Consider the following 246,395-nt stretch of genomic DNA (forward strand, 5'->3'; position numbering starts at 1 on the left):
CATATGCCTATGATAGACAGGTATTAACCTACAGAGGAGATGGCAAGTATGTGCAGTATGTATTTCACCAGGAGGCCCATGAGTCACTGAAGATGATGTCAAGGATTAACAAAGATGGGGGAGAGGGAAAGAGGATTAATGAAATGCTGGAATTTAAGACCACCTATACCCTGCCTTAGCCTCACCGTGATGGAACTTCACAGGTTAAAGTGCCTGGCTGTGTCCACCTTGGTGAAACCACACTTTTTTGGTGAACAAAATCATGCGACTATTAGTTGGACTTCTAAAAATGTGCAGGTATCATTTATAGGAGCTATATGGAATACAGACATAAAACTGCGGACGTCAAACTCCCTGGTGTAGGCATGTGTATGTGTCTGGGTTCAGAGAGTGGAATTAACACAAGTATATAAATAACCGTGATGCAAGGTAGATAGAAAGTGCTCAGAGCCAAAAGAAATTGACAGATACTACAACAGTATTCTTGGAGGCCCAGAGGCTAGAGAGATTACTCCAGGCTGGGTATCACAGAGGGCTTCCTGAGGAGGTTGCATTTGCATATAAATACGTCTCCAAATAGATGTAAGATCTTACATTAACAGAACGTTTTAACAGAAGTTAGATTCTGGTTTCCAAGAAGCGCTGAGATGCAGACATATGCCCTTGTTCCTCTTTCCTAGACGTGGAAACTGAGACCCAGAGAGGTTGAATAGGTTGTGCACAGTCTCGCAGCTACCAAGTGACAAGCCACGGTTTGATCTCGGGCCAGTGTGTTAGACTCCAAGTTGCGTGCTCCTGTCCCTCCCCGCGCGTCGGCGGAGCTCGGGGCCGGACTGGACCCGCCGAGGGAGGGGCGGACAGTCCTGACGGGGCGGGGCGGGGCGGGGCGGAGCTGGCGGCCTCCCGGACCTGGCTGAGGCGCTGCGACCGGGTCCCTCTCCACCTGCCGGGCCGAGCGCACGGGCCATGGGCTGAGCCCCGCTGAGCCCGCCGGGCCGGCCATGGGCGACCGCGAGCCCAACAAGAAGCGGCTGCTGGAGCTGCTGCGGGCGCCGGACACAGGCAACGCGTACTGCGCCGACTGCGGGGCGGCAGGTAAGGGCGCGGCAGCGCGGGCAGCGCGAGACCCCCGGCCGGACCCCTGGCCCACCCGACTCCTCCCCTCCGCACTACCGGGTCCCGCCCTCGGCCCCCGCTGGACCCAGACGTGGGACCTGCGGGCCCGGACCCCTCCCACCCACATCGTGAACCTCTCACCCGAGCCCCGAGGGCCTTCTCCGCACCCGGCCCCGGCCCCTCCGAGCCCAGGCTCCGCTCCCCTTGCGGGACCAGACGCGGATCTTCCCACGTGCTTGGACCCCGACACGACAGCCGGCAGCCGGGAGCCCTGCTGGTCCCGCTCTCTTCCCTGGCCAGGCACCCGACCACCTGGGTCCGGGCTCTCCGTGTCTGCGCTTCCAGGCGCGCCCCCAGCCCTCAGACTCAGACATCCCAGCTAGAGCTAGAGGTCGGGCCCAGGCCCCCTATCGTCCTGTACCCCCTGCCCGCTCCCGGACGCCCCCCGAAGGACTCCCCAGCGCCCCACCCCGCTGACGCCGAGGGCCCCCTGACTCAGCTTCCCAACCTGCAGCTCCGCGCCGAGTCCCGCGGTGTGCCCCCAGCGCCCTCCTCTCGGTTCCCTCTGAGTCCCGTCACTTCCACGTCGCGCCACCTCAGACTCTCTCCCCGCACCCTGGACTGCTTCCAGGATCTTCACCCCGGTCGCCGCGCAGCGGCCGGTGGTCTAACCAGAAAGTGTCAGGCTGGCCGCTTAGTTCGCCTTAGGTGGGAGAAGGGGCACCCGCCTGCCCCAGCGCCCCAAGCCCAGCCCTGGTTTCTTCGCCGCGCTTTCTGCTCAGCTCCTCTCCTACCTCTCCCCCTGCAGATCCCGACTGGGCCTCTTACAAGCTGGGGATCTTCATCTGTCTCAACTGCTGCGGTGTCCACCGTAACTTCCCTGACATCAGCAGAGTTAAATCCGTGCGTCTTGACTTCTGGGACGACAGTATTGTGGAGGTAGAAAGGCATGCCCGTGGAGAGCCGTGGAACTGCGGAGCTGGAGTGGAGCCAATGGGCAGGGGGCTCCCGTTCTACAGAGGGGGAAACTGAGACCCAGAGAGGGGCAAATCTAGCCAGAGGAAACACAGCCTATATGATGGCAGCTTAGACAGAGGCCCTGAGTTCAAATTCTGGCTCCATCATGTGCTGACTTTTTTTTTCTTTTTTTTTTTGAGACGGAGTTTTGCTGTGTTGTCCAGGCTGGAGTGCAGTGGAGCAATCTTGGCTGCCTGCAACTGCCGCCTCCCGGGTTCAAGTAATTCTCCTGCCTCAGCTTCTCAAGCAGCTGGGATTACAGGCGCGTGCCACCACGCCCGGCTAATTTTTTTGTATTTAGTAGAGACGAGGTTTCACCATGTTGGTCATGCTGGTCTGGAACTCCTGACCTCAGGTGATCCACCACCCCGGCCTCCGAAAGTGCAAGGATTACAGGCCTGAGCCACTGCTCCTGGCCATCATTTGCTTACCTATAAACTGGGAGGCCCTGAGCTAGGCACTTAGACCTAGCTGTGGACCCTCAGTTTCCACATCTGTATTCAAGGGATACCACCATTTCTCTTTTTTTTCTTTCTTCCTTTTTTTTTTTTTTTTTGAGACGGAGTTTTGCTCTTGTCGCCCAGGCTGGAGTGCAATGGCGCAATCTCGGCTCAATGCAACCTCTGCCTCTGGGGTTCAAGCAATTCTCCTGCCTCAGCCCCCTGAGTAGCTGGGATTACAGGCACCCACCACCACGCCCAGCTAATTTTTGTATTAATTTTTAGTAGAGATGGGGGTTTTGCCATGTTGGTCAGGCTGGTCTCGAACTCCTGACCTTGGGTAATCCACCCACCTCGGCCTCCCAAAGTGCTGGGATTACAGGCATGAGCCACTGCGCCTGGCCACCACCACCAATTTCACAACACTGCTGTGAAGATGATTGTAACCTCAGTCCAGACACAAAAAAAGTAGTCAGTCGGCCGGGCGCCGTGGCTCAAGCCTGTAATCCCAGCACTTTGGGAGGCCGAGACGGGCGGATCACGAGGTCAGGAGATCGAGACCATCCTGGCTAACACGGTGAAACCCCGTCTCTACTAAAAAATACAAAAAAACTAGCCGGGTGAGGTGGCGGGCGCCTGTAGTCCCAGCTACTCAGGAGGCTGAGGCAGGAGAATGGCGGGAACCCGGGAGGCGGAGCTTGCAGTGAGCTGAGATCCGGCCACAGCACTCCAGCCTGGGTGACAGAGCGAGACTCCGTCTCAAAAAAAAAAAAAAAAAAAAAAAAAGTAGTCAGTTAACAGTTGCTGTTGGACGAGTGTGGTGGCTCACACCTATAATCCCAGCATTTTGGAGGCTGAGGCTGGTTGATCGCTTGAGCCCAGAAGTTCAAGGGCAGCCTGGGCAACATGGTGAAACCTTGTCTTTACAAAAAATATAAAAACTAGCTGGGTGTGGTGGCATGTGCCTGTCATCCCAGATACTTGGGAGGCTGGGGTGGGAACATCACCTGAGCCTATAAGGGTGTGGCTGCAATGAGCCAGGATCGCACCACTGCACTCCAGCCTGGGTGAGAGTGAGACCCTGCCTCAAAACAAACAAACAAACAAAAAAGTTATGATTAGTGAAGTCTTGCACTGGGGGAAGGGAAATAACCTGATTTGTGGTCTAAAGTCCTCCTCCTTTCCCCCTAGGCAGAAAGAGGACCACTTTGCTCTTCTGCCCTCTGGGGGTGGAAGATACCCTCACCCTGCATGGGAATTCCATTTTGGTCAGAAAACCTCCAGAGAGCAGGCAGTTTTGCACTGTGCGGGCTGGCTGAGGGTTTCCAGGACTATTGGGGAAGCAGGCTGACGTTTACTGAGTGCCCACTCTGTGCCAGGTACTGTGCTAGACAGCACTGGACTGGAGGCTTTAGTGTGACCTTACTATGTACTGGGTCTTAGGAGAGAACAATGAACAAGATAAGGTCCCTGGCCATACAGAGCTTACATTCTAGTGTGGGAGAAAGGCTGGAAACCAGTAAACCAGCACATAAACCTGAAGGATTTTATTTGCACCTTATAACTCCCATGTTATATTTTCTTTTTTCTTTCTTTCTTTTTTTTTTTTTCGAGACGGAATTTCACTCTTGTTGCCCAGGCTGGAGTGCAATGGTGCGATCTTGGCTCACTGCAACCTCTGCCTCTGGGGTTCAAGTGATTGTTGTGCCTCAGTCTCCCGAGTAGCTAGGATTATAGGCATGCACCACCACGCTTGGCTAATTTTGTATTTTTCGTAGAATTTTTACTAGAGACAGGGTTTCACCCTGTTGGTCAGGCTGGTCTCAAACTCATGACCTTAGGTGATCCGCCTGCTTTGGCCTCCCAAAGTGCTGGGATTACAGGCGTGAGCCACCGCGCTCAGCATTTTGTTTTGTTTTGTTTTGTTTTGTTTTTTGAGATGGCGTCTCACTCTGTCACCCAGGCTGGAGTGCAGTGCGTGGCTCAATCTCAGCTCACTGCAATCTCCACCTCCTTGGTTCAAGCGATTCTCCTGCCTCAGCCTCCTGAGTACCTGGGATTACAGGCGCCTGCCACCATGCCCAGCTAATTTTTTGTATTTTTAGTAGAGATAGGGTTTCACCATGTTGACCAGGCTGGTCTCGAACTCCTGACCTGAGGTGATCGACCTGCCTCAGCCTCCCAAAGTGCTGGGATTACAGGTGTGAGCCACAGCACCCAACTCCCTGTTATATTTTCTTCTTCTTCCTCCTCCTCCTCCTCCTCCTTCTTCTTCTCTTTCTCTTTCTTTCTTTCTTTCTTTCTTTCTTTCTTTCTTTCTTTCTTTCTTTTTCTTTCTTTCTTTCTCTCTTTCTCTCTTTCTCTCTTTCTTTCTTTCTTTCTTTCTTTCTTTCTTTCTTTCTTTCTTTCTTTCTTTCTCTCTTTCTTTCTTTTTTCTTTTTTTCTTTTTTTTTTTTTGAGATGGAGTCTTACTCACTCTGTTGCCCAGGTTGGAGTGCAGTGGTGTGATCTTGGCTCACTGCAACCTCCTCCTCCCAGGTTCAAGCAATTCTTGTGCCTCAGCCTCCCAAATAGCTAGGATTACAGGTGTGCACCACCACACCTGGCTAATTTATTTATTTATTTGAGACAGAATCTCGGCTTGAGGGCAGCGACATGCCTAGGCTTGAGGGCAGTGCCACAGTTTTGGCTCATTGCAACCTCTGCCTCCCAGGTTCAAGCAAGTATCCTGCCTCACCCTTCTGTGTCTTGGCTAATTTTTGTAATTTTTTAGTAGAGACAAGGTTTCACCATGTTGGTCAGGCTAGTCTCAAACTGCTGACCTCAAGTGATCCCCAGCCTTGGCCTCCCACAGTGCTGGGATTACAGGTGTGAGCCACTCTACCTGGCCATTTTCTTCATTTTTACAGGTGAGACTCTCAGGGTCACTTATCAAATAAATGGCAGTCAGGATTTGAATCCTGCTCTGTTGGGATCCAAAGCTGGCGATACAGCCTAGCAGCCCCTGCAGAGGAAAAGAGGAGCAATGCTCCTCTCCTGCAAAGGAGATGCCCAAGCCATGTGAATTAAACACCTGGTGTTTCTTCCCACTTCTGCCCTCATACTAGCTATGCCACTGCTGCCAGGGTCACTTTTGGTGCATCAGCCTCTGGGTCTCTTGGGTGCCAAAGGGCCCTACTAATCATCCTGACCTATGCACTCCGTGAACCCAGCACCCACTTCTTCCATCCTCCAGGTACATTTATCTCCTGTAGACTTTCAGGGCTGCTATGGGTCCTAGCCATCTGTGGAAGGCATGATAGGAAGAATGTGAGCTTTGGAGTCAGGTCTGGGTTCAAATCCCAGTTCTCCACTTATAGCTGTGTTTCCTTGAACAAGTAACCGAACCTGTCTGAGCCTCAGTTGACTCATCTGTAAAATGGGTACAGTGATATGAAAACGGCTGAGAGGACCCAGTGAGCTGATGTGTGAGCACTGTGGAGTCCTGCCCATATGAGGCATGGTTATATCTGCCCGTGATTGTTACAGGCTGGGGCTTCCCGGCAGTATGGATGACCAAGCCCAGTGGGACATCTCCTTCTTGGAGGCAGTTTCTTCTGACTCAGCCTAAGTCAGCAGCCTCATAGTTTCATTTCACGTTTTTTCAAGGTCTAATATTACCTCAAGTTGCTGTTGTCTTGCAGTTTATGACCCACAATGGGAACCTCCGTGTGAAGGCCAAGTTCGAAGCCAGAGTCCCAGCTTTCTACTATATCCCCCAGGCCAACGACTGCCTGTGAGTGGGTGATTCCTTAGGGACTGGGTGAGGGGGCTGTCCTGGTTCCACCTCCTCCCCCTCTCCATCTTTGATGTCTTCATCTGTGGTGGTCTCTTCTATGGGCCTGGTGCGCAGGTAGATGCAGGAAAGCACTGGATACCATCACAAAGAGCACATAGGAAGACTGATATAAGCCTCTTTCTGCCTCTATTGCTTGGGCGTGTCTCTTCCTTTCTCTGGGTCTCAGTTTCCACAGCTCTTAAATGGAGGATTTTTCTCTATGATCTCTATGATTTTTCTCTATGATCTCTGCCGGTGACATTCTTATAGCTTACAGATGGTGGCTAACTTGGTAGAGGGGATAAACACTAATATCTTACTAGACCAAGTGTGTTTCAGCTACTTTCTTTAGAGAAATATGTCTAGGGCTGGTCAGGCACGGTGGCTCAAGCCTGTAATCCCAGCACTTTGGGAGGCCGAGGCGGGCAGATCACAAGGTCAGGGGATAGAGACCATCCTGGCTAACACGGTGAAACCCTGTCTCTACTAAAAATACAAAAAAATTTTAGCTGGGTGTGGTGGCAGGCGCCCATAGTCCCAGCTACTGGGAGGCTGAGGCAGGAGAATAGTGTGAACCCAGGAGGCAGAGCTTGCAGTGAGCCAAGATAGCACCACTGCACTCCAGTCTGGGCAACACAGCGAGACCCCGTCTCAAAAAAAAAAAAAAAAAAAAAAAGGTGAGAAATATGTCCAGGGCTCTACCACCTCAGCTCGGGTTGGCTCTGAACAACTTGCCTGAGCTGCAGATCCCTAAATAATAACCAAAAAATAAGAATAATAGCCATGCACAATGGCCAGTGCCTGTAATCCTAGCACTTTGGGAGGCTGAGGTGGGAGGATCGCTTGAAGACAGGAGTTCAATGCCAGCCTGAGCAACATAACAAGACCCTGTCTCTACAAAAAATAAAATAAAATAAACTTAGCCGGGGCATAGTGGCACGTGCCTATAGTCTGAGCTACTAAGAAGACTGAGGTAGGGGGATTGCTTGAGCCCAGATTGCAGTGAGCTAGGATCACATGTGTCACTGCCCTCTAGTATGAGTGACAGAGTGAGACCTAGCATTAAAAAAAAAAAAAAAAAAAGTAGCTACTGGCTGGATGCAGTGGCTCATGCCTGTAGTCCCAGCTACTTGGGAGGCTAAGGCACGAGAATTGTTTGAACCCGGGGGCAGAGGGTGCATTGAGCCAAGATCGCTCCACTGCACTCCAGCCTGGGCAACAGAACAAGACTCTGTCTCAGGAAAAAAAAAAAAAAAAGGCCAGGTGTGGTGGCTCACGCCTGTAATCCCAGCACTTTGGGAGGCCAAGGCGGGCGGATCGCTTGAGGCCAGGAGTTCAAGACCAGCCTGGCCAACATAGTGAAACCCCGTCTCTACTAAAAATAAAAAAATTAACTGGGCATGGTGGTGTGTGCCTATAGTCCTAGCTACTCGGGAGGCTAAGGCAGGAGAATCGCTTGAATTCGGGAGATGGAGGTTGCAGTGAGCAGAGATCACTCCACTGCCCTCTAGCTTGGGCAACAGAGTAAGACTTTGTCTCAAAAGAAAAAAAAGCTACTAATATTATTGAGCTTTGCTTAAGTACTAGGTCCTGTGCAAAATGCTTATGTGCATGTGTTTGTTTAATTCTCTCAACAACCCTACAAGTACTGCTATTATCCTTATGCTATAGATGAAAAAACCTGAGGTTTGTGGAGGCAGAACTGGTCTAGCCTGTCTGACACCAGGGCCTGGGTGACTGTGTCATGGCATTGGGAGAATTCAATATAAGAGGGGCACTTTGAAGCAGCAAGAGGGTTCAGGTCCCCTGGAGGTGAGGGTTAGTGTGGTACTGGTACCTAGTCGCCCTGGACCTCTGCAGATCTGACTGCCTGAGCCTGAGACTCCTTCCCAGGGACTTAGACTCGCCACCAGGGCTGCTAGACAGTGCCTTGTGTAAATGGGGAGAAGGAATCCCTTTAGGCTGACCCAGCCTCATAGGGGGTATGTCTGGCAAACAGAAAGCAGCTGCATTTCAGCTGCCGAGCCTCAGCAAGGTGCTTTTGGGCAGCACACAGACTATATAGCCATACCTAGTGGTCTTGTAATTTCTCAGTGCTTAGACAATTAAGAGCTAGTAACGTACTCTGGAGTGGCTGGAGAAGAACAGCTTTCTACCTGGAAGACCTCAGTTTTGTTTCCCAGCTCTACTGTGACCTAGCTGTGAGGACGTGGGCAAGTCAGCAAATCTCTCTGATTGTCGACATCCTCATCTCTGAAATGTAGACAATGATGCCTGCATCATAGCATAGTTGTAGAGATTACATGAGATAACTTACACAGAACCTTTCACATGCCACCCGACACACTGGTTTGAATCCATTTCACCGTGTCTGCTTCAGAATGCTACCTGTCCATGGCCAGTTTTGGGGTGTGCTGGCTCAACTTGAGAGGGCCTGTCTCATCTTGGCTCGCTGCTGCCACTCTGCCCTTTGCTCCAACCGCTCAGTAAACACCTGCTCTGTGCTAGGCTTCCTGCCGGCACTACACAGACATTACTCGCCATGACTCCAGCAGCAGCCCTGCACTTTAACCCTTTTTATCTGAGTACTAATGGCCACCTCCAGGACCAAGATGGGTGGCCCTTGGTCTCCATTCCTTCTCTCAGCTCTGATCTGGTGTCCAGGTTTCCACCCTCATGGTGGGCCAGGTGATTCTCCTCAATGATATGTGGGCTGTGCACTAGGAAGGACTCTCTCGCTTTCTTTCTCTTTCTCTCTTTCTTTCTTTCTTCCTATATAGAGATAAGGTTTCACTCTGTTGCCCAGGCTGGAGTTCAGTGGCACAATCATGGCTCACTGCAGCCCCGACCTCCTCGGCTCAAGTGCTCCTCCCACCTCAACCACCCAAGTAGCCAGGACTACAGGTGCATGCCACCACGCCCGGTTAATTTTTGTATTTTTGTTTGTTTTTATTTTTGTAGAGATGAGGTTTCATCATGTTGCCCAGGCTGGTCTCAAACTCCTGAGCTGAGCTCAAGCCATCTGCCTGCCTTGGCCTCCCAAAGTGCTGGGATTACAGGCATGAGTTACCATGCCCAGCCTGGACTCTTGATTATAAGTATCAGAAACTTTATTTATTTATGTATTTATTTATTTTTGAGACAAAGTCTTGCTCTTTCACCCAGGCTGGAGTGCAGTAGCACAGTCTCAGCTTACTGCAACCTCTGCCTTGTGGGTTCAAGCGATTGTCCTGTGTCAGCTTCCCAAGTAGCTGGGATTACAGGCACGTGCCACCATGCCCAGCTAATTTTTATATTTTTGGTAGAGCCGGGGTTTCACTATGTTGGCCAGGCTGGTCTTGAACTCCTGACCTCAAGTGATCTGCCTGCCTTGGCCTCCCAAAGTGCTGGGATTACAAGTGTGAGCCACTGCACCTGGCCAGAAACCCAATTTAAACCAGCATAAGAAAAAGATGATTTTATGGGTTCTGGGGATGAGACTACCAGAAGGACAGTGGTGGAGCTGGCCTCAGGAAGGACCGAGCCAGGAGCTCAAACACCTTCAGGTCTCTCACGCTGTCTCTGGCTCTCTTCCCTCCTTCTCTCAGCCAGGCTTCCTTCACACAGCTGGCAGCAAGGCCACAAGCAGGTGCCAGGCTATACCTTCCAGCGTGGCTCTGGAGAAAGCTCCATCAGTGTCTCCTTCACTTTTGACCCTGTCGGTCCACACAGCCCAGAGCAGCAAAGAGCTCTGACCTACCAGGTTGGGCCAGATGCCCAGCTCTAGTCATTCTTGTGGTTATGGGGTAAGGTCATATACACCTTGGAACATTTCCCTGGAAAAAGTGAGTGGGAACCAAACAATGAACATAACTCCACTCTCGGCTGCATGATTTTTCTGCAGGACTCGTGGATGACAATTTCTGATTGAGGTCACATTAAACACCTACTATGTGCTGAGTAGGTGCTAGGCCCTTTATATACATTTAAACCTCTCAACAACCCGGAGGGCTAAGTGAGTATAACAATAGTGGCCCATTCCCCAAATTCAGAGGAGTTGGGTAACTTGCTTATGGTCACATGGTGGATAAATGATAGAGTGAGACCAGGTCGCAGGTGGTCAGATCCTAAGATGACTGCTCTGTCCAGTGTAGCCTGCCCAGACTTCATGGGCAGGCACAGGAAGAGGCTCCTGGACTCTCCTGCCGAAGCTCATGAACACGCAGCGGGAGCAGGTGGTGTCGATGGTCCAGGGGAGCCAGTATCTGTTTCATTGACCTAGAGAGCTGACACTGGGGTTGGAACAGCTCAGTGGTTCTCAAATAGCCCACTGGGAGAAATAATTCCCCCAGAGGACATTTGGCAATGCCTGAAGACATTTTTGGGTACCACAGCTGGGGAGGGGTTCTACTGGCATCCAACGGGTGGAGGCCAGACATGCTGCTAAACATTCTATGGAGCATGGGGCAACCCACAGGACAGCACAACAAGGAATTCTCCAACCCCGAATATTAATAGTACGGAGACTGAGGAATCCTAGGTAGCTGGAGCAGGCAGTGCGGCACTGCTGTGATGTACCCACCCTCAACTGCAAGGTCTTGGAAAATAATGCATCAGTCCAGGCATGATGGTAATCCCAGCACTTTGGGAGGCTGAGGCAGGAGGATCGCTTGAGCCCTGGAGTACAAGACCAGCTTAGGCAATATAGGGAGACCCCCATCTCTACAAAAATTTAAAAATTAGCCGGGTGTGGTGGTGCATGCTTGTGTTCCCAGCTACTTAAGAGGCTGAGGTGGGAGGATCGCCTGGGCCTAGGAGGTCTAGGCTACAGTGAGCCATGATCACACCACTGCACTCCAGCCTGGGCAACAGAGTGAGACCCTGTCTCAAAAAAAAAAAAAAAAAAAGAGAATGCATCAAACGCAGCTGACCACAGGCTCTCTCTTTTTAGGGTCTTAAAGGAACAATGGATTCGAGCTAAGTATGAGAGACGGGAATTTATGGCTGACGGGGAAACCATCTCACTCCCAGGTAAAGTTATTTCCATCATCTTTTGAAATCTATGTTTTAATGAGCTCTAGAAAGACAAAGTGCCTCAATATTAGGAGCAGGATCCATCCAAGAGATGCCTGCTGTTCTCACTCTGGCCACAGAGGCCAAAGTGTGGGTTCTTCTGACTTTGAAATAACAACACATCAGCTCATGGGGCTTTATGCTCTGAGTAGCAGAGAAGCATATTTGTCTCAGGTCTTTGCAGGGTCACAAGTGTGTACAGACTCTTTTTTTTTTTTGAGACAGGGTCTTACTCTGTTGTCCAGCTTGGAGTGCAGTGGCACAATCACAGCTCACTGCAGCTTCAGTCTCCCAGGCTCACATGATCCTCCCATCTCAGCCTCCCAACTAGCTGGGTCTACAGGCACATGCCACCATACCTGGCAAATTATTGTGGGTATTTTTTTTTTGGTAGAGATGGGGTTTCACCATGTTGCCTAAGCTGGTCTTGAACTCCTGAACTCAAGTGATCCTCCCACTTTGGCCTCCCAAAGTGCTCCCAAAGTGCTCACAGGCGTGAGCCACTGTGCCCAGCCAGACTCTTTTTCTTTTCTTTCTTTCTTTTTTTTTTTTTTTTTTGAGATGGAGTCATGCTCTTGTTGCCCAGGGTGGAGTGCAGTGGCATGATCTCAGCTCACTGCAGCCTCTGCCTCCCGGATTCAAGCGATTCTCCTGCCTCAACCTCCTGAGTAGCTGGGATTACAGCATCATGCTTGGCTAGTTTTTGTATTTTTAGTAGAGACGGGGTTTCACCATGTTGGCCAGGCTGGTCTTGAACTCCTGACCTCATGATCTGCCCACCTCAGCCTCCCAAAGTTCTGGGATTACAGGTGTGAGCCACCGCGCCCAGCGTCAGACTCTTAATATAAATTGCAGGAAGACTCCTCCACTGGATAAACCAATTAGGAAAAGATGTCCCTGCTCCTGGTGAACTTTGTTCCATGTGCAGCTCAAGGCTTGGTGAGGAGCATGGGCTTAAATTCAGCCTCCCTTTCGACCATTGTGCAGGGTACAACCTCTTCTGTGGCCCTGGATCTGTGGCAGTTTCACCCCTCCTGTCCTGAGTCCAAGCTGACTCTGACCCAGACAGTAAAGTATACAAAACCATTCTTAGAGGGCCAAAGGCAGTGCTCAGCTCTCCTGGCTACCAGGACCACAAATGATTCTATTTATTATGTATTTATTTATCGAGTCAGAGTCTCACTCTGTTACCCAGGCTGGAGTGCAGTGGCATGATCTCGGCTCACTGCAACTTCCACATCCCAGGTTCAAGTGATTCTCGTGCCTCAGTCTCCCGAGTAGCTGGGATTACAGGCATGCACCACCACACCTGGCTAATTTTTATATTTTTAGGAGAGACAGGGTTTTGCCATGTTGGCCAGGCTGATCTCGAACTCCAACCTCAAATGATCTGTCTGCCTTGGCCTCCCAAAGTGTCAAGATTACAGGCGTGAGCCATTGCACCCAGCCCATAAATTATTCTTCAAACCAGCAGATGCCTGGAGGGCACTCACTGTTTCTTTCTTTTCTCTTTTTTTTTCCCCCCGAGATGGAGTCTCACTCTGGCACCCAGACTGGAGTACAGTGGCACAATCTTGGCTCACTGCAATCTCCCCCTCCCAGGTTCAAGTGATTCTCCTGCCTCAGTCTCCTGAGTAGCTGGGATTACAGGCATGTGCCACCATCCCCAGCTAAATTTTGTATTTTTAGTAGAGACGGGGTTTCACCATGTTGGTCAGGCTGGTCTTGAACTCCTGACTTCGTGATCCGCCCGCCTCGGCCTCCCAAAGTGCTGGGATTACAGACGTGAGCCACTGCCCGGCCTTATTTCTAAAGTCTCATTAGGTTGATGTCAACAAGAAGTTGGGCAGGACCATATGTATTGATTATGTATTTAGGTGTCTTTCAGAATCAGTCCAGTATCTCAGGACTTTGCCTTCTTAAGGGTCTTCTTATGAGACAGCCTGATACACAGAAGGTCAAGGAAGGAAGGTTTTAGGCAGTGGGAAGTGCCCCTGAAGTGAGAAGAACATCACAAAATTGGCCCCAGATGGGATCCTCGTGTACTGCAGCTGAAATAGGGAAGTTTGAGTGGAGATATTTTGGCAGCAGATGGAAGGCTCATTCCACCCTTGAGAACCTCAGAGATTCCTGAGCTGCTTGTGCATCTTAAGGTCACATGTGTTCACTCTTTGTCATCCTTGCTGCTTAAGGTAACCGAGAAGGATTCCTGTGGAAGCGAGGAAGGGACAACTCACAGTTTCTGAGAAGGAGGTTTGTACTTCTGGCAAGAGAAGGCCTCCTGAAGTACTACACAAAAGAAGGGGTAAGATGCCAGACCAACGAGAGCAGGTGCCTTCCTGAGCACTCTCACTCAACTAAGGTCTACATTCTAATCAGTAGTGCCTTTTCTTGTAGATAATCTCAGCCCCTGAGAGTTAGGCACAACATTTGGCTACTTTTCCTTGGTTATACAGTAAACCAGCCCACTAAAAATCACAATTTCTGTCCACCTAGAATCGGCTTAGACAGGTCCATGTTTAAGCCTTTGATGACCACTTGGTTTTGCTTCATTTATTCATTCACTTAAGAAACATTTATTGAGTATCTACTGTGTGCTAGACATTATTCTAGGCACTGAGGATACAGCAGGGAACTAAACAAAACTCTCATTCGCAGGGAGCTTTCAGTCTAGTGAAAGGAAAGAACTCCACAATCAACACGTCAATATATAATATACCAGGAGGCAATAGTTTTATAAAGTAAAATAGAAGCGGCTGCGCACAGTAGCTCATACCTGTAATCCCAGCACTTTAGGAAGAGGTTGAGGCAGGGGGATTGCTTGAGTTCAGGAGTTTGAGATCAGCCTGGGCAACATGGTGAAACCCCATCTCTACAAAAAATACAAACATTAGCTGGGTCAAGCACATGCCCTTTTGCATGGTGGCGCATGCCTGTAGTCCCAGCTACTAGGGAGTCTGAGGTGGGAGAATTGCTTGAGCATGGGAAGTCGAGCTGCATTGAGCTGAGGCTGTGCCACTGTACTCTAGCTTGGGTGACAGAGTGACACCCTGTCTCAAAAAGAAAAAAAAAAAAAGGTAAAAAAGCAGAGAGTGAGAAGATAGAGAACAATGAGAGTGTGTCAGGGAGTTAGGGAGTGCTGCGGCAGAGTGATCACGGAAGGCCTCTCTGGTGACATTTGAACAGATAACTGAACAAATGTGAGCATTGAGTGACATGGCTATGTGGGAGAGGAGTAGAAGTGGGAGCAACAGTGTGTGCAGAAGCCCTGAGCACGGGTATGGTCAAACACCTACACCTTTGCACCGATTTGAGAAAGATGATCCCTGTAAGAGGGTGCAGCCCCTGGGGCCCAGTCTCAAAAATCAGAAGCCTGGTTTGCAGTGACCAGCCAGCTAGGAGCTTTTTACACAGTGCACAAACTACCTAACCATAAGCTGCAGCCCCAGCCCTGAGCTAGAAGTGTGTTTGTTGGGTATAGGGCATCAAGGAGGGCAGAGTAACTTGTGCAGAGTGAGCAAGGAAAAGGGTGGAGGGAGATGAAGTCACATGGTGGAGGGCCTTGTAGGTCACAGCAAGACGGGATTTCTTTTGGTAACAGTTTATTGAGATATAATTCACATACCATATAATTCACCCATTTAAAGTATGCAGTCAATTGACTTTTAGTATATTCACAGAGTAGTACAACTATCACCACAATTCAGTTAAAAACTTTAAACCCCTTATCCCTTAGCTGTAATCCCATGCCTCACCCCACCACTAGCCCTAGGCAACCAACAACCTGCTTTCTGTCTCTATGGATTTGCCTAATCTGGTTTTTTTCATTTTATTTTATTTTATTATTTTATTTTATTTATTTTTTTAGAGACAGGGTCTTCCTCTGTTGGCCAGGCTGGAGTGCAGTGGTGCAATCATAGCTCACTGCAACCTTAAATTATTGGCCTCAAGCTCTCCTCCTGCTCTGGGCTCTCAAAGCACTGGGATTGCAGATGCATACCACTCCACCCAGCTAATTTTTATTTACTTATTTATTTTTGTAGAGATAGGGTTTTGCCTTGTTGCCTAGGCTGTTCTCAAACTCCTGGCTTCAAGCAATCCTCCGCCTCAGCCTCCCAAAGTACTAGGATTATAGATGTGAGCTGCTGCACCAGGCCCCTATCTGTTTTTTTTTATTATAGCCATCTTTGTTGGTATGAAGTCGTATCTCACTGTGGTTTTGATTGGTGTTTCCCACATGGCAAATGATGTTGAGCATCTTTTTAATGTGCTTATTGGCCATTTGTATATCTTATTTGTAGAAATGTCTATTCAGGGCAGGGCGCGGTGGCTTAAGCCTGTAATCCCAGCACTTTGGGAGGCCGAGATGGGCGGATCATGAGGTCAGGAGATCGAGACCATCCTGGCTAACCCGGTGAAACTCCGTCTCTACTAAAAAATACAAAAAACTAGCCGGGCGAGGTGGCGGGCGCCTGTAGTCCCAGCTACTCGGGAGGCTGAGGCAGGAGAATGGCGTGAACCCGGGAGGCGGAGCTTGCAGTGAGCTGAGATCCGGCCACTGCACTCCAGCCTGGGCGACAGAGCGAGACTCCGTCTCAAAAAAAAAAAAAAAAAAAAGAAATGTCTATTCAGATCCTTTCCCCATATTGGTCAGGCACGGTGGCTCATGCCTGTAATTCCAGCACTTGTGGAGTCCGAAGTGGGCGGATCACGAGGTCAAGAGATCGAGACCATCCTAGCCAACACAGATCCTTTCCCCATATTTTAATTAGGTTATTTGCCTCTTTATTATTAAATTGTAATAGTTCTTCATATATTCTAGATACAAGTCACTTACACATGTATGATTTGCAAAAATTTGGGCTTTTGGATTTTACTGAGTGAGATGGGAAACAATTGGAGGATTTTGAGCTGAGAAGTGATATTATTTGACTTAAGCTTTTGATTGACTGATTGATTTGAGATGGAGTCTCGCTTTGTCGCCTAGTGCAGAGTGCAGTGGCGCGATCTTGGCTCACTGCAACCTGTGCCTCCCGGGTTCAAGCAATTCTTTGCCTCAGCCTCTCGAGTAGCTGGGATTACAGGTGCCTGCCACTATGCCAAGCTAGTTTTTGTATTTTTAGTACACAGGGTTCCACCATCTTGGCCAGGCTGGTCTTGAATTCTTGACCTCGTGATCCACCCGCCTTACCCTCCCAAAGTGCTGGGATTACAGGCGTGAGCCGCCGCGCCCGGCCTATTTATTTATTTTTTGAGATGGGATTTCACTCTGTCGCTCAGATTGGAGTGCAATGGTGTGATCTCTGCTCACTGTGACCTCCGCCTCCTGGGTTCAAGCGATTCTCCTGCCTCAACCTCCCCAGTAGCTGGGACTACAGGCGTGCACCACCACACCTGGCTAATTTTTGTATTTTTAGTAGAGACAGAGTTTCACCGTGTTTACCAGGCTGATTTAGAACTCCTGACCTCATGTGATCTGCCTGCCTCAGCCTCCCAAAATGCTAGGATTACAGGCATGAGCCACTGCACCCAGCCTGACTTAAGCTTTTTAAAAGCAGCACGCTGGCTGCTGCTAGGGTGAGTAGGAAGGAAGGAGGCCAGAGTGGAGGCAGAGAAATTAGTCAGGAAGCTGTTGCAATAACCCAATATGAAGAAGAGTGGTGGATCTGACCAGGATGGTTAGAAGTGGTCAGATTCTGGATATATTTTGGAAGTAGAGGCAATAGAATTTATTGAAGGATTGGATGTGGGGTGTGAGAGTAAGAGGAATCAAGGATGATTCCCAGATTTTTGCTCTACAAAACTACAGGAATAGATTTGCTATTTACTAAGGTGGCAAAGACTTAGACCCCTAAGGAGATGCTCAAAAATCCTTTTTATTTTGAGATGCCTATTAGTCATCCAGTAGAGACATGGGGAAAGAAGTTGGATGTATGTTTCCTGAATTCTAAATCCAAGTGACAGAAGTTGGATGTATGATTTGGAGGCTTGGAGAGAGTTTGGAACTGGAGTCGTCAGCATGTAGACTGGTTTAGTAATGGGACTGGCTAGGATCACCTAAGCAGGAAAAAGGTGTTCAAGGACTGAGTATTTTGGTTATTTGTTGCTGTGTAACAAACCATCCTAAAACTTAATGGCTTAAAATATCAATTTACTATTTCTCACAATCCTATGGGTCAGGAATTTGAGCAGGCCTCGGCTGTTCTAGTGTACTCCATGTGGCATCAGCTGGGCTACTCTGCTGCCCTTAGCTGGCCAGAGATCCAAAGCTTTCACTAATGTCTGGTGCCTTGGTGTGCTCTATATGGTTGCTTTCTCTTCCTCATTCAGGAGTCTAGCTCAAGCTTTCTTGTGGTTTGGCTGCTGACTTCCCTAAACAAAAGTAAATGCTACCAGACCTCTGGAAGGCTAACCAGGAGCTGCATTCTATTGGTCAAAGCAAGTCATGCAACAAGCCCTGATTCAGGGGGAGGGGAAATAGATTCAAGCTCTTCATGGATAGAGTGTCATGTACACACTGGGAGGGAAAGACTTGGTGAACGCCATCTTTGGAGACCATCTAGCCCATTGAGCCCTGGGGCATTCCAGTATTTAAAGGACAGAAAGATAAGAAGTTTTCAGCAAAGAGAATGTGAAATTGTGGCCAACAAAGTAAGTGAAGGATAAGCTCTGAGCACTTTAGCCTTCACCTTACTCTATTTCCTATATGTAGAATTATTATGTATTTCCCCTGTTGCTTTTCTAGGCAGACCAGAGTAATGCTAAAAGGTCTGTTTATGGGGAGGAGAAGGGAGGATGAAGAGAAGTGGGTTAAAGGGTACAAACATATTGTAAGGTGGAAGGAATAAATTTAGTATTTGGTGCCAGAGTGGGATAACTATACTTAACAAAAATACTCAGGTGACCAACACCCTAAATATCCTGACTTGATCACTACACATTATATACATGTAGCAAAATTTCACATGTACCCCATAAATTTGCACAAATAATAAAAAAAAAAATCTGTCCAATGTGGCCACAGTCTAGGACCAAGTGAAAAATGTTAAGGGATGAAGAATCTTTACCTTCCAAGTTAGAGGAAGAATTTTTTCTCAGTCTTCAGTGTAAAGCACTGAAGAATGTGGCTTTTTCAACATTTTTGCTGAAATGGTACAAAAGGCAGGAAGAGAAAGCGCTACTGCAGTTAGGAAAGGTCACCAAACCCCAGCAGCTGCTGTGAGCTGGCCTCTCGTACAGGGCCTCATCACTGGTTGAAAAAAGTTGATCTGGTTTTCAGTCCTACACCAGTTCAGTCCAGAATAGTCCAAAAATAGGATAGGCTCCCTGTGTTCTTATTTATTTACTTCCCAGAGTGGATATTTTAAAATCATAAAGGTAACTAATTTTAAGGTAAAACTTTTGGGTAATACAAAAAAGGAAATGAAGTATAAAGAGAGTGAAACTCAAAAAAAAAAAATGCCTGAAGCTCTATACAAAGCGCTTAAAAAAGTCTTTGGAGGCCGGGCTTGGTGGCTCACGCCTGTAATCCCAGCACTTTGAGAGACCGAGTCAGTTGGATCAATTGAGGTCCAGAGTTCATGAGCAGCCTGGCCAACATGGTGAAACCCCATCTCTACTAAAAATACAAAGCTTTGCTGGGTGTGGTGGTGCATGTCTGTAATCCCAGCTACTGGAGAAGCTGAGGCACAAGAATTGCTTGAACCTGGGAGGCTGGAGGTTGCGGTGAGCTAAGATTGCGCCACTGCACTCCAGCCTGGGTGAAAGAGCAAGATTCCATCTAAAAAAAAAAAAAAAAAAAAAATTGGCCGGGCGCGGTGGCTCACACCTGTAATCCCAGCACTTTGGGAGGTCGAGGTGGGCAGATCACAAGGTCAGGAGATCGAGACCATCTTGGCTAACATGATGAAACCCCGTCTCTACTAAAAATACAAAAAAATTAGCCAGGTACTCTGGAGGCTGAGGCAGGAGAATGGCATGAACCCGGGAGGCGGAGCTTGCAGTGAGCAGAGATCGCACCACTGCACTCAGCCTGGGTGACAGAGCAAGACTCCGTCTCAAAATAAATAAATAAATAAAAATAATAATAAAAATAAATAAATAAATATATAAACTTTATTTCTTAACATAAGCTCCATCAAGGTCAAGACACTTTTATAAGTGATGACACCAGCCATTTAGTCCATCCCCAAGCAATTGAGGGTCCTGGAAATTTAACCATGACAATGCAGTCTTTTTTACATTTTGTTTTTTCTGCCGTTGTTTGAGACAGGGTCTTGCTCTTTCACCAAGGCTGGAGTGCAGTGGTACAATTCTAGCTCACTGCAGCCTCAACCTCCCAGGCTCAAGCGATCCTTCCACCTCAGCCTCCTGAGTAGCTGGGATTTCAGGCACACACCACCATGCCTGGCTAATTTTTGTATTTTTTGGCAGAGACAGGGTTTCGTCATGTTGCCCAGGTTAGTCTTGAACTCCTGAACTCAAGCAATCTAATCTACCAGCCTTAGCCTCCCGAAGTGCTAGGATAACAGACATGAGCCACCACGCCTGGCCTTTTTTTTTTACACTATTAACTGAAGAAAGGTGGGTACCCTTTACAGATTTTTTTTTTTTTTTTTTTTGAGATGGGGTCTCACTTCGTCACCCAGGCTGGAGTACAGTGGCACGATCTTGGCTTACTGCAACCTTTGCCTCCCAGGTTCAAGTGATTGTCCTGCCTCAGCCTCCCCAGCAGCTGGGATTACAGGCATCCACCACCACGCTGGGCTAATTTTTGTATTTTTAGTAGAGATGGGGTTTCATCACGTTGGCCAGGCTGGACTTGAACTCCTGACCTCAAGTGATTCACCCACCTTGGTCTCCCAGAGTGCTGGGATTATAGGCATGAGCCACCATACTCGGCCGCCTTTACAGATTTTTTAAGACTAGAAAACGAAAAAAAGTTAGAAGAAGCCGAATTTGGACAGTAAGATGGATGCATAATGACTTCCCATTGAAGCTCTCACAAAATTGCCCTGGTTTGATGAGAGAAATGTAGCTGAAGCATTGTCGTGGGGGAGAAGGACTCTCTGGTGAAGCTTTCTCAGATGTTTTTCTGCTGAAGCTTTGGCTAACTTTCTCAAAACACTCTCATAATGAGCAGATGTTATTGTTCTTTGGCCCTCTAGAAAGTCAACAAGCAAAATGCCTTGAGCATCCCCCAGAAAACTGTTGCCATGGCCTTTGTTCTTGACTGGTCTGCTTTTGCTATGACAGGACCACTTCCACCTCTCAGTAACCATTGCTTTGATTGTGCTTTGTCTTCAGGATCATACTGGTAAAGCCATTTTTCATCTCCTGTTATAATTCTTCAAAGAAATGCCTCAGGATCTTGATCTCGCTTGTTTAAAATTTCCATTGAAAACTCTGCTCTTGTCTGCAACTGATCTGGGTGCGATGGCATTGGCACCCATTGAGTGGAAAGTTTGTCCAACTTTAATTTTTCAGTCAGATTTGTGTGAGCTGCACCAATTGAGGTATCTGTGGTGTTAGCTATTGTTTGTGCTGTTAATTTTTGCTTCTCTTCAATTAGGGCATGAACAAGATGATTTTTTTCCTTGCAAATTGATGTAGATGGTCTGCTGCTGCAGGCGCCATCTTCCACATCATCTTGTCCCTCCTTAACAAGTTACCCATTTGTAAGCTGCTAATTTCTTTGGGGATTTGTCCCCATAAACTTTTCTGAAAGCATCAGTGATTTCACCATTCTTACATCCAAGCTTCACCATAAATGTTGATGTTTCTTCTCGCTTCAATTTTAGCAGAATTCACATTGCTCTGAAAGGGACTGTTTTCAAGTTGATGTCTTACGCTTCTTAGTGCCGCAAACGAAATCCCATTCAGACATGTTATAACAAGTTAGTATGAGTTTATTTTGGTGCAAAACAATTTGAAATTCATGCATAGTGTTTTCATACTATGTGTTTTCCATGAACTTTTCTAAGTCCCCTTGTTTAAGAGTATTATATGATCTCATTTATATGAAATTTTAGAACAGGCAAAACTATACTGATAGAAGACAAGTAAGTGGTTATCTGGTGTTGGAATGGGGTAGAGATTCTGTGAAGGGGGATGAGTGAACTATTTTGGGGTGATATTTAGGATGATTAATTATGTTTTATATCTTGATTGTTGTGGTGGATACATGGGTATATACATTTGTCAAAAATCAAACTCTCTCTCTATATATATATATTTTTTTTTTCCCCGAGACGGAGTCTTGCTCTGTCACCAGGCTAGAGTGCAGTGGAACGATCTTGGCTCACTGCAACCTCTGCCTTCCGGGTTCAAGGATTCTCCTTCCTCAGCCTCACTAGTAGCTGGGACTACAGGCATGTGCCACCACACCCAGCGAATTTTTGTATTTTTAGTAGAGACAGAGTTTCACCCTGTTGGCCAGGATGGTCTCGATCTCTTAACCTCATGATTCACTCACCTCAGACTCCCAAAGTGCTGGGATAACAGGTGTGAGCCACTGTGCCTGGCTCAAACTATACTCTTTCTTTTTTTTCTTTTTTGAGATGGAGTCTTGCTCTGTCACCCAGGCTGGAGTACAGTGGCATGATCTCGGCTCACTGCAAGCTCCACCTCCTGGGTTCACGCCGTTCTCCTGCCCCAGCCTCCCGAGTGGATGGGACTACAGGTGCCCGCCACCATGCCCAGCTAATTTTTTGTATTTTTAGTAGAGATGGGGTTTCACTGTGTTAGCCAGGATGGTCTCAATCTCCTGACCTCGTGATCCACCCACCTCAGCCTCCCAAAGTGCTGGGATTCAAACTATATATATATGTATATATATATATTTTTTTTTTTTTTTTTTTTTTGAGACAGAGTCTCGCTCTGTCACCCAGGCTGGAGTGCAGTGGCCGGATCTCAGCTCACTGCAAGCTCCGCCTCCCGGGTTCACGCCATTCTCTTGCCTCAGCCTCCCGAGTAGCTGGGACTACAGGCGCCCGCCACCTCGCCCGGCTAGTTTTTCGTATTTTTTCGTAGAGACGGGGTTTCACCGTGTTAGCCAGGATGGTCTCGATCTCCTGACCTCGTGATCCACCCGTCTCGGCCTCCAAAAGTGCTGGGATTACAGGCTTGAGCCACCGTGCCCAGCCCAAACTATATTCTTAATATGAATACAGTTTATTGTTTCTAAACTACACCTCAATAAATGTTGATTAAGTGAAAATTAATAATGAGATACAATTCCATACCTATCATATTGGCAAAAATTTTGTAATCTGGTAGTGTCAAGTGTTGGCGAGTGTATGGGGAAAGGGGAATTATTCTATTTCATTGATGGAAGCAAATATTGGTACAATCACTGTTGAGCCATTCAGCAGAATAATTTGTCAGTCTCTAGTAAGTGAAGATGTATATAACTGTAATCTAGCAATTCCATTTCATTTTTTTTTTTTTTTTTTTTTGAGACGGAGTCTCGCTGTGTCTCCCAGGCTGGAGTGCAGTGGCGTGATCTCGGCTCACTGCAAGCTCCACCTCCCGGGTTCACGCCATTCTCCCGCCTCAGCCTCCCAAGTAGCTGAGACTACAGGCGCCCGCCACCACGCCCGGCTAGTTTTTTTTTTTTGTATTTTTTAGTAGAGACGGGGTTTCACCATGTTAGCCAGGATAGTCTCGATCTCCTGACCTCGTGATCCACCCGCCTCGGCCTCCCAAAGTGCTGGGATTACAGGCTTGAGCCACCGCGCCCGGCAGCAATTCCATTTCTAAGCATACACTGTGACCCACAGATACACTCACATATGTGTACCAGGGCACAAACTGACTGCAACATTACTTATGATAGCAAAAAATCAGGAACAATCTCAATGTATCTATTAACAGAAGATAGATTGATAACTTTTGGTATAGTCATTTATAAGAGAAAACTAGACTGCTGTATCACAGCACGGGTAGACCTCAAAAATATAATGTTGAAAGCAAAAAACAACCTCATTAAAATGGGCAAAAGATGTGTACAGACACTTCTTCCAAGAAGACATACACGTGGCCAACAAGCAAATGAAAAAATGTTCAACATCACTAATCAGAGAAATGTAAGTCAAAACCACACTGAGATACCATTTATACCAGTCAGAATGACTATTATCAAAAAGTAAAAAAGTAACAGATACTGGTGAGGTTGTAGAGAAAAGGAAATGTTTACACACTTGTGGCAAGGATGTAAATTAGTTCAGCCACTGTGGAAAGCAGTTTGGAGACTTCTCAAAGAACTTAAAACAGAACTAACATTTGACCCAGCAATCCCATTACTGGGTATATACCCAAAGCAACAGAAATAATTCTACTATAGGCCAGATGCGGTGGCTCACGCCTGTAATCCTAGCAATTTGGGAGGCAGAGGCAGGAGAATCCCTTGAACCTGGGAGACAGAGGTTGCAGTGAGCCAAGATCATCCCACTGCACTCCAGCCTGGGCAACAAAAGCGAAACAAAACAAAGATAAAAACAAAGAAAAGAATGAGATCATGTTCTTTGCAGCAACATGGATTGATCTGGAGAATATTATCTTAAGTAACTAACAAAGGGACAGAAAACCAAATGTTCTAACTTATAAATGGAAGCTAAACGTTGAGTACCCAGGGACACAAAGAAGAGAACGATAGACTAGGCGCAGTGGCTCATACCTATGATTCCAGCACTTTGGTAGGCCAAGGCGGGTGGATCACCTGAGGTCAGGAGTTCATGAGCAGTCTGGCCAACATAGCGAAAACCCGTCTCTACTTAAAAATACAAAAATTAGCCAGGTGTGGTGGCTAGAGTGCAGTGGCACAATCTCAGCTCACTGCAACCTCCGCCTCCCAGGTTCAAACCACTCTCTTGCCTCAGTCTCCCGAGTCACTGGGATTGCAGGCGCCTGCCACCATGCCTAGCTAATTTCTGTATTTTTAGCAGAGACAGGGTTTTACCAAGTTGGCCAGGCTGGTCTCGAACTCCTGACCTCGTGATCCACCCGCCTTGGTCTCCCAAAGTACTGGGATTACAGGCGTGAGCCACCGCATCCGGCCAGTATCTGTGAATTTTGATATGAGAGCAAGAACATTTAAAACCCTTATATTTACAAATTGATGTTTGTTTGCATGAAGGCCTTGGTGAAAGTTGACCAAAAGTCACCCTGTGGACTGTCAGCATCTTTCTTTCTCTCTCTCTCTTTCAGGGTAAAAACCCCAAAGCTGTCATCAGCATTAAGGACTTGAATGCCACCTTCCAGACAGAGAAGATAGGGCACCCCCACGGGCTGCAGATCACCTACAGGAGAGATGGCCACATCAGGAACCTGTTTGTGTATCATGAAAGTGGGAAGGTGAGACGACTGGAGTTGCCACCTCCACCTCCAGCTCGCACCCCAGGACTTGGCAGGTGCAGCTCACCACCTCCCCTGCTCGCTGGTGCTGTGCTCAGCTGCCTCTAGAGATTTTCTGCTACCATTTGCCTTAATCTATCGTCACTTCCCAGTCTGAGACACAGATATGAGGAGGGCAGGGTGAGATCAGAGAGAGGAACCTGGCAAGTACCATGGCTGTATCTGAACAGTGCACAGCCACCAATGAAAGTCCAGTTACAGAAGTGACTATGCCCAGGAATGCAAAGCCAGGTAGGGCCAGAGGTTATTTTATTTATTTATTTATTTTTTATCCAAAATGTGTTTATTGAGATGGTTTCCCACTCATCTTGATTCAGAGTGCCTTTAGTGCTGCTTCCTCCTAAAGGAACATCCTTCTGTAAGCCTTGCTTTTCCTCCTGTAGGCTGGCAGAGGACAGTGGAGCAGCCAACACACAAAACTACGGTTTGTGCATGGCTAAAGACCATGGTGATTTTATAGCATCCTGGGCATTTCACATCCATGAAGTAGGAATTGGGGCTCTGCACCAGGCGTTTCTTCTTGTGTTTCCTCTTCTCCTCTTCTGGGGAGGGATGAAGGAGATCCTTTGCGAGAGGCATGTTCTCATGTGGGTCGGTCGTCACCGCCGGAAAGGCAGGCCAGAGGTTTTGAATACGGGGGAGGAACTAATAGACAGTCAAGCGGCAGTGCGCCCCAGGACGCTGCTTCTCAACATGTGGTCCTGGTCCAACAGCATTGGCATCACCCAGGAGCTTGTTAAAAATAGTCTCAAGGCTGAGCATGGTAGCTTTTGCCTGTAATCCCAGAACTTTGGGAGGCCAAGGCAGGTGGATCACTTGAACCCAGGAGTTTGAGACCAGCCTCAACTGGTGGGGAGGGGGCTGTAATCCCAGCACTTTGGGAGGCCGAGGTAGGCGGATCATGAGGTCAGGAGATCGAGACCATCCTGGCTAACATGGTGAAACCCAGTCTCTACTAAAAATACCAAAAAATTAGCTGGGCCTGGGGGCGGGCGCCTGTAGTCCCAGCTACTCGGGAGGCTGAGGCAGGAGAATGGCAATGAACCCAGGAGATGGAGCTTGCAGTGAGCCGAGATGGCGCCACTGCACTCCAGCCTGGGTGACAGAGCAAGACTCCGCCTCAAAAAAAAAAAAAGAAAAAAGAAAAAGAAACTGCATTTTAACAGGATCCCAGGTGAGTCTTGTGCACATTTAAGTTTGAGAAGCACTATTTTTTTTCCTTTGGAGACAAAACTCGCTCTGTTGCCCAGGCTGGAGTGCAGTGGCGCGATTTCGGCTCACTGCAACCTCCACCTTCAGGGTTCAAGCGATCCTCCTGCCTCAGCCTCCTGAGTAGCTGAGATCACACTCAGCAAATTTTTTTTTTTTTTATTTTTTATTTTTAGTAGACACAGGGTTTCACCATGTTGGCCGGGCTGGTCTTGAATTCCTGACCTCAAGTGATCTGCCCACCTCGGCCTCCCAAAGTGCTGGAATTACAGGGGTGAGCCACTGAGAAGCACTATTTAATAGTCCAGGAAATCAGCCCAGTCAGAGATGAGCAGACCAATATAAGAGAATAAGCTGGGTCAGGTCCTGAGCAGGGTCTCAGGACTAGGCAGGGGACAGAGATGCTAAGTGGGGGTGCTGACATTTTGTGACCATGTATTAACTCCCCTGGGCACTGCTTTTGGTGATTGCTGTCCATCATTTCTTAATCCTCAAAATAAGCCCCCGTTACTGAGTCATGGACATGTTAGTAACTTGCTCGGGGCCACAGCCAATGGTTCCCGAGCCCTGCACCCACTTTACCCGCCATGTGCCTCTGCTGTAGGGAGGACCCTTGGCAGCAGGAGGCAGGAACCAGATGCAGGGACTAGACCTTCCCAAGGGGCCGTAGCACCACGGCCCCCCTAGCCCCCTCTCCATGCCAACCACTGCCACAAGGACTTTTACGGAGGCACCCAAGGTCTCTGGCACTTAGGATACCCAGCTCCCTCCTATCTGCCCAGTATGGTGCCTCTGACAACCTGGGTCTGGCCGTTCTTCTCTTGTGCTGGATGCCCCAGCCTGTCTGTTAGATGGGCATAAATGAGGACTCCAGATTCCTGCCTGCAGGAGTCAGGGGGTGATTTAAAAACTAAGTGGACGGGCATAAGGGGTGGGGAGGGGGCTGTGGCAAACAGGAAAACCTGCATGGAGGATTGAAACAAACAAAACTTCAGGAGCCAAACAAACAGGTATGCAGGTTGGACTTGGCACCAGGATCACCAGATTGTGACTGGAGAGACCTTCCAACGTGAAGGCCTAGGCATGCCTTTTCTGGGCTGGCCCCGTTCCCTTAGTGCCTGACACCTAAGAAGGTTCTTTTTTTTTTTTTTTTTTTGGAGAAGGAGTCTTGCTCTGTTGCCCAGACTGGAGTGCAGTGGCACAATCTCAGCTCGCTGCAACCTCTGCCTCCCAGGTTCAAGCAATTCTCCAGCCTCAGCCTCTCGAGTAGCTGGGATTACAGGCATGCACCACCATACCTGGCTAATTTTGTATTTTTAGTAGAGATGGGGTTTCACCATGTTGGTCAGGCTGGTCTCAAACTCCTGACCTCAGGTGATCCACCCGCCTCAGCCTCCCAGACTGCTGGGATTACAGGCATGAGTCACCGCACCTGGCCAGAGGGTCCTTAGTGAACCCCAGGACAAGAGAGCACAGACCCCTGGAATCCTAGGCCTGTGTGCTTCGCCTATGCGAGAGAAAGGGAAATGGTTTCATTCCTTTGAAACCATATTCAAATGACTTTCTCAGTCATCATATTGTATCAAAATCACAAACTACCACTATTTGAACAAGCCTTTTAGTCTCTTCCAATTCCAAATTCCTGGGAGAAGGAATCTGATAAGCCCAGTCCAGCCTCTGTATTGGTCCAGGCCTGGTCCAGCTGCTGTGGTTAAGCAGGGGCAGGATCACAGCAGTAAATGGGGCTGCAACTGGGGTTGGGTGAAGATAGGTGGGGTAGTTCTCACAGAAGCAGGACTTGGGCTGAGCAAGCACCAAAAATCTATCTATTACAACATCAGAACTAACCTGTGGGAGAAGTAGAATGTTTTACGTAAAAGGTGTGTGTGGGATGGAGCGGGCTAAGCAGAATGTCCCAAGACGAAGGAGCAGTAGGTGTTGGGAGAATTGCATATAGTTTTGCATGGAAGGAGCTCAGACAGCAGTCATAGTAAAGAACTTAAGACTTTTTTTTTTTTTTTTTTTTCCTGAGGGTAGTAGACAGGACTCCAAGTCAGACTGATTAGATTTGTAATTAGAAAATCTGCAGGCCAGGCGTGGTGGCTCACGCCTGTAATCCCAGCACTTTGGGAGGCCGAGGCAGGCGGATCATGAGGTCAGGAGATTGAGACCATCCTGGCTAACACAGTGAAACCCCGTCTCTACTAAAAATACAAAAATTAGCTGGACATGGTGGCAGGTGCCTGTAGTCCCAGCTACTCAGGAGGCTGAGGCAGGAGAATGGCGTGAACCTGGGAGGCAGAGGTCACAGTGAGCCGAGATCATGCCACTGCACTCCAGCCTGGGCAACAGAGCGAGACTCCGTCTAAAAAAAAAGAAAAAAAATCACTCTGGTTGCCATGAGAGGGTCAATTGGAGAACAGCTGATCAAGGCCAGCTAGGTACGTGGTTGTCTAGGTGGGAGATGAAGGTGGCCCAGGCTGCTGAGGGACATGTTCTTTCAGAGTGACAGCAGAAGGGACCAAGCCAGCTTTGGCCTAAGTTGCCATAAGCATCCTCATCAGAGGAGCATCCCCAGGCACACCTGCTCCCCCCCCAAACGCCAATCTTTGACATCTGAGGACAATGATTTCCTAGAACCTTTCTCCTTAGAATGTATTCCACTGACTAGCAGCATCATATCACCTGAGAGCATGTTAGGAATGCAGAGTCTTGGGCCCCATTCCAAACCTACTGCACATGCCTCTGCATTTTAACAAGAGCCTCAGGAGATTTTGTACGCATTAGAAAGTGAAAAGCACTGTCTGAGGCCATTGCAGAACTCCTGTGCAGTTCACCCGATCCTTTTCTGGGGCTCTGGGGTTATCCCTGTCAGAGGCTTCCTGTTTGCTCGGGTTAGCCCACGAGGCTCTGACACAGTCCTGCCTGGATGCCCCTGAGCCAAGCTGTGGGGTGTGTGCAGGCGCTGAATACATGCGCTCCACACGCAATGCCCAGCTAGCTTCCCGCCACCAGACGCAGCCTCCCACCCACCCCATCTCACTGCTGTGTGTGTGTCCTGTGCGCTTCTCTCGGCAGGAGATAGTGGACTGGTTCAATGCCCTGCGTGCAGCCCGTCTGCAGTATCTAAAATTGGCTTTTCCTGAACTCCCGGAGTCTGAGGTGAGCTAAATGTGGACCCCAATTTCTGAATCTCCTCTTGGCCATCTCCTTCTTTCCTTGTCTGTTGACCTCGAAGACACTCAGCAGCCAGACTAGGGCTGGGCATGGTGGCTCACGCCTGTAATCCCAGCACTTTGGGAGGCCGAGGCAGGCGGATCACGAGGTCAGGAGATCGAGACCATCTTGGCTAGCATGGTGAAACCCCATCTCTACTAAAAATACAAAAAAATTAGCTGGATGTGGTGGCGGGCACCTGTAATTCCAGCTACTTGGGAGGCTGAGGCAGGAGAATGGCATGAAACCGGGAGGTGGAGCTTGCAGTGAGCCGAGATGGCGCCACTACACTCCAGCCTGGGTGACAGAGCAAGACTCCATCTCAAAAAAAAAAAAAAGAAACCAAAGAAGCCAGACTAGGTTTGTTTGCAGGTAAGACCTCGAGGTTGAGGGCTGGGTAGCTCAGAGGGAAACCCAAGGCATTCTCCAGGGGAGCCTGAGGGGTTACAGCCTCACATATGACAAGGCAGCCTCCCAAAAGCAGGTCAGTTTCTCGCCTTCAGAGGAGTGTCAAGGGGCTCAGCATTTGGTCATCTCTTTCTGACCCCTTCTCCCTCTAAAATGTACAAATGATCCCTAACATACTGCTTACAGAGTGCTTTGAGCCCGTTTTGTCTTGTGAAATGGCAGCCGGGCAGGGGTGATTATTTCCATTTCACTGATGTGATACACAGTCCCAGGAAGGGCAGGTGAATAACCAAAGGTGCGCTTCCCTTTGTAACATCCCCGCTTTGCCCTGTGATGCTCTGGGCTTGGGAAAGCCTGGGATCCTCCCCATTACAATTGCAACAGGAGCAGGTATGCCCTTCGTGGCCAACATGATGGGGAGCCGAGAACCTCATTTTGGTTGTCTCCAGACTTCTGGGGCCTTCATCTCCCTATTTCAGGCTGGGCCAGGGAGGCCCGCATGGTGTGGGGCAGAGGATGCTGCCTTGAGCCAGGAAGCCTGGGCTCTCAGGGGTGCTCTATTGCTCACTTTCTGTGTGACCCCTGCAGATCCTGGCACCTCTCTGAGCTTCTGTTTCCAGATTGGTAAGATGGCAGTTAGTCCAGGTCATCTTCAGGGTCCCTTCCGGCTCTGAGATTCTATACTCTGGTCCTCTTCAAGAGGCTCCCCTCTAAGAGGATTTTATAAGTGATGGGGGTGGAAAACCATTTTAATGCTGGGATTTTCTTAATCTCAACCATTAGAGCTTCCTTTTTTTTTTTTTTTTTTTTTTTTGAGACGGAGTCTCGCTGTGTCGCCCAGGCTGGAGTGCAGTGGCACGATCTCCGCTCACTGCAAGCTCCGCTGCCTCCTGGGTTCCTACCATTCTCCAGCCTCAGCCTCCCTAGAAGCTGGGACTACAGGCACCCACCATCACGCCCGGCTAATTTTTTTGTATTTTTAGTAGAAACGGGGTTTCACCATGTTCGCCAGGATGGTCTCAATCTCCTGACCTCATGATCCGCCCGCCTCGGCCTCCCAAAGTGCTGGGATTACAGGCGTGAGCCACCACGCCTGGCCTAGAGCGTCCTTGAAAGCCTAAATGCTCCTTAATTCCAAGGTTTGTAGGGAGCCAGTTGTTTGGAATAGGGTCCCCTCCAGGCCCAAGGATATGCTGAGATGGCAGCTGTCTGGGAGCAATTCCAGTAAGGCCCGAGTCAGAGCCCTTGAGTCAGTCTGCTGAGTTTGCACCCAGAACTGGCTCCCATGGGTGGGGAGTGGAGGGTGCTGACTGCTGACTATGAGGAAGGAGGACAAAGTGCAGATGCTCAGCCTTATTTAATCTGGGCAAGTTGCCCATCTTTGCTGACATGTGTAAAAGAAATTGCTCTTCAGTCAACATCCTCAATGTTCCCCTGCCGCTCTCATCCACTGTCAGTACCCGATATCCATCCCATGTCTTTCTTCCCATTTAATGTCTGTGTATGGTGTGAGGTTCTGAGCAATCACCAGGCCTGGCTCAGGCTTTAGGATCCACATGTTGGAAATCCAGGGCATCCCAGTGGGGTCTGTGGTCCTGTAATAAGTGCATATGGTCTTTTGGACTTCAGAGAAAGTAGGTATTGTTGCCATGGTGACAGATGATCCAGGCCCAGAGAGGTGAGGTGACTTGCCTAGGTGATAGTACCTACTTTCTAGGGCTGTTGTGAGACTCCAGCGAGCCAAGCATCTGAAGTATAGGAAGCAGTGCTCCAGCCATGTGATTTTCCTTTTTCTCCCTAGGCCTCTGCTTGCTCTGTGCTGACTCAAATTCATAATATTGAGCAGTTCGGGACTCCATCTGTTTTCTCCAAATGGAAGAATTAAAGCCTAGTGAATGTATTTTAGGATGAGGAGAGTAGTACAGTTTATATTTTCTTTCTTACATTTAAAAAAATTTTTTATTTTTTGTAGCGATGGTATCTCACTTATGTTGCCCGGGCTGGTCTCGAACTTCTGGCCTCAAGCAATCCTCCTACCTCGGCCTCCCAAAGTGCTGGGACTACAGGTGTGAGCCACTGCATCTGACCTATATTTTCATTTTTGGCTCACAACTTTCCCTCTTTTAAACTTCCCGTAGCTGTTCCCCAGACCTCACTTCCCCTGTGCCTCTGCCCTGGGCCCTGGAGCTCTGGAGGAGCCTCTCTGTTCTTTGAAGCCTGGACTGTCATTTGAAGCTCTAGACTTTCCAGGTTGATGCCTGGGAGCATAGGAGGCCATCATCGACCCCTGGAAACATCTCTGAGTATAGGCTGACAGGCTGGAAGGGATTCTGGGGATCACATGATCCAGGTTGTTTATCACACAGGGGAGACATAAGGCCTCATGAGACAGAAGGTCTTACAAAGGTAATGCAGCTGGTGGAGGCCAGAACTGGAGTTAGAACCAGGTCTCCCGACTTCTGCTTCAGAACTTTCTCTGTCCACTCTGGCATCATTTTCTTTTCTTTCTTTTTTTCTTTTTTTTTTTTTTTTGAGACGGAGTCTTCCTCTGTCACCCAGACTGGAGTGCAGTGGCACCATCTCAGCTCACAGCAACCTCTGCCTCCCGGGTTCAAGGGATCCTTTTGCCTCAGCCTACTGAGTAGCTGGGATTACAAGTGCACACCACCATGCCCAGTTAATTTTTGTATTTATAGTAGAGATGGGGTTTCACCATGTTGGCCAGGCTAGTCTCAAACTCCTGGCTTCAAGTGATCCACCTGCCTGGGCCTCCCAAAGTGCTGGGATTACAGACGTGAGCCACCGCGCCCAGCCTCTCGCGTCATTTTCTTGTTGCTCTGTGTCAGAACTCTGACCAATGACCACGCCTTTCCCAGGGTCCTGCTCAGAGGGCCCTGGCATGTTTATACTTTAGCACCCTAGTGTAGTGGTAGGAGTACAGTCTAGTGTCATCGGCCCTGGGCATGAATCTCAGCTCTTCGCGCTACCAGTGCTGTGACTTTAGGAAAATCCCCAGCCCCTTCTCTGTGGCCTGGTTTCTTCAGATGTGTAATGAGGCTGGTGACACCCACCTCGCAGGGTGATTGAGAATTGCAACCGGAGCCTGACGCAAAGTGGACCCTCAGAACATGTTCCCTGACACCAAGAGGGTCTCTGCAGAGCCTTGCCTATGTCCTGGGGTTACTGAAGGAGTCCTTAAACCAAAACTTGGCCATACCACTAAGTTCTGCAAACATCTGGGGTGCTGTCGACTGGCTCTGTGAAATATTAATATTATGTCCATTGCACTTTCCAAATATAATACCATGAGCCATGAGCATACATCCTTCCCCATTTCAAACTTCCCCTTTGTCGGGAGCCAGGCGGGAACCTGGAGCTCTGGGGTGTGAGTTGGGGGTCAGTGTCTGTCTCTTCCACAGCTCGTGCCATTCCTCACCAGGAACTACCTCAAACAAGGCTTCATGGAAAAGACTGGGCCAAAGGTACCTTCTACCACTCTCTGTGGGACTTACGTGGCTTAATGTACACAAAAGGTTTAATGTGTTTATGGGATGACAGTTAAGAGAACAGTGAAAGGTGTTAGGCCAAGTTTGTCCAACCGACAGCCCACGGGCCGCATGCTGCCCAGGACAGCTTGGAATGAGGCCCAACACAACTTCGTAAACTTTCTTTTTTAAATTTTTTTGAGACAGAGTCTTGCACTGTCACCCAGGCGGAGTGCAGTGGTGTGATCTTGGCTCACTGCAACCTCCACCTCCCGGATTCAAGTGATTCTCCTGCCTCAGACTCCTGAGTAGCTGGGATTACAGGTGCCCACCGCCATGACTGGCTAATTTTTGTAATTTTAGTAGAGACGGGATTTCACCATGTTGGCCAGGCTGGTCTCAAACTCCCGACCTCTGCCCACCTCAGCCTCCCAAAGTGCTGGGATTACAGGCATGAGTCACCACACCCAGCCAAATTCGTGAACTTTCTTAAAACATTATGAGATATTTTTGCGATTTTTTTGTTTTAAGCTCACCAGCTATCATTAGTTTAGTGTATTTTATGTGTGGCCCAAGACAATTCTTCCAATGTGGCCCAGGGAAGGCAAAAGATTGGATGCCCCTGTGTTAGGCAATCGTGAAAGCAAGCCTTGGGCAGGCGGAAAAAGCAGTCAAAGCGTTGTTTTCAGAGAGGCGCAGCCCCTCCGCGTGGTTCTTGTTGCCGGGCTTTCTCTCCCTGACCTAGGTTACAATTTGGCCAAGGCCAGCACTTTCAGCCTTGCCAAGCAGTAGCCACTTCTGATTTTCCCCAACTTCCTTTTTCTCCGGCTTCTTTGTCCACCGCCTGAGAAAGAGGAAAGTACCTCTTCCAAGTCAAGGCGGCACCTGGAGGCAGCAGGGTGAAGCTGGTAGAGGGTATGGTGGGGTTGGAAGAGTAATGGGCAGAACCTTCAATGCCTGAGGGCTCCTCTCCAGGCCCCAGGGAGAAGCACTAGGATGTCTGACTGAGGAGGCTGGGCTGGAGAACCAGTGGGACTGGCCAGCTCCCTTGGTCTGGCCTGGGCTGGCCCCTGATCTCTATCCTCAGAAACTGACTTGGTCATCCATGGTAAGAGGTTCCCTGTTTTGCAGCAGAGAGAACCTTTCAAGAAAAGGTGGTTCGCCCTGGATTGCCATGAGCGGAGGCTGCTCTATTACAAGAACCCACTGGTAAGAGCCACTCCTGCTCCCTCCCCAGGGCTTCCTCAGACAGAACTGGGTAGTGCTTGTCTGAAACTATGTGAAAGCTATGGATAAACACATCTCCCAGAGCCCCAGAGCTAGAGAAACCCTGAGAGGAAAACTTCTACCCCTTGTTTTTGTTGCTCTTGAAGTAATCTCCTGTGGCATGAAGCTTCTTTCCCCTCGCTTTCAGGAAGTCCATTATGAGTATCCAAAATGCTGCCCATGGTAGTTAGATGAGGTGTATTTCTTCCTCTAGTCTCCAGGGCTCACTTCTAACCAAGAGGCCGTGATGTGTAGTGGTTAGGAGTGTGGTGGACTCTAGAACCTGGCTGTCTGGGCTCTGGTCTCAGCCCTGCTACTTGTAGTAGTGTTGCCTTGAGCCGAGTACTTAGCCCTCTGTGCCTTAGTTTCCTCCTCTGAAAAACAGGCTTAATAAGAATGCCTTCCCCAGAGGTTGCCATGATGGCTATTTAAGTTACTATAAAGCATTGTAATTCCTGATGCTGATTTTAATAGGTGCTCCATAAATGTTAGGTATCACTTATTTATTTTTTTAGAGACAGAGTCTCTCTCTGTCACCCAGGCTGGAATGCAGTGGCACAATCACAGCTCATTGCAACCTTGAACTTCTGGGCCCAAGTTATCTTCCTGCCTCAGCCTCCCGAGTAGCTCAGAATACAGGCATGTACCACCATGCCCAGCTAATTTAAAAAAAAAAAAAAAAAAGGTAGGGCTGGGTGCTCTGGCTCTTGCCTGTAATCCCAGTACTTTGGGAGGCTGAGGCAGGAGGATCACTTGAGCCCAGAAGTTCGAGACCAGCCTGCGCAATATAATGAGATCCCATCTCTACAAGAAACTTAAGGCCGGGCATGGTGGCTCACGTCTGTAAACCCAGCACTTTGGGAGGCCGAGGCGGGCAGATCACGAGGTCAGGAGTTCAAGACCAGCCTGACCAACATGGTGAAACCCCGTCTCTACTAAAAATACAAAAATTAGTCGGACATGGTGGTGCGTGCCTGTAATCCCAGTTACTCAGGAGGCTGAGGCAGGAGAATCACTTGAACTTGGAAGCAGAGGGTGCAGGGAGCCGAGATCACACCATTGCACTCCAGCCTGGGCGCAGAGCGAGACTCCGTCTCAAAAAAAAAAAAAAGAAAAAGAAAAGGAAAGAATCTTTAAAATTAGCCAGGTGTGGTGGCGCATGCCTGTAGTCCTAGCTGCTTGGGAGGCTGAGGTGGGAGGATTGCCTGAGCCTGGGAGGTTGAGGCTGGGATGAACCATGATTGTGCCACTGCACTTCCAGCCTGGGTGACAGAGTGAGACCCTGTCTCCAAAAACAATTCATAATAATAATTAATAAATTTTTTTTTGCAGAGAAGGGGTCTCACTATATTGCCCAGGTTGGTCTCATATTCCTGGCCTCAAACAATTCTCTGCCTTGGCTTCCCAAAGTGCTAGGATTATAGGCATGAACTATCAGGCCCACCCTCAGTATCTTTTCAACAGATGACGTGTATGATTTATTTTAGGGTTTTGATCTTTCAAATTCTGGGTCCCACTCAGCAGAAATCCCAGCAGGGACCTCATACCCCCTTCCCAAAATAGAGCTTGGAGGCTGTCAGGGCTGCAGGGCCCCTCTGCCCTGGGGGCACCCTCTGATGACCCTGTACCCTCCATTTTCAGGATGCCTTCGAGCAGGGCCAGGTTTTTCTGGGGAACAAGGAGCAGGGATATGAAGTCTATGAAGACCTGCCCAAGGGCATCCGAGGAAATCGCTGGAAAGCCGGACTCACCATTGTCACCCCAGAGCGGAGATATGTCCTCACTTGCCCCAATGAGAAGGAGCAGCAGGAATGGCTGGAAAGTTTGCGGGGTGTCCTGTCCAGCCCCTTGACGCTCCTCAACCGCCTCAGTAAGAAGCAGGAACTGAAGGGTGTTCTTTTGGCCAAGGGCAGAGGGCAGAAAGGTGCTTTTTCACTTAGGTTCAGCTGTGATGCCACAAAAGAGTCTTGATTCCTGACTATGCTCTTTTCACTGTCTTTTCTTCCTGAGAAAGAAAAGCACAGACATACCATTATTGCCAAAAAGTCTACTCTGTCCACCCTGGGTTCCCGTAACAAAGCCCTTCCCCAGGAGCTTTTAGAGGAGTTTGGCCCTGGCAGAACCCCCGGGTACCGTCTGTACCCCTCGCAGTGTGGGGGCTGAGCAGCTTCTCTTTCCCTCCACCCTCCTCTATGCTGATCCTTTTTCTCGTGAGAAAACCCTGGCCTGTTATTATTAGCTAAGGTCATACCCGCTGGGCAGCTCCTGGGATTTTTGGATTCCTCCCCACTCCAGAGGGAAGGCTATTTCTAGTGGCTTCTTTTCTCCGAGTCCTCCCTTCTGTCTGCCTGTCTCCTGCTCCTCTTTACCAGTAGGCCTTCCTCAGTGCTGACAGCCCTGTGAAAAAGGAGGAGACATGCCGAGCTCCGGCAGGAAACTGTTGGCCCAGGTTCTGGCTTCTGGGGCACAAAGGAGAATTTCTGTGTTTGGAAAAATACAGACTGAGCAGGTGACCCCCGCATAGCCCCTTGGGGGAAACACTTGTGCCCTTTGAGTCTGACCGATATAAACACAGACTCTCTTGACTGTCCCACAAAGGCCAAAGCCAGAGAACCTCAGAAAGGGACTTGCAAATTGTGAGTGAGGCATATCAGCTGGTGCTTTCTTTTCTCTATGGGCTGCCATTTATGAGTCTCTTGGTTTCTCTCTGTCTCTGTCCCTCCACTTTTCTCTCCTTTGCTGGTGTGTGCATCCCCTCTGATGCCCTGGCCCTTACTCTTTCATTCTGTTTTTTATTCAGAGGCTCCCTCTGTCTTCGTGTTATTTTTTTTTAATTTTCTTTTTTCGAGACGGGATCTTGCACTGTCACCCAGGCTGAAGTACAGTGGTGCGATCTCAGCTCACTGCAATCTCCTCTTCCTGGGCTCAGGCAATCCTCTCACCTCAGCCTCCCAAGTAGCTGGGACTACAGGCTCGTGACACCACATCCAGCTAATTTATTTTGTATTTTTGGTAGAGACAGAGTTTCACCATGTTGCCCAGGCTGGTCTCGAACTCCTGAGCTCAAGTGATCCACCTGCCTCGGCCTCCCAAAGTGCTGGGATTACAGGCGTGAGCCACTGCGCCCGGCCATGGCTTCCTCTGTCTTTGTACACCTGTCCCTTTGCTGTCCCTCTCCTCCACAGAACAGCATTGGCATGGCCACCTCCCTCAGCCCTCTTCATTTCCCTTGTAGCTGCATCAACAGAGAGTGGCCGCAGCAGCAGGTGACCCATTAACTGAGGGACTGGCTGCCACTGAACACCTGGAGCGCCTTGTAGGAAGGAGAAGTTCGCACCTCGACCCTGGCTGCCCACCATCAGTGCCCCGCAGTCAGCAGCCATCCCTGGCAGTGAACTCTGCCAGGACTGAAGCTGTGGCTTTATCCATCAGCTCCCTGAGCCTTCCCCCCAACACACCCCAGGGATCTGAGGATCTGGTACATAAACGAACATCTATCCCCTCCTCCCCCATATACACCCAGGCTTGAAATGCCTACAGGCCCAGAACTTTCTCACATCTGGAATGGAGGCATTGCAATGAAAAGGCACCCACAGCATCATGCAAGTGGCATCTTGTTAAAAAAAAAAAGTTTAATCTGAATCTAACCATGAGGAAATAATCAGACAAATCCACATTAGGGGCATTCTGCTAAACATCTGACCCGGACTCTTCAAAAATGAAGAGTGAAAGATAAAATATTCAACGGCTAGGTGCAATGGCTCACATCTGCAATCCCAGCACTTTGGGAGGCCAAGGTGGACGGATCGTGAAGTCAGGAGATCAAGACCATCCTGGCCAACATGGTGAAACCCCATCCTTACTGAAAATACAAAAATTAGCTGGATGTGGTGGTGCACTCCTGTAGTCCCAGCTACTTGGGAGGCTGAGGCAGGAGAATCGCTTGAACCCGGGGGTGGAGATTGCAGTGAGCCAAGATTGCACCACTACACTCCAGCCTGGTAACACAGCAAGACTCTATCTCAAAAAAAAAAGAGAAAGTAGTCAATATTGTGAAAGATAAAGTAGTCTGAGAACTGTTCTATATTAAAGGAGACTAGGCCAGGCGCAGTGACTCAAGCCTGTAATCCCAGCATTTTGGGAGGCCTAGCTGGGCAAATCACTTGAGGTCAGGAGTTCGAGACCAGCCTGGCCAACATGGTGAAACCCTGTCTCTACTAAAAATACAAAAATTAGCTGGGCTTGGTGGCGCATGCCTGTAATCCCAGCTACTCAGGAGGCTGAGGCAGGAGAATCGTTTGAGCTTAGGAGGCCGAGGTTGCAGTGAGCCAAGATCACGCCACTGTACTTTTTTTGAGACTCTGCCTTAAGCAAAGAAAAAAAGGAGACTAAGATATGGCAACCAAAAGCAATTCATGGTTCTTGATTGGTCCTGGAAAAAAAAAATAGCTGAAAAGGACATAATTGAGATAACTGGGAAATTTGAATATGAATGTGTATATTAATAGTATTGTAATGTTGTGATAATTGTGCTGTATTTGTATAGCGGAATGTTCTTTTTCTTAGGAGATACACACTGAAATATTTAGGGATAAAATGTGAATGCAATTGATTCTTTTTTTGTTTGTTTGTTTTGAGATGGAGTCTTGCTCTTTCGCCCAGGCGGGCGAAATGGCTGGGTGTGGAGGTTCATTCCTGTAATCCCAGCACTTTGGGAGGCCGAGGCGGGTGGATCACTTGAGGACAGGAGTTCCAGACCAGCCTGGCCAATATGGTGAAACCTCATCTCTACTAAAAAAATACAAAAATTAGCCAGGCATGGTGGCACGCACCTGTAGTCCCAGGTACTCGGGAGGCTGAGGCAGAAGAATTGCTTGAACCGAGGAGACGGAGGTTGTGGTGAATCAAGATCACGCCACTTCACTCCAGCCTCGGTGACAGAACTAGACTCCATCTGAAAAAAAACAAAAAAAAAGTGAACTGTGATCGTGCCACTGCACTCCAACCTAAGTGACAGAGCAAGACCCTGTCTCAAAAACAAAAACAAAAAACTGAAGAGACACAGTGCTATTGGAGGCAGAGGCAGATCCAGCCCAGGCTCTGAGTGCGGCCCTGCAACCAACCCGAAGCCACTGGAATATTCACTTCCCCACCTCTGTGCCTTGATTTTTCTATTTAAAATGAAGTTACACTAACTATTGAAATTCAAAGTAATAACAAGTATTTCTGACTACCTCTCAGGTGCCAGGCTCTGTGCCAGGCCCTGTGACTAGGCAAAGATGACATGGTCCCTGCTGTGACAGATCACAGAGCGCTGGAGAGGCAGCCTCTTAACAGGCAGCACAGTGAAGTGAGTGTTCAGAAAGGGGAAGAGCAGGCTGCTGTGGGGCTGTGTGGTGATGGGGCTTAGCCTAGTTCGGGGGCGAGGGAAGCCTCCTTCCTCTCCCGAAAGTGACATGTAAGTTGAAACCTTCAAGCTGTTTAGAGGTTAGTCTAAAGGAAGAGGGTGAGGAAGCACTCTAAGCAGAGGAAATGAAATGCTCAAAGGTCCCAAGATGGAAAAAAGGAACTGAGTGAGGCCCGGTGCGGTGGCTCACACCTGTAATCCCAGCACTTTGGGAGGCCAACGCAGGCGGATCATGAGGTCAGAAGTTCAAGACCAGCCTGACCAACATGGTGAAACCCCGTTTCTACTAAAAACACAAAAATTAGCTGGGCGTGGTGGTGGGTGCCTGTAATCCCAGCTACTCAGGAGGCTGAGGCAGGAGAATCACTTGAATGTGGGAGGCAGAGGTTGCAGTGAGCCGAGATTGTGCCATGGCACTCCAGCTTGGGTGACAGAGCGAGACTCCATATCAAAAAAAAAAAAAAAAAAAAAAAAAAGGAACTGATTGAAATCTGAAATGGCTGAAATGTTAGAGAAACAGAGTGCCAAGGCCCCTGCGCTGTGACTTGTTGTTCCTTTCCTCTGTCTTCAAGCAACACGCAGAAATACACTGGATGTTCTCTCTTCGCTTCAATGGAGACCTAAGGAGCTGGGAGGGTCTCTAAGAGACTCTCTGTGGCTGGGTGTGATGGTTTATGCCCATAATCCCAGCCCTTTGGGAGGCTGAGGCAAGAGGATTGAGACCCAGAGTTCAAGAGCAGCCTGGGCAACATAGTGAGATCCCATCTCTACAAAGAAAAAAAAATTAGCTGGACATGGTAGTGCATGCCTGTAATCCCAGCTACTCAGGACACTGATGTGAGAGGATCACTTCAGCCAGGGAGGTCATGGCTACTGTGACCCCTGATTGCACCACTGCACTCAGCCTGGGTGACAGAGTGAGACCCTGTCTCAAAATAAATAAATAAATAAATATGCATTTTATGGGACTTCCCTTTGGATCCCCCAATCAAAGGATAAGCAATGCATCAGCCTGTGTCCTTCCTGAAGCTTCTCGACTGCCCAGATAGGGAGGTGAGTCCTCTCTATCTCCTCTGGCTCTGGATGCACCTTGAAAATCTGCATTTTCAAGGACACTTGCTGGGTTGTGCATTAAGGGCCGGTTTACTTGTCTTCCTCTTTCACCACCTGTAAACTCTGTTGGGTGTACTCTGCTAAGTTCTGGGGATGAGGAAATTAATAAAGGCACGGTCCTGCCCTCAAGGAACTTATGGTCTAGAGGAGAAGAATGAGAGGTAGACAGGCAGTAACAAAGCTACTTGAAGAGGCAAACTGGGATTCTAAGGGTGGGAAAGAACAGACACAAGAGATAAAGTCCCAACGAAATGGAGTGCTTAGTTTTGGATGATTTCTTCCTCAAGGAAGAGTATACTTCTATACTCTTTTTTTTTTTTTTTTTTTTTTTTTGAGGCGGAGTCTCGCTCTGTCTCCCAGGCTGGAGTGCAGTGGCCGGATCTCAGCTCACTGCAAGCTCCACCTCCCGGGTTCACGCCATTCTCCTGCCTCAGCCTCCCGAGTAGCTGGGACTACAGGCGCCCGCCACCGCTCCCGGCTAATTTTTGTATTTTTTTAGTAGAGACGGGGTTTCACGTGTTAGCCAGGATGGTCTCGATCTCCTGACCTCATGATCCACCCACCTCGGCCTCCCAAAGTGCTGGGATTACAGGCTTGAGCCACCGCGCCCGGCCCAGATGACTTTGAAGTGGCTGGCAGCAGATCATGCAGGACTTTATAAACTTTTTTTTTTTTTTTTTTTTTTGAGACAGAGTTTCGCTCTTGTCCCCCAGGCTGGAGTGCAATGGTGCGATCTCGGCTCACTGCAACCTCTGCCTCCCAGGTTCAAGCAATTCTCCTGCCTCAGCTTCCCGAGTAGCTGGGATTACAGGTGCCCACCACTATGCTCAGCTAATTTTTTGTATTTTCAGTAGAGACGAGGTTTTGCCATGTTGGCCAGGCTTGTCTTGAACTCCTGGCCTCAGGTGATCTGCCCGCCTCAGCCTCCCAAAGTGTTGGGATTACAGGCGTGAGCCACTGCGCCTTTATAAACTATTTTAAGGTATTTAGATTTCCAGCACGAAGGCAGTAAACGGGGGAGGGACATAATCAGGTTTGAATTTTTTTTTTAAAAAAAACAGCAATCTAGAGTATAAGTATGAAACATACCAATTGATAGGTCATTTCAATAACTCACAGACGCCATAGTAATATGTAATTGTAGGCCCATGTCAGAGGCATCATACCAGCTCTCCTTTCCCATTGCTTTCCTACACATTCTTCAACTATTTAGAAGAAAAAGGCATACTTCTCACCCATCTCAAATCACATTAGGACGTAAAAATATCTGGCATGTCAAGTAAATAAGTAATTTGAAATATTAATGACAATTAAGCCTTCTTTTTAAATTTTTATTTTTAAGTTATATAGTGAAGTTGAGTTTCTCTTTCTTTTTTTTTTTTTTTTTTTTTTTTTTTTTGAGACGGAGTCTCGCTCTGTCGCCCAGGCTGGAGTGCAGTGGCCGGATCTCAGCTCACTGCAAGCTCCGCCTCCCGGGTTCACGCCATTCTCCTGCCTCAGCCTCCCAAGTAGCTGGGACTACAGGCGTCCGCCGCCTCGCCGGGCTAGTTTTTTTTGTATTTTTTAGTAGAGATGGGGTTTCACCAGGTTAGCCAGGATGGTCTCGATCTCCTGACCTCGTGATCCGCCCGTCTCGACCTCCCAAAGTGCTGGGATTACAGGCTTGAGCCACCGCGCCCAGCGAGTTTCTCTTTCTTTGTACTGTTCTGTGTTTTAACATATATATGGATCCATATAATCACCACCACAGAGTAAAGAACAGGCCAGACGCGGTGGCTAACACCTGTAATCCCAACACTTTGGGAGGCCAAGGCAGGAGGATCACTTGAGGCTAAGACCAGCCTGGGCAATGTAATGTAATGAGATCCTGTCTCTACAAAAAACAAAAAAAGGCCACGTGCGGTGGCGATCACGAGGTCAGGAAATCAAGACTATCCTGGCCAACATGGTGAAACCCCATCTCTACTAAAAATACAAAAATTAGCTGAGCGTGGTGGCGCATGCCTGTAGTCCCAGCTACTCAGGAAGCTGAGGGAGGAGAATCACTTGAACCCAGGAGGCGGAGGTTGCAGTGAGCCGAGATTGCACCACTGCACTCCAGCCTGGCGACAGAACGAGACTCTGTCTCAAAAAAATAGAAAATAAAAATAGCCAGGCATGGTGGCATGTGCCTGTAGTCCCAGCTACTCAAGAGGCTGAACTCCCACTTAAGCCTGGGAATTCAAGGCTGCAGTGAGCTATGGTCTCACCACTGCACTCCAGCCTGGGTGACAAAGTGAGACCCTGCTTCAGCAAAGACCTGTTTATTTCACACCCAAAAACTCCCTTATAGCCACACCCTTCCCCTGCCCCGTGGCAACCATTGATCTGTTCATCATTATAGACTGTATTTTCGAAAATTCCATATACATGGAATCATTTAATATGTAATTTTTAAAGACTGGATTCTTTCTTTATTTTTATTTTATTTATTTATTTATTTATTTTTTTTTTGAGACGGAGTCTCGCTCTGTCGCCCAGGCTGGAGTGCAGTGGCCAGATCTCAGCTCACTACAAGCTCCGCCTCCCGGGTTTACGCCATTCTCCTGCCTCAGCCTCCCGAGTAGCTGGGACTACAGGCGCCCGCCACCTCGCCCGGCTGGTTTTTTGTACTTTTTAGTAGAGACGGGGTTTCACCGGGTTAGCCAGGATGGTCTCGATCTCCTGACCTCGTGATCCGCCCGTCTCGGCCTCCCAAAGTGCTGGGATTACAGGCTTGAGCCACCGCGCCCGGCCTGGATTCTTTCACAGCACATGATACCTTTGAGATTCATCCAAGTCACTGCATGTGTCAATACATCTTTCCTTATTGCTAAGTAGTATTCCACTGTATGAATGTACTATAGCTTGTTTATCCAATGGAATGCTGCTTAGCACTAAAAAGGAACAAATTATTCATACATAACACAGTCTCCAGATATGGGACTTCTGGTTCATATTGATGTGGGGTAGGTAGTCAAGGAAGTAACCTTGTTCTCGGGACATAGCAATTGTGGTGACTATTCAGTCAATGCAATAAGCCTCAGCATTCGCAATGTAATTGAGCTTATTCAAACAAAGCTATCTGCAGTAGGGAATTTCTCATGTAGACAGCATGCACACTTTGGGTTTTTTTGTGTGTGTTTCTTTTCTTTTTCTGAGATGGAGTCTTGCTCTGTCACCCAGACTGGAGTGCGGCTCACTGCAACCTCTGCCTCCCAGGTTCAAGCAATTCTTTTGCCTCAGCCTCCTGGGTAGCTGGGTCCACAGGCGCACACCACCATGTCCAGATAATTTTTGTATTTTTAGTAGAGACGGGGTTTCATCACGTTGGCTGGGCTGGTCTCAAACTCCTGACCTTGTGTGATCCACCCACCTCGGCCTCCCAAAGTGCTGGAATTACAGGTGTGAGCCACCGCGCTCGGCCCTGAGAGCATGCATACTTTGATTTTACCTGGTCTCAAACTGACCCTTTGCTCATTTTAATCGTAAAAAATACACCCCCAGGTGGACATTTAAGATGGTAATGAAACATGTGATGTACGGACAAGCGTGTAAACTACTGTGCATGTGCACCCAGAAGACCACCCAGAACATGCTTACGCCTCTTTCCACTTGCTTAGGAATAATCATGTAAGACTCCCATAAAGGGAGTGTCCTTAGTGCCAGTTTTTGCTGTCTCATCCTTAAACAAGCAGCCTGCCCTGAATCCTCTCTCTCTCAGTGTGCTGTCCATTCTGCCCTTAACTTTCAAAATACTCTTTCTCCTTTACAGTAAATTACTCTTACTCTATGCTGCACTTTTTTTTTTCCCCCGAGGTTCATGCCATTCTCCTGCCTCAGCCTCCCAAGTAGCTGGGACTACAGGCGCCCACCACCATGTCCAGCTAATTTTTTGTGTTTTTAGTAGAGACGGGGTTTCACCACGTTGGCCAGGATGATCTTGAACTCCTGACCTCATGATCCGCCCGCCTTGGCCTCCCAAAGTGCTGGGATTACAGGCATGAGCCACTGCGCCCGGCCTATGCTGCACTTCTTTTGCTGTGTGTCTCTTGTTTAAATTCTTTTTCTTTTTCTTTTTTTTTTTGAGACAGAGTCTAGTCTCGCTCTGTCACCCAGGCTGGAATGCAGTGGCACAATCTCAGCTCACTGCAAGCTCCGCCTCCTGGGTTCATGCCATTCTTCTGCCTCAGCCCCCTGTGTAGCTGGGACTACAGGCGCCCGCCACCATGCCCAGCTAATTTATTGTATTTTTAGTAGAGATGAGGTTTCACCGTGTTAGCCAGGATGGTCTTGATCTCCTGACCTCGTGATCCGCCCGCCTCGGCCTCCCAAAGTGCTGGGATTACAGGCATGAGCCACCGTGTCTGGTCTAAATTATTTTAAACTAAGAAGAGAAGAACCGAGGTATCTAAGGCTGGGCGCGGTGGCTCAAGCCTGTAATCCCAGCACTTTGGGAGGCCGAGACGGGTGGATCACGAGGTCAGGAGATCGAGACCATCCTGGCTAACATGGTAAAACCCCGTCTCTACTAAAAAAAATGCAGAAAACTAGCCGGGCGAGGTGGCGGGTGCCTGTAGTCCCAGCTACTTGGGAGGCTGAGGCAGGAGAATGGTGTAAACCCGGGAGGCGGAGCTTGCAGTGAGCTGAGATCCGGCCATTGCACTCCAGCCTGGGCGACAGAACGAGACTCTGTCTCAAAAAAAAAAAAAAAAAAAAAAAAAAAGAACCGAGGTATCACAATAGGTATCAACATTTGGTTAGATACATGCTTAATTTTATTACAAACGTTCCTGGTGGCTGTACTACTTTACATTTCACTAGCAATGTATGAGAGTTCCAGTTACTCTATCACCAACAGTTGGTGTTGTCAGCATTTTTTATTTTAACTGTTCTGATAGGTATGGAGTGGTATTTTATTATGGTTCTAATATGCATTTCCCTAGTGACTGATAATCTCGAAGACCTATTATGTGCTTATTGGCCAATCTTATATCTTCTTTGATGAAGTGACCATTCAATTCTCTAACTTATTTTTTTCTTTTTTTGAGATCTGGTCTCACTATGTTGCCCAGGTTGGAGCACAGTGGCTATTCACAGATGTGATCATGGCATACTACATCCACAGACCCCTCGCCTCAACAGATCCTTCTGCCTTAGCCTCCTGAATAGCTGGAACTACAGGCGTGTGACACAGTGCCCTGCTTGCCTTTTTAAAAAATTGGGTGGTTTGAGTCAGGCGTGGTGGCTTATGCTTGTAATCCCAGCACTTTGGGAGGCTGAGGCGGGAGGATCATGAGGTCAGGAGATTGAGACCATCCTGGCTAACATGGTGAAACACCGTCTCTACTAAGAATGCAAAAAATTAGCCGGGCGTAGTGGTGTGCGCCTGTAGTTTCAGCTACTCGGGAGGCTGAGGCAGGAGAATGGCATGAACCTGAGAGGCAGAGCTTACAGTGAGCCGAGATCGCACCACTGCACTTCAGCCTGGGTGACACAGAGAGACTCTGTCTCAAAAAAAAAAAAAAAAAAAAAAGAATTGGATGGTTTGTTTTTTCTATTGTTGAATTTTGAGAGTTCTTCCTATATCCTGGATACTATGAATACAGACATGGATTTGGAAATATTTTCTCCCAGTCCATAGTTTTTCATTCTGTAACAGTGTCAGTGAAGGCTTCTTTAATCAAGGCATTAAGGTTAGGGTTTATGACTTTCTTTGTTTTTTGCTGACTTTTGTTGCTGACAAAGTTTGGCATTAATAATGGTGTGAGAAAAAAATGGGGTGAGGCCAGATGTGATGGTTCACATCTATAATCCCAGCACTTTGTAGGCCACGAAAGGAGGATCGCTTGAGGCCAGGAGTTTGAGGCCAGCCTGGACAGCATAGCATTCAAGATCGTCTCTACAAAAAAAATTGTTTTAAGTGGTGTTTCGGCTTATGTTTGGGCGTTTGAATTCATTTATTATGATGTGGCGTGGAAGTAAGAATGATGGAAGGTTAATGATCTCTTCTGTCCCTTGACAAAAAGTGCTTTGTCCCTGAAAATATTTAGTAAAAGCAGAGAAAACAAACTGATAGGACATGTTAGGCTGAGTGTGGTGGTCCACACCTGTAATCCCAGCACTTTGGAAAGTTGAGGCACAAGACCGCTTAAGCCCAAGAGGCAGAGTTTGCAGTGAGCCAAGATTGTGCCAGTGCACTCCAGCCTGGGCAACAGAGCAAGACTGTCTCAAAACAAACAAACAAACAAACACATGTTAATGGCAGTGTGCCTTATTTCATCTAGCACACAAACTCAATCGCCTCATCATTTCTTCTTATTATTTTTTTTTATTTTTTTTTAGACAGAGTCTTGCTTTGTCACCCAGGTTCGAGTACAGTGGTGCAGTCTTGGCTCACTGCAACCTCCACTTCCCAGGTTCAAGCAGTTCTCCTGCCTCAGCCTCCCAAGTAGCTGGGATTACAGGTGTGTGCCACCACGCCCGGCTAATTTTTCTGTTTTTAGTAGAGATGAGGTTTCACTATGTTGGCCAGGCTGGTCTTTTTTTTTTTTTTTTTTTTTTTTGGAGACGGAGTCTCACGCTGTTGCCCAGGCTGGAGTGCAGTGGCGCGATCTCGGCTCACTGCAAGCTCCGCCTCCCGGGTTCCCGCCATTCTCCTGCCTCAGCCTCCTGAGTAGCTGGGACTACAGGCGCCCGCCACCGCGCCCGGCTAATTTTTTGTACTTTTAGTAGAGACGGGGTTTCACTGTGGTCTCGATCTCCTGACCTTGTGATCCGCCCGCCTCGGCCTCCCAAAGTGCTGGGATTACAGGCTTGAGCCACCGCGCCCGGCCCAGGCTGGTCTTAAACTCCTGGCCTCAGGTGATCTGTCCGCTTCAGCCTCCCAAAATGCTGGGATTACAGGTGTGAGGCATTGCCCCTGGCTCTGAATTTTTTAATCTAATTTAGCATTGGAACCTAGTGTCACAGGGATGGGTGTTAACACATGTACTTGAATAGAAAAATTTCAGGGCTAGGCATGGTGACTCAAGCCTGTAATCCCAGCCCTTTGGGAGGCCAAGGTGGGAGAATTGCTTGAGTATGGAGTTTGAGATCAGCCTGGGCAACATGGTAAAACCTGGCCTTTACAAAAAAAATACAATAACAGAGCCAGGCGCGGTGGCTCACGCCTGTAATCCCAGCACTTTGGGAGGCCGAGGCGGGCGGATCACCTGAGGTTGGGAGTTCAAGACCACGCTTACCAACATGGAGAAACCCCATCTCTACTAAAAATACAAAATTAGCCGGGTATGGTGGCACATGCCTGTAATCCCAGCTGCTCAGGAGGCTGAGGCAGGAGACTTGCTTGAACCCAGGAGGCGGAGGTTGCGGTGAGCCAGAGATCGCACTGTTGCACTCCAGCCTGGGCAACAAGAGCGAAACTCCGTCTCAAAAAAAAAACAGTAACAGGGCATGGTGGCATATGCTTGTAGTCCCAGCTATTTGTGGGACTGAAGTGATGGCTTGAGCCTGGGAGCTCCAGGCTGCAGTAATCAGAGATCACACCACTGCACTCCAGCCTGGGCAACAGATACCCTGTCTCAAAAAACAAAAAAAAAAAACCCAACAAAACAAAACAAAAAAATACATATATATACGTATACATATATGTATGTGTGTATATATATTTCAAATACATAACATAAAAACACCTTTCCAGGCCGGGCGCGGTGGCTCAAGCCTGTAATCCCAGCACTTTGGGAGGCCGAGACGGGTGGATCACGAGGTCAGGAGATTGAGACCATCCTGGCTAACACGGTGAAACCCCATCTCTACTAAAAAATGCAAAAAACTAGCCGGGCGAGGTGGTGGGCGCCTGTAGTCCCAGCTACTCGGGAGGCTGAGGCAGGAGAATGGCGTAAACCCGGGAGGCGGAGCTTGCAGTGAGCTGAGATCCGGCCACTGCACTCCAGCCTGGGCGACAGAGCGAGACTCCGTCTCAAAAAAAAAACAAAAAAACAAACACCTTTCCAAAAAATATTAGATTGACAATGATGTATTAAAATAAACAATATTCTAATTTTCCCAGTCCTTTCTGAGTATATCAGTAAACACAGTGTCTCTTAAGTTAAAGTGTAATTACTTTTAATTGATAGTCATTTGCTAAACCTTGGCAGTCTTTTTGGCATATTGTAAGCACCCAACGGGTTCTTCCTGCCCACTGCACAGGCAGAACAGTAAAGAAAGAGTTTAATTAACATTAAGGTGAGGTTGGCCTTGTGGGAGAAGTGGAGTTATCAGTCTCCCCAAAGGCTGGAGGTCATGGTTTTTCAGTTTGGTGGGCAGGGGACTAGGGGATGGATGCTGCTGATTGACTGGGGATGCAGTCATTAGGGATGTGGAGAATAGTCTTCATGAACTGAGTCCACCTCTGGGTGAGGCTGCAGGGCCAACTGAGTCACAAGCCACCAGTCCTGGTGATGTAAGTCTGGAAAACATCTCCAATGACCAATCTTAGATTCTACAATAGTGATGTTATCTATAGGGGCAATGGAAGAAGCCACAAATCTTGTGACTTCTGGCTACATAACTCCTGAATGTCAGGGATTATAGAAATTATGTCAACATGTCAGCAGAATTCAGGCCCCTCCCATAAACTTAATTTTGTGGCCTCTCAATAGTTTTACAAAGGTGGTTTCAGCCCCCTCAATAAGGAGAGGATTAGTTTTAGGGAGGGACTATTATCATCCTGACTTCTAAGTTAAACTGTAAACTAAATTCCTTCCACGGTTAGCATGGCCTACCCTAAGAATGAGCGAAGACAGCCAGCCTGTGAGGCTAGCAGCAAGATGGAGTCAGCCACGTTACAACACCACCCAGAAAATGAGAAAGGGAATACTTCTAATGACTTTTGTAACACAAGTGTTTCAAATTCTTGCTTTAAACAAAAAATTAAAGAAAAATCAAATCAAGTTGTCAGTTGAGAGATTATCACTATGTGACTTTTTTGCAGATATCTCAAAAAATATGAAAATGAGTGACAATTTTGTCATCTATTTTTACATGTGAACAAAGTTTCTCAGCACACTCATAAAAACATAAAGGAAATAGAATTTATTGCGAAACCTTGTCTAATTCTATCATTAAATAATGTTCATTCCCAGATAAATGCTTTTTTTTGACAGAGTCTTGCTCTGTCGCCCAGACTGGAGTGCAATGGTGCCATCTCAGCTTACTACAACCTCCATCTCCTGGGTTCCAGCCATTCTCCTGCCTCAGCCTCCGGAGTAGCTGGGACCTCAAGCCACCATGCCCAGCTAATTTTTGTATTTTTTGGTAGAGGCAGGGTTTCACCAGGTTGGCCAGGCTGGTTTCAAACTGCTGACCTCAAGTGATCCGCTCGCCTTGGCCTCTCAAAGTGTTGGGATTACAGATTTGAGCCACCGTGCCTGGGCATAAATGCATTTTTGAAAGAAACGAGCCCATCTGTCTTATTAATAGCTATCATTCCAGTAAAATGTTTACTCTCTTTAAAAGTTATTTATAGCCGGGTGCGGTGGCTCAAGCCTGTAATCCCAGCACTTTGGGAGGCCGAGAGAGGCGGATCACTGGGTCAGGAGATCGAGACCATCCTGGCTAACACGGTGAAACCCCGTCTCTACTAAAAAATGCAAAAAACTAGCCGGGCGAGGTGGTGGGCGCCTGTAGTCCCAGCTACTCGGGAGGCTGAGGCAGGAGAATGGCGTAAACCCGCGAGGCGGAGCTTGCAGTGAGCTGAGATCTGGCCACCGCACTCCAGCGTGGGCGACAGAGCGAGACTCTGTCTCAAAAAAAAAAAAAAAAAAAAGTTATTTATATAAATTGCAGCATAGTTTTCTTTTGTTTGACTGCTAATAGTAATTATATTGATAATTCAATCCAGGGGAAAAAAATTTAACGAGAGGCTTTTTGTCATAGGAAGTTAAAAAGAATTAGAAGTTTAATACATATACATACTTTTGTGTGTTTTTTTTGTTTTTTTTTTTTTGAGACGGAGTCTCGCTCTGTCGCCCAGGCTGGAGTGCAGTGGCGCGATCTCTGCTCACTGCAAGCTCCGCCTCCCGGGTTCACGCCATTCTCCTGCCTCAGCCTCCCGAGTAGCTGGGACTACAGGCGCCCACAACCGCGCCCGGCTAATTTTTTGTATTTTTAGTAGAGACGGGGTTTCACCGTGGTCTCGATCTCCTGACCTTGTGATCCGCCCGCCTCGGCCTCCCAAAGCGCTGGGATTACAGGCGTGAGCCACCGCGCCCGGCACATATACATACTTTTGTTGCAGAGAAGTGATAAAAACACTTTCATGCATGAAATATATTGCTTTGGAATGTAATTCTGTGGAGAAAATGGAATGGAAATACAAGTTCAGAAAGATAAAAGAATGACAACATTTCTTTGTGTTTTTTTTTGAGACAGAGTCTCGCCCTGTTGCCCAGGTTGGAGTGTATTGGCGCCATCTCGGCTCATGGCAACTTCCGGCTCCCGGGTTCAAACGATTCTCCTGCCTCAGTCTCCTGAATAGCTGAGATTACAGGTGCCCGCAACCATGCCCAGCTAATTTTTTTTTTTTTTTTTGTATTTTTAGAACTCCTGACCTCATGATCTGCCTGCCTCGGCCTCCCAAAGTCCTGTGATTACAGGCGTGAGCCACCACACCCGGCCAAAAATGACAAAATTTCTGATGTAGGCTGGGTGCAATGGCTCACGCCTGTAATCCTAGTACTTGGGAGGATGAGGTGGGTGGACCACCTGAGGTCAGGAGTTCGAGACAAGCCTGGCCAACATGGAGAAACCCCATCAACATGGGGAAACCCCATCTCTACTAAAAATACAAAATTAGCCGGGCATGGTGGTGAGTGCCTGTAATCCCAGCTACTCCGGAGGCTGAGGCAGGAGAATGGTTTGAACCTGTGTGGTGGAGGTTACAGTGAGACAAGATTGCGCCACTCCACTCCACTCCACTCCAGCCTGGGCAACAAAGTGAGACTCCATCTCAAAAAAAAAAAAAAAAAAAAAATTTGTAAATGAAGAATTTGCTAATATACTTTTACTACCAGAGCTGACCACTCTGCCCCTTCCCCCTTTCTTATAACCATTGCATGATTTTGCATAAAACTTTTAGGGAGTGTCCAAGAAAAAAAGTTTGAAAACTACCGGTTAACCCATTCTTTACAGGAACTTGGCTGTGAAATGGAAAAGAGGAGAGCTGGCTCCAGGGAGGCTTAGGTGAAAGGTGATTTTATTTTATGTTTTAATTTTTATTTTTTTGAGACTATGTCTAGCTCCTTCCTCAGGCTGGAGTGAAGTGGTGCGATCACAGCTAACCACAGTCTTGACCTCCTGAGCTCTCATGGCTCACTACAGCCTCCACCTCCCCAGCTCAAGCAATCCTCCCACCTCACTCCCCTGAGTAGCTGGGACCACAGGCCTGCACCACCATGTCTGGGTAATTTTTGTATATATATATTTTTTTGTAGAGACAGGGTTTTACCATGTTGTTCAGGCAGGTCTCGAACTCCTGAGCTCAGGCAATCCACCTGCCTCAGCCTCCCAAAGTGCTGGGATTACAGGCATGAGCCACCACGCCCCACCAGTGATTTTATTTTTTAAGTTGGAAGATCTGAGCATGTTTAATTGTTTAGTATCATGCCCGTTTTACAGAAAAAAAAAGAGAGGCTCTTAGAAGCTACAATGTTACTTCAATGCGGAGACTCTGGAACAAGATCCAGGTCAGGACAGGCTAGGTTATGCTGCAGCAGCACACGCCCATTAAATCTCAGTAACCTGAATACATCCTAATTTTCTTCTCCCCTTACTATGTATCCTAGGGTGCGTCGGCAAGGAGTCTGCTCATCTTAGCCAATCAGTGACCCGGGTCACTGGATGATGGTTTCATCTCCATAGTTGGGGCAGCTGGCAGAAAGCGATACAATGGCTGGCTCAGTCGCCTTTAAAGCTGGTGGGAAGTAACATGTTATTACCGCTGTGTGTTTCAAGTGGGTCAGGTAAGTGCCAGTCCTACCATGTCCCCAGAAAGGGAAAGCACTGGAAACGTTGATGAGCAGTGCTGCCTACTCCATGACACTTCCGGTATTGAAAATAACCACAGGCCGGGCGCGGTGGCTCAAGCCTGTAATCCCAGCACTTTGGGAGGCCGAGACGGGCGGATCACGAGGTCAGGAGATCGAGACCATCCTGGCTAACACGGTGAAACCCTGTCTCTACTAAAAATACAAAAAACTAGCCGGGCGAGGTGGCGGCGCCTGTAGTCCCAGGTACTTGGGAGGCTGAGACAGGAGAATGGCGTAAACCCGGGAGGCGGAGCTTGCAGTGAGCTAAGATCCAGCCACTGCACTCCAGCCCGGGCAACAGAGCCAGACTCCGTCTCAAGAAAAAAAAAAAAAAAGAAAAGAACCACAAACCCTTCTTCTATTTTTTTTTTCTTTTTCTTTTTCTTTTTTTTTTTTTTTTTTTTTGTGAGACAGAGTCTCCCTATGTCGCCCAGGCTGGGGATGCAGTGGCGCAATCTTGGCTTACTGAAACCTCCGCCTCCCAGGTTCAAGTGATTATCCTGCCTCAGCCTCCCGAGTAGCTGGGATTACAGGCATGCGCCACGACGCCTGGCTTGTTTCTTTCTGTTTTTTCTGTTTTTTTGGGTTTTTTTGTTTTTTTTTTTTTTTGTATTTTTAGTAGAGATGGGGGTTCACCATGTTGGCCAGGCTGGTCTTGAACTCCTGACCTCAAGTGATCCAAAGGTCAGCTACAAACTTGTATTATCTGATACCTACTTTGAGCCCAGGCGAGAAAGGAAGGATAAAGTAAAGCATGAGACATTGTTAGTTCATTTCAACAGATGGGGAATTGTGGGTTTTAGTCTCTGACGCTTCATTGTTACCATGAGAGCCTGGAAATTCTTTTTTTTTTTTTTTTTTTTTTAACCTCTTTAGGTCATCCGGGACGACGTGGTGCTCTTTTAGCTCTAACATTTTCTGGTTGCAATGCGCTTAGGACTGGGATGCGAAGTGAATGAGTTGGGAGAGAACGCAAGCCCCACAAGTGCCAGGCGTGCCATATCAGGAAAACACTTTCTAGTATTTTGTCCGCGTGTCTATTGGGGAATGCTCTTACATCCCGCAGAGGGCAGTAAGGACACAGCGCGAATTATAACCGCGAGTTTAAAAGTCCAGGGGTCGCTCACTCAACCTTGAAGGCACGTCAGAATCATCTGAGGGAGGTTTTATAAAACATCCGTGCTCCACCCAAGACAATGAAATCAGACTCCCTGCGAGCGGGGCCCGAACATCAACATTTTTGAAGACGCTCCCTGTGGCTGTGCATCGGTGATCTTTAATCCCCTGCTACTTGTTAGAGGAGCTGAATGACGCCTCGTGGGCTCATTCTCATAAATGAGCTCCTGAATGCAGTCCTCTCCTCCCAAGAGTTGTCGGTGTTGCATCTATTTGTTGTTTATTTATTTATTTATTAGCCAACGTTAGAAGACGTCCAACGGTGCTGCATCTTAATGGGGGGACATCCAGCTAAAGGGAATCTTGGAGACATCCGCGGGTTCCCAGTGGCTCGCGGCAAGTTGGTTTCCCAGGGCAAGAGGCCGCCACTTAAGATCAGCTCTGCCTTTCGAGCTGGGCAGTGGAGGCTCTAAGTCCGCTTTCAGCAGGACTGGAGGAAGGAGACTGGGTGGCCCCAAGGAAGGAGGGGAAAAGGCTGCTGAGAAGAGGAGGAGGGAAAGGGGAAGAGGCAGGGCGAGGGAGGAGCCTGAGGAGACGCGGTCGCGGGCGGACTCGGCTCAACCCTGACATCCGCGCCCCGGCCGCCTGGTCGCCATGGCGGGCTTGGGCAAGGGCCCGGGCTCCGCTGTCCCCGTATGGCTAGCCGAGGACGACCTGGGCTGCATCATCTGCCAGGAGCTGCTGGACTGGCCCGCCACGCTGCCCTGCGGCCACAGCTTCTGCCGCCACTGCCTGGAGGGCCTGTGGGGCGCGCGCGGCGCCGGGCGCCGCTGGGCCTGCCCCACCTGCCGGGAGGGCGCCGCGCAGCAGCCTCGGCTGCGGAAGAACACGCTACTGCAGGACCTGGCCGACAAGTACCGCCGCGCCGCACGCGAGCTGGAGGCGGGCTCCAACTCTGCCGCTTGCCCCGGCCCCGGCTCCAGTCCCGGCTCCAGCCTGACCCCCAGGCCCCGGCGCCGCCCGGCACTGCCGCGGGTAGGGAGGCCGGTCCCGCAGCTCCCCTCGCGCCCCCCGGCTGCCCGCAGCCTGCCCTCTTCCCCTGTGGCTCGAATCCCTTTCCCCAGCCGTTCTACTTTTGCGTTCCTTTTCTCAGTCTAAAAGTCGACTCCCGCTTTTGGGAGGAACTTTGGAAAGTTCATAAAAGTATGAAGAAGCGGGAAAAAACCAAATTCCCCATCTCCCGAAAGCCTGTCAACCTAGCTGCTACACGCCTTGGCATATTTCAACTTCTTCCCAATCGATCTTCGGTCTCTTTCTCTGACAGTTGTAAAATTGTGGTAAGATGTGTATAACATTAAAACTTGTAATTTTAACCTTCTTTTTTTTTTTGAGACAGAATCTCGCTCTGTCTGGATGGAGTGTAGTGGCGTGATCGTCTCACTGCAACCTCCGCCTCCCAGGTTCAAGCGATTCTCCTGCCTCAGCTTCCGGAGTAGCTGGTACTACGGGCGTGAACCATCACACCTGGCTAATTTTTGTATTTTTAGTAGAGACGGGGTTTCACCGTGTTGGCCAGGCTGGTCTCGAACTCCTGACCTCAGGTGATCCACCCGCCTCGGCCTCCCAAAGTGCTGGGATTACAGGCGTGAGCCACCGCGTCCAACCTCATTTTAACCATTTTAAAGTGTACAATTCAGTGACAGATACATTTCCTGTTGTGCAACTATCCCTGCTGTTTCCAGAACTCTTTAATCATCATAAACAGAAACTCTGTACTCGTTAAGCAGTAACTCCTTATTTCCCCTCCCGCTAGCCCCTGCTCACGTCTAAGCTACTTTCTGTTTCTGAGTTTGCCTGTTCTAGATATTTCATATAACTGGAATCGTTCAATGTTTGTCCCTTTGTGCCAGGTTTCTTTCACTTAGCATAGTGTTTTCAAGGTTCATTCATGTTGTAGCATGTGTTAGAACATTATTCCTTTTATGGGGCTGAATCATATTCCATTGGGTGGATGTGCCACATATATATACACATACATATATTTCCTTTTTTGAGCTGAAGTCTTGCTCTGTGGCCAGGCTGGAGTGCAGTGGGGCGATCTCTGCTCAATGCAGACTCCGCCTCCCAGGTTCAAGTGATTCTCCTACCTCAGTGTCTGGAGTAGCTGGGACTACAGGTGCTCACCACCCCACTCAGGTAATTTTTGTATTTTCAGTAGAGATGGGTTTTCACCATGTTGGCCAGGATGGTCTCGATCTCTTGACCTTGTGATCTGCCCTCCTTGGCCTCCCAAAGTGCTGGAATTACAGGCGTGAGCCACTGCACCCTGCCTCATTGTGATTTTGATCTGGATTTCCTTAATGACTAATGATGTTGCCTATCTTTTCTTGTTCTTGTTGGTCATTTGTAGATCTTCATTGCAGAAATGTCCATTCAAGTCCTTTGACCATTGTAAAATTGGGTTTATCTTTTTGTTGTTGAGTTTTAGAGATTCCTTCTATATTCTGGATATCGAATTAGATATGACTCACAGATATATTATCAAATATATATTCTCCCATTCTAAGAGTTGTCACTTTCTCAGTGGTATCCTTTGATGCGCAAAAGTTTTAAATTTAATTTTTATTTGTTGTTTTTTGTTGTTGTTATTGCTTGTGCTTCTGTTGTCATATTTACAGATTCATTGCCAAATCTCAGTTCATGAAGATTTACCCCTATGTTTTCTCCTAAGAGTTTTTTTTTTTTTTTTTTTTTTTTGAGTCAGTGTCTCCCTCAGTTCCCAGGGATGGAGTGCAGTGGCACGATCTCAGCTCACTGCAGCCTCCACCTCCAAGGTTCAAGCAATTCTCCTGCTTCAGCCTCCCAAGTACCTGGGATTACAGGCGCCTGCCACCACACCTGGCTGCTTTTTGTATTTTTAGTAGAGATGAGGTTTCACCATTTTGGCCAGGCTGGTCTTGAACTCCTGACCTCAAGTGATCTGCCCGCCTTGGCCTCCCAAAGTGCTGGGATTACAGGCATGAGCCACCGTGCCAGCCTCTTCTAAGAGTTTTATGGTTTTAGCTTACGTTTAGGTAATTGGTCAATTTTAAGTTAATTTTTGTATATGATGTGAATTAGGGGTCCAACTTCATTCTTTTGTATGTGGAAATCCAATTGTCTTGGTACCATTTGTTGAAGAGTATTCTCCAGTGATTAGACTTGGCATCCTTGTCAACAAATCATTTGGCCAGGCCAGGCGTGTGGTTCACACCTGTAATCCCAGCACTTTGGGAGGCCAATGTGGGAGGATTGCTTGAGCCCAGAAGTTCCAGACCAGCCTGGGCAACATGGTGAAACCCCATCTCTAGAAAAATACAAAAAAGTATCTGGGCATGGTGGCATGTGCCTGTAGTCCCAAGTATCTGGGAGGCTGAGGTAGGAGAAATCACCCAAGCTGAGAGTTTGAGGCTGCAGTGAGCCATGATTGTACCACTGCACTCTAGCCTGGGCGATGGAGTGAGACCCTGTCTCAAAATAAATGTATAGTTTTACTTCTGGACATTCCATTTTATTCCATTGGTCTATATGCGCTAGTACCACACTATTTTGATTACTACAACTTTTTAGTAAATTTAGAAAATTGGGAAGTGTGAGTTCTTTGACTTTTTTTTTTTTCCCAGGATTGTTTTTGTTATTCAGAACTCCTTGCAATTCCATCTGAATTTGAAGATTGGCTTTTCCATTTCTACAAAATAGGCTGTTGGAATTTTGATAGGGATTATGTTGAATCTGTAGATCACTTTGGGTAGTACTGACATCTTAACAATATTAAGTCTTCTTTCCCTAAAACACAGAATGTGTTTTTATTTATTTTTATTTGGGTCTATAATTCCTTCAGTGATTTTTTTGTAGTTTTAAGTGTGTAAATCTTTCACCTCTTTCATTAAATTTATTCCTAGCTATGTTATTCCTTTATTATTATTATTATTATTATTATATTTTTTGAGACAGACTCTTGTTCTGTCACCTAGGCTAGAGTACAGTGGCACGATCTCAGCTCACTGCAACCTCCATCTCCCGGGTTCAAGCGATTCTCCTACCTCAGCCTCCTGAGTAGCTGGGGTTACAGGCGCCCAACACCACCCCTGGCTTATTTTTGTATTTTTTAGAGACAAGGTTTCACCATGTTGGCTAGGCTGGTCTCAAACTCCTGACCTCAGGTGATCCACCTGCCTCGGCCTCCCAAAGTGCTGGGATTACAGGTGTGAGCCACTGCACTAGGCCCATTATAATTTATTTTAAGAAATTTTTCAGGCTGATTGTTGTGGCTCACACTTATAATCCTAGCACTTTGGGAGGCAGAAGCAGAAGGATTGCTTAAGCCCAGGAGTTCAAGACCAGCCTGGGCAGCATGGTCAGACCCAATAAAAAAAAAAAAAAGAAAAGAGAAACTATGAGACCCGCTGAAAAAAAAAGAAAAAAGTAGCTAGGTGTGATGACACATGGCTGTTATCCCAGCCACTTTCGAGGCTGAGGTGGGAGGAACACTTGAACCCAGGAGGCTGAGGCTGCTGTGAGCTGTTTTCATGTCACTGCACTCCAGCATGGGCAACAGAGCAACATCCTGTCTCCCCTTAAAAAAAGGATACTACTTATCCCTGGACCTGAGCCCAGGCACACATCTGGATTAGAAGATGCCAGGCTCAGAGGATCTTTCTAACGGCAAGGACCAGATGCATTCACACAGGAAACGAACCATGTTCACTGAGAAGCAACTGGAAGATCTGAACATCTTGTTTGATGAGAACCCATACCCAAACCCCAGCCCTCAGAAATAAATGGCCTCAAAAATAGATATACGCCCCATAGTACTCCAGGTATGGATCAAGAACCACAGAGCAAACCTCAAGAAAGCCAAATAAAAGCATATTCAGCAAAAACAAGCAAAAACTCCACAACCGCCAATACTGGAGGGTGGAGTCACCACCAGTGTCGGCCTGAGAAATGCAGACACACTACCCAGATTGCCCAACACTGCTCGTCTGACTGGCTTGGTGTACACGGGTCATCGGGTACCCTCATTCCAACTCATCCTGTACCCTCAAGGTCCCTGCAAATGACCTCGTGGGCCACAGAATAGTCCATTTTGGCTGCTGCCAAGATCCTAACATATATGACTTCTACCCCATTTTGGAATCCCAAGTTTGGGCTCCAAGCTTCAATTCTGGCTCTTCTGCCTGTTCATACCTACAAAGTTGAGAGATGATAAATACAAAAAGTCACATGTAAAAAAAATGAATACTAAAAATTTTTTGTGTTTTTCAGACAGAGTCTCACTCTGTTGCCAGGCTGGAGTGCAGTGGCGCAATCTTGGCTCACGGCAACCTATGCCTCCTGGGTTCAAGTGATTCTCCTGGCTCAGCCTTCCAATTAGCTGGGACTACAGGTGCCCGCCACCATGCCCAGCTAATTTTTGTATTTTTAGTAGAGACGGGGTTTCACCATGTTAGCCAGGATGGTCTAGATCTCTTGACCTTCTGATCCACTGGCCTCGGCCTCCCAAAGTGCTGGGATTACAGGCATGAGCCACTGCACCCGTTTTAAAATAAATTTTTAAATTTCCTTCTTAATTTTTTCATTGACCCACTGGTCATTCAGGAGCATATTGTTTAATTTCCTTGGGTTTGTATAGTTTTCAAAATTCCTCATTATTGATTTCTAGTTTTACTCCATTGACTAGTTTTCTCCATAGTCAGAGAAGATACTTGGTATTATTTCAATTTTTTTTTTTTTTTTGAGATGGAGTCTTGCTCTGTCGCCAGGCTGGAGTGCAGTAGCATCATCTCTAGTCTTTGCAACCTCTGCCTCCTGGGTTCAAGTGATTCTCCTGCCTCAGTCTCCCCAGCAACTGGGATTACAGGCGCACGCCACCACACCTGGCTAATTTTTGTATTTTTAGTAGAGACAGGGTTTCACCATGTTGGCCAGGATGGTCTTGATCTCCTGATCTCGTGATCCACCCACCTCGGCCTCCCAAAGTGCTGGGATTACAGGCATGAGCCACCGTACCCGGCCTATTTCAATGTTTTTGAATGTTTTAAGACTTGTTTTCTGACCTGACATATGTTAGGTCTTAGGTTTTGTGACCTATCCTTGAGAATGATCATGAGCTGAGGAAAAGATCCATGTGTATTCTGCAGCATGAATGTAAATGTTCTGTAAATATCTATTAGGTCCATTTGATCTATAGTACAGATTAAGTCCAATATTTCCTTGTTACTTTTCTGTCTGAATAATTTGTTCAGTGCTGAAAGTGGGTTGTTGAAGTCTCCAGCTGTTATTGTATTGGAGTCTGTCTTCTCTTTAGCTCTAGTCATATTTGCTTTATATGTCTGGGTGCTCTAGTGTTGGTGCATATATATTTACAGTTGTTATATCTTCTTACTGAATTGACTCCATCATTATAAAATGACTTTCTTTGTCTCTTCTTATAGATTTTGTTTTGAAACCTATTTGTCTGATATACGTATAGCTAATCCTGCTTCCATTTTTTGGCTTCCATTGCCATGGGATATATTTTTCCATCCCTTTATTTTCAGTCTATATATGTCTATAGATGAAGTGTGTTTCTTGTAGGGAATAGACCATTGGATCTTGTTTTTTAATCCAGTCAACCACTCTATGTCTTTTGATTGAAGATTTTTGACAGTTTATATTCAATGTTATTATTGGTAATAATTCTTGCCATTTTGTTGTTTGTTCTTTGGTTGTTTTGTTTTGTGGTCTTCTCTTCCTTCTTCCCTTCTTTTCTGTCTTCCTTTAAATGAATATGATTTTCTCTGGTGCTATGATTTAATTTCTTGCTTTTTATGTTTTGTGTATCCATTATATGATTTTTGATTTGAGATTACCATGAGGCTTGCAAGTAGTATCTTATAACCTATTGTTTTAAGCTGATAACAACTTGATACTGCTTGCATAAACTACCTAACAAGCAAAAAGAAAACTAATAAAAGCTCTACACTTTAAATTCATCCCCTGCTATTTAACTTTTTGTTATTTCTGTGTATATCTTACTATCTATATCTTTGAAAGTTGTAGTTATTATTTTTGATTGGTTTTCTGTGACCTTACTATTACTAGTGAGGTTTTTGTTTTGTTTTGTTTTGAGACAGAGTTTTACTCTGTTGCCCAGGCTGGAGTGCAGTGGCATGATCTCGGCTCACTGCAGCCTCCACCTCCTGGGTTCAAGCAATTCTCCTGCCTCAGCCTCCCGAGTAGCTGGGACTACAGGCATGCGCCGTCATGCCCAGCTAAATTTTGTATTTTTAGTAGAGACAGCATTTCACCATGTTGGCCAGGCTGGTCTTGAACTCCTGACCTCAAGTGATCTGCCCACCTTAGCCTCCCACGGTGCTGGGATTACAGGCCACCTCCTGGGTTCAAGTGATTCTCCCTCTGCAGCCTCTAGAGTAGCTGGGATTACAGGTGCCCACCACCACACCCGGCTAATTTTTGTATTTTTAGTAGAGATGGGGTTTCACCATGTTGGCAAGGCTAGTCTGGAACTCCTGACCGCAGGTGATCCCGCCTCGGCCTCCCAAAGTGCTGGGATTACAAGTGTGAGACACTGCGCCTGGCTTTTTCTATTTGATTGAAGTATTCCCTTTACCATTTCTTGTAGGACAGGTCTGGTGTTGATAAAATCCCTCAGCTTTTGTTTGTCTGGGAGAGTATTTCTCCTTCATGTTTCAAAGCTAGTTTCACAAATTATAGTTTTCTAGGGTAAAAGTTTTTTCCTTCAGCACTTTACATGTCATGCCACTCTCTCCTGGCCTATAAGGTTTCCACTGAAAGGTCTACCTTCAGATGTATTGGAACTCCATTATATGTTATTTATTTTCTCTTGCTGCTTTAGGACCCTTTCGTTATCCTTAACCTTTGGGAGTTTTATCATTAAATGCCTTCATGTAGTCTTCTTTGGGTTGAATCTGCTTGGTGTTCTATAACTTTCTTGTATGTAGATATGGATGTCTTTCTCTAGATTTGGGAAGTTCTGTGCTATTATTTCTTTGAATAAACTTTCTACCACTATTTCTTTCTCTACCTCCTCTTAAGGCCAATAATTTTTAGATTTGCCCCTTTGAGGCTATTTTCTAGATCTTGTAGGCATGTTTCATTCTCTTTTTTTTTTTCTTGTTTCTTTTGTCTCCTCTTACAGTGTATTTTCTTTTTTTATTATTTTTATTTTATTTATGTATTTATTTTTGAGACGGAGTCTTGCTCTGTTGCCTAGGCTGGAGTGCAGTGGCGCAATCTCGGCTCACTGCAAGCTCCGCCTCCCGGGTTCACGCCATTCTCCTGCCTCAGCCTCCTGAGTAGCTGGGACTACAGGCACCTGCCACTGCGCCCAGCTAATTTTTTGTATTTTTAGTAGAGATGGGGTTTCACTGTGGTCTCGATCTCCTGACCTTGTGATCCGCCTGCCTTGGCCTCCCAAAGTGCTGGGATTACAGGTGTGACCCACTGCGCCAGCCCTTACTGTGTATTTTCAAATAGCCTGAATTCAAGCTCACTAATTCTTTCTAATACTTGATCAATTTTGCTATTGATGCAGACTCTGATGCATTCTTCAGTATGTCAGTTGCATTTCTGGATTCCAGAATTTCTGCTTGATTCTTTTTAATTATTTCAATTATTTAAAATTTATCTGATAGAATTCTGAATTCCTTCTCTGTTATCTTGAAATTCTTCGAGTTTTCTTAAAACAGCTATTTTGAATTATCTGTCTGAAAGGTCACATATCTCTGTTTCTCCCAAATTGGTTCTTGGTGACTTACTTAGTTCGGTGGGGTCATGTTTTCCTGAATGGTCTTGATGCTTGTGGATGTTTGTCAGTGCCTGGGCATTGAAGAGTTAGTTATTTATTGTAGTCTTCACGGTCTGGGCTTGTTTGTACCTGTCCTTCTTGGGAAGGCTTTCCAGGTATTTGAAAGGACTTCGGTGTTGTGATCTGTATCTGCATTAGGGGGCACCCCAAGCCCAGTAAAGCTGTGACTCTTGCAGACTACTAGAGGTGCCACCTCGGTGGTCTTGTATAAGATCCAGAAGAATTCTCTGGATTACCAGGCAGAGATTCTGTTCTCTTCTCGTACTTCTCCACAACAGTGTGTGTGTGTGCTAAGCTGCCTGGAGCTGGAGGTGGGCTGACGCAAGCACCTTGTGGCCATGACCACTAGGACTGCATGGGGTCAGACCTAAAGCCAGCACAGCACTGTGTCTCACCCAAGCCCCTTTGTAACCACTATCTGGCTACCACCTATATTCACTTAAGGACCTAGGGCTCTATAATCAGCAGATGGCAAAGCCAGCCAGGCTTGTGTCCTTCCCTTCATGGTGGCACATTCACCCAGGCTCTGGGTGGGTCCAGAGACCCATCTCAACACTAGGGACTTGCCTAGGAGTTGCAGTCCTTGTGGCCTAGCCTGCCATTCAAGTTTATTTAGAGCCCCAGAGCACTTCAGCCGACAGTGGAGAAGCTTGCCAGAACTCAGGTTCCAATCACTGGAGTGGGTGATTTGATTCCTCTCTGGCTAGGACTGATCTAAATGCTCCCGCTGTGGGTAGGCGTCAGCGGAGTTCAGCCCAGTTTTGCTTTGTGATGTGACAAGGCAAAGTCTCTCTATTCTCTTTATCACCATGCTCTCCCTTTCCCGAGTGCACAGATTCTCTGTGCCGTGTTGCCCCTGCCACATGGGATATGGATGGCATTGGTAATTGAAGACTGTTTTTCCTACCCTCTTCAGTGCCTCTTTCTATATGTAAAGTTAAAACCAGGTACTGTGAGTACCCCTGATTTCTGGTTCTTATGAAGGTGCTTTTTTGTGTAGTTGTTAAATTTGGTGTTCTTGTGGGAGGGATGCTCAATGGAGCCTTCTATTTGGCTATCTTGCTCTGCCTCTTTCCACCCTTAAGTCTCCTGGCTTTCCCCCACTTCTCTCTGGCCCTAAACCATTTTTAAGTATACAGTTGGGTGATATGAAATGCATTCATAATGTTGTGAAACCATCACTACCATCATTTCCATAACTAAAAAATGTTAAATTAACATGACTGGCTCTTCAGGGTACCATAACTCTTTTCATTTTGCAAAAGTGGAATTCTAGGAGCACATTAAAATTCTCCATTTCCTCTTCCCCCAGCCTGTGGCAACCATCATTCTAATTTCTGTCTCTGATTTGTACTACTCTAAATACCTCATATAAGTTGAATCATACAATATCTGTGTTTTTGTGACTGGCTTATTTCACTTAGCATAATGTCTTCGAGGGTTATTTATGTTGTAGCATATGTCAGAGTTCCCTTCCTTTTTAAGGCTGAGTAATATTCTATTGTACGTGTATGCCACTTTTTGCTTATTCATTTGTCTGCAGACACTTGGGTTGCTTCCATGTTTTAGCTAGTGGGAATAATGCTGCTATGGACATCAGTTTATGAAGCTCTTTGAGATCCTGTTTTCAATTCTTATATATCCAGAAGTTGAATTGCTAAATCGTATGGTAATTCTTATATATATATATATATATGGGATCACTATATATAGGATCATTCCACCTAGCCAGCTATCTCTAAGATCACCAGTGACCTCTATGTAAACTCTATGTAAATCCTATGGACATTCTGGTGCCTGTCTTCATTGACCTTTCAGTAGCCTTTGACACAGTGGACCACACCTTCATTCTTAGCTTTTGGGACAGGAGTCTTTTGGCTTTCCCCCACCTCTCTCTGGCTGATCCTTCTCAGTCTGTTTACAGGCTGTCTCTCCTCTGCTCAGGAATTAAATGCTGGACTTCCTCAAGGCTGAGTTGTAAGTCCCTTTATCTCCCCTCCAGGTAGTCTTCCCTGTATCCATGGCTTTAATGACTACCTCTATGCACAAATAATAGCTCCAGGCTGGAGCCTTCTCTGAGCACTAGGCTGCTATGTCTTCCTTCTCATCTTTTCTTCTTGGGTATCTCAAAGCATCACACTTAATGTGACCTAGAAAATATATATATAAATAATAATAATAATAATAAATATATATATGTATATGTATTTTTGAGATGGCTCTGTCATGCAGTCCTGAGTGCAGTGGCATGAACTCGGCTCACTACAACCTCCATCTCCTGGGTTCAAGCGATTTTCTTGCTTCAGCCTCCCAAGTAGCTGGGATTACAGATGCCCACCACCACGCCTGGCTAATTTTTGTATTTTTAGTAGAGATGGGGTTTCACTAAGTTGGCCAGGATGAGCTTGAACTCTTGACCTCAGGTGATCCACCCGCCTCAGCCTCCCAAAGTGCTGGGATTACAGCCATGAGCTACTGCACCCAGCCTATTTTTAATATTTTGAGCAACCACCATTCTGTCTTCCATAGTGGCTGTACCATATATCATTCCCACCAACAGTGCAGAGGGTTCCAATCTTCCCACACCATCAACATTTGTTATTTTCTGTTTTTTTTTTTTTTTTTTTTATAGTAGCCAACCTAATGAGTGTGAAGTGGTATCTCACTGTATGTTTTGATTTGCATTTCCCTACTGATTAGTGATCTTGAGTGTCTATTCATGTGCTTATTGGTGATTTGTATATCTTCTTTGGAGAAATGTCTATTCAAGTTCTTTGCCCATTTCAAAATTCAGTTGTTTATGGGTTTTTGCTTGTTTGTTTGTTTTACCAACCAAGCAAGCGGCAGTGATATGTTTTCATTGTTGGTTTTAGAAATTCTCTGTATATTCTCGGTATTAATGCCTTATCAGATGTATGATTTGCAAATATTTTCTCCATTTTGTGGATTGCCTTTTTACTCTTTTGTTAGTGTCTTTTGATGCACAAATGTTTAAACATTTCATGCAGTCCAGTTTGTCTCTTTTTTTCTTTCTTTTTTTTTTGAGACGGAGCCTTGCTGTCTCCCAGGCTAGAGTGCAGCGGCTCCATCTCAGCTCACTGAAAGCTCCGCCTTCCGGGTTCACACCATTCTCCTGCCTCAGCCTCCTGAGTAGCTGGGACTACAGGAGCCCGCCACTACGCCCGGCTAGTGTTTTGTATTTTTAGTAGAGACGGGTTTCACCGTGTTAGCCAGGATGGTCTCGATCTCCTGACCTCATTATCTACCCACCTCGGCCTCCCAAAGTGCTGGGATTACCGGCGTGAGCCACCGCACCCAGCCTCCTTTTTTCTTTCATTGTGTGTGCTTTTAGTGTCATGTACAATAAATCATTGCCAAATCCAATGTCATAAATTTTGCCCTATTTTTTTTCTAAGACTTGTATTATTTTAGGTCTTACATTTAGGTCTTTGATCCATTTTGAGTTAGTTTTCGTATATGATGTTACGTAAGGGTCCAACCATATTCTTTTGCATATAGATATATCCAATTTTCACAGTACAATTTGTTGAAAAAACTGTCCTTTCCCCGTTGAATGGTCTTGGCACCTTTGTCAAAAATCATTTAACTATATGTGAGAGTTTATTTCTGGGTACTCTGTTCTATTCCATTGGTCTGTATGTCTGTTTTTATGTCATTACTACAGTATTTATGACTCCCTCTGTCTAGTGGTGGTTCCTGGGTCCAGTTTTATAGAACCCAGGACCTGAACTTTGCTGTTTTAAAGGTGGCAGTAGAGAAGAGCTTCACAGAAGTTGGTCAGGAGCTGACAGAGCTGGTGGAACATCTTGTAGACATTGTCAGGAGCCTGCAGAATCAGAGGCCCCTATCAGAATCTGGACCAGACAATGAACTGAGCATCCTGGGCAAGGTAGGCTCCACTGGGAAAGGAAAGGATGTGGGAGGGAATAGGGCTAGGGATTGCTTTCAACTGGAACAACATGAATACGTTTGAAGCTGAAGCAACAAGTCTCAATCTTTTATTGTTCTCTTTACTACCAGACATGGATGATTGGACATTTGGGATGCTTGAGGTAATGTTGGGAAGCTTCAAGTGGGCTAGGGTCACTCCACCTAACCAGCTATCTCTAAGATCATCAATGACCTCTGTGTAAATCCTATAGACATTCTGGTGCCTGTCTTCATTGACCTTTCAGTAGCCTTTGACACAGTGGACCACACCTTCATTCTTAGCTTTTGGGACAGGAGTCTTTTGGCTTTCCCCCACCTCTCTCTGGCTGATCCTTCTCAGTCTGTTTACAGGCTGTCTCTCCTCTGCTCAGGAATTAAATGCTGGACTTCCTCAAGGCTGAGTTGTAAGTCCCTTTATCTCCCCTCCAGGTAGTCTTCCCTGTATCCATGGCTGTAATGACCACCTCTGTGCACAAATAATAGCTCCAGGCTGGAGCCTTCTCTGAGCACTAGGCTGCTATGTCTTCCTTCTCATCTTTTCTTCTTGGGTATCTCAAAGCATCACACTTAACGTGTCCTAAGCTGCTCCTTTTCTGGGATTTTTGTCTCAATACTGGCCCCATTATCTTTCCAAGTACACAAGCCAGAGACCTGGAAATCATGTTACCTTCTTCTCCCTTACCCTAATATGCAGCATATTGTAGCTTTAAGACCTGCCTAATTACCTCTCAAATCTATTTACTTATTCTCGAGCTCCTTTGAGACTTCTCTAATCCCAGCCTCTGATAATTTTATGCCTGGATTGCTGTCATAGCCTTCCAAATGCTCCACTCTCCCTCTTCTAGTCTGTTTTCCTCATGGTCATCACAGTGACTACCACAAACATCAATCTGAAAATGTAACTCATCTGCTTAAAACATTCAAATTACATCAGTTTGCTCAGGAGTAAGACCCAAATCCTCACAGGACCAACAAAGCCCTGTAGGATTCCATCTCTGTCTGCCTCTCAAATCTCATCTCTGCTCATGCCGCCTGGCTCTGTGAGCTCCAGCTGCACTCTCTGCACAGTCCCTCCAATGTGTCTCGCGTCTTCCCACTACAGGGCACCCTTCATGGAATGCTCTCCTTTTCCTCCATCACTTAGGTAATACTTGCTCATCCTTCAGATCCTAGCTAGAACATCATTTCTTCAGAGAGAAGCCTTCACTGATTTCCTTAAACAAATCAAATCCCCCCATTAGAGGCTCTGAGGACTCCATGTACCTTTCATTTGTAGTAGTTATCACCATTGCACCTTTGTAATGACTTGTGCCATACTCTATATTAATGTCTGTCCCCCTCCCTTTTCCTGCACTGGACTCTCAACTTCATGAGAATAGGGACTTTTGATTTTTTTTTTTTTTTTGAGACAGAGTCTTGCTCTGTTGCCAGGCTGGAGTGCAGTGGTGCCATCTCAGCTCATTGCAACCTCCGCCTCCCAGCTTCAAGTGATTCTCTTGCCTCAGCCTCCTGAGTAGCTTGTACTACAGGTGCCTGCCACCACGCCTGGCTAATTTTTGTATTTTTAGTAGAGATGGGGTTTCATCATATTGGCCAGGCTGGCCTCAAACTCCCGATCTTGTGATCCACCTGCCTCAGCCTCTCAAAGTGCTGGGATTACAGGAGTGCGCCACTGCGCCTGGCTGATGCTTTTGTTCTTTTGTCCACCATTGTGTCCCCAGGCACTAGCACAGTACCCAAGTACCCACTTATAGTAGGGGCTCAACAAATACCCACTGAATGTATAAATAAATGCATCTTCAGAGATGTGACGTGTTGGAATAGAAAGTCTGAGAGTCCGGCCGGGCGTGGTGGCTCACGCCTGTAATCCCAGCACTTTGGGAGGCTGAGACGGGCAAATCACAAGGTCAGGAGATTGAGACCATCCTGGCTAATGTGGTGAAACCCTGACTCTACTAAAAATACAAAAAATTAGCTGGGCGTGGTGGTGGGCACCTGTAGTCCCAGCTACTAAGGAGGCTGAGGCAGGAGAATGGCGTGAACCTGGGAAGCGGAGTTTACAGTGAGCCGAGATCGCGCCACTGCCCTCCAGCCTGGGAAACAGAGTGAAACTCCGTCTCAGAAAAAAAAAAGGAAAGTCTGACTTTCAGACTTGACATTGTCATTCACTAGTATTAGGACCTTGGGCAAGTCACTTCATCCATCTGCGTCTCAGGTTCCTATCTGTAATATAGAAATAATGATACAGGGCCTGCCACATCATTGGTTTATTGTGAGGATTAAAAGAGGTATAAAAAAGTGCTTAAGCAATGTTAAAATGTGGGCTGTTATAATTAACTGTGGCAATTTAGTTAACCTTCATGAACTTTATCTTCTTTTGTAAAATGGAGATTCTTTACAGGTTGCTAAACCTACTTTGTGAGGTTGTTATGCAAATGAGAGAAGGGCAATACCTAGCATGTAGAAGACACTCAATAAGTGTAATACTACCATATTTTGATTGGTGGAAAGAATGGGGAGTGGATTATGCAAAGGTGGGAAGGAAAGTCAGGGGTTGAAGTTGGTAAGCAGATAAAGGGCTGTATTGGGGAAGAACAGGACCTGAGGCTAAAGAAAATCAGGGAGCATGTGTTGGAGGCCCCAGCAAGCAGGACCTAGATGCAGGCAATTTGAGAGGTAGCTCTTGGGAAGCGACATGATATAATGATAGAGGTGGGAAAACGTTCTTTTTTTTTTTTTTTTGAAATGGAATCTCGCTCTGTCGCTCAGGCTGTAGTGCAGTGGCATGATCTTCTCAGCTCACTACAACCTCTACCTTCCAGATTCAAGTGATTCTCCTGCCTCACCCTCCATGTAGCTGGGATTATAGGTGTGAGCCACCACACCCAGCTGAAAAGGTTATTCTGACCTCCATGGTTTATCTCAGTAACTATCTGTAGTATTTATTTTATAAAGCCCCTACAAGATGTGCCTAAAGGCCGGGCGCGGTGGCTCAAGCCTGTAATCCCAGCACTTTGGGAGGCCGAGGCGGGCGGATCACAAGGTCAGGAGATCGAGACCACGGTGAAACCCCGTCTCTACTAAAAATACAAAAAATTAGCCGAGCGCGGTGGCGGGCGCCTGTAGTCCCAGCTACTCAGGAGGCTGAGGCAGGAGAATGGCGTAAACCCAGGAGGCGGAGCTTGCAGTGAGCCGAGATCGCGCCACTGCACTCCAGCCTGGGCGACAGAGCGAGACTCCGTCTCAAAAAAAAAAAAAAAAAAAAAAACTTGCTGGGAATTACATAGAAAATTATAGATGAATAAAAGAACTTGAATATAATAGTTGATAGACTGCATAGGGGACTTCCATTTATTCAGTTTTAAATGATTCATCAATAGGTTTTTTCTTCTGGGGTGGATCTTTCCGTGACTTCTCCAAAGCTGTTGATTTCCGACACAGCTGCAGGGAGAATCAGAGATATTCTCCAAGACCTAGAAGAAATTCAGGAAAAATTACGAGAAAACGTCGCCCGGAAAGAGGCTCCTGAAGCACAAACGCAGGGTGAGCTGATCTTACTTATTGGAGGATGATTAAATATGGAAGTTGCAGGGAGTGGCAAAGTGCTCCATGGCTTTGTTCTCTGGGGATAGGATCCCAGAGTCCCACTGTATTACCACTGTGGTGTCATGAATCAGGTAGGGGTGGGCTGAAGTGATTTTGTGGCTGAATGTTTTTGGCAATGACTGAAGGTGTGATGTATCACAAGTCCTTAATAGATAGAAACTCATTTTTGAAGATCCATGCACCCAGGTCCTTACTGATCAAGTGTGTTATCTTACTGCAGAGATTCTGAAAAGGCCACTTAAAAATTTTTTTTTTCTTTTTTTCTTTTTTTTTTTTTTTTGAGATGAAGTCTCGCTGTGTCGCGCAGGCTGGAGGGCAGTGGCGCCATCTCGGCTCACTGCAAGCTCTGCCTCCTGGTTCGGGCCATTCTCTTGCCTCAGCCTCGCGAGTAGCTGGGACTACAGGCGCCGCCACCATGCTTGGCTAATTTTTTGTGTTTTTGGTAGAGATGGGGTTTCACCATGTTGGCCAGGCTGGTCTCGATCTCCTGACCTCATGATCTGCCCTCCTCAGCCTCCCAAAGTGCTGGGATTACAGGCGTGAGCCACCGTGCCCAGCCTTAAATTTTTAACTAGTAAATGTCTTCCTTTTTTTTTTTTTTAAATTATTTTGTTTTTGTTTTTGTTTTATTTTGAGACAGAGTCTCACTCCGTCACCCAGGCTTGAGTGCAGTGGTGCGATCTTGGCTGGAATTACAGGCGTGCGCCACCATGCCTGGCTAATTTTCACGGGTTTTTTTTTTTTCTTTTCTTTTTTTTATTTTAAAGTAGAGACAGAGTTTCACCATGTTGGACAGGCTGATCTCGAACTCCTGACCTCAAGGCTCGCCTCAGCCTCACAAAGTGCTAGGATTACAGGTGTGAGCCACTGCACCTGGCTGTAAATGTCTTTCTTAACAAAGCATATAGGCCAAGTGCGGTGGCTCATGCCTGTAATCCCAGTGCTTTGGGAGGCTGAGGTGAGAGGATCTCTTGAGGCCAGGAGTTCGAGACCAGCCTGGACAATGGAGAGAGCTCCTGTCTCTACAAAAAATAAAAAATAACCAGATGTGTTGGTGCACACCTGTAGTCCCAGCTACTCTGTAGGCTAAGGCTGGAGGATCACTTGAGCCAGGGGTTCAAGGCTGAGTGATCATGCCACTGCATTCCATCCTGGGCAACAGAGGGAGATCTTGTCTACAAACAAATGAAACCAGCATGCCACTTTGTAACTAGTTCTTGATACAGTCTATCAAGATATAATCTCCAGCTGGGCACGGTGGCTCACGCCTGTAATCCCAGCACTTTGGGAGGCCGAGGCGGGCGGATCACAAGGTCAGGAGATCGAGACCACGGTGAAACCCCGTCTCTACTAAAAATACAAAAAATTAGCCGGGCGCGGTTGTGGGCGCCTGTAGTCCCAGCTACTCGGGAGGCTGAGGCAGGAGAATGGCGTGAACCCGGGAGGCGGAGCTTGCAGTGAGCCGAGATCGCGCCACTGCACTCCAGCCTGGGCAACAGAGCGAGACTCCGTCTCAAAAAAAAAAAAAAAAAAAAAAAGATATAATCTCTGGGGAGTGTGTTAATGTTAATATTAAATAGTACAATATAGAAAAGAACTTTTCTGTCCTGGTCCTGTAGTTTCTCTGTTGTTCTTCCAGAGTTATTGAAAAATAACTAACACCTTCTTGTCAGACATTAGACGTTAGCTCTATCTGGTCTCCCAGGGTTCTTCCTCCTGCTCTGGCCACTGCTAGCTTCATATGCTTTAGAGGCATTTCTTCTGTAGCTTTTCCTCTTCTGATAGCTTTTATATCCTTTATATTTTCATATTTAAACAATCTTATGCTACTTTAAAAATCATTTCTGGCCGGTGCAGTGGCTCATGCCTGTAATCCCAGCACTTTGGGAGACTGAGGCGGGTGGATCACCTGAGGCCAAGAGTTCAAGACCAGCCCGGTCAACCTGGCGAAACCCTGTCTCTACTAAAAACACAAAAATTAGCTGGACGTGGTGGCGGGTGCCTGTAATCCCAGCTACTCAGGAGGTGGAGGCACAAGAATCACTTGAACCTGGGAGGCAGAGGTTGCACCATTGTACTCTAGCCTAGGCAACAAGAATGAAACTCTGTCTCAAAAAAAAAAAAAAAGAAGAAGAAGAATAAGAATCATTTCTTATGTAAATGGAGAAGCATGATTCCTTGGGAAAAGTTTCTTTTTTTTTTTTTTTTTTTTTTTTTTTTTTTTGAGACGGAGTCTCGCTGTGTCTCCCAGGCTGGAGTGCAGTGGCGTGATCTCGGCTCACTGCAAGCTCTGCCTCCCGGGTTCACGCCATTCTCCCGCCTCAGCCTCCCAAGTAGCTGAGACTACAGGCGCCCACCACCACGCCCGGCTAGTTTTTTGTATTTTTAGTAGAGATGGGGTTTCACCATGTTAGCCAGGATAGTCTCGATCTCCTGACCTCGTGATCCACCCGCCTCGGCCTCCCAAAGTGCTGGGATTACAGGCTTGAGCCACCGCGCCCGGCGGGAAAAGTTTCTTAAGGAAAACAATTAGAGAGCAGTTTATTGTTCCAAAAATTATCTGAGAAAGAAGCACCCTCGTATCCTGTGTGCTTCTAAACTTAGGTTGGGTTCCTTAGTGATTTTATTTATACAAATTTAAGATCAATTTTTAAATTTTGGGGGGTTACATTTAAAATTTCTCATTCAAAAATCAAAACAGGACTGGGCGCCATGGCTCATGCCTGTAATCCCAGCACTGTGAGGCCGAGGCAGGTGGATCACCTGAGGTCAGGAGTTCGAGACCAGCCTGGCCAACATGGTGAAACCCCGTCTCTACTAAAACTACAAAAAATTAGCCAGATGTGGTGGCACGCTCCAGTAGTGCCAGCTACTCCAGAGGCTTAGGCAGGAAAATCACTTGAACCCGGAAGGCGGAGGTTGCAGTGAGCCACTGCACTCCAGTATGGGTGACGAGAGCGAAGCTCCGTCTCAAAAAAAAACAAAACAACGAACAGTATAAAAAGGGCATACAGCCCAATCTCTCTTCCATCCTTGCCAATTGCCCCATTCTCTCATCTCAGTGTACCACTTTTATTATAGTTTTTTGAGTGTTCAGAAGTTATTTATGCAAATGTCAGCGAATATGAATTTATATTCTTCTTTCTCCCAATCTTTTTTTTATACACAAAAGATAGCACATTATGTATATTATCCTGCATTTTGCTTTTGTCTTTTACTTAATCTTCATTTTACAGTACAGTACTTAGGACATTTTTTCTTTGCTTTTTTTAGTACCTAGAGCATTTCCGCGCCCCCCCCCCTTTTTTTTTTTTGAGACGGAGTCTTGCTGTGTTGCCCAGGCTGGAGTGCAGTGGTGTGATCTTGGCTCACTGCAAGCTTTGCCTCCTGGGATCACTCATTCTCCTGCCTCGGCCTCCTGAGTAGCTGGGACTACAGGCGCCCGCCACCACGCCTGGCTAATTTTTTGTATTTTTAGTAGAGACGGGGTTTCACCGTGTTAGCCAAGATGGTCTCGATCTCCTGACCTTGTGATCCACCTGCCTTGGCCTCCCAAAGTGCTGGGATTACAGGCATGAGCCGCCGCGCCCGGCCGCATTTTCCCTTTTACAGCTGCTCAGTATTCTAATATCTGGGTATGCCAATATTTATTTACTCAGTCCTCTACAGGTGAATGCATGATTGTTTCCAATTGTTTACAGTGACAAATAATGCTAAAATCAATAACTGCGTGTACATTGTTTCATATGGGTGCAGATATAATTGTAGCTCAAATTGTAGTGAAGCTAGCTGGGTCATAGGGTGAATTCATTTGTCATTTTGATATACATTGCTAAATCACCCTCCTGTTGGGTTATACCAGTCTTCACTCCCACAGAAAAAGTGTGTGTCCCCAACCTGCCAACTGAGTGTGTTGGCAGACATTTGCCTTTTTTTTTTTTTTTGAGACGGAGTCTCGCTCTGTCGCCCAGGCTGGAGTGCAGTGGCCAGATCTCAGCTCACTGCAAGCTCTGCCTCCCGGGTTCACGCCATTCTCCTGCCTCAGCCTCCCGAGCAGCTGGGACTACAGGCGCCCGCCACCTCGCCCGGCTAGTTTTTTTGTATTTTTTAGTAGAGACAGGGTTTCACCGGGTTAACCAGGATGGTCTTGATCTCTTGACCTCGTGATCCGCCCGCCTCGGCCTCCCAAAGTGCTGGGATTACAGGCTTGAGCCACCGCGCCTGGCCTCCTTTTTTTTTTTTAAACCAATCTCATGGGTGAAAATATTGATGTGAAATTAGCCAGTCTTGGTGGTGGGTGCCTGTAATCCCAGATACTTGGGAGGTTGAGGCAGGAGAATCGCTTGAACCCGGCAGGCAGAGGTTGTAGTGAGCCAAGACTGTGCCATTGTCCTCCAGCCTGGGCAATAAGAATGAAACTGTGACTCAAGAAAATATATTGATGTGAGAGTATACTGCACGTTTTTGGGTTTTTTTTGTTTTTTGTTTTTTTTGAGACTGAATCTTGTTCTTGTCGTCCAGGTTGGAGCACAGTGGGGCGATCTCAGCACGCTGCGACCTCTGTCTCCCAGGTTCAAGTGATTCTCCTGCCTCAGCCTCCTGAGTAGCTGGGCTTACAGGCACCGCCACCAGGCCTGACTAATTTTTGTACTTTTAGTAGAGGCGGGGTTTTGCCATGTTGGTCAGGCTGGTCTCGAACTCCTGACCTCAGGTGATCTGCTTCCCTTGGTCTCCCAAAGTGCTGGGATTACAGGCATGAGCCACCATGCCCGGCCTATACTACACTTTTAATTTGTGTTTCTCCATGAATTGTCTTTCATATCTTGTGTTATTGGTCTTCTAAAAATTGACATTTAGGAGCTCTTTGTAAATTAAAGAGATTAACCTTTTATTTGTTATATGAATTGCAAATTTTGTTTCTTAATATGTCATTTGTCTTTTTATGTATCTTTTACAGGTTTTATAATGCCATATAGACATTTTTTAATTTACATAATTTTTTTTTTTTTTTTTTTTTAAGGAGTTTCGCTCTTGTTGCCCAGGCTAAAGTGCAAAAGTGTGACCTGGCTCACTGCAACATCTGTCTCCCGGGTTCAAACGATTCTCCTGCCTTAGTCTCCCAAGTAGCTGAGATTACAGGCCTGTGGCACCACACCTGGCTAATTTTTATATTTTTAGTAGAGACAGGGTTTCTCCATGTTGGTCAGGCTGGTCTCAAACTCCTGACCTCAGGTGATCCACCTGCTTTGGCCTCCCAACGTGTTGGGATTACACAGGAATGAGCCACCGCGCCTGGCCTTTACATAATTTTTTATAGAGATGAAATCTCACTGTTTTGCCCAGGCTGGTCTCAAACTCCTAGGCTCAAGCAATCCTTCTATCTCTGCCTGCCAAAGTGCTGGGATTACAGGTGTGAACCACCATGCCTGGCCTCAATTTTTTTTTTTTAGAGACAGGAGACAGGGTCTTGTTCTGTTGCCTAGACTGGTTGACTAGAGTGCTGTGGCAATTCCTGGGCTCTAAATATTTCTTTTTTATTTTTTTGAGACAAGGTTTTACTTTGTTGCCCAGGCTGGAGTGCAGTGGTGCGATCATGGCTCACCCCAGCCTTGACCTCCCAGGCTCAAGTGATCCTCCCTCCTTAGCCTCCTGAGTAGCTGGGACCGCAGGCACATGTCAGCGCGCCCGGCTAATTCTTGTGTTTTGGGGAGAGACAGGGTTTTGCTATGTTGCCTAGGCTGGCCTGGAACTCCTGGGCTCAAGCAATTAGTTCATCTTAGCTCCTTGAGTAGGTGGGACTGCAGGTGGCGCTACCACGCTCAGTTAATTTTTTGTTTATTTTTTTGTGGAGAAGAGGTCTTGCTTCTATTTTCGTGTAGTAAATTTTATTCGTTTTTTCTTTTATGCATTGTAGATTTCAAGTTTTAGTTAGAAAACTCAACCCCCTGAAGTTTAGAAAGGAATTTTCTCAGGTATATGTGTGTGTTTTTACTTTTACAGTTTACATTTAAATCTGTGGTTTCATGTTTTACATTTAAACCTTTGACTCATTTCAAGTATATCTCAGCATGTATCCTAGTGCATTTTGTTTTATTTGTTTATTATTATTATTATTATTTTTGAGACAGAGTTTCGCTCTGTCGCCCAGGCTGGAGTGCAGTGGCATGATTTCGGCTCACCACAGCCTCTGCCTCCCGGGTTCAAGCGATTCTCCTACCTCAGCCTCCTGAGCAGCTGGGATTACAAGCTGCCACCACCACATCTGGTTAATTTTTGTATTTTTAGTAGAGACGGGGTTTCACCATGTTGGCCGGGCTGGTCTTAAACTCCTGACCTCAGGTGATCTGCCTGCCTCAGCCTCCTAAAGTGCTGGGATTACAGGCGTGAGCCACTGCGCCTGGCCTTATTTGTTTTTTAAATAGAAACAGGGATCTCACTTTATTGCCCAGGCTGGTGTTGATCTCCTAGCCTCCAGCAATCCTTGTGCTTTGGCTCCCAAAGCGCTGGGATTATAGGCATGAACCACCACACTGAGCCCCTAGCGAATTTTAAATAAGATTTGCGTAGTGCCACTTTATAGACATATCTCATAGCATTTTCATGTTTAAGGATATTGCTCTGCTTAAAATGTTGCTCTTAACTGGATAACCATGATTCTTTGGAAAATTATCAGTTTTTCCATGGTTAAGTGTAGATTATTTCTCTCATCAATAGAGATAAAAGTATTAGGGAGTGTTAATTAAAAAAAAAAGTAAATAACTTCAGTAGGTCTTGCAAACGTTTATAAAAATTTTTTTCCTTTCTTTTTCTTTTGTTTATAATCTGCATTCTGCTGAATTAATTAATTAATTAATTTTTTTATTTTGAGGCAGGTTCTTTGTTACCCAGGCTGGAGTGCAGTGGCGCAGTCACTGCAGCCTCAATCTCCCAGGCTCAGGTGATCTTCCCGCCGAAGACTCCCAAGTAGCTGGGAATACAGGCGTGTGCCACCACACTCAGCTAATTTTTTTGTACTTTTTGTAGAGATGGGGTTTTGCCATGTTGCCCAGGCTGGTCTCCCACCCTTGGGCTCAAGTGATCCTCCTGACTCAACTTCCCAAAATTGTTGGGATTACAGGCGTGAGCCACTGTGCCCAGTCAAACATTTTAAAAACACTAATTAACAATAAGTAACAATCCTATCAGCTAAATAGGAGAACAGTGATATTCATCTGAAGTTTGTGTTTTTCTAAATTGTGGTGAAAATACATATAACATAAAATTTACTGTTTTCAAGTAGGCAGCTCAGTCAGGTGCAGTGGCTCACGCCTGTAATCACAGCACTTTGGGAGGTTGAGGTGGGCACATCACCTGAGTCCAGGAGTTCAAGAGCAGCCTGGGTAACAGTGAGACCCACTTCTCTACCAAAAATACAAAAACTAGCCTGCTGTGGTGGCGCACGCCTGTAGTCCCAGCTACTTGGGAGGCTGAAGTGGGAGTATCACTTGAGCCTGGGAGGCAGAAGTTGTAGTGAGCTGAAATCGGGCCACTGCACTCCAGCCTTGGCTACAACAACAAAAATGTAGGCAGCTCAGAGCTCAGTACTGTTAAGTGTGCTTACATTATCATATAACCAATCTCCAGATCATTTTCTTTTTTGTAACTTTAATTTTTTTTTTTTTTGATACGGAGTTTCACTCTTGTTGCCCAGGCTGGAATGCAATGGCACGATCTTGGCTCACTGCAACCTCCACCTCCTGGGTTCAAACGATTCTCCTGCCTCAGCCTCCGGAGTAGCTGGCATTACAGGCATCCACCACCACACCTGGCTAATTCGTTTTGTATTTTTAGTGGAGACAGGGTTACGCCATGTTGGCCAGGCTGGTCTTGAACTCCTGGGCTCAGGTGATCCACCTGTCTTGGCCTCCCAAAGTGCTGGGATTACAGGTGTGAGCCACTGTGCCTGACCTGTAACTTTAATTTTAATTTTAGGGATAGGTCTTACTTTGTTGCCCAGGCTAGAGTACAGTGGCACAACCATGGCTCACTGTAACCTCAGTCCTCCTGCTTCAGCCTCCCCAGTAGCCAGGACTGTAGGCTCACACCGCCATGTTCAGCTATTTAAAGAATTGTTTGGCCTGTAATCCCAGCACTTTGGGAGGCCGAGGTGGGCGGATCACAAGATCAGGAGATCGAGACCATCCTGGCTAACATGGTGAAACCCTGTCTCTACTAAAAATACAAACAATTAGCCGGGTGTGGTGGCAGGCGTCTGTAGTCCCAGCTACTCGGGCGGCTGAGGCAGGAGAATGGCGTGAACCCGGGAGGTGGAGCTTGCAGTGAGCTGAGATTGCGCCACTGCACTCCAGCCTGGGCGACAGAGCGCTCCATCTCAAAAAAAAAAAAAGAATTGTTTTGTAGAGACAGGGTCTCATTATGTTGCCCAGGCTGGTCTGGAACTCCTGGCCTCAAGTGATCCTCCTGCCTCAGCCTCCTAACTAGCTGGGACTATAAGCATGGGCCACCATGCCTTGCTTCATGTTGCAGAATTGAAACTATATCCATTAAGCAACAATTCCACATTCCCTCAACCCCCTCACACCCAGCAACCACTATTCCACTTTCTGTCTATGAATTTGACTATTCTAGATACCTCATGTGAGTGGAATCATACAATATTTGTGTGTGAGAGGTTTACTTCACTTAGTGTAATGTTCCCCAAGCTCACCTATGTTGTAGCATATATCAGAATTTGTTACTTTTTTTTTGTTGTTTGAGATGGAGTCTTGCTCTATCATCCAGGCTGGAGTGCAGTGGCACGATCTCAACTCACTGCAACCTGTGCCTCCTGGATTCAAGCGATTCTCCCACCTCTGCCTCCTGAGTAGTAGCTGGGATTATAGGCATGTGCTGCCACCCCTGACTAATTTTGTGTGTGTGTGTGTGTTTGTGTGTGTGTATTTTTTTTTTTTTTTTTTTTTTTTTTTGAGACGGAGTCTCGCTCTGTCGCCCAGGCTGGAGTGCAGTGGCGCGATCTCGGCTCACTGCAAGCTCCGCCTCCCGGGTTCACGCCATTCTCCTGCCTCAGCCTCCCGAGTAGCTGGGACTACAGGCGCCCACAACCGCGCCCGGCTAATTTTTTGTATTTTTAGTAGAGACGGGGTTTCACCGTGCTAGCCAGGATTGTCTCGATCTCCTGACCTTGTGATCCGCCCGCCTCGGCCTCCCAAAGTGCTGGGATTACAGGCGTGAGCCACCGCGCCCGGCTTGTGTGTGTATTTTTAGTAGCAACAGGGTTTTGCCATGTTGGCCAGGGAGGTCTGGAACTCCTGACCTCAGGTGATCTGCCCATCTCAGCCTCCCAAAGTGCTGGGATTACAGGCGTGAGCCACCGTGTCTAGCCAGAATTCATTACCTTTTTTTTGAGATGGAGTCTCGCTTTGTCGCCCAGGCTGGAGTCAGTGTCATGATCTCGGCTCACTGCAACCTCCGCCTCCCGGGTTCAAGCGATTCTCCTGCCTCAGCTTCCCAAGTAGCTGGAACTACAGCCGCGTGCCACCACACCTGGCTAATTTTTGTATTTTTAGTAGAGATGGGGTTTCACCATATTGGCCAGGCTGGTCTTGAACTCCTGACCTTGTGATCTGCCCGCCTTGGCCTCCCAAAGTGCTGGGATTACAGGTGTAAGCCACCACGCCCTGCCATAATTTGTTACTTTTTAAGGTTAAATAATATTCCATTGTATGTATACATCACATTTCTTTATCCATTTCTCTTTCTATGGACACATGGATTGCTTCAGTTCCCACCTGAACTTTGAGGATGACCTCTTGACAGGCAGCTCTCTTGCTCTCATGACCTAAGTTATCACAAGCACACCCTAGACAAGGTCTTTTGTCTCTTCTCAGGCAGAGTCTTAGATTCACTTCAGCTGCTGTCACTTCAAGATACAAATAGGACAAGATTTTGCCTTCAAAGTCTGCACTCTAGGACTTCCCTTACTTATCTGCCTGACGTGGTCATTGCACTCTAGCACAGATGACTGCTTTAAGTTAATAATTAAACTTTAGCACATTGAGAGGGAATTAGGAGGTGTCAGCAGTGGTGATGAGTTTCACACCAACTCATGTTACCCAGTTTAACACCTGTTTAAAGCATTGACTTGGGGATCCTGGATATTCTAGGTGTTAGGATGCTGCAATCCCCTGGAACTGTGTTAGTTAATTTTATTTTATGAGTGTGCATAAAATACCTTCTATCTGTGGGGCTGGTATGGGGCTTGGTGCTTAGAACACATAGATGGACGAGATCTTTCCCAGCAAGGAGCTGAGAGCTTAGTGAAGAAAGAGTGAAAAGTCCACAGTGAGAACATGGAGGTGCACATACCCGGGCTACAGGCACTGCCTCTGCCTGATCCGGTCCTGACACTGAAAAATGTGCAGATGATAAGAAGACAAGCCATGTGCCTTGATCATGATGTTTGGATACCTTCAGTTTGCCTTTTTCTGATGGGACTTTCCTCTCTTAATTTTTTTGTTATTTAGGAGAACTCCCGGAAGCCCCATCTTCCTCCTCATGCCCATTGCCTGACCAGAGCCACCCTGCACTCAAGAGAGCTTCTCAGTTTGCTCAGTGTAAGTATGTGGTCCACTTTAAACCTGGGTTTGGCTTGCTGTGGAGCAGAGCTTCGAGAACATCGTATGTCCATCTCCCTACTGCTAGGGCCACTCCTTGGCTTACTGCACATGAGTGTGTTCCCTATACTAGGTCCCTCCACGAGGGGAGCTGATTGCAAAGGCAAAGCAGGTTGAGACTCTAGATCCAAGAGCACTCAAGAGTCCAGCCAACCTTTGAGCCTCTCTGCTGTGGCCACCAACTACAGCCAAATACCCAAACCTGCTGAGGTATTTCTGCATCTGTGCTGTGGCCACCAACTACAACCAACTGCCTTTTCCTAAACCTGCTGAGATATTTCTGCCATCTCAGTCTGGGACAGTCCTTAAGAGCATGGATCCCGGAGCCAGACTGCTTGGGTTTGAAGCCCAGCAGCTCCACTAACTAGCTGTGTGATCTTGAACAAGTCACTTAAACTCCTAGAGCCTGGGTTTCCTCATCTGTAAAACGGAGATAATATAGTACTTCTCTTGCGGGATTGCTATGAGGGTTAAGTGAGTGAGTATGAGTAAAACACCTGGAGTAGTCATGTTTTATAAGAGTTAGCAATTTATTCACTCAATAGGAAACCGTATTAAATATACAAAGTGAATAAGATATGGTCCTTCATCAGGAAGTTTCAGTTTAACTGGGAAGGTATAAACAGCTAGATAGATAGAAGATGGGCCAGGCACGGTGGCTCATGCCTATAATCCCAGCACTTTGGGAGGCCGAGGCAGGTGGATCACTTGAGGTCGGGAGTTCGAGACCAGCCTGGCCAACATGGAGAAACCCCGTCTCTACTAAAAATACAAAATTAGCCAGGCATGGTGGTGCATGTCTGTAATCACAGCTTCTCTGGAGGCCGACGCAGGAGAATTGCTTGAACCTGGGAGGCAGAGGTTGTGGTGAGCTGAGATCGTGCCATTGCACTCCAGCCTGGGCAACAAGAGCAAAACTCTGTCTCAAAAAATATATATATATAGGTAGGTAGGTAGGTAGGTAGGTAGGTAGGTAGGTAGGTAGATAGATAGATAGATAGAAGCTGGTAAGTATCATGAGAGAACACATAAAGCACCAGAGGTGTTGAGAAAAGCAAGAGATGACTTTGCTGGGTGGGATGCCAAGAGGGCTTCCTAAAAGATGACTAGTGGGTTAGTAAAAATTAATATGGGAAAGGGGTATTGTTGATATAATAATATCAGAGGTATGTATAGAAAATTGCAAGTCAATGTACCAATTTTTTGTTGTTTGCTTGCTTATTTTTGTAGAGACAGGGTCTCTCTATGTTGCCCAGGCTGGTCTGGAACTCCTCGCCTCAAGTGATCCTCCCACCTCAGCCTCTCAAAGTGCTGGGATTCCAGGCATGAGCCACTGTGCCTGGCTTGAATTTTTTTTTTTTTTTTTTTTTGAGAAGGAGTTTCGCTCTTGTTGCCCAAGCTGGAGTGCAATGGCACGATCTCGGCTCACTGCAACCTCTGGCTCCTGGGTTCAAATGATTCCCCTGCCTCAGCCTCCCGAGTAGCTGGGATTACAGGCATGTGCTACCATGCCTGGCTAATTTTTTGTATTTTTAGTAGAAACGGGGTTTCACCAGGTTAGCCATGGCTGGTCTCAAACTCCTGACCTCGTGATCTGCCCGCCTCAGCCTCCCAAAGTGCTGGGATAATAGGTGTGGGCCACCGTTTGTTTGTTTGTTTGTTTTGTTTTGTTTTGTTTTTGAGACAAAATCTTCTCTGTTCCCCAGGCTGGAGTGCAGTGGCACATCTTGGCTCACTGCAACCTCTGCCTCCCAGGCTCAAGCAATTTTCCTGCCTCAGCCTCCCGAGTAGCTGGGATTACAGGCATGAGCTACTATGCCCAGCTAATTTTTTTTTTTTTTTTTTTTGAGACGGAGCCTCGCTCTGTCGCCCAGGCTAGAGTGCAGTGGCGTGATCTCGGCTCACTGCAAGCTCTGCTACAGGAGCCTACCACCATGCCTGGCTAATTTTTTGTGTTTTTAGTAGAGACAGGGTTTCACCGTGTTAGTCAGGATGGTCTTGATCTCCTGACCTTGTGATCTGCCTGCCTCGGCCTCCCAAAGTGCTGGGATTAGAGGCGTGAGCCACCGCGCCGGGCTGGCCTGATTTTAAAAATTGACATATAATAATTGTATAGTCTGGGTGCAGTGGCTCATGCCTGTAATCGCAGCACTTTGGGAGGCTGAGATGGCAGGATTGCTGGAGCTCAGGAGTTCAACACCAGCCTGGGAAACATGGCAAAATCCTGCTTCTTTTCTAAATAAATTTTTAAAATAAATAAATGTAGTCATTGTACATATTTATGGGATACATAGTGATGTTTTAATACATATGATGCATAGTGATCAGATCAAGGTAGTTAGCTTATCTATCATCTGAAACATTTATCATTTCTTTCTGTTGGGTGATGTACCAATTTTAATGCCAGTGTGAGTGAAACATCACACCAAATAATTTTAATGCCAGTGTGAGTGAAACATCCCACCGAATAATTTTAATGCCAGTGTGAGTGAAACATCACACCGAATAATTTTAATGCCAGTGTGAGTGAAACATCACACCAAATAATTTTAATGCCAGTGTGAGTGAAACATCCCACCGAATAATTTTAATGCCAGTGTGAGTGAAACATCACACCAAAAGATACAAAGTTGCTTTTTGCTATTCCCAGACTTCTTAGCATGGATGGTCAAAAGATGACTGGCCATGTTCTTGGTATTCTTTTTTTTTTCCCAAAGGGGCCATCCATCCAACCTTTAACTTGAAGAGCCTTTCCTGCAGCCTGGAGGTGTCCACGGATTCCCGTACAGTGACTGTGTCTCACCGCCCACAACCCTATCGCTGGAGCTGTGAGAGGTTTTCTACCAGCCAGGTCTTGTGTTCCCAGGCCCTCTTTTCTGGAAAGCATTACTGGGAAGTGGACACTAGGAACTGCAGCCACTGGGCAGTTGGGGTGGCTTCCTGGGAGATGAGCCGTGACCAGGTCCTGGGAAGGACTATGGACTCTTGTTGTGTGGAATGGAAGGGGACTAACCAGCTCTCTGCATGGCACATGGTCAAGGAAACTGTCCTTGGCTCAGACAGACCTGGGGTGGTGGGCATCTGGCTGAACCTTGAGGAGGGGAAGCTTGCCTTCTATTCGGTGGACAATCAGGAGAAGCTTCTGTACGAGTGTACCATCTCTGCCGCCTCTCCTCTGCACCCTGCCTTCTGGCTGTATGGCTTACATCCTGGAAACCACCTGATAATAAAGCAAGTAAAGGTGTAAGGTTTCCTCAGGGATTACAACACAGTGGTTTCCTGGTCTCTCTCCCTGTCATCAATCAGGGTAGTAACTTCAGAATACCACTTTTATTTTATTTTATTTATTTATTTATTTTTTTGAGACAGAGTCTCGCTTAGTCGCCCAGGCTGGAGTGCAGTGGTGCGATCTCGGCTCACTGCAAGCTCCGCCTCCCGGGTTTACGCCATTCTCCTCCTGCCTCAGCCTCCCGAGTAGCTGGGACTACAGGCGCCCGCCGCCTCGCCCGGCTAATTTTTTGCATTTTTAGTAGAGACGGGGTTTCACCGTGTTAGCCAGGATGGTCTCGATCTCCTGACCTTGTGATCCGCCCGCCTCGGCCTCCCAAAGTGCTGGGATTACAGGCGTGAGCCACCGCGCCCGGCCGTTTTTTTGTTTTTTTTTTTGTTTTTTTTTTTTTTGAGACAGAGTCTCGAAGAATACCACTTTTAAGAAAAATTACAATAGCGATTGGATCTCCCTAGGTTGCCCAGGCTGGCGTCGAATTCCTGGCCTTAAGCAGTCCTCCCACCTCAGCCTCCCAAGGTGCTGGATTACAGGTGTGAGCCACAACACCTGGCCAAGAATACCACTTTTGAAGTTAATCCTTTTGTGTGATACAGGATGAACTTGGGATGTTTGAACCCTGGACATTCCAAATAAAGGACAGGCCCCTGCCCGGCTCCTGGGAGATAACCTCTAAGCCATTAGAATATCCTGCCTGATAAGAGTGTTTTTGTTTACCTGTGGGCCTTGGGCCATGCAGTATTAGCTTGACCTAGCCGGGCGCGGTGGCTCAAGCCTGTAATCCCAGCACTTTGGGAGGCCGAGACGGGCGGATCACGAGGTCAGGAGATCGAGACCATCCTGGCTAACACAGTGAAACCCCGTCTCTACTAAAAAATACAAAAAACTAGCCAGGCGAGGTGACGGGCGCCTGTAGTCCCAGCTACTCGGGAGGCTGAGGCAGGAGAATGGCGTAGACCTGGGAGGCGGAGCTTGCAGTGAGCTGAGATCCGGCCACTGCACTCCAGCCTGGGCGACAGAGCGAGACTCCGTCTCCAAAAAAATAAATAAATAAATAAATAAGTATTAGCTTGACCTTGCAAGGTCAAGCTGAGGAGACTAAGTCAGCCATGTGGGCAGTGAAGCATGCCTATGTGACCAATCTCCAGTAAAAGCCCTAGACACCAAGGCATGGCTGAGCTACCCTGGTTGGTAATACTCTGTGCACACATCATTGTGTCCACACATCATTGCTGGGAGAATTAAGCATTATCCTGAAGACTCTGCCAGGAGAGGATAATTGGAAGTTCTCTTGGACCTTGCCTCCTGTGCCTTTCTTCATTGCTGATTTTAATCTGTAGCCTTTCACTGTAATAAACTGTAACCATGAGTACAACAGCTTTGCTGAATTCTGTGAGTCCTTCTAGGGAATCACTGAACCTGAGGACAGTCTCAGAGGATCTCTAAACACAATTTGCTACTTATCAATCGCTATGAAGAATATTGCCACAAATTTAATGGTTTAAAATAACACATATATATTATTTCACACTTTCTGTGAGTCAGGAGTCAGGGCATAGCTTAGCTGAGCTCCTACATCGGAGTTTTACAAGCTGCAGTCAACATGTCATCTGGGGACACAGGGTCATCAGAGGCTCGAATGGGGAAGGATCTGCCTCCAAACTCACATGGTTGTTGGCAGCCTTCAGTTCCTTGTGAGTTGCCGGACTGAGGGCCTCAGTTTCTTTCTGGTTGTTGGCTGGAGACCACCCTCAGTTCCTTACTCCATAGGCCTTTGCAACACAGCTGCTTGCTTCCTCAAAGCCAACAAGGGAGAGGGTATCCTAGCCAGATGACACAAAATCTCACATAGCTAACAAACCTGCACGTTATGCACATGTACCCTACAACTTAAAGTATAATAATAATAAATAAATTAAAAAAAAAAATCTCACATAGCATAACCACATAAACACGTAATCATGTACATCCCATTGCCTTTGCCTTCTGTTGATTAGAAGCAAGTCACGGTACCACCCACACTCCAGGGGAGGGGATTACAGAAGGACATGAATGCCAGGAAGTGGGGCTCACGGGGGCCACCCTACAGTATGTCTGACACAGGGTGTTATTTCATACTTGATTTCCCCTATTTTTAACAACCATTTTATTGTATAAGAAAACAGATACAGAAAACTACATGAAACATGTGGAGCTTAATGAGTTATTATAAGGTAAATACCCTTGTAACTATCATTCACGTCAAGAAATAGAACCTACTACCCGCCCCAGAAGCTCCTTCCTGTGCCCCATTCTAATCACAAAACCCTCCCTGTGCCTGAAAGGAGTCTTGACTTTCACACCAATCACTTCCTTGCATTTCTTTAGAGTTTTATCACTCAAATAGGCATCCATAGCCACAGTAGTTTCATCTTGCCCATTAAAAAAAATGGTATTAGGCCGGGCGCGGTGGCTCAAGCCTGTAATCCCAGCACTTTGGGAGGCCGAGACGGGCGGATCATGAGGTCAGGAGATCGAGACCATCCTGGCTAATACGGTGAAACCCCGTCTCTACTAAAAAATACAAAAAACTAGCCGGGCGAAGTGGCGGGTGCCTGTAGTCCCAGCTACTCGGGAGGCTGAGGCAGGAGAATGGCGTGAACCCGAGAGGAGGAGCTTGCAGTGAGCTGAGATCCGGCCACTGCACTCCAGCCTGGGTGACAGAGCAAGACTCCGTCTCAAAAAAAAAAAAAAAAATAAAAAATAAAAAAAAATAAAAAAAATGGTATGTCCTTTCCTTTAACAGCTTTGTTGGGAATATTATTTATTTATTTATTTTATTTTGGAGACAGGGTCTCACATTGTCACCCAAGCTGGAGTACAGTGGTGTGAATCTTGGCTCACTGCAACCTCTGCCTCCCGGGTTCAAGTGATCCTCAGCCTCCCGAGCAGCTGGGATTACAGGCATGCGCCACCACGCCCAGCTAATTTTTGCATTTTTAGTAGAGATGGGGTTTCACCATGTTGCCCAGGCTGGTCTCGAACTCCTGAGCTCAAGCAATCAGCCTACCTCAGCCTCCCAAAGTGCTAGGATTACAGGCGCGAGCCACTGCGCCTGGCTGACATATAATTTACATTCTATGAAATTCACTTAAGGTGTACAAATATATGTTTTTTACTGTATTTACAGAGTTGTAAAACCATCACCATAATCTAATTTTAGGATATTGTCATCACCCCCAGAAAGAACCCTCATACCCATTATTTGAGGTCTCTTATCTCCTAATATACATGTCTCTCTTTCTCTTTTTTTTTTTTTTTTTTTTGTCTTACAATTCATCCATATAAGAGCTCTGCTGTTGACTTGTACCTATTCTGAAGATGGGGACGTTCAGCTCCTGAACTAGGTTGAAGAGAAAGCCCTGTCATGCAAACCAGCCAGGCAGCATTTGACAGTATAAACTCTTCTTGCCTTTCTTTCCCCTCTAAAATGGACATCATAATTATTTGCCCGTCCTTACCTTCCTCACAGGGTTGCTGAAAGCATTAAATAAAGTTGGAGGTGAGGAAATCGGAAGAATACAAGGGTGATGATAATCACAGCAGCAATGATGGAATTGCATCTTAATATCACCCACCTTGGCCTTTATCATCCTGAGACTCACGCCTAATTTCTATACATGGTTAATCGCTCCTTCAAAACAGGGGCAAGCAGAATTCTTCCACATGGTCTACTAATATGCTTTCTGAGCCTCACCACTGCCCTGTGTGATGGGCATTATTACCTTCTTGTTGATGCGTAAGGAAGCAGAGGCTGGGACACGCGTGGTGGTTTGTCCAGGGTTGATCAGCCAGTCATGGCAGAGCTGAAACCAGGCCTAGTTTTCTCACTTTTTTTTCTTTCCTTTTTTTTTTTAAAGTCTTGCTCTGTCGCTCAGGCTGGAGTGCAGTGGTGTGATCTCGGCTCACTGCAACTTACGCCTCCAGGGTTCAAGTGATTCTCGTGCCTCAGCCTCCCAAGTAGGTGGGATTATAGGTGTGCACCCCCATGCTCGGCTAATTTTTGTATTTTTAGGAGAGACAGGGTTTTACCATGTTGTCCAGCCTGGTCTCGAATTCCTGACCTCAAGTGATCTACCTGCCTCGGCCTCCCAAAGTTCTGGGATTACAGGTTTGAGCCACCACGCCTGACCGGTTTTCTCACTCTGAAGCCTCTCCCCTTGTTACTCTCCAATAAGGTCCTATGCTAAGGCCAGGACCTGGCCTTCCGCTTTGATGGGACACAGCTAGCCCTAAAGTCATGAGGTACCCTTTCTTTCTGATTTTGGTGGTTGTCCTTAATATAGTGGCCTTGAGTTGTCTAAGCAGGGACAGGGGTTCCCTGTTTGTGCCAAGTGACCACTAAGAAGCTATGCGTGGCCGGGTGTGGTGGCTCACACCTATAATCTCAGCACTTTTGGAGGCTGAGGTGGATGGTTCACCTGAGGTCAGGAGTTCGAGACCAGCCTACTTAACATGGTGAAAACTTGTCTCTACTAAAAATACAAAAATTAGCTGGGCATAGTAGCACGCACCTGTAATCCCAGCTATTTGGACGCTGAGGCAGGAGAACCGCTTGAGCCCGGGAGGCGGAGGTTGCAGTGAGCCATGATTGTGCCACTGTACTCCAGCCTGGGTGATAATCGAGACTCTGTCTCAAAAATAAATAAATAAGGCTGGGCGCAGTGGCTCACGCCTGTAATCCTAGCACTTTGGGAGGCTGAGGCAGGCGGACCACAAGGTCAAGAGTTCAAGACCAGCCTGGCCAATATGGTGAAACCCCATCTCTACTAAAAATACAAAAATTATCTGGGCATGATGGCGGGCACCTGTAGTCCCAGCTACTTGGGAGGCTGGGGCAGGAGAACCGCTTGAACCCAGGAGATGGAGGTTGCAGTGAGCCAAGATTACACAACTGCACTCCAGCCTGGCAGACAGAGCGAGACTCTGTCTCAAAAATAAATAAACAAATAAATAAAAAGAAGCTATGGGCCCTCACTTTCTGCATCATGGAGCTTTTATCTTCTCACCCAGAGTTACTTTGATGTTTGCCTTTTGAGTCAAGATTCAGAGTTTGGAGTGCAGGGTTTTAGCCTCTTGAGGTTCTTTGGTTAAATATTGTCCTCTCAGACAGTATGTATTGCAATGAGGCCTCTGCGAGTGTTGGTTTTATCTGCTGGCCACATGATGTCCCCAGACTGGAGCCAGAGCACTAGAATCAGAAAGATAGGAAAGGAAGGAAGGCTATCACTTTTGATTCCTTTGCTTTTGGCTTGCACTTTGTGTCAGCGTATCTCTTCCAGGACACTGTAGAAAATAGTGTCCTTCCCTCAAACAAAACGTAAAATCTCCAAAGGAGAATAACTAAAGCTGAAATGCCAGTGGATGAGGACCTGTCACTGGGGTCTGCACTGTGGGGGTGAGGAAATCATCTGCCCGTGGACCAAGCCAGAAAGACTTTCCCTGGGGACTGTCTCAGTCCATTCGGGCTACTATAACAGACTGCCATAGACTGGGTGGCTTACAAAAACCAGAAATGTATTTCTCAGCTGAGTATGGTGACTCACTCCTGCAATCCCAGCACTCTGGGAGGCCAAAGCAGGAGCAACACTTGAACCCAGGAGTTTGAGACCAGCCTGGACAACAAACAGACCCCATCTCCACAAAATCTTTATATTGGCTGAGTGTGATGGCATGTGCCTGGAGTCTCAGCGACTCTGGAGACTGAGGCTGGAGGACTGCATGGGCCCAGGAGGTCAAGGCTGTAGTGAGCTGTGATCATGCCACTGCACTCCAGCCTGGGTGACAGAGCAAGACCGTCTAAAAGAAACAGAGAGAGAGGAGGGAGGGAGAGAGAGAGCAAGAGAGAGGAAGAGAGAGGGGGGAGAAGAAAAAAGAGAAAAGAAAATAAAAAGAAAGAAAGAAAAGAAAAGAATTTTATTTATCACAGTTCTGGAGGCTGGGGAGTCCAAAATCAAGGTGCTGGCAGATTTGGTGTCTAGTGAGGGAGCACTCAGGAGTTCCCCCACCTCCCTTTTTTTTTTTTTTTTTTTTTTTTGAGTCAGAGTCTCACTCTGTCATCCAGGACGGAGTGAAGTGGCTTCATGGAGTGAAGTGATCTTGGCTTACTGCAACATCTTCCTCCCGGGTTCAAGCAATTCTCTCTGCCACAGCCTCCAGAGTAGCTGGGATTACAGGTGCCCGCCACCACACCTGGCTTATTTTTGTATTTTTTAGTACAGACGGTTTCACAGTGTTGGCTAGGCTGGTCTTGAACTCCTGACCTCTGGTGATCCACCCACCTCAGCCTCCCAAAGTGCTGGGATTACAGTCACTAATCTCATTCATGAAGCCTCTATCTTCATGACCTAATCACCTCCCAGTACCGTCACATTTGGGGTTAGGATTTCAGTACATGAATTTTGGGAGAACACAAACATTCAGTCTGTAGGAGAGACACACAGCCTCATGGGAGAGCACCAGGAACTCCTTTGGCAGCTTCTTGTGCTATCTGGGGACACTGTTCTAAAAAATTTGTTTTCTGTGAGGCCTTGTCTCTCTTAAGTGCTTTTTCTCCTGGGGGTTGGGGAGAATGGAGTGTCCTCATCAGTGCTGTGGGCTGCTTCTCTCTTTCTCTCTTCTCTTCCACTCACACACTCTGGTGAGGCAGCTGCTGGATAGTTCTGTCGAACCCACTATTGGATCCAGGGCTTTGGGTTCCTGGAAGACCACCTGCTAAGCAGGAAGCCACCATCTTGTTAGGCTTGAGGAAACCTCTAATCTATCTGTTCCTTGCTTCTCTCTCAAATGCTGTTTTGTTTTGTTTTGTTTTTGAGACAGTCTCACTCTGTTGCCTAGGCTGGAGTGCAGTGGCACAATCTTGGCTCACTGCAACCTCCATCTCTCAGGTTGAAGTGATTCTCCTGCCTCACGTGCCATCACGCCTGGCTAATTTTTTATACTTTTAGTAGAGACCGGGTTTCGCAATGTTGGCCAAGCTGGTCTTGAACTCCTGACCTCAAGTGATCCACCCATCTTGGTCTCCCAGAGTGCTGGGATTACAGGGGTGAGCCACTGTGCTGGCCTTATTTTTATTTCATTTTATGTTTTTTTTTTTTTTTTTTTTTTTTGAGACGGAGTCTCGCTCTGTCGCCCAGGCTGGAGTGCCGTGGCCGGATCTCAGCTCACTGCAAGCTCCGCCTCCCGGGTTTATGCCATTCTCCCGCCTCAGCCTCTCGAGTAGCTGGGACTACAGGCGCCCGCCACCTCGCCCGGCTAGTTTTTTTTTTTTGTATTTTTTAGTAGAGACGGGGTTTCACCGTGTTAGCCAGGATGGTCTAGATCTCCTGACCTCGTGATCCGCCCGTCTCGGCCTCCCAAAGTGCTGGGATTACAGGCTTGAGCCACCGCGCCCGGCCTATGTTATTTATTTTTTAGACAGAGTCTTGCTCTGTCACCCTGGCTGGAGTGCAGTGGCGCGATCTCAGCTCACTGCAAGCTCCGTCTCCTGGGTTCATGCCATTCTCCTGCTTCAGCCTCATGAGTAGCTGGGACTACAGGTACCCACCACCATGCCTGCCTAATTTTTTGTATTTTTAGTAGAGATGGGGTTTCATTATGTTAGCCAGGATGGTCTCAATCTCCTGACCTTGTGATCCACCCGCATGAGCCACCGCGCCCAGCCAATTTTATGTTATTATTATTTTTTTGAGACAGAGTCTCGCTCTGTCACCCAGGTTGGAGTGCAGTGGCAGGATCTCGGCTTACTGTGACCTCTGCCTCCGGGGTTCAAGCTATTCTCCTGCCTCAGCCTCCCAAGTAGCTGGGACTACAGGCATAGGCCACCATGCCCAGCTATTTTTTGTATTTTTAGTAGAGATGGGGTTTCGCCATGTTGGCCAGGCTGGTCTCGAACTCCTGACCTCAGGTGATGCGCCTGCCTTGGCCTCCCAAAGTGGAGGGATTACAGGTGTGAGCCACTGCACCCAGCCTATTTTATTTTATTTTTGAGACAGTGTCTTGCTCTGTCACCTAGGCTGGAGTGCAGTGGTGTCATTATGGCTCACTGCAACCTTGACCTCCCGGGCTCAAGTGATCCTCCTACCTCAGCCTCCTGAGTAGCTGGGACTACAGGCATGAGCCACCACACCCAGCTAAATTTTTTATGTTTTGTAGACACACGTTCTCCCTATGTTGCCCAGGCTGGTCTCAAACTCCTAGACTGAAGGAATCCTTCCACTTCACCCTCCCAAAGTGCTGGATTTTTATAGATGTGAGCCACTGTGTGTGGCTTACTTTTTTTTTTCCTGGAAAAGTTTAATTTGAAGACCTTTTTTTCCAGCTGATTTCAGCAACAAAACACAAAATCAATCAATGCCTGAGAAATCTGAGGAGACGTCTCAGGCCCCCTTGCCCTGGTTAAGGGAGAAAGGCCTTCCCCAGGGAACTTGGGACTTTTTTTTTTTTTTTTTTGAGACGGAGTCTTGCTCTGTCGCCCAGGCTGGAGTGCAGTGGCCGGATCTCAGCTCACTGCAAGCTCCGCCTCCCGGGTTTACGCCATTCTCCTGCCTCAGCCTCCCGAGTAGCTGGGACTACAGGCGCTCGCCACCTCGCCCGGCTAGTTTTTTGTATTTTTTTTTTAGTAGAGACAGGGTTTCACCGTGTTAGCCAGGATGGTCTCGATCTCCTGACCTCGTGATCCGCCCGTCTCGGCCTCCCAAAGTGCTGGGATTACAGGCGTGAGCCACCGCGCCCGGCCGGAACTTGGGACTTTTGACAGGAAATCGAGGATCTTCCTTGGTGTATGCTTAGCTCCATCACCCCTAACTCTGCTTGAGCCCTTAGCCCCAGACTCCAAATTCATCCTCATTCATGACTCCTGAAAACCCTAACCACTGCGTGACTGTCCTTTCAAAGACTGCAGACTTCCTCTTTAATTGTAGTATTTACATCATGCTGAAGGTTTATTTTGATTTGGGATTTGCCTTCCTAATTAGCCACAGGATTTTTTTAAGGACAGCGTTTCCCAGTCTTCAGCTGTTCATGTGCCAACTGGATGATTCTTAACAGCTTTTCAGATCTCTTGTACCATAATTTACTTAATATTTTTTCTTAAGTCAACTCACTTTTCCCTCCTCACATACCTTTATTTTATTTATTTATTTGATACAGAGTCTCTCTGTTGCCCAGATTGGAGTGCAGTGGTGTGATCTCGGCTCACTGCAACCTCCGCCTCCCAGGTTCAAGCGATTCTCCTGCCTCAGCCTCCCAAGTAGCTAGGATCACAAGTGCCCACCAACACACCTTGCTAATTTTTGTATTTTTAGGAGAGACAGGGTTTTACCATGTTGGCTAGGCTGGTCTCAAACTCCTGACCTCACTTGAGCCACCTGCCTAGGCCTCCCAAAGTGCTAGGATTACAGGCATAAGCTACCCTGTCCGGCCAATTTTAAAAATAAACATTTAGGCCGGGCACGGTGGCTCACGCCTGTAATCCCAGCACTTTGGGAGGCGGAGGCAGGTGGATCACTAGGTCAGGAGATTGAGACCATCCTGGCTAAAATGGTGAAACCTCGTCTCTACTAAAAATACATACAAAAAAAATTAGCCAGGCATGGTGGCAGGCGCCTGTAGTCCCAGCTACTCAGGAGGCTGAGGCAGGAGAATGGCGTGAACCCGGAGGGTGGAGCTTGCTGAGCCTAGATCGCGTCACCGCACTCCAGCATGGGAGACAGAGCAAGACTCCATCTCAAAAAAAACCACAAAAAACATTTGAACTTATATAGATGGAAACCAGAGTCATGTGTTTTAGGTACAGGGGCAACTCTAAACATGTTTCCAGGAAACGGCAACAATGTGACTAGCTTACTATTGTCCTCTGTCTGAGGCTCTGGACCGGAGGCTTGCTCAGGAGCCCTTGTTTTCATCTTGACTTAGGATCCAAAGATAAGAGAAAAGGGAAAGACTTCCTACACTCGAGAGTCACTGTTTCTCAATGTCCTCGCTCCATCTACAGTGATCTCTTGTTTTACCACTTTGGGAAACATGATTCTAAGAGATTGGTCTGGAGCGACAGTTCCTTCTTCTTCTCTCCAGAGACATGACTTTCACCAGAGGTCTCATTCTTTTACGGCTGTATTATCTCAATGAAGGACTGTGTCTTCTCTCCTTCCCCACTGAAGTGTTTCACTTTTATTTTTCAAAATCAATATGCCCTGTGGGAGAGAACCTCATGGATTTAGTCAGGGGCAGTCTCCAGGATATAATGTTTGGGAGTAACTGTAGGTTCTTTTCTTTGACTGCTTTTCGTATCAATTAGGCAACAGGGTCCGACACTTGATTCCACCTCCTCAAACCATCTCAGCTCTGGCCCCCGCTCTTCCCTGTTTATCAACACTCTGGGTTCAGACTCTTATCTCTTCTCTCCTGGATGATTTTATGTATATATGTATGTATGTATTAATAGAGATGGGGTTTCATCATGTTGCCCAGGCTGGTCTCAAACTTCTGGATTCAAGCGATGCACCCACCTTAGCCTTCCAAACTGCTGAGATTACAGGTATGAGCCACTGCGCCCAGCCTCTCCTGGATTATTTTATTTGGAGACAGTCTTGCTGTGTTGGCCAGGCTGAAGTGCAGTGGCGTGATCTCATCTCACTGCAACCTCCATGTCCTGGGTTCAAGCGATTCTTCTACTGCCTCAGCCTCCTAGGTGGCTGGGATTATAGGCACACACCACCATGCCCAGCTAATTTTTTGTATTTTTAGTAGAGACGGGGTTTTGCCATGTTGGCCAGGCTGGTCTCGAACTCCTGACCTCAGGTGATCCGCCCACCTCAGCCTCCCAAAGTGCTAGGATTATAGGTGTGAGCCACCGCATCCGGCCAAAGTGCTGTGTTTCCTATTCTGTACTCTCTTCTCAACATAGAATGCTTCCGTTAACCCAGATGTATGGGAATTATTTCCCCACACACCAAGCAAGCAATTCTATAGCAGAGACCAGCTAGGTATCCTATAATTGAGTTCAATTCTGACACTATCGACCAGAACATACTGTCAGATCCCATAGGTTGAGGACTCAGTCCCGCAAGACTGTCCCTACTTCAGATTCCAATCACAAGCCCCAGGTTGTGGTCTGTGCTTGTGATTGACGGCTATAAATTGGCGTTCCCACAACCCCTTCTTTGTGTTAGATTAATTTGCTACAGCAGCTCACAGAACTCAGGGAAATGCTTATGTTTACCCATGTATTATAAAGGATATTACAAAAGATGCAGATGGGCTGGGCACAGTGGCTCACACCTGCAATCCCAGCACTTTGGGAGGCTGAGGCAGGAAGGTCACTTGAGCACAGGAGTTTGAGACCAGCTTGCGCAACACAGTGAGACATCATCTCTACAAAAAAATTTTAAGGAATTAGCCAGGCATGGTGGTGCCCAGTTCTGTAGTCCCAGTTCTTCAGGAGGATCACTTGAGCCCAGGAGGTTAAGAATGCAGTGAGCCGTGAGTGCAGCACTGCACTCCAGACTGGGTGACAGAACAACACCCTGTCTCAAAAAAAAAAAAAAAAAAGAAGGGGCCGGGCGCGGTGGCTCAAGCCTGTAATCCCAGCACTTTGGGAGGCCGAGACGGGCGGATCACGAGGTCAGGAGATCGAGATCATCCTGGCTAACACAGTGAAACCCCGTCTCTACTAAAAAAATACAAAAAACTAGCCAGGCGAGGTGGCGGGCACCTGTAGTCCCAGCTACTTGGGAGGCTGAGGCAGGAGAATGGTGTAAACCCGGGAGGCAGAGCTTGCAGTGAGCTGAGATCCGGCCACTGCACTCCAGCCTGGGCGACAGAGCGAGATTCCGTCTCAACAAAAAAAGAAAAAAAAAAAAAGAAGGAAACAAATGAACTGGCAAATAGAAGAGATGCATATGGCAAGGCACGTGGGAAGGGCACGGAGTTCCCATGCTGTCTCCCGGCTCACCACCCTCCAGGCACCTCCAGATGTTCAGCTATTTGGAAGCTCTCCAAACTTACTGCTTTGGAGTGTTTATGGAAGCTTCATTCTGTAGGCACAATTGATTAAATCATTGGTCACTGGCGATCAACTAACCTTCAGCTCTCTTCTCCTCTCCAGAGGTGGGGCTGAAAGTCCCAACACTTTAATCTTGCCTTGATCTTCCCAGTGACCAGTCCCCATCCTGAAGCTCTCTCAGGGCCCCCAGCCTCTAGTCATTTAATTGGTATCCAAAAGACACTCATCAGTCCAGAGATGCCAAGGGTTTTAGGAGCTCCATATCAGGAAACAAGAGGAAGATCAAATATATATATTTCATGATATCATGGAGCCCTTGTAACTCCAGTCAGAACCCCTTCCCTATTCATCCTCCTAATTCTGCTACTATGAGCTTTCCAAAACACAAATCAGATCATGTCACTTCTCTGCTTAAGATTCACCACTGTGACCACCAGTGCTTACAGTTCGACTTCCCTACCTCTCTACTCTTATCTGCCCCAGCCCTCATTTCCTGCCATTCTCCCACATACACCCTCCACCCTAGCCCCCTTGCTTTGCCTCACACCACGTACCTTTGCATGCAGTTTGCTTTGCCTGGAGTGTCCTCCTCTTGTCCAGAGGGAAGACACAGTTGAAAGCTATGTTTTCCCAGAGTGCATATACAGATCTGGTTTCCGCCAGGAGAACTGGCATCTTTCACTTACTGAGTCTAACATGACGTGGGAACAGCAAGTTTAGATCAGATCAAAGCTGACCCATAATAGTAGGGATAGGGACAGGAAAGCCACTCATTTTCCTAAGAGCTTTCTGGGGATATTTGTGGTTCTGCTTGGTTAAAGCATTACGTCACCTGGGGTGATCTATTAACACAGCCAAGCAGGGACAGCAGATTGCTAGAAGGAATGGGACACAATCACACAGGCCAGGCTAGCATGGGCTATCGATGGGGTGGGGAGGAGGAAGGCAGAGGAGATTTAGATTATGAGATATACCTCTTAGGGAAGGTTTTTGGAAGGGGTAGTTAGGGCAAATAGGGAATGATTTGGAGGATTCTAGTGAGAAGAAATATGGATGTATAAAGATGAACTTCCTTGTTCACAATTTGCCTGCCTCGATAAATCTATGTTGTTCATTACTATGTCCCTAGCACCTAGCGCAGAGCCTTAAGCATACTGGAACTTAGTAACTTAGTTGAATGACTTAATAAACATGATATCCTACATTAATATTTCACTTAAAGCATTGCTATCCTTCTAAATATTTCTACTTAGTTTAAAATACATAATTATTAAATTAACTCTGGGCTGGGTGTGGTGGCTCATACCTGTAATCCCAGCACTTTGGGAGTCTGAGACGGGTGGATCACTTGAGGTTAGAAGTTCGAGACCAGACTAAAAATACAAAAATTAGCCAGGTGTGGTAACACGCACCCGTAATCCCAGCTACTAGGGAGGCCGAGACAGGAGAATAACTTGAACCTGGGAGGCAGAGGCTGCAGTGAGCTGAGATTGCGCCTCTGCACTCCAACTTGGGCAACAGAGCAAGACTTGAGACTCTGTCTCAGAAAAAAGGCTGGGCTGGGCATGGTGGCTCATGCCTATAATCCCAGCACTTTGGGAGGCTGAGGCGGGCAGATCACCTGAGGTCAGGAGTTTGAGACCAGCCTGGCCAACATGGTGAAACCCCGTCTCTACTAAAAATGCAAAAATTAGCCGGGCGTGGTGGTGGGCGTCTGTAATTCCAGCTACTCGGGAGGCTGAGGCAGGAGAATCGCTTGAACCTGGGAGGTGGAGGTTGCAGTGAGCCAAGATCACACCACTGCACTCCAGCCTGGGCAACAGAGACTCTGTCTCAAAAAAAAAAAAAAAAAAAAAGGCCGGACGCAGTGGCTCACGTCTGTAATTCCAGCACTTTCTGAGGCCGAGGCAGGCAGATCACCTGAGGTCAGATGTTCAAGACCAGCCTGGCCAACATAGCGAAACCCCGTCTCTACTAAAAAATACGAAAATTAGCCGGGCATGGTGATGCATGCCTATAATCTCAGCTACTTGGGAGGCTGAGGGAGGAGAATCGCTTGAACCCAGGAGGCAGAGGTTGCAGTGAGCCGAGATCACACCACTGCGCTCCAGCGTGGGCAACAGAGCAAGACTCCATCAAAAAAAAAAAAAAAATGATAATAAATAAAAATAAATCAATAAACTTTGAAATTGTACAAAAGATGTTGTACTAAAATTAATTTATGATCTTTAACATACTTTTTCCTTCATTTGTGCTCTTATCTAATATTTATGTAAATCCATTAGTTTTTATTATCTGAGTAACACAGGAGCATGCTTGTAACAGTTCAAAATTTAAAAAGTCTAGAAGGTTAAAGTTGCATAAATGAATAGATCAAATGGTTTTTACATAGTCATAATTGTATATAGTTTTATATTTCTATATTCTCATTTATTTTGTAAATACTTTTCCATCTCTCTAACAGTCACTAATTTAAATGACTGCATAAATTCCAATCATGTTATGTCATACTTAATTTAGCTATTCCTCTAAAATTGTACATTTTTCAATTTTTTTTTTTTTTTTGAGACGGAGTCTCGCTCTGTCACCCAGGCTGGAGTGCTGTGGCCGGATCTCAGCTCACTGCAAGCTCCGCCTCCCGGGTTCACGCCATTCTCCTGCCTCAGCCTCCTGAGTAGCTGGGACTACAGGCGCCCGCCACCTCACCCGGCTAGTTTTTTTGTATTTTTTAGTAGAGACGGGGTTTCACCGTGTTAGCCAGGATGGTCTCGATCTCCTGACCTCGTGATCCGCCCGTCTCGGCCTCCCAAAGTGCTGGGATTACAGGCTTGAGCCACCGCGCCCGGCCCATTTTTCAATTTTTTAACATTTTTAAAGCATGTAGTGTTGCTTACACAGAATATCTATATCTATATATATATCTGTTGATAACAAACATAATATATGTATTTGAGATATCAAGGAAAAGGAAACCCAAATTGTCTTTTTTTTTTTGAGACAAGTCTTACTCTGTCACCCAGGCTGGAGTGCAGTGGCACGATCTCAGCTCACTGCAACCTCCACATCCTGGGCTCAAATGATCCTCCTGCCTCAGCCTCCTGAGTACCTGGGACTACAGGCATGTGCCACCATGCCTGGATAATTATCGTATCTTTTATAGAGATAGGATTTCGTCATATTGCCCAGGCTGGTTGCAAGTTCCAGGCCTCAAGTGATCTGCCCTCCTCGGTCTCCCAAAATGCTAGGATTGGAGGCATGAGCCACCCCACCCAGCCCAAAGTGTCTTTTTCCTATTCTTTGACACAGTCATTCAGCACAACACTTTTGATACCAGATATGTGTGAGTTTTTTCCCTCACACACAAAACAAGCAATTCTGTAACAGACATTGGCTGGATGTCTTATAATTCAATTTAATTCTGACACCTGGCGATCCCACAGGTTAAGTGCTCAATGCCATAAAACCATATGAACCTGTACAGCATGTTACTACACTGACTACTGTAGGCAACAGTAACACAATGGTGAGCATTTGTGTATCAAAACGTATCTAAACACAGAAAAGATACAGTAAAAAATACAGTTTATAATCTAATGGGACCACTTTCATATATGTGGTCCATCACTGACCAAAATGTTGTGCGGTGCATGACTATATATATACATGGTCATCCCTCGATACTGAAGGGGAATTAGTTCCAGGATCCCCTTGAATGCCAACATCTGAGGATGCTCAGGTCCTGTAGTTGGCCCTGCTGAAACCCTGGATGTGAAAAGTAAGCCTCTGTAACCATGGGTTCTGCATTCTGAGAATATTGTATTTTGCATCCCCATTTGGTTGAATCCACAGATGTAGAACTCATGGATATGGAGGGCTGACTGCACATATTTATCTATTTATATTTTTTCTTTTGAATTATTTTCTTATATTTAATTCTGATGATTTCTTTGCAGAGGTAAACAGAGATGATAATTTGTTTCTTGCTTTACAGAAGAGCAAGAAAATAAATTATAAATGTACCATTCCATGGAATTTTTTTGTTTGGCAGAAATGGATTGTGGTCTAAAAAAATCTTGAGAATGTACATATATTTCTGTGTGTGTATGCATGTATAAAAGATTTTTTAAAAAGTCAGCAGGCCAGGTGGCTGATGTCTGTAATGCCAGCACTTTGGGAGGCCGAGGCAGGTGGATCACTTGAGCCCAGTTCAGGATCAGCCTGGGCAACATGATAAAAACCCTGTCTCTACAAAAAATACAAAAAAAGAAAAAATTAGCTGGGCATAGTGGTGCATGCCTGTAGTCCCAGCTACTCAGGAGGCTGAGGTGGGAGGATTGCTTGAGCCCAGGGGTGGGGGATGGAAGAGTGGGGGTGGGGTGGAGGTTTCAGTGAGTCTAGATTGCACCACTGTACTCCATCCTGGGTGACAGAGTGAGATTCTGTCTCAAACAAAAAAAGAAGTCAGCAAAATTTTTAATGTCTCTAAAGTGATTAAAAATTAAATGCGTTTTTGCCTTTCAGAGTTTACAATTTGGTGGACAGGCTAATCAATTTGCCCTTGGGAAGATGATGTAAATCAGCAAATAAATTCCTAATTTAAAATGTAGCTGTTAAGGGTGATATGTGAGCATGTACTACATTTTAAGCAATGTGATGAATGCTTTACCTGCAGCATTTTATTTAATCCTCAGAAGAGTCCTATGAAATAGCTCCATTTTGCAGATGAGGTTTATGTTTTTCAGAGATGTCAGTCACTTGCCCAACATTGTTAGTCAGTATTACACAGCTAGTAAAGTATTGGAGATAATCATGCTCTTAATCACTCCATAGAAATTCAGGCCATTTGGGGGTAGGCTTCTTAATATCAATTATGTCTTTTTTTTTTTTTTTTTTGAGATGGAGTCTCGCTCTGTCACCCAGGCTGGAGTACAGTGATGCTATCTCCGCTCACTGCAAACTCCGCCTTCCGGGTTCGTGCCATTCTCTTGCCTCAGCCTCCCGAGTAGCTGGGACTATAGGCGCCCACAACTACACTTGGCTAATTTTTTGTATTTTTAGTAGAGACGGGGTTTCACCATGTTACCCAGGATGGTCTTGATCTCCTGACCTCGTGATCCACCCGCCTTGGCCTCCCCAAGTGCTGGGATTACAGGCGTGAGCCACTGCGCCCTGCAATATCAATTGTCTTAATTGAGGGTATTTGTTTTCCAATTTATCTGAAAGGAGCTCAAGAAAATTAAAAAGAAGACTGGATGCAGCTTCATTAACAGATGAAGCTCTTGTCTGGAAATTTCCTTTCAACACTGACAGTTATGATCAAATACCTTTTAATAAGTAATTGTGCTGAGTGATGTACCTTCAAGCCAAATCAAGCAAACAGGCAGGATCCATGTCCTCTAGAGACCGACCCTTGTGACTGACTATGCCAAAGACATGGATGTTTGAACAATGAACCAAGAACGAGTGTGTTAAAAGGCAAGATAAAATACAGCATTTACCTGGTATCAAAGCATTGGATTTTTCCACTCCACCAGAGTGGGCCTGGCAGGAAAAGGAGGAAGGCATCCTGGAAGGAATGGGACACGAAAGTGAAGAAAGCACAGATGATGGATGTTGCTTTGGGTTTAACTTGAAAGACCAAAGATAGATGCATTGAAGCATGGGACCGATGCCAAGCCAAGTCTTATTTGGTCTCCTGCCCAGGACTGTGTCTAACTCACCAATCAGAGGTGGGGCGCCTGTTCCCACCCAATGTCAGTCATTTAACACATACTTTATCTTCTCCCAGCAGGCCTACCCACGGCCCTGGGTGTTCTGCTGTCCTGGAACTCAGAGAGAGGCTGTGCTGCTAGGCATAAAGATGGATCCTCTTATCTCCTGGTGAAAGTACTTTGCTCTAACCTCCTCCCCTGCACAGTTGAGGAGGCATGAAGCCTGTATTGTGAGGGTAGAGCTCCTTCCTGGCATTCTAGAGGAAAATTCCATCAGTGCCTTCTAGATACCAATCTGTCCTCTTGGCCTTATCCAATCTATTTAATACATTGTAATCAATCTGCAATATCCCAACAGTAAATTCACTGCCAACAACTCCATTCTTTGGCTTATGATTTGCTGCAGTATGTGTCATCATGAAGCTCTGTCCTCAGGCTCAGAGAGGTGTACAGAAGCTACATCCCTTATAATTTATTTTATTTGATGTGTGGGTGGGAAGGGGGAGACTAAACCTCCTTATTTGCATCCTCCCTGGAATATTTCTTCATTATCTGCCAATGAACAAGGAGTGTGTCTTTCCTATCTCCCTCTTGCAACATTTATATATCACTGACCACACACCAGGCACAAATCTAAGTGTTTTCCTAATATATATATATATATCTCACCAGGCTTGAGTACAGTGGTGCGATCATTGCTCACTGCAGCCTCCAACTCCTGGTCTCCAGTGATCCTCCCACCTCAGCCTCCCACCTGGAACTACAGGTGCATGCCACCATGCCCAGCTAATTTGTTTTTTGTAGAGATGGGGTTTTGATGTTTCTCAGGCTGGTCTTGAACTCCTGGCCTCAAGAGATCCTCCTACCTCAGCTATTTTTTTTTTTTTTTTTTTTTTTTGAGACAGGGTCTTGCTCTGTCACCCAATCTGGAGTGTAGTGGCACAATCACAGCTCATTGCAGCCTTGACCTCCTAGGCTCAAGTGATCAACCACCTCAACATCCCAGGTAGCTGGGACTACAGGTGCATGCCATTACGCCTGGCTAATAAGTTTTTTTTTTTTTTTGAGATGGAGTCTTCGCTGTGTTGCCCAGGCTGGAGTGCAGTGGCATGATCTCAGCTCACTGTAACCTCTACCTCCCGGGTTCAAGTGATTCTCTGCCTCAGCTCCTGAGTAGCTGGGATTACAGGTGCCCACCACCATGCCTGGCTAATTTTTGTATTTTTAGAAGAGATGGGGTTTCACCATGTTGGCCAGGCTGGTCTCCAACTCCTGACCTCAGGCGATCCTTCCACCTCGTCCTCCCAAGTGCCGGGATTACAGGCGTTAGCCACCGTGCCTGGCCTTTCCTATTACATTAACTAATTTAATCTTCATAACAATCTCATGAGGTATGTCCTATTGTTATTCCCATTTGGCAGTTGAGGCACAGAGAAGTTAAATAATCTGTCCAATGATGCACAGCTAGTAACAGGCACGATTGATGTTCAGACCTAGCAGCGTCCTTAGTCTTTGTTGTTGTTGTTGTTTTTAAGAAATGGGGTCTTACTCTGTCACCCAGACTGGAGTGCAGTGGTACGATCACAACTCACTGCAGTCTCGACCTCCTAGGCTCAAGCAATCCTCCCATGTGGCTGGGACTACAGATGTGTGCCACCACATCCAATTAATTCTTTAATTTTTCTTTTCTTTTCTTTTTTTGAGACAGAGTCTCACTTTATCCCCCAGGCTGGAGTGCAGTGATGCGATGTCGGCTCACTGCAACTCCGCCTCCCGGGTTCAAGAGATTCTCATGCTTCAGCCTTCCAAGTATCTGGGATTACAGGCGCCCACCACCACATCCAGCTAAGTTTTGTATTTTTAGTGAAGACAGGATTTCGCCATGTTGGCCAGGCTAGTTTCGAACTCCTGGCCTCAGGTGATCTGTCCACCTCGGTCTCCCAAAGTGCTGGGATTACAGGCGTGAGCCACGGCGCCCGGCTTAATTCTTTAAAATTCTTTTGTAGAGACAGGGTCTCCCTATGTTATTCAGGCAGGTCTCGAACTCCTGGGCTCAAGCAATCCTCTCATCCCCAGCCAAGCTTCCCTGCTTTAACCACTGACCTGTGCTGTCTCCAGGAGAACATCAGAGTGACCCCTAGTGGACATTTGTTAACATCATAAGGAGGGCATAAGGTTCAAGGCAAGTTAGGGAGTCAAACTGGCAGACGTATAGATGATCAGGAGATGGCTGCGGACTGTATAAAGAAACTTACATTGCAGGGGAGGCAAACCCTGGCATACCAGACTCCCTCTCCCCAACTTTAGCAAGTGCTGGCCTCAGTTTGTACCAAACCATATCCATTGCTCGCTGAAAGTGCTTGATGTTGCCTCTTTTCTGCAGTTATTGAGTTAGGGTTTTTTTTTTTTTTCTGAGATGGAGTCTCACTCTGTCACCCAGGCTGGACTGCAGTGGTGTGATCTCAGCTCACTACAACCTCCACCTCCTGGGTTCAAGCGATTCTCCTGCCTCAGCCTCCCGAATAGCTGGGATTACAGGCATGCGCCACCACACCCAGCTAACTTTTGTATTTTTAGTAGAGGCGGGTTTTCGCTATGTTGGCCAGGCTGCTCTCAAACTCCTGAGCGCAAGTGATCCTCCCACCTCGGCCTCCCAAAGTGCTAGGATTACAGGTGTGAGCTATTGTGCCCTAGTCAGATTTTTATTTTTTTTTATTTAGAGACAGACTCTGGCTCCGTCACCCAGGCTTGAGTGCAATGGTGCGATCATAGCCCACTGCAGCCTCCAACTCCTGGTCTCCAGTGATCCTCCCACCTCAGCCTCCCAGCTAGAACTACAGGTGCATGCCACCACGCCCAGCTAATTTGTTTATTTTTTGTAGAGATGGGGTTTCGATGTTTCTTGTCTTGAACTCCTGGCCTCAAGAGCTCCTCCCACCTCAGCTACCCCAAGCTTTGGGATTATAGGTGTTGAAACAGCATACCTGACTGGATATGGATTTTTAAGTAAGTTTTATTTACAAAGGAGTTCTTTGCAATATTATCTCTGTGATATCCCTCTAAATAAATGCTTTTTCCCAGCCCCTGCCTACCAGACATTACCCAGTACACATCTACAACCCCATGAAGACCTTGTTACTGCTCACCCTCCTGGAGAAGCCCCAATGAAACAACATTGTCATTAACTGGCAACGCTGATTGAGAGCTCCTAGGCTAGCTCCGAGATTCTTCACAAAGCTGTGTGGTGCAAGCAGTGCCCTAAATAATTTGCCCCTCTGTAAAAGGCTTTTGTCCTCTGTGCTCTGATATTTGTATAACTTTTTTTTTTTAAGGAAAAAGATTTATAGTTCATTACATTACTCATATGAAATACATTATTTTATGAGCTCCTCCAAACAACTTCATAAGGAAGAGATCATAGCCTTCACTTGGTAGAGAGGAAACTGAGGCACAACTAGGTGACATGAGTTGCCCTAGAGTATGCACTAGGAATGGCAGAACAAAGCTCAGCCTCAGCCATGCCATCTGTGCCAGGTCACTGTGTCTCTGTGGGCCTTGCTTTTCTTATCTACAGAGTAATGGGATTGGAATAGGAGCTCTATCAGGGTTCTTCCAACTCAAACATTTTGTAACACTAAAATTCTGAGGGCTACTTTTCCCTGAAAGATCAGGTAACCAAGCCTCCTGAACTTCACATTTCCATTCAGGAGATCGAGACCATCCTGGCTAACATGGTGAAACCCCGTCTCTACTAAAAATACAAAAAAATTAGCCGGGTGTGGTGGCGGGCACCGGCAGTCCCAGCTACTCGGGAGGCTGAGGCAGGAGAATGGCATGAACCCAGGAGGCGGAGCTTGCAGTGAGCCGAGATGGCGCCACTGCACACCAGTCTGGGCAACAGAGCAAGACTCAGTTTCAAAAAAAACAAAAAACAAAAAACAAAAAACCTGTGGATTAAAACTTTTTAATAACTTTTTAATATGATAATAATGATAGCTGAGATCAGTAGGGCACACACTCTTGAGTCTGGCACTGTATCAACTGCTTGACAAGTATTATGGTATTTATTACTAACAACCATCTCAAGAGGAAGGTATTATCATCATTATTTCCATGCTACAGAAGAAGAAACAGTGGCTGAGAGAAGTAAAAATAAAAGCACTTACTTAGGATCACAGAGCTATTATGTGGAGCCGAGATTCAAACCCAGGAAATTTGCCAGCAACTCTTAACTGCTGCAAGAGACCACGTGACTTCTCCTACGCGAAAGGGAGATTGGTATTAGGCACATTTCATTCCCTTTAAATGTTCATTATGTAATATTTAAGATAGAAAAAAGGTACATTATGCACAGATAGTGCCTCCTCATTAATTTATGTGTTTCATATTTCCCACTGTGTGCCAAGCATTAGGGATGTGACGCATATTCGCACGCGCGCGCGTGTGTGTGTGTGTGTATTTTCTCATCGTGTACCAAACATTAAGCATGTAGCAACAAATTCCTCCAGATGGAGAGGGTCAAGAGAAAATTAAGGCAATGTTAGAAAAATCATTTAGAGTTTATTATCCAGTGCCACCTCCGTGTCTAGCATTACGCCGGGTAAGCCTGAGTAGAGTATCCGAAAACCCTGCCATAAAATAAACTACAGAGACAGAAAAAAAAGTCACTTAGTTTGGTTATAAAGAAAGGAGTCTGTTCACACAGCATAAAAACGAATCTTATAATCGTATTTTACAAGCATCACAGGCAAAAGCAACTAGTGTGACGGGCTTTCGAAAGTGGAAAGCGCCGGATCCTGGGAGCCAGTCGCCCTATTCTCAAGCATTTTCTGAGGGCTCTGTCCAATAACGTGGGGACGCAACCGAAAACCATGCAAGCAGATTGCTGCTCTCCCAGAGTTTAGAGTCTGGTGAGAAGATCCCTGCTCTGAGTCACTGCCAAGCTCTAGCTATGTGACTTTGAACAGGGAATTTCTGTCCCTGTCTATAAAATAAATGGGGTTAAACCAGGGAATCCGCCATTCAAATTCCGGGCCCAAGCGTCTCCCGGGTCGCGGTGCCCAGAGGAGGGTGGGTGAGGCTCCCTAGGCCTGCGCTGCGGCTGCGTGGCCGCGGGAACGCTGTTCCGGCGCTGAGAGCGTTCGCGTTCCGAAAGCGCGTGTCCCTCGCCGCGTGCCGTCGTCCCCGCCGCCGCCGCCCGCTGGGCCGGAGGAGGCGGAGCTGGTGCTGTCCCAGCTCTCTTGCAGGGAAGCAACTGAGGGGGCGGCACGGCGGGCCCCGGCGGCCGAAGAGGCTGGCAGGTGGCGCCGTGGGGTGGGCGCTCCCGGTGAGAGGAGTCCACTCCATGCGTGCGGGCGGAGGCCGGCCCCCGAGAGCCGCCGACATGAAGAAAGACGTGCGGATCCTGCTGGTGGGAGAACGTGAGTCCGCGCTCTAGGGCCGGCCCCTGAGTCCCTGCCCTCCCTGCCCCTGCAGCCCCTGTCGCCCCTGCAGCGCTAACCTTTGCAGCCTGGGCCCTTCTCGCGCCTCACAGCTCCTCTCGCCTCTCTCCGCGTGTGTTTCTAGGCCTTCCAGCCCCTTCGCTCTTCTCTTTTGGCTGCCCGCCGGCGGCCCTCATCCTGTCACCTCACCTGGGCCCTCCAGAGATCTCCTTTCCCTGTTCCCCAGCCGTCCTCGCAAGCCATGTTCCCATTAGCCCCTAACCGCCCGACCTCATCCCTTCGAAGGTTCTCTCCTTTTCCTTTTCAAACCCTGTACTTCTGGGCCTCACAGTTTCCCAGGCCGCCTCCTTTCAGACCTTCTCGTCTTCCCCTGGAGATTCCCTTGTCACTGCCAGGCAGGTGCTGGAATAAGCAGACTGACCAATTGGGATTGCGTGAACCGGCTCCCGGGGAAGCTGGGGGAGGGGTGCAGAACTATTCGACTTGTGGGCAAGGTCAGGTTTCTGCATTTTTTTGGGCACTCGCAGTCTTCGCTCCCTTTATGCATTACATTAAGATGTGAGTAGTGGAAAGGGCCGGATCCTTTTTAGTAGCACTTGTACTTTGCATTGGACTAACTTCTGGTACTCGAGATATTTCCTCAAAAATTTTTTCTCAACTTCGAGTTATGCAAGCGTTCAATGAATTAGAATTATCTGGGGAGGGTCCAATTATTGTTTCCCTAAAGCCTAATCTTTGCCCTCTTTTTAAGCATTATTTATTCCGTAATTACTTGGTAGTTAACTTATTAATAACTATAGGCACACAGACATTTGGTATCTCCCCCCACCCAGAAATTTCATACATTTCACCTTTTGAAAATATAATAAAGGAGAGTTGCCTCTGTCACTGACATGAGGACACAGCAGCGGGGACTTCTTGTTATCAGTCTGCAAGTTATGTGACTCATGTGCTAGGACTAAAATAAGAAAGTGGGCCGGGGACAACTGGATTGTTTGTTTTAAAGTGTTAATACATTTGTTAATACTCTGCCATTGCTGTTTCGAAGCATTCTATTCTAAATCATTATTTCATTCTTAGTAACCCCTCAGGGTCACCATGATGGACTCCCAAGGAAAGTTAACACATTTTTTACCCTCTTCTGTAGCGTTCTTTGATGTTCATTGAAATTTCATCCACCTGCTGTTTGGAGAAATCTTCCTTTAGAATTAGAATTTAGGGGTAAGCTTAGCCAGCCATAGTTTACTTTTTGATTTGCAGTTGTAAATTTTAATTTTTATTTATAACTATATCTTAATCTGTATTTTTCACGGACTTCCTTGACAAAGTTCAGGAAGGTGTTATTTAATATATGATTCCTGCTTATGCTTTTGGAGCAAGGTAGGGAAAGTGAGTAGACGACTTGCTTAAAAAACCAGATCCTCAAATATATGATGAAATAGTTTGTTGTTGTTGTTGTTTTGAGACAGCGCCTCGCTCTGTCACCGAGGCTGGAGTTCAGTGCCGTGATCTTGGCTCACTGCAACTTCCGCCTCCCGGGTTCAGGAGATTCTCCCACTTCAGCCTCCCAAGTAGCTGGGACTAAAGGCACATGTCACCACGCCTAATTTTTTTTTTTTGTATTTTTAGTAGAGATGAGGTTTTACCATGTTGGCCAAGCTGGTCTCAAATTCCTGACCTCAGGTGATCTGTCCGTCTCAGCCTCCCAAAGTGCAGGGATTACAGATGTGAGCCACCTTGCTTGGCCATGAAATAGTTTTATAGTATAATAATTTTTAATACTCATTTTTTAAAAAATAGAGTCTATGTTTTGGATTTATTTTTGAATATAGGATCAATATTTTGAATATCGTTAGTGTGTAAAACATCTAAATAGGCTGGGTATGGTGGCTCACATCTGTAATCCCAGCACTTTGGGAGACTGAGGCAGGTAGATCACCTCAGGTCAGGAGTTGGAGACCAGCCTGCCCAACATGGTGAAATCCCATCTCTACTAAAAATACAAATATTAGCTGGGTGTGGTGGTGGATTCTTGTAATCCCAGCTGCTAGAGAGGCTAATGCAGGAGAATCACTTGAATCCAGGAGATGGAAGTTGCAGTGAGCTGAGATCGCACCACTGCACTCTAACCTGGGTGACAGAGTGAGACTGTCTCACACACACACACACACAAATCTAAATAGAAGTGTTATACATACAAATAATATGTCATCCTTAGGACGTGTAGGTTAAATCATTAGCAGTATTACTTGGGCCGGGTGTTCTGACTCACGCCTGTAATCCCAGCACTTTGGGAGCCCGAGGCGGGAGGATCACGATGTCGAGATAGAGACAATCCTGGCCAACATGGTGAAACCCTGTCTCTACTAAAAATACAAAAATTATTTGGGCGTGGTGGTGCGCGCCTGTAGTCCCAGCTACTCAGGAGGCTGAGGCAGGAGAATTGCTTAAAGCCGGGAGGCGGAGGTTGCAGTGAGCCAAGATCATGCCACTGCACTCCAGCCTGCGCAACAGAGAGAGACTCCGTCTCAAAAAAAAAAAATAAATAAATAAAAACATTAACAGTATTATTTAGGAATACATGAAAGGATTCAAAATTTGTTAGAAAACTTATGATCCACGTTCTGTAGAAAGCAATAAGAAAGTTGGTAAAACTATATGTATGTGCTAGAGTTTTCTGATTATAGTGAGCAACTTGACACAAGAGAAAGCATTAGTTTTTGAGAAAGAAAGCTTTCTTTCCTTTTTCTTTTCTTTCTTCCTTTCTTTCTTCCTTTCTTTCTTTATTTCTGTCTGTCTGTCTGTCTGTCTGTCTGTCTTCTGGGCTGGAGTGTGGTGGCGCGATCTCGGCTCACTGCAACCTCTGCCTCCTGGGTTCAAGCGATTCTCCTGCCCCAACCTCCCGAGTAGCTGGGGACACAGGCGCGTGCCACCACGCCCAGCTAATTTTTTATATCTTTAGTTGAGACAGAGTTTCACCATGTTGGCCAGGCTGCTCTTGAAATCCTGACCTCATGTTCCGCCCGACTCAGCCTCCCACAGTGCTGGGATTACAGGCGTGAGCCACTGCGCCTAGCCCTTTTTTTGTTTGTTTGTTTTTAAAGAGATGGGTCCTCACTATGTTGCCCAGGCTAGAGTTCAGTAGCTGTTCACAGGAATGATCATAGTGTACCACAGCCTCGACCTGTTGGGCTCAAGTGATTCCTCCTACCTCAGCCTGCAGAGTAGTTGAGACTACAGGTGATGGCCACCATGGTCAGCCACAGGAAGACACTTGTTTTTTCTTTTTTTGAGATCGAGTCTCACTCTGATGCCCAGGCTGGAGTGCAGTGGCGTGATCTTGGCTCACTGCAACCTCTGCCTCCCAGGTCCAAGCGATTCTCCTGCCTCAGCCTCCCGAGTAGCTGGGATTACAGGTGTGTGCCACCATGCTTGGCTAATTTTTGTATTTTTAGTAGAGACAGGGTTTCACCATGTTGGCCAGGCTGGTCGAAGACACTTTTCTTAAAGAATGGTACCAAAAACCTTAGGCCATCAATCATACATGTTATTTTTCACATTTAAAAATATTAGAAATAGAGTTACTCTTTTTTTTTTTTTTTTTGAGACGGAGTCTCGCTCTGTCCCCCTGGCTGGAGTGCAGTGGTGCGATCTCGGCTCACTGCAAGCTCCGCCTCCCGGGTTCCTGCCATTCTCCTGCCTCAGCCTCCCAAGTAGCTGGGACTACAGGCACCTGCCACCGCGCCCGGCTAATTTTTTGTATTTTTAGTAGAGACGGGGTTTCACCTGGTCTCCATCTCCTGACCTTGTGATCCACCCGCCTTGGCCTCGCAAAGTGCTGGGATTACAGGCGTGAGCCACCGCGCCCGGCCGAAATAGAGTTACTCTTAATCAGAATATGTAATTTTAATTTTAAAGGCTGATATTTTGGGAGGAAGTGTTAGAAGCTTTACTTTGTGAGATTTGATGTAAGTATTTGGCAGCTGTTAGCCTAGGTGTATCACTTTTAAATGCTAGGTCTTGGCGGGGCGCGGTGGTTCACGCCTGTAATCCCAGCACTTTGGGAGGCCAACACAGGTGGATCACCTGAGGTCAGGAGTTCAAGACCAGTGTGACTAACATGATGAAACCCCATCTCTACTAAAAATACCAAACTAGCCAGGTGTGGTTTCCCATGCCTATAATCCCAGCTACTTGGGAGGCTGAGGCAAGAGAATGATGTGAACCCAGGAGGTGGAGGTTTCAGTGAGCCGAGATCGTGCCACTGCACTCCAGCCTGGGCGACAGAGTGAGATTCTGTCTCAAAAAAAAAAAAAAAAAAAAAGCTAGGTATATTCTAGTATACCTGGAATATATCTAATATCTTTTGACATTAGAAAAAAGTAGTGGTGATTTGAGTTATTACTTACCTGTTTGAGCGAGTCTAGTTTTCAGATGTAGTTTTAACATGGTTAATTGAGAGGAACAGGAAAAGCAAAGAAAAAGAAGTATTGTTGTGAAGCCTGTTCATTCATTCACTATCACTTCAGTAGTTGCACAGTGATATTTTGTTGCTGTCAGTGTCTTTCTCTGAACCATAGTAGCAGCATCATTCACCAAAGCTCTGAAATAGTTGTGAATGGTTTCAACATTATGTTGACTAAACCATTATGCTGTACTGTTGAGGTGAAATGGATCTTTTCTTGGCCCGCTTCTCATCTATCCAGGCTTTAATGCTAACTAATTGCTTAATGATTGTTTAGTGCTTAGATCAAAGAAGTTACTATTTTTATATATATATATATATATAAAGGTATTTATTTGCAAAGAAAGCCAAAGTGTTTTAAATATTATCTGCATCTTACTTATTTATCTATTTTTAGATGGAGTTTCGCTCTTGTTGCCCAGGCTGGAGTGCAATGGCGTGATCTGGGCTCACCGCAACCTCTACCTCCTGGGTTCAAGCGATTCTCCTGCCTCAGCCTCCTTAGTAGCTGGGATCACAGGCATGTTTCACCACGCCTGGCTAATTTTTTGCATTTTTACTAGAGATGGGGTTTCACCATGGTAGCCAGGATTGTCTTGATCTCCCAACCTCAGGTGGTCCGCCCACCTCTGCCTCCCAAAGTGCTGGGATTATAGGCATGAGCCACCGTGCCCGGCCCGCATCTTAATTATTGAACAAACCAAATACAAATCAGGCCAAATCAAAAGTCAGCTACTATTCCTTAAACAAAACAACATTTTGCCAGGTGCAGTGGCTAACGCCTGTTATCCTAACACTTTGGGAGTCTAAGGTGGGAGGATCGCTTGAGCCTAGGAGTTAAAGATCAGCCTAGGCAACATGGCGATTCTCCATCTCTACATAAAATAAAATTTAAAAAAATTAGCTAGGCATGGTGGCACACACTTGTGGTTCCAGCTACTTAGGAGGTTGAGACAAGAGGATTACTTAGGCCCGGAAGGTTGAGGCTTTGGTGAGCCATGTTTGTGCCACTACACTCCAGCCTGGGTAAAGACCCTGTGTCAACAACAACAAAAAAAACAAGGCCAGGCATGGTGGCTCACACTTGTAATCCCAGCACTTTAGGAGGCTAAGGCAGGAGGATAGCTTGAGCCTGAGGAGTTCGAGACCAGCCTGGACAACATAGCAAGACCTCGTCTTTACAGAAAATAGAAAAAATTAGCTCGGCACGGTGGCACATGCCTCTAGTCCCAGCTACTTAGGAGGCTGAAATGGGAGGATTGCTTGAGCCTGGGAGGTCAAGGCTACAGTGAGATGAGATTGTGCCATGGTGCTTTAGCCTAGGTAATAGAACAATAGCCTCTCTCAAAAAAATAAAAACAGACTGGGCATGGTGGCTCATGCCTGTACTGCCAGCACTTTGGGAGGCTGAGGCAGGTGGATCACCTGAGGTCAGGAGTTCGAGACCGGCCTGGCCAACATGGTGAAACCTTGTCTTTACTAAAAATACAAAAATTAGCCAGGCATGGTGGTGTGCGCCTGTGATCCCAGCTACTCGGGAGGCTGAGGCAGGAGAATTACTTGAACCCGGGAGGTGGAGGTTGCAGTGACTGAGATCATGCCACTGGACTCTAGCCTGAGTGACAGAGTGAGACTCTGTCTAATATAAATAAACAAACAAAATTTTAAAAATCTGATGGACATGGTGGCTCATACCTGTAATCCCAGCCCTTTGGGAGGCCAAGGCAGGCAGATCACTTGAGGTCAGGAGTTCGAGACGAACCTGGCCAACATGGTGAAACCCCGCCTCTACTAAAAATACAAAAATTAGCCGGGTGTGGTGGCGGGCACCTGTAATCCCAGCTACTCTGGAGGCTGAAGCAGGAGAATCGCTTGAACCCTGGAGGAGGAGGAGGAGGTTGCAGTGAGCCTAGACGTGCCAGCCTGGGCAACAGAGCAAGACTCTGTCTAAAAAAAAAACACTTAGGCCGGGCGCGGTGGCTCAAGCCTGTAATCCCAGCACTTTGGGAGGCCGAGACGGGCGGATCACGAGGTCAGGAGATCGAGACCATCCTGGCTAACACGGTGAAACCCCGTCTCTACTAAAAATACAAAAAACTAGCCGGGCGAGGTGGTGGGCGCCTGTAGTCCCAGCTACTCGGGAGGCTGAGGCCGGAGAATGGCGTGAACCCGGGAGGCGGAGCTTGCAGTGAGCTGAGATCCGGCCACTGCACTCCAACCTGGGCGGCAGAGCAAGACTCCGCCTCAAAAAAAAAAAAAAATTAAAAATTAAAAAAAAAACACTTTAATAGTGCACCCACACAGCTGGCTGAGGTGGCTCATACCTGTATTCCAAGCACTCCGGGAGGCTGAAGCAGGAGGATCACTTGAGGCCAAGGAGTTCGAGACCAACCTGGGCAATGTAATGAGATCCTGTCTCTACAGAAAATTTAAATATTAATGGTTGGGCACAGTGACTTGCTCCTGTAATCCCAGCACTTTGGGAGGCTGAGGCAGGAGGATTGCTTGAACACAGGAGTTTGAGACCAGCCTGGGCAACATAGTGAGACCCCGCCTCAAAAAAAAAAAAAAAAAACCACAACACTGTTAGCTAGGCAAGGTGGTTTGCACCTGTAGTCCTAGCTACTGCGGAGGCTGAGGTGAGACAATTGCTTGAACCCAGAAGGTCGAGGTTGCAGTGAGCCATGATCACACCACTGTACTTCAGCCTGGGTGACAGAGCAAGACTCTGTCTCTTAAAAAAAAAAAAATTAATTTTTAATGGCTGGGCGCAGTTGCTCATGCCTGTAACTCCAACACTTTGGGAGGCCAAGGTGGGCAGATCACCTGAGGTCAGGAGTTTGAGACCAGCCTGACCAACATGACGAAACCCAGTCTCTACTAACAATACAATAATTAGTCAGCTGTGGTGGCATGCGCCTGTAATCCCAGCTACTCAGGAGGCTAAGGCAGGAGAATGACTTGCACCCAGAAGGTGGAGGTCGCAGTGAGGTGAGATCACACCACTGCACTCCAACCTGGGTGACAGAGCGAGACTCTGTCTCAAAATATAAAAATAAAAATAAATAGTAAGCAGGAGGCCGGGCGCGGTGGCTCAAGCCTGTAATCCCAGCACTTTGGGAGGCCGAGACGGGTGGATCACGAGGTCAGGAGATCGAGACCATCCTGGCTAACACGGTGAAACCCCATCTCTACTAAAAAATACAAAAAACTAGCCAGGCGAGGTGGCGGGCGCCTGTAGTCCCAGCTACTCAGGAGTCTGAGGCAGGAGAATGGCATAAACCCGGGAGGTGGAGCTTGCAGTGAGCTGAGATCCGGCCACTGCACCCCAGCCTGGGCGACAGAGCAAGACTCCGTCTCAAAAAAAAAAAAAAAAAAAAAAAAAAAGTAAGCAGTATAGTTTTCATTTTAATGGAGTCTTCTTTTTAAATTAAATTGAGATATATTTGTTTTCTACTAGTTAAGTTCATTAAGAAAATGGAACTGTTACCTTCTTTTAAAATGGATCTGGCAGCTCTTTAACTGGTTTGTCTAACTCTGATTATCATTGCAACCTCTGCCAAACTAGTTCAAACTTCCATTGGCTTTGGCTTTGAATTTTGCAATATCTCCCTTAACCAGTCTTTCTGCTCCTGCTTTCCTCCATTTTCTACGGAGCAGGCAGATTCATCTTTATTTTTTTTATTTTTAATTTTTTTACCCTGGAGTATAGATTCAAGCTGTCCTGAATATATACTCCCAGATTCATATTTAGAAAATATCTCAGATTCTGCTATGCCCCCTAAAAATCATCTAATGTGCCAGGTGTGGTGGCTCATGCCTATTATCTCAGCACTTTGGGAAGCCGAGGCAGGAGGATCGATTGAGCCCAGGATTTTGAAACCAGCCTGGGCAACATGATGAAACCTCATCTCTACAAAAAATACAAAAAATTAGCTGGGTGAGGTAGCATGCACCTGCAGTTCCAGCTACTTGAGAGGCTGAGGTGGGAAAATCACCTGAGCCCAGGAGTTTGAGGCTGCTGTGAGCCGTGACTGCACCCCTGCACTCCAGCCTAGGTGACAGGGTGAGAATCTGTCTCAAAAAATATATGTATCATCCAATGATTTCTACTTTCACTTAGAATAAAGTCCAAACTTCTTCTTTTTTTTATTATACTTTAAGTTCTAGGGTACATGTGCACAATGTGCAGGTTTGTTACATATATAAACATGTGCCAAGTTGGTGTGCTGTACCCATTAACTCATCATTTACATTAGGTATATCTCCTAATGCTATCTCTCCCCACCCCCCTCAAGTCCAAACTTCTTTTTTTTTTTTTTTTTTTTTTTTTTTTTGAGACGGAGTCTCGCTCTGTTGCCCAGGCTGGAGTGCAGTGGCCAGATCTCAGCTCACTGCAAGCTCCGCCTCCCGGGTTCCCGCCATTCTCCTGCCTCAGCCTCCCGAGTAGCTGGGACCACAGGCGCCGCCACCTCGCCCGGCTAATTTTTTGTGTTTTTAGTAGAGACGGGGTTTCGCCGTGTTAGCCAGGATGGTCTCGATCTCCTGACCTTGTGATCCGCCCGTCTCGGCCTCCCAAAGTGCTGGGATTACAGGCTTGAGCCACCGCGCCCGGCCCAAACTTCTTAATGCAGTCCTATAAGGCCCTCCACAATCTGGCCCTTCCCTTTTATGCTACTCTGTCCTTCATTGCTCTCTCTATAAGAAGGCTCTGACCTAGGCATTATCCCCATAACCATGTATATTTGTACATTTGTTGTCCTGACTCTTGGGCTAGAAAAGAATCGTCATGAAGGCAGGGGATTTGTCTTCCTTCTTGCTGTATCCCCAGTGGTTAGAGTAGACCTGGCACAAAAGAGGCACTCAGGTATTTCTTGAAAGAATGAATGAGTTCAAGCTAGTTCAGTTTGTTTAGACTTTCCTTGTTTTCCAGCCATTCCTCTCTGTCATAAAAATGGGATCATTTTTCTTTCTTTATTATTATTATTTTTTTGAGACAGGGTCTTGCTCCCAGGCTGTTTGTTTCCCAGGCTGGAGTACAGTGGTGCCATCTTGGCTCACTGTAACCTCAGCCTCCCGAGTAGCTGGAATGACAGGCATGCGCCACCATGTCTGGCTAATTTTTGTTGTTGTTGTTGTTTTTTTTCTTAGTAGAGACAGGGTTTCACTATGTTGACCAGGCTGGTCAACCTCAAGTGATCCACCCACCTTGGCCTCCCAAAGGCTGGGATTATAGGTGTGAGCCACCATGCCTGGCCTGCTCTTTTTTCATTTTTTTGAGACAGTCTCACCCTGTCATCCAGGCTGCAGTGCAGTGGCGCAGTCTCGGCTCGTTACAGCGTCAGCCTCTTGGTTTCAAGTGATTCTCCTGCTTCAGCCTCCCAAGTAACTGGGATTACAGGCACACGCCACCATGCCTGGCTAATTTTTGTATTTTTAGTAGAATACAAAAATACACCATGTTGGCCAGGCTGGTCTTGAACTCCTGACCTCAAGTGATCCACCCACCTTGGCCTCCTGAAGTGCTGGGATCATAGACATGCGCCACTGTGCCTGGCCTAAGATCATTTTATTTTATTTTATTATTTTTTTTTTTGAGACGGAGTCTCACGCTGTTGCCCAGGCTGGAGTGCAGTGGCGCGATCTCGGCTCACTGCAAGCTCCGCCTCCTGGGTTCACGCCATTCTCCTGCCTCAGCCTCCTGAGTAGCTAGGACTACAGGCGCCCGCCACTGCGCCCGGCTAATTTTTTGTATTTTTAGTAGAGACGGGGTTTCACTTTGGTCTCGATCTCCTGACCTTGTGATCCGCCCGCCTCGGCCTCCCAAAGTGCTGGGATTACAGGCTTGAGCCACCGCGCCCGGCCGATCATTTTAAAGCCATATTGCTAATCCCAGCACTTGCGAGGTCAAGGCAGGAGACTTGCTTGAGCCCAGGAGTTTGAGATTGACCTGGGCAACATAGTGAGACCCTGCCTCTACTTTTTTTTTTTTTTTTTTTTTGAGACGGAGTCTCGCTTTGTGGCCCAGGCTGGAGTGCAGTGGCCGGATCTCAGCTCACTGCAAGCTCCGCCTCCCGGGTTTACGCCATTCTCCTGCCTCAGCCTCCCGAGTAGCTGGGACTACAGGCACCCGCCACCTCGCCCGGCTAGTTTTTTGTATTTTTTAGTAGAGACGGGGTTTCACCGTGTTAGCCAGGATGGTCTCGATCTCCTGACCTCGTGATCCGCCCGTCTCGGCCTCCCAAAGTGCTGGGATTACAGGCTTGAGCCACCGCGCCCGGCCTTTTTTTAACCTATTACATTGCTTTCCATTCTGGTCTTTGTTGGAATGATATTTAAAGATTAAACTGTCCAGGTGCGGTGGCTCACACTTGTAATCCCGCACTTTGGGAGGCCGAGGCGGGTGGATCACAAGGTCAGGAGTTCGACACCAGCCTAACTGACGTGGTGAAACAGGCTGGAGTGCAGTGGCATGATCTCGGCTCACTATAACCTCCACCTCCTGGGTTCAAGTGATTCTCTTGCCTCAGCCTCCCTAGTAGCTGTCTCTACTAAAAATACAAAAATTAGCTGGGCGTGGTGGTGCGCAACTGTAATCCCAGCTACTCAGGAGGCTGAGGCAGAAAATCACTTGAACCCAGGAGACAGAGGTTGTGGTGAGCTGAGATCGTGCCACTGCACTCCAGCCTGGGCGACAGAGTGAGATTCCGTCTCAAAAAAAAAAAAAAAAAGATTAAACTGCTCCAGTTTCAATTATACTGTGTTTACTACCTAGGTAATATTCTATAGCCAAGGATATTCAAACACCCATTGTGGTGAAATGGATCTTTTCTGGGCCCACTTCTGATGCATGCAGGCTTTAATGCAAATTGCTTAATGAGTATTTAGTGCTTAGATAAAAGAAGTTAGGCTGTCTTTAAATGCAGAGAAAGCCGAAGTTCAAACATCCCTGGTCATAGAGTCCATTCTGCATAAAGAGTCTGTTCTGTACATACAGAGTCTTTTCTATATCATCGTCACATATGTATTGAAACCTATTCTCTGCTGCCTTTTTTTTGCCGCACCAGTTGGTTACTAGTGTTGATCTCGTTTGAAGGAGAGGGATAGCTGAGCAATAGCTTTTGTTCTGCAGGCCACATCATCTGCATATGGGCAATGAAATTGTCCTCTGGAACAGTGTTTAGCTATTTCGCCAAATGCTAAAGTTTTCCAGTTAAAAATATAACTCCATAGTTACCCTCCTCCCCCCAGTGTATTCTAATTTCAATAACTTAGGAAGAGCCAACAAGTCTTCTTACTAAAGAAACATAAAAATGAGGAGTAGGTCTCTTTGCCACTTGAAGCAGGGGGTGTTTGTTATCAAGAAAAATAGCCAGTATGGGGTAGAGTGGTAATTGGAACCAGATAATGTTATTTCTGCTTCACGAATATTAGGAATTTGCTGTCATTTGAAACTAGATGTTCAAAAGATGTGATGAAAAGACAAATTTGTAGCCTGGATAAATCTAGATAATTTGTTCTATAGTGATGAATTATGTTTTCCATGGATGACCTACTTAGAAGCATGGAGTCTCAGAACTGTGGCATATTCTATTGAACTGGATTAGAAGGCCTTCTGTCCTTGCGGATAATTGTGGTCTTCCTTTTAGTTTTTATAGATTACTTCAGTATTTCTCAGGCAAAATAGAAGAAATAGAGGCCATTAGTCGGTTGGCTAATAAAGGATAATTTTTGTGTCCTCTATATTAATAACATACTAAATGTTTGCATCAAATGTATTTATATTACATTTTATACATTTTATTATAAATTTTATTTGTAATTATTTGTTACAAATTTTATTATAAAATACAATGTTTTATATGCATTTGTCCTATAATTTTTATAATAAATATAAAGTTTAATTAGTACAATTTAAGAAGAGCTTGGGATTTTTGTCTCCTCATAAACAATCTTTATTTTCTGAAGCAGTTAAAAATACAGTGTTTATATCATATTTGCCATTATTAAGATACCTTTTTGATTTTAGGCATATTTAAATAGTTTTTAGAATTTAATATTCTAAAATGTTTCGTTATCTTTAAGGCACTCTTATTTATTTCTCAGTTAAAATTAGCGTAGTCTGGGTGTGGTGGCTCATGCCTGTAATCTCAGCGCTTTGGGAGGCCAAGGCAGGTGAATCGCTTGAGCCCAGGAGTTCCAGACCAACCTGGGCAACAGAGTGAAATCTCGTCTCTAAAGTATATATATGTGTGTGTGTGTGTGTGTGTGTGTGTATAAAGAGAGAGAGTGTGTGTATGTGTGTGTGTGTCTTGCTTTGTTGCCCAGGCTGGAGTGCAGTGGCATGATCTCGGCTCACTGTAACCTCCACCTACTGGGTTCAAGTGATTCTCTTGCCTCAGCCTCCCTAGTAGCTGGGATTATAGGCATGCGCCATCAGGCCTGGCTAATTTTTTGTATTTTTTTAGTAGAGATGGGTTTTGCCATGTTGGCCAAGCTGGTCTTGAATTCCTGGCCTCAATTGATCCAGGGAGGCCTCAGCCTCCCAAAGTGCTGGTTATTACAGGTGTGAGCTACTGCACCTGGCCAAAATATTAATTTTTTAAAAAATAGCTTAAAAGTGGCTTTTACACTTGCTGCTTTATTATTCCTTTGATAGTCTCACATAGGGTTAGGTAGGCAGGCCCTAAGGAGAGCAAAAAGCCCTAGTTTAGATTCACTGAAGCATTTTTTAACCAAGTCACATTTGTCTGATCCTTTATTAAAGTAGCTGTTATTTCACTGCCCTTCCAAAAGGAAATACAAAAATGATACTGATGAAAATGTGCTATTTTTTTTTTCGCTAAATTGACTGTCATCTGTCTCTCTTGCTCCAATTTTGAACTTTTGCTGCTAATGAACTTTTTTTTTTCCATGTATAAGAGGCAAGAAGACCTCTTTTCTAAATGGTCCATATTTATTAGTACTCTGGTCAGAGAAATCCAAAGTCTACCATATGGGAGGTTTTCTGGATGCTTTATCATACTGGGCCAGGTTTGTGTGGGAGATAGGCCTACAGCTGGACCAGCAAAGGTGCCGAGAGAGGAACCCTGTCCTCCTACCTGGTACTTTGTGAGTGAGAGATACTGATACAGACAGTGGAAAGAATAGCTGGATATCTCATTCTTATCAGGAAGATTGTACAGTTCTATGATTTGGGATATGTCATAGGCATCAGAGTACAAAGCAGGAACTGAGGCCACAAGCCTCTCCCATTGAGTATCTTGCATTTAGAAGTCACTTGTGGGACTCTCAGTGAAAGTAGAGTTCCATGCCCAGTTGAAAGAGTCTAAGGGCTGAGGTGGAAGGGAGCTGTAGAAATCTGAAACCACAGGAGAAAAAGCATAAGGATTGGGGGATGTTCTGGGGGAGGTGGGCACATTCTTCTTGGATGGAAGGTATCTGGTTTGGTTGCTTTGCTGATTGCTGCTGCTGCTTCAGTTTGAATCACCGGTTCCTAAACCAAACCGGGGAGTGGGGGAAGAGAGGAGATTGTGGTCTGTTCTTGGAGAAGGCATTCCAGGCTTCTCCTGAGTGAAAACAACCAGGTTATCATCTTCATGTCCTCTCCAATTCACCATGACACTGTGTTCTTTACTTTTGACTCTGGTAGGTTGAGTTTCAAAGCTAGTTTCTCCTGAAAATTTCTATCTAGGAACATGGTCTGGCTAAACAGAGCTTCCTAAGCTCTTCATACTGTTGGCGGGTGAATTAAATATGTTCTTGATGCTTTCTCCATATTGCTGTAGTCCCACCTTCTTGGAGGCTAAGGTGGGAGGATCACTTGAACCTGGGAGGTTGAGGCTGCAGTGAGCCAAGACTGCACCACTGCACTCCAGCTTAGATGACAGAGTGAAACTGGGACTATCTGGATCCTGTGGTGGTATCACCTTCATGTTGGAATCATTCCTGTTGATGAAAGGGTCTGTCTGGGGATTCTCTGGGGCCATTCTGTTCATCATGGTTTCTGAAATCTGTCATGAATCCCCTTAGACGAACCATTTTCAGTCCTGCGTGGTGTGTCTCTCTCTCAATCAACTTTTTTAAAAAAGGAAATCACGGCCTGGCGCAGTGCCTCGTGCCTGTAATCCCAGCACTTTGGGAGGCCGAGGCGGGCAGATCACAAGGTCAGGAGTTCAAGACCAGCCTGGCCAACACAGTGAAACCCCGTACCTACTAAAAATACAAAAAATTAGCCGGGCATGGTGGTGGGTGGCTGTAATCCCAGCTACATGGGAGGCTGAGGCAGGAGAATTGCTTGAACCCGGGAGGTGGAGGTTGCAGTGAGCCGAGATCACGCCGTTGCACTCCAGCCTGTGCGACAGTGCAAGACTCTGACTCAAAAAAAAAAAAAAAAAAAAAGGAAATCACTCTTGGATTTTAATGTGGAAGAGATTCATGTTCTTTGATTTTTAAAAGGTCTTTTATTGTACAATTACTTCACAAACTAGATGGTATTTTTTATAATGTACTAAGTGCTGAATTACCTCAAATTCTTTTCTAGATGAGGCAGGATGTGAATAAATTTCTTAAAATCACACTTTAAAAGATAGTGACTGATATAAATAAACAGAATTGCCCCCACTCTTTGTTACTACTGTGTTGTGTGTCTGTATGTTCAAGCGTGAGTAAAGCTACTTGATTGTTGTCGCCTTTACGACTGCCAGAGTGTTTTCTTTCCTGTCTCTGAGGCCTGCCCTGCTGGAATAGACCTGGTGGCAGGTTTGTACTTTGGCAAGAGCCTGCTGCTACACAGGCAGCCAGAACTGCCCTTCAGACTAATGAGCAGAGCTGTGAAGAAATCTGAATTTCCTCATAATGTTTGTTGTCTGTTCTGAAAATATCACTGCAGATATAGGGAGTCCATGGGAAAAGCAGAAGGGGACTGCGACTGGGAAAAAGGTTGTTCTAATGAGTTTTAAGAAGAGATGAGGGTCTTTTCTCTCTTGGACCTTCAGGCCCCCACTTGGGTTTCTAGCAAGCAAATTTTTCATTTATTTTCTCTTATAAAGCCTTTTAAAATAAATTTCCACTCCTGCTCTGAAAAAAAAAAAAAGAAGAGAGTTGAGGAAGAATGGATGAGTTTTAAGGGCCATGGTGAGGGAGGGAACTTCAAAGGGAACAAAACATATCTTGAAAGCCTGGGCTGGGCATGGTGGCTCATGCCTGTAATCCCAGCACTTTGGGAGACCGAGGTGGGCGGATCACGAGGTCAGGAGATGGAGACCATCCTGGCTAAGAAGGTGAAACCCCGACTCTACTAAAAATACAAAAAAAATAAAATAAATAAATTAACCGGGTGTGGTGGCGGGCGCCTGTGGTCCCAGCTACTCGGGAGGCTGAGGCGGGAGAATGGCGTGAACCCGGGAGGCAGAGCGTGCAGTGAACCGAGATTGCGCCAGTGCACTCCAGCCTGCGTGACAGAGCGAGACTCTGTCTCAAAAAAAAAAAAAAGCCTGAATTTTGCTAAGAAATCCTGTGTGATTGGGATTAAGGAACAAGTGCTTTCTTGGAAACCAGTAGACTTTCAGTGTTTGGGGATCGGCTTAATTTTGATCACATTATTTATCTTTTTTTTTTTTTTTCTTTTTGAGACAGGGCCTCACCCTGTTGTCCAGGCTGGAGTGCAGTGGCATGATCATGGCTCACTGTAGCTTCGACTTCCTGGGCTCAGGTGATTCTCCTATCTCAACCTTCCAAATACCTGAATATAGGCATGCATTGCCATGCCTGGCTAAGTTTTAAATTTTTTGTAGAGATGGAGTTTCACCATGTTGTCCAGGCTGGTCTAGAACTCCTGGGCTCAAGTGATGTGCCTGCCTCAGCCTCCCAGCATGCTGGGATTACAGGTGAGAGCCACCTCACTTGGCCTGTTTAACGTTTTTTGAACTGTGGACTAAAAGGTAGATTTTTTTTTCTTTCTAAAACTGGTGAGGGCCTTAGAGTGCTAGAACATGAGCAAAATTTTAAAAAGATAATTCTGAAAAGGGGATTATGAGAAGAATCAGGGTCTTAAGCATATTAAGGTAGGCACATTTCTTAAGGACCTAGAGTGGGACTGAATTATTGAATGTCAGCTTCATTTTTGCCATCCTTAATATAGTAGATGAAAGATGAGAATATAGAAATATTTAAAATATCCAGGTAGCTGGGCTCTGTGGCTCATGCCTATAATGCCAGCACTTTGGGAGGCCAATGCAGGAGGATAACTTGAGGCCAGAAGTTTGAGACCAGTCTGGGAAACGTAATGAGAACCTATCTGTACAAACAATTTTTAAAATTAGCTGGGTATGGTGGCATGCACCTGTAGTCTCAGCTACTTGGGAAGCTGAGGCGAGAGGATCACTTGAACCCAGGAGTTCAAAGCTGCAGTGAGCTATGATCATGCAACTGTACTCTTGCCTGCACAACATAGTGAGACTTTGTCTCTTAAAAAAAAAAAAAAAGAAAACAGGCCAGGCACAATGGCTCATGCCTGTAACCCCAGCACTTGAGAGGCCAAGGCAAGAGACTCACTTGAGCTCAGGGGTTTGAGGCCAGCCTGGGCAACATAGGGAGACCCCATCTCTACAAGAAATTAAAAAAAAAAAATTGGCTGGGTGCAGTGGCTCATGCTTGTAAACCTGGTACTTTGGGAGGCTGAGGTGGGTGGATCAGTTGAGGTCAGGAGTTCGAGGCCAGCCTGGCCAACATGGAGAAACCCTGTCTTTACTAAAAATACAAAAAAATTAGCCGGGCATGGTGGCACATGCCTGTAATCCCAGCTACTCGGGAGGCTGAGGTAGGATAATTGCTTGAACCTGGGAGCGGAGGTTGCAGTAAGCCGAGATTGTGCCATGCACTGCAGCCTGGACAACAGAACAAGATCCTGTCTCAAAAAAGAAAAGAAAAAGAAAAACAGAAGTATGGTAAGTCAGGGACTATCTTTCTGTGTTGCTAGCATTAAATACATTTTCTTTCTTTCTTTTCTTTTTTTTTTTTTTTTAGTTTTGGTTGCCAGGGAGGATCCTAACACATTAAAAAAATTTTTTTTGAGACAAGGTCTCACTCTGTTGCCCCAGCTGGAGTGCAGTGACTCAATCATGGCTCACTGCAGCTTCGACTTCCCAGGCTCCAGGGATCCTCCCACCTTAGCCTCCCAAATACCTGAGACTATGGGTGTGCACCACCATGCCTGGCTAATGTTTTATTTTCTGTAGACATAGGGTCTCACTTTGTTGTTCAGGCTAATCTTGAACTCTTGGGCTCAAGTGATTCTCCCACCTCAGCCGCCCAAACTGCTGGGATTAGAGACATGAGCCACTGCATCTGGTCTAAGTGTGTTTTTAACTTATATTTTCAACTTGTGATGGGTTTATGGGGAAGAAATCCCATCATAAGTGAAGGAGCATCTGTGTTTTGCTTCCATCGTGCATAATCATCTGGAATCAGGATGAACTACTATGAATGTTGACAGCAATATTACCTTGAGCTAGCTGACGGTTTGGGGTTGCTGGAACCTTAAGCAAGGGCAGGATGAATGTAGTTATTTAAGGAAAAAGGGTTATGAAGTGTTGCACGTAAGTTGGCAAGACCTGAAAATTCCGGGACCCAACATTGGCTTGGTGAGTTTTACTTTGTTCTTGTAGCTAGACGAATGTTTCTGCCAAATCACTTTCCCACACACAGTTAAAACAGATACAGTTTGCAGATCTCTCTGCCATTTCTAGGGTACTATATCTTACCTAGTGTTGTGTGAATGTGTGTTTTGAGACAGGGTCTCACTGTGTCACCCAGCCTGGACCAGCCTGGTGTGCAGTGGTGTGATCATGGCTCACTGCAGCCTCAACCTCCTGGGCTCAGGTGATCCTCCTACCTCAGCCTCCCAAGTAGCTGCGACTACAAGCACACGCCACCACGCCTGGCTAATTTTTAAAATTATTTTTGGTAGAGACGGGGTCTCGCTGTGTTGCCCAGGCTGGTTTTGAACTCCTGGGCTCAAGTGCTCCCCTCACCTCAGCCTCCCAAAGTGCTGGGATTATGGGCATGAGCTGCCATGCCTAGCCCTTAATGTTAATGTGCACTTTTTCTCATGTTACAGACCAGTTTTCTAGGTGTGCTCCATGGAAGTTTAAGCATATGCTGTAAGCATGTAGATAACATCTAGTCCACCTATCCCCACCTTTTCTTTTGTTAACTGATTTAACTGGTGAGAAAAATTGAGGCCCAGAGAGCTGTAACTCAGGATCATACTGTAATGGCAAAAACCGGTTCCTGAATCCAGATTTTCTGACCCAGGCCAGTGCTCATTTTAACATCTTTAATTCAAACTGATTATCATCATGACATTTACCATTTGTGTACTTAATGTGTGCCAGGTCTTGTGCTAAGCATTATATAGCTCTCATCTTGATTAATCCTCTTAACAATTCTACGAGGCCAGTCAGTACTTTATAGATGAATAAACAGGCTTGATGACTTGCTTGAGGAAGCACAGCAAGTAAGTGCTGGAACTAAGATTTCAGCCCAATTCTGTCTAGTTCCAAAGCCTGTGTTCTTTTTTCTTCTTTTCTTTTTTGATTAAATATTTATGTAAAAGGTAATAAAGAATAATATGACAAATACCCAACACCCAGTTTAAGAAATAAAGTATTACCAACCATTTGAAGCTCCCTTCCCATTACATTGTCCTCTCTTTCCCTCCGAAGTAATCATCCACTTCCCTGAGTTTCAAATTTGTTCTCCTAACCACCAAGCTATACAGCTGCATTTATTAAGTGCCATGGGAGCTGGAGCTACTGTTAATCAACAGTAAACAAGAAAGACATGTTTTCTGCCCTTGAGGAGTTTCCTATGGGTGATAATGAAATATTTGTTTCTTAATCTTTCTGGAGATCTTCAGTAGCTGGCAGGAAATGTCACATTTTCATCAAGGAGGTTTAAGAAGTCCTTCAGGGGATCACTGGTGATATGTTGGGAGGTTGCCTAGATATTACACACATGAATCAGAGTTAAGAATACATGTGTTGGCTGGGCTCAGTGGCTCATGCCTGTAGGGGACGCAATGCAATTTCGGCTCACTGCAACCTCTGCCTCCCGGTTTCAAACGATTCTCCTGCGTCAGCCTCCCTAGTAGCTGGGACTACAAGCGCATGCCACCACGCCCAGCTAATTCTTGTATTTTTAGTAGAGATGGGGTTTCACCTTGTTGGCCAGGATGGTCTCTATCTCTTGACCTCATGATCTGTCCACCTTGGCCTCCCAAAGTGCTGGGATTACAGGCGTGAGTATTTTAGCTGTAAGTTCTTTTGATAAATACAGAGCTCACATACCCTCTGAGTTCCAACACCAATTTTCCTATACCAACTGAGTGTCATACAATTCAATTCAATTCTAATGATGGCAGTGGCAGCCATCCGGAGTGGCCGTTGGCTGCAGCAGGGAGGCGCAGGCAGTGGCAGCAGGAGCAGCTGCTGGAGCAGCAGTGGTGGCGGTGGGACCCCTGTGCTCTGCATCCCTGAGGCAACTGAGTGCACCATTACCACCTCTCATGGCTGGGCAGGACCTGCTTCCAGGCCCAGAGCCTCCACTGTGGCCTCAACCTGTCCCCCGACTGTGTCTCAGGAGCCCATGAGCACTCTGCTGAAGGTGCAGCTGGGACTCGTGGGGCCAGCCTCAAGATCATCGGGTTCATTTGTGCGGCGTTGGCCGGGGCTGCCACACCACCTGTACCTCATCTGCTGCTGTTGCAGGGGAAATGTGGAGAGGAGAGGTGCAGTCCTCAGAGCCCACCCCTGGGAGCCCCCTGGAGCCTGATACCCTGAGAGCCACCATGATGGGGCCGGGCCGAGTCACCCACTGGCAGGGGAGCAGTCTGGTCAGGCACGGAGGGGTGGGCAGAGAGGGGCCCCGAGGTGGACCTGGGTCCTGAGCGGTGCCGCGCTCCGTGGAGCTGGCAGGAGCTGGAAGCAGGCAGGAGCCCCACCTCCCAGTCGCAGCTGCAGCTGCCCAGCCGTGGCTGTGGACCCAGGCATCTCTGCAGTCTCAGGGGCCTGGGAAGCCTGTGGACTTGGAGGTGTCTGCTCCTGCTGCCTGGCCTCTCCTTGCTCCTGCCACCCGTTCTGATCTCAGAGTGAGGTTGGGGCCAAGCCTAGGTGCTGTTGCAGCCTGGCCGGGTGTGCACGTGCTTGGGGCAGTGGTGACATGCCAGACCCCTGCCACTTTGGCCCGCTCCAGACTTTGGGCACTGGCGAGCATGGGAGGGAGGCTGAGGGCAGCTTGGCGCAGGCCTGCAGGTACCCCCTGGCACTGTCTTGGCGCCTTGAATGCCAGCAGGAGGCAGACAGGCTCCTGGGCAGAAGGGGGCAGGTCCGCACCTTCAGGCTGGGGACGGCCTGAAGCCCAGGGGCTGGGCTGCTGATCCCGCAGACTAGTGTGGGAACCTGTGGCGCGGGTCCTCCCATGGCTTCCCATGGACCAATCGGCACACTCTTCCTCCCCTGTGAGGCCCATAAAAAGCCCCCCCGGACTCTGCCAGACCAAAAGAGAGACGACAGGATGACCTGCCTACAGAGAGGAACTACCCTCTCTGCTGAGAGCTGAACATTCTTCGGGACAACATGCTAAGCAGAGAGGAGCTATCCTCTCTGCTGAGAACTGAACACTTGTTGGGACACCCTGGCTACAGAGAGGAGGTACTCGCTGTAGGTTTCCTCTGAGCTGTTCTGTTGCTTGGTAAAGCTCCTGTTTGTCTTGCTCACCCTCCACTTGTCTGTTACCTCATTATTCCCAGATGCAGGACAAGAACTCAGGACCTGCCGAATGGTGGGGCTAAAAAAGCTGTAACACAAACAGGGCTGAAATATGCCCCTTGCTTGCTACCTTGAGAGCGTAGAGAAGGAGAGAAGAGCTGCAGCCCTTTAGGGAGCCCGGATCTGGGAGCTCCCTTAGCCAGGGCTGTGACTCCCTCTTTGGGGCCCTGTGGTTCCTGGAGTTGCCAAGCTTCTGGGCACCACTGTGTTCTCCATTGCAGCTGTGGAAGCTGCTTGTGATGCGCCTGGTCCACCTGCAGCCTTGCAGGGAGATGGTACCCAAGCTGGCACCTGGAGCTGCCCACCCCACAGCAGCAGCCGGCATGCCTGGCTGTGCACAGTGTTCAGACCCCTTGCTTGTTCACACACCCCTCACCACTTTGTGCCTGGCTCACCTTTGGCAGGCATGGGATCCAGGCTGGTTGTGTGAGTTGAGCACAGCCTGCAAGGCTGAGTGGGTGGAACGAGCCCAGTGGGCCAGAGCAAAACTTGAGCAAAGGCACCACTGGCCACAGAAGTTTCCAGTTGGTGAAATGACACCCCAAGGATCCTGTAACACTGACACCACCCAGAGTTAGCTTCAGATCCACTATAGTCGCCCAGTGGGTTCTTCTGCCTGCTACACAGACAGACCAATTCACTGAGACCACAGTATTGTAGTAAAGAAATAACTTAATTAACACAAGGCTGGCCATGCAGGAGAACTAGATGTATCACTCAAATTAGTCTCCCAGAAGGCTCAGAGGTTTGGGTTTTTCAAGGATAGTTTGGTGGGCAGGGGGCTAGAGAATGGAGGGTGTTTTGATTGGTTGAGGATTAAATCATAGGGATGCAGAAAACGTTCCTCATGTGCTCAGTCAGCCACTGATTAGGGGCCACAGGATCGATTGAGTCACAAGTTGTGGGTCCTGGTAGAGTCAGTCCTTCACCAGAAATGCAAAAAAAATCTCAGAATGCCAGTTGTAGGCTCCGCTATAGTGATGTTATTCACAGGAGTCACTGGGGAAGTTACAAATCTCCTGACCTCCGGAACAATGGTTGGTATTGTTTACACCTATATCTTAGCAGAATTCAGGTCCCTCACATAATCCTAACCTTGTGGCCTTTCATTAGTTTTACAAAGGTGGTTTAGTTTTAGGAAGTGCTGTTATCATTCTTGCTTTAAGATTAAACAGTAAACTTAAATTCCTCTCAAGGTTATCTTGGCTTATTCCCAGGAATGACCAAGGACAGCTTGGAGGTTAGAAGCAAGATGGAGGCCGGGCGCGGTGGCTCACGCCTGTAATCCCAGCACTTTGGGAGGCCAAGGCGGTCAGATCACGAGGTCAGGAGATCTAGCCCATCCTGGCTAACACGGTGAAACCCCGTCTCTACTAAAAATACAAAAAATTAGCCGGGCGTGTGGTGGGCGCCTGTAATCCCAGCTGCTCGGGAGGCTGAGGCAGGAGAATGGCCTGAACCCGGGAGGCGGAGCTTGCAGTGAGCGGAGATCTGGCCACTGCACTCCAGCCTGGGCGACAGAGCGAGACTCCATCTCAAAAAAAGAAAAAAAAAAAAAGAGGCAAGATGGAGTCAACTATGTCAGATTTCTCTTACTGCCATTCATAATTTTACAAAGGCAGTTTCACCACCAGTTAAAGAGCAAAGTTCCCAACAACATTGCCCTTACTTCAGCAGTGTGCACTGTGGCCTGACCAACTACAAATTCAGGGCTTCCTACTGCCCCCTCAGACTAGAGCGCGTCACAAAACTCGGGAAAGTGCTATATTCACGATTATACAAATGAACAACCAGATTGAAGAGGTATGTGGGGAAAGGTCTGGAAGGGTCCTGAGCTCAGGAGCTTCTTTCCCTGTATGGTCAGTGTGCACCACCTTCCTGGTACATTGACCTGTTCACTAACCAGGAAGCTCTCCTGATCTTTGATGTTCAGAGTTTTTATATGGGTTTTCAGTAGGTAGACGCGATTAAGTCATTGGCCACGTGCTTGACTCCAGGTCTTTCCCCATTGGAGGTTTTGGGATGGGACTGAGAGTTCTGACCCTCTAATCATGTAGTTGGTTTTTCTGGTGAAAACCCTGGTAGCATGCTCTGTTGCCTCCTTCTCCCCATATGAGTCACCTCGTTAGGATGAACTCAAGTATGGTTGAAAGGGACTCATTATTCATAATAAAAGACACTCCTATCATTCAGGAAATTCCAAAGGATTCTGATGCTCTGTGCCAGGAGCTGGGGACAAAGACCAGATGTATTCTATATCACACCCTCCTTTATATTATTTGAAATGTTAACATTTTATTTTTTACTAAAAACAAATTGAACAAAGTAATTTTAGCATATGTTTATATTTTAACTGCTTCAGCAGTTACCTGTTTTTCCCAGTTCTCCGGTTGCTGTTAAGAAAATATTTGAATGGTAGTTCCAGAATCTCCAGGAGGTGGGACTAATTTCCTTAGTGATGATGCTGAAAATACAGCAGTACTGCTGTGCTTGGGCCAGGTGAAGTCAAATCAGATGATTCAGTCTGGTTGATGTGCTAGAGGCCCTTTTCCCATTCATGTAAAATTGGAAAATTTTGTTCACTATCCAAGTGTTTCCAAATATTTGGTTATTGTGTCAATGTAGACTCATATATATTAAGTATATATCTTGGGTATAAATTTAAGTTATAATTTAATAGAAATGTGGCACAGAAGTAGTTCAAAGGAGGAAGTGGAGGAAATAAGAGCTATAGGTAGAATTTGAACCATCCTTGAAAGGTAATTATTAATAACATTTGGAAAAGTAGAGGGGAGAGCGGGAATGATGTTTAGATGAGGGAAACTGTGAGGTGGGCAGGATTTATCGTGGCTTGTTTGGACTTATACAATGCAGAATGGCCTTATTTGAGCAAATTGAGTGGGGGATAGTGGGAAATGAGATTAGATAGGTGAGCTAGGGATAGATTTTGATATTCAAAGGCCAGTAGAATGATTTCATTTTGATGTGGTAGATAATTGAGAGTCAAAGAAAGTGTTTGGTCAGGTGAGTTAGAAAATGAAAAGAGCATGTAAGAAAAATGGACCAGCATTTGTATTGTTGGTAGATTAATGAGGAGAGAGACTGGAGAAAGGGATAGGAAATTTGGGACTGGGAGATTTTTCAGTAAAAGTACCATAATTAGGGAAATAGGGGAACAGCGAGGGAAGGAATGAATATTAAAAATGTCAAAGGAAAATTTGACAGATCTTGACTGCTAAATACAGAGGAATGATGAATCGGAGATGGTACATTTAAAAAATTTTTCTTTTTTTTTTTTTTTTTTTTTTTTTTTTTGAGACGGAGTCTCGCTCTGTCGCCCAGGCTGGAGTGCAGTGGCGCGATCTCGGCTCACTGCAAGCTCCGCCTCCCGGGTTCACGCCATTCTCCTGCCTCAGCCTCCCGAGTAGCTGGGACTACAGGCGCCCACAACCGCACCCGGCTAATTTTTTGTATTTTTAATAGAGACGGGGTTTCACCGTGGTCTCGATCTCCTGACCTTGTGATCCGCCCGCCTCGGCCTCCCAAAGTGCTGGGATTACAGGCGTGAGCCACCGCGCCCGGCAAAAATTTTTCTTTTTATCCAGATATGTGAAAAGAATGTTAGCCAAGGCTGGGCGTAGTGGCTCACGCCTGGTAATCCCAGCACTTTGGGAGGCCGAGGTGGGCAGATCACAAGGTCAAGAGTTCGAGACCAGCCTGGCCAATATGGTAAAATCCTGTCTCTACTAAAAATACAAAAAGTAGCCGGCGTGGTGGTGTGCACCTGTAATCCCAGCTACTTGGGAGGCTGAGGCAGGAGAATCACTTGAACCTGGGAGGCAGAGGTTGCAATAAGCTGAGATCGTGCCACTGCACTCCAGTCTAGGCGACAGAGCAAGACTCCATCTTAAAGAAAAATAAAGTGGAAAAAAAAAAAAAAGAATGTTAACTATATTGGTGATAACTATCTAAGTCTGTTACAATGTAATGTAAAAGTAGAGAGGACCACCTAGTGGCCATGATCAGTGGTATCCCCAGGATCAAGAATAGTGCCTGGCTTATAGAATTGCTGAAGAAGTATTTATCAAAAGATGAAAGAATGCATTTAACCTGTCAACTTTGGGGTAAATTTTAGTTGTCATCTTTAACATCCCAATTTTTTTTTTTTTTTTTTACGGAGTCTCGCTTTGTTGCCAGGCTGGAGTGCAGTGGTGTGATCTTGGCTCACTGCAGCCTCCACCTCCCAGGTTCAAGCGATTCTCCTGCCTCAGCCTCCCAAGCAGCTGGGACTACAGGCATGTGCCACCATGCCCAGCTAATTTGTTTTTTTTTGTTTTTTTTTTTTTTGAGACGGAGTCTCGCTCTGTCGCCCAGGCTGGAGTGCAGTGGCCAGATCTCCGCTCACTGCAAGCTCCACCTCCCGGGTTTGCGCCATTCTCCTGCCTCAGCCTCCCGAGCAGCTGGGACTACAGGCGCCCGCCACCTCGCCCGGCTTATTTTTTTGTATTTTTAGTAGAGACGGGGTTTCACCGTGTTAGCCAGGATGGTCTCAATCTCCTGACCTCGTGATCCGCCCGTCTCGGCCTCCCAAAGTGCTGGGATTACAGGCTTGAGCCACCGCGCCCGGCCAATTTGTATTTTTAATAGAGATGGGGTTTCACCATGTTGACCAGGATGGTCTTGATCTCTTGACCTCATGATCTGTCTGCCTTGGCCTCCCAAAGTGCTGGGATTATGGGCTTGAGCCACTGTGCCCAGCCTAACATCCCAATTTTTAATACCAAAAATGGACTTTAAAAATAATACTTATTGAGGCCGGGCGTGGTGGCTCACACCTGTAGTCCCAGCACTTTGGGAGGCTGAGGCAGGTAGATGGCTTGAGCCCAGGAATTCAAGACCAGCCTGGGCAACATAGTGAAACCCTGTCTCTACTAAAAATACAGAAAATTAGCCAGGTATAGTAGTGCACACCTGTAGTCCTAGCTACCCAGGAGGCTGAGGTGGGAGGATCATTTGAGCCTGGAAGGTCAAAACTACAGTGAGCTGTGATGATACAACTGCACTTCAACCTGGGTGACAGAGTGAGACCCTGTCTCAAAAATAAATAAGCTGGACGTGGTGGCTCACACCTGTAATCCCAGCACTTAGGGAGGCCGAGTCGGGTAGATCACTTCAGGCCAGGAGTTCAAGACCAGCCTGGCCAACATGGTGAAACTCCCTCTCTACTAACAACAACAACAACAACAAAAACAAAAACAACAATACAAAAATTAGCCAGGCATGGTGGCACACACCTGTAATCCTAGCTACTTGGGAGGCTGAGGCACAAGAATGGCTTGAACCTGGGAGGTGGAAGTTGCAGTGAACCAAGATTGTGCCGCTACACTCCAGCCTGAGTGATCGAGAGAGACCCTGTCTCAAAAAAAAAAAAAAAAAAAAAAGTTACTGATCTTTTCTAGTTACAAAAATTTTGTGTTTGTTTTTCAAGATAACCACTGTTAGTATAATATATTCATCCAGGGTTTTTTCTATGCACAAACATATTTATCTTTAAAATGGGATCATATTGCACATGTTGACTTATACCTGCATAAGTGTCATTTTTAGAAGTGAAATGGAACTTCGGCCTCCAAATAATGACAAACCATAAAATAATAGGATAATACAGGAGTCTGTTACTCTGTACTCATATATAAATAAATAAACAGGCATACTTCAGAGATACTGTGAGTTTGGTTCTACACTGCCACAGTAAAGTGGCTTACAAATTTTTTTGGTTTCCCAGTGCATATAAAAGTTATGTTGACAGGCTGGGTGCAGTGGTGCATGCCTGTAATCCCAGCACTTTGGGATGCCAAGATGGGCGGATCTCCTGAGACCAGGAGTTCAAGACCTGCATGGCCAACAAGGTGAAACCCCATCTCTACTAAAAATACAAAAAACTTTAGCCAGACGTAGTGGCACATGCTTGGAATCCCAACCACTCAAGTGGCTGAGGCATGAAAATTCCTTGAATCTGGGTGGCAGAGGTTGCAGTGAGCCAAGACTGTGCCACTGCACTCCAGCTTGGGTGACAGAGCGAGACTCTATCTTAAAAAAAAAAAAAAAGTTATATTCATACTATGAGTAGTCTGTTAAGTATGTAATGTAATGTCTAAAAAATGTACATACCTTAATTAAAAAATACTTGATTGTCAAAAAATGCTAATGATTATCTGAGCCTTCAATGAGTTGTAACCTTTTTGCTGGTGGAGAGTCTTGCCTCAGGGTTGATGGCTGCTGACTGTTTAGGGTGGTGATTGCTGAAGGCTGGGGTGACTGTGGCAATTTCTTAAAATAAGACAACTATGATGTTTGCTGCATCGATTGACTCTTCCTTTCACTAAAGGTTTCTCTGTAGCATGTGATGCCATTTAATAGCATTTTACCCACAGTGGAACTTCTTTCAGAATTGGAGTCAGTCCCCTCAAACCCTACTGCTGCTTTATCAACTAAGTTTGTAATATTCCAAGTCGTTTGTTGTCATTTCAGTATTGCTCACAGCATCTTCACCACTAGATTCTGTCTCAAGAAACCACATTCTTTGCTCATCCATAATAAACTCTTAATCTGTTCAAGTTTTATTATGAGATTGCAGTAGTTTAGTCACATTTTTAGACTTCACTTCTAATTCTAGCTCTTTTCTTGCTATTTCCACCATATCTGCAATTCCTTCATTGAGGTCTTGAATCCCTCAAAGTCATGTGAGGGTTGGAACCAACTTCTTCCAAACTCCTGATAATGTTACTTTGATCTCCTCCCATGAATCATGAATGTTCTTAATGGCATCTAGAATAGTGAATTATTTCCAGAAGGTTTTTAGTTTACTTTGCCCACATCCATCAGAGGAATCACTGTCTATGGTAGCTATATATAGGCTTACAAAATGTAAATAGTAAGCCTAAATAATAAGTCTTGAAAGTTATAATTACTCCTTGAACCATGGACGGCAGACCGGATGTCTGGTTAGCAGGCACAAAAATAATCTCGTACGTCTCCATCAGTGCTCTTGGGTGAACAGGTGTATTGTCAGTGAGCAGTAATATTTTGAAAGGAGTCTTTTTTTTGAGGAGTTGGTCTCAGTAGTAGGCTTAAAATATTCAGTAAACCATTCTGTAAACAGATGTATTGTCATCCAGGCTTTGTTATTCCATTTATAGAGTGCAGGCAGAATAGATTGAGCATAATTTTTTTTTTTTTTTGAGTTGAAGTCTCGCTGTGTTGCTCAGGCTGGAGTGCAGTGGTGCAATCTCGGCTCACTGCAAACTCCGCCTCATGGGTTCATGCCATTCTCCTGCCTCAGCCTCCTGAGTAGCTGGGACTACAGGCGCCTGCCACAACGCCTGGTTAATTTTTGTATTTTTGGTGGAGCCTCCTGAGTAACTGAGATTACAGGTGCGAGCCACCATGCCCGGCCAGATTGAGCATAATTTTTAAGGGCTCTAGGATTTTCAGAATGGCAAATGACCACTGGCTTCAATTTAAAGGCAACCTGCATTAGCCCCTAACAAGAGTCAGCCTATCCGTTTAAGCTTTGAAACCAGGCATTGATGTCTGCTCTCTAGCTATTGATGGCATCTTCTTCTGATATAAGGCTGTTTCATCTACACTGAAAATCTTGGTTGGGTCCTATAATACCAGCAACTTGGGAGACCAAGACAGGAGGATTGCTTGAGGCCAGGAGTTTAAGATCATCTTGGGCAACATGGTGAGACCCTGTCCCCACAAAGAATAAAAAAATTCACTGGATGTGGCGGCGTGGCCTGTAGTACTAGCTATTCAGGAGGCTAAGGCAGGAGGATTGCTTGAGCCCAAGAGTTCGAGGCTACAGTGAGCTATGATCATCCCACTATGCTCCAACCTAGGTGACAGAGACCCCTATCTCAAAGGAAAACAAAGGAAAAGTGCACACACACACACTCTCTCTCACATACACACGCATATATTTTTTCCTTCAGACAGAGTTTCACCCTGTCACCCCAGCTGGAGTACAATGGTAGGATCATGGAGCACTGTCTTCTCCAACTCCTGTGCTCAAACAGTCCTCCCGCCTCAGCCTCCCAAATAGCTGGGACTACAAGTGTGTGCCACCACACCTGGCTAATTTTTTAAAAACTGTTTTGTAGAGACAGGGTCTCACTATGTTACCTAGGCTGGTCTGGAACTCCTGGCCTCAAAGAGTCCTCCCACTTCAGCCTCACAAAGTGCTGGGATTACAGGCATGAGCCGCTGCACCAGACATATACACACACACACACACACACAAATATATATAATATTTATATATAAAAATATATTTATTTATATATATTATATATATAAGCCTCATAAATTATTCTGATACATGGCTTTAGGGGTCACCATTCCCTTTTGATGTTAAGTATGGCACAATAAAGAGAAAGCATTGACTTGACCATCAGGAGATGGGTTATTCTCTTAAATCTGCAACTAATCTTTTAGTGAGACTTGGAGAAAATGACTGTCCTGGATCCCAGGTTCTTTATCTGAAAATTTTCTGGGGAGCTGAATAAACTGACATTGCTAACTAGATTCTAGCGGTTCTATGATGATGGATTCATGGACATCATCAGAACTCTGTGAAATGTGACCTGTGGTCAGCCATTTGAAAAAGGCCCAAACCTTACACAAGTCAATTGAAAAGGCCTGTAGAAATCAGAGCTAGAAGACACCTGTTAAATCATCTAATCTATCCCTCTATCAGCGGTACTCAGTTGTTCATAGCATTCTCTAAGCTGTTTTCACTGTCCTTCCTGTGTTCTAGACATTCACTATTTTCCCAGAGACTTGGCTTGTGTTCATCCTTCCTTTTAATCGTTTAAGAAGGGAATGGGACTTTTCTTAACTCAAAAAATTTCATTTCTTTTATATTTAGACTTTAATTTTGGAAACTATAATTTGTTGATAATGGCAGAGATTAGTAAGCATGTGGACTGTTTTCCTCTAGATTCACAAAAGGATTTAGTTGATGAGTTGAATGTCTAACAGTAGTAATTATATGATCAGAAAGTGACAGGAATAGAAGTCAAATTTCATAATAAAAGTTAAGATTTTAAAGTTTGTGTATTAAAAAATTGCTAGAATAGAAAATGTAATAGGAGACTTTCTTTGCTTTTACCTTGTTACTAACCCTTTAAATATGATGCTCTATGGAAGAAAGAATGTAGAGATGCATAGAAATGGGCACTCTGATATTCTGTTTACGAGGATGTAAATTGGTTTTTTCGTTTTTGGAGATAGTTTAACAATGTCAGTTAAAAATAAAAAAGATCTTGTGCACTAACTTGAGTTCTACTTCTAGGAATTTATTCTGTGGAAATACTAATTGTTGCATTGTTTATAAAAGTGAAAACTTAGGGCTAGGTGCAGTGACTCACACCTGTAATCCCAGCACTTTGGGAGGCTTAGGTTGGTGGATTGCTTGAGTCCAGGAGTTTGAGACCAGCCTGGGCAACATAACGAAACCCTGTCTCTATTAAAAATACAAAAAAATTATCTGATTGTAGTGGCATCTGCCTGTAGTCCCAGCTACTCGGGAGGCTGAGCTGGGAGAATCACCTGAGCCTGGGGAGGTCGAGGCTGCAGTGAGCGAAAAAAATCATACCACTGCACTCCAGCTTGGGCAATCAGAGTGGGACCCTGAATCAAAAAAAAAAAAAAAAAAAAAGTTAAAACTTGGAAACCATTCCAATGTTCCTTGTTAAGAGTTTATCTTAATAAATTATAATACATCATACAGTGGATTCTAATACAACTATCAAAAATAATGCAGGATGGCTGGGCGCGGTAGCTCACGCCTGTAATCCCAGCACTTTGGGAGGCCGAGGCAGGCAGATCACCTGAGGTCAGGAGTTTGAGACCAGCCTGGCCAACATGGGGAAACCCTGTCTCTACTAAAAATACAAAAATTAGCTGGACATGGTGACATATGCCTATAATCCCAGCTACTTGGGAGGCTAAGGCACGAAAATCGCTTGAATGAACCCATGCAGTGGAGATTGCAGTGAGCTAAGATTGCGCCACTGCACTCTAGCCTAGGCAACACAGTGAGACTCCATCTCAAAAAAAAAAAAAAAATTTTTAAGAAATATAAATATAAAATGGGTTTATTATTGCTTTTAAAAATTGTTTAAAATATATATAACTTATTAACTGTAAGTATACAATTCAGCAACATTAAATTTATTCATAATGTTGTGTAACCATCACCACTATCTGTACTTAAAACTTTTTTTTATTATCCTCAACAAAAACTATGTACCCATTAACCAGTAACTTTTGTCTTCTCTTCTCCTAGGAGTTTTTATGTACTGACATGAAATACTGCCCAAATGCATAATTAAGTGATAAAGGAAAATTGCAAAGTAGTGTGATAACTATGATTCCATTGTGGTAAAATATTGCAAGTTAATATAAGTATAGGAAAAATCTGGGAGAATATTAAAATGTTAGTAGAGGATGTTAGGAGGGATTTGTGCTTTTACAGAATATATTTTGGCAAGTTTTTAAAAACAATGAGTATGTGTGACTTTTCTAAACATAAAGATATACTTTTAAGTATTATACTAAAACTTGATAATTTGGATGCCTTAGATTTTAGCTAATGAGTAACAAACTTCCTTATGTGGTTGCCGAATTGAGCTTATGTAGAACCTAAACACTTTATTAAAGTAACGATTTTTCTTTTCACAGCTAGAGTGGGGAAGACATCACTGATTATGTCTCTGGTCAGTGAAGAATTTCCAGAAGAGGTAAACATTTTGATTTCCATATTTAAATTTTTAAAAAAATTATCAAAATCCAATTAAAATGAACTGAACTCTGTCTCTTTTGGCCTGTGTTATGTGCTTTCTTTTGGACAGTTGAGACTTTTTTTCTTCCTTGTTTAGAGACAGGGTCTCACTCTATTGCCCAGGCTGGAGTGCAGTGGTGCCATCATAGCCCACTGCAACCTCCAACTCTTGGACTCAAGCAATCCTCCTGTCTCAGCTTCCCAGAGTGCTGGGATGTACCACTGTGCCCTGCCAGTTGGGACTTTTTAAAAAGCTACTATTTGTTTATCAGTTATGTCTATGAAGTACAGTATAGAATAAATAACCAACCTATATCTAAGTTCACCTAAGTCTTTTGCATTTTCTTCCTTTGACTTTGTCTAGGACCTTTGTACTCTCTGTGCCTCAGTTGTCTCATCTATAAAATGGAAGCTGAAAGGGATATAGATATAATATAAGCTCTATAACCCTTTCTTAAAAATAAAATGTTGCTTATAAACCCAAAATATAAAAAAGATAATGAGCATTCCATGAGTTGAAGTTAAGGGGAAAGGTGTGAATCCCTTCTTGCCTTCTGCCTGACACTCCCTGGTCTGTGAGGTGTTTTTGTCGGAACCACTAGAATTATGATACATATATTTGAAAACCCTTAATATGATCTACCTGCTTCATTTCACAAATGATGAAACGACCTCATTCTACCTTTGCCTACCTCAAAGGATTGTTATGGGTCTCAAATGAGATGAATTTAATAGCAGGGAAGTGCCACCAAAGGTAGTAAGGCGGTTTTATTATTACTGGCAATAAATTTACATTTTGGAAGTTCTAGAGTGAGGAGCTATTGGCTAAACTTTACATAAAGTTAGCATATAATTAGAGGGAATGAAATTTGTACAATGGGATGAAAATAATTTCAAATTACCCTCTTTCTTGCATAGCAGGTATCATTAGTGTCACAGTTTACATTTATCCTTCTTTTACTCTAGTTTAGATAGGAATATCTGTATAATTTCATTGTTCAAATAAGAATTTGATGTATCATGTGGTAGTGTTTTCAACATTTACAGCTGCCAAAAGACTATTTATTATTATTTTTTGCCTTTTTTCTCTTAGACAAGGTGGTTAAATAAGTAATTACTTAATTTAAGAAATGAAGTATATTTTCGTGTATTATTTGTAGAATCAGTAACATTAATTTATAATTACTCTGGATATAACATCTAAAAGTTTTCTGTGAGAGTTTTAGTTTAGAATTGTTTTAGCATAGTCCTCTTGATTGTGGATAAGGGTTTTGTGTTTTTGGTTTTTTTAAATTTATCTTTTCACTTTTTTAGCGATTATAAGTAATCTAGAAGGGTTTTTAATTAATTAAAAAAAAAATTCAGTCCTTGTGAAAGATGGAATCATTAAACATAAGGCTTGGCTGGATGTGGTGGCTCATGCCAGTAATCCCAGCACTTTGGGGGGCTGAGGTGGGCGGATCACTTGAGGTCAGGAGTTCAAGACCAGCCTGGCCAACATGGTGAAACCCCGTCTCTAGTAAAATACAAAATTAGCCAGGCATGGTGGTGCATGCCTATAATCCCAGCTACTTGGAAGGCTGAGGCAGGAGAATAGCTTGAACCCAGAGGCAGAGGTTGCAGTGAGCTGAGATCGTCCCATTGCACTCCAGCCTAGGCAACAAGAGCGAAACCCTGTCTCAAAAAATAAATAAAAAACAAACAAACATAAGGTTTATGTAGCCAGTCAATTATTTTCTAGAGGAAATGAATGTTGATAACCTGTTGGTTTATTTGCAGATTGTTTTGGATTAAAATACCTCCTCATTTGCAGAGTATCTTCAGCCTTCAACAAAATAGAATGAAAACAACATATTTAAAATATGTAACACTGAAACACCAAATTAATTCAATAATTATTTGAGTCCGTGTCAGATCTGAAGTATCCTGAATGTGTTGTGTCTATGTAGTTAGAAATATGCATTAAAAATGTTTTTATCATACAGTTTTAATATATATTTGCATCTGTGGTAAAGCACAAAAATAAACACTTGCATGTACAACAAATGGGTATTGGTGAGAGGGACTAATACAAGTTGAGCATCCCTTATCTGAAATGCTTGGGACCAGAAGTGTTTCAGATTTCAGATTTGTTCAGATTTTGGAATATGAGCATTATACTTACCAGTTGAGCATTTCCCTAATCTGAAAATCAGAAATACTCCAATGAGCATTTGCTTTGAGTACCATGTTAGTGCTAAAAAGTTTCAAATTTTGGAACATTTCAGATTTCAAATTTTGGGCTTAGAGATACTCAGCCTGTGATCCCAGTACTTTGGGAGGCCGAGGCGGGTGGATCACAAGGTCAGGAGTTCAAGACCAGCCTGGCCAAGATGGTGAAACCCCATCTCTACTAAAAATACAATAATTAGCTGGGCGCAGTGGCAGGTGCCTGTAATCCCAGCTACTCGGGAGGCTGAGGCAGGAGAATCACTTGAACCCAGGCAGCAGAGGTTGCAGTGAGCTGAGATTGCACCACTGCATTCCAGCCTGGGCCATAGAGTGAGACTCGGTTAAAAAAAAAAAAAGAGGCCGGGCGCGGTGGCTCAAGCCTGTAATCCCAGCACTTTGGGAGGCCGAGACCGGTGGATCACGAGGTCAGGAGATCGAGACCATCCTGGCTAACACGGTGAAACCCCGTCTCTACTAAAAAATACAAAAAACTAGCCGGACGAGGTGGCGGGCGCCTGTAGTCCCAGCTACTCGGGAGGCTGAGGCAGGAGAATGGTGTGAACCCAGGAGGCGGAGCTTGCAGTGAGCTGAGATCCGACCACTGCACTCCAGCCTGGGCAACAAAGCGAGACTCCGTCTCAAAAAAAAACGAAAGAAAGAAAGAAAGAAAAGAAATACTCAATCTGTGTAGATAAATTTATATCATCTCTTACAAGTTTGAGTGATAATATTGAAAGGTTGGTTTTTTTCTTTTTTCTTTCTATATTTGTTTGTAAATGAAGGTTCCTCCCAGGGCAGAAGAGATCACCATTCCAGCTGATGTCACCCCAGAGAGAGTTCCAACACACATTGTAGATTACTCAGGTAATGAATATCCTCTTGTAGGTGAAGGTGTAGGTTAATTTAATAGACTTGAAAAAAGATACTTACTGAGCTTCTACAAATGTTGCCAGAGGTGGTCTTTTCTCTGTAGCAGTAAATGATCCTTTACGATTCTTACCTCATTTATGTCTCTCTGTCAGCCTCTACCCCATATCCCACTGGGTGCCTCCATCTGACAGTTCTTTGTCCCCAGATTACTAAGTTGGGTTCCATAATACCTCTGGCTGTTGAACACTTGAAATGTGACTGTTCTAAATTAAAATGTGTTGTTAAGTGTAAAATATAACTGGATTTTGAAGACTTAGTATGAAAAAAGGATGTAAAATATTTCATTAATTTTTCTGTTGAGTACATGTTGAAATTTAAATATTTTTGATATTTTGGGTTAAATTTAATTTAATTTTAATTTTATTTAAAATTATTTATTTTAAATTTAATTTAAATTTAATTAAATTTAATTTTACCTTTTTTTACTTACCTTTTTAAAGGTTGCTACTAAAAAATTGAAAACTATGTATGTGACTTGCGTTGTCTGTATGTTGGACAGCACTGTACTGGAAGCTGAGGGAGGTGAATGCCTTCTGCTACAATCAATCTCATAACTAGATTTATTTACAGAATTATTCTTCAATATGTATAGCCATATAATTAGATTCACTTCAGTATTAGAATTGAAGCCTTAACCCATTGATTACTTAACATGGAAAGATATTAAAAATATGGCCTGTTATTTAGCATAGTATAAAATACCATTGAATTCATGTATGGTATTAGTTTATATGTCAGAAGTAACAGGCATTTTTAGGGGAAGATATATGTAACCTAAGGTGGTCTAAATCAATATGTCAGTAATTGCTTTGCTCTTTAATTATTTGCTTTCTATCCTAGCTGTATCATTCATATCCCCACATCCGTGGAGTTACAGGCACACCTACCCATTGAGACCAGTCCTAGCTAAAGATACATGCTAGAGAGGGAATTCTCATCACTTCACTATCAAGCTGTAGTTTTGCCTCTGGGTCCTGGTTATTATTACTCCCACTTGCTATCTAGATCTTAAGCTTGTATTACCCAGAATCTCACCTGCCTTTTGATCCTGTGTGTATAGATGCTTTGTCTGAGCTTTTAACTCTTAAGCACCCAGTCTGCTAGCTTGGATTTCTGAGGTCCTTTGCCTGACCCTTTTCAACTCTGAATCAGATGCTGGCCTAGATTTATTACACAGTGCTTCTGCTGTTCCATGCCTGAGTTATCCTTTTAGAGACTCGTCTTTCAGTGCCAGCTGCCTTATCATAGTTCAACCTTTACTTCCCTTGGCTTTCCCTTGTGTTTGCTATACCATGTCATTTTGAGGGATGTTAGATGGGTGTTGCATAGAATTTAACTTGGCCATTAGTTTTTATGAAAGTGTTTGCAATATGAAACATTGACTTTTTGTCGTTTGTAGAAGCAGAACAGAGTGATGAACAACTTCATCAAGAAATATCACAGGTGAGCTTTAAAAAACAGAGGTATGGGTTTTTGTGTAGAAAAACGGTGATGATTTTATGAGCCTGCCTTTTTCATTCTCTTTTTGTTTTTTGTTTTTGTTTTTTTGGGACCGTGTCTCACTGTCACCCAGGCTGGAGTGCAGTGGTGCAATTTTTTGCCTTACTGCAACCTCCATCTTGCAGGCTCAAGCGATTCTTATGCCTCAGCCTCCTGAGTAGCTGAGATTACAGGCATGCACCACCATGCCCAGCTAATTTTTGTATTTTAGTAGAGATAGGGTTTTGCCATGTTAACCAGGCTGGTCTCAAACTCCTGGCCTCAAGTGATCCACCCCATCCCTTCTTCATTCTCTTAATTACCAAGAGTTCTTTTTCAGTTCTTTGTTGTTATGGCTGTTACTGAGTATGTGTTTTTGCTTTAAGTCCTTAGGAACATTTTCTCTTAGAGGCCAGCTAATTCATTTTTTGTTTTTTTGTTTTAGCTTTTAAATTTTTTCTTCCTTTCTCCCAAATATATTAACAAGTTGCTAATTAAGTGCTGTCTCCATTTTTATTATTTTTAGATACTGCTAATTTGTTAATTTTTCTTCAAGGCTAATGTCATCTGTATAGTGTATGCCGTTAACAACAAGCATTCTATTGATAAGGTAGGTGTGACCTTTTTTTCACTATAGTTGGTTTCAGTGGAGCGCTTCCAAAGTTGATCCTCAGTTTAGAATTTTAGGGGTCTAAGGTAAGAGTGTTTTGTAAAGATCCTCATCATGGCTAAGCGCTTGTTAATTTTCATTTTAGGTAACAAGTCGATGGATTCCTCTCATAAATGAAAGAACAGACAAAGACAGCAGGTATGTTTTCCTCTCTCAAACTTTTTATGTTAAAAAGTTTAAAGCTTGCAGTAAAGGTACGGGAAGTAGTACACTGACCTTCCCTAAATCCGTCACTTAAATTTACTAGTTAAGATTTTGCCATATTTGCCTTATCTGTCAGTTTTTCTGTCTGTTCATACACACACCCACATGCCTTTGCTGGGGGGACTCATTTGAGGCAGTAAATATACTTGAGAGCAAAGCAAGAAACAGAACTCTGATATAATGATTCACAACTTCAGACAGATTATTTTTGGCTGGGCGCGGTGGCTAAGCCTGTAATCCCAGCACTTTGGGAGGCCGAGACGGGCGGATCACGAGGTCAGGAGATTGAGACCATCCTGGTTCACACGGTGAAACCCCGTCTCTACTAAAAAATACAAAAAACTAGCCGGGTGAGGTGGCGGGCGCCTGTAATCCCAGCTACTCGGGAGGCTGAGGCAGGAGAATGGCGTAAACCCGGGAGGCGGAGCTTGCAGTGAGCTGAGATCCGGCCACTGCGCTCCAGCCCCAGGACAGAGCGAGACTCCGTCTCAAACAAACAAACAAACAAACAAACAGACAGATTATTTTGGTCATAAATCTTACATTTCTCTTTGTCAAACTGCTGCTTGAAAAGTCTCAGATTAATTAATTAATTAATTAATTTTGAGGCAGAGTCTTGCTTTATCACCCAGGCTGGAGTGTAGGGGCGTGATCGTGGCTCCTTGCAGCCTCCACCGCCCGGATTCAAGTGATTCTCATGCTTCAGCCTCCTGAGTAACTGGCACTACAAGCACGTACCACTAACGCCTGCCTAATTTTTGTATTATTTAGTAGAGAGGGTTTCGCACATTGGTCAGTCTGGTCTCAAACTCATGACCTCAAATGATCTGCTCACCTTGGTCTCCCAAAGTGCTGGTATTACAGGCATGAGCTACTGTGCCCAGCCTGAATCTTTTTAAATAGGAAAATCAGACTAATACCTATGTATTGTACACATTTGGTCCTTTTCTCAATTTTTTAGATTTATCTTTTAGTTGGCCATTTTCGTGCCTTGAAACTCTAAAGATCTGGTTCTAAACATATGACTATGGTCATTAACCCTCTGTCTTACATATTTTGGAAGGGAGACAGATGACATTATATGTGCTGTGAACAATGCTGTGGCATTGTATGGCTTGTCTTTTATCATGGTTTTAACTTTGTGATGATTTGACAAGGTGGAAAGGAAAGAATGACCCTTTACAACTGTGCTGTCCAATGTAGTAACCTCTCGTCAGTTGTGGTGATTTAACTTTAAATTAATTAAAATTAATAAAACTAAAACTTGTTCCTCGGATACACTTAGCCACATTTCAGGTGCACATAGCCACATGTGACTAATGGTTACAGTAATGGAGAGTAGAGATAAAGAGCATTTCCACCATCATAGAATGTTGTATTGGACAGAGCTGCCTTGGGGGATCCAATACCCATATGCTCCTAATATCTGCTTTTCTTGCTCTTCCTTGAGCCATTTCTGGGAGGGAATCTTTAAGAGAGGGCAGTTTTGCTAAGATCTATCAAGCACCACCTTGGACCACTGAATTAAAAAATTTTGGCTTTACCATGACAGCCTCCCAAGTAGCTGGGACTGCAAGTGTGTGCCACCACACCTAATTTTTAAAAAACTTTTGTAGAAACAGGGTCTCACTAAGTCATCCAGGATAGTCTTAAGCTCCTGGCAGAACTCAAGCAATCCTTCCGCCTTGGCCTCCCAAAGTGCTGAGATTACAGGCGTGAGCTGCTGTACCAGACATATATATACATATATATATATATATATTTTTAAGCTCCATAAATTACTCTGATGCACACCTTTGGTTACAAACCACTACATTTTTGGAAACCCTCCTGGTTCTGTTAGGAATTTATATTTGGGCTATATGGTGGTCAGTCTTTTCAAGCATAATGGCACACCAAGGGTTAGGTAAGCTAAATGCTTTAAAGTGCTTCTGTTGCAGTCTAGAGTTCCAGCAGGATGATTTGCTTTCCCTCCAAGCTCTCTTGCAGGATTCACAACAGTTCTCCACTAGGTTGGTCCTCCTTAATATCCCCATTAAGATTTTCCCCCATAGGCTTATCAGATTTAACTTTAGATCTTTAGGAATTAAAGATCAGAGCCGGGCGCGGTGGCTCAAGCCTGTAATCCCAGCACTTTGGGAGGCCGAGACGGGCGGATCACAAGGTCAGGAGATCGAGACCATCCTGGCTAACACAGTGAAACCCCGTCTCTACTAAAAATACAAAAAAAACTTAGCCGGGCGAGGTGGCAGGCGCCTGTAGTCCCAGCTACTCAGGAGGCTGAGGCAGGAGAATGGCGTGAACCCGGGAGGCGGAGGTTGCAGTGAGCCAAGATCACAACATTGTAGCTTGTAGTGAGCTGAGATCCGGCCACTGCACTCCAGCCTGGGTGACAGAGTGAGACTCCGTCTCAAAAAAAAAAAAAAAAAAAAGGAATTAAAGATCAGAATCTTTAATTCCTGGTCTACTCCCTGCCAAAAACAGAAACAAAAAATTATCCTCAATCTTCTCTATCTTTTGAGATCTACCCATTTTTTTCCAGCCAAAACCTAAGTATTTTTCTTGGTTTCTGCTTTTCCCTCAATCTTCATATCTAACCTATCAGCTGTTTCTGTCTTATAAAATATATCTGAAATTTGAATATTTTCCTTTTCATCTTTACTGTCACTGCTGTAATCCAAGTTACTATTATATTTTTAAAAATTTGTGGCCGGGCGCGGTGGCTCAAGCCTGTAATCCCAGCACTTTGGGAGGCCGAGACAGGCGGATCACAAGGTCAGGAGATCGAGACCATCCTGGCGAACACGGTGAAACCCCGTCTCTACTAAAAATACATTAAAAAAAACTAGCCGGGTGAGGTGGCAGGCGCCTGTAGTCCCAGCTACTTGGGAGGCTGAGGCAGGAGAATGGAGTAAACCCGGGAGGCGGAGCTTGCAGTGAGCTGAGATCTGGCCACTGCACTCCAGCCTGGGCGACAGAGCGAGACTCCGTCTCAAAAAAAAAAAAAAAAAAAAATTTGTTAGTGAAAAAATGTAACATATACTGAGGTACATACCTGTTATCCAGCTTCAACAATTAACTCATGGCCAGTCTTGTTTCATCTATTACCCCTCCTGCTGAGATTATTTTGAAGCAAATAGAGATATTATTTTCATGTTGTAAATATTTCAGTATATAGCTCTAAAAATCACTGCACTTAAAAATGTTAACCCCCTTCTTAGAACCATTCAGTGGCTTCCCATTTTACACTAACAATAAAACCTACACTCCTTACTGCAGCTTGTTAAGTTCTTATGTGTCTGACCTTTGATCCTCTTTCTAACCCCATTGTATACCTTTTTCTCTTTACTCAGTACTCTGTAGCCATTCTGGCATTTTCCTGTTGTTTGGCCCCATCAGGATGTTTTTTCAGTTTGGGGCCTTTGCACATGCTGTTCCTTCCTCCTGGCTTGCTCTTCCCTGACTCTTTACATGGCAGATTTCATCTTATCCTTCACCCCTTGGCTCAAATGTCACCTTTACATAGGGGGTTTTCCTTAATTATTATACATAACTAGCTCCTTCCCACTACTCTATCGCCCTGTTTATTTCTTGCATAGTACTTATTGAATTGGAAATTATTTTATTTGCTTATTGCTCATTTTCTGTTTTTCACTATTGGAATGGTCAGGTTTCTGGATCTGCCCAGGCATGGTAGCTCATGCCTATAATCCCAACACTTTGGGAGGCCAGAAGTTTGAGACTAGCCTAGGCAATGTAGCTAGACCCTTCTCTACAAAAAAATTTTTTTTAATTAGCTGAGTGTAGTGGCTTGTACCTATAGTCCTAGCTACTAGGGAGGCTAGGGCGAGTGGATCACTTGAGCATAGGAATTTGAGGTTGCAGTGAGCTGTGTTCCTGCCACTGCACTCCAGCCTGGACAACAGAGCTAGACCCTGTCTCAAGAAAACAAAAAACAAAACAGAATGGGTAGAGACCTTCTGTCTTGTGTCCTTAATACTTGGAGCAGTATGTGGCTTATAATAGGTGCTCAACAGATAACATGTTGAGTAAATACATGTTATCTAGGGGGCTTGACATGACTGTAGAGGAAGGTTCGTGTTGTTGAGAAGATTAAATAAAAACTTTTTAGTTAGAATGGGTTATGATGTAAATTAAAATATAAATCTAATGTCTTTTGCCTTCCTTATTACAATGTGCCCTGTTTATTTTAGGTTGCCTTTAATATTGGTTGGGAACAAATCTGATCTGGTGGAATATAGTAGTATGGAGACCATCCTTCCTATTATGAACCAGTATACAGAAATAGAAACCTGTGTGGAGGTATGCCTCATAATTTGATTTGAAAATTTATTTTTGATGAATTCTTACTAAATTGGGGTTTTAAATAGGGGGGACAATGTGGAATGGAATAAATTTCCTGCTCTTTGTAAAGTCATGTAAACCAAATAAAACAGAGAAGTTGGAGTTGGCCTCTGAGCTCTTTCTAGACATTCATATTGTGATGTCCACAAAGATGCATTTTTCATTTTTTTTCAAGGAATCTTTCTTTTGCCATATGGTGATAGTTTGAAAATTGTTTTTAGCTCTCCTAATTGATTTCAGAGTGTAAAATTTTAATTTTATTTTTTTCAGTGTTCAGCGAAAAACCTGAAGAACATATCAGAGCTCTTTTATTATGCACAGAAAGCTGTTCTTCATCCTACAGGGCCCCTGTACTGCCCAGAGGAGAAGGAGGTAACAGGCTATGTTTATAGGGGCTGGAATGTGTATGTAGTAACTCGAGTAAGGTAGTGATTTTCAGTATTTGTGTAGAGATTAAACTGCTAAAATTTAAATTTATTGCTTATTAAATGGTTACATTTACCAGGTACTCTTCTTCAATGACATTCACATTAAATATTCATAGTATTTTCCACATCAATGGAATCTAATCAAGTACTGCTTCAGGAAGTGCCATTAAAACAAACAGAAGAATTGGCAACAGTAACAACAAAAAAGTCCAAAGACTTAGCTAATGGTCTTCTTGTTTTGCTACTATAAAATCTACAAATTGAAAAACACACACAAACAAAAATCTTATATAGTTTTTTGACATAGGCGCAACATTAATACAATGTGACTACTCCTTTTGTTTTTGTTTTTTTTTCTTTTGAGACAGAGTCTCACTCTGTCACTCAGGCTGGAGTGCAGTGGCACGATCTGGATCTCGGCTCACTGCAACCTCCACCTCTGGGGTTCAAGTGATTCTCATGCTTCAGCCTGCCAAAGTAGCTGGGATCACAGGCATGCGCCACCATACTCGGCTAATTTTTGTATTTTTAATAGAGACAGGGTTTCACATGTTGCCCAGGCTGATCTTGAACTCCTGACCTCAAGTGATCTGCCTGCCTGGGCCTCCCAAAGTGCTGGGATTACAGGCGTGAGCCACTGCGCCCAGCTGCTTTTATTTTATAGCTAAGAAACACAGTAACTCCTTATTGAAATATCCAAAATTTAATATTTTGCCATAGACATTGAAAAACTAAATCTTTTTGAGATATATTTCAAGTACCTTAAAATTCATCCTTTTAAAGTTATACAATTCCGTGGTTTTTAGTATATTCACAAAGTTATGCAATCATCACCACACTCTAATTTCAGAAGTTTTCATCACCCCAAAGAGAAACCCTGTACCCATTAGCAGTCACTCCCCATTGTCCCCTTACTCAACCCCTGGCCAGCACCAATCTACCTTCTGTCTCTGTGGATTTGCCTCTCTGGACATTTTATATAAATGGACTTATACAATATGTGGTCTTTTGTTTCTGGCTTCTTTTACTTAGCATAATATTTTCAAGGTATATCCACGTTATAGCATGTGTCAGTATTTCATTTCTTTTTATGGCCCGATAATCATTTTATGGATACACCAAGTCTTTGGTGGGTTTTATTTTATTTTTATTTTTATTATTTTTTGAGACAGAGTCTCATTCTGTCACCCAGGCTGGAGAGCAGTGGTGTGATCACAGCACACTGCAACCGCAAGCTCCTGGGCTCAAGTGATCCTCCCGCCTTAGCCTCCGGAGTAGCTAGGACTATAGGCGTTCGCCACTGTGCCCAGTTGATTTTTTTTTTTTCATTTTATTTTTTGTAAAGACAGGATTTTGCCATGTTGCCCAGGCTGGTCTCAAACTCCTGGGCTCAAACAATCTTCCCGCCTCTACCTTTGCCTCCAAGAGTGCTGGGATTACAGGTGTGAGCCACCACACCTAGCTGGATACATCATATTTAGTTTATCCCCATATCTGTTGATGGATATTGAGTAGTTTCTACTTTCAGGCTATCATGAATAGACTGTTGTAAACATTCAATACAAGTTTTTGTTTGAACACTTGTTTGGTTTTTTTTTTTTGAAGACAGGGTCTTGCTGTCACCCAGGCTGGGGGGTGCAGTGGCATGATTACAGCTTACTATAACCTCAAAATCCTGGCTCAAGCAGTCATCCCACCTAAACCTCTCAAGTAGCTGGAAGTATAGGCACACACTACCCATACCTGACTAGTTTTTCTCTTTCTTTCTTTTTTTTTTTTTTTGAGACAGAGTTTTGCTCTTGTCACCCAGGCTGGAGTACAATGGTGCAATCTTGGCTCACCACAACCTCCGCCTCCTGGGTTCAGGTGATTCTCCTGCCTCAGCCTCCCGAGTAGCTGGAATTACAGGCAAGGGCCACTACACCCTACTAATTTTGTATTTTTAGTAGTTATGGGGTTTCTCCACGTTGGTCAGGCTGGTCTTGAACACCCACCCTCAGGTGATCCTCCTTCCTCGGCCTCCCAAAGTGCTGGAATTACAGGCACGAGCCACTGCTCCTGGCTTGTTCTTTTTTTTGGGGGTCAAGGACTTACTGTGTTGCCCAGGCTAGAGTGCAGTAGTGCATTCACAGCTCACTGCCCCCTCAACTTCCTGGCTTCAGCAATCCTCCCACCTCAGCCTCCCAAATAGTTGGGATTACATGTGTGTACCACCACATCCAACTAATTTTTGTATTTTTAGAAGAAGATGGGGTTTCACCATGTTGCCCAGGTTGGTCTTAAACTCCTAGGCTCAAGCAATCCACCTGCCTTGGCCTCCCAAAGTGTTGGGATTACAGGTGTGAACCACCATACCTGGCCTTTTTTTTTTTTTTTTTTTTTTTTAATTTAGAGACAAGATCTTGCTTTGTGGCCCAGGCTGGAGCACAGTGGTGTGATCATAACTCACTGCAGCCTCAAACTCCAAGGCTCAGGCCATCCTCCTGTTATGCCCAGACTGTTTGTTCCCCAAAGAAGACCACCAGAGTCCAGAGTCAAAGCCAAGCGGCAAGGATCTTTACTACAAGTTCGAACTTGGTCCCTCCTTTACACAGTATACAAGAGGGCCCCGAACAATGCGAGCGTTTGCTTTTTATAGCCCGAAAGTTGTAGGGGAACAAAGAAATTCTTTTGGCTCCTGCGCTTTCAGTAACCTTGAACGGCTGTCTCCTTATCGGAGACTTTCCAGGTGGTGTTTGTACTGAGCTCAGGGAGTTTGAGAGATATATGGTGGTGGGATGGGAGGATGGGATGTGTTTGTGCTAGGCTCAGGGAGTTTTGAGCCCGGGGCTGAGGAATGTGCCCAGCTCCTTTCACTCCCACCTCAGCCTCCTGAGTAGTTGGGACTACAGGCACATGCCACCGTGCCCAGCTAATTTTTAAATTTTCTTGTAAAGTCAAGATCTCACTATGTTGCCCAGGCTGGTCTCAAACTCCTGGCCTCAAACAGTTCTCCCATCTAGCCTCTCAAAGTGCTGGGAGTACAGGCCTGAGCCAACACTCCTGGCCTGTTTTAAATTCTTTTGCATACATTTAGTAGTTGAATTGCTGAGTCACATGGTAATTGTATATTTAACATATTGAGGAACCAGCAGCTACTTTACACAATGACTGGACCATTTTACATTCCCACCAGCAGTGTATGAAGGTTCCAGTTTCTCCACATCTTTGCCACATTTGTTATTTTACTTTTCTTTTTTGGTTTATTATAGCCATCCTAGTAGATGTGGTTGGGATCTCATTGTTTTGATTTGCATTTCCCTGATGGCTAATGATGTTGTGTAATTTTTCATGTGCTCATTGGCCATCTTCTTTGGAGAAATGTCTATTGCCTATTCAAAGTCCTTTCCCATTTTTGTTTTAAAGAGACAGGGTCTAACTGTCATCTAGGCTGGAGTACAGTGGCATGATCATGGCTCACTGCAGCCTCAACCTCCTGGACCCAAGCAGTCCTCCCACTCAGCCTCCTGAGTAGCTGGGACTGTAGGTGCATGCCACCACACACAGCTAATTTTTAATTTTTTTTTGTAAAGATGGGGTCTTGCTGAGTTGCCCAAGGTGGTCTTGAACCTCTAGCCTCAAACAGTCCTCCTGCCCCAGCTTCCTGAGTAGCTGCCGTTGCCCATTGTTTAGTTGGGTTGTCTTTTTTTTTTTAAGTTAATTTTTCTTTTAAGAAGCAGGGGCCAGGTGCAGTGACTCATGCTTGTAATCCCAGCACTTTGGGAGGCTGAGGCAGGGGGATCACTAGAGGCCAGGAGTTCGAGACCAGCGTGGCCAACGTGGCAAAACGCCGTTTCTACTAAAAATACAAAAATTAGCTGGGCATCATGGCACATACCTGTAATCCCAGCCACTCACGAGAATCGCTTGAATCTGGGAGGTGGAGGTTGCAGAGAGCTGAGATTGCACCACTGCACTCCAGCCTGGGCTACGGATTGAGACTTTGTCTCAAAAAAAAAAAAAAAAAAAAAGAAGTCTTTGCTATATTCCCCAAGCTGGTCTTGAACTCCTGGCCTCCTCCTGCCTCAGCCTCCTGAGTAGCTGGGATTACAAGTGTGAGCCACCACACCACCACACCCAGCTTGAGGTGGTTGCTTTGGTTCTGTTTGTCGAGAGAGGTATTGTGTTTTTTTTTTTTTTTTTTTTTTGAGACGGAGTCTCGCTCTGTCGCCCAGGCTGGAGTGCAGTGGCTGGATCTTGGCTCACTGCAAGCTCCGCCTCCCGGGTTTACGCCATTCTCCTGCCTCAGCCTCCCGTGTAGCTGGGACTACAGGCGCCCGCTACCTCACCCGGCTAGTTTTTTGTATTTTTTAGTAGAGACGGGGTTTCACTGTGTTAGCCAGGATGGTCTTGATCTCCTGACCTCGTGATCCGCCCGTCTCGGCCTCCCAAAGTGCTGGGATTACAGGCTTGAGCCACCGCGCCCGGCCGGTATTGTTTTTAAGAATAAAAAGTTGCAGATCTCTTTCAGGAAAAGTTTATAGTATAAGTGAGTGGTTAGCAAACTGACTCATGGGCCATATTTGGCCTACCACCTGTTTTCACACAGTCTGTACACTAAGGAAACATTTTATATATATTTTTTTATATATATATATTTTGAGATGGAGTCTTGCTGTGTTGCCCAGGTTGGAGTGCAGTGGTATGATCTCAGCTCACTGAGTTCAGGCGATTCTCCCACCTCAGCCTCCCAAGTTGTTGGGACTACAGGCATGTGCCACCACATCTGGCTAATTTTTATATTTTTGGTAGAGAAGGGGGTTTCACCACATTGGCCAGGCTGGTCTCGAACTCCTGACCTCAGGTGATCTGCCTGCCTTTGCCTCTCAGTGCAGGGATTACAGGCATGAACCACTGTGCCTGGCCATATATTTTTAAATGATTGAAAAAAAGTCAAAATAAATAATATTTTGTGATAGGTGAAAATTATGTTACATTCAGATTTTATGATTTCATAAAAATAAAGTTTGACTGTAACATAGCCATGGTCATTCTTTTATGTTATCTGTGGCTGTTTGCGTGCTACAAAGGCAAAGTTTAGTAGTTTCAATAGAGTTTATATGTGCTACTCTCATCTCTTCTCACTGCTGCTGAGTGTACTACTAATTGCGCTGACACACCTAGACAGCATTTCAAGTACTATGTATATCACTGTACCAGGACCTTTTATTTATATTCATTGCATACCCATCATGCCAAAACATGAAAATAATAATAAAGTATTTTTTTAGATGGGAAAGCAGATAAATTTTCCAGGTTCGAATTACAGTTCCAGCATCATTTTTTTTAGACATCGGTGCAAATGCAAAGGAAATTTCCATATTTCGTAATCCATTTAACTATGCAATTGAGTTTCCATTAACCTTCAACTGGAATTGATTAATCTGCATTGTAATGACACGCTAAAAGGCAAACATCAAGAAAAGAATCAAATATAATTTTATAAATACCTTGTGTTCTATTGAAGTCATAGGTTTGTGGATATGTACCAGTATTGGCAGTATATATTTGTACAAAAAGACTTTTTTTTTTTTTTTTTTTTTTTTTTTTTGAGACGGAGTCATGCTCTGTCGCCCAGGCTGGAGTGCAGTGGCCGGATCTCAGCTCACTGCAAGCTCCGCCTCCCGGGTTTACGCCGTTCTCCTGCCTCAGCCTCCCGAGTAGCTGGGACTACAGGCACCTGCCACCTCGCCCGGCTAGTTTTTTTGTATTTTTTAGTAGAGACGGGGTTTCACCGTGTTAGCCAGGATGGTCTCGATCTCCTGACCTCGTGATCTGCCCGTCTCGGCCTCCCAAAGTGCTGGGATTACAGGCGTGAGCCACCGCGCCCGGCCTTTTTTTTTTTTTTTTACTTTTTGTAGAGACAGGATCTCACTTTGTGACCTAGGCTGGTCCCGAACTCCTGAGCTCAAGTGATCCTCCTGCCTTGACCTCCCAAAGTGCTGGGATTAGAAGCATGAGCCACTGCCTGCCTCCCCTCCCCTCTCCCCTCCCCCTCCCCTTTCCCTCCCTTCCCCTCCCCTTCCCTTTTCAAGATGGAGTCTCACTCTGTCTCCCAGGATGGAGTGCAATGGCACGATCTCAGCTCTCTGCAGCCTCTGCCTCCCAGGTTCACACGATTCTCCTGCCTCAGCCTCCCAAGTAGCTGGGATTACAGGCGTGCACCACCATGCCTGGCTAATTTTTGTATTTTTAGCAGAGATGGGGTTTCATCATGTGGGCTAGTCTGATCTAAAACTTCTAGCCTCAAGTGATCTGCCTGCCTTGGCCTCCCAAAGTGTGTGAGCTACCATATCCAGCCAAATACCATAATTTTTTACAGCTTTATTAAGTAGAATTTTTAATACTTTTTAGTAGTCCTTTTTTTGATGTTACATTTTCAGGTGGTTAGTTTTTAAATATGACATTGGGCCAATACCTTAGAGTTCTTTTCAAGCTTTAATGAAAAGTGTGTATATTGTTGGCTGGGTGTGATGGCTCATGCCTGTAATCCCAGCACTTTGGAAGGCTGAGGCAGGCAGATCACAAGGTGGGGAGAGCGAGACTATCCTGGCTAACATGGTGAAACCCCGTCTCTACTAAAAATACGAAAAATTAACTGGGTGTGGTGGCACATGCCTGTAGTCCCAGCTACTCGGGAGGCTGAGGCAGGAGAATCGCTTGAACCTGGGAGGCGGAGGTTGCAGTGAGCCAAGATCGCACCACTGCACTCCAGCCTAGGCAACAGAGCAAGATTCCGTCTCAAAAAAAAAAAAAAAGAAGAAAAGTACATTGTTTATTTTTCTTAAAATTACTTTTTGAAAATGTGCCCCTTTATTATGTGAGGAAAAATCACTTAGACAAAATAAAAGGTTATCTTTAGGTTCTGTTTTGTATATTATTCTTGCTGTTGCTTCTTTTGGAAACATTTAAATTATTCAACTTATTTTAAAGGAGAGTAAATGAAATATTAACAGTGTAGTTTTTATTAATCTTTAATGTCTAACATTAGGATCACATTTATAGAAGCATCATCTTACCATTCATTATTTTAAAGAATAAATCACCTGTGATTGTAGATGTTATAGTCCATTTAGTACTCTTTTATAAAGGAAGCCCCATTAGATGCTTTCTTTTTTTTGAGACGAAGTCTTTCTTTGTCTCCCAGACTGGAGTGCAGTGGTACAATCTTGGCTCACCGCAACCTCTGCCTCCCAGGTTCAAGCGATTCTCCTGCCTTAGCATCCCAAGTACTGGGACTACAGGCGTGCGCCACCACACACAGCTACCTTTTCTATTTTTAGTAGAGATGGGGTTTCGCCATGTTGGCCAGGCTGGTCTCGAACTCCTGATCTCAGGTGATCTGCACTCCTCGGCCTCCCAAAGTGCTGGGATTACAAGTGTGAGCCACCACACCCAGCCTCAAATGCTTTCTAAATGTTTGACTTCTTTTTCTCATTTCTTTCTAATCTCTTAGTATCTTAAGTTTTATCTTTTTCTCACTATATCAAATTACTCTCCCAAAGATCCCATTTAAAACAAGAATAGAAGGGGTTATCTGTGTATGTTTGGAAGATAATTATTTTCTTTCCTATTTTTAAAAGAATTTCTTTTCTGCATTTGAGTTTGATAGCATGATCAAAGCTGTCATCATTACCATTTTGTAAGTTAATAAGTTTATATTTCCTCAGCTTGACATGTCATTTCTCTGATTTAGGTAGAACCATAGGAGATCTATTTCCAAGCTTAGACAAAATTCGAAGCTCTCCTTGAAGTTTTATTCTCAAAATTATTGACAGTGATTACCCTATAGTGGTTATACAGTGAAGAAGCATGTGGGCCTTATTTTAAAATAGTCATTTATTTATTCTATCCATGATGAATCATAAAACAAAAATGAAGGAAATTGTCAGAATATATTTCCAGCAGCATTAGTCATAACAGTTTTAGAGTCACAAAAGGCAAAGTTCTTTTTAAAGTATAAATTCTTATACTAGGAAGTTAGTAAAAATTTTTTACACTTACTAACTAGTGATAATTTTGCCACTTGTTTGTGAATGAGCGTATTTTATTTTCCAGCTTTAACATACACACAGGGGATAGATCAAAACAAATCTCATTCTGCTACCAGAAGGTGGATGGTCAGAAATCGGAAGTTGAGGGGAAAGTCCTTAGTAGTTTTATAAGTCAGTTCATATTGTCTATGGAATGACAGAAGATATAGATAAATAAATAGTTCTTCTTTATGTGACTAGAAAAATGAATCCCTCCTAAAGATGAACTTCTCCTTTGCCTGTTCTTAAAGGATTTGTGGTCATAAGGGGAGAGCTTGACCATTCCAATTATCAGTCCCAGCAAATATTGCCTCATTTACTTAAAAAGGTTTGCATATAAAAGTAAATGGCTTTGCTTTAGTTCATTTTTTCATGTTGGTGGTATTTGATACTGTGTAAAAACAATCAGAATTTTTCTCAGCATTGCTTATGAAAATCACAGTTTAAATAATTATTTCTTTTCTCAATGATTTATAGATGAAACCAGCTTGTATAAAAGCCCTTACTCGTATATTTAAAATATCTGATCAAGATAATGATGGTACTCTCAATGATGCTGAACTCAACTTCTTTCAGGTAATGGTCCTTTATTTCAGATATTTGCATATCTTTTTTTTTTTTTTTTTTTGCTGAAAGCTATAAAATGTATTAGCTTAAACAACAAGAACAGTATGTTATAAACATAAGTTTCTTTCACATAGAACTATCACATCAACCTATATATGCCTTTACTTAGTCTATAAAACTCTCTTATGCCCAGGAATTGAGGGGATTTGGTAGCTTCATTTTATGGTATAAAGTGGGTGTGTTAAGGATGACTTGGAGTCTGAACTCTGAATCATTTTGCTTTCTTAGTTTTGAATAACATAGCTACACAAATAGCCCTGTGTTTTAGATACAGGATGGAGGGAGTTGGAAATATTTCTTTCTAAGTATGACATGTTTTACTTTTGTTTTTTGAGATAGAGTCTCGCTCTGTCACCCAGGCTGGAGTGCAATGGTGTAATCTTGGCTCACTGCAACCTCCACCTCCTGGGTTCAAGTGATTCTCCTGCCTCAGCCTCCCAGGTAGCTGGGACTACAGGCATGTGCCACCACACCCAGCTAATTTTTGTATTTTTAGTGAAGATGAGGTTTCACCATGTTGGCCAGGGTGGACTCGATCTCCTGACCTCATGATCCACCTGCCTCAGCCTCCCAAAGTGCTGGGATTACAGGCGTGAGCCACCGTGCCCGGCCCATGTTTTACTTAAATAATACAAAGTGGAGACTATTCCTAATGTAGAATATGTTTCTTTGGTTGCAGTTATTGGATTTAATGTTGCTTTGTAGATTACCATTTTATATTATTTGTGGTTTTAATGCTGGTTTGTTTTTAAATATATTTTTATGTTTTTTGCTAGAGGATTTGTTTCAACACTCCATTAGCTCCTCAAGCTCTGGAGGATGTCAAGAATGTAGTCAGAAAACATATAAGTGATGGTGTGGCTGACAGTGGGTTGACCCTGAAAGGTAGGTGAATGGTATTTTTCCCCCTTTTGAAACTTAATATTTTCAAAATTTGGCAGAAGGTGAAGGTCTTTATTGCATTATTTATACTTTAAGGAAACGTTAATATTTACTAGTATGCCTAAAGTCTGATTTGGATATTTACGAGTTGGGAGGGACAGACCATTGTTGGGGATTATCATCTTTACTACCAGTATAAATTAGAGGTGGGGAAATTGGTTGGATCTCAAGGATACAGAGGTCCACCTGAGGGAAGGAGATATCTGGAACAAAAAAAAAGTGTCTTAAAATTCTTCCTACTCATAAACAGCCTTTAAATAGTCATTATTTTTAGGGAATTTTGTCTATGGGTCAAATTTACCAGTATAGAATGTTCCCTGGAGAATATATTATAGAGGCACAGTGAAATTAATGAGATTGAAAACCAGAATTTTCCATGACAAAAATAAACTCAAAGATCTGTAGAACACTACTCTTGTATAACTTTGTGCATGTCAGTATATTCCTTGAGATGTAATGTTGGCCATTTCCTCCTGTGCTGTCTCTTGCTGAGCTGGGTGTATATGTGAAACAACTCTGAAATCAGCTGTTTCATTGAGATACTTGTGAATTTTGTTTTGTTTTGAGCTTTACAATGCAAAGCTAGCATCCATATGTTCATGAATCTAGTTCTTGCCATTATGTTACATGCTTTTCTCCTATGTGACTCTGTATCCTTTATTTACTAATTTACTTTATTTCAGGTTTTCTCTTTTTACATACACTTTTTATCCAGAGAGGGAGACACGAAACTACTTGGACTGTGCTTCGACGATTTGGTTATGATGATGATCTGGATTTGACACCTGAATATTTGTTCCCCCTGTATGTACCTTTGGTTTTGTTTTGTTTTGTTTTTTAAATTTTTTATTGAGACAGGATCTCACTATGTTGCCCAGGCTGGTTTTGAACTCCTGGGCTCAAGTGATCCTCCCACCTCGGCCTCCCAAATTGCTGTGATTACAGGCATTGAGCCATGCCTAGTCACCTTTGGTCTTGTAATTGATTTTACTTGCTAAATATTTTTAAGGTTGATTTAGCACACATGGGGAGGTGGGCTTTAAGCTAATTGGGAATATTTTAGAATTATAGCAGAGCTTTATAGTAGGATTTCTCAACCTCAGCACTATTGACATTTTGGACCAGACAATTTTTTGTTGTGGATGTCCTGTGCAGTATAGGATGTTTATCACATCTGTAGAAGTCAGTGATACCTCCAGTTGTGACAACCAGAACTGTTGAGAAATTGCCAAATGTGCCCTCTGAAGTGAAATTATCCCCAGTTGAGAACCACTGATTCCCTCATGACTCAAACTTTTCCTCTTCTTGTGGAGACTACAAGTATCTTTTTTTGTTCGTTTTACTGAGGAAGGAAAAATAAGATGCTAGACAATAAACTTGTTTTGGGAGTCAAGAGATCTCAGAAATATGCTGGTTAACATTTTTCTTACGTTGTTCTTCTCCCTTAGTTTTATAGCCTGTTCTTCTTAGCTTAAGTTGAAGTCGGTATTTTCCTAAACAGCTTAAGTTGAAGTAGGTATTTTCCTAAACGACTGGTCTATTTGTGGTTCTTTTTCTTCTTTCTTTCTTTTTTTTTTGAGACGGGAATTTTGCTCTGTCGCCCAGGCTGGAGTGCAGTGGCGCAAGCTCTGCCTCCCGGGTTCACGCCATTCTCCTGCCTCAGCCTCCTGAGTAGCTGGGACTATAGGCGCCCGCCACCACACCTGGTTAATTTTTGGCATTTTTAGAGAGGCAGGGTTTCACTGTGTTAGCCAGGATGGTCTCGATCTCCTGATCTCATGATCCGCCCGCCTCGGCCTCCCAAAGTGCTGGGATTACAGATGTGAGCCACCGCACCCGGCCTTTTTTTTTTTTTTAAAGAGACGTCTCATTTTGGCTAGCTCACTGCAACCTTGAGCTCCATGGCTCAAGCAATCCTCCCACCTGAGCTTTCCGAATAGCTGGGACTATAGGTGTGCACCACAATGCCGTCCCCTCCCCTCCTTTTTTCTTTTCTTTTCTTTTCTTTCTTTGTTTCACTATATTTCCTAGGCTCATCTTGGGGCCTCAAATGATCTTCTTGCCTCAGCCTCCTAAGGTGCTGGGATTACAGGCCTGAGCCACCATGCCCTGGCCCGTTATTTTCCTTTGATAATACTATGTTTAAGTTCTGTTTGTTTAAAAATAGACCCAGTGCCATCCCCAAACAAGAGACTGCCTTGTTGCAGGATCCCTCTTCTATATCCCAGGGAAGCGAGCTTTTCAGGGATGGTGACTTCCCAGGATCTGGCCTCAGAGTTTTCAGTCATTCTTCATTTTTTCATTGGCACATTACCTTCATGGTGCTCTGTTATTTTAGCATAGCACCTCCAGCTATCTATGTAATGGTTCAGAAAGACTGTTATTTTTTACTTCTCCATTTTTGAGGAAGCAAAGTTCTTTCTGATTAGATTCCTAGTCCATTAATCAGTTCTAAACTGAAACTTCCTTTGACTAAGTTACTAAATCTTGGCTCAAGTTAATTTCCTAGATTTTTCAATAAATATATACTGAATGAATGAATTTGTTATAGGACTCTCTCATAAGGTTTTCTTTTCTTGTGTCATTTATGTGAATAGATGAATTCTATGGGAGGTTGCTTATTGCTTTAAGTATGACAGTTGGGAAATTCCCTGTCTTATGGCATTGTGGCTTACACTAATCATTTCTTTCAGTTTTTTTTATCCTCTTTGCCTTTAATTTTCTGCAAAATAACTTCCTGGAGCTACTACATGAATCTCTCTATCCTTATGGAACCTTCTTCCTCTCTCCTTCACATTGCTGCTAGAATAGTGGATAAATAAATAAAAATTTGGCTCTGTTACTTCCCTTCAATCTGCTTTTCTGATATTTAAGAAAATGGGCCTGGTACAGTGGCTCATGCCTGTAATCCCAACACTTTGGGAGGCCAAGGTGGGTGGATTGTTTGAGCCCAGGAGTTCAAGCCAGCCTGGGCAATGGGGTGAGACCCCATCTCTACAAAAATACAAAAATTAGCCAGGCATGGTAGTGTGCGCCTGTGGTCCCAGCTACTCAAGAGGCTGAGATGGGCAGATTGATTGAGCCCAGGAGGTCGAGACTGCAGTGAGCTGTGATCGTGCCACTGTACTGTAGCCTGGGCAACAGTGAGACCCTGTCTGAATTTAAAAATGGGAAAGAAAGAAAATGTTGTTACTTTGGAATGAGCATTATTATGACTCTTCTGAAGAGTGGCAAAATCACTCCAGAGAGTTTCCTTGGGAAGTCTAAATGATACCAAGTGAAGATATTCTTGTAAATGGTATTACCTCACAAAAGACTTGTTGCAATTTTATATTCATTTCTTAAATTTTAAAATTTGAGTAATGATTTATTTTACTCTTGAATTTTTTCAACAGGCTAAAAATACCTCCTGATTGCACTACTGAATTAAATCATCATGCATATTTGTTTCTCCAGAGCACCTTTGACAAGCATGATTTGGTAAGCCTTTAGCTGTAATTTTCCATAATATATAGCAAAATATTTTTCAGTGAATGATATAACTCTGTTCCCTGAGCTATGGGATGTGTATGTCACATAGCCAAAAACTGCTTAACCTCTCTAAGTAAAATTCACAAAAATATTTTCTGCTGTTTACCTTTGTTGTTTTCTCAAGATGAAAATGTCTAATTTCTAATAGACTCTCTTATCGGTTTTCTTATATACACGTGAGGAATTTTCTTGATAAAATGTAAAATTTCTTGTCACTTGTTAAGTAGTTTTAAAAAGCATAGCTTTACTAGATTGGGGGACTTTTGTGTTGGAAATTAGTATCTTCGCTATCTAAACATTATGTATCCTTGTGTTTCTTCAGGATAGAGACTGTGCTTTGTCACCTGATGAGCTTAAAGATTTATTTAAAGTTTTCCCTTACATACCTTGGGGGCCAGATGTGAATAATACAGTTTGTACCAATGAGAGAGGCTGGATAACCTACCAGGGATTCCTTTCCCAGTGGACGTGAGTATAGAGCTCACCTCTTTCCTCTAGAGTTGCAAATAGTTTAAAGTTATTATGTATTACATTTGTTACTTTGTAAGCTTGTAAGACTTTATGAAATGCTTCAATCATAATTGCCTCTAAGCAAGATTAGCTGCTGATATCTCTAAGATGAACTATAAATGTTCTATAAATTTATCAGGAAGGGACTGTTTTATTTTGGATGATGTATTTTTAGTAGAGACAGGGTTTCACCATGTTGGCCAGGCTGGTCTCGAACTTCTGGCCTCAAGTGATCTGCCCGCTTCAGCCTCCCAAAGTGCTGGGATTACAGGCATGAGCTACCACGCCTAGCCTTTAATGAACTCTTAGTAAGATTTTGTGAGGATTTGTCTACAACCTAGTTATAGCATGGTTGATATTATACCTAGGGTATTAAGGGAATCTTCTGGTCTTGCATAGTGACATAATTGCTTTAGCCTTAACTGACTCAACATTAGGATCTTTTCTTTTTTCAAATATGTAAGAAAGGCTAATTTCAGATTATTTTTGCACCTTTGTCACTTTTTTTTTTTTTTTTGAAACAGAATTTCACTCTTGTTGCCCAGGCTGGAATGCAATGGTGTGATCTCAGCTCACTGCAACCTCAGCCTCCCAGATTCAAGCGATTCTCCTACCTCAGCCTCCCGAGTAGCTGGGATTACAGGCATGCGCCACCACACCTGGCTAATTGTGTATTTTTAGTAGAGATGGGATTTCTCCATGTTGGTCAGGCTGGTCTGGAACTCCTGACCTCAGGTGATCTACCCACTTCAGCCTCCCAAAGTGCTGGGATTACAGTCATGAGCCACTGTGCCTGGCCACCTTTGTCACTTTTTCATGTGTGTTTTATTAAGTCCTCAACTGGCTAATATTTGAAAATATATTAACTTTATATTAACTTGGAAAGTAGATCACGTAAAATATCCCCACTCTATCACGATTTTACCAGCCACTCACTGCTTATCTTTGTGGCCTTGGTGTTTCTGGGCAGATGGAGTAGAGAGAGGAATTTCCCGCCATCTTGCATTCTTCTCCCTTTTCTTCTCTGCTTTAAGAACGGCAGTGTAGGGCCAGGCAACGTGGCTCATACCTATAATCCTAGCACTTTGGGAGGCCAAGGCGGATGGATCACTTGAGATCAGGAGTTCGAGACCAGCCTAGGCAACGTGGCGAAACCCTGTCTCTACTAAAACATTTTTAAAAATTAAAAAATAAATTAGCCAGGCTTGGGGGCACATGCCTATAGTCCCAGCTACTTGGGGGGCTGATGCAGGAAGATCACTTGCACCCAGGGGGTTGAGGCTACAGTGAGCTGTGTTTGTGCCATTGCACTCTAGCGTGGATGACAAAGTAAGACTCTGTCTTTCAAAAAAAAAAAAAAAAAGAATGGCAGTGTAGGAAAAACTACGGTTGGGCACATAGGAAATTAAAGTAGTCTAGACAAAAATTATCTAGGGGTGGTGCATAAAGTTTTTTAGCTATTGGATTTTTTTCCCATAAATATTCATTTAGGAATTTTCACATTTTAAATTCTTTTCTTTTGTAGGCTCACAACTTATTTAGATGTACAGCGGTGCCTGGAGTATTTGGGCTATCTTGGCTATTCAATATTGACTGAGCAAGAGTCTCAAGCTTCAGCTATTACAGGTAAGTATCTAGATACTGTTCAGCTCATGATTAGAGATTTGCACTCCATTTTCAAACGTAACAAAGAGTAAGAATAAATTCATCTTCATTAGTCTTCCATCTACACTCGATTAGTTTTCCTTGTGAACTGATCATTTCTTTTGTGTTGAGGTGTTTGATTTTACTGTTTATGAAAAGAAAGGAAGAGTAGAGACTTAGCTTCAAGTCTACTCCCTGGGGTTACTCCACTGATGAAAATGAAGAAGAGCTACGGGCATTAAAGGATTTACCAGTTGATCTTGCATTTTAATTTTCTTTTTTTTTTTTTTTTTTTTTTGAGATGGAGTCTCGCTTTGTCGCCCAGGCTGGAGTGCAGTGGCCGGATCTCAGCTCACTGCAAGCTCCGCCTCCCGGGTTCACGCCATTCTCCTGCCTCAGCCTCCCGAGTAGCTGGGACTACAGGCGCCCACCACCTCGCCCGGCTAGTTTTTTGTATTTTTAGTAGAGACGGGGTTTCACCATATTAGCCAGGATGGTCTCGATCTCCTGACCTCGTGATCCGCCCGTCTCGGCCTCCCAAAGTGCTGGGATTACAGGCTTGAGCCACCGCGCCCGGCTTAATTTTCTTTAAACGTTAAAAATAATGCCTATTAACTGTTTTCTGTATTAATACAGCTTTCACAAATCTTGTAATGTAAGCCAGGCATTCTTGCCAAGGAATGTGCACCACTTAAAGTAAACCAAATGTATGGAAATAGCAAGTTAAGGAACTGATCATTTCAAGAGTTTCTTATATCCCTGTTGGTGGAAAATGTGCCATATCTTACGGGAAGCCCTAGCACAAGAAGACAGCCTTTCTTAAATTGACAGAGCAGGTACCCTTTAAAATACTTAACCAATTAGACAGTATTTAATTCAACACCAGAAAATAAGAAAATAGTCACTAGCCAGCCATGAGGTTCTTTCACTCAGCACATTGTTTACATCTTTCTGTATCAGTAAGTATACTTTATATATCTTAATGTTAATAATGTGTCACAATATGGATGTTCTGTAACTTATTTAACTATCCCATAATTATATATTTTTATCACTTTTGGTTTTTTTCTACTATCACTAGTATCTCTGGTGAGGTCTGTAGTTCAGTCTTCAGGTATAGCCTAAGGAGGTTGTTGATTTTTTTGTTGTTGTTGTTTGAGACAGAGTCTCTCTCTGTCACCAGGCTGGAGTGCAGTGACGAGATCTTGGCTCACTGCAACCTCCGCCTCCTGGGTTCAAGCGATTCACTTGCCTCAGCCTCCCAAATAGCTGGGACTACAGGCATGTGCCACCATGCCCAGCTTATTTTTGTATTTTTAGTAGAGATGGGGTTTCACCATGTTGGCCAGGATGGTCTCAATCTCTTGACCTTGCGATCTGCCCACCCTGGCCTCCCACCGTTCTGGGATTACAGGTGTGAGCCACCGCGTCAGGCTCTAAGGAAGTCTCTTTACCTCAGGAAGGGTTACCTGCTGTCCTGATGATACAGCATTGTTTTCTGGCATGCCTCTTTTACAGTTTACATTTGAAAGGATGGCTAACCCCAAAGTGTGTGTCACTTTTCCTTTTATGGATCCAGCTCCAAGAGAGTGCAGATTTGAAATAGCATCTTTTAGTTTATAATATGTGACAGTTTATCACAGAAAAAATTAGATGGAATATAATGTTGGCTATATTCTTAGTAATTTTCATTCATTTGTAGGATATTTTCCTTATGAAAATACACTATTTTATGATGAAATAAATGTTTGGTTACATGACATTCACATTCCAGTCAACTTTCAGAAATGCATTTTTCCACTAACTGGGGCCCTTCTGCATTCTATGTACTTCATTCACATACAGCTTGACTGTCGTACAATATGTTTGTTTATAGATCAACTACTTCATAAAAATGATAAGCAGCAATGCCCTATTTTGCAAAAGGTGGAATGGAGGCTCATTGAATCTAAGTGGTATATATTTAGTGGGTTTTTATTATTATTATTTTTTTTAGTAACAAGAGATAAAAAGATAGACCTGCAGAAAAAACAAACTCAAAGAAATGTGTTCAGATGTAATGTAATTGGAGTGAAAAACTGTGGGAAAAGTGGAGTTCTTCAGGCTCTTCTTGGAAGAAACTTAATGGTGAGAGTTCTTGTAAAATACAATTTTATCCAACAAATTTTTATATTTACAAGTTTATATGTTTTCGTAGCCACTGACATTTTTAGATAATTAGTAGAACTCAATGGCCTATATTAGTCAAGTACAGTCTAAATGTAACAATAATCCTGTTGAACTGTCTTTATCTTTGTTTCATTGATATTAGCTCGTTCATTTGTCTTTTTTTAACCAGTGTTTAAATGGGCATTAAACGACTATAGATGTGAAAGCACCTAACACAGTTCTTGGCATGAAGGAAATGCACAGTAAATATTTTGAATTGAATATTGTTATCTAGTTCTTACTACTCCCTTGAGTAAGAAGAAGACATATTTCTTTTCTTATTCTTCTTCTTTTTTTTTTTTTTTTTTTTTTTTTTTTTTTTTTTGAGGCAAGGTGTTGTTCTGTTGGCTAGACTGGAGTTCAGTGACGTGATCATGGCTCACTGCAGCCTCAACCATCTGGGCTTAGGTGATCCTCCCAGCTCAGCCCCCAGAGCAGCTGGGACTACAGGCGTGAACCACCAGGCCCAGCTAATTTTTGTATTTTTAGTAGAGATGGGGTTTTGCCATGTTGCCCAGGGTGGTCTTGAACTCCTGAGCTCAAGTGATCCTCCCACCTTGGCCTCCCAAAGTGCTGAGATTACAGGCATGTGCCACCACACCCTGCCGACATATTTCTAGGTGGGTATTCATCTCGATCAGACCAAATTATAGTATAATGCCAGCAGGTGGCTCTAGAATATACTTGCAGTAATAGGGATAGTTTCCTTCCTTTTTAGCTACTGCTTGTACTTTATGCAGAACAAATACATCTTTTTATTTTAGGTCTTAAGAACTAAGAAACATAAAATCAGTATCTCCTTTATACTGATAAGTAGTACACAGTGTAGGGAAGAATGCCCTTTTATTTATAACACACCTGCACATATACACAGAGGTATTTGTGTATTGTTGAAAACTAGTTACTGCAGATATTGAGATTTTCGGTGTTCTGTTTTCAGAGGCAGAAGAAAATTCGTGAAGATCATAAATCCTACTATGCGATTAACACCGTTTATGTATATGGACAAGAGAAATACTTGTTGGTAAGAAATTCTGTGGCACACAAAAATTTCTAATTATTGGGTACATTTTAAAATGGCTCTTTGAAAACAAATTGGCTTCAATTGAATGACTCTATATAGAACTTGTGTGTGATTTTTTTTTATATATTTCTTTAGAAAATTATAAAATTTTTTATTTTTTTTTATTTTTTTTATTTTTTTGAGACGGAGTCTCACTCTGTCGCCCAGGCTGGAGTGCAGTGGCCGGATCTCAGCTCACTGCAAGCTCCGCCTCCCAGGTTCACGCCATTCTCCTGCCTCAGCCTCCCGAGTAGCTGGGACTACAGGCGCCCGCCGCCTCGCCCGGCTAGTTTTTTGTATTTTTTTAGTAGAGACGGGGTTTCACCGTGTTAGCCAGGATGGTCTCGATCTCCTGACCTCGTGATCCGCCCGTCTCGGCCTCCCAAAGTGCTGGGATTACAGGCTTGAGCCACCGCGCCCGGCCTAGAGACACAGTCTTAACTATGTTGTCCTGGCTAGCTCTTGGACTCAAGGGATCTCCCACCTCAGCCTCCCAAGGAGCTGGGACTACAGGCATGTGCTACCAAGCTTGATTTTATTTTTTTTCATCTGGTTTATTCATTAGAATTTTAAGTCTTTTTGGCTGGGCGTGGTGGCTCATGCCTGTAATCCCAGCACTTTGGGAGGCCAGGGCAGGTGGAGCACCTGAGGTCGGGAGTTCAAGACCAGCCTGACCAACATGGAAAAACCCCGTCTCTACTAAAAATACAAAATTAGCCAGGCATGGTGGCTCATGCCTGTAATCCCAGCTACTCGGGAGGCTGAGGCAGGAGAATCGCTTGAACCCGGGAGGCAGAGGTTGTGGTGAGCTGAGATAATGCCATTGCACTCCTGCCTGGGCAGCAAGAGCAAAACTCCATCTCCAGGGGGAAAAAAAAAGAATTTTAAGTCTTTTTATCTGTGTGATAATTGCATAGGTATAGATATAAATAAAAATTCATCTATTGGTACGCTTAATTGCACATTAGCTGTACCACAATAAGAAAGTGGAAGAAAACGGGCCAGGTGTGGTGGCTCACACTACCTAAGACTGGGTAATTTATAAGGAAAAGAGGTTTAGGCCAGGCGCAGTAGCTCATGCCTGTAATCCCGACACTTTGGGAGGCTGAGTCAGGTGGATCACCTGAGGTCAGGAGTTCGAGACCAGCCTGGCCAACATGGTGAAAGCTTGTCTCTACTAAAAATGCAAAAATTAGCTGGGCATGGTGGCACGTGCCTGTAATCCCAGGTACTTAGGAGGCTGAGGCAGGAGAATTGCGTGAACCTGGGAGGCGGAGGTTGCAGTGAGCCAAGATTGCGCCACTGCGTCCCAGCCTGGGCGACAAAGTGAGACTCCACCTCAAAAACAAAAACAAAAAAGGTGAAAAAAATGAACTCCCCTTTTACTTTCTTCTACTTCTATTTTTTTTTTTTTTTTTTACTTTAAGTTCTGGGATACTTGTGCAGGTTTGTTGCATAGGTCAACCCATCATCTAGGTTTTCAGACCCACATGCACTAGGTATTTGTCCTAATGTTCTCCCTTCCCTTGCCCCTCAGCCCCCGACAGGCCCCGGTGTGTGATGTGCCCCTCCCTGTATCCATGTATTCTCATTGTTCAACTCCCACTTATGAGTGAGAACACATGCAGTGTTTGGTTTTCTGTTCCTGTGTTAGTTTGCTGAGAATGATGGCTTCCAACTTCATCCATGTCTCTGCAAAGGACATGAACTCCTTATTTATGGCTGCATACTTCTATTTTTTAAAAAATTATTTCCTGTACTATTGACTAGAAATTAATATGAAAATCCTGCTAATGCTTGGTAGTTTACCTGTAATCTGAATCAAGTTTATTTAGCAGGGAAGGGAATATTTAACAAATATGTTAGCCTTAAAAATGTATAGGCTACTCTAGGCACACTGCCTGTGGGTTAGCCCTGCTCTGCAAGTAGCAATAAAATCAAACAAACAATAAAAAAAGTACAAAAGAAGGGCTGAAAAGATACCATGAAATACAGTAGAAGGACGGTTATATGGGCCGGGTGTGGTGGCTCACACCTGTAATCCCAGCAAACTTTGGGAGGCCGAGGCAGGTGGATCACCCCAGCCTGACCAACATGGAGAAACCCTATCCCGGGCTGGTCTCAAACTCCTGGGCTCAAGCGGTTTGCCCACCTCAGTCTTCCAAAGTGCTGGGATTACAGGTGTGAGCCACAGTGCCCATCCCTGAATTTTACTCTTGTTGGAGATCATTATATCATAGATGGAATATTTAAGAAATTTTATAATAAACACCAAAGAGTGGCAGTGAAACAGAGCAAAATGACCTTACTGTAAAGAGTTATTTGCTTTTTGTTTTTGATTAGTGGGGGAGAAAAGGTGGTGTGGTGGAAAGAAAATAGATTTGAGAATCATATCTGAGTTCAAATTTTGATTTGATAACTTCCTAGATGTGTACCATGGGCAGCTGACTTAATCTTTCTAGCCCGTCTCCTTTTCTGTAGAATGTAAACAATGCATGTAGAGGGTCTGCTGCCACACATTAGTCACTCACTAATACTAGCTGCCATTGAATCTTTTTTTTTTTTTTTTTTTTTTGAGACAGGGTTTCACTTCTGTCACCCAGGCTGGAGTGCAGTGGCACGATCTTGGCTCACTGTAACCTCTGCTTTCCAGGCTCAAGCGATTCTCCTGCCTTAGCCTCCCCAGTAGCTGGGACTACAGGCACATGTCAGTGTGCTTGGCTAAGCTTCCACAGAATCTTAATCACCATTTTTAGTCTACAGAAACAGAAGATACTTATTTGTCTATACTTTCTACTTTTAAAAATGGCCCGAAAAGTTATGCTTAACCAGTACTTTTAAAGCTAGGAAGTCCAGGGGAGGAAGTAATAAGCTATCATGACTTAATATATCAATATTATGATACTTATATATTTCATTGTCTTTTTCTTTTACAAGTTGCATGATATCTCAGAATCGGAATTTCTAACTGAAGCTGAGATCATTTGTGATGTTGTGTGCCTGGTATATGATGTCAGCAATCCCAAATCCTTTGAATACTGTGCCAGGATTTTTAAGGTTTGTTGCTCCTACAGACTATGACTAAATGTAACTTCATATGGAGTTTTTATGGAATTGCAGTGTGGTGTTTCCTAATCACAAAAATGCAACAAAATCATGTGTGGAGCTTTTTAAAAATACATACATCTTTACCCTATCCCTAAAGGTTCTGGTTTTGTTCTAAAGTGGTAGAGTCTCAGACCTATATATTTCTAAAAGTTTTCTACATGTGATTCTGAGGTGCTTCTTGATTGAGAACTTTTGCATTAATGCAAGGTCTTCCTGGCTGTTAAAGTTACATATGTCTGCCTTCTCTCTGATGAAAAAAAAAGAGTAGTACGTATGGATTATATATTGCCAAATATACCAAGAATAACAGCCAGAGGAAAAGGATAAACCTGAAGCTTAGAAAGTCTATCAGTCACTTTGAGATTATGAAATAGCAAAAAACTGGAAATAATCAAGATGGCTGACAATGGACGATGATTTACTGAAGATAAAATAATCTAGTGGAATATTAGACAATATTTAAAAAATAAATTAAAAACAATAAATGGAAAATTAAAAATGGTTTTGAATTCTGAAGAATATGGAGGACACAGTATTACATTTTTAAGTGATTATGTCCAGCATGACTGCAACTGTACAAACACCATATGAATACATGTGTTCAAGGACTAGAGGTGATATGAAAAAATGAAAGTAGTTTTTATAGAAGAATTTAGGTGGATTTCTTCATATTTCAAAATAATGTGTGTTTAATGTGTGTTTTTAATTACATTTTTTTAAAATTGTAATCTAAAGAATCAGTATAGGTCTGTTTTGTCATCCACATTGGAAAAGTGGTCTGGGTCTTATTTATTATATGAAATTTACCTAGACTACTGCTAATCTTTGCCTTTTGGTTCATTTTTTCGCTTTGAAACTACTGTTGCTTTGCCTCTCTGGAGGAAATGTGTGGTTCACATTTAATTAAATAGTAATTTTTGAACTTATTATCAGATTTTGATTTCATTTTTTATTCCATAGCAACACTTTATGGACAGCAGAATACCCTGCTTAATCGTAGCTGCAAAGTCAGACCTGCATGAAGTTAAACAAGAATATAGTATTTCACCTACTGATTTCTGCAGGAAACACAAAATGCCTCCACCCCAAGCCTTCACTTGCAATACTGCTGATGCCCCCAGTAAGGATATCTTTGTTAAATTGACAACAATGGCCATGTATCCGTAAGTACTTGCTCTGTCTTCATTTTCATGTTGCATGGTTCATAACATTGCATGCCATTATTAGCCATGAAGGGAATATCTTTGTCACATAGGAATTGTTCAGCAACAGAAAGATACTTTGTAATGAGAAGGTACAAATGTGAGTAAATGCAAGTTTGGTTTGAATGCCTCAATAGAACAATATAAACAGTACTTCTGGCAATATTTGTATATTTTTGAGCAGGCTCTAACTATCTTAATAGGATAGTACAATAAAACACAACGCCCTACCCAGCATTAAAAAATAGTTTTACTGGAATAAAATGGGGTTGGCATCATGTTGTTTTATGCTTATAAAGCATTTTCATATGAACAAAGTTTATTTTTACATTTTTCTGTTATTGACCTTAGGTATATGAAGTTTTCTAAAATCTTTTATTAATTTATGTTGAAATTATGGGTATGCTTGAGTTCAGGATATGTCTTTTTTAAGTGCCGTAAAGAGTAGTTGTAATTGGAATTTCTACTGTATAAATGTTTTACATTAAGTGTTATGAGCCACAAATTTCATGTACATTTATTATATATATATACATGCATATGCACAAGCACATAACTGTGGTCATCTCTGTAGTTTACTAACTGCCTTAAAATTGCATGGTTCTTAATGGCATTTCCCTCAAGTAGTGTGTTTGTATAAATTCTGTTTTGTAACAAAATAGTTTTTCAGGCAGTGCGTTTCTCAGGACTTTATAGCTTATTCTACTTATTCTTATGTTAGTCTCTAAATTATTTTTCTTCTTATAAAAATTGTAGTGTAAAATAGAGTAATAATCAAACATTGCTATAAACCAAGACTGACATTTTTCAAAAAGGTGTTGATTTGTACAGATTTTTAAAGTCAGAGTTAACTTTACTGCTATTTTATTACCTAATACTTTTTTTAGATGCAACAAACCCTTGAATTTCTATTTGTATTCGAAGACAAGTCATTCCTATTATTATAGAATAACCAAAACCTTATTTATGTTTTACCTTTGCTTTAAAACTCTCATGTATGTTATCTACAGAGAGGATCATTACAGAGACAGACTCTCCCGAGACATGGGCCACACTGATAGAATAGAGAATTTGAGAAAAATCTGGGTCTTTCTAAAAACTGCTTTGTAAGTTACTTTTTCTTTATGACTTCTGTGGGATTTTGTTGATATTTTCTTAGAGAATGACCAAATCTCCTTTCTTGCCATAATTAACATTTAGTAATTATGTAGAAACGCACTGCTTGGTCAGGCTTGCTGCCTAATTGTATATTACGTTGTCTTCCTTACTATATAAATGTACTTCTTTAATCTTGTAGTTACAGTAACTGCAACTGTGTTTTTACATCTGCATTTTTAAAACATGTTATTGTAATTCTGTGTGTGTGTGTGCGCGTGTGTGTGTGTGTGTGTGTTATATGATAAATGTACATACATGGACCACTTGTTTATACGGTTAATCCCAAACTACTTCTCATGAAGCATCTCCCTGTTGCTAAGCATACTTTGCATCTCTCCTTTTTGGTGGGTGGAGCCTTGTGTATGTTAAAGAATCAGATTTGATTTATAAAATAACAGATGGATTCCAGTATGACAGCTGGCAGTGACTTAGTAGCAGTGATTTGTTCATCATCACAAGTCAAAAAAAAAAATGAAAAAAAAAAAATGAAAAAGGAATGTCTTGAGACTATACAGATTTTTTTAAAAATTAATTCTTGTTTTTCTTCATGTTGGGAATTAGGCATTATGGGAATGCTGCTAATCGCCACAACCATGCCACCGTGTGCTGTGGTCTCATCAGATCTCACAAGCTAAGCCAAGTCAGATTGGGCCAGTCCTTTGACTGAGAAGCCTATAAAAAAATGTTCAGGTGTTACAGGAATTGATGTCATTGATTCATCAGGTGGTGCTCTTCTGAGTGGGTTCTGAGCCAGTACCTCTTCATGGGTGGTGTGATGGCTTTGTATGAATGAGTGGCTCTGACCACTGAACAGTCATTGGAGACCCCCTACTTTGGTAGTTAGAGCTGAGGTGAAATGGGTTGTCCCCTGTGCCTGCACCAACTAGTACAACTCTACTCAACCAGAAAGGAGTCAAAAAGCCTCCCTAAATTTCATATCTAATTTCAATTGGATCCATTGTTGATTTTTACATCCTTACCCAGAGTTTCATACTGTCATATTTAGCTGCTGTTTTTGGGTAGCAGATGAAATCAACCCTATATTTTATTTGAGTAGAAATTTATAAAGCACCTTGATTTAGTTCCTTTGAGAGCCAGGGTGCTTGATGAAGTAAAGACGTTGTTGTTCACATCTTCTCAGGGTTGAATATACTTGTCTTTTGACTCATTTGTGTATTTATCATTCTTCTCCTTCCTGGTTTTCAGGCATGTGTGTATGCTGAGGGAGGAGGAGGAGGGAATGGTTATTTAAACGCTAGCAAACTTTGTCCTTTTGGTGGGTGCTTATGGCTTACTCAGTTTTTCTTTTTATTAATTTAGACAAGGGTGCCATCTATTGCTGTGCATATTTATTCCACAAAAATCCATGTAATAATAATTCCATCCCCCCTCCAAAAAAAGCAAAAGTGTCAGCTAATTTTCCCTAGATTTTCTACAGGGAGGGAGGAGGAAGCTATTACTGTTTATTATGTTTTTGGTAAATGTGGAATTCTGCACAACTTTAGCATGCCCCACACTGTCCTTTTCCTTTCTACAAAGAGTGTTGCTTATGCCTAAGTCTTTTTTTTTTTTTAAGTTGGCACGCCCTGACTTGTGCCATATTTGTAAGTAAGAACTCAACTCCTGTCCTTCTGTGTGTTTTCGCAGCCATGCCCGGTTACGCTGTATGTGCACCTGCAACAGGTGTACATTTTGCATCTGTCAGAACTTCCTCAACTCAGACTTGCTGCAATCTGTAAAGAACAAAATCTTCACTGCAGTTCTTAACAGGTTCTTAACTTTATTTACTGGGTACCAGGCATTCTGTTAAAATACAAAAGAAAAAAGTGGATAACTATTTATTATACAGATACTCACTACAAAGACAAGCTGACTGATGCCCAACTAACTTCCACTAAAATTCTCACTGTGATGACAATGTTTAGTTTTGGAAGCATCCTTAATAATGTTTTAAAATTAATAGGTATATTTAGAGGACTGTAAAATAAGATTTTGGATGATTTTTTTCATAAGGAAAATAAATTATCTTTCCTATTAAAAGATAATATGTATAGGGAAATTAAAATCTTTTGGCTGTGAGTTATAGAAATAATAGAAATAGATTAGGACTTTTGTAGTAAAGAAAAGACACATTGATCCTAAATGAAAGATATTATATTATACTGTACTCAGCTTACATTGAAATAATATATCTCATTAAAACCATAGTAATGCAAACAGTATTTTGGGTTTGAAAAAATATTCTATTCTTGAAACCATTTATAATTATAATCTACTTTTACTTTTAAGCACCTGGAGTGTTTATTTGAAAGAACATGTTTCTAGACATGAGGATAATAACCAGCTTTAAGAACTCAAAGGAATATGGAAAAGAGAAAAAGATCTGTAGTACTGGTTTTTTAGGTCTTTATAATTGAACCAAAAGCATGAAGTAATCCTATAAAGTAATATGCTTTTAAGAAAGAAAGAGAAAAAAAAAAAAAGGATGCATATATTCCCTCAAAGCAATAATCTTGGAAGGTTGTATTCTTATTCTGATCATGCTACCTTTGTTCAAAACAGTTTTACATTTTTTGAGCATTTAGGAGCTGAATACTAACTTGTACCTGATGTCATATTTATATGCATTAGGTTTTTGAAATCATTTAAAAGTCATTGGGAGCTGGGCTGGATTAAGATGGATGTCAACCTAAATATTCAGTTTTGGTTAGAAATGGGTCAGTTATTTGGCTCACCATTCAGACACTCACTGAGGGCTAGACTTTATATCAAATGACCATAGTTTGTATCCACCAGCAATATAGTGGATATGTCTGTGAAACAGTGAGTTTATTTCTTCTATGAGTCAGAAACTGATTTTGAAGGCATTCTAAGAGTTTCAGTGATGTTTCGAGCACTAGCAGCTCTGGAATAAGAATGCAACCATCTCAGGTGACTGCTTTGAAGGGATCACCACACTCATTTGGTGGCAAAGTTCTGCTTCTGTGCTTCAGCACCTTGTAAAGTAGTAACATAGACAGATTCTCTCATGATGACTGACAGAAAATGCAAGGCTAGTTCAAACCAAACAACACTCAGGTGCTCCAGTTTTGGGAATCGTTGAGTTGGAAGAGATTCTGGAATTCATCTGGCCTGACCTCCTGTTAGAATGCCTTCCTGCAAGCCTTCCTGAGAGAGTGCTGTTTATCTGCTGATGGCTTGCCTCATTGGAAAGCGTTTTTGCTTTTGCTTTTATTATTTTTTTTTAACTAAATGTTTTCCCTGTAACTTTCTCTCTTTAGTTTTAGTTCTGCCCTTTAGAACAACATACGACTATTCTACTCCCTCTTCAACATAGCAATCCTTCAGGCATTTGAAGACGGCCATCATGTCTCCCCTAATTTTCTCTTCTCCAGGTAGAACATCCCCATTTCTTTCAGCCTTTTCTTAAATTAGATGGTTTAGTGAACTCATCATTCCTGGTTGTCTTCATCTGAAAGCCCCTTAGGTTTTCACAGTACCTCTTAAAAGGTGCCACCAAGAATAGAAAGCAGTGTTGCACTTCTAGTGTGAGTAGTCCAGAACAGTGGGCAGCTGTGTTTCACAATTAGGACGGCATCTGTCTAGGGCATGAATTAACTTTTTGGCAGTCCCATCCCACTGTTGACATATATTATCTTGGGGTTAATTAAAGTCAGATGTTTTTCATATGAAGAGACAGATGTCTCCTCCTTTCTAATTGTGTATTTGGCATTTTTTAGTTGATGCTTTAAATCTAAATGCAGATACATACATATCTCTATTAAATGTCATATTCTTCTTTTTGATCCATTTGTTCTAGTTCAATCATTTCGAACATTATTTCTGTCATTTGTCCCATTATATATCTCTCTAAGCATTGTGCTGTTTGCAAATTTGGTAGATATGTACTGTCTTTCAAGTTACTGATAAAAAAAAAAAGATGTTGAATACGCAGAGGTTGGAAAGAGGGAGAGTACTAAACTGAGCAAGCCCTATAGTATAATGACAGGTTCAAAATTCTTGGGAAAGGATTTTTCAGTCAATGAAAAATATGCTATTATCCAGCCCACATTTTATCTTCCTATCTTATCAGATATTTCATGAAGGATTTTTCTAAAATCAGTATATAATTTCTTCCATATTCCTCTGATCTACCAATATCATAATTTTATCTAATTAGCAAGCAACATCTATTTGATATCTTATTTTGGTGGACTCACCTTGGCTCCCCATAATTGCTGATCACAAACCACCTATTTTTTTTTTTTTTTTTTTTTTTTTACCTATTCTAGAAACTCTTGATTGTCCATAATTACAGATTGATTCATCGTCTGTGTCCCTGGTGACAATTTTATTCCTAGATTGGTTTAGTTAGCTTTCAAATAAAATTGGTTTAGTTAGCTTTCAAATGAAATAGGATAGATTGTGCATTAAATGAATACAATTGCACATAGTAAATTATATAGTGACCCTCAAAGAGAAATCAGTAAGTTTTGGTCATACCTGTTTATAAACTGGTAGTAATTTAATGGTAATGTCAGCACACATCCTGACATCTGGTAATCAAGAATGGAAAGAATGAAAACAACAAGTAGAGGATCCAGTGTACTTTTCAAACAGCTCCTTCCTTATCCCCGTTAGTATTTCAATTATTTAAGAGAAGTACAGTGGAATTTTAGGGGCTGCATACTGGAGTTTCTTCTACTTTATGAAAGGTAAGTAAGATAGGTAGGTGGGGGCCAAAAACTCAGTGCCCACAGGTCCTGGATGGATAATGTAAAAGAATGAAGGTGGCCAAGTATAAGAAACAAGGAGAGGTGGGGACTGTGACAGGCACTGTCTAAAAGAGGCAGCCACCACTCAGCTCTGGCCATTTGTTGTTGTACAGGTCTGGTGTTGCCAGATTTTCTGGTTTTACAAGAGACTGGAAATCAAGGCTTTGGTGTGAAATTTCCTGATATTTAGAGATTAGCAATTAATTAACAAATTTTTAAAGTACTAATCAGAGCAAAGCATGCTTATGGTCCACCAGCTTGCAACCTCAGTCTTAAGGTATGGCCTAGTTGTGAAAATGGAGGCCCAGGAAAAGGACACCTACAGAATGAAAATGTCTCTGGTCCCATCACCACCACCACCATTTTACTCCTTTCCCATGAAAAATTGGAAAAAGTTATTGGGTGGTGGGATGAGAATGGAACCACTTTTCCCTGTTAACTTCTCAGGTTTTGGCAGCTGTTATTAGTTGGTCACTATTGGTTTCCTGTGTTAGACATATCCTAATGTTAAGCACAAAAAAGACTGATTAAGTAAAAGTCATTTAAAACTTTTTCACTGTAGTTTATTCATAGGGAGGGTGGAGGGTTCTCACTTACCACTAGGTCCTAAGTCTTTGTTTTTAGATATCAGAACTACCATGCTTAGTGTTTGATTTAGAATTGTAAAAGAGCAGTTCTAAAAGGCTTGTCTTTGTTTGTTTGTTTGTTTGTTTTTTGAGATGGAGTCTCACTCTGCCACCCAGGCTGGAGTGCAGTGGCATGATCTCAGCTCACTGCAACCTCCACCTCCCAGGTTCAAGTGATTCTTGTGCCTCAGCCTCCTGAGTAGCTGGGAGCACAGGCATGTGCCACCTTGCCCGGCTAACTTTTGTATTTTTAGTTTCGCCGTGTTTCAAACTGGTCTCGAACTCCTGACCTCAGGTGATCTGCCCGCCTCAGGCTCCCAAAGTGCTGGGATTACAGGTGTGCGCCACCTCGCCCAGCCGTCATTTTTATTTAAGTAAAAAGTTTCATTGAATGTCTGCAAAGAATTAAATTAGTAGACAAGTATGGGTCTCAAATCAGCAATTGTTTTAGAGTGCTTGTAAAAATTTTGGTCACTGAAATACAAATTGCTACCAGATATGATACATGTTTGATTGAGGCCACATTCTCTTATTACCCTACTCTCTCCTAACCTCACCTTGATTTGGTTTATTCATTCAGAGTACTTAATTTAAGTACCTGCTTTGAATAGGAACCTGCTGTGAACTGGGGCAAAATTTGAAAATGAAGAAGATATGGAACCTGCTTTTACGCATCTTTCTAAATATTATGTCTCTAAGAAAAACATTTTTTAACTTTGCTTATATTTTCAGTGATGTTAGTCCTTCATGCTAAAAAGAAAAGTGCTATATAACCTGATAATGAATTAGGCAGTTTCAAGAGGTTAATTTCTGCAAGTGTTTTTTCTTTTATGAGAAAAAAATTGTCTTTTTTCTTGAACTTATTTACTAACATTATATATTTTAAATATAGAAATAATAAAAAAATTATTTCCAATTTAATTGAACGTATATTGACTTTGACATGTGAGAGTAGTATTAAACACACATCTATCTCACATGTAATCTGTCTCTTGGTAATTATGATCTCACTCTTAGATCTGGATAGGTTTATGTTTTCCTTTAGACTAATTTATGAATAACTGGAACTATTTGAATTTAAATACATTTGGAGAATGATTAACATGTGGTCAGATGATTTTAATCTTTGGGACTGCTTTCATTTCAAGTGGTATAAATTACATTACTGGAGAAAAAGATCTTTTGAATATATTTTATATTTTAAATATCTTTTAAATTTGAAAGTGATTATATATAGATGAGCTTGATTGTTGGTTTGAACTACCCAGGATTTTTATTTGTTAAGTATTTATTACTCTGACTTGAGAACACTCCTGCTTTGCATGAGAATGTTTCTAGATTGTAGTGTGTCGTGAACTTTAATTTGTCCTTTTTTTAGATGTTTGTTTTCATTTGTTTGTTTGTGTCACTTAGTAATTTTTTAATACTCTCAGTCTCCTTCCCAGCTAAGTTTTTGTGTATAATCCCATCACTTCCTCTAACCTGTTATTTAATCAAATATTGTTTATTTTACAGTTTGTTATTTGGGCATGATTTCCTTTGTGCACGTTTTGGTTTTAGGATTTCTTTCATTCTATTTTATTATTTGCATTAGCCATATACATTGTTGGTTCGTGCTACTTCTTAAGTTCAGTGGCAGCATTAGAGTTTGACAACCAAGCGCATAGTTCACACTGAGTATTTACAGAGGCCCAAAAGCGTGATGGACAGCATACCTATTGCATTTTTTACCCTATTTATAATGTATTTTTAGATTAAATATGTGTGTGACATTTAAGCCATTCATTAATGACTGACTTCATTCACCCATATTGCTTTAATAATCACCCAAGTTCTTCCTTTATGTAGCGTGAAATTCATTACTTAATATAGGAGTCCTTTGTTGAAAAAAGGATTTTAATATTGTCAGACAAAAATGAACTGCTTTTTCATAGGATTGCCTTATGAAGAGGATAGGTTTCTAAAAATCTTAATGTTGTTAAATGTTGGAAATCTAAGAGTCCTTGGAATATTATGTTATAGTAAAATATTTTATCCAAGGAAGTCCTGCGTTAGTTTCTTTTTTTTTTTTTTTTTTTTTTGAGACGGAGTCTCGGAGTCTCGCTCTGTCGCCCAGGCTGGAGTGCAGTGGCCGGATCTCAGCTCACTGCAAGCTCCGCCTCCCGGGTTCACGCCATTCTCCTGCCTCAGCCTCCCGAGTAGCTGGGACTACAGGCGCCCGCCACCTCGCCCGGCTAGTTTTTTGTATTTTTTTTAGTAGAGACGGGGTTTCACCATGTTAGCCAGGATGGTCTCGATCTCCTGACCTCGTGATCCGCCCGTCTCGGCTCCCAAAGTGCTGGGATTACAGGCTTGAGCCACCGCGCCCGGCCCGTTAGTTTCTTATGAAACTTATTTATTCCCTTGTATGAAGGTCCTTATAAGATTGTTCGTGAATTTGTATACATAGTTATATATTTAAAGTTATACAAGAGTTTAATAGATTTCATTAAGTAAGCTGCTGCTTCTTATAATTTTTAATTTTTTTGTCATTTGGTTAATATATTAAAGGACATGACAAGGTGAAGTTTGTCTTACGTGATCTTTAAGTATCACTAGTTAACATATAGATGTTGGAGCATTTCCTTTGTATTCATGATCATCTGTAAATTCAGATTCTTCTAATGCTTGGTGAAGCATTTCTTGACATTAGTACACACCCGTGTCCTTTCCCAAAGTGTGTTACTATTTAGGCATGCTCAGTTAACAGCTTGCTTATGGTTTGTGTTGAAGCTGCTAGACACTGTATATTGATTCCTTAACCTATTTATCCTATTAAATATTTATCCTAATAAATATCCTATTGAAATATTTTATGCCTATTGGCTCAGTTAGGAGAATTGTCCTTATTAAAATTGTTATTAGCTATAGTGGCATTATTATTAAAAGTAGATATAGAAAATATGGCCAGGCACTGTGGCTCACGCCTGTAATCCCAGCACTTCGGGAGGCCAAGGAGGGCAGATCATGAGGTCAAGAGATTGAGACCATCCTGGCCAACATGGTGAAACCCCGTCTCTACTAAAAATACAAAAATTAGCTGGGCGTGGTGGTGCGCACCTGTAGTCCCAGCTACTCAGGAGGCTGAGGCAGGAGAATTGCTTGAACCCAGGAGGCGGAGGTTGCAGTGAGCTGAGATCGCACCACTGCATTCCAACCTGGTGACAGAGCAAAGACTCCATCTCAAAAAAAAAAAAGAAAGAAAGAAAATACTTCACCAGAATGAAACATTTGGAGAAATAAAAGCAGAGAGTTCAGAAGACTTTTTTTTTTTTAATTTCTAATATTTTATTTTATTTTATTTTTTATTTTTTTAATTTTATTTTTTAATTTTATTTTATGATAGAGTCTGACTTTGTTGCCCAGGCTGGAGTGCAGTGGCCCTATCTCGGCTCACTGCAACCCCCACCTCCCAGGTTCAAGCGATTCTCCTGCCTCAGCTCCCAAGTAGCTGGGATTACAGGTATGCACCACCACACCTGGCTAATTTTTTGTATTTTTAGTAGAGATGGGTTTCACCATGTTGGCCAGGCTGATCTTGAACTCCTGACCTCAAGTGATCTGGCTTCTTCTGCCTCCCAAATGCTGAGATTACAGGCATGGGCCACCATGCCCGGCCTCAGAAGACTTTTTTTTTAGTGGAATATTTGAAAATAGAAAAGGGCCAAGTGCAGTGGCTCATGCTTCTAATCCCAGCACTTTGGGAGGTCAAGGCAGGAGGATCACTTGAGCTCAGGAGTTCGGGACCAGCCTAGGTCACAAAGTGAGATCCTGTCTCTACAAAAAGTAAAAAAAAAAAAAAAAAGGCCGGGCGCGGTGGCTCACGCCTGTAATCCCAGCACTTTGGGAGGCCGAGACGGGCAGATCACGAGGTCAGGAGATCGAGACCATCCTGGCTAACACGGTGAAACCCCGTCTCTACTAAAAAATGCAAAAAACTAGCGGGGTGAGGTGGCGGGCGCCTGTAGTCCCAGCTCTTGGGAGGCTGAGGCAGGAGAATGGCGTAAACCCGGGAGGCGGAGCTTGCAGTGAGCCGAGATCCGGCCACTGCACTCCAGCCTGGGTGACAGAGCGAGACTCCGTCTCAAAAAAAAAAAAAAAAGCTGGGTGTGATGGCTCACACCTGTGGTCCCAGCTATATAGGAGGTTGAGGTGAGAGGTTTGCTTGAGTCCAGGAGGTCAAGGCTGTAGTGAGCTGTGTTTGTGCCACTGTACTCTAGCCTGGGTGACACAATGAGATTCTGTCTGAAAAAAAAAAAAATAGAGCTGGGCACAGTGTTTCACACTCATAATTTCAGCAGTTTTGGAGATCGAGGCAGTAGGATTATGTGAACCCAGGAGTTCCAGACCAGTCTGGGCAACAAAGTTGTATTAAGACCCCCATCTCTACAAAAAATCATAAATTAGCCAGATGTGGTAGCATGCTTTTGGGGTCCCAGCTACATGGGAGGCTAAGGCAGAAGGATCACCTGAGCCCAGGAGGTTGAGGCTGCAGTGAGCTGTGTTCATGCCACTGCATTCCAGCCTGAATAAGAGCAAGACCCTGTCTTTAAATAAATAAATAAAGACAGAAAAATTTACTGTAGTTTGGTGACCTCAGTATAGTTTTCAACTTGAGATACGTAATTACAAATAAGAAAAAGCTAAATATGATATCTCTGTGCCCTGGTAACTTTAGATACACTCACATTACAGTTATGTTGGTTGTTTTAGAGTATTATCTTAAAAATCTATACCTGAGATATATATATATGGATAGAGTTGTAAAATTAGAAGACCATTCACATTAGTGCATTTGTACATCTCTTAGTTGTATTTTGGAAAGAATAAGATGGTGAGATGAGGAGTGAAAAATAGGAAATTCAAATACATTTCTGAGAAATTGTGGGGAAGACTGATAAAAATGACTCTCTGGAGCGCCTCTGAGTAAAGTCTCTCAGTTTTGCTTCCTTTGAGTATTTTCTACTGAGCTTTTCTTTTCATCTGCATCACAGCTTACAGTCTAAGACCAGGTTAATTGATATCTGGGTAACAATTTCTGAATTCTTACCCTTCCTCTGTGTTGCCCAGGCTGGTCTTGAACTCCTGGCCTCAAGCAGTCCTCCAACTTCAGCCCCCCAAAGATCTGGGATTACAGTGTGAGCCTCTGTGCCCAGCCAGTTCATGTTTTTATATTCACCTTAAGTTGCAGGGTTAATTAAAAGTATTTTGTATGCCCTTGCACTAAAGATACTCAGTGCAAAGGTACATAGGAATTTTGGCCAGTCTGCATATGCCTTGTGTGACTGTTCACACAGTTATTCATTTAACTCTTTATTACCTGAATTTTTGCAACATTTTCTTCTCTCTGCATTATTAAGTAGCGGCCTTAATAAAACCCAAGTCCAGATGTGTTGGTTGGCTCCTACACCTATGTCAAGGAGAACTTGACGTCTGATATATTTATGGGCCTTCAGCACTTCTAAGCCAGAAAGCCAACATCCCAGACACAGTAATTTTCAACTAAGAACTTGAAAGCTCTAACAAACTGTGAATGATTAGTTAGGGTTATATTCAACAGTTAGTCATTATTTCTAATGTTGTAAAAAGACATACTGCTTAACTAAATGATCTTATTCCACATAGAGTAGGAAAGTTTGGTGATTTTGATATATCACTAGGTTAGAAAAAACCCTTTTTACATAGACACACATACACGTTTTTGACCTTGTAACATTTAATTCTGGGAAGTCTATCTTAATGAAAACATCCTAAATATGGAGAAAAATTTTATGTAGAAAGATAGTCTTTTTTTTGTAGCCACAAATAAATGGAGATAGCCCGGTTGGGCATGGTGGCTTATGCCTATAATCCCAGCACTTTGGGAGGCTGAGGCCAGGAGTTCAAGACTAGCCTGTGTAACATAGCAAGACCCCATCTCTACAAGAAAAATGAAAATTATCCAGGCATGATAGCATACACCTGTAGTCCCAGCTACTTATGTGGCTGAAGCAGGAAGATCACTTGAGCTCAGCAGTTCAAGGCTGCGGTGAGCTAGGATTGTACCACTGCACTATCCAGCCTGGGTGACACAGCAAGACGCTGTCTCTGAAAAGTAAAATAATAAAACAAAAGGAGATAGCCAGCAATAGGATAATAGAATATAATCCAGCTATTTAGAATGTTTCCATAATTGATGAAGAAGTCCATGCCTTATAACAAGTGTGAAAAATATATAGAATTATACACACACTGTGTTTGCAGCTATGTAAAAAATACATAGAAAAAGTCTAAAAGGGGCTGGTCACAGTGGCTCACACCTGTAATCCCAGCACTTTGGGAAGCTGAGGCAGGCAGATCACTTGAGGTCAGGAGTTTGAGACCAGCCTGGTCAACATGGTGAAAACCCATCTCTACTAAAAATACCAAAAATTAGCTGGGCATGGTGGTACACACCTGTAATCCCAGCTACTCGGGAGCCTGAGGCACAAGAATGACTTGAAGCCGGGAGGTGGAGGTTGCAGTGAGCTGAGATTGTGAGACTCTGTCTCAAAAAAAAAAAAAAAAAAAAAGTCTAAAAGGAAATACCTGACATTTTAATTTGTTGCCTTGGGTAACATAAATGATTTTTTTCTTACTTTGCCTTATTTTCTAATGAGTGTATATTAACTTTTTTTATCTTTGAAAATAAACTTTAGAAAGAAAGAAAACTATGCAATAAGATACTGTAAGTTATTCTAAGATGGTATTTTCTGTAAGTCATTTTGAAAGAATTATGCTTTTGAACTGTGGAAGAATTGTTTCTGCTTAAGTTTAGAAATGAGCCAGAAGCAGCTGGGCATGGTGGCTCACGCCTGTAATCTCAGCCCTTTGGGAAGCCAAGGTGGGTGGATCACTTGAGTTCGGGAGATCGAGACCGTCGTGGCCAACATGGTGAAACCCTGTCTCTACTAAAAATACAAAAATTAGTTGGGCGTGGTGGCATGCACCTGTAGTCCCAGCTACTCGGAAGGCTGAGGCAGGAGAATCACTTGAACCTGGGAGGCGGAGGTTGCAGTGAGCTGAGATCACGCCACTGCACTCCAGCCTAGCGACAGAGTGAGAATTCGTCTGTCTCCAAAAAAATAAAAAGAAAAAGAAAGAAATAAATAAATGAGCCAGAAGCTTTATGAAACTGTTACTTGCCTCTGTTTGAGAACTGAAAGGACAAACATGAGTTAGTTTTTGATACTTTTGGAATACATGCGAGACCACACTATTCTCTATTGAAATGGTATCAGTTAAGCAATGATAAGTGTGCCCTCCATTTTAAATGCTTTCTCTTTTATAAATAGAACCTGGTAGTGCAGCCTTTACATGCAGGTGGTAAAGGTGTAAAATAGTTCTGTAAGTAATTTTCCATGTCTAAAATTGTCTTAAATAGCTACTGTAACATTGATGGAGCCATTGAAATATATTTTATAAGTTAATATTTACCTTAAGTTTTAAACTAGCTGTATCTTGAACATGTATCTATATTAATCTTGAAATGCAAAAGAAAACTAAGCAATAAGATCAGTCAGAATATATTATTTCATGTGTCTTAAAACACAGGGGAGACCAGCCTGTAGTTCCAGCAGTTATAGAGGTCAAGGTGGAAGGATTGCTTGAGCTCAGGAGTTCAAGACCAGCCTGGACAACATAGTGAGACTTCATCTCTATAAACAAACAAACAGAAAACCACAGGGAGCTCTGTGAAACAGATGTCCATATTTGAAGACTATTTATGAGAAATCGTTTTGATTGATTTCAATGTGATTATAGTTAGCTTAAATCCTAATTCTTTTTCCCTCCTAAGTTAAAAAATAAATGTAAAAATTTTAAAATAAAATAAAATAAATCCGTCAGTGCAGATGCGTGATAATCACAGGGAGACCAAAGATGAAGAGAAACCTCTAATGCATCTTTAGCCTGTGATCTGACTTTAAATTCTATACATCTGCATTGACTAGGAGTTGTAAACTTTTGTTACTCTTGTCATAGATCCATGGTGGTCTATGAGTTTGGGATGTTGGACTCAATTTTTTCACAGATATATATTTGTAGTTTTTGATAATCCAAAGTTATAATCATCTGTAAACTTCATGACTAATAGTCGTTAACCTCATTTCTGATGAATACTTATGGTTACTACATGTTGTCAGGTACTGCTTATGGTGTTGGTTTAGAGGACTTGGTATTTCAGATGTACCAAGACCAGACTCATAGGGATGTTTAGAGAATATATATAACAGCTTTAGATTTCCTTGTCTGCGGTGGGTGTGTGTGTGTTTGTTGAGAGAGTACATACAGATAGATTTTTTTTTAAGTTTGGCAATTTGCTATAGAATACATTTATTTTAAATATAGAAAACATGAGATCCATCATATAGTGTGGCAACTCAATTTATGTGTGGGATGCATAATTGAGAGATGTTATTTTGAGTCCCCTTTTTTGTGAGCTCTGCTGTGAACTGCAAACTGTATGCATGTATATAAAAGGTTAAGAGCCCGGGTAGCTGAGTGGGGTGCCATGCTGTTAGCAGACGACGAAGGCAGTATTACTCACCAGGTGCACGCTGTCAGCTCTGTAGAAGATTCCATCTTCATGGAGTCATCTCATGGTCCACTTTTTCTTGAAGCCAGGTAACATTTCCAATGGGTTGGTCTAGTTGGAATTTTTCCAACTTGAAAAACCTAAGCGTTTTCTTCTCTGACTTTTTTTTTAATGAAACACTGCCTGTTGGAAAAACTAACTTGCAAGCTGGAATGAATCTGTGATATCACTTTGCTTTGTAAGAAATAATTATGTGAGGAGTGATTTTTTTAAAAATAGAAACTGGTGAGGGTGAGAATTGGAGTGTTGTGTCTTGCTTTGTTGTGGTGTTAAGCATGGAGCACTCTAGCTTGTGTTGTAGACTTTTGTCCTAGGGATGTACAGACTCTATTTTGTGATAACTAATCTGTTCACTTTGACTGTTACTGAGGCAAAGTAGTTTTGTGCAGTTTGAATTCTTGGCTCTTAACTCTTTTGCATATGTCAGTACCTTGGTCTTTTAATGATATCTGACTTTTGCCTCAAATCTGTTTAACTTAGTTATAAAATAATCTAAACTAGACAGTCTCTCTAAGCTCTTAATTTTGTAAGTTTTCTTTCTTTTTTTTTTTTTGAGATGGAGTCTCACTCTGTCACCTAGGCTAGAGTGCAGTGGCATCATGTCGGCTCACTGCAGCCTCTGTCTCCTAGGTTCAAGCAATTTTCCTGCCTCAGCCTCCCAAGTAGCTGGGATTACAGGCACCCACCACCATGCCCGGCTAATTTTTATATTTCTAGTAGAGACAGGGTTTCACCATGTTGGCCAGGCCGGTCTCGAACTCCTGACCTCAGGTGATCCACCCGTCTTGGCCTCCCAGAGTGCTGGGATTACAGGCATGAGCCACTGCACCCGGCCAATTTTTTAAGTTTTCTACATCATCTCAATTGTGTTCACTTAGTAACTAAGACTTCAGTGACATTTAAATAAAACGTTCTGACCTTTTCTTTAGAGCTTTATCCTCTTCATGGTAAGCTGTCATACTTGAGACTCTTGAGGGTACTTACTAAGCATGCTCACAACTCAGTTTGTGGTACAGGCTGTCCCTTGTCATGCATACTATGGCTTCCTTTATGTCATTGCCTTTCAATCCATCACGTTACATTATGTCCGTTAGTTGGTACCATTATCACTGCCTGTCTGACTAACACCAGGGATTGTTTTTTTTTCTCTTTAATTAGCAGTAACCAAATTAATGCAAACTGATAAATCTTCCCCTCCCCCTTTCGGTTTTTTGGGGTGGTGTTTTTTGTAAATTTTTATGAGGCTCAGTGTTTCCAAAGTTGACTTTAATCATTTCTCTTAGAAAAGTATTGTCACTTGTCACTTAACTGCTTACAAAATAGCTTTCAGTTCCTGGGGATAGGAGATTGCACATTATTTAACCATGAATATGATCCTCAAAATTGTGGGAACACCACCTTAATTTTCATTTTGAAGGACCATATGGTATTACAAAATGCTAGATTGATTTGTCTAACTTCTTTTTTTCCCGTGTGAAAAAAACGTTTACAAATTTGGATGTCTACTCCCACAAAGTAGCTAATTGTCTTTATTAGTGTCTACATTATGTCATTTTCTTAAAGTAATGATTAAGTAATTATATACATGGCTATATTGATCAATGTTTTTGATAAACATTACTGTATGCAATTAGCTTGACAAGTGTACTAATACTTACTTAAAAGTAGACTGCTAAATAACTGGTATAGGTTTTCATACTAATCATGTTTTAAGTAATAATTATATTTTCTGACTACAGGCACGTGACACAAGCTGACCTCAAGAGCTCCACGTTTTGGCTTCGAGCAAGTTTTGGTGCTACTGTTTTTGCAGTTTTGGGCTTTGCTATGTACAAAGCATTACTGAAACAGCGATGATATAAAAAGAAATACTGGCCCTACCAAAAACAAATACTTTTATGTACATTCTGAATGCTTTAAGTTCTGCTAGAAATATTGAGATATTTATACATGCAGAGTTACTTTATTAATATTTGTAATTCATGCATAAGAGTATTTTAATGATAGTTATAACTGCAGTATTGGCTAGCATATGGAAAGAAAAGAGCTAACAGCCAAACTAAAATGGCTAAATTCCAGAGGCCAAAAGGGAATATTTTGTAAATATATGTACATATTCAGGTAAGATACGGTCTCCCAAGCTGAGTTCTAGAAATGGTGTTTCTAGACATTTCTAAATGGTATTGTTAGTGCTCACTTGGCTCACTCTCCTAGGTTTAAGTTAGCCCAGAGATTGTATTTACTCATGGAACACTTTATTTATTTCACATTTACTCAGAATGATCCTTTGGATTCTATAAGGACATGAGGCACAATTTGCCATTCTCTCTCCGTTTTTAAAAACATAAGCAGTGTCAGCTTACCAACATGACTTTTTTTCAGTCAGTTGTGGTAGGCCAGCCTTGAAGCCATCGCACAGTCTAGAAAATTGTGTAGCTGAGTGTGCAGCTCACCTTTAAGGGTGAAGTAAGGTAAAAGCAATTAGCAGAGACGTTATCTATGTGATTATGTTGCTTCTTTTGTCAGTATGTTGAATTTTATAGCCCTTTCAATGAAATGAAAAAAAAAACCAATTTGTATATTACCAATGTTTTTAGTTTAAATAAAGAGTCACCCTTACTACTGTTGAATTTCCTCCCAAGTGTAAATCATTCTATAATGGCTGTGTCTATTATAGTCTATTACAGTAACTGCATGTGTCACCAAGTGTTCTATATCAGGCTAGGATAACCTAGAGGCAGTAATTTTTTAAATGATAAATCTAATGAATATAAACTCTCATGATAAACCTATTTTTTCCATCATCCGCCTTTTCAAGTATTTAAATAAATAACTGCTGTGTACTGTGATCTTGAGTTCTTTTGTCTTCTGAAGTATTTCTGTACAGATGTGAGTGAAGTCCTCTGGTTTCTGTCTCTCATATTGAGAATTGTTTGTGTAAAAGGAATACTCAGTAGGGAGTGGTGGCTCAATCGTGTAATCCCGGCACTTTGGGAGGCCGAGGTGGGTGGATCACCTGAGATCAGGAGTTCGAGACTAGCCTGACCAACATGGTGAAAACCTGTCTCTACTAAATACAAAAAATTAGCTGGGCATGGTGGCACATGCCTGTAATCCCAGCTACTTGGGAGGCTGAGGCAGGAGATCGTTTGAACCTGGGAGGTGTAGATTGTGGTGAGCTGAGATCGCGCCATTGCACTCCAGCCTGGGCAACAAGAGTGAAACTACATCTCAAAAAAAAAAAAAAAAAATGCTGAGTCAGTTGTGATGCCTCACGCCTGTAATCCCAGCACTTTGGGAGGCTGAGGCAGGCAGATCACTTGAGGTCAGGAGTTCAAGACCAGCCTGGCCAACACGGCAAAAACCCGTCTCCATTAAAAATACAAGAAATTAGCCAGGTGTGGTGGCACATGCCTGTAATCTCAGCTACTCGGGAGGCTGAGGCAGGAGAATTGCTTGAACCCAGGAGGCAGAGGTTGCAGTCAACCGAGATCATACCACTACACTCCGCCTGGGCAACAGAGCAAGACTTCATCTCAAAAAAAAAAAAAAAATCATTAGGAAAACGGTCAAGTACGATGTATACATGTAAGAGGATATTTATTTAAAAGTTGTAGAGAAGTCTATTCTGGTAAAAGGCCAATTGTTTTCCCCTTCACATAGCTAATTAATGTGGTTTCTACTGTTGTTTGCATGTTTATTTTCTCCTTTAACATGATTTTTCCCCTTTGCCGTTCTAAAGGACATTTTCTTACAAGATCACACCTCTTGAGCAACTAGTAACAGTATCACTTACTAGCTTGCAAAATAACATAGACACTTCATTTTTTATTTTTATTTATTTTTTTATAAGACAAGGTCTCACTCTGTTGCTCAGGCTGGAGTGCAGTGGCACGATCATAGCTCACCGCATCCTTGAACTCCTGGGCTCAAGCAGTCCTCCCATCTCAGCCTCCCAAAGTGCTGGGATTACAGGTGTGAGCCCCCACACCCGGCCTGACTCCTCATTTTTATTATTTTCTGAGAATTTCCCACTTACCAAATTTATGTCAGTTGTATAGTTTGCAATGGCAGTTAATTTTTTCCAAGCTCTTTTCTAGTTTGTCTGAAATACTGCTTTAAATGCTTTATAGGTTGTTGCGTTTGTGAGAAGCAGAGGAAAGAAGCTAGCTTACCAAGAGTTAATGAGTGGTGTGTTTATATATTTAGATACTCTCTCTCCATCTTTTCATTTGGGGAACTTACATTTCTTTGGTTCAAAAGAAGGGAGGGAGCAGCTGCCCTATCTTGCGCTTGCTCTGGACACACTCCTTTGCTAAGCTAGCCCCTTTCCTCGCTTGTCAATCACTCCAGGTGGGGTGGATTAGTAGAGGGAATGCTCACTGTTTTCTCATCTTTAACCTACAGGCACATAGCGGTTTTTTCTTTCTTTTCGAGACAGAGTCTTGCTCTGTTGCCAGGGCTGGAATGCAGGAGCGTAATCACAGCTCACTGCAACCTTGACGTTGTGCGCTCAAGTGATCCACCCTCCTCAGCCTCCAAGTAGCTGGGACTGCAGACATGTGCCACCACACCTGGCAAATTTTAAAAAAATACTTTTAGTAGAGATGAGGTCTCACTCTGTTGCACAGGCTGGTCTCAAACTCCAGAGCTCAAGTGATCCTTCTGCCTCAGCCTCCCAAAGTGCTGGGATTATAGGTATGAGCCACCAGAGCTGGCCTATTTTTCTTCATTTTGCATCTACTTTAGAGACTAGTGAATGTGAGAAAATAATGTGAACACAAGAAAAGGCTTCTTCTGGCTTTTACAGTTTGCTCAGGAGATGCAAGCTTTAAGAATACTAAGGAGAAATGAAGAAAATAGAAACTTGAGAGTCGAAAGGAGATCTTTCACTTTACACCAGTTGCATTGTCTTTTTTTTTTTTTTTCTGAGACAGAGTCTTGCTCTGTCACCCAGGCTAGAGTGCAGTGGCACGATCATGGCTCACTGCAACCTCAGCCTCCTAGTAGCTGGGACTACAGGCGCCCACCACCATGCCCGGCTAATTTTTTTTTTTTTTTTTTTTTTTTTGAGACAGTCTTGCTCTGTTACCCATAGGCTGGGGTGCAGTGGCACAATGTTGGCTCCCTGAAACCTCCACCTCCCAGGTTCCAGCAATTCTTCTGCCTCAGCCACCCGAGGAGCTGGGATTACAGGCACGCATCACCATGCCTGGCGAATTTTTGTATTTTTAGTAGAGACGGGGTTTTGCCATGTTGGCTAGGCTGGTCTTGAACTCCTGACTTCAGATGATCCACCCACTTCGGCCTCCCAAAGTGCTGGGATTACAGGTGTGAGCCACCGTGCCCGGCTAATTTTTTTTTTTTTTAATTTTTAGTAGAGACGGAGTTTCACCATGTTGGCCAGGCTGGTCTCAAACTCCTGACCTCAAGTGATCTGCCTGCTTCAGCTTCCCAAAGCATTGTCTTTTTTTAAAATTTTTTTTCAACATCTAAGTCTTTATTAAGGTGAGCTTATACAAACAAGCATCTATGCCAGTGTGGGGGTGAGGATGGGAGAGGAGAGTGGGGCAGTAGGAAGAAGAGCATTCTCATTTTTTGATAATAAAGCTCCAGGTTCATCCCATCGTGGATTTCATAGTCCCCCAGAGACACATTGTCCTTAAAAATCGTGTACCACTTCTTCAGGACAATCTTGTTCCAACGGGTACCAGTTTAGGCTGCAATCGGTTTCTTTTTTTTTTTTTTTTTGAGATGGAGTCTCGCCTTGTTGCCCAGGCTGGAGTGCAGTGGTGCAATCTGGGCTCACTGCAAGCTCCACCTCCTGGGTTCATGCCATTCTCCTGCCTCAGCCTCCCAGTGGCTGGGATTACAGGCGCTCACCACCACGCCCAGCTAATTTTTTGATTTTTAGTAGAGACGGGGTTTCACCGTGTTAGCCAGGATGGTCTCGATCTCCTGACCTCGTGATCCACCCACCTCGGCCTCCCAAAGTGCTGGAATAACAGGCATGAGCCACCGCGCCCGGCCGGCAATCGGTTTCTTAAGGTCCCCAATGGTATCATCCGTGTTGCATTTAGCATGGACCTTCTTCCCCAGATGGTCGTTGCAAACAACCTCCATCGTCCTAGCTGGAGCTCGAATCGCCTGGAACCTGTCGACACCACTAGCTCCTCAGCATTGTCTTTCAAATGGACAATTCGAGGCCGTTTACTACAATGTCTTAATGAATAATAAGGCAGTTGTGTGAAGAAACATTGCTTTGAAGGTGTGTAGTCCTAGCATAATGTAGTAACTTAGCCTTATTTATTATATCAGGCGTCTGTTGCTTCTTGCTATTCATGTCTTTCTCTTTCACATTTGACCAAAAAATGAGCAATTTCCCGCATTGTTGGCACTAATAATGCTACGGTAGGAGTGGGCACTGATGTTAGGAATTTGGGGAGCACATGACCATTCTGAAATGGCCTATAAAAGTGGTAGGACTTTGGGTATCAGTGCATATATGCACATCACCTGCCAGGGAAAGGCATCAAAGAAGAAATATACTGATGAGGCCGAGCACAGTGGCTCATGCCTGTAATCCCAGCACTTTGGGAGGCCAAGGCAGGCAGATCATTTGAGATCAGGAGTTTCAGACCAGCCTGACCAACATGATGAAACACTGTCTCTAATTTAAAAAAAAACAAGAACAGGCCGGGTGCGGTGGCTCAAGCCTGTAATCCCAGCACTTTGGGAGGCCGAGACGGGCGGATCACGAGGTCAGGAGATCGAGACCATCCTGGCTAACACAGTGAAACCCCGTCTCTACTAAAAAAATACAAAAAACTAGCCGGGCGAGGTGGCGGGCGTCTGTAGTCCCAGCTACTCGAGAGGCTGAGGCAGGAGAATGGCATGAACCCGGGAGGCAGAGCTTGCAGTGAGCTGAGATCCGGCCACTGCACTCCAGCCTGGGCCACAGAGCGAGATTCCGTCTCAAAAAAAAAAAAAAAAAAACACACAAAAACAAAAAAACACCCGGCTGTGGTAGCACACACCTGTAATCTCAGCTACCCAGCGGGCTGAGGCAGGAGAATCACTTGAACTCAGGAGGTGGAGGTTGCAGTGAGCTGAGATCATACCACAGCTCTTCAGCCTGGGCAACAGAGCGAGACCTCATCTCAAAAAAACAAAGGAAAAAAGAACTATACTGATGAGCCAGTCTTTTTTTTTTTTTTTTTTTTTGAGATGGAGTCTCACTCTGTCGCCCAGGCTGGAGTGCAGTGGCTGGATCTCAGCTCACTGCAAGCTCCGCCTCCCGGGTTCACGCCATTCTCCTGCCTCAGCCTCCAGAGTAGCTGGGACTACAGGTGCCCGCCACCTCGCCCGGCTAGTTTTTTGTATTTTTTAGTAGAGACGGGGTTTCACCGGATTAGCCAGGATGGTCTTGATCTCCTGACCTTGTGATCCGCCCGTCTCGGCCTCCCAAAGTGCTGGGATTACAGGCTTGAGCCACCGCGCCTGGCTGATGAGCCAGTCTTGAATGAAATGAGAACTTTCCCAATCTGTGAAGGCAGCTGAATAATGAAGAGAGGGAAACAGAGGTAAGTGCCTGACCTGTGTGGTAGAGCATAAATCTTTCCTAAACAGGCCCTCAAAATGCAACTTGGGTTGGCTTTTTTTTTTTTTTTTTTTTTTGGCCCATCATTGGCTGTTAGGTTAGCTTTGATGTCCCTTTTGTCTGAATTGCACTAGTAAAAGTCAATACAAAGATGCCTTTAAAATATATGTGCAAATCCTAAAAATAAGTGTGTGATCTAGTTCCATTAACATGTTTGACTTCATACTTTAATACTTCTTATTTTTTATTTGTTTTTTTAACCAACATACCAGATTCCTGAATCATACTTTCACAGTCCACGTGTTTTTAGGAAACTGATTTGAGACTAGGTACTTTTTGAGAAATACCACATGTCAAGATGCTAAATTTAATGTTCACAGTATGAGAATGATCCATGCAGGCAGCTTGACCTCTCCAATGCCTTTATCACCAGATTCACAGTCCAATAACACACTTATTTAAACCCCTAAGGTTACAAGTAATTCGTGTCTTTTTAACTCTTTTTATCAAACGTCGCTGTCAGTGAAAGCAAGTGTCTGTTAACCTGCTTGGCCCTCAGCTCTGTGGAAGTCTGACCTGTGAGTATCACAGCTGTGTATTTTAGGTTTCTCTAGTGCATCTCAGTTTCATAAAATATCCTCTTGCTCCCATGGCACTCAGACTTGTCAGACCGTTTGTCCCAGATATTTTGGGTTCAGAAAGTATCTTACCCAGAAGGTAAGATTTTATTTTATTTGAGACAGTCTCACAGTGGCACCACTCGGCTCACTGAAACCTCTGCCTCCCGGCTTCATGTGATTCTCCCGCCTCAGCCTCCTGAGTAGCCGGGATTACAGGCATGTGCCACCATGCCCAACTAATTTTTGTTACCACGCCCGGCCAATTTTATCTTCTTTAGCATAGATAGTTGCAGAGGTCCAATGGTGAAATCGAGAGATTGTTAGTCCTTCTGGGTTTGAAAGCTGAATGTCAGCTGTGTACACATAAGGAGGAATTGCCAATATTATTTTTATACATTGAAAATTCCAAATTCCACAAGAACAGTGTTTCTCTTTCAGCATTTTCCTATTTATAGTTTATATACAAGTTTTTTTTTTATTTTTTTGAGACAGAGTTTTGCTCTTGTTGCCCAGGCTGGAGTGCAATGGCATGATCTTGGCTCACTGCAACCTCTGCCTCCCAGGTTCAAACGATTCTCCTGCCTCAGCCTCCCGAGTAGCTGGGATTACAGGTGCCTGCCACCATGCTCACCTAATTTTTGTATTTTTAGTAGAGATGGGGTTTCACCATGTTGGCCAGGCTGGTCTCGAACTCCTGACCTCAGGTGATCTGCCACCTCGGCCTCTCAAAGTGCTGGGATTGATTACAGGCAGGAGCCATCATGCCCAGCCCATATAAGTGTATTATAATCAACTCTTAGGAGTTTTATTAGGATAACATGAATGTATAGGCTGCAGTTTAAGTTATAAGTCGCAAACTTTTTCTGCAAAGGGCCAGATTGGAAGTATTTGAGACTTTCACAACTACTTAACTCTGTTGTAGCATGAAAACAATCATAGACAATATATAAGCAAATGAGTGATTTCGTTCTAATGAAACTTCATTTATGGACACAGAGATGTGAGTTTTGTGTCAGTTTTATGTACCAGAAAATATTCTTATTTTGATTTTCTTAACCATCTAAAAATGTGGAAACTAGCCAGGCGTGGTGGCTCACGCCTGTAATCCCAGCACTTTGGGAGGCCAAGGCGGGCACCTGAAGTCAAGAGTTTGAGACCAGCCGGTGCAATGTGGTGAAACCCCTTCTTTACTAAAAATACAAAAATTAGCCAGATGTGGTGGTGCATGCCTATAATCCCAGCTACTCGGGAGCCTGAGGCAGGAGAATAGCTTGACTCCAGGAGGCAGAGGTTGCACTTAGCCGAGATTACATCACTGCACTCCAGCAAGACTCCATCTCAACAGCAACAGCAACAAAAAAGTGGAAACCATTCACGTGCTGTACAGAAGCTGACAGCCAGATTTGATAAACACCCCCTGTAACTGATGAAAATATAGTAGTAAATGCACAGCAGCATTTACTAATGATTTTTAAAAGTTACCTGATTGTTTTGGAATGTGAAAAGGTTCAATATTAGGAAGAACTTAAAAATACTGTAGTCATGTTTTGTTTGTGTGAAAACTAAGAGTGGATGTAGGAGTGTTTGATTTTTTTCACTTTTACTGATCATATTGCTCATAAGAGCACGGTGCACCCGCCACCGTGGGATTAACCTCAAAGAGCAGTTTGATGCTTAGAAGGTAAAGGGAGCATCGGTTCCACTTCTTCTGAGGACTCATGTGGAACTATTCTTTTGGCACTTCATCCATGCTTGTTTTCAGTTGTCCAGTTGTGTAACTGGTATACATGGAAAGTAAAGGAATCCCATGAGAATGGTTAGTTTGAACTCTAGTTATCTGGGGAATTTACCCCCTTGTGCGCATGAACGTGTGATCATCCTTCTTATATTTCTTTAAATTTTAAAGCCAATATTTCAAAGCTTAAATAGCTTACATAGTATAAAGGTCATCTGTCCAACTCCATACTTTCATAGCATACAGGGAGCACAAAAAGGCGAGAAGTGATGGCCGGGTGCGGTTTCTCACGCCTGTAATCCCAGCACTTTGGGAGGCCGAGGCGGGCAGATTACGAGGTCAGGAGATCGAGACCATCCTGGCTAACACAGTGAAATCACGTCCCTACTAAAAATACAAAAAATTAGCCAGGCATGGTGGTGGGTGCCTGTAGTCCCAGCTACTCGGGAGGCTGAGGCAGGAGAATTGCTTGAACCCAGGAGGTGGAGCTTGCAGTGAGCCCAGATCCCTGAACTCCAGCCTAGGTGACAGCAAGAAGTGACTTACTCAAAGCCACAGTATTAGTTTGTCCTCGAGCTAGGACTGAAACCGGGTATCTTGTTTCCCAGTTTGGTACTCCTTCCACTGTAGGAGCCAACCTAATGACTGGCCTTTTTTTCCTACCTTTGGTAAATTTGCAGTATATTCTGTGAAAACAAAAAACAAAAAGAAACAGGCCTAAGGGGAAAAAGAGAAAGAAAGAAAAACCCCACTAAACAGTTTTGACATCTCTTTAACTAAAAAGGGTTAAAGTTGGCAAAGCAAATTTTCTGGAAGACTTTCATTTCCTCTGAGGCATTCTGCTTTCATTTCTGCTAGCTGTCACTAGGTAATTGATGTGTTTATTGAGAGGAGTGCAGACACGTGGTTAGGTTTATTTCAGGTACAGATAACTGAGGGGAAGTAAGGCTATAACTACTCTTTGAAAAGCACTTTTTATGATTTTTAATTGTTCTTAAGTTGTTAATTTTGAAAAAATGCTCTTAAAATTTATTCACATTTTATAAATGGAAAAGTACTTGTGTCAGGGGCTTTAATGGGGGGAACCTCCTAGAATAAAGTTTTGTCACTAATATTTTTCATATCTGCTTCTGTAATCTGCCTCCAGGATTTCCGTAATTCCAGTGCCATCCAGCCACTTCTTTTTTTTTTTTTTTTTTTTTTTTTTTGAGACGGAGTCTCGCTCTGTCGCCCAGGCTGGAGTGCAGTGGCCAGATCTCCGCTCACTGCAAGCTCTGCCTCCCGGGTTCGCGCAATTCTCCTGCCTCAGCCTCCCGAGCAGCTGGGACTACAGGCGCCCGCCACCTCGCCCGGCTTATTTTTTTGTATTTTTAGTAGAGACGGGGTTTCACCGTGTTAGCCAGGATGGTCTCGATCTCCTGACCTCGTGATCCGCCCGTCTCGGCCTCCCAAAGTGCTGGGATTACAGGCTTGAGCCACCGCGCCCGGCCCAGCCACTTCTATATACCATCTAGAGAATGAGTGGCTGAATATGTTTTCACACATTCACTACACTTTTTCCTGACTTCCTCTTACTTTTTTTTTTTTTTTTTTTTTTTTTTTTTTTGAGATGGAGTCTCACTCTTGTCGCCCAGGCTGGAGTGCAATGGCGCTATCTCAGCTCACTGCAACCTCTGCCTCCTGGGTTCAAGCGATTCTCCTGCCTCAGCCCCCCAAGTAACTGGGATTACAGGCACCCACCTCCACGTGGGCCCAGCTAATTTTTTGTATTTTTTGTAGAGACGGGGTTTCACCGTGTTAGCCAGGATGGTCTCGATCTCCGGACCTCGTGATCTGCCTGCTTCGGCCTCTCAAAGTGCTGGGATTACAGGCATGAGCCACCGCGCCTGGCCCTTGTCCTGCTTTTTAAAGCCTGACTGCACTGTTCCTTGCCTGCTTCTCTGATCTCAGTTTGCAGACCTATTGCCTGCTTCCTTCAGAGCCTTTGCACCGGCTATTCTCTGCTTGAAATGCTTTTCCCTCTTTTTTTGCAAAGCTGCCTCATGCTTGTCACGTACATCTCAATTTAAATGTTACCTCCTCAAAGTGGAGCCTTTCCAGACTGTGTAAAGAAACCATCTAGAAACTCAATCTGACGGTCAGGTGTGGTGGCTCACACCTGTAATCCCAACATGTTGGGAGGCTGAGGGGGGTGGATCACTTGAGGCCAGGAGTTCAAGACCAGCCTGACCAACATGGTGAAACCCCTTCTCTACTAAAAATACAAAAATTAGCTGGGCATGGTGGTGGGTGCCTGTAATCCCAGTCACTTGGGAGGCTGAGGCAGGAGAATCCAGGTGGCAGAGGTTGCAGTGAGCCGAGATCACACCATTGAACTCCAGCCTGGGTGACAAAGCGAGACTCTGTCTCAAAACAAATAAACAAAAACTCTATCTGACATCACCCTGATTGTCAGCATCTCACCACCAGCCATCCTCCCTCCCTCCCTTTCATCCTCTCTCGTTCCCTCCCTTCCATCCTCCCTCCCTCCCTCTCTCGTTCCCATCCTCCATCCCTCCCTCCCTTCCATCCTCCCTCCCTGTCTCATTCCCATCCTCCATCCCTCCCACCATTCCATCTTCCCTCCCTCCCTCCCTTACTTCTTCCTCCCTCCCTCTCTGATTCCCTCTCCCCCTCCCTCCCCACTATCTTCTGTCCCTCCCTCCTTCTCTCTCCTCTTTCCCTCCCTTCCTTCCTTTTCCACATGTGTTCCTTCATTTGTCGAGGGTCTCCCTGCTGCTTCAACGTAGGCTCTATAAGAGTAGGGCTTTGACTGTCTTAATCACCACTTTATATTCAGGGCCTAGAACAATACTTGGTACATAGTCGATGCTCAATAAATATGTTTTGAATCAATGAGTAAATGGACAAATAAATGAACTTTAAGCCATTTGCCTTAAAATTCTATGAAAGTCAGTGCAGCTTGTTGGACTGAGTGAGGAAATAAAGCTAAAGGACAACCAAAATATTTCCTGCAGAGCTGGCTCAAACAACTGAGCTGTGGGGAAGGGCTTCCACAAAATCAACGACAGAATGTCAGGAACTTGCACAATTCAGAGCCAGGGGTCACAGGCCTCAGACTTGGGGTCTGAGCCTTTCTTCAAGTCGTCTGGTCAACTAGGCCTCTTGGCCGGGGCTCAGTGATCTCTCTTCTACTGCTACACTTAGTTTATCACAAGGGATTCTGTTCTGCTTGGTCATTCTTTCCTTCAGAAATATGTACTTGGAGCCTCCTTTGTATAAAGTGCTGGGCTGTATGTTGTGAGAAATAGAGATGAAATAGTTATGGGGGAGGTGCCTGATTCAAAGATCTTCTGATACAATAGGGAGAAGTAATACGTAAATAAGTATTTTGGTAGAAAAATAAGAACTATAAGAGATAAAATCAAGTACGGGCTGGGTGCAGTGTCTCACGCCTGTAATCCCAGCACCTTGGGAGGCTGAGGCAGGTGGATCACCTGAGGTCTGGAGTTCAAGACCAGCCTGTCCAACATGGTGAAACCCCATCTCTACAAAAATACAAAGATTAGCCAGGCATGATGGCAGATGCCTGTAATCCCAGCTACTCGGGAGGCTGAGGTGGGAGAATCACTTGAACCCAGGAGGCAGAGCTTGCAGTGAGCTGAGATTGCACCACTGCACTACAGCTTGGGTGACAGAGCGAGACTCCATCTCAAAAAAAAAAAAAAAAAAATCAAGTGCAGTGGGAATTCGAGCAGAGGGGGGATTTTCTCCTGTTAAGGAGCTCCCAGAAAGCTTTTATGGAGGAGGTAGTGTTCACCTTGCACCATAACAATTCATACATAAAGAATATTTAGGCCGGGTGCGGTGGCTCACACCTGTAATCCCAGCACTTTGAGAGGCCAAGGTGGGAGGATCACAAGGTCAGGAGATCAAGACCATCCTGGCTAACATGGTGAAACCCCGTCTCTATTAAAAATACAAAAAATTAGCCAGGCGTGGTGGCGGGCACCTGTAGTCCCAGCTACTCGGGAGGCTGAGGCAGGAGAATGGCGTGAACCTGGGAGGCGGAGCTTGCAGTGAGCTGAGATCTTGCCACTGCGCTCCAGCCTGGGCGACAGAGCGAGACTCCGTCTCAAAACAAAACAAAACAAAACAAAAGAGCGTTTAGTTTCATTTGGCCTGGAAGAGTTCAGGTGCCTGTGTGCCTCACGCTTCTGGGTTCTGGGGCTGGAGATCAGTAATCACCTCACTGGATAAATTTCCTCCAGTTTGGTATATAAAAATTGAGACACATACTTTCTGTAAAAACTGTCAAAGTGCAGCTGAATTTAAAAAAATATGCCATGTAATAATGTGCTTGGAACAGAATGGGTGTTCATTTCAAGCAGCAGGAACGCTGTGCTCACCTGTTATGTATAAGTGGCAGCTGAAACATGTACCAGATTATAACTCTGCCGCCATCCAGGTGCAGCTGTAGCATCTTACATTGTTATCAGGATTCTTCCACATTTTAGGATCCACATTTTGGGAGTAACAGTTACTGTTTGCCAAAAATTACCTCCCAAGCCCAAATGAAGAGGTCCTACCAGGGCAGCAGGCAGCTAGAAAGAATTAGGAGATGCCTGTTACCCGCAGAGAGAGCCTTCCTTATGTGGCCAGGACCGTGGAAAGCCCAAAGCCAAGGGACCTGGGAAGTCAGCCAAGGACGCTTGCCTGGGTGTCTCCTGGCTGGTTTCTCTGCGCTGTGGAGCCACCTATGTTTAGAACCTCTTGCCGCGCTCCCTCTGCTGAGCTTATATTTATGCTAGATCAAATGTTTAAACTGCTTTTCTCTTTGTGGATCATAAATTTTAGAACAGAAAATGTGGGTTCTGGAGGGTGTGAGAGACAGGGACAACCATATGTGTTGCTTCAGTAGATGCTTCAGAGAAAGAAGACACTTCGTTCTCTAGTTGTTCACCCAACCCAATATGGTTTCTGCTCCTTAAGCTACATTCCTATAAAGATTAGCTTTCAGTTGCTACCGCCAAGAAATAGTTCAAGTGCTGCTTACATTGTATTTTAACTAAAGATCTCAAGAACAAAAAGAAATCCCTAGATGCTGACATTCCAAGCAAACTTAGGTCAGGGGTGGAGGCAGGGAATTGACAGATAAAGATTTCGGTGAACAGGCGGTTCTCACCTTAGGTGAGTTCACACTGTGCAGGGGTGCTTGGTGGGATGGTATCCACTTCTTTCATCTTTGAGATATTTAAGGGGTGCCTACAATAAGGGGATACCCAATGTGCCTATCTTGACACATTCAACATGAGTTCCTTTTTTTTTTTTTGAGACAGAGTCTCGTTCTGTCGCCCTGGCTGGAGTGCAGTGGCCAAATCTCAGCTCACTGCAAGCTCCGCCTCCCGGGTTTATGCCATTCTCCTGCCTCAGCCTCCCAAGTAGCTGGGACTACAGGCGCCCGCCACCACGCCCGGCTAGTTTTTTGTATTTTTTAGTAGAGACGGGGTTTCACCGTGTTAGCCAGGATGGTCTCGATCTCCTGACCTCGTGATCCACCCGTCTCGGCCTCCCAAAGTGCTGGGATTACAGGCTTGAGCCACTGCGCCCGGCCTCAATGTGAGTTCTTAAATTCCCAGCTAATGGGTTGGATCCCCGTTCATTTTATAGGCAGGATGGCTCTATTTGGATGACCCTTCTCAAAAGTAGAAACAATAAAGGCAAACAAATCCTTCCAAGAGAGAGTATGGGGTTATGGCAGACAAGGTAAAATGCCTGTCACAGGAGATAAATTATTTTGCTCATTAATGAGTCATCTGTCCTTTGATTTCTCAAAGTCCTAGAGAAACAGGACCTCAGCTGACAATGACCTGAGGGGACCCCTACAGTGTTTCAAGCAGTGGGTGGAGGAGGAGGTGCCTTCCTGGTTAAGAAATTATTCCTGAGCCCTTGTAGAGGACAGTCCAGCATAGGAAATTCTGGAACTGCAAGATGAAAATGTGTGCCAGCATGCTTCTACTTTCAGGGTACAGTCTGAGGCCCTAGGGAGGAGGAGTTCCTCAAGTGCTTTGACCTCTTGCCAGGACAAAGATGGAGAAGTATTTAGAAGCATCTGGATTTGTTAGCTCTTCAATTTTCCTCCTTCACTCCTCACCCCACACACAGAGCCTCAGGAGAGACCAGCTTCACCCCCTTACCAGCAATACTGAAGAATCACCCCCCACCCACCTCGGGATCACCGATCTCCCTCCTATATGGGAACCCCGACCCTTGGAGAAAAACTGCTGACCCTACAGACTCCCCACATTCACCTAGAATGCAGCCAGAGCAGAGTTTTGAGTGAGGTAATCAGTCCTTTAGGGGGACCTGTTTTTCCAGCTTTCATTTTTCTCCCCTTGTTTCCTTTATTTCTAGAATTCTAAGAGCTGTACTGTTCATTGTTTCTAGCCATCATTATTAAGGGAGAGATATGGAAACATTCCCATGGTAACAGTTTCATCTCAAAATATCTGAATGCCATTAGCTGCCTTTCCACTCCAGGGAAAGATGAGATTTTTTAAAAAAAGAAATCTTTCTTCTCAGAGTACAGTTGACAGGTCCTCTCCACACTGCAGGGAGGCCTGCCCAGATCAGCGAGATGGGAAAGGGCTCAGAAAGCCAAATTTGTTTCTTAGCTGACTTCACTTCCTGAACATTTCAAAAACTTCTTATTACATGGTTCTGACACCGACCCAGAGAATTGCTGGTGGAAGTACTGATGAAAACACCAACATCTCTGGGGGAAATCATCAACTGGGAGCACATGAGATGGGCCAGCACACACTTGGCTCAAAGACCCACAGACCATACTGTGTTACTGGAGAGCGACAGGTGTGAATAAACTCAGAGGTATGTGCTGGTCGCCATCAGAAAGCTGGGGAGAGAAAATGGGATAGGAAGCATTTTACCTCACATTCATGACACGCTTTATGGCTGGCCAAGGGCTTTTCATATTGAAATGGGATGATGGAGGAGATAGGACACATTTATCTTAAACACGTGTCTTAATTATCTATTGCTGGTGGGGTGTGATGGCTCACACCTGGAATCCCAGCACTTTGGGAGGCCAAGGCAGGTGGATTGCTTGAGTCCAGGAGTTCGAGACCAGCCTGAGCAACATGGTCTCTACCCATCTCTACAAAAAAAATTAAAAAATTTGCCAGGCATGGAACTGTACGCCTGTAGTCCCAGCTACTCAGGGTGCTGAGGTGAGAGGATCTCATGAGCTGAGGAAGCAGAGGTTGCAGTGAGTTGAGATCGTGCCACTGCCCTCTAGCCTGAGTGACACAGCAAGACCCTATCTCAAAAAAAAAGTGTGTATATATATATATATATATATATATATATAATTACATATAGCTGTGTAACAAATTATCCCAAAACTTGGCAGCTTAAAATAAACGTGTTATCTCACAGTCTCTGTGGGTCAGGAATTTGGGAGCAATTTAGCTGGGTGATTCTGGCTCCAGGTCACTAATTAGATTGTATTCAGACTGTCAACCAGGGCTGCAGTCACCTGAAGGCTTGACTGGGGCTGGGAGATCCCTTTCCAAGATGGCACAGTAGCCATTGGCAGGAGGCCTCAGCTTCTCACCACATGGGCCTCTCTTCACACGGCTGCTTGAATGACATGACAGTTGGCTGATCCCAGAGCAAGTGACCCAAGAGATAGAAAACAGGAGGAAGTTACACTGTCTTGTTTGACCTAGTCTCAGAGGGCACACATCATTGCTTCTGCTGTATTCTGTTCTACAGAAGCATGTCACTAAGTCCAGCACACATGTTTGGGGAGGGGAATCAAGCCACCTCTTGAAAGGAGAAGTATCAAGGACTCTGTGAACATGTTTTAGGACCACCATGTCATGGCAGTTATGAAAACGAATGTATCAGTGCTGTATGTACTGATATGAAGCAGTCTCCAAGATGTATCTTCAGTGAAAACAGCATGATGCAGAATACTAGGTAAGTCTGGATACTATTTATGGTTTTAAAAAGGGAAGAGAGAGCCGGACGCGGTGGCTCACGCCTGTAATCCCAGCACTTTGGGAGGCTGAAGCGGGTGGATCACAAGGTCAGGAGATTGAGACCATCCTGGCTAACACGGTGAAATCCCGTCTCTACGGAAAAAAATACAAAAATTAGCTGGGTGTGGTGGCGGGCACCTGTAGTCCCAGCTACTCAGGAGGCTGAGGCAGAAGGGCATGAACTCAGGAGGCAGAGCTTGCAGTGAGCTGAGATCGCGCCACTGCACTCCAGCCTATGCGACAGAGTGAGACTCCATCTCAAAAATAAATAAATAAATAAATTAATTAATTAAAAAGGGAGGAGGGATAAATACGCAATTGTGCGTAGACTACCTCTCAGAGGATATACAATAAACTGGCCTCAAGGAGGAGGGCTGGGGACAGGTGGGAAAGAGATTTGCTTTCTATACCTTTTGGATTTCATTTGAGCAAGTATCAGTCTTTAATAATAAAATTTAATTTCAAAAATAGATTAAAATAACATAGAAATAAATAACATTGTTGAAAGAATTCAGAATGACCAGTTTGAGATAGAATTTTTTTTTTTTTTTTTTTTTTTTTGAGTTGGGGTTTCACTCTTGCCCATCAGGGAGTACAGTGACAATCATAGTTCACTGCAGCCTCGCCCTCTCGGGCTCAGGCAATCCTCCCACCTCAACCTCCCAAGAACCTGGGACTACAGGCACATGCCACCACACCTGACTAGTTTAAAAAAATTTTTAGAAGAGGTGAGGTCTTGCTAGATTGCCCAGGCTCAAATTCCTGAGTTAAAGCAGTCCTCCTGCCTCGGCCTCCCAAAGTGCTGGGATTACAGGCATAAGCCACTGTGTCCCTGGCTGGAATTCATTTTTTAAAGCTGTTGGGGCCAGCAGTGAGCTATAATTGTGCCTGGATGACAGAGCAAGACCCTGTCTTGAGGAAAAGGAATAAAGCTTTCAGGGTAGATGATTTTAGGGGATTGGTTTGTTTGATTTCTTGCTTGTTTTCTTGGAAGCAAGTGTGCTTTCTTGGCAGGCACGTTTTGAAATAGGAGGCTATAAGCAAGATGTTGAAGGAAAACAGACCAAGCTCTCTGAAGGAGAGCACTTGGAAGAGAATCTCATCCAGCTCTCATCCCGTGCGCGCCCACCTACCTAGACTTGCACGTATCTGCTGTATTTTCCCTTCTGTGACTACAGAGAAACTGTCCCTAGGCAGCTCCTTCGGTTAAGCACTAGATTCTTCCCTCTGTCGTCTGCATCCTTCAACAGTTCCCCCTGTCTTTCTTGGATCTTTGATTTGTTTTCCTCTGGATTTACTAACAAAGTTATTTCCCCCATATGAAAAAAAAATATCTCTTCGTCCATATTTCTCTGTTCCCTTTATAACTTGCTTGAAAGAGTTTCCTCAGTGTCTCCTATTCTGTCTCTTTTCAGAACCTGAGATATAGCTCACACTCCATAAAATTCACCTTTTTAGCATGTACAATTCAGTGGCTTTTTAGTATAGTCACAAACTTGTGCAACCATCACCACTGTCTCATTTCATCACTCCAGAAAGAAACTGTACCCATTAGCAGTCCCTCCCCAGTCCTTTCTCCGAACCCCTGGTAATCACTAATCTACTTTCTGTCTCTACGAATTTGCCTCTTCTAAATATTTTATGTAAATGGAATCATACAATATGTGGATCCACCAAGGCAGGCAGATCACTTGAGGCTGGAGTTCGAGACCAGCCCGACCAACATGGCGAAACCCCATCTCTACTGAAAATATGAAAATTAGCTGGGCGTGGTGGTGCATGCCTGTGATTCTAGCTACTGGGGAAGTTGAGACATGAGAATCACTTGAACCCAGGAGGTGGAAGTTGCAGTGAGCTGAGATCACCTGGGCAACAGAACAAGACTCTGTCTCAAAAAAAAAAAATTATGGATATTTTGGGTTGTTTCCTCCTTTTCATTATTATCAGTAATGCTACAAACATTCATATGCAAGGTTTTGTATGGGCATATGTTTTCAATTTTCTTTTCTTTTTTTATGACAGGGTTTCATTCTGTTGCCCAGGCTGGAGTACAGTGGCATGATCTCGGCTCACTGCAACCTCTGCCTCCCAGGCTCATGTGATCCTCCCACTTCAGCCTCCCCGGTAGCTGAGACCACAGGCACATGCCACCACACGCAGCTTTTTTCTCTTTCTTTCTTTCTTTTCTTTTCTTCTTTTTTTTTTTTTTCAGAGTTTTGCTCTCGTTACCCAGGCTGGAGTGCAATGGCTCCATCTCGGCTCATGGAAACTTCTGCCTCCCAAGTTCAAGTGATTCTCCTGCCTCAGCCTCCAGAGTAGCTGGGATTACAGGCATGTGCCACCATGCCAGGCTAATTTATTTTTGTATTTTTAGTAGAGACAGGGTTTCTCCATGTTGGTCAGGCTGGTCTCGAACTCCTGACCTCAGGTGATCGGCCCGCTTCAGTCCCCCAAAGTACTGGGATTACAGATGTGAGCCACTGTGCCCGGCTACTCTTTCTTTCTTTCCCTTTTTTTTTTTTTTTTTTGGTGGAAACACAGTCTTGCCATGTTGCCCAGCCTGATCTCCAACTCCTGGGTTCAAGCAATCCTCCCTCCTTGGTCTCCCAAAGTGCTGGAATTAGGCGTGAGCCACCACACCAGGCCTAGGACTTTCTATACATAAGACCATGTCATCTGCAATTAGAGATAGTTTTATTCCTTCCTTTCCAAAGTGTATGTCTTTTACTTATTTTTCTTTCTTAATTGCCCGGCCTAGACCTCTCAGTACAATGTTAAGTACAAATGACAAGAGCAGACATCCTTGTTTTGTTCTTAGGGGGGAAAGCATTCAGTCTTTTCAGGAGTAAGTTACGGGTTAGCTGTGGGTTTTCTCTTTTTTATTTTTTTTATTTTTTGAGACAGGGTCTTGCTCTTTTATCCAGCCTGTAGTGCAGTGGCATGATCTTGGTTCACTGCAACCTCCGCCTCCTGGGCTCAAGCAAGCCTCCCAGCCCCCAAGTGACTGGGATCACAGGCACATACCACCATGCCTGGCTAATTCTGTTTTGTTTGTTTGTTTATTTGTTTTGAGACGGAGTCTTGCTCAGTCGCCCAGGCTGGAGTGCAGTGGCCCAATCTTGGCTCACTGCAAGCTCCGCCTCCCGGGTTCGCATCATTCTCCTGCTTCAGCCTCCCCAGCAGATGGGACGACAGGCGCCCACCACCAAGCCCAGCTAATATTTTTGTATGTTTAGTAGAGACGGAGTTTCACCATGTTAGCCAGGATGGTCTCGATCTCCTGACCTCATGATCCACCTGCCTCGGCCTCCCAAAGTGCTGGAATCACAGACGTGAGCCACTGCGCCCAGCCTTTTTTTTTTTTTTCTTCAGATACAGAGTCTTGCTGTGTCACCCAGGCTGGAGTACAGTGGCACAATCTCAGCTCACTGCAACCTCTGCCTCCTGGGTTCAAGCAATTCTCTTGTCTCAGCCTCCCGAATGGCTGGGATTACAGGCACGTGCCACCATGCCCAGCTAATTTTTGTATTTTTAGTACAGATGGGGTTTTGCTATGTTGGCCAGGCTGGTCTTGAACTCCTGACCTCAAGCAATCTGCCTGCCTCAGCCTCCCTAAGTGCTGGGATTATAGGGGTGAGCCACCACACCCAGCCTCCGGCTAATGTTTGTATGTTTTAGTAGAGACAGGGTTTCGCCATGTTGCCCAGGCTGAGCTGTGGGTCTTTCACAGATGTCTTTCATCAGATTAAACCAATTCTCCTCCTAGTTTGTTGAGTGTTTTTATAATGAAGCAACATTGGATTTTATCAAGTGCTTTTTTTTTGTTTACTGAAATGATCATTTGTTTTTTGTCCTTTATTCTATTCATAGAGTATATGTATTACATTGATTTTTGTATGATGAACCAATCTCGCATTTCTGGGAAAATCCTGTTTGGTCATGGTATATACTTCTTTTTATATGTTGTTGGATTCAGTTTGTTAGTATTTTGTTGAGGACGTTTGCATCTATAGCATAAGGTGTATCATTGTATAGTTTTCTTGTGATGTCTCTGTCTAGTTTTGTTATCCAAGTAACACTTTTTTTTTTTTTTTTGAGACAGAGTCTCGCTCTATCGCCCAGGCTGGAGTGCAATGGCACGATCTCAGCTCACTGCAACCTCCCTCTCCCGGGTTCACGCCATTTTCCTGCCTCAGCCTCCTGAGTAGCTAGGACTATAGTGCCCACCACCACGCCCGGCTAATTTTTTGTATTTTTAGTAGAGATGGGGTTTCACTGTGTTAGCCAGGGTGGTCTCAATCTCCTGACCTCGTGATCCGCCCACCTCGGCCTCTCAAAATGCTGGGATTACAGGCTTGAGCCACCGCGCCCGGCCCCAAGTAACACTTTTCATGGTAATACTGGCCTCATAGAATGAGTTGGGAAGTGTTCTCTCCTTTTCTATTTTTTGGAAGAGTTTTTGAAGAGATTGATGTTCCTATTCTGTCTTGAGCCGCTCCTCCCAGCTTGTTGCCTCCCCTACCATACCGAAACTGCTCTTGTAAAGGTCTCCAATGTCCTCCACATTGCCAAATTCAACAATCGGTTCTCAGCCACCGTCTTACCCTCAGCAACAGCATCTGATCTCAGCCACCGTCTTACCCTCAACAACAGTGTCTGATCTCAGCCACCGTCTTACCCTCAACAACGGCATCTAATCTCAGCCGTCGTCTTACCCTCAGCAACAGTGTCTGACACATTTCCTTTCTCCTCAGAGCACTGTCTGCTTCTGGCCTCCACAATCTCCTGTTTTTTTTTCTGCCTCGCTGGCCACTATTTTCTGGGCTTCTTTGCTGTATTGTCTTTCTCTATCAGATATCTTAATGGTGAAGGGACACAGGGCTGAGTACTTGACACATTTTTTCTGTCTCTTCTCAGATTTTTGGTAATTTTATTTCTCTCCTAACTTTAAACACCAACTATATGCTGAAGCCTCCCAAATTTAGAGCCCAAATATGGTCTCTCTCTTTATCGTTGGATTCATATATCCTCTGCCTATTAGACGTCTTACCTTGGATGCTCAATGTATATCTCAAACTCAACATGTCCAAAATTAAACTTTTGATCTATTCCACCAAAATCTGCTGTGCCCACCATCTTCCCCATCATTATTAACCACAACTTTAGCTTTTCAGTTGATCAGTCCAAAAATATTTGAGTCATCCTTATTGGATACTTTCTTTCCCTCACTCCCTACAGTCATTCTATTAGCAAATCCTATTGGGCCTACCTTCAAGATAATCAGAGAGTGACCACCTCTCACCACCGTCATGATTCAATTCTCTCCCTAGTCTTTCTCTAGCTGGGATTGATGGAATAGGCTTCTAACTGGTCTCCCTCCTTCCCCCTTTGCCCACCTTCAGGCTGTTGCTGGGACAGCAACCACCTGAGAGTTCCTATCATAAATAGATGTTGAATTTTGTCAGATGATTTTCCACATCTATTGAAATTATCGTATGTTTTTTCTTCTTCAGTCTGTTAATATGGTAAATAACATAGTTTCGGTTTTGTTTTGTTTTAGGTAGGATCTCTGCCTCCCAGGCGGGAGTGCAGTGGTGCAATCATGGCTCACTGCAGCCTTGATCTCGGCTCACTGCAGCCTCGATCACCCAGGCTAAAGCAATCCTCCCACCTCAATCTCCCAAGTAGCTGGTACAATGGGCATGTGCCACGATGCCTAGCTGACATTTTAGAAACAAAGTCTCATTATAAGGTCTCATAATGTTGCCCAGGCTGGTCTCAAATTCCCGAGCTCAAGCAATCTTGCTGCCTCAGCCTCCCAAAGTGCTGGGATTACAGGCATGAGCCACCATGCCCAGCCAACATGGATTTGCAAATGTTAAACCAAGTTGCTGTGCTAAATTAACCCTATTTGGTCACGATGTATTATTCTATTCATATATGTTAGAGTTGACTTGCCAACATTTTAAGAATGTCTGAACCTATGTTCACGAGGGATATTGGTCTGAAGTTTTCTTTTCTTAAAATGTCTCAAGTGTTTGTTGAGTGTATAAATGAGAGCCTGTTGGTCCAAGGGGGTGGGTGGGAGAGTGTAATAAGAAGGAAAAAATAGGCTGGGTGCGGTGGCTCACACCTGTAATCTTAGCACTTTGGGAGGCTGAGACAAGCAGATCACCTGAGGTCGGGAGTTGACCAACATGGAGAAACCCCCGTCTCTACCAAAAATACAAAATTACCCAGGTGTGGTGGCGCATGTCTGTAATCCCAGCCACTCAAGAGGCTAAGGCGGGAGAATCACTTGAACCTGGGAGGCGGAGGTTGCAATGAGCCTAGATCGCACCATTGCACTCCAACCTGGGCAATAAGAGTGAAACTCCGTCTCAAAAAAAAAAAAAAAAAAAAAAAAAAAGAAGAAGAAGGAAAAAAATTAGCACATTTATAGAACTGTTTCCAAAGCCCTTTTCACATATCATTTATCATAACCTAGAGGTAGATATTACTATCATGCCCATTATAAAAGAACTAAGGCTAAAGGAGTTTAAGGAACCTGTGCTAGACTTAGGTAAGCAGCAGGACTGGGACTTGAACCCATGCCCTCTGTCTGCAGATGCCGTGTTCGAGGTTAGTACCCAGTTAGTGAAGACCTTTAGGGACAGGCAGAAGGGCTCCTTTCAGCTTCAATTATGCTTGTGACCATTTCCCAAAGGAAGGAGCAGAGCTTCTGCCATGAACATGATACAAGTAATTCCATGTTTCTTTCTTCCAGCATCTTAAGAAAACTCCAGCATGGCAGAATGAGCACTCCACCTGCAGATGCCCAGGAGAGCCTGAGACTTATTTTTAGCCAGAATAGGAAAATGCCGAATATCTTCTAGGAGAGTTGGCAGCTGGCGGGCTGCTGATACAGCTGTGTTTATATAAGCTGGTGCAGAGGGGAGAATGATGGTTGCAAAGGACGCAGGAGGTGCTTAATCCACCTATACACTTGCTGAGGTTTTCTTGGGAAGTTCTGGTCAGGAGTTACTGTTCAGGAGAGAGGGTCATGGAGACAGTCTGGAGATTGCCTGGAGCATAGGTGCGACTGGCTTCCTCGAGTCAGAGCATTTGTCAAAGCCGCCCTTAAAACACCTGTCCACTGGTTCTTGGCCTCTTCCCACCTTATGATCCAGGGGTAAATAAAAGAACAGAAGCTCTTTCAAATGGTGCCGTTTTATTTATTTTTTTGAGACAGGGTCTCTGTCGCCCAAGCTGGAGTTCAGTGGCGCCATCACGGCTCACTGCAGCCTCCATCTCCTGGGCTCAAGCAATCTTCCTGCCTCAGCCTCCTGAGTAGCTGGGACTAGAGGCCCACACCCCTGCCCCCAGCTTTTTAAATTTTTTTGTAGAGGTGAGGTCTCCTTATATTGCCCAAGCTGGACTTGAACATCCTAAGCTCAGGCGATCCTCCCACCTCTGCCTCTCAAAGTCTTGGGATTACAGGCATGAGCCACTGTACCTGACCCTCAAGTTTTAAAGCATAGCGATTCACCCGATTCTGACCATACTTCTCAGATGTGCTTGGTGAAAGCAATCTGTAACACCCCATCCTACAGAAGCTGTCAAATAGTTTTCTCACAGAGGCAGCAAAATAAGGCTTTTAAAGGAGTTACCTATGGGCTCTCAAAGAGAATTAAAGTAAAACCTTAGTAAGGATTTTTTTTTTAATATATATTTTTAAAATGTTCAAATAAAAACAAAAGTAGACTAGTATAATGATCTGTCACGTACCCACCACCAAACTTCAACACTTCCCAACATGGTCTATCTGTTTCATTGTTCCCCCACCCCCTCTGGAATTATGCTGAACAAATCCCAGATAGCCCATTATTTCATCTGAAAATACTTCAGTGTGTACCTCTAAAGTATAAAGAATCTTAAAACCAAACCAAACCACAATACCATCTTCACACTTTAAAAATAACTACTGGCCAAGCATGTTGGCTCATCCTGGCACTTTGGGAGGTCAAGGTGGGCAGATCGCTTGAGCTCAGGAGCTCAAGACCAGCCTGGGCAACATGGCAAGACCCGATGTCGACAAAGAAATACAAAAATTAGCTGGGCGTGGTGGTGTAGGCCTGTAGTGACAGATTCCCAGAAGGCTGAGGTAGGAGGATTGATTGAGCCTGGGATGTCGAGGCTGCAGTGAGACACGATGACACCATTGCACTCCAACCTTGGCAACAGAACAAGACCCTGTCTCAAAAAAAAAACACAATTCCTTAAAATCAAATATACAGTGTTTGGATCACCCCAAGTTTTTAAATAAGTTTTTTTTTTCACTTGATTTTTTAAACTCAGGATCAAATATGCATACATACATATATATATGATGAAACTAGGAGATTTGTCCTGTAGTTTCCTATGGTATGGATTTTCCTGATCATATCCCTGTGGTGTCATTCAACATATTCTTCTAAATGTGTTTATTCATTAATGACCAATGTATTTCCTGTGAATTGGATCTACAGACTTAAACAGATTCAGGTTCTATTCTACAGCAAAAATACTTAGGGGGTGCTGTATACTTCCATCAGAGGCAGCAAATATCTGGTTTCTTTCTGTGATGTTAGCCTATAATCATCTCCTAGACCCGTAAATTGACTGACAATGAATTTTAAGGAACAAATGTGGCTGCAATGGCTTTCTGAGTAATACGTGCAGAAAAACACGTCTTGTAAAGTGTGTTGTTTGTTTGTTTGTTTTTTCCAGGCATGAAAACAGCCCTGGAAGTCTGCCCTGGTGCCTGCACTGAGACTAATCCGGGTCACTTTAGGGAAACTGCCCAGCTCTGGCACCGCACTGTGTGTCTTCAACTCTGTGGAGTGCTGTGGCCTCAGTTTCCCACTAGAGGACACTGTGGCTCCAGGACTTCATGTGGCTCCCAGCCAGTCTCGCTGCTCCAGCACCTCAAAGGAGGCAAAGCCTTTAGTGTGCATTTATTAGGCACCAATTGGGTGCTTTCTGTATCAAGGAGAGAAATAAAAGAGGTCAAACACAAGGTCCTGTAGCATTGTTTCCTGATGTCGTTTCTTTTTTTTTTTTGAGATGGAGTCTCGCTCTTGTCGCCCAGGCAGGAGTGCAGTGGCGCAATCTCAGCTCACTGCAACATCTGCCTCCTGGGTGCAAGCGATTCTCATTACTCAGCCTCCCAAGTAGCTGGGATTACAGGCACCCGCGACCACGCCCAGCTGATACTTGTATTTTTAGTAGAGTCAGAGTTTCCCCATGTTGGCCAGGCTGGTCTCGAACATCTTACCTCAGGTGATCCACCCGCCTCAGTCCCCCAAAGTGCTGGGATTACAGGCATGAGCCACCGCATCCGGTCGTGTTTCCTGACGTAGTTTCTTTGCATTATTTTATTTTATGTGTTTGTTTATTTTTTGAGATAAGGTCTTACTGTGTTACCCAGGCTGGAGTGCTGGGGTGCAAACACAGCTCACTGCAGCCTTGAACTCCCAGGCTCAGACAAGCCTCCCATCTCCACCTTCCGAGTAGCTGGGACTACAGGTGCCTGCCACTGTGCCCAGCTAATTTTTAAATTTTTTATATGTCAGGATGGAGTATCACTATGTTGCCCAGGCTGGTCTCAAACTCCTGGGCTCAAATGATCCTCTCCTCAGCCTCCCAAAGTGCTGGGATTTCAGACATGTATTTCCCTTTAGAAAACAACAGAGGTGCTTCTCCATCTGCTGGAAATCATTTTAGGCCCTGGTATAGGATGGCTGCCTCCTGCAAATTTGGTTACCTAGTTGATTTTTTTTTTTTTTTTTTTTGAGACAAGGTCTCACTCTGTTGCCCAAACTGGAGTGCACTGGTACAATCTTGGCTCATTGCAACCTCCGCCTCCCAGGCTCAAGCGATTCTCCTGCCTCAGCCTCCTGAATAACTGGGATTATAGGTGCGCACCACTACACCTGGCTAACTTTTGTATTTTTAGTAGAGACAGGGCTTCACCATGTCGGCCAGGGTGGTCTCAAACTCCTGACCTCAAATGATCCACCCGCCTTGGCCTCCCAAAGTGCTGAGATTACAGGCATGAGCCACCGCACCCGGCCGTTGGATGCTTTTTTTTTAACTGCAATATTTGGGCTTTGGGGAGTGTGAATATATCCAAGAAAGATGCCAAAGTGTATTCATCTCTGAAATAATTTATTCATTTATTCAACTCCATGTATTGAGTATCCTGGGCGGGGAAGAAATGGGGAGCAAATGCTTACTGAGAGCTACTCTGTGCCAAGTACTGTCCCATCCTTTTTACCTACATCCTCACAAGATGGGTAATGTTAGCCTCATTTAAATCAAAGGAAACTGAGGCTTATTGAGGTTAACCAACCTGCTGAAGGTTATCCTGCCAGATGCAAATGGAAGTCTAAATGAATAAATATGTACGTTTTCCACCAAACCCCTCAATGCCACACTGACAAGCATGGTACTAGGATGTAGAGAAAGTAAGATGATTGCAGAGACATCCTGTCCTTAAGGAGGTCATGATGTAACACAGAAGTCACAATAAATGGATAAGCCATTACAGAATTTCTAATAGGTGGGCACCCTCTCAATACGTAGCTGACCACACACAGCCTCACTCTGCTGCTGTGACACTGTCCTTATGCAGAGGCAGGTGCTGACCACCAAGAATAGGGCCTCTGCTTGTAGTGATGCCTTTGTGTTGACTGTCCACTCACCCTCACCCCATCACCCCCATGACTAAGGTTTGTGGGGGCATCAGCATGATTCAGGCTATAACCACCAATCCACCTGGAGAATGTAGCAAAGCCAAGACAGACATTGTCCCTACTGCTCAAAATCTCTAGTTTAGGTTGGGTGCAGTGGCTTATGCCTGCAATCCCAGCTTTGGGAGGCTGAAGCAGGTGGATCATTTGAGGCCAGGAGTTTGAGATCAGCCTGGCCAACATGGTAAATCCCCGTCTCCACTAAAAATACAAAAAAAAAAAAAAAAAAAAAAAAAAAAAGCTAGATGTGGTAGCATGCTCCTGTAGTTCCAGCTACTCGGGAGGTTGAGGCAGGAGAATTGCTTGAACCCGGGAGGTGAAGGTTGCAGGGAGCTGAGATAGCACCACTGCACTCTAGCCTGGGTGACAGAGCGAGAGTCTGTCTCAAAAAAAAAAAAAAAAAAGTCTCTAGTTTAATGGAGGGAGACAAACACAGACATATGCAATACCAGGACCAAAGCAATGAGTTCTTGAAAATTCTGTGATAATGCAGCAAATCATTTTTTTTTTTTTTTTTTTTTGAGACGGAGTCTTGCTCTGTCACCCAGGCTGGAGTGCAGTGGCCGGATCTCGGCTCACTGCAAGCTCCGCCTCCCGGGTTTACGCCGTTCTCCTGCCTCAGCCTCCGTTCTCCTGCCTCAGCCTCCCGAGTAGCTGGGACTACAGGCGCCCGCCACCTCGCCCGGCTAGTTTTTTTGTATTTTTTAGTAGAGACGGGGTTTCACCGTGTTAGCCGGGATCGTCTCTCGATCTCCTGGCCTCGTGATCCGCCCGTCTCGGCCTCCCAAAGTGCTGGGATTACAGGCTTGAGCCACCGCGCCCGGCCTGCAGCAAATCATTTTAAATGCCCTTCCAGTTATACATATTTTCAAGCCCACTTAGCCTGTCCCAGCCTTGTCCCTACTGCCTCATAGTTCAGCCCTGGCAGCACAACTGAATTCATATTGTCAGAGCCCAAGCTGTGTTATTTACTAAAATCTGGCCAGTTGCACTAAGGAGAAAATGACAGCTGGCAGTTGGGAGAACGGACTGGCTGGTGTAAGTTGGGAAAAAGAGACACAGGTGGCAGGTGTCTAAAGAAGCAGAGCTGTGAGTATTTGGAGAGGCCCAATCCCGAATGCCACTTCAGCTTCAGGCAACCACAGCTTCAAGGTTCCGGGAAGGAAGGACAAGCGTGGGTGTGCTCCAGCCACCACCCTCCTCCAAAGGAGTCCTGGGATAATGAATGAGCGGTCAGCCAGCGTCTTTGCTCTCTGATGAAAGGACCTCCGCTGCAGACTGTCCCTCTGCAAATATGATTGTGCCCCAGGAACCATCTGGCAAATGTGCCAGTTCCTTCAGCATTTCTGTTATTTCCATGACTTCTGGCCCCTTTTTTTCCTGGGATATAAATCGTTGCAGCAAGCCAAGCCAAAAGAATGTTTACTGCTGCTTCACAGGCTTTCCCTGAGCCTGGCTAACCCCACGGCTCACAGCCTATGAGGCTGCTCATAGCTAACGATGTCTCGGATGCATGCGTCTCCCCTCTGCCGTTCTTGTGTATTTTGGAGTGTGCAGAGCCAGGCATGTGAGCTGCAGCCCAGAGCTGCAGACCAGAGCTGCAGTGACCACATCGAGAAGCTGGCGTGGGGGGAAGTGCATTTCTGTTGCAGGATGTCCTTCACGCAGAAGGGACAGGTTAACTCCATCTCTCTGCAGAGGACTTGGACAGCTCCCCAAGGAGCCACAACAGGCCACCCCAGCTGTAGGACAGATCACGTGCTTTGGCTGCCCAGGGGAGGATGCCCAACAAACCGAGATGGCTCACGTCAGCCACTGGGCCCCATTTTGCACATTGCCACGTTCCTCCTCTGACTCGGCCTGATGGTGGGCGAGGCTGGAGAGCTGTGGGTCACCTTCAGACCCTGTGAACCAGCCCCCCAGTTTCAGTCTGCTTCACTGATTTTCATTCAGAGAACAGATACAGGGGGGTGGAAGACGAGACTTACTCAAGTCACTCATCTCCTTGGTGATACACTTCATGGGCAGGGAAGCCATATGGAGCCATCAACCATGAGTCCCCTCTCCCCTAACCCAGGGAGTACTGGATTGTTCTAAGGGGGTGGGAGAGGAAGCAGTCAATGCAAAAACTCCCAGAATGTCACTGTCAGCCTAATAGTGGACAAGTGGGCAGTTCCAATGCAGATTCACACCTTCCTGCCTTAGTACATGCAGTTCCTTCTGTCTTGAACACATCAGGCCCCATCCACCTGGTGAACTCCTCCTCAATCTTCTAAGATCCAGCTCCAGCATCACCTACTTGGACCCCTTAATGCCACCACATCCTTTGCACCCATCTCGACTTAGTACCTCTCACATTGCACTTACAGTTGTTTTTAGCATGCCTTTTCCACCTGACTTGGAGCTCACTGAGGGCAGAGAACTATGTCTCACTAATCTTGTCTAGAGACTTAGTCTGTAAACACGTTTTCAGCAGTGTTTTAGAAGGGAAAATCAGGGATTACGGAATTTAGAGATGAATTCTGTGGCAGAAATCTCTTAGTCCCTCCCACTGTTTTCACAAAAGACAAAACTGAGATTAGGAAACTGCCTTCCCCAGGGCTATAAGGCTAAACAGTGACAGAGCCTAGGTCTGCTGGCCCCTTGTCCTGCTCTCAGGCACTAAGAAATCAGATCCTGCTGGGAGCGGTGGCTCACGCCTGTAATCCCAGCACCTCGGGAGGCCGAGGCGGGCGGATCCCCTGAAGTCAGAAGTTCAAGACCAGCCTGACCAACATGGAGAAACCCCGTCTCTATTAAAAATACAAAATTAGCCGGGCATGGTGACGCAGTCCTGTAATCCTAGCTACTCAGGAGGCTGAGGCAGGAGAATCACTTGAACCCAGGAGGCGGAGGTTGTGGTGAGCCAAGATCGCGCCATTATACTCCACTGCCTGGGCAACAAGAGCGAAACTCTGTCTCAAAAAAAAAAAAAGAAAGAAAGAAAGAAAGAAAGAAATCAGATCCCGAACTGTATTTCCTCTGCCAGCTGGGAAGGAGAACTAATGGTGATGAACAGGCTTCTGGGCCCGCACAGGATAGAGAAGGGTTAGAGGGACACCAATTGAATTTAGAGCTGGAAGGGATGTCATGGATCACCTAGTCTGACCCCTGCATTTACAGATGGAAAAAGAATGGAGGCCCATGGGGGTGAGGTGCCTCCCCAAGGTCACACAGCAAGCTGGTGAGAGAACTAAGCTGAGAATGCAGACCGCCTAATTCCTAGGGCTGTGCTCTTGCCCGACTGAATCAACCTCCCACCTCAGAAAGATGGATGACCAAGCCCTCCCAGCCAGCTGCTATCCGAAGGGCAGATCCCTGGAGTCCTTGACTCTTCCAGGCTTTTTCTTCTCTCTCCTGGTGGTGCAACACTTAAGTAGGGTGCATTCTGCATAAATAATAAAGAATGCTTCCTTTGCAGGGAGGAAGGCCGCGTCTGGGCAGGCAGTGTGACAGATGGTATTTACAATGTGTACTGAGAAGTTCTCACACAGCCTCGTTTGGGCTGTGTGGCTGAGATATGGAGGAAACGGATTTGAGTGCCCACTGTCTCACTCCCCTGCCTGATGCTCGCAGGCAGTGGCTGCTGCTGTTACCGCTGCTCCTGCATTTCTGTTCGGGGCTGCTTGCCTCGCGCCCGTTGCCTCTTGCCGAACTGAATGTGGAGCTCCAGGATGTCTTGCTGCTGCTGCTGCTGCTGCTGCTGTTGCTGCTGCTGCTGCTGCTGCCACAGTCTCATCATCAAAAAGCCTGCCTCGTGGACCCCACATCATTCTTCGCTGCAGCCCCTCGCTGGAGCAGGTGCTGGGCTGAATTGATGTTCTTCCCCAGAGGAGACCAACGAAGTCCTAAGAAACTAGACGCTGGGCAGACTTCCCAGGGATTCTGGCCTCAGGGAGGCCTTCTCTAGGCCTGGAGAAGTATAAATAGGACAGGTTCATTCATTGAGCAAATACTTTTTGTGAACCTTCTATGTGCCAAGAATCATTCTAGGAGTCAAAGATGCTACTGCAGGCCGGGTGCGATGCATGCCTGTAATTCCAGCACTTTGGGAGTCTGAGGTGGGTGGATCACTCCAGGTCAGGAGTTTGAGACCAGCCTGGCCAACATGGTGAAATCCTGTCTCTACTAAAAATACAAAAATTAGCTTGGCATGGTGACGTATGCATGTAGTTCCAGCTACTCGGGAGGCTGAGGCAGGAGAATGGCTTGAACCTGGGAGGCAGAGGTGGTAGTGAGTTGAGATCATGCCACCGCACTCCAGCCTGGCTGACAGAGCCAGACTCCATCTCCAAAAAACAAAACAAAACAAAACAAAACCAAAAAAACAAAGATAATACTGCAAACTAACAAAACCAAATCCTTGCCGCTTGTAGACAGTGAGCTCTAATGTCAAGGTTTGCCACAGGTCTTGCAGCTCATTACCCTTGGCTCTACCAGACTCACATCATTTCTTTCCCTCCACAGTCTGTCGGACACTCTGGTGCCTGGTTCTGTGCAGTGGGGAAGAAAATCAGATCATTCCCTCTTTTTCTGGGGACACTGATTGCACACATAGGTTGAGAGAAACAAAGCAGATAAATAGACCGATGGAAGCTTTAGCTACAAAGCCAGGGACAACCCCCAAAGTTTCTGACTCATGCAAGCCTGCAGCTGGACAAGCCCTGTTTGTGCGCTGGGAATCAGCCTTGTCCAATTGCCCCGGGAAAGCAGTCTCTGTAGGCAGTGGTCAGCAGCTGCGGCCAAGGGCACTCACTACCATCAGGGGCTTTTGTATTTCACTCTTTAAATAAAAACTTTGGTGACAGGCATGGAGAATCAAACCTCCCTTGGGCCCAGGGATTTTAGTGTCCCCTTTTGTAAAATGGAGGCAATTGTATCTGTTCTGCTGACCTCAGAAAGGCTGGCTTTTTGAGGACGAAATGCGATGGCAAAGGCGGAAGTATTTTGAAATAAAGGCAGCAAGCATACAGGCACATTATTATTATGCAGAAGAATTTTTTCCGGCCGGGCGCGGTGGCTCAAGCCTGTAATCCCAGCACTTTGGGAGGCCGAGGCGGGTGGATCACGAGGTCAGGAGATCGAGACTATCCTGGCTAACATGGTGAAACCCCGTCTCTACTAAAAATACAAAAAACTAGCCGGGCGTGGTGGCGGGCGCCTGTAGTCTCAGCTACTTGGGAGGCTGAGGCGGGAGAATGGCGTGAACCCGGGAGGCGGAGCTTGCAGTGAGCCGAGATCACGCCACTGCACTCCAGCCTGGGAGACACAGCGAGACTCCGTCTCAAAAAAAAAAAAAAAAGAATTTTTTCCTCCATAAAAGTTGTCTCTTGTTGCAGGCTGGGAGTAATAACTATTTAATTAGACTTTGTGTCATATCAAGAGAGGCATCCTCTGTTTTTCATTAAACAGACATTTGTTCAGTTTCTACAGTATGCAATGTTGTGCACTGCGAAGGATGCAAAACTGAATAAGCCATAATCCTCCCCTGCAAGGAATGTACGTTCTAGTGTCAGGAATATAAAACTTAGAAGATATCACTCAAGGTCAAAAGGAAAAAGGGATTCAGAGGAAGGAGTGGTTCATTTGGGTTGGAGAGTTGAGGAAAGGCTTCGTGGAGGAGAGAGCATTCATCAGAGAGATGGGCAAGATTTTCTTTTTTTCTTTTTTTTTCTTTTTTGAGACAGAGTCTCACTCTGTCGCCCTGGCTGGAGTGCAGTGGTGCCATCTCGACTCTCTGCAAGCTCCGCCTCCTGGGTTCACGCCATTCTCCTGCCTCAGCCTCCCGAGCAGCTGGGACTACAGGTGTGTGCCACCATGCCCGGCTAATTTTTTGTATTTTTAGTAGAGACGAGGTTTCACCATGTTAGCCAGGATGGTCTCGATCTCCTGACCTTGTCATCCACCTGCTTCGGCCTCCCAAAGTGCTGGGATTATAGGTGTGAGCCACCGCACCTGGCCAAGATTTTCTTCTTTATTTATATTTATTTGTTTATTTAAGTCTCCTAGCTATGAAATTCTAGCTCACTGCAGCCTGGTACTCCTGGGCTCAAGGGATCTTCCCGCCTCAGCCTCCCAAGTAGCTATAGGTCCCATGCCACCACACCTGGCTAGGTTTTAAATTCTTTTGCAGAGGCAGGGTCTTGCTATGTTGCCCAGGCTGGTTTTGAACTCCTGGACCCAAGTGATCCTCCTGCCTCGGCCTCCCAAAGTGCTGGGATTATAGGTGTAAGCCACTGTGACTGGCTGATGGGTAAGATGGAACAGGGGGTTTACTGAGGGGATAGGACCTGCCTATAGCACAGTGAAGGTCATACGGGTCTTGGGGCCCAAAGAGAATTCAGAAATGGGACCCTGAGGACCAGCCAGGCCCCAAGAAGGTGACAGGAAAGGAAGGTAAGACCTGGCAAAGTAGCTGACTATTTCCCTGAATGTGTGATTGGCTAAATCTTGGAACTGGGAAAGTTTTTTTCTGTGCTTTTCTGAGTTCAACTTTTGGGTGCCCACGCCTTGCTTTGAAAAGGTTTGGTCTGTGAACCTAGACATCTTTCAGTAATGATTTAAGTTACTCAGAAAACTGGGGGCCCTGGAGTGAAAGGAAGAGACGAAAGGGAAAGAAATCCATGTAGCAGTCTTGCTCTGTTTGATCTGGCAGACAGTGGGTGATAATGGAAAAATGCTGGAGATGGAGGTGGAGGGTGGTCGGATTCCACCATCCTGAGCAACGTCTGCTGTTTGGACTTGCAGACTTCAAACATGGCTGGGGGATTCCTGGAAGACAAAAGAATTCAGGGCCGGGGCTTGGATCTCAGTCAAAAATAACTTACGTCTTCATCTCAGGTAGGCAAACAGCGGTAGCTCAGGGCCGGTTTCTCAGAAGATTGGAGCTACAGGTGGGGACAGGGTGCCACGAAGGTCAGTTTAGGTTTAAGTCGGCTGCAGAGAGAGAAGGGGCTCAGAGAGTGTGGGTCTGACCGAGGGAGATGTCAGAACGAACCCCAAGTGAAAGAGGTTCTGGAGAAAAAGTCAGCCCTGTTTACCCCGCTTCTGGGCACTGCCATTACTTTGAGCAATAATTACAGCCCTTCATGTTTCTTCCCTGGCTTCTCATTAGCTCAAGGTGTCCACAAACTGCTCAGCCCCCTTTGCCTTCCTCTCCCTGCTTCCAGCAGCCACTCCTGGCTTTTCTGTGGCAGCCGATGTCCCAGCTCCCAGGACCAGAACATCGGGTCCTTAAAAAACCTCCTTTCTCTCTTGGAGAGCGCATTCGAGAGACTCAGCCCCCAAAAGGCTCTTTCCTGTCTTCTCCAAATTATCCCACCGGACTGTCATTAGAGGATGACCTCATTTTCCCCCAGGAGGCCAGGGCCTGGGTCTCATCCTCTTTGTATTCTCAGCACCTCGGCCAGGGTCTGGCACATAATGGACACTCAGCACGTGTGAGCTGAATGGCACTGCTGAGCTGTCGCCAACTTAATCTTCCTAAAACGCTGCTCCAGTGAGAAGCCATCACTGCTTCTCTATCTCCCACTGGGCAAGGTCCAACCTCCTCAGACTGGCACTCAGGGACTCTGGCGACACAGTGCTCCTCACCTGCTCGGCCATCCTCACTTTGTGCCCGGCCACTTCATGGTTCCCAACATAGTCAACAGCTTTCCTATCTCTGTGTCTTTGCCTCAGCGGTTCCCTTTACCTAGAAACCCTTCCACACTCTCTACCACAAGCTTGCCCCCTTTCAAGGCTCATCTCAACATCATGCTCCTGCCCTTCTAAACTGAGTTTGATCCACCCTTCCCCAGCCCTTTATCCTGCTCTGCGCTGATTTCGAGTGTCTTGTTAGGAACCTTAAAAGAGGCCATGGTGTGGCGCCCTTACAAAATGAAGAGCAGAGAAGTGCCAATAGGCCCAGTTTGGTGTCACTTCTCATTAGCGCCAAGGGTTTTTCCAGGGTGGGACCCGTGCATGGCACACCTCCAGCCATCGACGAGTGCCTGCCCGCTGCAGCTGGTCAGTGAAAGTGACACCATGCTCATTCCCTCCTCTGCTCCCAAAACGCTGCAGAATATGCCAGTCCTTAGGCTATCTCAGGTGAGAGTAGAACAAAAGGTGTCAGGGAGCCCAGCTACTCCTATCCTCTGGAGCTTTCTAGGCCTGGGCCCCAGGCCCCATATCCTACTGCCTGCTGGGGACTGGGTTGCAGATTCACCTGGGGCTGAGGGGCAGAGTGGCCTGACCAGCTGGGCGTAGGTGACATTGAGGACAACAGGTGAAGGGTGGCCTCAGGCTCATGGAGGATGATGGATGTAACAACTTGTCCTAACAGTCTCCAAGTCCAGACACCCATCACCTCCCAGTAAGGGCCAAGGTGAGGGAAGCCGCCCTGTGAAGCAAGAATCCTGGTGAGCGATCAGGAATTCCTTCTTAGGAGACTCTTGGGAACTCACTCTGCCAAGGCAGGGTAAATGTTCCTAGGGGCAGAAGGAGGAACAGGATAGCCTTCCAGATGTTTCCCATCTTCCCTCTCCCTTTTATTCTAACTGCTACTGACCTTGTGACCGCTTCCTTGAGAGGACAGCACCTGTCATGTCCCTCTGCTCAGGCCAACCTCCCTCCTGTCTAGACTCTACACTACAGCCAGAGGGATTTTAAATATTACTCTCCTGCTCACAATACTTCAATGGCTCCCCATTGCCCTTAGGTAAAGTCCAAGCTCTTTTCCCATGAAACTCATAGCCCCTCACAACCTTCCCGTCCAGGCTGGGCTCTTTAGACTGGTCATCGTGCTCCGGTTTCCAGTCATGCCAAACCACTTGTCGTTTGCCTCCCATAGGATGCTGCTCCACAAGCCTGGCCGTGCTGTCCCCTCTACCTGGAACACCTCCTTCACCTTTTCCACGTTGCCTAGTTCTGGAGGCTTATCCTTTGGGAAGCCTTCCCGGACCCACAGGGACCCTCTCCTTCGGAGTTCTACACCCTCTGGGCTTCCCTTGAATCCAGGACTCACGCTTGCGTTGAATGTGACTGTCACCCCCAATTATCCATTTCTAGAGGGCAGGGTCTGGGTCTTATCCACCTCTGTATTCTCAAAGCCCTGTCATTGGTACTTAGTAGGAGCTTAATACATGTTCAGGAACAGAACTGAGCCTGCTAAGCTCCCTTCCCCATGAAGGGATGATAGAGTTGGATACGTTGATAAGAGCTGTCCCTGGGCTGATGAAGAGGCAGCTCCCATGGGTAGCTGGTATCAGAACACTGTCCAGGGCGGCTGGGCATCCCAGCAGAGTGGCCAACCCTTTTCTGTGCCCTTCTCCTTCCAGTTCCCCTGGAACCAGGCTTCCTGGCCCACTTCTCTAGTCCCAGAGATCTAAGTATAACAGAGCCAACACCCATTCAGGCCATGCAAATGACAGCAAGGGGTGCAGGAGGCACAGGCCCCAGGGCCCCAGCAGTCACTTGTCCTTCTGGGCTCCTCTCCACAAAGAAATCAGCCTCTCTTCTGTCCCCTGAAGGCTGTTTTCAAAATCACACCCCATGCAGACAGTTTTATTTACAAGAAAATCTTGGCAGGATCTTGACTTGTTAGTAGAGTAGGGATGGGGAGGAGGGTGGTGAGAAACAAAAATAGTTGAAATGATCACACTTTCTGAAACAGAGATGAAAATTGGTGTCTGTAGCAAACTCACCTAATTAGAATCAAGTTAATTCCCTTCTCGGTGTTTAAGGGGAGCAGTCATTGCTGGGTGAGATGGTCACAGATCGGATCCTGGGCACAGGGTTATGTGCTTGCTTTCTGAAGACGACTGCATTAATTGCAGCTCTCGCTAATGGAAAGGAGCCTGCTTCGTTTCCGAGAGGAAGGAAGAGGGCAAGGACTAGTGAGTGAGTGGGTGGTGGGAAGAGGAAAGGAAGAGGAGTGGAAGGGCACAGCCTTGGTGTGGGCTGGGGACTGACTGCGAGATGCCTCTTGGAGAAGTCCCTGAGCCTCTGGGGGAAGCTGGCCCCTGCTGGTCGGCCACTGGCACCATTTACAGCCAGAGCCTCTGCTTCGGGAGATGGTCTCTCTTGGGGGCGCTTTCCTGAAGGGAAACAGCATCGATTTTTTTTCTTTAAAAGATCCCCTACTCCTTTTTGGCTAACTTCCTTTCTGATTGCTTTAGTTTCTTTACCGTCCCTCTCCCCAGATGGGGCACTTCCCTGGGTTTACCTTGTTCCACGTGGTCAAATGAAGCCTGGGCATGGTCACTTAGCTCTGGGTGTAGGAAGGGCAAGATTTAGGCTTTGGGGACCAGGACCCCGCAATCTGACTTCTCCCATTTCTGGGCCTCTCGAGACCTCCCAGAATCTGAGACCGCAGTGAATAGGACGTAAGGATAATGGGGCGGGGGAGAAGGGATCCCGTCCTTACAACATCGCGCCCCCAATTCACTCCTAGTTAACCCTGACGTCGCCAACAGAGTGTCTCCATCACATATCTGCCACCTCCAAGTGATGGTTAAGCCGATGCAAGAGCCAAGCCCAGGCCCCGAGTGCAGGCCGGTGGTGACGGGGCCGGGGACGGCGCAGTCCCCATCCCCGCCCCGGGAAGCGCAGCCACTTTCTCGCCAGCCCCGCCGCAGCCCTCCCCCTCCCAGGCCGCGCCGCTCTGACCGACTGGGCCCGGGTGGCGGCGCCCGGGGTGGGGTGCGGGGCGGGGGCCGGCGTTCCCCGCGAGCAGCCCCGCCCCCGCCCGCGCACCGCCCCCGAGGACTCCGCGGGGAGGAGGAGACTCGGGCGCAGAGCGGGGGCCGCGGGAAGCGGGAAGGGAGCGCGGGGAGCGGCGGGGCCGGGGCCGGCCCAAGGGCGCCCTCGCCTCTGAGCCGGGCGCGGGGGCCGGGGCGGAGGCGGAGGCCAGCGGGGCAGCGAGCGCAGAGAAGTTTGGCGGCGGAGGGGCCGGGCGTCCCGGGGTTGCGAGGAGGCGGTGGCGGCGCGGGGACCGGGGCCATGGGGGCGGGCGCGGGCTGCGGGGCGGGCGCGGAGGCGGCGCGGTGCGCACTGAGCCCCGGGAGCGGCGCGGCCGCCGCGGCGCAAAGTTAGCCCGGCGCCCCGGGACGAGCCCCGCAGCCGCCGCCGCCCCCGGACGCCGTCTTGGCCATGGGCGAGCACCCCAGTCCGGGCCCCGCGGTGGCCGCCTGCGCCGAGGCGGAGCGCATCGAGGAGCTGGAACCCGAGGCCGAGGAGCAGCTGCCCGCGGCGCCGGAGGACGTGAGTGCCCCCTCCCCGCCCGGCAAACTTTCTGGGGGCACCTGGGGGAAAAGCCGCCCCTGTCTCGCCCCACGCCGGGCAACTTGGAGGTTTCAAGGTGACGCGGGAGCGCCCCGGATTGGCCGGGTCCCCGCGGGCAGGAGGGGGCGGAGGGACCGGTTTCCCCGAAACGCGCGCGCACCGCTTCCCTCGCTCTGGTTCCCGCGGCTTCCCTGCGGGACACAGCCCCGCAGCTGCGCCGCGGACCTGTCGCCGCCGGAGCCCCCTCCCCGCCGCTGGTGCAGTGCCGGGGACACGGCGTTTTCCCGCAGAGGCGGCCGCGTCACGGCAGTGACTCCCCCTCCCCTCACGCCCGCGACCTGCGGGCTCCCGGAGCTGAGGAAGGAACGGACGCCGCAGAGTCCCGGTCCCTGGCCGTGCAGGCGGGTCTGGCGACCCCTTCCTCCGCTCCCGGATTAGCTCCCCCCCCGCCCCCGGCACCCGCCTTGTCGCGACTCTGATTGAAATTCAAGCCGGCCCCCTCCTCTGACCCCGGCCGGAGCAGGGAGGGAAAGTGCTGGGAGCGGCTTTGCTCCTAGAAGGAGGCCCGTGAGTCCAACACCGTGGCTGTGCCAGGGGACGGTCCCCTGGGCGAGAAGAGGGAGGGGCTGCCCCAGGGCTTCCCCGCCCTCTGCTGCTCTGGTCTCCATCCCTCCGGTCCTGCGGGCCGGCCCTGGGAAGCCCTGGGAACTGGAGTTTATTGGGTTAACCTCCCGGGGCTAACCTACAAATAGGGGTGAAAAACCGGGCAGACACCCTGCCCTGCCCACCCCCCTCCTCAGGGTGGGGAGATGAAAGTGAAACCAGGCTCCCAACCTACACAACCAAAGCGGGAAAGTCTGAATGGGGTTGGGGGATAATTTACCATCTTCTGTCTTTGGCGTCTGCAGTTAAATCTATCACTTCCTTCTGGCCCTAAATCCCTGGCAGAATCTGATGTAGTCACCTCTTAGACTCAGCCTTGGAAGAGAATGGGTGGGCTTCACCGCATTCGGCATTCACCCCCCACCCGCCCGCTCCCCCCCCCCAATAAAAACAAAAAACAAAACAAAAAAAACTGCAGGCAAAATGTTAGTGTTTATGCAGAGGTGAGTTCTTCTGTGGGGCGAGGGTGTCTAGCCCCCAGCAGGTGAGACCCACTGCGGCAGGGTCTGATGGAATTGCACCTGGCCATGCTCTCCCAGGCCTGGAGTAGCTGTGGACATAAGCTTTAGGCAGCAGAAATTATTAGAGGCTCTTGGACATAGTTGGACGCCTTTATTTAGTAATTGTTGAGAATCACTTGCTCTGCCAGTTCCAGAACCAGCAACACCCACCTTGCCGCCCCCGCCCCCACCCCATCCCTTACTGTGAGCTTCCTCCCTCTGCTCAGTGTGGACTCATTGGGGAGCTCCTCCCAGACTTCCCCTGCTCTCCTGTGGCCAGTCCCTGAGCCTGGTCATGACTCTTGGGCAGCCGCTGGGAGGCTATGTCAGAAACATCCGAGGACTACGGAGACCTTGGTGATAAGTGTGTCTTTCTTTCTCTCCTATTCCTTCTCTCCTGCATGGCCTCCCTCTCTGCCAGCACTGGAAAGTCCTGTTTGATCAGGTATGTGAGCAGTTAACCCCCCACTTCCTTCCAGCCCTCCCTGAAATCGGTCTCAGTCTCCCTGCTTGCGTGGGCTTCCCTAGCTCCGCGCTCCTGAGATGGTGACGTGGGGTGGGGGTGTGGCTTCGTGCATCTCTGGGACTGAACGACGCTGCTCTCCAGGTATCAGGAGGAAGAGATGGACTCCCCTGAGAGGATCTCCCTCCCGCCTCCTCCCTACTCTGCTGCACCAGAGCCGGTTTACACCATATATAAATTGGACGTTATATATTGAATGCCTGGGAAATCCTCCGTATGCCAGGGGATTGCAGTAGGGGGCTGGAGAGGTGGGGGAAGGGCTCGGACTGACAATCCCTCTCCCTTTCTACCTCCACTATGGAGGGTCCATGGCCACCACTGAGGTCAAATCTCTGCCATCCTTGGGGGGCTGACTTACAGTACGGACTCTTTTGAAGGCTGATTCAGTGATTTTAATTCTGTCTTAGGGATGAGGGAGTGCTGGGAGGTTACAGAGGGGAAATTGTATGTGATTCTTTGTGCAATGCCTGGAGTCTAGGTGTAGGGAGTGGGGTTGGGGGTGCCAAGTATTGGCTTTTGAACCTGGAGGTGGACATTTGACCTTCAGCAAGGAAATGGTTCTCCTCTTTGCTTAGCATTCGTGGTGGGTGCTGTTATGTGCTTCCTTCTCCCTCTTTGCCCCATGTTGGAGGATAGTTGAGTGCTGTGGTCCTGGGGTGAGAATGATTGTGCCATGAAGTTTGTGCAACTTTAAGAAATTGGTGTGAGTGGGCCAGAGGGAATGTGTTGGTTGGAGAAGAAGATAAAGCTGAAAAATTAGCTTGAACCAGGACTTAGTCGTAGGCAGGGGAAGCCTTAGAAAGTTTTTTTAGCAGGGTTGTTACGTGATCCAAGCCAGGCTTGGGAAAGCTCCAGTGTCTTAGGGGACAAAGGGTGAATGGCCTGCAGGGACCAGGGAAGCTAGGCAGTAGCTGCAGCACTGAATGGAGGCAAGAAGGTGACAATGAGGATGGAGAGGAAGAGGGACATGGAGATGGAAGAATTGGAAGATCTTAGTAGACCATAGATGAGGGGAACCACATATCTAACTTTGAGATTCTGAACCTAGGAGGGAAAGAAAAAGTTGGAGTGGGGCGGGGTGTGGTGCCTCACACCTGTAATCCCAACACTTTGAGAGGCTAATGCAGGAGGATCACTTGAATCCAGTAGTTCAAGACCAGCCTGGCCAACAAAGTAAGACGTCATCTCTACAAAAAATTAAAAAATTAGCCAGGCATGGTAGCACACTCCTGTGGGTCCAGCTACATGGGAGACTGAGGCAGGGGGATTGCTTGAGCCCAGGAAGTTGAGGCTGCAGTGGGCCACGATCTTGCTACTGCACTCCAGCCTGAGTGACAGAGTAGGACCTGTCTCAAAACAAAAACAAAAAACAAGTTGGAGTGCGGAGAGACGTTGGCAAAAATGACAACTTTGGTTTGAGACAAGTTCATTTAGAGGAGCCAGCTGGTTGCAGATGCTGGAGTGGGCGTGATGACACTGAATTGCAGTGTGAAAGGCCTGGGGTGAGGATTTGGGGTTATCATCCACATTAACCATGAGGCCTGGCTGTGGTTTGAAGTTCAGAGCATGCACTGGCTCCTGTCCTGACGGGTAGAGCATCTCTCCCTCTGGCTCCTAAGAGTACAGCAGCTGCTGGCCTGATGCCCCAAGGCAGGAGGGAGCCCGCTGCGCCACTGCCACCACTACCACCAAGCTGCCAGCCCTTCACACCTCCTGCCAGATTTAGAATCAGAACCTAGAACAAAGTGTATCGTTCTTTTTTTTCTCTGTCTGTGTCTGTCTTTCTCATTTGATTTATTTCCTTTGCCAGTCCTTGTGTGTATGTGTACATTTTAAAACAAACCATTTGGGTGAAAGGAAGAGAGCTTTTGTAGGAAGAATTTGGAACTCAAGGGAATGTGTAGCACCTGATAGTAGCTAGTGGTCTATGAAATCCCAATTTTTTCCAACTGAAGGTAGGTCCTGGGTGTCACAAAGAGCATACCCCTGCTTCTGGGAGGCCTGCCCAGAATTAATTCTAGGAAAGAAATTAGGCCAGGCACAGCGGCTAATGCCGGTAATCCCGGTATTTTGGGAGGCTGAGACAGGAGGATGGCCTCCTAAAAAGTGAGACCCTTTCTCAAAAAAAAAAAAAAAAAAAAAAAAAAAGAAGCAAGCAACCCTGATAGGTCAAACTGCAGTCAAGGATGGGACATGATGCCCATCAGAGTCCCTGTAAGCACAAGTGGCTCTGGAGTTCACCTTCCAGAGATCAGTGGCATGGGAGGCTAGAACCAGTCAAGCATCTCCTCCCTCCCTTCTTGGGTCAAGCAGACACCAGTGGTCACCCAGTTTAAAACTGGGATCTGTTAGGATCTGTGTTCCAGGTGTTAGGGATGGATTAGACCAGTCCCTCTGTACTGTCTGGTTCTTCAGAATGTGGAGTAGCCTTGATCTAGCATGACACCAACTGGACCCCAAGGGCTAGAAGCCATGGCGTTGGTCTTGTTGGTCCTATATGGTCACCCTTAAACTAAATGGCCAGGATACCTGTTGTGGGAATTGGAGGTGATGAAAGCAGGTGACCCCAGTCCCATGGAAGCTTCTGTGTCTCCCTCCCTGGCATTGTGGCATTTGACCCGCTCAAGCAGGAGTATAGCAGAGTCAATCCATGCCATGCACCCTCACTCCCCCGTTTCTTCCCCATGGGTCCCAGAAGTTAACAGCAGGCGGGAGACCTGAAGGTCATCAGTTCAACTCGGTATGTTCCATGTGTTCATGTCCTGTTCAAACTTCTTCTTGAGGGAGTCGTCTTTTCATATTTTGGAGATCTTGATGGTTTTCCTAAATATTTAAGTAGGTTTAAAATTTACCATAAATATTAGTCTGTTGTTACAGTATAATATCATCGTAAAGATGTTTTATTTTTCTGACTGGGTGCTCACACCTGTAATCCCAACACTTTGGGAAGCCAAGGTGGGCAGATTGCTTGAGCCCAGGAGTTAAAGACCAGCCTGGGCAACAGAGCGAGACCCCATCCCTGTTTTTTAAAAGTTAAAAAAAAAAATTTTGTGAAAGAAAAAAGTCTTATTTTCTGTGGAATCTGTTGAGCTTTTCCTTCATGATTCCTTCTGTTGCTTCAGACCTGAGATAGTTTTCATCCCTCCTCAGATCTCATAAATATGCCCTTCTATTTCCTACTGCTTTTTCTATGATTTAAAACATCATATAACCCTGTACTCCACCTGCATCTGATTCCTATCCAGCTATGCTAGCATCACTTATTAAGTAAGCCTTCTTTATTATATTGTTTGAGAAATGTTATTTGGTAAATTTTTGTGTGTGGTTGGGTTTATTTTTTATTTCTGATTTATGCCACTGGTATTTATAATTTTGCACAGGTAATGTCCCCTTTAGTTATCGCTTTATATCTGTTCCATATGTTTCTGAAAAGCTTCCCTTTTTCGGGTTATGCTTTGATAGTCTTATTCTCAGTCCCTTCCTGAATCCCAGGGAGCTTTGATCCGAGGTCAAATATTTAGTCAAAGGCCAAATAGCGAGGCAGTGACAGATATGGGACTGGAGCCCAGTTAACCCACAAAGGGCTTCTTGGGTTGGAAAAGTCATTTCCAGGTTTACCCGTAAAAATGCCTCCAAGATCTCTGAATGTTTAATGAACAAAAGGGTTTGGAGCAGAGTTCTGTTAAGTCAACAAAGCACAATTGCTTTCAAGCTCCAAAGAACAAAAGGGAAAAGGCAAAATTGAAAGTAACTTGACTGTCTTCCTTTTTTCCTTCTCACCGGGAGCCTGTATTTCCTAGACCCCCAAAAGAGACCCCAATTTTGCTAATCTCCCAGAAGGAAAGCAGACAAGTACTATCTCACCAAAATTATAAACATAAACATGTGCTACGATGAACAGAAGGCATGGGGCCACCGCTTCGGTGGGTTGCTGGAGGCAGAAACTTGGATTTGGAGTCAGATAGACCTGGGTTCAAGTCTTACTCACTTTGTGATTGGAGGTAATTACATTAGCTCTCTGAGCCTCAGTTTCCTCCTCTGTAAAATGGGGACAGTAATGTTTAACTCCAGGGTGACTATGAGAATTAAATGGAAGTGGAAATTCCCTTTGCAATATCTGATTCACAGTGGACATTCAACAAATGTATCTTCATTGAGAATCAGAATTAGATTGGAGAAGCACAAGGACCACTTCTGAGATCCGGGCCCCTGTGGGGAAGGCAGCTCCTCAACAGACACTTCTGAGCCCAGAGGATTTTTCTGCTTTCTGTCTTCCAGTGTCTCCCCTTCCCAGCCCCCTGCCCTCCAGCCTGGGGCTGTTTCCTTGGCCTAACTTCATTTGTAGTCCCTGCTTCAAGCTGGCTTAAGGGTGTTCTGATAAGACCCCTGAAGGGATTAGCAAGGAGCTGCAGAGAAAACGCCTGCCCCAGAGACAGGGTGTTGGCCACCCCCAGAACTCACAATTAGCCAACACAACAGGGTTCCCAGAGAGGAACAAAGGCATAGGCTAAACTGGAGCCCTTGGGCTCTGCACCCCCAACTCCTTATCAGGTGGCCTCTCCACCCTTGAGGCTGTGGACTCCTCTCCACCACAGAGCCTGCTTCTCTACCTTGCTCCTGCCCCAGTGACCCCATCAGCTATACTGACATTAACCCTTTTATTCCTGACCACTCACAGAAATGCATTTGATTGCTTTGGGCAACAGGGCCGAGGGATCCGAGATCGAACGTGGCCTGGCTGCCTTCCTGACACATAATAGATACACACGTTTGAGCGAATGACAGGTTGAGCTACACCTCTGCATGCATTGTCTTGGGTTAAAATATCGTCTCTAGGAGCAGGCCCTGACCGTGCGGCTACGACACTCATGGCAGCCCCTCTGCCACCGTATGGCTGCTGCCACCTCAAGGAATATAAGTTATTAGAAGGTTGATGGAGTCATCTTGTCCAGTCTGCTCATTTTGTTCTTGTTTGTTTGTTTGTTTATTTGTTTTGAGACATAGTTTCACTCTTGTTGCCCAGGCTAGAGTGTAGTACCGCGATCTCGGTTTACCGCAACCTCCACCTCCCGGGTTCAAGCGATTCTCCTACCTCAACCTCCCGAGTAGCTGGGATTACACGTGCCTGTCACCACGCCTGGCTAATTTTTTGGTATTTTTAGTAGAGACGAGGTTTCACCATGTTGGCCAGGCTGGTCTCAAACTCCTGACCTCAGGTAATTCACCCGCCTTGGCCTCCCAAAGTGCTGGGATTACAGGCGTGAGCCACCGTGCCGGCCCGTCTGCTCATTTTGCAAATGAGGAGACAGAAGTCAGTGGCCTACTGAGGTCACTTGGTGCAATAGAGCCAGAGCTGAGACTAGATCCCAACCCTGCTTTCTATCTGAACTGTGTTCCTGCCACCAGGCCATTCACTTAGTTGGTGCCTTAAGTAAGCAAAGCAGGTGGAGAGGACACACATCTAGGTCAAGTCTCAGTTCTGCTCCTACTAGGTGTGTGGCAATGGGCAAGCCAGGTGACCTCTTCAGGCTTCAGTTTTCTCATCCGTAAAGTGCCAGACAAATACCTTTCCCTCCACGTTGTTGTGAAGACAGGATGCTGTGTGTATAGTGCCTGGCGCAGTATGTAGTGAGCACCTCATAAATACTATTGGGTGTTACATTTAAAGAAATTTTTAAAAGACATATAATAGAGTAGGTTTTTTTGTTTTTGTTTGTTTGTTTGTTTTGTTTTTTTGAGGCAGCGTCTCACTCTGTTGTCCAGGCTGGAGTGCAGGGGTGCCATCTTAGCTCACTGCAACCTCTGTCTCCCGGGTTCGAGTCACTCTCCTGCCTCAGTCTCCCAAGTAGCTGGGATTACAGGCATGTGCAATCACGTCTGGCTAATTTTTGTATTTTTAATAGAGACGGGGTTTCACCATGTTGGCCAAGCTGGTCTTGAACTCCCGACCTCAAGCGATCTGCCTGCCTCAGCCTCCCAAAGTGCTGGGATTACAGGCGTGAGCCACCGCGCCCGGCCAGACCTCGGTCTTGAATAAGTGTTCAGAGCCCCAGTTGGGGTTCCTTCCACCATATCAGGCTGCCTGCTTTAGGGAAGAAGCTGAAAAATCACATTCCCCTGAACTTTCCAGAGAGAAAGGAGAGAAGGTTTTGGACAAAAGCTGCCTGGGGAGTGTTGTGCATGGCAGAGGGTGAAGGGTGAGATGAGGCGTCTGGCCACCAGGTAGACAGGGCTGGCACTCCTCTGTCTGGTGTTCTGATCTGGCAGTTCCTGCTGGAGCTTTACTTAGTGGGCTGTCATGACATTGGGGCCATTGTCTTGTGCTAAAGAAACGAGTCCATGTGTGTCTTAAGCTGTGAACAACTAGAGGTAGCCCCCATCACCATTCCCCAGGCTTTTGTGAAGCAAGGTACAAGTTGAAATCAGTATATTTGAGTCAGTAAATATTCTTTGAGGGAGCAAACATTGGATGTCTAACTGCGTGCATATAAATTTGTTGTCTCATTTTGATCTCTCAGCAGCCCTGTGAGGTGTGTGGTGCTGCACCTCAAAAGAGGAAACTGGCTTGGTGCAGTAGCTCACACCTGTAATTCCACCACTTTGGGAGGTTGAGATGGGAGGATGGATTACTTGAGGCCAGGAGTTCAAGACCAGCCTGGTCAACATAACAAAACCCATTCTCTATTTAAAATAAAAAAGAGGAAAGTGAGGTTTGAGGGGGTGGAGTTTGCCCAAAGACAGCAGTGAGGACCTTCTTCTGCAGTCGCATATGTGTGTAAGCGTGCGCGTGTGTTCGTGTGTGTTTGCGCGTGTGTGTCCCCACAAGGCTTCTGGGTGGCTCCTGAAACGGGCCAGGAGATACAGGAACAGCTGAGCACCCTTTATCCTTCCAGCCCTTTATCCTGCCTGCCATGCACCCCCTCTGCATCTTGCTCCACTCTCTCCCTGGATCTGTCAGCTCTCTCTCCTCTGGGGGACCAGCGGGACCCTTTGGTGGCTGCCAGGGGAAGCAGCAGCAGCCAGAGGTTTAGGCTGAAGGGGAGGGATGGAGTGATGTCAGACCTCTCCCTGCTGACATTCACTCTCCACTCCCTGCCTGCGGCTCCCTTGAGACTCCTGGGCTTCATGGCCATGACTCGGCTTCAGTCCCCAGGCGGCACATCAGGCTGGGCCGGATGAGTCAGCGTGGATGTTACATCTGCTCCTCCCGGGTACCCAAGGGCCTCTGAGTCACAGCCCCCAGCGGCCCCCTCAGTGGCCTGGCAAAGGCAGGGGCCGATCTGGAATGGGGAGGGAGCTGTCTGTGTGCCTGAGAGTCCTTGTGAGGAGGTCAGAAGGAAAAGGGGCCTGCAAAAGTCCCCCAGGGGTGGGAGGGAATAGGCCCAGTGGAGGAGGCAGGCCCCCACCCCATGCTGCCCGCCCCCCTACCCATCCCCGGCTGCATGCCTTCCAGGGAAGGTGTGTGGTCATTTCTTGCCCTCACTGCCCAGGTGTTGGGAGAGCTGGGTGGTTTTCCGGAAGCATGCCGATTGTCAAGGGCTCAGCCTGAGTTCAGGCCAGGATCCCTGCCTCTCCCTAGTCAGCCTGCCTACCCCCATCCTAGGGTTCGGCTGTTTGACTTAGGGCAAGGGGGATGCTCAGGGGGCTGCTTGGGGCTTTTGGGAGAAGCCCCATTAGAGGGCTGCGCTGCCTCCCCCACCCCTCTATGGTGGCAGCTGAGGGAGCAGAAATAATACGACTGGGAATCCTGGAGGCTTCTCCAGCCGTCAGGAGCCTGGCCTGGCCAGATCCCAGGGGAGTAGGGGTCACAAGGGCCCCTCATGCCTCCATCTGGGGAGGCTGGAGGACAAGAGGTATCAGAACCTGGTTTTAAGAGCTGGTCTCTCTCCTTCCCACAGAGGCTTGAGGTCTCTGAAAACCCACTCCCAGCCCCAGCTTGAAGCAGGCCAGACTGCCCGGGTCCACCCCTTCCAGACTGCCTCAGGCAGTGGGCATGTCTCTGAGTACCTCAGTTTCTGTATCTGTTAAATGGGACGAACCAGACTTACTCTAGGGTTGGCATGAGAACGAAAACAAAAACAAATTGTGAAAGTCAGTATTTTAAAGAGTCAGGGGAAAAGGTCAGGGGAAAGTGTGAGGTGGTTTTCTCTATGGGCGAATTAGCATCCTCATTTGCAAGGAAGCAGAACTGGAAGAGAAAGCTCCTACTCCCCTAACCTCCCTGCTGACCTCGGCAGCTGCAGCCTGGACCTAATTTATGGGGCTGTAAATATCCATGAATGGGCCAGAGTTCCCTGGTGGGCTGTGGCCGTTGGGTGGGGAGAGCTCTACTGAACCATAAACCCCTGGGCAGCCTCGTTAATTCTGCTCTGCTCAGAAGCCGGGTAATGAGGCAGGGGGCCAGCAGATGAGCCATGGTAACCTTCACCACCACCCACCAGAGGGGAGAGACAGCTGCCTGCACCGTACTCCAGCCCTAGCACCAGACTCCAGCCCTAGCACACATGCCTGTGCTCATTTCCCAGGGCTCATTCTGCCTTGGTATGTGTGCACGGGAGAAGACAATGGGGATCCGGGTGGGAACCCGCTCTAGATCCCAGGTCTCTACCTTCCTGGCCCAAGAGGTCTTTACCCCAGTGGCAGCTGGTTCCTTGGCCCCGGGTACTGCCTTTGAGGTCCTTGAGAGTACTCACATCCCTCCCTGAGGTCCAGGGCCTGTCTAGATCATGGACAGGGAGAGGGTCCTCCTGGGAGAGAGAATTCAAGCTTAGAGGCTGGAGTACGGTGCTAGGGCTGGAGTACGGTGCTAGGGCTGGAGGAGACATGTATTTGTCCTGGAAATGCAGCTGATGAAAATCACACATACATCATAGACACAAGAAGATAGAGGTATGCCCTTCTTCCTCTCGTGCTTTCTTGCTGCTGGGCAGATTCTGAAGCCTCGGCCTGTCTCATGGGCCGGCCCCTGGGAGGGGAGAAGCAGTGCTGCTGTCCTGGGTGCTGAGCAGGCAAATCCCAGCTCCAGCAGGGTTTGCTCCCTGAGAGCTCAGCTCAGCAGCCCCATTAGGCCAGTCACAGACTCCTCAGCCTCTCCCAGGGCCTGGTGTCCCCAGTCAACCCTCAGGCTGGGCCTGGAGCCCACAGACTTCTAGCATTGCTGGAAGACTCCAGCAAAGCGTCAGCTGCCCGGAGAGCCTGTGCTACTCATGGGGCGGAAGTGAAAGGCTCTGGTTCTGAACCAGCGGCAAAGGGGCTGGGTCAAAGGGAAACATGACTGCTGTGGACTCATGCCTTGTTCCCAAAGAGTGTTCCATCGAGTGTTACTGTGAAAAAATACTACGATCAAAGGTCAAATAAGTTTGAAGAATGCTGGGCTGAACAAAATCGGACAGGTTTCTCCAGCCTAAGACCTTGCAGAGTCCGCGATATGGTGCATTATGACCCTCCAAGAGGGTTTTCTACTTGTAGGAGCACAGAACCCTTATTTCAGGTACCATCAGGTACCTGGTATTCCACAGGACACACATGGGGAAACGCTTAAACATCAGCCGGGCGCGGTGGCTCACCCCTGTAATCCCAGCACTTCGGGAGGCTGAGGCAGGCAGGTCACGAGGTCAGGAGCTGGAGACCAGCCTGGCCAACATGGTGAAACCCCTTCTCTACTAAAAATACCAAAAATTAGCCAGGTATGGTGGTGGGTGCTGTAGTCCCAGCTACTCAGGAGGCTGAGGCAGGAAGATTGCTTGAACCTGGGAGTTGGAGATTGCAGTGAGCCAAGATCTTGATGATCACACCACTGCACTTCAGCCTGGTGACAGAGTGAGACTCCATCTCAAAAAAAATAAAAATAAAAATAAACTCGGGCTATGTTTCATTCAACTGAACAAGACAGAGAAAAACAAGGGAGGGCAAGATGGGACCAACCAGCACAGTGCAGGAATCCTGAACTCTTTCTGTCTTCACCGCGAACTCACTCTCTGACCTGGACTAGTTTATTTTGTTCCTTTTGCCCTCTGCACCCGTTTCCCCATAAAACGAGTGTGATGCCTGGGCCACAGTTGATCCTTAGTGAATATGTGTTAGGTGGACACGTAAGAGGATCGGATGAGGGTCTCTCAAACTCTCTTTAGCCACAGCACTCTAGTGATGGGGGAGAGTGCAGGCTCTCCCCCCTCTGCCTGGATATGAATCCGTCTGCACCGATGACCAGCCATTCACACTTGGGCACCCCAGCTCTTGGTGCCTTGGTTTCCTCTCCTGTAAAATGGAGCTCACAGTAGTATCTACCTCTTAGGGTTGCTGTGAGGCTTATATAGGGGGGACCACTCTCAAAGTGACCAAGTTAGGACATTTGAGAGTGAAGGAGCCACTGTAAATCACACTCAAGGCCGGCATGGTGGCTCATGCCGATAATCCCAGCACTTTAGGAGGCCAAAGTGGGAGAATTGCTTGAGGCCAGGAGTTCAAGACCAGCTTGGGCAACATAGCAAGACCCTGTCTCTACAAAAAATAAAAAAAAAAATTAGAAATTAGCCAGGTATGATAGCACATACCTGTGGTCCCAGCTACTCAGGAAGCCAATGCAGGAAGATTGCTTGAGCCCAAGAATTCAAGGTAGCGGTGAGCTACAGTCACACCACTGCACCCCAGCCTGGGCAACAGAGCAAGATCCTGTTGTTTCTTAAACAAGAACAATAATTATTATTATGCTTGGACAACAAGTATATGCCAGGACTGTCACAGAAAAACCAGGATGTGTGGTGGCCTGAGGTTTCAGTCAGAGGTGCCTGATACACAGCACACTTTCCACATATATCAGCCCTTATCGTGTTGCTGTTCACCGGGATAGTATGCAGAAGGTCAGCACATAAACTAGCTCCGAATGGAGCTGCCCTGCCTGAGGAGAGCTGGGAGCTGCTCCTCAGTACCCTCCCCAGCACCTCTGGGCTTTGGAGGCCCCATAGCCCCTAGAACTCTGCAGCGCAGTTTGAAAACCACTGAGTTTCCCTCCTGCTTTCCTGTACCGTGATTTCTGATTCCCTGACCTGCTGTCCCTCTCCCCAGTGTTGCCAGGCCCCTCCAACAGCACAGACCCAAATGACCCCAGCCCTTCCTCACTCCCGTGTGGAATTGCCTGCTCCGATCCCGAATGTCCCGTAGCCCCTTGACTGTGCAAAGACTCCAAATAGAAGATTGGCTGCCCTCGTGGGCTGCATGGGTTGTGGATTTCTCATTTTCTACCCCCCCATTTTCATATGGCACGCTTCTGTGCATGGGGTGGCTGGCCCTTACATCTCCCTGAGAAGAGTTTCTGCTTGATTGATGGAGAAACTGAGGCAGGGTGGTTGAATGAACTACCCAAGGTGGCACAACAGCTGCGAGTGGAGCCTTCTGAACTCTCTTCCTCCCCTTGCCCCAGAGTAGGGAAGGAGCCCCAGATGAACAATACAAAGAGAGAATCTGATGGGTCAGCTCCCCCACCTAGGTGGACTGAGCGCCCCAGGAAGGAGTCCAGCATCGAGGATAGGGGATGGCAGACCGTGTGGGAGGCATCAGGCTGGGGCGAGCTGTGACCTGGAGGATTAGGGTCGGACGCTGGGTGCTGGTGTGATTAAAGGCTGAGGCAGGTGGGCGGGCCAGCTCCTCAGTGCGTCTGTATCCTCCGCTCAGTCTGAATGTGGACTTGGCTGCCCCTCCCTCCACGGCGCTGACCCCTATTCAGGAGGCAGCTGGAAGGACGCTCCCAGGCTCCTGGCTCTCTGCTGGGCCCCTGTGGCCCATTCGCAGCCCACATTCTAATGGCTGCCCCGACCAGCCCCAGAGCAGCCCTGGTCAGGCCACCTCAATCCCACCCAGCCCAGACCGCATCAGAAGCACCTCACTACCAAAGTGGGTGAAGCCGGGGCACGGCGCCTGGGGGAGGGGAGCTTCAGGACCAGCACCACGGTATTAACTAGGAAACTGCATTAAAAGGGCTTGTTTTCCCGAAAGCTCCAAACCACAGTTTGGATCTGCCTAGTGATCCCATCCCCCTTAAGCAGGCTGTGAAGGAGGCGAAGGGTAGGATATGTGCCCAGAGAGGGCCGGCCACACCTCCATCACAGCAGGATGCTCCCAGCTTTGCCGCAAGGGAAGCTGGTCTGGCCTTCAAGCCCCGGTCCTGTTGAGCTGCTGCCCTGCGAGAGGAAGGTAGCCCACTTTGTAGATAAGGTAGTTGTGGCTCGGGAGTTTACTGTAAATTACACAAACCCTGGTTAGTGGCAGACACAAGCATGAGGTTTGCCTTGTTCCTTGCTACCCCTGAGTGAGGGGTGCAGCCTCTGTTAGAAGCTCCCAGCTTCCTTCTGGGGCAATGGAATGCACCTCTCTCCTGCTTTCTGGGCACTCATGCTCTCCCTGGCTCTCTCTCTCTGTCTCTTTGTCCCTTTGCCTCCCTTTCTCTCTCCCCCACGCCCCACACGCATTGTCAGCACCTGCCCTTACTCTCATCTTCCTGGGGCTGGGGGTGGGGGTCGAAAGGTGTCCTGTGCATTCACAGAGCCCAGGCAGCCGGCCCCATTGCTGCCTCTCCCTCCCCCTCCCCCAGCTGTCTTCTGGGCATCCCCAAGGCCTCATTATTAGGGTAGCGGTGACCCCCCCATTGTCTGGCCTGTCTGGCCCTGCCATGAAAGGTAGAGTTTTGGCAGAGAACCGAGGCTCGGCCTGATTCCAGCTTGTTCTCTGCTGTCTGGAGCCTGTTACTATGCTCGGGGCAGGGCAGGCAGGCCCTGGTTGGCGGTGGGGGCTTGAGGAGCCACAGGGCAGCCATGTCACTAGGACAACAGCAGGGAGCCCTGGAGGGGGAGGTTGAGGGAGAGAGCAGGTGGTTCTTTGTCTGGAACCTGATCCCAGCACTCCCACCGCACCCCCACCCCACTGCCCTCCCCAGCCTGGGAGGCAGCCCCTAGAAGAGGATTGGTGCCTGCTCCCAGGGCACGCAAAGCCGCTGGGCTCCCTCCCCCAGGCCGAGGCAGGAGAGACTGCACAAGCTGTGCTGAAGACCAGTGGCCCCCTTGCACCCCCAACTAGGGGGATTCCCAGGACTCCACCTGCTCCTTCTCAGCCCGCAACCCCCCCATCTGCCCACCCAGCACATGAGGGCCAGGCTAGTGAAACCCTGTGATGGAGCAGGGATTGGCACAGGTGGCTTGTAGAGATGGGAGGGGTCCCAGGCACCAAGGAAACAGACCCTCCCTGGCTGCGGTTGCCACATTTCCTCTCCAGGCTCCATTTTCTTAGCTGAGCAATGAAGGAGGTTGGAGCTGTTGCTGTCTGGGGCTGTTTCCTGATTTAAAAATCTCTGTCTATGGGGCTGGGTGCGGTGGCTCACGCCTGTAATCCCAGCACACTGGGAGGCTGAGGTGGGTGGATCACGAGGTCAGGAGTTCAAGACTAGCCTGGCCAAGATGGTGAAACCGCGTCTCTACTAAAGATACAAAAATTAGCCGGGCGTGGTGGCGGGTGCCTATAGTCCCAGCTACTCAGGAGGCTGAGGCAGAGAGTTGCTTGAACCTGGAAGGCGGAGGTTGCAGTGAGCCGAGATTGTGCCACTGCATTCCAGTCTGGGTGACAAAGCAAGACTCCATCTCAAAAAAAAAAAAAAAGAGTATCTCTGCCTGCTGTAGGGCTGTGAGCCTCCTGGAGCCCCTTCCTCTCCTGGGCCCCGCACTCACCTCTTTGGTACTTAAATTTTGTTCCTGGGCATCAGAGCAGTCTCTGGAGCTGGAGGTCAGAGGCACCTGGCCATGGCTTAGAGGAATCGTGCTTGGCTGGCTGGAGGTGGAATCCAGGCTCTGCCGCTTGCTGGGCAAATCACTTCATGTCTCTGTGATAACTTTTCTGTGCCTCTATTTCCTCATCTGTAATACGGGGACGTGGACAGGATCTGCTACATAAGGTTGTGTAGGGGTCAAAGACATTATATGCATAAGGTACTTAGAACAGTACTTGGCTCCATGAAAAGTCAGCAAATATTAGGTGTTTTTATTCTTCAAGATCTTTACTAAGCAACGAGTAGATGAGTTTCCTGAAATACTTGATGTTGTGAACCAAACAGATGTCATTCGTGAAACCTGGCATTTTGGCTTGAAGGTGGGAGATACAGATTTTAAAATATGCCTCAGGACCAGGCGTGGTAGCTCATGCCTGTAATCCCAGTACTTTGGGAGGCTGAGGCAGGAGAATCGCTTAAGCCCAGGAGTTCGAGACCAGCCTGAGCAACATAGTGAGAGCCCATCACTACAAAAAATTTAAATATTAGCTGGTTGTGGTGGCACACAACTGTGGTCCCAGCTACTTGAGAGGCTCAGGTGGGAGGATTGCTTGAGCCCAGGAGGTTGAGGCTTCGGTGAGCTAGGATGGCACCACTTCACCCCAGCCTGGGTGACAAAGTGAGATCCTGTCTAAAACAAAAACAAAAAACAGTAGACCTCATTGGAGATGTCCTTTCTTGTTGAATTCGGTGGAGAATTGAAATAGCCCATGACTGGGATTCCAGACTGTTGCTCTTTGATTGTCTCAGAAGTGCTACACGCGGAATCCACTTTCCTGAAATAGCCTTCATTGACCATCTAGAAAACGCGAAAACGTGGGTTTGGTATTCCGAACTCCCTCGTCATGCACACACACACCCTCAATGTCTGTTTGCCTTTTAAACAACTCACAGCTGCGTCTCCAGGATGCAACTTGTGAACAGGAAAACTGGCACCTAGGAGATGCTTGGTGTAAAAAGTGTTGCCATGGGCATTGGGTGGGTTCCGTGAGGGAAGGGACAGAAATGATAAGGTCTTCTCTGGGAGAGGTGACTAAGATCCTGTCTTTTCTTCTTCTTCTTTTTTTTTTTTTTTTTGAGATGGAGTCTTGCTCTGTCGCCCAGGCTGGAGTGCAGTGGCCGGATCTCAGCTCACTACAAGCTCCGCCTCCCAGGTTCATGCCATTCTCCTGCCTCAGCCTCCCGAGTAGCTGGGGCTACAGGCACCTGCCACCACGCCCGGCTAATTTTTTGTATTTTTAGTAGAGATGGGATTTCACCGTGTTAGCCAGGATGGTCTCAATCTCCTGACCTCGTGATCCGCCTGCCTCGGCCTCCCAAGGTGCTGGGATTACAAGTGTGAGCCACCGCGCCCGGCCTGATCCTGCGCCTTTTCTAACTGAACCGATGAGGCTTTTCATGGAAAATCAGTGCGTGTCTGGTCATCTGAACACCCACTATGTATTCATCCAACAAATCTTGATTGAGTGCTGATAATGCCAGGCTCTGTGCTGAGCCTTGGGGATAAGTTGTGATACCCATCTGCGAGGTGCGCAGTCCAAGGAGGAGGCAAAAGCAGACAGACACTAGTGTGGGCTGGAGGCCCAGAGGTCTGGACAGAGCGGAGGGCGCAGTAAGAAGAGGCCATGCCTGAGGGGAGCCTTCCAAGAGAAGGGCACATCTGAGTAGTCAGGAAGGGTGAGTCGGAGTCTTCCAGGGAGACGAAGGAAGAAAGGGAATCCCAGGCAGATTCATGTGCAAAGCTGCAAACGATGAAAGAGCATGGTGTAAAACACACGGATGCACACTCATGTGCGCGCACAAACACCCCCCAAAACAAAAACCACAGAGCAGAGTGTCTCTGGGGAGCCCCGCCAATCCTCCCTGCCTGGGTGTGTGGGAGGGGCTGTGGGAGGGTGGCCAGGGGCGGAAGGACGTGCAAGGCGGTGCTTCTTGCTCCCCAGGGCCCTCTGGCATCCCCCCTGGAGTCCCTCTGGCCCAGTCCCCTTTCCCTTTGCCAGTCACAGCTGAAACGTCCTTCTCCTGCTGTCCTCTCCCCTGTTCCAGGCCCCAGAAGTTTCTCATCTTCCTCCACCCATTGCCTTTTCATTTGTGCTTCCCTCTCCATGGTGAGAGGAGGCAGTTTAACCTCTTTGAGCCTCAGTTTCCTTATCCACATGAGATGGCTGGATTGGGTGATCCTGAAGGTCTGCAGGTCCTCTAGGACTTTAAGTGATTGTCATTCCTATTTAGATGTTTCCCAGGGAGGTCCTTGGAAACCTCCCAGACACTGACCGAGACTCTTGGCCAGGGGCTGGGGACTAAAGCCAGTGAATAGTAGTGGAGATCGGGGCACCCACATCAGTGTGAAGAGGAGGTGGTGCCCTGCTGACCCCGCTGCTGTCTGCTTTTCCCTCAGTTTGACCCTGGGAACACAGGCTATATCAGCACAGGCAAGTTCCGGACTCTTCTGGAGAGCCACAGCTCCAAGCTGGACCCTCACAAAAGGGAGGTA

General features: G+C 45.6%; 5 protein-coding genes, 1 long non-coding RNA gene and 2 pseudogenes across 68 annotated transcripts in view; 5 read left to right on the forward strand and 3 right to left on the reverse strand.

Annotated features, from left to right (window-relative positions):
• The first annotated feature begins 929 nt into the window (after positions 1-929).
• Positions 930-54,077, forward strand: ADAP2 (ArfGAP with dual PH domains 2). Of its 21 annotated transcripts, XR_006693085.3 has the most exons (12): positions 930-1,095; positions 1,925-2,055; positions 6,257-6,348; positions 11,321-11,400; positions 13,635-13,747; positions 24,649-24,795; positions 29,143-29,226; positions 33,108-33,170; positions 34,305-34,382; positions 36,081-36,309; positions 52,824-53,000; positions 53,943-54,077. XR_006693085.3 is itself a non-coding variant. In XM_065531211.2 (11 exons), the coding sequence occupies exons 1-11, from the start codon at positions 1,002-1,004 to the stop codon at positions 39,215-39,217; spliced, it is 1,251 nt and encodes a 416-aa protein (XP_065387283.1). In that variant the 5' UTR covers positions 930-1,001; the 3' UTR covers positions 39,218-40,845. The 21 variants fall into 21 exon arrangements, 19 of the variants coding, with proteins under 19 accessions (XP_065387283.1, XP_005583449.3, XP_065387285.1 ...); XM_065531211.2 differs by lacking the exons at positions 52,824-53,000; positions 53,943-54,077 and adding an exon at positions 39,078-40,845; XM_005583392.5 differs by lacking the exons at positions 52,824-53,000; positions 53,943-54,077 and adding an exon at positions 37,675-40,147.
• On the reverse strand, positions 25,103-25,467 carry LOC102121435 (small ribosomal subunit protein eS27-like). Its single transcript, XM_005583390.5, has one exon. It carries the CDS (start codon positions 25,432-25,434, stop codon positions 25,180-25,182), a length of 255 nt encoding a protein of 84 aa, XP_005583447.3. The 5' UTR covers positions 25,435-25,467; the 3' UTR covers positions 25,103-25,179.
• A 693-nt stretch (positions 54,078-54,770) lies between the features above and the next one.
• On the forward strand, positions 54,771-84,617 carry RNF135 (ring finger protein 135). 6 transcript variants are annotated; one of them, XM_045375165.3, is made up of 6 exons: positions 54,771-55,217; positions 66,821-66,964; positions 70,386-70,548; positions 77,484-77,548; positions 81,135-81,224; positions 84,002-84,553. In XM_045375165.3, the coding sequence occupies exons 1-6, from the start codon at positions 54,837-54,839 to the stop codon at positions 84,026-84,028; spliced, it is 870 nt and encodes a 289-aa protein (XP_045231100.2). In that variant the 5' UTR covers positions 54,771-54,836; the 3' UTR covers positions 84,029-84,553. The 6 variants fall into 6 exon arrangements, with proteins under 6 accessions (XP_045231100.2, XP_005583445.4, XP_005583443.3 ...); XM_005583388.5 differs by lacking the exon at positions 77,484-77,548 and having other exon boundaries at positions 54,771-55,519; positions 84,002-84,617; XM_005583386.5 differs by lacking the exon at positions 77,484-77,548 and having other exon boundaries at positions 84,002-84,617.
• LOC141408779 (divergent paired-related homeobox-like) lies at positions 57,826-59,524 on the forward strand (annotated as a pseudogene).
• LOC102119151 (uncharacterized) lies at positions 70,336-108,183 on the reverse strand. Of its 4 annotated transcripts, XR_012425507.1 has the most exons (6): positions 107,825-108,028; positions 106,491-106,583; positions 102,112-102,179; positions 86,238-86,393; positions 84,396-84,504; positions 70,336-70,478 (listed from the first exon to the last, which is right to left on the reverse strand). It is a non-coding gene; the product is annotated as an uncharacterized lncRNA (long non-coding RNA). The 4 variants fall into 4 exon arrangements; XR_285180.5 differs by lacking the exon at positions 70,336-70,478 and having other exon boundaries at positions 83,563-84,504; positions 107,825-108,183; XR_010581776.2 differs by lacking the exons at positions 70,336-70,478; positions 107,825-108,028 and adding an exon at positions 107,332-107,480 and having other exon boundaries at positions 83,563-84,504.
• Positions 107,547-215,369, forward strand: RHOT1 (ras homolog family member T1). 26 transcript variants are annotated; one of them, XM_065531205.1, is made up of 23 exons: positions 107,547-107,744; positions 132,665-132,788; positions 139,809-139,867; positions 142,902-142,983; positions 144,449-144,492; positions 145,085-145,138; positions 145,284-145,336; positions 149,617-149,725; positions 150,038-150,139; positions 158,745-158,843; positions 159,671-159,779; positions 160,520-160,640; positions 163,232-163,316; positions 163,690-163,835; positions 165,403-165,503; positions 167,518-167,648; positions 168,670-168,753; positions 171,730-171,849; positions 172,861-173,063; positions 174,113-174,208; positions 175,908-176,030; positions 188,200-188,343; positions 190,054-191,163. In XM_065531205.1, the coding sequence occupies exons 3-23, from the start codon at positions 139,835-139,837 to the stop codon at positions 190,169-190,171; spliced, it is 2,157 nt and encodes a 718-aa protein (XP_065387277.1). In that variant the 5' UTR covers positions 107,547-107,744; positions 132,665-132,788; positions 139,809-139,834; the 3' UTR covers positions 190,172-191,163. The 26 variants fall into 26 exon arrangements, 20 of the variants coding, with proteins under 20 accessions (XP_065387277.1, XP_005583436.1, XP_065387276.1 ...); XR_006693083.2 differs by lacking the exons at positions 132,665-132,788; positions 188,200-188,343 and adding an exon at positions 177,542-177,655; XR_010581773.1 differs by lacking the exon at positions 132,665-132,788 and having other exon boundaries at positions 188,270-188,343.
• Positions 120,858-121,716, reverse strand: LOC135967897 (arginine-fifty homeobox-like; annotated as a pseudogene).
• Positions 215,370-227,915: 12,546 nt separating the features above from the next.
• The window catches only part of RHBDL3 (rhomboid like 3), a 60,240-nt gene continuing 41,760 nt past the window's right edge, over positions 227,916-246,395 (forward strand). For 6 of the 10 annotated variants that reach the window (XR_012425523.1, XR_012425524.1, XM_045375161.3 and 3 more), the window contains exons 1-3: positions 228,127-228,384; positions 229,990-230,013; positions 246,300-246,395. The exon at positions 246,300-246,395 is cut by the window's right edge and continues 63 nt beyond it. Coding sequence is in view for 8 of the 10 variants with exons in the window: in XM_045375161.3 (XP_045231096.1) it covers positions 228,274-228,384; positions 229,990-230,013; positions 246,300-246,395 (231 nt within the window). In the remaining 2 variants the exon portion in view is untranslated. Of the gene's footprint in view, positions 228,385-229,989; positions 230,014-246,299 lie in introns of all 10 variants that reach the window. The other 4 variants (XM_005583395.4, XM_005583396.4, XM_074018988.1 and 1 more) reach the window with 4 other exon arrangements.

The sequence above is a fragment of the Macaca fascicularis genome, chromosome 16, assembly GCF_037993035.2.
Source record: "Macaca fascicularis isolate 582-1 chromosome 16, T2T-MFA8v1.1".
NCBI lineage: Eukaryota > Metazoa > Chordata > Mammalia > Primates > Cercopithecidae > Macaca > Macaca fascicularis.

Bases quoted from the DNA above. Each gene is read 5' to 3' on its own strand.
- ADAP2 (XM_065531211.2), top strand. From the start codon at position 1,002: ATGGGCGACCGCGAGCCCAACAAGAAGCGGCTGCTGGAGCTGCTGCGG. The intron at 33,171-34,304 runs GTACCTTCTACC...CCTGTTTTGCAG, and splicing joins TGGAAAAGACTGGGCCAAAG to CAGAGAGAACCTTTCAAGAA. The intron at 36,310-39,077 runs GTAAGAAGCAGG...GTTTGTTTTGAG, and splicing joins GACGCTCCTCAACCGCCTCA to ATGGAGTCTTGCTCTTTCGC.
- LOC102121435 (XM_005583390.5), bottom strand. From the start codon at position 25,434: ATGCCTCTCGCAAAGGATCTCCTTCATCCCTCCCCAGAAGAGGAGAAG.
- RNF135 (XM_005583388.5), top strand. From the start codon at position 54,878: ATGGCTAGCCGAGGACGACCTGGGCTGCATCATCTGCCAGGAGCTGCT. The intron at 55,520-66,820 runs GTAAGATGTGTA...GCTGTTTTAAAG, and splicing joins CTGACAGTTGTAAAATTGTG to GTGGCAGTAGAGAAGAGCTT. The intron at 70,549-81,134 runs GTGAGCTGATCT...TTTGTTATTTAG, and splicing joins TCCTGAAGCACAAACGCAGG to GAGAACTCCCGGAAGCCCCA.
- RHOT1 (XM_005583379.4), top strand. From the start codon at position 107,669: ATGCGTGCGGGCGGAGGCCGGCCCCCGAGAGCCGCCGACATGAAGAAA. The intron at 150,140-158,744 runs GTAACAGGCTAT...AATGATTTATAG, and splicing joins ACTGCCCAGAGGAGAAGGAG to ATGAAACCAGCTTGTATAAA. The intron at 160,641-163,231 runs GTATGTACCTTT...TTTTTTCAACAG, and splicing joins CCTGAATATTTGTTCCCCCT to GCTAAAAATACCTCCTGATT.